The sequence below is a fragment of the Meles meles genome, chromosome 5 (genome assembly GCF_922984935.1).
Source record: "Meles meles chromosome 5, mMelMel3.1 paternal haplotype, whole genome shotgun sequence".
NCBI lineage: Eukaryota > Metazoa > Chordata > Mammalia > Carnivora > Mustelidae > Meles > Meles meles.
In genome coordinates, this window is record NC_060070.1 from 130032671 (window position 1) to 130320053 (window position 287383).

Sequence of the window (287383 nt, forward strand, 5' to 3'; positions counted from 1 at the left end):
GGTAAATATTGACAGAGATAACTCACATTCACAAAAGCTTATTGGGATCTTTGGTGGCTATGAGGAATGGAAGCGGGCCCTGAGATTGACAGGTTTGAGAACAGCTAGTTCAGAGCTAGCATAGGTCCAGGGTTGGTTACTCCATCTCACTGTCTTTACCACAGACCCAGGTGTTTTCTAGACTCTTACTCTCAACACGCTATTGGCCTTCCCCTTAGGTTGGCTTCCCTCATGAAGCCTATGGCAATGTGTTGTGGCATCAAATGCTTTCAGAGGCAGAAAAGGTACTACTTATTTTTGCCCAACTATTTTTTTAAGAGCAAGGAAAACCTCCCTCAGAACCAGAGTACTCTTTGTTTTTTTTTTCTTTTTTAACCACATAATAACCCCTCCCACCCCCACCAAAAAAAACCTCATTAAAAGGAGTATATGGGAAGTAAATTGATTCCAGACCAACCCTTGTGCCATAAACAATGAGAGCACTCGACAAAATCTATGAAGCAACTGTTTTCAGCGCCCGGAAAACAGACCCAGGAGGACTGACTGTACCTTCTGGAAAAAAAGAGAAACAAATGAGGTGAACCCTCCAGTCACTTGTACTTTCTGCCTGAAGAACCTTCTGAACCATGGCACAGAGAGAAGGCATCCACTGGGAGCCCAACTCTCTTGCTGAGCTGAGAAGACAGAGACGGATGTTTGGAACACCGAGGGAGGTCAAAGCTGCAAAGCCAGGCAAAGTCATTGCCCCATAATTCTGCATGGCACCTTTGAAGGCTGGTTTTGTGATAACAGGTGAGATTCCCCAAGGCCAAGCAAAGATCAACCACCATGGGAAAGATCAGCTATTTGGTAATTATCGCTCACATGGGACTGGAGACGTTTGAGTTGGGACCAGCCACACAGAGATATTTCAGTGAACTACCCAGGATATTCAGTAGAAATCCCACAAATGTCCCACCTTAGGAATAGAACTCAAGTAGCACTGAAGGAAAGGCTACTCCAGACCCATCCAACAGAGCTTGGAAACAAGCCTGGGAAGGACCACGCTGATCTACAAGCACATTAACTACCTGCAGGGGCAAAGACCAAGACTCTTTGCAAGAAGACAACAAAATCCACATGCTTAAAAGTGAAACATCTGCCATGCCCTACATTCAATTAGAAGATGCTAGATGGGAAAGGAGGAAAATATGATGCATAATCAAGGGAGGAAATCAAGACAATAGAAAGAGAGCCAGAAATGACAGATTTTTTAAAATGTCAGTATGAGACAAGGACTTAAAAACAGCTGTTATGAATATATTGAAGGATTTCAGCGGTCAGCGGAGCAGGACTTGGGGAAGAGGCCGTGCTGGCCTGGCAGCCGGTTAGGGGCAGTTCTGCATGAGATTGGTGGGGGCTCGCGGGCCCGGCAGGCCGGGGGTGGGGCATCCACTGGATGTGGAGCTGGGCACCTCAGCCCTTTGTGCTGCAAGTGCGTGTGCCACTGTGCAACCTCACCACGATGCCTTCCACTAAGGCCTCTTTCTCCTCTGCTACCCAGAGCCATGGGGCTAAGCCGGCTGTGAGTTTTTAGGAATCAGCTACCCAAGAAAAAGTTTTACTCATCTGAGCCCCCTTCTGAGAATCATCCCCCACAGACTGGAAAATCCTGGTGCCTCCAGCTGGGGTCTGGTGTTCCTCTCTGCAGAGCCTGTGGCTATCTGTGCCCCCAGACCTGCCCTGGATGTCACAAAGCACATTACTGCAGTAGGTGGCTTCCTAGTCCGGACCAGTGACTGGGACGCGAGCAGGCTTACCCACCAATCATCTAGACAGGAGAATTCCAGACTGTCACTTCCTCTTTCCAGGACTTGAAACCGGAATGGAAACAGAAGATGGGATTACACCTGAAGTTGTAGAAAAGGATGATGCTGCAGAGATGATAGAAAGCGTGGGAGAAGCGCCTGAAAGAGAACTGGATGCCCTAGCAAAACATGAATCCAGGGAAAATAGCACTTTGCAGAGGCTTAAACCCAGAATAGCTTCTGAATCGGGACAAATTCTCAGAGATTGGCAGAGGGATTGTCCTCATCCAGATTCCTGGGGGAAAGAGCCCTCAAGTAAAGCATATTCCAGATTGCCCCTTTGGTGCCAAGAGAGTATTTGAATTCCAGGCCTGTCTCAGCGGCTCAGCTGCCTTGGGGCAGACACGCGGGGCACGTGCGTTGACGAGGCCACCTGACGGGGCTCCCCAGAGCTCAAAGCTATAGACTGGGCACTGGCTACACAGAGCAATTTGTAGGAAGCAAAATGTAACAGATTCACCTTAAAGACATTCTTGTAAAACCTTTAAAATGCTGCTAATCTCTTCAACTTCCAAAAATTCCATGTCTTGGACTTTAACCTAAAGAAAAATGATGCCAGAGACACAAGTAAATGTTGTTTTAGGTATTGCTTACAATGCCTAAAAATTAGTGAAACAGATATTTCCAGTGACAGGGAATTAAATAAATTTTAGTAGATCCATGCAGTGTGAGACTATGCATTTTAATCTCTTTATTGTAGAGATTTAATCTCTTAATTGTAGAGACCTGTATGGACACCACATAAGATATGGATTTAATTGACATCATGATACCATTATGAATGGTAGTTATGGTATGATCGTATTTTCATAAGAATATTTATACATAGGAATGTGCGTGGAAATAAATCTGGAAAGATCGGCACTAGGCGTGAACTCGTTACCTACAAATGGTGGGACCGAGTGAAATGATCTTTTCACTTACATGTATATGTCTATCTACAGTAAAAATGCATATTGTGGGGCACCTGGGTGGCTCAGTGGGTTAAGCCTCTGCCTTTGGCCTGGGTCATGATCTCAGGGTTTTGGGATCGAACCCCACGTTGGGCTCTTCGCTCAGCAGGGAGCCTGCTTTCTCCTCTCTCTCTGCCTGCCTCTCTGCCTACTAGTGATCTCTCTCTCTCTCTCTGTCAAATAAATTATAAAAAAATGTATAATGTTTCTAATGAGGGAAAAATAAGTCTTTGTTTTATGGTGTTATTGGGATGTGCGTGTGTGTGAGGTTTTTGAATGGGGGTTGTGATTTCGAAAGTGGAGCAAGAAAATTAAATATTTTCCAAAACCCTTTGGAAGAATGGATTTTTAGCAATCCAAAGACGGAAAATGAAATGGTTTACAAAACTGTCAAATTAGGAAAAATTAGCCATGCCAAACATTAGGCAAAGCAAGGTAGAACCAGTTTAGAAGGTGCAAAGCATTTAGATTCCTTTTCCATTGCATTATATCCAAAGTTGAGAAATTTCCAGGGCAGGAACAGATTGAAAATTCCTGACCCTCTCTGTCTCTAAGTGCTTGGCTTTAGACATCAGCACCCTTCCCTCCTGTCTTTCACTTGCTACTTTGTATTCTCCTCACCCTGCACTGACAGGGTTTTAATTGATCCTGTCCCAACAGCTGGGCTGTAAAAGCCACATAGCACGGATGACGCACTTTCACCCTGGAACATTTTTCATTCCTCAGCAGTCTGTCGCCCAGCCCTTCACCAGCTGCTGTGAGGCCAAAACTAATGACTGGGAAGCAGGTCAAAGTACATGGGCATCTCAGATGGAAAGACCTGCCAGCAAGGTGTTCCTACCAGGACGCATAGTATTTAATACCAAAATGCAGTTCAGCAAAAAGTGGCCGATGGGGCAACGGTTGAGACATTTCTCTACGCTTAAGAAACTTCAAGTTTAACCAAGAGAGAACCGGAATTTCAATGTAAAATTGTCAGAAGCGGGGGTGCACGAAATCCACCTGGTGTTCAGAAAAAAATTCCTGAAAGGAGTGGTGGGGAGTCACATCTAGAAGCAGGTAAGTTAGCTGTGAATATTAGATTGGATTCTATAGATGGTCTGTAGGAAAAGGGAGCAGGTGCCAAAGCTCGGAGCCGCTCAGCAGAAGACTGTAGGGATAGGTTTCTAGAACTGGCCAGGGCTTGAGGTGGGGTGAGTGGACTGTGAGAGGGTAACTTGACTTTCAGCAGGTGTCTGAAAGGCCACATTAGGGCCCTTGCACTTTATAGTTGCAGAAACAGAATTGTAAGAAGAGAAATCACAGAGTCAGATTTCCTTTCCAACAATTACTCCTACCACAGTATTGAAGCCTGGGTTGGGATTTTTCTTCGTTACACAGTACCTCTGACATGGTAGAGGCTCAGGGAAGATCTGATGAATGACAGATCAGTGAAGAAAGGAAAGAAAAAATTCCTTTTTTATAGGCTTAGTGGGTTTACAAGAACAACAACAATAAAGTGGGTATGAAACTCTCCAGACCCGTGGGGTGGGGGTGGGGAAATGGGACAGGGATGTTATACGCACAACTGGCTGCAACTTGGTTTTTTTTTTTTTTTTTTAGTATGCTAATGTTGCATGGGAAAGATTCGTTCCGCCGTCTTCAGAGCTGGAATGCGTTACCGCTCTACCGAGGACGTTCTAGAGCCTGCTCCGCACGGGATGGTCTGGTGGCGGAGGCATCCCCAGCTGGCCTGTTGGAAATGTAGAATCGCCAGCCCCACCCCACTGACTGAGTCAGATTCTGCATTCTAATGAGCTCTCTGGGAAGAGTAGGCAGTTTCATGTTGGAGGTGCCAGTCTGGATGCAGAGACTGTCCTACAGGAAGAGTCATCAGGAGAACCTGGGAAGTGAGAAGAGCTGGGAATCCCCCTTTGCCCAGTTCTCTGCTTGAGGCTAAAAGTAGGACCAACAGGAATCTACGGTTTTCTCCCCAAGCTCCAGCAATTCCACATGGTTCAACCTCACACTTGATCTGTTTTTTATTTTGTGTGTGTGTGTTGGCAGGTGAATATTTATTACTGTCGGTGTGCACCACCAAACCTATGGTCTTGGTCTTTCCTTCTTGCCTTCTAGGAGGCCGAAAGAGAGACATTGGCTACGTTGACATCCTTAAGTCTCCAGGAATGTCACTGACAGCATGACTTTTCCAGCCCAATCCAGCAACTAGAACCTGTTCATTTTCTTCCAATCCAATAACCAGACTTGCTCATTTTCCTCAATAAAATTCAAAAAACCATCATTGGGTACAAAGGCTGTGGGTTTTGTTTGTTTGTTTGTTCATTTTGTTTTGGGCATTTTTGCTCAGCTGAACTCTGACATACTTCCTGATGGCGGAATCTGCCTCACCCGCATACCGCTCAGCCCCCAACCCGCCCCGCAGGCCGTCTGCGCGCTGGACACCGCTGCCCGAGATTCCTGATGGCAGAATCTGGCTGTTTGGCTTCAATCCCTACTTCTTCCAGCACAAGTCCCTTTGTGTGGGAAACACCTCCAAAAGGGTTGGCCTTTAGGGCTGTGCCCAAATGGCCTTTCTTGTACTGTTTATAATGCCACTTCTGATCTCAATGGTGGCTACAGAGCACGCTGGCCTTGCGGAGACCGCAAAAACTTGCCCGTCCCGCCAGCACCACAGGCCTGAGCAAGAGAGCTCAACCTCACACTCTGGAATTGCCCAGAATGAGACCCACGTGTCCATGACTTCTCCTCACGCAGCTACCATGCACGCATGCATGCACGTGCAGGTTGTCACCCTCCTCCTGCTCTCCGACCTGAGCGCCATGCCTCTTGAGGAGACGGGTAGGAGGCTTGCCTAGAGGGTCCCTCTGTCTAAGAGATGACAGTTTTCCTGCACTGTCTGTAATGCTCTCCAGAGCCGGCGACCACAGCCAGTAATGGTATCAAGCCTGCTGTATAGCAGGCACTGTTCTAGGATCTGCATGTGTACGTCACTTCACAGTACCAGCATAATGATGGTTCCTATTTTACAGATGCAGAAACTAAAACCCAGAGAGGTTACATAACATGCCAAGTCCCACAGTTTGAAATCAGAATGATGCCTGATTATCACCAGAGCTGCTCGACATGCTAGTAGACAGAATCTTTAGCAAAAGAGCTTTTTCACTTATTGCTGGACCTAGGAGCTACAAGCTAGAGAAACCACTCAGAAGGAACTAGGGACTTCGTGAATTGTTTAAAAATGAGTTAAAGCCAGGATATGAAAAGAATCTGGTTATCCATGCCCCTGCAGGGGAGATGTGTTCCTGGGAACCAGGGTGCTCTGCCGAAGTCCCCGTAACTGTAGCATAATCAGTTCCAAACTCCAGCCCATACCACTGGGGACAAATGGAGGGGTCTTACTGAAGGATGTAATTATCATGAACAGTCAGTCAGCTGTGTGTGTGAAAGGCTGGAGAGCACCAGGAGAAATGGAGGGAAGGTGGGGGAAGAACACCGGGTCAAGGTCACAGAGCCGAAGGATTTGTTCAAGAAGGTTTAAAGCCCTGAAGAGGAATACTGACTGTCCAAAGGGGAAGTGCCTTCTCCACGCCCAGAAGTGAGAGAGAAAGAAGGAAGCCAGTACTGGGAGGGGGGCGGGTACCAGACGGACAGAGGGTTTTGTCTCAGTTCCACTGTATCCCAAATGACTGAGTCTCTCTGTCCATGCCGAACTCAGGCAGGGCTGAAGTAAGGAATACATGGGGGACCCGAGTGGGTTGTGCCAGCTGAGCCAAGCTGCAAGACAGTTGAGTTAGGACAAGAATCTTGCAGCTCAGGGCACCCAGGGGGCTCGGTCAGTTAAGCATCCGACTCTTAATTTCAAGGTCATGTTCTCAAGGTCCTGGGATCAAGCCCTACATCAGGTTCTGCGCTCAACATGGAATCTGCTAGAGATTTTCTCTCTTCCTCTCTCAGCCCCTCCCCCACTCTCTTTCTTTCTCTATAAAGAATCTTGTAGCTTGTAAGTCTTTTGCTTCTAAGCTTTAAAGTTTCTAACTTCTTTAGTGAAGTTTCTAAGATCATCTTATGAAACTGTGCTGCAAAGGGGCTCCCCACCTGGTGAGTAATTGAGAGGTGTCAGTGAACCCCTAGATTGTAGGAGCAGTCGTGAGCCGGCAGTGACTGGCCTGAAGGCTAGGGTAGGGGAGTTGGCATAGGGACAGTGGGGTCCCCATAAGGGCCAGGGTGAGAAGCAGGTGGGAAGGCTGCTAACCCCTTGCCTCCGGGACTTTGAGTTGTCTTCCCCTTCCTTCTCTTTTAGCTTTGGGGTGTGCTTATCTTTAGCAGGCTCCCCTTTCCGGAAGGTCATTACTGGGGCTCCCAGAAAGAAGGCCTTCTTTGGCCACATCCTCCTTTTTCCCACCTCCTGCCTGGCCTCGCATGTTACTTTTGAGCTTCTGGTTCTGTAGGAGGCAACAACATCACAGACCAGAAAATACTGTAAAAAATAACCACATCTTCTATGTTTTTAAAGAAATTTCTAGTTGAAACCTTGCATAATTGAATACAGGAGTCAACACTTTAAAAAAAAAAATCCATTCTTATGAATAGAAGTGAGACACACACATTGGTACTGTATAATGAAGATCTTCCCCCAAAGCATGCTGTGGGTAGAAGCTGGGTAGATGGCAGCCTGCCCTCCTCCTGCGCCAGCACACACACCAACCCATTGGCTTTATGAGCAGATCCAAACAAAGGGACTTGATTGTGTAAATGTCAGCCTGGCTCCTTCGCCAGCCTGTGAGTCTCCCCAGGTGATGGGGTGGTGTGGGGGGCTTGGGGGGGTGAACGTCACAGGTCAGGAGAGCAGGACTGCTTAGTATAGGACTCCTCTTCCAGCAGAGGAAGGGAAAGCTATAATCTGCTGTGTCTCCCCTGAAGAGAACAAGATAGGGTCTACACCAAGCCCCAGCCATCCTGTCTTCCTCCCAGAGAACTGTCAGCATTGCCAGGGGAAGAGGAAAACAGATAAAAGAGGAGGCCAGGCTGACGGCGATGAGAAGCACGCAGCTCTAATTACCACGCCACGGGTTCTTTAATAACATAGCTTGGCTATTTCAAAGCTACTGTTTAAATCAGTCCACCGTCCTACAAGAACCCTGATTCCTATTATTAGGTGGATTGCATTAGACCTTCCAGTTTGGGGGGATGTAAGTGTTGCTTCTTTATGAAAATTGCCCTGATTTCAAACCAATAAGAATTAGTCAGTGTCATTGCTGTGTTTCCATAGCACCCATTTTTTTTCTTTGTTTGTTTGTTTCAGGGGTAGAATTTAGCGATTCACTAGTCACATATAACACCCAGTGCTCCCCACAAGTGCCCTCCTTAATTTTCATCACCCAGTTACCCCATCCCTCACCCACTTCCCTTCTGGCAGCCCTCAGTTTGTTTCCTAGAGTTAAGCATCACTTATGGTTTGCCTCCCTCTCTATTTTCATCTTATTTTATTTTTCCGTCCCTTCCCCTATGTTTATCTCCTTTGTTTCTTAAATTCCATGTATGAGTGAGATCATATGGTAAATTCCATCTTTGTATGACTGACTTGTTTCACTTAGCACAATACCCTCTAGTCCTATCCACAGCATTGCAAATGGCAAGATTTCATACTTTTGATGGCTGCGTAATATTCCATTGCATATATACACATATACACACTACATCTTCTTTACCCATTCACCTGTCGACGGACATCAGGGCTCCTTCATATCTGGACTATTGTGGACATTGCTCTTATTCTCTTGCATCTTCACAGCAGTGGCCACAGCCTGGCTGTGCCTAATTGTGCCTGTATTTGCCTTCCCAGCTAATGCCTTGTAGACTAGAGTCTGTTTAGTCATATTTTTAACTTGAGCACCTCATCATGCATAGTGGGTACCCTATAAACACTTGTTGAAGTAAATGGGTGATGAAATAGAAATGTGACAGTCAGAACTACAAGACTTTGGGCATGATTGGGTCCTGGAAGATCTGGAAGATCATGGAGGTGGCACCATAAGTCTGAATCTGCCTGGACCATTGGCCCCTACCAGCCCCCATAAAAAAACTGACCAAGAAGCTAACTAAATGAATTCGCAAATGAGAAAATCAAAGTTCCCTTTAAGAACAAGCCTTACAGTGAGTGCAAACTTCTGGACAATGACTCCACCATACAGACTAATTAATTAATAGCAACGGAGGAAAAGAATCCCAGTAGGAAAAAGAACCCCAGTAAAAACTGAGGAAGCATTAAGGATCTCTAACATAGAGTGGTTTCTGAAAACAACAGAAGGGGGAGCTATAGAGCCATGCAGCTCTTAAAGCTATCCTGGCCTTTCTCTTACTCCTAAAACCCCAATAAAACTTGTTTCACTTAAGCATGGGCAACAGAAAAGGATCATGATCAAATCCATACAAAATTATTAATAAAATCAGGAAGAATTAGGAGCAGAATAGTGTCTCTGCATATGATGGGAATATACCAGAAAGACAACAGATACAAACTGGTGAAAACTATAACCTAAAATTTCAAATTAGCTAACAAAAGAAAAAGTCAAGCAAAGAGTCACAAATACAAAAGGAAAAAAATATGTTAAAATTAGAAAAACTCTGAAATGAGATTCTTGGAGAACAGAAATACTTGTAAATCTGTGAAAGAACTGAGAAAAAAGATAAAGAAAAAATTATAAATGAAGTCCAAATTAAAAGAAATGCAGGGACAAATGAACAAGAAAGACACTAAGAGAATTAGGAGATAGAAGGAAAGAAAACACATTTTGATTGAAAGAAAATGAAGAGAAGAATTCTATTTCTGGCTGAGATGGAGCAGGAAGAGTTGGACTTATCTTCCTGACCACAATAACTGAAAAGGGTGGGGGGGGGAATATATGAAACAATGGTTCTCAGGACATTGGACAACAGGCAACGCATAACCCTTGAAGAAAGGGAAGCACATGAAGTTAGCTTATGGTTGCTCCAACAGAATTGGGGGCTGCAGTGCAGGGAGGGGCACCCAAACAGAGCTTGGTGGGTGCACTGAGTTGAGCAGAAAGAAAGCAGAATTCAGAGCACCCAAGTCAAGGGGAGCTATAAGGCAGTACACGGACATGGGAGGAACTTCACGGACGGGGGCTCTGGAGATCTGCAGAGAGGCCCTCTCTAGGCTTGGGCTGAGAATTGATATGCATATGCAAAATTAGAAATTACTCAAGATAGGGAGGGAATAACTGGAAAGCAGCAGACTAAACAATTCCTTGAGCTCACACAAGGCTAGGAATGATTTGTGTTCCTGTTGTCTGGAATGGAAATGCCTCAAAGACAGTGCCTCCATAGTGAGGTTAAATTATCCCTAGACCAAAGAGTGCTTTGAATCTGCCCTAGTAAAGCTTAAAAGCAAGCTTTGAAAAGATCCAACCAATTCCAAGTAATGTCATTGTGCGCCAGGATGAAGTCCAACTACATTTAAAGAACTACAACATATCAGCACTCAACAGCGTAAAACTCACCATGTCAGCCATTCAATCAAAAGTTACAAAGAAGCAGGAAAGTATGGCCCATAATCATGAAGAAAATAAGTCACAGAAATAGACTAGAAATGACAAAGATGATGAACAAGGACCATCAAGCCGCTGGTCTAAATATATGCCACTCATTCAAGAAGGTAGAGGAAAGCACGGACACAACGAGAGAAATGGGCTCAATCCCAGGACCCTGGGATCATGACCTAAGCAGAAGTCAGACGCTTAACCGACTGGCCACCCAGGCACCCCAAGAAATGGAAAATTTTTAAAGACAAAAATAGAAATAGAAACTAAAAATATAATATCTGAGATGAAAAATACTTGCATGAACTTAGCAGTCGATCAGACACTGCCGAAAACATCAGTTTTTGAAGGCACAGCCGTCGAAACTGAAGCACAGAGAGAAAAGTCTGAACAAAAAAGGAACAGATCTGGGGCACCTGAGTGGCGCAGTGGGTTAAACATCAGACTCTTGGTTTCAGCTCAGATCCTGATCTCAGTATTACAAGCTCGAGCCGCGCCTTGGGCTTTACCCTCAGTGAGGCATCTGCTTGAGCTTCTCTTTCTGCTCTCTCTCTCTCACCAAAATAAATCAATAAATCTTTTTTAAAAAATGAACGAATCATCACTAGACTATAAGACTATGTCAAGAAGTCTAAAATACGGGGTGAATCAGTGGGTTAAGCCTCTGCCTTCAGCTCGGGCCAGGATCTCAGGGTCCTGGGATCGAGCCCCACGTCAGGCTCTCCCCTCCGAGGGGAGCCTGCTTCCCCCGCTCTCTGCCTACTTGTGATCTCTCTCTCTCTGTCAAATAAATAAATAAAATCTTTAAAAAAAAAGTCTAAAATACATGTCATTAGAATCCCAGAATGAAGTCGGGAATGGAAGAATATTTGAAGAAATTGTGGTGGACTGTTGTATGATTTAGATGAAACCTCTAAGTTCACAGATTCAGGAAGTTCAATGAATCCGGAGCAGAATAAAATCCCAAAGCAGTTTCCCACAGGAAACTATACCAAAGCACGTCATGTTAAATATGTCGAATGGTGAGAGACAGTAATACACGCAAGTGGTGAGCATTGCAAAATATAAAGAAATGTTGAATCTCTATGTTGTGCCCCTGAAACTAATATGACATTGTATGTCAACCAGCCTTAAATAACATTTCTTTAAAGAAGAAAAAAATAAAAAATGAGGGGTGCCTGGGTAGCTCAATCAGTTAAGTGTCTACCTTTCAGCACAGTCATGATCCCAGGACTCTGGGATAGAGTCCTGTATCAGGCTCCCTACTAAGGGGGGAACCTGCTTCTCTCTCCCTCGGCTGCTCCCCCTGCTTGCGCTCTCTCCCTGTCAAATAAATAAAATCTTTTAAAAAAAATTTTTTTTAAAGATTTATTTATTTGACAGATAGAGATTACAAGTAGGCAGAGAGGCAGGCAGAGAGAGAGGAGGAAGCAGGCTCCCAGCTAAGCAAAGAGCCCGATGCGGGGCTAGATCCCAGCACCCCGGGATCATGACCTGAGCTGAAGGCAGAGGCTTTAACACACTGAGCCACCCAGGCGCCCCTAAAAAAATTTTTTTAAAGAAAAAAGGAATCATCCAGTAAAAGCAGCTAGAAATGAAACCTGGCATATGGGGAAACATAGCTGAAAATCACTAGTGACTGCGCATATAGCACAAATCTGGGGACAATGGAATGGCATCTTTAAAGGGCTGGCAGAAAACAGGTCATCTATGTAGAATTACTATAACCAGCAAAAATATCTGTCAAAAATGAGGCAGAATAAAGAATTTTTCAGACACAAAAAGGCTGAGATTCATGCCAGGAGATCTGTACTACAAAAAATGTTAAAGGAACTTTTTCAGGTGGAAGGAAATGTGACTAACCCAAACAGATGAAGAGACCCAAACATACGTGGATAAATATGTTCTCCTTAGTTTTTTCCCCTTTGGAAGCACACTGCTGTAAAAATCTCCCCCTGTGCACGAAGTAAGACAGTATTATCTGATGGCAGATGATGGCAACTTAAAGACTTAAATTAGAAACCCCAGAGTAACCACTAAAAAAAATACACATAACTAAGCCAATAGTGGAGATAAAAATGGAATTAAAACCCCACTCATGATAGAGTACCAATGAGCAATAGCCAAAATTGAAGTTGAAACTGTCAGGATGGAAACTGACATTGCCTGGCTCCTAGAACTGGGCTCTCAATGTATCAAAAATGCGAGGAATGTGCCAAATGAGGCATCAGACTAAAGAAAGATTTCAGAGAACAAGTGGAACCTCAGCATAACTCTAAGAGCTGAAAAGTATTTTAGGGAGAGAAGTGAAATAAGATGGTCTTGGGAGGGAGAATGGAAAATGCAATGATGAAGGTAGGAGAAGAAGGTAGGAGAAGAGGAAGTATGACATTTTTTAGCTGGAGAAATTAAAATGACAAAGTGTTTATGTAGAAAGTAACCAGAGAATATTGGAAAGTAAAAAGAGAGGTAAAGAGGTTAGCCAGATGGTCTAAGGCTTTGAATTTAGACTTGAGTTGGTGGGTGAGATGGAGTCTCTGAAGGGTTGTTTGTCTCTGAATCAGGCATGCGTCCTCAGCTGCAGCCCTGGATACCCCTTTTTAGTGGGCTATAATCACTTTTTTGCCATTGTACTGCAAATATCATGCACTTTAGAGTCAGAAATCCCTGGGGTTTATATCCAAGTCCTCCATTTAGAACAGACTGATTTGGGGCAAAATGCTTAATCTAAGCCTGAACTGTTTTTGAAACTGTCAGTTCCCTAAAAGAAGAGACAGCCAGTCACATGGTAGTTGATCACTGTCCCTTTTCCTCTGCCCACATTACTGATTCAGGGATGGACACGTGACACAGTTCTGTCCAGTCTGGGTTCTTTTCTCTGGGTCTCTAGCAATAGGGTGCTAGGAGCCTAAAAATGGAGAGAGGCTGCCAAAGGCAGAAGCCAAAACAGAAGAATGCAGAACCCAGAGAGTGATAAAGGAGAAAGTTCTGGTAACATATTTAGAGGCTCCAGAATTAGTCACGGTAGAACTTGAAAGATCTGCCCGTGGACTTTTTGATTATGTGAGTCAATAATTTCCTAAACTTACCCTTTCATAGTCAAATCTTTATATGATTTTGGACACAGTCTAAAGCACCTAAACTGGGGGTGCTTGGGTGGCTCAGTTGGTTAAGTGTCCTACTTTTGATTTCTGCTCAGGTCATGCTCTCAGGGTCATAAGATCGAGCCCTGCCATGGGCTCCGCGCTCAGTGGGGAGACTCCTTAGGATTCTGTCTCTCCTTCTCCCTCTACCCCTCTTAGCACATGCTTTCTCTTTCTCTCTCAAATAAATAAATCTTTAACAAAAAAAGAAAAAAGAAAAAAGGTCTAAAAGCACTTAAACAGGGCACCTGGGTGGCTCAGTGGGTTAAGGCCTCTGCCTTCCACTCAGGTCATGATCTCAGGGTCCTGGGATCGAGCGCCACATTGGACTCTCTGCTCGGCAGGGAGCTTGTTTCCTCCTCTCTCTCTGCCTGCCTCTCTGTCTGCTTGTGAACTCTCTCTCTGTCAAATAAATAAATAAAAATAAAAAAAAACAATAAAAGCACTTAAACTGTGTAGCGTTTCTGTAGGATGAAATGAGACAAATGTGTAACAAACAGCACATGTTCGATAATACTGGCGATTATCATTTCCTTATCATGTATGTATCTTAATGACATTTAAAACTCTGAACAAATAGATATTAAGAACTCAATTTTATAGAAGGATTTAAGATTTTATTTATTTGTCAGAGATTGAGAGAACACAAACAGGCAGAGTGGCAGGCAGAGGCAGAGAGAGAAGCAGGCTCCCTGCCGAGCAAGGAGCCCGATGCGAGACTTGATCCCAGAACACTGGGGTCATGACCTGGGCTGAAGGCAGTGGCTTAACTGACTGAGCCACCCAGGTGTCCTGAATTTTAAAGAAGGCTTTAGAGAAGGGCGATAACTTGTTAAGTTCCCAAAGCCAATAAATAACATAATTGAGCTATCACTCCGTTCTACATTATAGTCTCTGCAGTCACATTCCCAGTACATAGTAGGCATTTGGTAAACATTGATTCTTTTCCTCTTTCCTATACATGAGAGCCTAAAATCCTGCCTTTCTACCCAGAGATCTAAAGGAAAGCAGAACCTGAAAAGTTGCTTCTCTAGATCGGGCTCACTTTGGTATAGTTTGCATTAACTTTGAATAATCTTACCTCCTTAATGCTGACTCTTCCGTCTTAACCTCTGAAAGTTCATCCCTCTCAGCTGACCTCTCAGATTCCCAGCTACTTCTGGATGTGGGCGTTGCACAGAGTCCCTGGCATGAATGGGCTGGCCCTCTGGCCCTTTGACTGCATTAGTCACTGACGCCTACCAATATCCTCCTGAGCAGGTGTGTCCCAAAATTTCCTCCACGTGTCCCATGTGGTCCCACAGCTGCTCATGCCTGGAGGGCTCCCTGGTGCCCTCTCCTCCCACCCAATTCATCAAAGTAGTCTTGTTTCTTTCTCCTCAGTGATCAGGTTTGTGAATCCCAGTGAAATATATTTGTGAAAACAAAATCCCATTGCTTTAGCTGATAAATGTTCATGATCAGCCCAACATAATATGGACATTTCATTATAGGTCATTGATAGGAATTTCTCTCGAAGTCACAGACATGTGCTGTCCTCAGTTGACTACAAGTTAGAAATGCTGAAAAGCAAGTAAACATTTTGATTCAGAAATTTGAATCAAGAAATGTTTCATTCAGTCTTCAGCTCTCTGTTTTAGAAAATGAGGACTCTTAGCTTCATGAAGACCTTGGCAAATTGACGTCTCTGGAGAGCACTGGACGAGGAGAAGAAAGATCTGAGTCAATGTCACTTAGCCATTCTTTAATTATGGAGAAAACTACCATTTCCCATATAGCGTCTATTCTCCATTTCTTCCTTCCTAATAGAACCTCTGCGTGGTTGGGGGTTGGATAATGCACTCATCTAAAAGCCTCCTTTGTTCAGCCTTCCCTGCAGAAAAGGAAGTACAAGTCGAAGCCATTGGTGGGGGGGTGGGGAACTCTTGACATGATCTTTAAAGTGGCTGACTCAGCTGGAAGGTACATTTTTGCTCTTCTTCTTCCCACTCTTCTTTGCTTAGAACTAGGTATCATGACCAGAGCTGCAGTGGCCATTCTGTGGCCTGAGGGGAACGTGAGTCTGAAGGCCAGTGACAAGGATCAGTAGAGCAGAAAGAGGATTTCTGGAGCCACATGGCCTCGACCGTGTGTCTCTACACTTTTTTAAGTGAGAGGAAAAAAATAATTCAGAGTCACTGTTGCTAGAAACCAAATATCAGCCCTAATAGAGACAGTGACCAGGGAACATTGTTAATTAAGCAATGAAGCTTCATTTCCTCATTTGTAAACTGATGGAGTCATGTTAGCTCCCTACAGTCTCCTCCATTTCTGTAACTACAATTTTAAGACTCTATATGGGTGCCCAAATGCAAAAGCCAGGGCTTGTCTGATCTCTATTCTATCCTGGCCTTCTGGGCAAATTCGAAAGCATTTCCACCCTTAGGCAGAAGTCAAAATGATTGTGAACATAGAATTACCACCACACGACCCAACAATTCCACTCCTAGATATATATCCAGGAGAAATGAAAACAAATACACACATGCAAACTTGCACATAAATGTTCATAGTAGCATTAGTCTTAATAGCTAAGAAGTAGAAACAACCTAAGTGTCCACCAGTTGATGAATGGATAGACAAAACGTGGCATATCCATACAACACAGTAGTATGCATCCATAAACAGGAATGACATACTAAAGCATGCTACAACACGGATGACCCTTGGAAACATTATGCTAAGTAAAAAAAAAAAAAAAAAAAAAAAAGCCAGACACAAAAGACCACATCTACTGTATGATTTCATTGATATGAAAAGTCCAGAACAGGCAAATCCATAGTGAGAGAAAGATTAGTGGTTGTGTCGCGGATGGAGGGAGAGGGGCTAGGGAGGGACTGCCAATGGGCATGGGGTTTGAATTTTGGGTGATGATTCTGCCATTACATAGTGGTAATAGTTGCACAACTCTGTGAGTATACCAACACTCACTCACTTGTACCCTTCTGCATGGTGAATTTTATGGCATGTCAATTTTATCTCAGTTAAGAGAAAAAGAAAATAGGACTAAACATTTTGAGTGAAATAGGCTGCACTCAGATAGGCTTCTCTTGGGTACGTGTTGGCAAGCGTGCCTTAAGAAAAACATGACAAAAGGGGCGCCTGGGTGGTTAACTCAGTTAAATGTCTGACTCCTGATTTCAGCTCAGGTTACAATCTTAGGATTGAGAGATGGAGTCCCATACTCGGTTTTGCACTTTGTGGGAATCATGGGATTCTCTCTTCCTCTCCCTCTGCCCTTCCTACACCCCAGCATGTGCCCTCTCTCTCTCTCTCTCTAAAAACCAAACCAAACCAAACTAAAAACCATGAAGAATAGGATGGATAGGGAAAAGGCCTCTAAGAAACAAAGGTAAGAATGAGTTAGGTTTCGAGTAAATAGCTCAGCTTTGAGGTACACTTAAAACAGCATGACTACACAATAGAATATCTCTTAAACAATGGGAAGCAATCAGCATTAGAGTAGATGTCAAATAGCTTTGTCTAGTATATGTCACATCTTAACTATAATGGGGATGTGTAAAGGGTGGCACTGCAAAGTGCTGTTTCTTACTCATTACTTTCCTACTCATTTTCACAATAACTATGCCCCAGAAGAGTATCTTGCATTCAGGATTACATTTAGGATATTGTATATATGGTATTTTTAGGACCAGGAAATTCAGCATAGTCTGTCAAACAGTGACCCCACTAGAAACAAAAGCCCTTCAGCACTTCATCTCTGCCCAACCCATGCGGGGATGTGGAACTACAGACCAAGGGACATCTTTGGGTTTTTTTCTGGAAGCCAGGGAATTTCTCTTTCCTTTCAAGTGGCCTTGTACATAACAGGACCTGAGAGAGGCAGCTGTAGAGAAAAGAACGCTAAGTCCATGATCTGATTTGTATAGAAAAAATTAAGTGATCTTAGACAAGACTCTGAGTCTCAACCTCTTTCCTTACAAAGTGAGGAGGTCAAACTAGATGACCTCTTCAGGTTGCTTTTGGTTCAAATTTCTATTAATCTAGCAACCTTGTGATGAAAGGGGAAATCTAGCATAGCCTAAGATCATCTCTGGGACTGGTGTAGAGGTGCAGGCAAAAGTTTGGAACGTATGTTACTGTTCTTCTAGACTCTTGGGGAGGACCTTAAGGCAACTCCAGCTCCTCCTCCCTCATCCTAACCTTCGAATTTTTACCACATCCCAGTAGCTGTTATAATTTAGATGCTGTGTCTGCCTCAAAGTGAATATCCTCCAGGTGGTACATCAGGGAGTGATAGAACATTTCCTTTGTAAAGGGTTGAACACACACACACACACACACACACACACACACACACACACCCCAGCATCCCCACCCCCCTGCCCACCACCACCACCAGACCATGACCATCACTCCAAATTCCATCACACAATGGTAATGTAACAAAGGAAACTAAGAGTTTCCGAAAGAATCTTTTAATCTAAGTGTTAGTCCACATTTTCTTGTTTTTGAACTGTTTTCCTAGGTATGCATTTCAAGTCATCTTGTACAACTGTGCTTTTAAAGCTTGGCCCCAGAGCATCTGCTTGACAGGTCAGTCTGGCACCTGCTGTTTTAATCATGCTGAAGTGAGGCTCTAGCCGTGTGCACACGTGCGTGTGCTGACAGGCTAGCAGGCTGGCCTGCCGGGTGCCTGCCTGTCCCCTCTCACAAGGTGGGAAAGAGAAGCAGGATACTTATAGTATGCCAAGAAGCACCTGGCAACAATCCCTGTCTTCTCCGAAGTTACCGATCATGAGTCTGACAGGTTGTGGGGAATGCATGGCCAAGAATCCAGGGGGCCCTGGCAGCTGACCCAGTGTTCAGGGCATTTAAAACCAATGTTACCCTTCAATTAAGTTGTTGGAAGCTTTACACGAGCTCAGCATGAATGGCACTGGTCGGTTCACTGTTGAATATAGAAAATTGAAGAAGTCACTGACTCTGATCCATCTGACCCTACTCGTCACTAGGTCTAGTTTTTATAATAGCCAATACTTGTAAACTGCTGCTGTTTTCCATTTTGGAGGCCATTTTCACATTATGTAGATACCGTTCACACTTTTCCTTGGAACCCTCTTCATATATACTTCAGCCTCTTTAATGTGGAAATCCCTCATCCAACCCTCATTTTTTCTCTTCCTCTTTCTTTTAAAAAACATTGATGCAGTAGAACCAACTAGAATGAAATAAATACAGGGTCAGATTTAGAGTAATATTTTTTCCTAATTTTGCATTTGTCTAAAATTAGAAAAATCCTAAGCCTACATTTTTTTTATCCTATAGGGGTATGCAAATAAATGTACATTTGTTTATAACTTAACATTCCACTTCTGCTTCCCAGATGAGAAACTGATTCGCCCAATCTAAGGCAGAACGTGGTGCAATGGGGGCAGAAAATCTCCACAGAGAAATTTGCAGGATAGCTGGTCTCATACACAAATGATATATGCACAAAATTATTCACTGGGGTACTACGGAAAAAAAAAAAGCATAGACAACCTACATGGCCATTGGTAGGGAACCAGTGAAATAAAGTACGGCAAGATTACATAATGGATACTGTGGGAAGCTCTGTGTTTTAAACACACTGTTCAGTGAAGGAAAGGAGCAGCACAACAGTGTTACTATCATCATAAGATGTGTGAAGAGAGAAAAAAAGGGAATAACCTACATCCATTTGAAGATAAATGGAACATTTCTGCAAGGATGCTGGAGAGACAACAGTGGTAAGAATGGTTCCCCTCCAGAGAGGAAAACCGTAGCAAGGAGGAAGAGACTTCCTTTCCACTCTATCCTTTAGAATTGTGTGCTATATGCAAGTAGTAACTATTCCAAAAAATTTTTTTTAAAGAAGTAAAGACATAGCAAAATTTCTAAACAAATTAACACTTAGTCTGCTTTCAAGGAGGCATCCTTTTGACTAATAAAATATTTAAGGGTATTTACAGATTCCCATTGATGTCACATCTTATATTGGGTATGACTGTGGTTGGTTCGGTTTTCCCATAACGACAGAATAAGTTCATTTGAGCTTTTACCTATCCCTCCCCTTTTCTAGAGGAAGAATTTAATATGTGTTCTGAAAGTTAACAGGCAAAACCATAATAAAGAAGCCAAAAGAGAGAAGGAGGAGACAGAAGAGAGGACACCATTAGGACACAAACGTTTATGTGATTTTAGCCATTACAACAGTAGTTCAGAAATATCTCAAATGTTACACTGATGTCATCAATATTACAAAAAGAAAAAAAAAAAAACCCAAAATGACAGGCAACAGTGAAGAGCACCAGAGAACCAGCGCACACACCTAGAGAAGACCATGCTTCTTTCCTTCAACTGCCAAGAGATTTTCAGCACTAAGCCCCCCTCCCCCGTGCTTTCCTTCTGGACTTTCCCTAACCTGCTTTCCTTTGTGACTTTAAGCCTCGTCCTCGCCCTCCTCCTCCTCGAACTCCCCCTGTTCATCGGCCGTGGCGTCCTGGTACTGCTGGTACTCGGACACCAGGTCGTTCATGTTGCTCTCGGCCTCGGTGAACTCCATCTCATCCATGCCCTCGCCCGTGTACCAGTGCAGGAAGGCCTTGCGCCGGAACATGGCCGTGAACTGCTCCGAGATGCGCTTGAACAGCTCCTGGATGGCCGTGCTGTTGCCGATGAAGGTGGCCGACATCTTGAGGCCGCGCGGCGGGATGTCGCACACGGCCGTCTTCACGTTGTTGGGGATCCACTCGACGAAGTAGCTGCTGTTCTTGTTCTGCACGTTGAGCATCTGCTCGTCCACCTCCTTCATGGACATGCGGCCGCGGAAGATGGCGGCCACGGTCAGGTAGCGGCCGTGGCGCGGGTCGCAGGCGGCCATCATGTTCTTGGAGTCGAACATCTGCTGCGTGAGCTCGGGCACCGTGAGCGCGCGGTACTGCTGGCTGCCCCGGCTGGTCAGGGGGGCGAAGCCGGGCATGAAGAAGTGCAGGCGCGGGAAGGGCACCATGTTCACGGCCAGCTTGCGCAGGTCGGCGTTCAGCTGGCCGGGGAAGCGCAGGCAGGTGGTGACGCCGCTCATGGTGGCCGACACCAGGTGGTTGAGGTCTCCGTACGTGGGGGTGGTCAGTTTCAGGGTGCGGAAGCAGATGTCGTACAGGGCCTCGTTGTCGATGCAGTAGGTTTCATCCGTGTTCTCCACCAGCTGGTGCACGGACAGGGTGGCGTTGTAGGGCTCGACCACCGTGTCGGACACCTTGGGGGAGGGCATGACGCTGAAGGTGTTCATGATGCGGTCTGGGTACTCCTCCCGGATCTTGCTGATGAGCAGCGTGCCCATCCCGGACCCCGTGCCGCCCCCCAGCGAGTGGGTCAGCTGGAAGCCCTGCAGACAGTCACAGCTCTCTGACTCCTTCCTCACCACGTCCAGGACCGAGTCCACGAGTTCGGCTCCCTCTGTGTAGTGACCCTTTGCCCAGTTGTTTCCTGCACCACTCTGGCCTGTCAGACGGAAAGACTTCGTAAGTCACTGATGACTGGATTAAATTCTTTTTTTTACCTTAAACCCCTTAATATAGGTCAATGAGGCAGTGTTCAGATAAGATTATCTCACATTACCACCAAAATGGCCAGACATTAAAATATTTGGTTAGAGATGTAATTATAAACAAGGAAGGCCAAAAACACCTGGCTATTAAAGGTTGAGAGGTAAATTTGTTTTAGATTATATTAAGACTGAATGGGCCCACAACGGGATGTTCTTCATACAGTACTCTCTCTTAGGCAGTCACACGCCTCCACCCTGAGCTGCACTGTGTCAAATGAGCCTCCCATGCCGTCAGCCATGTCAGTCACTCACCAAACACGAAGTTGTCTGGCCTGAAGATCTGGCCGAATGGTCCAGACCTGACGGAGTCCATGGTGCCCGGCTCCAGGTCCACCAGGATGGCCCGGGGTACGTACTTGTTACCTGGAGGGAACACAGCTAGACTTAAATGTGCAAGCAGAGAGCTTGAAAGAGAAAGCCTTTTTCCCCCTTTTGCAGGCATTACTGTTGTCCCCAAACAAAGAATACAGAACTGATCAGATTCTCAAAGGCCTTGGTTGTGAACGCCCCCTGAGATGCTCCAGTGGAACAGTGGGAATCCTAAATCCGCTGGTCCACCCTCCCCTGGGGCCACACTCCTGGAGTTAGTCCTGGGGACAGGAGAGTTAAAAAATTGAATGGGGGGGGGGCGGGGGGTTGTGCCGGCAAGGCAATTACCAGTGGCTTCATTGTAGTACACATTGATTCTCTCCAGCTGCAAATCACTGTCTCCGTGGTAACTGCCAGTGGGGTCGATCCCATGCTCATCACTGATGACCTCCCAAAACTAAGACACAGAAAAAGTTTGCATTTAGCCATGCCCAGCCCTCAAAGGGGGAATGAGTCTCAATAAAAGGCCCCCGACTCCGTTCCAAAACCCCCAGCTTCCAGGCAGCGTGACCCGGCTCAGCCGTAAGGCTTGTATGGTACAGGGTCAGAAAGTTGAAATTGGGCGTTTCCCTGGCGAACAGCTGCCGGCGGCAGGAGGCGGGGGTCCCTTCGGGTGGCGGTGGGCGGGGAGGGTTAGAGCGCAAGCCGAGGGCTCGCGCGACCGCGGAGTTTCGCGCTCAGAGTCGCAGCTGCGGGCGGCGGCGGGAGGCGGGTGCGCAGGGACTCCAGGCGGCGCAGAGGGGATGGGCTGGGAGCAGGGAAAGGAGGGAACGGAAGGAGGGTGGTTTGGGATTCAAAGCACGTCCAGAGACCTCCAGACAATCGCTCTTCTCCCCTCCCCCACAGCTCGACTGGGGGTCTAGCGGATAAAACCATTTCTGCCAGCGTCCGGGGCCCCTCCCGTAAACCCGCGCGCACAACCTCGCGGACACACCGCGCCTTCTCCAGGCAAGCTTGCCTGGCCAAGGGAGGAGCAGGGGATAAGCGGGCGCCGAGGAGTGGCCGGGATTCCAAATGAATTACAGCAAAAATGAAAGCGAGGTTCCTCCCCCCAACCCCCACCAAGTCGCCTCCGAGCCCACGCCCCACACGGCCGCACAAAGCTGACGGGAAGGTCTGTGCTTGGGGAGCTCCGGGCCTGCTCAGGTCAAGGCTCTCGCGGAAGAACTCCGAGGGCCTTCAAGCCGGGGCACCCCACCCCTTTGGACCCCTCCCCTCCCGGCGCGCCCACCTTGGCGCCGATCTGGTTGCCGCACTGGCCCGCCTGGATGTGCACGATCTCACGCATGGTGCTTGCTAGCTTCTTCTGGCTCTTGTCGGCGTCTGGTCAGTCTGTCCCGTCCTCCCTTAAACACCCACTGTGGGGTCACCAGCAACGCGCACGGGAACCTACTGGCTGAGAGCGCCGGCCCAGAGGACTCAGCCTTTTATGCAAGGAGGGTGGGGCGGCCCGCGTAGGCCGCGCCCCCAGCCCGAGCCCCCCAGTCCCCTTCGCGCTAGAGCTCTCCAGGCCCCGCTGACGTAATGCTCCGAGCCCCAAGGACCATCCTGGGGGCTGGACATTGGGCCCGCAGCCAATCAGCACAGGCTTGCGGACCGGGCGAGGAGTGGGGGTTTGGGGTAGTAGGGTGGAGGCGTGGGCATTGTCTAGGACTTGGGGCGGGGGGAGGTGAAAGAGCTGGGGACTGAGAATTGGGGGTAGGGTAAGGAACTGAGGGTGGGAGGGTGGCGAAGCGAGGGTGACCCCTGTGGCAGGCCGGTGGGGGGGGTGGAGAGAGCTGGCACTGGATGGGGTGAGCAGAGAGACGAGCAGGTGGAGAGGCCCTCAGGTGCGCGGTGCTGGCAGGTGGAAGGGTAGTGGGTGGCGTAGGTTGCACTGCCAGCGCTGACTGAGACGCCTCCTCGGCCAACGGCCGGAAATCCCTAGGCTACCCGCCCCTGGTGAGACCACTGCCTCTTTCCCCAGCCCTAGAAGCCAGCGACTGTCCAGCGGCCGAACCCTGCTCACACAGAGCCTTGGACGAGCCCAGGAGAAAATCGTGTGTGATCAGGCTGTGGGGTCTGAAGAGCCGTAACCCTGGACCCCCAAATCCCAGGAGCCCCAGGGGGACCTTCGTCCTGCCCCCAGCATCCGCCTGCTCTCCGTTTTTGTCTCTGTCAAGGGCTTCTTGCTCCCTTTCACTGCGGTTGCTGCATCCAGGGGTGGGGCAACCTCCGCATCCCCTCCAGCCCCATCCGACTCTGTCCAAGAGTCCCCAGCCTCCCGGCTGGTACCAAAGACCCCTCCACCTCTCGGGATGGCTTTTTGTTTCTTGGGAGTGGATGGGTGGGTGTGGCTGTCCGCGTACGGGTACAGTCCAGCGGTCAGAACGAGGGTGGGGTCCGGGAGGCGGGGCTGCGGCAGAACAAAGGGCTCACAAATGTATGGGATAACTCCCACAGCCGAGTTTTTAAAAATCACACTCCCGTCGCTCTCCCTCTCTGGGTTTAGTTCATCTATGGTCCAGTAGAGAGATGGGTTCCGCGGGTGATCATCGCCCATACACCGCTAACACCCTCAGCGTTCGTCAGGTGCTGGACCCTGAGGCGGCCACGAGGTCCCCAACCTCTGTGCTGTTGGTGGGGATGAGGGACACGCCTAAAAACTGCGGCACAGCGAGGGAGCAGCCACCCGAGACCCTGATGCGCACAGAGCGCGTGCGCAGACTCCGAGTACTGACACTTTCAAATCCGCAGTTTCTAGGTGGTCGAAGGAGATGATTGATCTCTTTGTTACTTTTTGTGTGTATGTATGTGGGGGCTGGGGAGAGGGTGTTCAACCTGCTTGCGTTCAAGGGTAGGAACGGAAAGGGTGGCTGAAATGTTCACTACTGACCTGGAACCTGACCCCTGCAATTCTATGGGTGAAGCGCCCCTCCCCCTCTGGACTCGGGACGGGTCGTCGGCGAGGGGACGTGACCCCTTTTCATCCTCTGGCGAGAAGGGCCGAATGACTCGGGTTCCCGTGGGGGAGCGGAGACTGCAGCTGCAGAGTGAGACCCTCCCACAACTATCAGCAAGCTGTCACCGCCTTTCCCTCCCGCTGGGAGGTGGAAGGGGGGCTTTCAACTCAATTCCAGTGCACAAAGAGAAACCGAGAGAACAAAAGCCCAACCTCCCCAAACACCCATGGCGCCCAGACTGAACCTTTGGGGCAGAATTCCCCAGACGCCGCTTCCCTTCTTGGGGTTAGGATGGGTCGGGCGAGAGGCAGAGGAGCAGAAGAGCCTCCCACATGCCCCACTTGAGGGTTCCAAGGACCTAGAACCCCGAGTTTCTAAGCCAGCTCCTACAGACGCAGAAGCGTCGAGGGTGAACGATTCCCGAGGTCCCACGGCAAGTTAAAAACAGGGTTCAGGCTGGAATCCCGTCTCGCAGGCGGCCTAGCCCTCGGGGAAGGTGACCATTTTCAGGCCAAAAGAGCTGTGGCTGGTGTCCGCACCCGGACCTGGGGATGGCGGCTCCCGTGGGAGCGAGCGGCACGGGAAGGCCCCTAGCTGGGGCTGCACCCGCGCTCTGTGCAGACGTGCGCCGGGCAGTGAGCACCTGGCGGCCAGCCCCAAGGGGCAACCCTGCTACGAGGCGCTCCAGGGGATCTGCTCCAGGCCGGGAAATTTGAGCCGATCGCCAGCCTCCTTCATCTAACGGTTTATTTGGTCAGCTTCGGTTTCAGAGCCAGATTGCCGCGGAGTGTCGGGTGAAAACGCGAGTCGAGATTATGCGGATAAAAGGCCCTTTCCTCTCGGGTTTATCTTAGGGGAGAAGGCGTGGGATAGGGGGAGGCTGCAACTCACTCTTCGGAAAGCCCGGATGCCCTCCCTTTCATACATCTGCGGGTACTATCGCCTACCCCAGCCTCTGCGGAGCCGGCGCTTCTGTTAAGGGCTTTACGCCTCTGCATGCCCCCTCCCCTTCCCAATTTGGAATTACGCTGCTGCACATTTTTATTTTCGCAAGAAGCTGATCTGATTTTGTGTCGGAAGGCTGAGCGTTGACAGCCAAATGTTTCCCCCGCTCTTTCCGTTTATCTGCTGCTAATCCTTATCAGCTTTATTCCGTACAGCTCCCGAGGAGAGGCTAGTAAGGAGCCTCCAGAGCATAAATAGATTCGGTCTCAGTGGGGTCCTCCAGCCTTTTTTTTTTTTTTTTTTTGTGAATTATACACAATTCTTCTCCACCTAGGACATTGTATATCAGACGTGAAAGGTGTCAGGACAATATATTTCACCATCACTTACAGGCTATTAGCTTTAATCATGTACCCGTATTTCTAAAATTTCCCTTCCGCAGACAGTTGTAGAAATAAGGCAGCATAAAATAAAATCCAACATTTATTTTATGCCTAACAGATTGGGCGGCTGAGGTTGAGTGAGATATCCCTGACGCTGTTAAAGCTCTCACAATATTCAGAGTATATTCAATGGCAAATCCTCAAGTGATTTTACATTTCTTTATGATTACACACAGAGTTATTGTTTTAATTAATTGAAGTCTGAAAGGGAGCATTGTACTGCTGATTTGTTAGTGAATTTTTAAAAGCATTGTTTTCTTAAAGCAAGTTTTGGGTTTGCTTGTTTTTTTTTTTTTTAACACGCCGAAATTACAAGACATGTAGCTTTCCGGTTTCCTTACGGCCTCCCTGCATTCACCACTTAATACACAGCCCAAATCCGGGGTAGCGGGACAGCCTCCTCCGCGGCGAGCTGCACGCGGTTTCCTAGGCAACCGACACTTGGCCAATGAATGAAGAGGAATTGAAAGAGATTGCAAATCCATCGTTATTTCCTTTTTTTTTTTTTTTTTTTTTTTTTTTTTTTTTTTTTTTTTTGCCCTCCTCAATACTCTCCAGCTAGAAATATTGGAGAGTTCCCAGTCCGAACATCGACGTAAAGAAGTCGAATGCCCAGAGGAAGGGGTCGCAGCCCCATAGCGTGACTGTGGCGAGGAGGTGGTGCACCGGCTGCCTGGGCCCCACCGAGACCTCAGCTTTCTCAGCTTTGTCACTCTTTCCGTTCCCTATGCCACTGTCCTCCCTCTTTTCTCTCCCAGGCCCTCCCCTTCCCCGATGAGGAGCTGGCAGCTCCCGGGAGAGGAGCTCTTTAGTCCGGGGATTGCCGGGCTGGGAGTCTCAGAGCCCCTGCCCTTCCGAGATCCTGGGGCTCCCGGGGTAGCAGCCCGCCCAGGTAACAAAAGACTAGAATGAGCAGGGAAAATTCTGAGTCCGTGAGTGCGGGACAGTGCGGAGATATTCACTTTTGTTTCTCGGTAAGGCTGGCTGTGTTCCCGTTGTCCGAGTCCGAATTTGGGTTAAAATGGCCTCAGTCCGCGCGGAGAGCCCAGAGTTTTCACCAAAGAGATTTGCCTTCTTTGTCATACAAATGGACAGAGGGAGTAGAGCCCAGGCTTTCCGAGGCACCGCCTCCCTTTTATAAGCAGCCTCTCCTCCCCCACTGTATCTGCGCGATCCTTGGGCGGGGGGAAGGGCGAGCCGGCGAATGCTAGGTAAATGGCATCTCACCGCACAGAGCCGGACTGTGCAGAAAACAGAAACAGAGAAGTAGAAAGTCGCCCTAAATGGGAACATTACAGAATGCTAAGATTGACAGGATGCCTCTTGCAAGGTGTCGTTGGTGAAGTCCACAAATTTATAAACCAATCCCTTATGAAATGAACTGAGCACACTTGCGCAAATAGGTTTCCGGAGCCATTTTCAGAGTCAGCGGCAGAGGCTGTGGACTAATGGGCTCGAAGGTGTGCCTCCCCACCTTCGGGGCTGTTCCACCAGCAGCTGCTGCTCCTCAGGACGGTCTAGGCAGCTCCCCCTTAGTCTTGTACTTCTACCCCGAGACCTTTGCTTGCCATTTAAATAAAATTAAAACTGTGTATTGAGGGGCATCTGGGTGACTCAGTTGGTGAAGCCTTTAATTCTTGATCTCAGCTCAGGTCTTGGTCTCACGGTCATGAGTTCAATCCCAGTGTTTGGCTCCATGTGAGGCATGGAACCTACTTTAAAAAAAAAAAAAAGAACAAAACAAAAACTCCTCTGTATTCAGATAGACACACAGGTCCCTGTGGTAACACCCTTTGTCTCTTGGACTGAGATGCCTGGTGGATATTAACTACATCTTCACTGAGAAAGGAAACAGGTCAGCTTCTGAACAGGAACTCTTAAGGGCTTGACATGCCGAGCCCATGTTTCAGTGACACCACATATCCGTGGTGTCTTTTCAAAAAAATAATGCATAAAGGGAATCTCTGGGAAAACTCTCTACCTCTTTCAAAATAACCTGGTAGAAAGGAAACTTACTAAGAGATACTATTTATCACATATACCCAGAAGACTTGAAAGCAGAATTTCAAAGAGATATTTGAACGTCCATGTTCACAGCGACATTATCTACAACAGCAAAAGGGTGAAAGAACTTAAGTGCTCATTGACAGACAAAATAAAATGTGGCATACGCATACAAAGGAGTATCACTCAGCTTTTAAAAAAAGGAAATCCTGACACAACATGGATGAACGAACGTTGAAGCAGTGAGGCTAAGGAAATAAACCAGCTCTCAGAAGACAAATGTTACATGATTTCGTGTATATGAAGTCTGTAGAATAGTCAGATTCATAGTCAGAAAGAATGGTGGGGGGGGATGGTTGCCAGGAGCTGAGGGGAGGGGATAATGGGGAGTTCATGTTTAATGGAGACAGTTTCAGTTTTACAAGATGAAAAGAGTTCCGGAGATGGTGGTGATGCCTGCACAGCATTTAGAGAATGTACTTAATACCACGGAATTCATACTTAATAATGACTAAGATGATAAGTTTTGTGTTTTGTGCATTTCACCAGAATTGAAAATAACAACAACAACAACACAGGATTAGTTTCTTAGCATTTCTTAAATATTAAATAATATTTTTGTCACCATGCTAATATAGTGCTCTAAGTTTCTCAGTGAAAGGTAGATAATGTTAGATAGATAGTTATTCCTAAAACCAAGGACACTGTCATCATTTTTCGCTCCTTCTTTTGCGGGTGAACTGGGGAGTCCTGGGCCCTGGAGCCTGGAGCCAGCCAGACTGGAAGGAGTCACGGAAGGTTCTTGGTCTTGACACAAGAATGAATTCAAGGATGCAGTACAGTGGATGACTAACAAGCAGCAAAGTTCCTTAAAGCAAAAGGTACACTAGCCGAGAGCTCCAGCTGAAGAGAGAGTTGCTGGCCCTGGGGGTTGGTTTCCTACCTTTTATTGATAGTTGTTAACCAGGGGCGGAATATTCATTACTTGGGGCAGGAAGCAGGGAGGGTTTCATTGCTTTTTCTTCCTAATTTTGTCAGGGGTTGCCTGTCACCGAGGGCTTGTCTGGTTTGATGGTCTTGTGGAGTGCCTGTAAGACAGGCCTCTGACTTTCGCAGTAGCTGTCCATGACTTCCTTGCTGACTCCCTCCTCCACCCCATCCTGTGAAAGCCTGTTTAACCGCCTCTCTAACCCTTCCCTGGTCCAGTTTACCACTGAAAGTGGTGTCAGAGACAACCAAACTAGTAACTGGACCATGGGATTTCTTTCCTCTACATCTCCACTGACTCCCTATAGCTTATACTGTCAGGTCCAAACTCTTAACGTAGAATCCAGGTCCTTTGAATCTGGCTGTGATTCACCTTTCCAGGGAAACCGGCCACCCCTCCACCTAGACACAATACATTCCGGGAGATTTGGACTTGCCCATTGCTCTCTCTTCTAGGCCATGTTCTCTGAGCCATGTTTTAGGCCTGTTCTATGAGAGCCTCATAAACCTGGAATGGACCTCTCCTCTTCGTCCTCTGGTGACATTTCATTCATCCTTCATGACGCAGCTCAGCTATCTGTGATCTATCTATCCCCCCAGTAGCCAGGAACAATGAACTGCCTATGCTATGCACACCCAGAAGTTTTGTCCTACGATAGGCGCTGCATTTATTACATGAAAGTAGTGGTCACCAAGATTTCCAGTAGAAAAAGAAAAGTTGGGCATACATTCCCAATATATGTGTATTTATTTACCATAAACTTATATGTGTATTGCCATAAGCCAGTATTCAAGATGTATATACTTAGTATGAGATACTTCATTAATGATACCAGGTGTTAATATTTCAAATACACTTTTCTAGAATTTTCCATCTTATTTTGGTCAACATCTTGCCACACTTGAGTTCCTCGTGGCAGTGTGCCTAAGAGCTTATAGGACCTCCCTTCCCAAGGACTGATGCGCGACACGTGACCCAAAGACAGAAGCATCCTGTGAGGACCGCAGTGTCATCTGGAACACTAACTATTTGAAGAGTAAATTATTTTTCTAGGAAATAGGTATAAAAAGGAGTTTTCATTGTTTCTCTTCACACTATGAAAGATAATCTTGCCAGTCCCACTCTGACCTTCAGATTAGATTAGAGGAAGTTCTATAGATGCCTCAGATTCCCACTGCTTTGTGACTCCTTGACCACAGCATGCCTTATTAGCTTTTGTATCTCCCATATTGCCTGGTACTAAGTATAGGCAAAAAAAAAAAAAAAAAAAAGTCTTTGAGTAAACAAAATACCTCAAAGAGACCACCAGCAGAAAAAACCTGGCTGCTGCTTCTTTTTTTTTTCCCCTTAAGATTCTGTTTATTTATTTGTCAGAGAGAGAGAAGTAAAAAGAGAGCACAAGCAGGGGGAGTGACAGGCAGAGGGAGAAGCAGGCTCCTTACTGAGCAAGGAGCCCAATGCAGGACTTGATCCCAGGACCCTGGGATCATGACCTGAGCTGTAGGCAGATGCTTAACTGACTGAGCCACCCAGGCATTCCAACCTGGTTATTTCTAACTTGAAGCAAGAGCAGGTTGTGCTGCAGGTGAATAGTGAGAAACTGTTCTCCTTCTTCATCATTACCTCCCAGCCTAGCTAGGTCAAGTCCCATCCTTCTCAGACTCTGCTGTTCCAGCTGGATGGTGGATACCGTAGGTTCCCAAAACTAGGGCCTTCTCAGGAATGATCTTTCAGTTTCCTCCAAGCAGCTGCCCAGTCCTTCTCCTGCATTCGCACCCTCTCTTACCCGCATTGGCAATGCCTGACTGACACTGCTGGGGAAGATTGCCTAATAGGGCAGAAGGGAAGGAGAGAAGGAACCCAGTCCTTAGAAATCAGCAGTGATTGATTGATCGTGTCTTCTTTCTCAGCATATAAATCAGATAGCTATCTTCTTGAGCAGGTTTGGAGATGAAGAACAAAGTGGGTTCCCCCTCCCAAAAGGAGGAGGAGAAACAGAAGTGCAAATCCTATCTTCCATGCACGTAGGGGAAAGATGAAACTGTCAACTTCCTAGACCTCACTGTTAAAGAAAGAATCCTTTAGGCTACCTGGAAAAAAGATCAAGTCATTCCTAAAGGTGGAAAAAATACAGTTGTCCCAGACTTATCCAAACAATATTCAATGCTAAAAGATAAGAGAACAATTCTTATAAAATTTTCAAAGACAGAATGTCTCAATATTTGTATATTCAGTTATACTGCCTTTTAATTTTAAAGGTGACAAATATTTTTGAACAGAGAAGAACTAAGGAAATATAATATCTGTGAGTCATCGTGTGGGAAAAGAAAGGGATCCCAGAGAATGTAGACATATATCTTAGAAATGTTGGCTTTTTGGTAGTTCTCTCAAAGAGAGAATGAATGGTGCCTCTGAATATAGACTAGAAAGAAATATGGCAATCCTTCAGATGGGGGAAGTTCTGCTTCTTTCAATGAAGGGTGTTGGAAATGCTATTCCAAGACACTGGTGGTGACCCTGGCCGAGGGCCTGAGGCTACCAGATCTTTGAGTCTCCAGCAGACTGGAATTATTACTGCCTCACAAGGAATTGGTTGCTAGCCAGTTTATTATGGAAGCTCTTTTCTGCCACAAGGAGCTGAAGATATCAAGTGATGGAACAACAGACTGCACAGACGGTCAAAAAGATCATGTGACAAAATGAATCCCTAACAAACCGTAAGATTTCAGGTAGATGATCAAAGCAACAAAGCCACCTTTGGAAGAGCTCAGAAGGCAAAATAACAGTCTGTCTGAGGTGAGTGGCTGTAGTGACATGGTCAGAAGGCTTGAAGAAAGGAATCACATTGCAGCAGAATATCTGCTTCTTTCAGAACTAAAGACAGATGCCATATTAAAAAAAAACAAAACAGGACAAGCTACTGGGAAGTCAAAACTCTACAGAAACATCACATTTTTGTAAGGAATTTTATAAAACTTTCAGAGGTAAAAATATGCTGCAATGAAGTTAAACCAACAAAGGAAAGATGATGTCTAAACTCCACCAGGCTTAGAAAGAAAATGACTAAATTATTTTTTAATATTTTATTTATTTATTTGACAGAGAGATCACAAGTAGGCAGAGAGGCAGGTAGAGAGAGGAGGAAGCAGACTCCCCGTGGAGCAGAGATCCTGATGCGGGGCTCCATCCCAGGACCCTGAGATCATGACCTGAGCCAAAGGGAGAGGCTTAACCCACTGAGCCACCCTCATGACCCCAAAGTGACTAAATTTAAAAGAAATATGGAACAGTTATTGTGGAAAGATGACTGGAATAAGGAACACCCTGGGCTCATCGGACTAACGGTATTGTACGAGAACTCTTAGAAAGACATCTAAGAAGACTTGCTCGCAGTGGAAGGAAATTAAAACTTTAAATCATTACACTGTGTGGTTGAAACAGAGGCAGGTCAGTGGAGTGGGATTTTTTGTTTTGTTTTGTTTTGTTTTAATCAGAGAAGAAGGAAGATGAAGGGCTCATAGAACATCCTTGCTAAGTCCTTTGTTGCCAATAGGAGCTGACCAGTGAGGGGTCATTTAGGCATGCCACATGGCCACAGTTTTATTGGAAACCAAAGCATGGCAGAGGAAAATGTCGATCCTTAATGGCCTCTACCTAGAGAAATCCATGGTTCTGAAAAAGCAGCTGGTTCATGACTGGTATAAATAGGAAAAGAAACAATGGAAGTTACCAGCTGCAGAAGAAGTGAAAACTTACAAGCAGGGGAATGAAGACACGTTGAATGAATTATGGCCAACAGAGAGCCCTGATAAAACCCCAGACTGTTCTTCATGGTGAGAAAGCTCATGACAGTTGGCACACTGCCCTCGCTGGAGTGGAAGGGGAAATATGCCAGCCCCCGACAGAAATTCAGGCAGCTAAACCAGGACGGCCCGGGAGAAATCTCTTCACTGTGCTCCTCTTCTGTACCCACTGACTTGAGGCACACACAAGCTCTACCCCGTGTCCACATGGATCATGTAGCCATAGCTCTGAATTTTCCTTCTCTTGTGGAAGAGATATGCCCCCAGGTGACCTGTGGATGGTCCTGGGGGATCATATGAGGTTTTTAGAATGAAACTTCCTAGGACATGGGCTCCAGGAGCCTTCATTGATAAAGCCAAGAAACCGCTTCCCTTTTTTTTTTTTTTTAATTTTATTTATTTATTTGACAGACAGAGATCACAAGTAGACAGAGAGGCAGGCAGAGAGAGAGGCGGAAGCAGGCTTCCTGCCGAGCAGAGAGCCCCATGTGGGGCTCGATCCCAGGACCCTGGGACCATGACCCGAGCCACAGGCAGAGACTTTAACCCACTGAGCCACCCAGGCGCCCCGAAACCTCTTCCCTTTTACAGTGATGAGTTTCAAAGGTAATGTTGGTGTCAGAGCTCCTGGATTTTCAATGGGAAGATGCCCATGGAGTCCACTTGGACACCTGCTCCCTGCATGTGGTCTCTGGGCCTCTGTGCCTTCTTCCATGCCTCATTTCTGTGGGGCTTTTCCTTGAAACTTTCAGAATATTGCACACTCAAAGCAGGCTTTCTCATGGACTTAAGGACACGACTTCCCGCCCTGAAAGGGGTCCGCCTCTTAGAATCGAGGCCCTCACGTGCTCTTCTGACCAGAGAAGACCGCTCCACCTGTGGCCCATCCCAGACCAGGGACAAATTGTCTCCACCTCTTGCAAGATTCAGAACTGTTTTCAGGCTCCAGATCTGACCCTCTTCTCGAGACTGTTCACAGGACGACTCACAGGCCTGTCTCAGACCTTCACCACGACAACGAATGGACTGTGGGAAACATCCCCTAGGCTTTGACCCATTTCCATTGTACTATTTTTACTGAATTTTTCATTTGCTTAGGCTGCCCTAAACAAGTCGTGCATTTTGGGCCACAAATAAAGAAGACTCTGAAGATAGAGCTAAGACCCAACCATTTTGTTTTGGTAGTTATAATTCGAGTAACTAGCAAATTAGTGTAAACATTATGAAAACATTATGAAAATGAAATAGCTTTAATAAATACTTTTAAAGTTCAGAAATGTCAAGGTACTGGAAAATGGAGGAAGAAAACCTTACTGTAATTTGAAGTGTGGTGAGGAGTTCTGCTGATGGTAATGGATTACCGTCCCCCCTCAGGAAATAGGTGGTCTGGGATGCCACCACCGATGACCCGTTCCTTTGTACCTGTCGCTGCCTTTATTCTAGAAATGGTTTGAAATCATATGTGCTCCTGACAGTGGTAACATGCTGCCACTTTAAAGGTGTGTGGATGTCTGTGACCTGGTTTTCCTCAGGATCAGAAGAACCCAGGGAGTGTGGGTTAAGCCACTGTGGCAGGTGAGGTGGGGAAAACTTGGTTCTAGGTGTAGGATCAAGTGTGATATATGGGTGCTTTCCCTAGGTGGGCAGAGGAAAAAGGCCTGGTAGGCTTTCCAAGGAAAATGGGATGGCGCTGGCCTCCCCTCCAGGTGAACTAGGAAGCCCATTGTAAGACCGTTAGGGCCTCGGAAAGCACAGTTGGCCCTTGAACCCCACAGCATGGGTTTGAACTGTGGGGGTCCACTTACATGTGGATTTTCCCCTAATAAATACAGTGCAGTACTGTCAATAGATTTTCTCTTTCTAAGAATTTTCTGAATAACGTTTTCTTCTCTCTAGCTTACTTTATTGTAAGAATCCAGCGCATAATACATGGGACAAACAAAATATGTGTTCTTCGATTGTTTATGATATTGCTAAGACTTCCAGGTAGCTGGTGGTCATTAAGTTATTGGGGAGTCCCTAACCTTTGTGTTGTTAGGGGGCTGACTGCATTGTCTTCTGGCTGGACACACCCAGTGCATCTTTCAAACAATGTTACAGGCCGTCAGGTTGATCCAACAAATATCTCCTGTGTGCCAAGCTGTGTTCTGCCCACCAGGAGGACAGCAGTGTGTGAATCAGCCGTAAATCCCCACCTCCTGGGACTCGCACTGCGCTTAGCTTTGCCAACTTTCTTCCTTATTTCCTTTCTTGTTCGTGAGTGTTTTTCATCCCATTTTGGTTCTTTTCCATGCTTTCTTCTTTTGTTTGCTAAGTAACGTGGGTGATGAGAGGGAGTAATGAAAGGTTACAAAGGACATAGGTGGCATTGTAATAACACCATGTCTGGGACAGCTGATTACACGGGTGCAGTCAGGGTTAGCTAGCCAATCTCCCTGCTGCTTTTGGTAGGACAGGGTTCCAGCCTTTAATCCAGCTTCCATTCCTCCCCCACCCTGACTGCTCTGCTTCCTGACCCCCCTCTTTTCTCTGTCTGAATGACCTTAAATTACCTAATAAAGGAAAATGAAGTAGCTGATCCTGGGATTTCATTGAAAACAAACAAACCAACCAACCTGCAGCCTAAAAAATGGTGTCTTTAGTTATTATAGAATCATCACCACTATTAAGGTGACCTCTAAGTTTCTGAGAAAATAGTGGTAGAAAACCCAGACTAAACAGCACTCCCCACCACCACCCCAAAATATTACTCCTTTATCGACTAGCTGAAGCCAGGACAGAGTAATATTTCGATGCTAAATGAATTCCGCCTGCTGGGCTCTTGCTCAGGTCAGATCACATAGAAAGACAAAGATGTATCTACTTTCCTAGACATACTTATTCATTGTCAGCTGAGCCCACAGAAGCTTTGGAAGGTAGGTCCTCTTATCTCGCAACTATTTTCATAATGACAAATTAATGCGGAACACAAGAGGCAGCTTAATCACCCGGAAGGAGAAATGCCCATCCAAATTTGCTTCCCCAGCCTTTCACCCACCAGCTGGGAGACCTTGAATAAGCCGGCCCACCTGTGTCCCCAGTGCATCTTTCATCTGTAGACGGGAATAATAAGAATAATAACGTGCTTCCTTGAGATGCGATAGCATCACCACGGACTTTGAACTCTCCTCGCCTTGGCACCCAGGGTTCCAGGTGTGTCATTACAACCACAGGGGTGGCACATCTTGGCTGGGTTAACATGGCCCGTGGGGCTGCACGCTGGAATTTAACTTTGTTGAGTCTCTCTTCTTTCATACCCATGGCCTGCACAAAGGCAACAGAGATTGGATTGAAAATTGTTCATTTGGTCTCACTGAGCTTTGCTTTTTTTCCTCTTTGCTCCACAATCGTCAGTCTCTGGTTCCTGAGTGAGTGTGATAGTAGAGAGAGGCTAGGTGCACAGTTTCACCAAACTTGCAATTTCATTGCACGCATGCGTGTGTGTTCACATGTGAATGGCACACGGTGAGCTTCAGTTCTGCTTGACCTCCAGGCCCGTCCTCGGTGGTGGAGATGCCTCCCTAATCTTACATATATGAAATGTTTGCATTTTCTTTCCTTTTAATAAACTGTCGCCTGAAGCTGTGTTGCTGTAAGTAAACGTACTATTGAATACCATTGTCCCGGCCATGTCTCTACACATTACACATAATCCAACCCAAACCTTTGTTCATCAATGACTTAATGTACTTTTTTCAGGTCTCTCCAACTACTATCCTTTTTTTCCCCCCCATTTAGTTTGTACACTTTTCCCCTATAATTCCAGTATCCAGCACTGGTTTATGATACTTTCAGTCTCCTCTTCTGGTCAAACCCCAAGTCCTTCCTCCATCCATAAAGGGTGATTTCTCGCTCTAAGAGAAATGGATTGTTTGGGTGTGCAACCTTGCGCTGAGTTTGACTCTGGTATGAAGTCAGGCCATGCATGCTCCCTCCACATCACTCACTAAGCTCTCTGTCTCTCTCTGCATGGGACTTAGGAACAATTTAGAGTTTTCCGTCCTTGGAGCGACACCGGTGGCAAGATCCCTGATGGGAGAGTGTGCTATTCTCCTGTGAAGCCCCAGACCGACTGGGGAGTATGAAAGCCCACTTGGAAAAGCTGAGGCTTCAGAATATAGAATGATCACTGCAGAACACTTCTAGAAAAGGCATGCATGGAGGGTTTAGATCTGTAAACAAACCCTTAGAGCTCTTTGTCACTCTGCATGCCCAGAAAGTGTCCATGTTCCCACGTTCAAGATGTACATACTGTCTTTGCAAGCCCTCTTTGCTACATTCCAGCCACCCAGAGAAAGAGAGAGAAGTAAATCTTCCTGGGTCTCAAATGCAAATTCCTAAGAGGGATTTTATTGGCCCCAGTCTCCAGCCTGGAGGCTCAGAGCCCCCTGGGTGAGCACAGCGAGGAGCCCACTGAGATAACCATGAATTGCATGGGAGGGGTGGGCTTTTCTGTAAAAGCATGCATTAGTGTGCCGTGGCATGGGTGATGGTGACCACACGGGGGTTTGTATTTGTAGCTGTGAGTAGACAGTGCCCCCTTACCATACAAGCCAGATTATGGGTCCCATAGCTTATGCCTTTACCCATTACTAGAGTTTGAAGTCTAGCAAGACTTTCCGAAGGCCATACAATGAACCCTGTGCTCTGCTCTGAGCTCTTAGTGATGAAATTTTGAAAGATACAAAAGGAACCTTTGAAGAAGGTGTTTCCTCTGCTCTGGGGTTGTCTCCCACCTGCTGCAAGAATTTCCAGAGTGTGCATTGGGGCAGGACAGATCAGCGGGAGGGGAGGGTTCAGGCAGCTTGCCCAGGCTTCAGCCTGGATGGACTTTGACCCACGAATGGCTTGGCATCCGTCCCGGAGGCTAAGGGCCTCTTTCAGCGTGGGCTAGCCAGCAGGTGCATGAGGTATGCGTGCTCTGCAGAGAAAATTCATTGCCGTTGATGTTCTTGCTGGACAACTAGAAATCGGGCCCAGTTGGAGGCCTGGAGGGAAGGGGCAGGCCGGGTGGGATACAGGAGAAGCAACAGGACCAAGGAGCCTGTGACTGTGTTACATTCTCATTAACCTGGAGGGAGCCTTACACCTACTTCCAAGGGGAGCTCGGATTGCACAGAGGGAGCAGAAGAGCAGAGTGCGAAAAGCACGGGTCTGGAATCGAACATCTGGGCCATGGACCTGTGAAAGGCAACCTGCGCTTCAATGCTGTCGGAGGAAATATGGAACAAGGGTGTTGAGCAGCATAAGTGGGAAAGGCGCAGACTGGCTTCTCCTCTCAGCCCAGCGGCTGTGAGCCTGTGAACAAGTTACTTCCCCTTTGGCCCTTGGCCTCCTCAGCCTCCTGATGAGACAATAAGATCTTCTCAAGGCACTGCTTGGGGCCAGAGCTGGGCTCCATCCTTTTCTTCCATATTGCTGCCCTTTCTTGGCCAATCACCCCTCTCCCTCTTTGTGTAATAGCTTCCTGATTGGCTCTGTCTGGCAGCCCCCCTTTGTTCTCATGCTGTCCCCACCTTCTGATCACTTTGCCGTTCCTCCATCTGTCTTCCTCCCCCTCTCATGCCCCTCCTGCCTCGTCCCTCTGACTCCTCCTCATCCTCCCCTCTGCTCTCTCACCTCTCCCAGGAAGCCCTCCTAGCCCTCCTCCTAGCCCTCCTCACCTGCCCTTCTGGAGCCTCCGTGAAGTCCCTCTGTTTATATTCAGCCAGTGCTTGCCGTGCTGCTTTGGAGTTTCCGCTGGTCCTTTTCTTTCACTAAAAAGAACTTTGTCTTCACTTTTTGATATCCTGGTGCCTGACACCCAGTAGGAACTCAGCCACGTTTGGAGGATGACGACAGGCACGAGTAGATGAAAAGCTGCTTGGGGACTCACCAGAAGAAGGCTGACCTTTTGTGCCAACCAGGGGCTGCCGTTATGATCCGTGGGTTTGCTGGCTGTGTTTTATGGACTGAAACTGGCCATAAAGAAGACCCTTCGGGGGATATAGACTAAAGTTTGAGGTGAATACTGACGGGGCCAGAATCCATTAGATATGGTCTTAGGCAAAGACAATTCATAGAACAGCTGCCTTCGAAGGCCTCCTGCTCTCTGATTCAGTATACAAATATATGTAAAGAGGCCTGAATAGATTCTTTTTTTTAAAGATTTTACCTATTATTTGACAGACAGAGATCACAAGTAGGCAGAGAGTCAGGCAGAGAGAGGGGGAAGCAGGCTCCCTGCCGAGCAGAGAGTCCAATGCGGGGCTAGATCCCAGGACCCTGGGATCATGACCTGAGCCAAAGGCAGAGGCTTTAACCCACTGAGCCACCCAGGCGCCCCAGGCATGAATAGATTCTTAAGCTGGATTCCCAAAAACCTCCAGACCACAGGTGTTCTGCTCGATGCATGTCCTCAGGAACACCACCAGCCTTCCAGAAGCCCCGCCCCCAAATGTAACTGCTGCCCTGACCTCCAGCACCGGGACTTAGTTTCATCATCTTGAGTCTTTGGAGAAACAGACTCCCACAGTAAGTGCTCTTCTGTGCCTCGCTTCCTGCTGTGTGCTTCATTCATCCCGTTGCACGTTCACACACACCTCCCACGCATTCTCAGCTCCTCCGGGGGCCGTGGCGCTCCTCCGGGGCCGTGGCGCCGTGGCGGGGCAGCTGAGCTGCATCTGTGTGAATGTGTCCCCCCCTCCCCAACCCAGTGAGGTTGCCTGTGTGGAGCTGCGGGGTGTGGACAGCTCACAGGAGGTGTGGTCCCCGCTTTCAAGGCCATCTTTGTGTCTCTGCAGCCCTCAGCACAGGGCCCGGAGCACAGATGGCTTCAGTAAATGTTTGCTGAGTGCACCCGATGAATGGACAGTTTGTCACTGGATCTTTTCATTTATCCCTTGGCTTAGTCCCTGACTCCCCTTGAAATACGGCCGCATTCATGGGCTGCATCTTTATTTAGCGGGCCGTTGTGCTTGTTTTCTGACCAAGAAGAAGAAACAAGTGCAGAAATGGGCCCTTTAGGGCAGCCATATTCTTTGCAAAGGAGATCTCCTTTGTGCCAAGAATAGAACCATCTACGGACTGGGTGGAAGTTTCGAGTCCATCAGGACTCAAAGGGCTGTGTGTGGGGAATCAGAAGGGCCGGGTGACGGGGCTGGCAGACAGGCCGTGACTCACACGGTGTCCGGGCACCAATGCAGGGGAAGGCTTTCCATATTCTGGGAAAAAAACCCACAGTGAGCTGAACAGCCAGCCCACCTGCCCCTCCCATCCGCAGTGCCTCCGCAGAAAGATCTCTGCTTCAGCATCACGTGATCTGCTTCTGCAGGAGGGAGGGGGAACCAGGGTGCAGGAGGGGAGAGGGAGAGAGATGGAGAGAAACGGTCTTTTGTTCTTCCATCCTCCATGATTGCTTATCTCTGGCAACAGGCTCTGAAGTCAGGCCAAGGATTTTAATAAAGCATCCGAAGAGTCACCCAGCAGACAGCAGGGCCTTTCACTCGGCACTGATTTGGACAAGGGATATAAATTCTGTATTCCCTGTGATAGCAGAGCTGTCTCTGTTTCCTGGTTTCCTGGTGAGTCTTATTGTGTCTTATTAACCCTACATGTGTCCCAGAGCCTGAAGTAACCTCCCCACACAGTCACACATATGGACGAGCACATATGTCCCCGCTCTGATAAGGGTACACGCTGTCCCTGAAAAGAACCCCTCCCGATGCGTGAGCTTGCTCATCTAAAAAGCATCGAGTCACAAGATAACATCATCTGGAAGCCTACCCTTAACTGAAATATTAAAAGGCTGGGTTGTGTGGGGGAATTCCGGGATATTGGATAAGACAGCTAGAGCAAAAGGACAGAATACAAGTTCCACTGGGGTCATGATGTGGCCCCCGGGTCACTGCATCTTCAGGGCTTGTCGTGGATGAACAGCCCTTGGAGGTGGACCTGGGGAGGCCCCTTGTCTGGAAACCTATGCATTCCCTTCAGTCCGGGCTTCCTGGCCTGGCACTCCATACCGCACAGCCCCAACTTTCATCCTCAGCTTCCTCAGACGTGGCTGGGGCTCCACCCCAGGTCCTGTGTGCCTCTGAGCATTTCCTCTATCCCTCAAGCATTCATTTCCTTTGGAATCATGATAACCACTTCCTTGGACTTTTGTGAGGCTCCTCTGGGACAGGAGAAGTCTTCAAGCGTGTGCCATTGTTCTTAACCCTTCAGGTCACTCCACTTCCCAGGACACGTGCTGCCCATGGCTCTGCCCACATCTGTCTCCTCCTGAGCCCCAGCACACCCTCTTTCTCTTCTCTCATCCTGGCTGGCTCATCCCTTTGTTCAGGTTCTGACGATCTGTCCAGCCTGACCCAGCCCTCCTGAAGCTCCTGACCCGTGAGTACTTGGTGCCTCCCTGGCCGGTCTGTGCCTGGCCCACCACTGTTAATTACCGCCTCCTCTCTGCAACAATCTGTCTGTGCCCGGAGATCCAGGTGAAATACATACTCATTGCTCAGAGTTCAGTGTATCGTCATGGCTGTGGAAAGAAGCAGAGGTCAGCAAGGTGAAGGTGAACTGCCACGCCGTGGGGCTGCCCAGCTACTTCTTGTTGGAAGGGCCTTTCCTGCCTTGCTCTCCTAAAGCCTGTGTGTTTCCTTCCCTAAAACAAGCGAGTTTGCACGTTGGCTGCTCCCTTGGCCTCGCCTGATGAGGGAGGAACATTTTTATTCACCACTCATGGTTGATCTGGAGCCAGATCTGCACTTGCACTGTGGGAGAGGAGGATTAGGGCTTCTGTGGAGTCTGGTGGAGTGAAGAAAGGGGCGGCGCCCTCCGGGGCCCTCGATGGGGCTGCCAGTCTAATGGCAGAGGCCGAGTTGACTTACCAGCTGTCCGCTGGGTAAGACAGAGCCATATGGGAGCTTAGTTGGTTAAGGAAACTATACTGACATTTTTCAAAGAGTTATAAAAATCTCTTCATGGTTAATTCTGCCTGTGACTTAACTGTGACACCATTCTACTTGTTTCTAATCCACTTGGAGCTTTCCCCCCCTCTGAAGCAAAGTGATAGGATTTATCTTATTTTCCTTTTGTGCCAGAGTCTGATGACATTAGAATTCGAGCAGGGGTTTTTCTTCTCTGTGCTAAGAAATGGCATGGGACAGCTGTTGCCAGCAAAAATATTTTGTCTGCACTTGTGAGGAGTGTGTAGGGGGGAAGCAGGGGTGGAGGAGGCAGGGGCGGGGCTGGGGGAAAGGGAAGAGGTGGATGTGCTGGAGAATACTGGTCTTTGGTGGAGATTCAAGAATGGATAGGGGAAAATTTTAAAAATATGCATCAAGAAAGTCTAATATCCTTGAAATCTTCACCGGAAGCAGACTGCTCCTGTTAGATAATTTTGGTATGAGAACCTAATCCTATTGTGAAAATGAGGTAAGAGGAAAACTGCTTTGGAAGAATCATTCTGACTGTTACGTGGAGAATCGATGGTAAGGGGATGAGGTCAGGGGCAGGGAGAACATTTAGGTTAGCACAGGAGTCCAGAGGAGAGCCGAGGTGGAGTGGCCGGCTACCGTCAGAGTCTGGACTGAGCCAGCAGGATTTGCTGACGAATGGGACATGAGCTGGGAGAAGATGACAGGGGTCAGGGAGGAAGCCAAGGTTTGGGGCCTGACTACCTGGAAGAACTCAGGTACTACTTTCCAAGATGAGGAGGAATGTGGGAAAGACAGGCTTTGTGGGGGACGCTTGTTAAGCTTCCAACTCACGTTCAAACTGGGATGCTGGGTTGACAGCTGACTCTAGTACAGGTTTGGAGCTCAGGAAAGCTCGGAGACACAAATGTGGGCGGCATCAGTGTGTCGAAGGTACAGAAGCCATGGGCTGGAGGAGGGCACCTCACAGGGAGAGCAGCTGGAAGAGAGAAGTGTCTCTGGGGCACTTCCGTGGGGGAGGTTGGGACTATGAGTGAGATCCAGCAGAGGCACTGGGAGGAGGGGTCTGGAGGAAAGAGAGAGAGCACTGTCCTGGGAGTCAGCGCCATCCGGGCACAAGGAAGAGACAGCGGAGGCTCCAGGACTTGACAGCTAGAGAGTTTCAGTGGCCTCGGCAAGAGCAGTGTCATGAAGAAAGGGTAGACTGGCGGGGCGAGGCCAGAAGAGAAAGGGAGAAGAGGATCTGGAGATAACTGTGGAAGTCTTTCTCCGGGGTTTTACTATAGAAGGGCAGAGACATGGGGAGGGAATAAGAGTGATGTGAGACTGAGAAAGGTATTTTGTAAAGATCATGTCTGTATGCTGATGAAAATAGTCTAGTGCTGAGGAGAAAATCCATGATGCAGGAGAGAGAGGTACAAATTGCTAGTGTGCTGTCCTTGAGAAGGTGAGAAGGAAGGGGGACAGGTGCTCTGGTGGACCTCAGACGGGTGCTTCAAGTGACATCAGAAAGTTCATCTGTAGTAACTAGAACAGAGACGGACTTAATGGGTTCAGTTGCAGAGAGTTTGTTGGGTTTGGCGGGAGGAACATATTTGGAGCAGAATGTGAATATTCTTTGCTCCTTAGATTAGAGAAGGGCCACTTGGGGAGGTGAACACAGCTTTGGGCTTCACCTCTTGACCTCAGGCCACTGGGGCTTCCCAGTGGAGAAGCTGGAGATTATATATATATATGGCATATATATGGCAGATGTGAGACATTCTGATTGGCACGGGCAATGAAAGAATTCACCCAAGGCAGATCAAAGGAGACAGAAGATTTTTGAATATACTGCAAGGGAGCAGCAGGCAGGACGGCATAGGAGAGACCGTCCACCAGGAGGTGGTGGTGGGGGGGCTATAGTTACGGGTGGAACTGCGGCTGGTCGTAAGTAGCCCATTGGTCAGTTAGGGACTCTGGCCATTTCAAGGTCACTCAGTGAGCCCATTTGTGTCATCTCTGTAGTCACTGTGGGTCCTTTGGCCTTGCTCAAATTTTCATTGCTTGAGCCTGTTGCCTAAAAGTGGCCTCTAAAGCAGGGACATTTGGAGCTCATCAAATGTTCCGTCTGCTTCCCACATTTTGCACACAGCCCCTCCCTCCTGCCGCAGGGAGGCAGCAACAGGTAGCAGTTTCTGGCTATTGGCCACAAGAAGATTTGTGGTGTCACTTCTAGGTCAGAGCATTAAGAAGCCTGACCCAAGAGATCCCTCTTCTGCTCTTGTGACCCAAGGCACCGTCTAGGTCTCCAAAGCACTATACGGAGCAGAGTCCTCCCATCTTACCTCCTACCCCCCAGTGCCAATGCCCTTGCAGGATTAAAATGTCACTATAGCATAACCTAGCCTTATTATGAAACCAAGCACCATATCACCAGTCACGGCATGTAAGAGAGTCTAGATTTGGTTTTGAATTAAATGCCCAAGGATCTCCGGAGAGAGTCCTATGAGGCTGAGAACATCTTGGATGTTCTTATGACTCACTGATTGCCCTGTGAGCAGGCCTAGGGCTGCTCTAGCTTCAGATGACATGCATTGTCTTCCAAGCCTCACCTTTCTTCACCTGGAAGGGAGGTAACCAGTATCCTCCCCACAGAACAGTTTTCTCATCTGTCATCTAAATAATCCTGTAATTCGTGGTTCCTACCAAAATTCATGCCAGACAAAGTCCCACAACCCAGACTGGTGGCAGAAAGAGGAGAGGGATGAATCAAAGCACCAATGCCCCTCTTGCCCTCTTTTGAAGCAGTTAGCCCGGGGAAGCTGGCCTGTTTTGCAGAGCGATGCTGAGTCCTTTTGCATGTGTGGGCTGCGGCCTCGCTGAGAAACAGGACCCACTGTTTCATCCGAGCATTCTAAGATTCTAAGATTGCAGAGCCCGGAGAAAAGACCTCCCCCCCCCCCCCCCGCCCCCGACAGGGTTCCTGAGTTACAGAGTAGGACCTTGCTTTCCAAAAGCTACGCCGCAGCCAGCCCGCTTCCTTCCCACCTGCCACCTCGTGGTTCTCCGGAGAATTGCACCCTCCCGCTCAGGGTCGGCCGCAAGATCTGGTTACCATTGTGCGTTCTTATCTGATCTTCAGAGGGCATTAGCTCTGCAAGGCGCCTCAGAGAGCCTCTAAGCCAATCGTCTCAGTTTACAGCTAAGGTAACAGCTAAGGTAACAGAGACCTAGAAGAGGCATCGAGCTAATTAGTGGTGGAGGCAGGCGTACAGCCCAAGCCCCCCCCCCCCCCCCAGGCCCTTATTTGTCCTCTCAAATATTCATTTACTCCCTCAACTACCTAGTCAATATTTGTTCGGTGCCTACTGGGTGCAGGGCCCGTGCTGCTCAGGGCACTGAAGCTGGGATACCCCGTCGCGGCCCTCCAGGAGCTTCCTGAGAAGGCCAAGGAGCAGGCGAACAGGCCAACACAGAAAAATGATTGCGCTGTGGAAGGTAAAGATGAAGGGCCTGGAGAAGGCCTCCCGCAGGGATGCTCCTGGGGCTAACTCTGGGATGAGGGGTTTCTCTAGCAGGTGCAACGGTGGGGCCGCGACGACGTCGGTGCACAGGGCAAGCAGAGGTGGTGGGTTCTGGACGCCTTGTGTTGTTCCGGATCTACCGCCAGAGCGGAAAGCAGCAGGTGGGTGAAGGGACAGACCTGAAGCAGCCTGGCAGCTGGGCCAGGGGCCTCGAATGAATGAGGCTAAATGTCCCTGCAGAAAGTTTTCATTAGAGGAAATAACAGGAGCCGGTTTATTCCTTCGCTAGATCTCTCCCCCACAGTGAGAAGGGCCCCCTGGTGCAAGCCAGAGAGCCGGCCAGAATGCCAGGACCTGGAGTCAGGCGAGAGAAGGAAGGGCAAGGAATGCCCCAGGCTGGAAGTGCAGGCGGGGAGGCTGTGTGCCCGGCCTGTGGGCAATAGTCAGGGATTCTTCAGGTGCGGTTTGGGAACCCAAGGGAGTGGCGGAACATTCACCACCGGAGGGAGTACAGGAAGGAAAGGGCTGGGGTGGAGGCAGGAGGGAGTTGTGGAAGAGACGGTGGAATTAGGTGTGCATGTGAGGAGGGGCCAGGTGCTGTGGGGGACAGTTAGGAAATGATGGCCCCAGACAGATGGGTCTGTGTGCGCCTCTGGGAACATCAACGATGGCCGTACATGTGTACTTGTGAGATTAGTGACAAGCAAATTCATGGCCGCGGATGCAGGTGCCCAGGGAATGCATAAGGGGAGAGGAGAACGAGCTCACAGGGAGCCTGTTCCAGGCTGGCTTTGCCTGAAAGCAATTTCAGAGAGTTTAGTCCGCATATTTTATTAGAGAATTTTAATAGAGAATTGGAAATGACACCCATGCGGGGGGCGAGAGGAAGTAGGAGTGGGCAGAGGGAGAAGGAGAAGCCTCCGGTGACCCCACGGGGAACTCTGGGGCTCACATGGCTGTCAGCATTGACGGCATTGGGCCAAAGTGGCTGCATCGTTATTCCCTTGCCTCCATCAGACAGCCCTCCTGCCCCCCAACTCCCAGCCCAGGAAAGACCTTGGGGGCAAGGCAGCTCTCAGCAGCAGGGGTTATCCCCAAAGGGGTTGACTCTTAAAGACCCTGTGGTCCCAGCAACCGGGCAACCATTCTTCCCTGGAAGGAGGATCTGCCCTTAGGCCAGCGTTACAGTTGGGTCCATTTGTGTCACAGTCGAGCAAGGGCGTGCCATGTGGCACCCAAGTAGATCCACTGAGCGTCAGACATTTTCCTCCCTGCCCTCACCTGATGACAACAGCCCTATCTCTCCCTTATGATGACGGTGGCGTTCCCCTGCCAGGACGGTGGCTCCTCTTTGTGAGTTGCTGGGGTCTGGAAACAAGGAGCGCAAAGTGCCTCATGGCCATCATAGTTAATTACGGAGCAGAACCCTTGCTGTGTCCCCTGGAGGAGGGGTTCTCCCTTTGCGAAGCAGGACCGCTACCGCTACATTCCGTAAGTGCAGCATTGGGAAGCAGTCACCTGTCCCCGTTGGGGGAGTGATGATAAGAGGGGCTGCTCCTGCTTCCACTCATGGATCCCTGACTTACGCAGTCTTCCTGCGGGGAACGCAGCACCATATATAGCCCTTCGCTTCTAGCTCCATTAAGGGTCTTGGGGGATGGTTCTCCAACCTCCAAAATTATCATCTCTGAGCATTTTGGTCTTCGGTGGACAGCTTGTGGGTGGCACAGATGGTGTGATGTGTCCAGTGGCTCCCACAGCTCTGGGCCCACTCTCCCACTTTTTTGGCTGTCTCACGTGATGTTCTGTGCGAGGCCATGCTGGCAGATTGCACACTCTGTGAGAGCTCAGGTAATGGCACCACGGCTCTGCAGACAGGGAGGGCAAGCCGACACCTGGAATGGGGTTCTATTCCATCAGAACCAATTGCTGGCCCTTCTGGGTGGAAAGAGCCCCACATCACCAGACTGCAGGCTAGCGGCAGGTCCTCCTTGACGCCTGGTTCCGTGACAGCCTCAACCTGGGCCTCTGTTGGTAAGTAGGATGTTTGGTGACAGCAGGAGCAAGAACAGCTTTGGTGAGTGGAATTCTATGCTATTGGCTCCACTTCTGCTACCACGGCTCTTTTGTTCGTGGCCCATTGATTGTACCAGCCCTGCAGTGGTAGAAGGCAGGGGCTAGCTAACATCCACTGGTTGAGTCATTTTGTCTGCTCATGTTCTCTGTGATGACAGGTGGCCCAATGATCTTCACACTTCATGGACACTTCATGCCTCTTCCCCCGAACTCCCTGTCCTGTCCTCTGTCAAAATCTTTCTCCCCAGAGTTTCCCAATCAGCCCACCAATGCCTGGCCCTCTGCCCACGGGTCTATGTGCGCCCTAACCTCGGGCTCCTGTTCTGCCCACACAACGTGGCTGACCAGGCAGCCTGCAGGAGTAAGACTACAACACAACTCTACCCGGTGTAGCTTGCACCCCTGCACGGACCCATCCGGAAACCCAGCTCGGGCTCTCACCTCACTCATCGCCATTTCTATATGGGCTCCCCCATACAGCCAGAGGTGTGAACTAAAGACAGGGCCTTGGTGAAACGGAGGTGACAAGAGCTGTAGTGCATCAGGGTGATATTCTGTGGGATGTCTGGACAGTCTAGAACTCTTCATGATGTTCTGACCGAGGGTGGAGAGTGAACATGGTCCTGGGCAAAACTGTGTGAGTGTTGTTGTCCCTCCCATGGAAATGCAGACTGTTTCTGCTCCTCTTTTCTGACTGGAATAGAAAAGAATGCATATCCCGAATTGTTGGCCATAGACTATGTCCCTGTGGCCTTAGTATACTGCTCTGTCAAAGACATCACATCAGCTACAATTGAGACTGCTTCTTGGTTGAGTTCGTTGTAGCCTATTGTCATCTTCCAGGATCCAGTGGGAAATTAGAGAAATGATGAAGACCACCAGCATGGCTTCCTTTGGATCCTTAAGGGTGGCACTAATTTCCAACATCCTTCCCTCATTGCAGTGTTGCTTGGCTGGTGAAGGGGAAGTTTCCCAGACTTCCACAGAGCTTTCTCCACTATGAGAGGTCATACCTCATGGGCCAAGGACCCACTGTGGGGATAGTGTCAGCTTCTAAGTATGCCTATCCTAGTCCTATATTCAGGGACTGGGCAAATGATCCTAGATGGCTCTGAACCAAATGGACCATTAGCCAGGACTCTGTATATTGTGCGGTTCCTGTATGCCCCCATTTTAGCAGAAGGACCATGATGAACCTTCAGATCTCCATATCTCAAGTCCCACTCTGATTCTTGAGATGTTCGGGTCTTCCATTTCCCTAGGATAGTGTTACCTGAGTAAATGACTCAGGTAACTTAGTCTCAAGTTACTCAGGTAACTTGGTCTCTTTGAGGATGGTCTGGATGGTCATACTGTGTATACTTAATGTGGTTTTGCAGGGGACATGACCATGTCTTTAGTTATTGGGTTCTGGGTCCAGAAATTGAGCAAAGGGCCATAAGATTTTTTTTTTTTTAGGATTTTATTTATTCATTTGACAGACAGAGATCACAAGTAGACAGAGAAGCAGGTAGAGAGAGCAGGAGAAGCAGGCTCCCCGCCGAGCAGAGATCCTGAGGCGGAGCTCGATCCCAGAACCCTGGGATCATGACCCGAGCTGAAGGCAGAGGCTTTAAACCCACTGGGCCACCCAGGCGCCCCAGGACCATAAGATTTTATTGGGGTGACTGCACTCAGCCTCCTGATCGACCATCCACAGTTTCTTCTGACGGTGTAGGGTGAATCAACTCTTGCAGTCAGGCTTAGTTGAATCCATGGAACTCTGGAGCAAAAATGGCCCGTCACAGTTGTGCTGCATTGGGCTGAAATAGCATGGCCTCTGTGCAGCTGCCTCCATCAGTCACTGGATGTGAGCTGTCCGGGGAAGGGTGTGTAGACGCCAAAGGAGGTAATGGTGGACGCCTGTCTGCTAACAGTATTTTCAGCAGCGTGGACAAAGTCCCTTTTTATTTTTTTTAAAGATTTTATTTATTTATTTGAGAGACAGAGATCACAAATAGGCAGAGAGTCAGGCAGAGAGAGTGAGAGGGAAGCAGGCTCCCTGCCGAGCAGAGAGCCCGATGCGGGGCTCGATCCCAGGACCCTGAGATCATGACCTGAGCCGAAGGCAGCGGCTTAAACCACTGAGCCACCCAGGTGCCCCCAAAGTCCCTTTTTAAAGGGGGAATCTAGGTAGCACATCTCAGAGCCCACCCCAGGAGTCTTTGGAGAAGCCACCAAAGTTAACAGAGTGGAACTCTTGAGAATGTGAAGAAGGATAGGGTCAGAGCACAGGTGGATAGATTAAGGTTCGACAAGAGGAGGGGAAACTCATGGTAATGGGGGGAGGAGAAGTTGGTAAGAATGGGGTCAGATGAAGATAAGGGTTTGAGTAGAGAGATAATGTGTTGGGGAAATCAAGCCAGTTAAACTCTATTTTCTTTGTACAATTAGAAGCACCTCATCTGGTGAACTTGAGCTTGGATAGGGTTAGGGCTTGAGGAGAATAGTCCTGAGAGTAAATGAGAGAGGATGTAGTCTAAGGGAGTGCAGGGTAGTGTTGGGGGCTGGGCAGCTGATGTTGGGGCCATACCTGATCATGACCCTCGCCTGCTGGTCAGGTGGTTTTCCCAGCAGTGCTCAGTGCCCAGTTAGGAGCAGAGAGGAGTTTGCTTCAACCTGTGCTGGGTGGATGTGGAAGAGGACAGTGAGGCAATATGATCTTTTTTTTTTTTTAAGATTTTATTTACTTATTTGACAGAGATCACAACTAGGCAGAGAGGCAGGCAGAGAGAGAGAGTGGGGGAAGCAGACTCCCCACTGAGCAGAGAGCCTGATGTGGGGCTGGATCCCAGGACCCTGAGATCATGACCTGAGCCGAAGGCAGAAGCTTAACCCACTGAGCCATCCAGGCGCCCCCAGGCAATATGCTCTTAACTAGTTGCCTCAGTTTCCCAAGACAGTTCTTCTGGATTCTTTAGATATATATTCTCACTTTTTTTTTTTAAGATTTTATTTATTTATTTGACAGAGAGAGATCACAAGTAGGCAGAGAGGCAGGCAGAGAGAGTGAGAGGGAAGCAGGCTCCCTGCCGAGCAGAGAGCCCGATGTGGGACTCGATCCCAGGACCCTGAGATCATGACCTGAGCCAAAGGCAGCGGCTTAACCCACTGAGCCACCCAGGCGCCCTATATTCTCATTTTAAAATTCATTTGTTTGCTAGGGGATAAAGCATGCCAAGGTTGTTAGAGTTGAGATGTGGAGAGATCATCTGCTCCATTGGTCCCATTTATCAATTTGTTCTTTTACGGATCTTGCTGCTTTATCAGATCTTTGTCTAATTAAAGATCACAAAGGTTTTCTCCTGTGTTTTCTTCTAGAACTTTTATAGTTTTAAGTTTTATGTTTAGGTCTATCAACCATTTTGAGTTTGTTTTCGTGTATGGCGTGAGGTATGAACTGAGATTCCCTAGTAAATAAGGAAATGCAAATTAAAACCACAATAAGATACCACTACACACAACTTAGAATGGCTGAAATGAACAAGTTTGACCATATCAAGTAGTTGACATGGTCCTTGCTGTTTGATGGTCATGGGGAGGACCCAGAACTCCATACACCGATAGGAATGCACAATGGTATAATTACTATGGAAAACAGTTCATCAGGTTCTTTAAAAGTTACAGGGGTGCCTGAGTAGCTCAGTTGGTTAAGCACCTGACTCTTAATTTGGTCATGATCTCAGGGTCCTGGGGTCGAGCCCCATGTTGGGCTCCCCACTCACTGCAGAGTCTGCTTGTCCTTCTCCCTCTGCTTCTCTCTCTCAAATACATACATACATACATACATACATACATACATATGTACATACATACATAATATCTTAAAAAAAAGAAATTACACATACAACGGCCATATGATATGGCGATTCTACTCTTAGGTGTTTATCTACTAGAGATGAAAGCATATGGGTAGCAGCTGTAGTGTAAGAGCCCCAAACTGGCTTTTCTGCCCGTGGATGCCAGCGAGTAAGCATCGTTAAAGTCTCCCCTCCCACCGCCATCATGTCTAAGTCAGAGTCTCCCAAAGAACCTGAACAGCTGCGGAAGCTCTTCATCGGAGGTCTGAGCTTTGAAACAACCGATGAGAGTCTGAGGAGCCATTCTGAGCAATCGGGAGCACTTACGGACTGTGTGGTCATGAGAGATCCAAACACCAAGCGCTCCAGAGGCTTTGGGTTTGTCACAGATGCCCCTGTGGAGGAGGTGGAGGCAGCCATGGATGCAAGGCCACACAAGGTGGATGGAAGAGCTGTGGAACCAAAGAGGGCCGTCTCAAGAGAAGATTCTCAAAGACCTGATGCCCACTTAACTGTGAAAAAGATTTTTGTTGGTGGCATTAAAGAAGACACTGAAGAACATCATCTAAGAGATTATTTTGAACACTATGGGAACATCGAAGTGATTGAGATCATGACTGACCGAGGCAGTGGCAAAAAGAGGGGTTTTGCTTTTGTAACATTTGATGACCATGATTCTGTAGACAAGATTGTCATTCAAAAATACCATACTGTGAATGGCCACAACTGTGAAGTAAGGAAAGCGCTCTCTAAGCAAGAGATGGCTGGTGTTTCACCCAGCCAAAGAGGTCGAAGTGGTTCTGGAAACTTTGGTGGTGGTCGTGGAGGTGGTTTTGGTGGGAATGACAACTTTAGTCGCAGAGGAAACTTCAGTGGTCGAGGTGGCTTTGGTGGCAGTCGAGGTGGTGGTGGAAATGGTGGCAGTGGGGATGGCTAGAACGGATTTGGTAATGATGGAAGCAACTTGGAGGTGGCGGAAGCTGTAATGATTTTGGCAATTACAACAATCAATCCTCAAATTTTGGACCCATGAAAGGAGGCAATTTTGGAGGCAGAAGCTCTGGCCCTGATGGTGGTGGAGGCCAATACTTCGCCAAACCACGAAACCAAGGTGGCTATGGTGGTTCCAGCAGCAGCAGTAGCTACGGCAGTGGCAGGAGGTTTTAATTCCTGCCAGGAAACAAAGCTTAGCAGGCGAGGAGAGCCAGAGAAGGGACAGGGAAGCCACAGGTTACAACAGATTTGTGAACTCAGCCAAGCACAGCGGTGGCAGGGCCTCGCTGCTACAAAGACATGTTTTAGACAATATTCATGTGTATGGGCAAAAAAACTCGAGGACTGTATTTGTGACTAATTGTATAACAGGTTATTTTAGTTTCTGTTCTGTGGAAAGGGTAAAGCATTCCAACAAAGAGTTTTAATGTAGTTGTTTTTTTTTTTTGCACCCATGCTGTTGATTGCTAAATGTAATAGTCTGATCATGACGCTGAATAAATGTGTCTTTTTAAAAAATGTGCTGTGTAAAGTTAGTCTACTCTGAAGCCATCTTGGTATACTACCCCAACAGTATGAAGTTAGAATTCCTTCAGGGTGATGCCAGATTCCATTCGAAATTTATTTGCGACCTGCTTGGGCACAGAAGCCATTGTCTCCACAAACCTTGGTGTAGTTGAACTGACAGTTAATGTGTTGTGACCTGGAGTTCACCATTAAAAGGTCACCCAAGCAAAGTCCTGGAGTTTATTTGGTTATTAATATGATTGTTGGCACATCCTATGCAATATATCTAAATTGAATTATGGTATCAGATAAAATTATAGATGGGATTAAAGTTTGTGTATCATCCATTATCATGTGTAATCAATAAATGATTTAATATTCTCTTGGAAAAAAAAAAAGAGCTCCAAACTGGAAACAGCCCAAATGAACATCAAGATGCGAAGGAATAAACAAAAATGGTGTGGCCATACGATGGAATACTGCTCCTCAATAAAAAGGAGTGAACTATTTTGTTTTATCTTATTTTATTTTATCTTATTTTTTATTATGCTAGTCACCATTCAGGACTTCATTAGTTTTTAATGTAGTGTTCCACGAGTTATTATTTGCATATAACCACCCAGTGCTCATTGAAAAGGAGTAAACTATTGATATACATAACAATGGACAGATCTCAAAGTAATTGTGATGAGTGAGAGGCAGACAAAAAAATTGTAGATACTCTATGATCCAATTAATCTAAAACTCTAGAAAATCCAAACGAATACGAAGTGGCAAAAATGCATATTAGTGGCTGCGGGGCAGGGGAGCAGCAAGGGTTATAAAGGGGATTGAGGACACCTCTGGGGTGATGGACATATTCACTATCTAGATTGTAGTCATAGATTCATGGGTTATACATGTGTCAAAACTTCAATTTATACACTTTTAGTGTGTAGTTATTGTATGTCAATTATACGTGAATAAAGCTGTTAAAAATATTGACATGAAAGTTAACTATTGTATTGAAATAATTAGCAAATAGAACAAACCTGTAAAAATACTTAAACTTTCTCATATAAATTTTGTCTCCTGAGACCTATTAGAGATTTAAAAGGTAAGACTGTGATAGTTCTGACATAAAACCCAGAGGTTTGTTGTAACAGAACCTGACAAAATGGATCCTGCTTGCTTTTACCTCATTCTCTCTTATATCGAAGGCTTCTTTATTTCAACTCTGTAGTGTCCCAAAGTGACTCAGATTAAAGGGACCCTTGGCAGGGCCTAGAATGGCCCATTATATTAACCATTAACCGTGCTTCCCACATACTGGCGCCTACTCCTTTCCTACTATTCTTATTTCCGTTTTGTCCACTAGGAAACAGAGTCTCAGAAAGGCTAAAAGTCAGCTCAAGGCCCAGGCTTGTATGAGACAGCAAACTTGTCTGAGTCCAAGAGTGCCTCCTGCCAACTTCAGTGGTCACAATTTTTGGAGGCTTTCTTCCAATATCGCCGCCTTTCTCAAAGGCTATCTGCGTTCAATCCTTCCTAAGGAAGGAGGATTTGGGTAAACCAAACCAAAGACGGTGTGATGGGAGGTGGCTGCGCTAAGAGCCGGTAAGGAACTGATTAACAAGTGATTGTCTCCAAAGGGCTCTGAGTCACGACCTGGGAAGACGTTGCAGCTAGCTCCAACACAAGAATGCTACTTATCAAGTAGTAAGGAGGGAGGGAACAAGCGAGAGCGAGCTCTGCCCGGTGCCCTGGACACCCTCGGGTCACCTCCGTCCTTCCCCTCCCCGACGTCGGCCTTGCCCTTGCCGCTGATGTCCGCAGGTTTTCAGAGAACCCCACCACTGAGAGAGGTGGGGAGGGAACCGCGCATTCTGTGCTCAGTCTACCTTCTAAGGGCGAGCATCCCGGCCCCGCCCACTACCGGCCCCGGCCCCGCCCCCGCCCAGGGGTAGCCCCTCCTCCCCCCCCCGGGCCCGCCCCGCCTACGTCCCAGGACCGAAAGTGAAGGCGCGCGCTCGGCCTCTCGGCGCTCGCTTGCTTGGGTCTGACTGGGCTTGACTTGGGCGACTGCCGGGCAGCGGGACTCCGGGCGCTAGCGGGGCCCGGCGTGCGGGCCGGCATGGAGGAGCCGCCGGCCGCCGCGGGCGGGGAGGTCTCTTTGCACAACTTCAGCGCGAGGCTGTGGGAGCAGCTCGTCCACTTCCATGTCATGCGGCTGACGGATTCGCTGTTCCTGTGGGTGGGAGCCACGCCGCACCTGCGCAACCTCGCCGTGGCCATGTGCAACCGCTACGTGAGTGCAGGTCGGGGCCGGGGCAAGGGAGAGGGTGGTGAGGGGCCCGAACGCAGTCGGGAGGTCCTGAAGGGGGCCGGAGCTGGGGCTGGGGGAGAGGACAGGGGACGCGGCCAGGGAGACCGAACCGGAGTCGGGGGTAGGAGGCCCAAGGAGGCGGGCTGGTGTGGGGCGGGGGCTGGGACGGAGGGTAACCGAGGGTCTCAGCGCAAGTGGGGTACCACAGGGGGTTCCGGCCCCCTAGGTGCGCGGGCGTAGCCCTCAGGTCTCTCCTGGGCCCAGGGGAACTAGGGACTCCTCGGAACTCTTACTGTGGTGTCTCAGAGAACCGGGGTCCGGTCCGGACCTGCACCACCGGAGGAGAACGGGGTGCGGTAGGCCGGCGCGTGGACCCCCAGGCGAGCCCCGCCTCTCCACCCCCCTCCTCTGCCTTTCGGGCGGGCTTCCCACTGCTGGCTCTTCTAGCCGCTCTCTGTAGTTGGAGTGTTCACGGGGGCTTCATCGCGGGACCTCTGCTCTCAGGTCACACACGTGCCCTGGGGTTATCCATCTCTTCGTTATCATGCCTTCCCTATATTGATCACACCGAATTTTCTTTGTTTCTAGTACAGACCCCTTTCCTGAATTTCGAACTCCTGTGTTGTCCTGACAGTCTAATAGGCATCTCACACCAGACCTATTTACGACCGAACTCCTAACCTCTTCCTGCAGACTTTCTTTCACAGCTGGCCCATCTCCGTGGTGGAAACTCCATTCCAACTTGATTACTCTCTCTTCCACTCCCCACATGGGAGTGTCAGTGAGTCTGTAGGCACTGAGGTCCATCAAAACTTGGGGGGAATCCAACCAGCCTGTGGGGCGACCCCTTCAGGTGGCGGCAGTTGGTAGGGTCAGTGAAAGAATTGGCCCCAGGCAGAACAAAGGAGACAGAGGTTGTTGAGTGCACCTCAAGGGAGCCGCGGGAAGCACAGCGAGGGAGAGACTGTCTGCCAGGATTTGGTGTTGGGGAACTGTAGTTAAGGGAGAAGGTGAGGAGGTGTGGGAACATATGAAATGTTTCTCCTTTCTTGGTACCTGTTTTGGGGTGTAAGTAACGCATTGGTTAGCTAGGGCTTAGGGGGGTCCCCTGATGGAACTGTTTGTATTCAGCCAAAGGGTTGGAGGTCACTGTGGGCCCTTTTATGTGCTCAGGTTTCCATTGTTCAAATTGGTTGCCTCAAAGGGGACTCAGCAACCCCATTGCTTCCTTTCAGGCCTGCCATCCTGGGCCAACCTGCGGCATCTCCTTGGCTCCCTGCCGGATTCCCCCTTTGCTGCCTGTGTTAATTTCTTAGCGCTGTTGTGGCAAAGTGCTTGAACCAACTAAGATTTATTCTCTTACAGTTCAGAAGGCCAGAAGTCTGAAAGCAAGGAGTCAGCAGGTCTGGTCCTTTGGGAGGCTCTGAGGGAGAAATCTTCCCATGCCTCTCCCATCTTCTGGTGTTGCTGGCAGTCCTTGGCATTCCTTGGCTTGCAGCTTCACCACTCAAGCCGCAGCTAGCAATGTCACTGGCCTTCTTTTCTGTGTGTCTATTTCTCTGTGTCTTTTCTTGTAAAGACACCAGTCATAATAAATTAAGGGACCACCCTATTCCAGTGTGACTTCATCTTCAATTACAGCTTAATTACATCTGCAGAGATCCTATTTCTAATAATAAAAAAAAGTTACATTCACAGGTGCTAGGGGTTAGGATGTGCACTTACCATTTTGGAGGACATGATTCAGCCTACAACACTGCCTTATGGCCAGTTCTCTACAGGGCAGCAGATAGCAATCAGATATTGTCGTTCTTCTGTTCCAGACCTTTCAAGAGATACCCTGAGAGCACAGTTCAGAGACTTTACAGTAACCTTGTAGGCTCTGTTACTTGGTAGATCTCCCCTCCTCCCGCCCTCCTCCCTGCCAATTCACAGGCTTCGTGGCTGCTTTTAGCAGTGTGTCCCCAGGTGTTGCTCCTTCTGTAATTTATTATCAGTATCCGTGGTGGTGGTGAGCTTTGTCTGTTTCGTGAGTTTTTTTTTTTATTATTTTGGTCTTTTTTATAAAAAGATTATTTATTTATTTATTTGACAGACAGATCTCAAATAGGCAGAGAGGCAGGCAGAGAAGGAGAGAGGGAAGCAGGCTCCCCACTGAGATGCGGGGCTTGACCCCAGGACCCTGGGATCACGACCTGAGCCAAAGGCAGAGGCTTTAACCCACTGAGCCACCCAGGCACCCCTGTTTTATGCGACTTTGTAACCTTAGTGCCTGACAAGTGGCTCATTAAATTGTTGAATGAATGAATGAATGAGGCCCCAGTCAGGGAACTCCAGGTTTGCTAGGGACAGCTACCAGTAACCTGCGGCCTGGCAGGCAACGAGGACTGTAATCTCTAAGGGAACCGTGGAGTAGTAGAGGAGTGAGCCATCAGGCAGGACCTGGGCAAGGCTTCAGGAAGGAGACAGCTTCTGAATGGGACTTCTGGATGTCTTCATACAGTATCCCTCTTCTGCTTTTTCCCTTCTTTCTGTTCCTTTCCTGAGCAGGTTTTCTATTATTTTCTGGTGGGTACTGGTAGTTGGGCCTTCGGGCAGGTGGTATTTCCTTCTTTCATTGGAGGAGAGGTAAAGGGCCTACAGGGGCACACAGTTGTGGGTGGGGCTGTGTGTTTGGACCCTGTGGTGCCCTGAAGCTGCCTCACCTTCTTTATTTCCTAGTCCTTTGACTGTAGTGTACACAGTGGGTAAGCCTGGCGGTAACATGGGGCCCAGGACTGCTCATTGGTAAGACCAGGCATTGCTTCCTTGAATCAGTTTCAAGATTCCTCCCTTGGGCTGCTTTGGTGCGCTTTGGCAGTCTGACCATTTGGTAGTCTTAGCTCCTGGTAGGGTATGTTTTTGCAGCTGGAAGCTCATACTCCACCAAGATCAGGTAGGAAAAGGAAAAGGGGCCACTTTCAGTTACCAGACCTGTCCAAAGTGCAGTCCTACTCACTGGCCACATTGTATACTTGCACATTGTCTTCTAGCACCAGAGGAGCACTCTCCAGTTAGAAGTGTAGACCGTAGCTTAAAGCAGGAGACACGAGTCCTGTGGAATAGGGCTTGGCAAACCTAGCTTAGGGCTGACTTGCCTTCTACTTTTGTAACCAAGTCTTGTTGGAACCTAGTTCTGCCCATCCATTCAGTAATGTCTGTCGCGGCTTTTATAATTTGTTGGCCGAGTTGAATGGTTAAAACCGGACCTTGTAGTCCATAAAAATCAAGCGATATATCCTCTGGCTCTTCCTAGAAAAAGGTTTCTGTCCATGCATGGAGGGTGGCACCAAAGGGTTTCTGATGTCTTCCCCTCCTCCCTTTCCCCTCAACCCTCACATGTAAGACAAGATCGTATAGAACAAAACCATATCACTCTGCTGCTCCTCCAGCTGGCCTGCCTTGTGTCACGTGGTCTCTTCGCAGCACTGACGGGCTTTAGAACAAGGATGATATATGGCCCTATGTGCTCAGATGATGTAGGACGTGTTGGGCCCACTTGGAGTGGACAGTGGTGCTCCAGCCACAGTAACGCTGTCTAGGCATGTGTGTGCCTGGGAGATCAGCTGGGCATAGTATGATTTTTGGAAATAATGAAGCACAAAGGGTAACAATATGAGGTTTTCAGTCTTGTTTTTGGTGGGAAACGATCACCTTAAGGTAGATTTTCTGTCTCTAAAAGTTTAAATATTATTAGCATACAGCTGAATATTGAACTTGAAACTCGTAAACAGCAAATTCATTAATTGAGTTCATGTTTTGCTATCTTTTTCAGCAAAAAAAGCTTGCAGTAAATGCTTTCATTCTTATCCTGTGTTTTTTGATCATCTCTTATAGACCGAACAAATTCTTTCTCCTTTTGAAGTGACTTTGAACCACTAGGAGACAAGGAGCAGTCTCTGATCTGTGCCCTGCTCACAGTATCTGGCACAGAGTAGGTGTTTATTCATTTTACTGGTCTCTACCTGGACAGTGTTGGGGGAGGGGTGCCCACCCCAGAGCCTCTGATGGCACAAACTTGTTCCTCTAAAAATCTTGCCTCCTGGCAGGGAGGAGGTGAGATGGTGGAAGAATAGGGGCTTGTCTTGAATACAGCTAGTTATCGCATCATTCTGAAGGCCCAAGAGATCAGTCTGAGGTCTGAGAGAGCAAAAACTACAAGTCTACAAGTAGAAAAGTGATCACCTTTTGGAAGGTAGGAGGTGTGGAGAGTTGACTTAGGAATATATAACTGTGGGTACAGAGGCAGGGAGAGAGCCTGCTTATGGAGGTTACCACAAAGTATTTAAGCAGCAGAGTTCAAAATCGGAACTTTTAGAAGTCCACTACTGTGGGTCATGTCTCTTGCTAAAAGGTGCTCAGGTGGTGAAGCAGGGCAGAGTGCCAGGAGTGACAGGGTGGTCTGAGGATTCCCTGGGTTGCAGGAGGATTGGGTGGTGCCAAGGTGCTGTGCTGTTTCCTGGCAGAGGAGGGGGGATGCTAGCTGAGAGCAGCAGGCCTTGGTTCTGGCTTCCTGCTGTTTTGCTCTAAACTGCAAACTGCTGTGCGGTGGTGAGACTGCTTTCCTGGGATGGGCGGCAGATGGCAAAAGCGTGGGGGGACACTCCCCGAGAGAAACAGGGTGGGTCCATGCCATGGGGGTCCCTAATATTTAGTTTTGAAACTAAGTCATGTGCCTGAGATAAAAAAAAGCCTGGATACAGGCAGGGTGAATGCCGGGTTCTGATGGAAACTAGATACATGAGGGGTGATTGATTGCTCTTCCGTGAGGGCTCAGTGAAGAGTGGGGGTGTGAACTTTTGGCTCCAGGGCTAGTGTGTGGGTCACTGCCATATTCATCCTGCCCTGAAGGAAAGCCTTCAGGGAGCAAAATGCACCACCTAGTGGAGGCTGGTCTGCTTACACTGTCTTGCTTTCTTGTGTCCAGGTGCCCCATTTCCACTAGGGCAAGCCACCTGAGAATCAGCCCAGCAGGTCCCTACCCCCAGAAGACCAGCACAAACAACTGGCTGATACCAAGTCTACTAATCATAGAGTACTGCAAAGCTTCAGTGCTAGGGGAAGTAGGATCTAGCTTCCTTTTTCCTTTTATTCTTTATTTTTTTTATTACTCATTTATTTTCTTTTTTCTGTTCTTTTTAAATTATTTTTTAACTTATATGTATTTTAATATATTTTTTATTTTTTTGTTTTGATTTTATTAATTTAGTTTAAAAAAAAATTTTTTTAATATTTTATTTATTTGACAGAGAGAAATCACAACTAGGCAGAGAGGCAGGCAGAGAGAGAGGAGGAGCAGGCTCCCTGCGGAGCAGAGAGCCCGATGTGGGGCTCGATCCCAGGACCCTGGAATCATGACCTGAGCCAAAGGCAGAGGCTTTAACCCACTGAGCCACCCAGGTGCCCCTATTAATTTAGTTTTAAATATTTGAATCTAGATTCTTTTAACAAGCAGACCAAAACACACCCAAGATCTACTTTTCTTTTTGGGTATTTCTTCTGTGTTTTTTGTTCTTTTATTTATTTGTTTTTTCTGTCTTCTTTTCTTTTCTGGACAAAATGACAAGATGCAAAAATTCACCCCAGAAGAAAGAGAAAGAAATAGAACTCACAACCAGGGATTTAATAAATGTAGATATAAGTGAGATGTCTGAGCTAGAATTTAAAACAGTGATCATAAAGATACTAGCTGGGCTTGAAAAATGCATGAAAGACACAAGAGAATCTCTTATTGCAGAGATAAAAGAACTTAAAGCTAGTCAGGCCAAAATTAAAAATGGTATAACAAAAGATGCAATCCTAATGGAAGCCATAAAACTGAGGATGGACAAAGTAGAGGAGCAAATTTAGTGATATAGAAGATCAAATTATGGAAAATAATGAAACTGAAAAGAAGAGGGGAACAAAAGTAATGGATCATGAAGGTAGACTTAGGGAAGTCAGTGACTTATTAAAACGTAGTAATGTTTGTATCATGGGAGTCCCAGAAGATGGAGAGAAAAAGATATAGAAGGTTTATTTGAACATATTATAGCTAAAATTCCCTAAACTGGGGAAGAACAGACATCAAAATCTGAGAAGCACAGAGATCGCCCATTAAATTCAACAAAAGCCAACCCATCAACAAAGCATATCATAGTCAGACTCACAAAATACAAGACAAGGAAAGAATCCTGAAAGCAGCAAGGGGAAAAAAAATCCTTAACTTAAAAAGGAAAACATCAGATTCGCAGCATATCTGCCCACAGAAACTTGGTAGGCCATAAGAGAGTGGTAGGAGATCTTCACTGTGCTGAATGGGGAAAAATGTGCAGCCAAGAATTCAGTCTGTCAAAGCTGTCATTCAGAATAGGATACAGAGTTTCCTATACAAACAAAAACTAAAGAAGTTCGTGACCACTTAACCAGCCCTGTAAGAAATTTTAAAGGGGACTCTTTAAGTGGAGGAAAAAAGACCAAAAGCAACAAAGACTAGAAAGGACCAGAGAACATCACCAGAAACACCAGCTCTACAGGTTACACAGTGGCACTAAATTCATATCTTTCAGTAATCACTCTGAATGTAAATGGACTAGATGCTTCAATCAAGACACAGGGTATGAAAGTAGATTAAAAAAACAAAACAACGAGATCCATCTGTCTGTTGCCTATGAGACACTCATTTTAAACCTAAAGACACCTGCAGATTGAAAGTGAGGGGATGGATAACCATCTATCATGCTAATGGACGTCAAAAGAAAGCCATGGTAGCCATACTTATATTAGAAAAACTAGATTAAAGAGATTTTATCTCTTAACAAGAGATAAAAAGTGCATTGTATCATAATTAAGGGTCTGTTCATCAAGAAGATCTGACAGTTGTAAATATTTATGCCCCCAACTTGGGAGTGCCAAATATACAAATCAGTTTATAATAAACATAAATTCATTAGTAATAATATAATAGAAGGGGACTTTAACACCCTATTCACAGCAGTGGACAGATCATCTAAGCAGAAAATCAACAAGGAAACAGTGGTTTTGAGTCATACACTGGACCAGATGAACTTAAAGGATGTATCCAGAACATTTCATCCTAATGCAGCAGAATAGACATTTTTTTTTTTTTTGAGTGCACATGGAACATGCTCCAGAATAGATCACATATGGGGTCACAAATCAGCCCTCAGCAAGTACAAAAAGATCGAGATTATACCATGTATATCTTCAGTCCACACAACTCTTTGAAACTTGAAGTCGGCTATAAGAAAAAACTTGGAAACATCCCAAATACATGGAGTCTAAAGAGCATCCTACTAAAGAATGAATGGGTTAACAAGGAAATTAAAGACGACATAAAAAAAAATGCATGAAAGCAAATGAAAATCAAAACATGACAGTCCAGCACCTTTGAGATGTAGCAAAGGCCGTCCTGAAAAGGGAGTATATTGCAATATGGGGCTATCTCAAGAAAAGTCTTAAGTACGCAACTTAACCTTACACCTGAAGTACCTAGAAAAGGAACAGCAAATAAAGCCTAAAGCCGGCAGAAGAAGGGAAATAATAAAGATTAGAGCAGAAATAAATGATATAGAAACAAAAATCCCCCACTAGAACAGATTGATGAAACCAAAAGCTGGTTCTTTAAAGGAATTAATAAAATTGATAAACTCATAGCTGGATTTATCAAAAAAGAGAAGAAGGGACCCAAAGAGATACGATCACAAATGAAAGAGGAGAGATCACAACCAACACAATGGAAGTACAAACGGTTATGAGAGAGTACTATGAAAAATTATATGCCAATGAATTGGGAAATCTGAAAGAAATGGACAGTTTCCTAGAAAGTTACAGACTATCAAAACTGAAACAGAAAGAAATAGAAAATTTGAACAGACCCATAACCAGCAAAGAAATTGATTCAATAATAAAAAAATCTCCCAGCAAACAAAAGTCCTGGGCCAGGTGGCTTCCCAGGGGAATTTTACTAAACATTTAAAGAAGAAGAGTAATACCTGTTCTTCAGATTGTTCAAAAAAAAAAAAAAAATAGAAATGGAAGGGAAACTTCCGAACTCATTCTAGAAAGCCAGCATTACCCCGATTCCAAAACCAGACAAACCCTACTAAAAAGAATTACAGGCCAATATCCTTGATGAACACGGATGCAAAAATTCTCAACAAAATACTAGCAAATTGAATTCAGCAGTACATTAAAAGAATTATTCACCATGATCAAGTGGGATTTATTCTTGGGCTATAGGGGTGGTTCAGTATATGCAGATCAATCAATGTGATACACCACATTAATAAAAGAAAGAAAAAGAACCTGTCAAAGAACAAGATTCTGTCAGTAGATGCAGAAGAAGCGTTTGACAAAATACAGCATCCGTTCTTGATAAAAACCCTCAACAAAGTAGGGATAGATGGAACATACCTTAACATTATAAAGGCCATATACAAAGGACCCACAGCTAATATCCTCCTCAAAGGGGAAAAATTGAGAGCCTTTCTCTATGGTCAGCACAAGACAAGGATGGCTGCTCACACCATTACTGTTTAACATAGTACTGGAAGTCTTAGCCTCAGCAATGAGACAACAAAAAGAAATTAAAGACATCCATACCAGAAAGGAAGAAGTCAAACTTTGCCTATTTGGAGACAACATGAAATGTGAAAATGAAATGAAATGTGAAAGACGCCACCAAAAAATCGGTAGAACTGATACATGAATTCAGCAAAGTTGCAGAATATAAAATGACTGTGGAGAAATCTGTTGAATTTCTAAACACCAATGATGAAGCAGCAGCAAAAGAATTCAGGGAATCGATCCCATTTACAATTGCACCAAAACCAATAAGATACCTATGAACAAACCTAACTAAGGAAGTAAAAGATCTGTACTCTGGAAACTGTAGAACACTTGACGAAAGAAATTGAAGAGGACACAAAGAAATGGAAAATGTTCCGTGCTCATGGATTAGAAGAACAAACATTATTAAAATATCTATACTACACAGTAATGCAGTCCCTATCAAAATACCACCAGCATTTTTCACAGCTAGAATAAGCATTTGTAAAATTTGTATGGAACCACAAAAGACCTCAAACAGCCAAAGCAATACTGAAAAATAAAAATAAACTGGAGACATCACAATTCCAGACTTCAAGTTCTATTTCAAAGCTGTAATCATCAGACAGTATGGTATTGGGGCAAAAACAGTCCAATAGATCAATGTAACAGAATAGAGAACCCAGAAATGGACCCACGACTATATGGTCAACTAATCTTCTACAAAGCAAGAAAGAATATCCAATGGAGAAAAGACAGTCTCTTTAACAAATGGTATAGGGAAAACTGGATAGCAGCACACAGAAGAGTGAAAGCAGACCACTTTCTCACCCCATACACAAAATAAATTCAAAATGGATGAAAGACCTAAATGTGAGATAGGAACCCATCAGCATCCTAGAGGAGAACACAGGCAGCAACCTCTTTGACCTTGGCCATAGCAACTTCTTACCAGAAACATTGCTGGAGGCAGGTGAGACAAAAGTGAAAATAAACTTTTGGGACTTTATCAAGATACAAAGCTTCTGCACTGCAAAAGAAACAGTCAAAACTAAAAGGCAGTCTATGGAATGGGAGAAGATATTTGCAAATGATATCTCTGATAAAGAGTTAGTATGCAGAATCTATAAGGAATTTATCAAACTCAACACCCCAAAAAATAAGTAATCCAGTTAAGAAATGGGCAAAATACACAGATAGACATTTTTCCAAAGAAGATGTCCAGATGGCTAAGAGACACGTGAAAAGATGCTCAAGGTCACTTATCATCAAGGAAATACAAATCAAAACCATGATGAGATACCACCTCACACTTATCAGAATGGCTAAAATTAAGAAGACAAGAAACAACAGGTGATGGCGAGGATGTGTAGAAAGGGAAACCCTCTTACATTGCTGGTGGGAATGCAAACTGGTGCAGCTACTGTAGAGAACAATATGGAGGTTCTCAAAAAGTTAAAAATCAAGCTACCCTATAGCCCAGCAATCGCACTAGCAGAGGTACTACTAGCAACATAGATTCAAAGGGGTATATGCCCCCCGATGTTTATTGCAGCATTATCAACAATAGCAAACTGTGGAGAACCCAAATGTCCATCGACGGGTGAGTGGATATACTCATCCACTCATCCACAAAGAAGATGCGGTACATGCAATGGAATATTACTCAGCCATCAAAAAGAATGAAATCTTGGCATTTGCAATGACCTGGGTGGAACTAGAGCGTATCATGCTGAGTGAAATGAGTCAGTCAGAGAAAGGCAAATATCATATGATATCATGCATAGGTGGAATTTATGAAAGAAAACAGATGAACATACATTATGGAAGGGGGGAAAAGGAGAAAGGAAATAAACCATAAAGGACTCTTAATGACAGAGAAAAAACAGGGTTGCTAGAAAGAGGTCGGTGGGGGATGGGCTAGATGGGTGAAGGGCATTAAGGAAGGCACATGTTGTGGTGAGCATTGGGTGTTGTATGTAAATGATGAATCACTAAATTCTTTTGAAACCAGTATTGCTCTGAATGTTAACTAAAATTTAAATTAAAAAGGAAAATTAATTTAAAAAAGAGAGTGAAAGGCAAAAAAAATTCTTGACTCTATTCTGAGTGCTGAGTGCTCTGTACTTGACTCTACTAAGTGCTATTTCTTTTTGAAGGCTCGTATGTTAGAAAAGTAATTTTGACCATATTTTAGGCTAGTGAGTTTTTTCTTTGAAGCTAGGAATTTTAATGGTAAGGAAGATTACTTCCATAGTAATTGGAGGTCAGATTTCTTCTATATTTCAGAAGGGCCACATTTATTTTTTAGTTTTATTGCTTATCTGAAATAAGGATTGGTTAAACATATTCTGTTCCTATTTTCTTTATTTGGACACCTCTAGCTGGTGCCCTTCTGCAAAGTCATGGGGCGCTTGTTCACCTGGCAGAGCCCAGACCCCTTCAGGGGAATGGAGCTGTGTGTTCTCTTACAGGCTCAGATGAGATAGGCATCCTGCCCTCTGGGCTGTTGGCTAACTTGGGGGTGAGAGGGACCCAGAGGCACTTGGCACCCAGACTCTGTGATTAGCCTTCTCGCTGCTGTGCCCTTAATGATCTTGTTTGCTTCCCTCTTGGTTGTAATGTGGCCCTTCAGCATGCTTTAGAGTTTCCAACACTAAACTAAGCCTTTTATATGAAATACGTCTCAGAACTTGCTGTCAGCACTGTGATGCCAGCTTTTGTGACTGCTGTTCGTCTGTCCCGCTGTCCAACTCATGTAGCAGAGGGTCAGCCTACCTGATGGTCAGAAGATGCCAGAGCTTCCTTCTGTCGGGAAATGTGCCCCAGAACCTGCCACTGCCACCCTCAGGAGGAATCTGTGGCCACAGAAGCTTGGCTGAAACCTTGGGAAAGCAGCGTTGTGTTGTTTGTTTCCCTTTTAGGATTCCATCCCCGTGTCTACCTCCCTCCTCGGAGACACTTCTGACACCACCTCCACTGGCCTTGCGCAGCGCTTAGGTATGTACCTGTGGTGGCGGCGGCAGCAGCGGGACAGGGAGCTCGCTGTTCCGTGGAACCACGAGGCCAGGCCCTTCAGAAGGAAAGCATCCTCATACGGAGAGAGCAGCACAGGCTTTGATGTTGGGTCTTCTTTAAGGAGGGCTTGTCTGTGCCCGTGTCCCTGACCACTGTGTTGGCCAGCATGTTCCCAAGGGGCTCCCACGTCCTGCCTTGGCTGCGGTCCAGGCCGGCGGGTGACAAGGTGGCTTAGTTGTCTCCTGTAAGCACATTACGTCCTCATGGGAGGAGAGAGAGAGTGATGCCTGCAGTAACCCTCAGGCAGGGGCTCGGGGTTGCCTCCTGGTGATGCAGCCGAGCCTGTGGAGCGGGTGCCAGCACGGCGCAGGGGGGGCTGGCCTTCACTCTTTGGGCGGTGTCATGCAGAGCTGGCGAGAGGGTAGACGGGCCTGGCCTGAGTGCGGCTGAGAGAGTGATAAGCAAGAGAGGGAGGTTGAAGGCTCCACCCTCTCTCATGCCCTGGACACATGCTTCCTGAGACTAGCTGAGTGGTTCAGGTGAGGACGGCTGGGTCCTGCTCCTGCCGGTGTGCAGGGCGCCCGGGGACATGGGACGGCGGGGCAGCGTCTGTCTCCTCCTCCGTCTTTGTGTGCGCCAGTGCTCCCTGCAGGTGCCCTGGACGTGCCCGGCGCTGGAGGTGGAGGCGGAGGAGGATTTTTTAATCCCCCTAGTGTTGGGGAGTGGGTAATTGGGTGGTGCCGACCATTCTGTCTGCCTGACTCCTGCTCGGTGGGCGTTTCTATGCCAGTCACTCCGGGCAGCCCCCGAGTGACCAGCGTGGCCGCACAGTGGAGGGGGGCAGGGGTGTGGTGGCCCAGGTGAGGGTGGGTCTTTCTAGACCTGCTGCTCGGAGTTGCCTGCGTGCGGAGGGTGCAGACGTCATGGGCAGCTGTGGTGTTACAGGAGCACCCGCTGTCCTGTTTCTCTAGGCTGGAGTTAGAGAAACCTGGCTGGTAACTAGTGTGTGCTAGTCAGCCAATGAGCAAGTTACTTAGGTAATCTTATTAGGAAGTCGTTGCAAATTTACAGAAAATCTGCAGCAAAGATACAGGGAATTCCTGCTTGCCTTCCCCCAGATTCCCAGGTGTTACCATTTCCTATGTTGATGTTGTTATCTGTTTTCTGGGCCACGTGAAAGGAGGTTGAAGATGAGATGCCCCTTTGCTCCTTGGCATCGGCCAGTGTTGAAGGGCTGACATACTGTGTCACACTCTATCTGGTCAAGGGGAGGCACGGGTGTGCTTATGTTTATAGAGCTGAGCAACGGGGGGCATCGCCGCAGGGCAGGAGACAGATTCTGCTAGAGAAGGCTGGTGGGAGCTTGTTTGCTGTGCCACGAATAAATTGTTTATGCCAATAAAGTAAGATGGGCTCACAGGTGTCCTTGCAAAGGAAGCCTACAGCACTTTGTATATGCCAAACTAGTTTGTATTTTTTTGTTTTGTTCTTTGTATTTTTGGGGGTTTTTTTTGTTTGTTTTGTGCAAATGATTTTTTTATTAATATTTTTCTTGTGTGGTTTACGTCTATTGCTTATAACCTGTATAAATTGAATCAGAACCTAGACAAAAAAATATGTCCTCACTAACTTATTAAACTCAGCTATTAATGAAGGGTTGTCTCTTGCCTGTATCAGCAAAACCTGGCAGCCCTTAGCTATTCCCCAGCAAGGACGAGCACATGGAAAAGGCTGGAAAAGTCAGTGGTGTGATGTGGCTGCTGGCAGTGCCAAAGGGACTGGGGATGGATGGGTGCTGGGATCATGAAGGAGCCATCCAGCGCCGCCCTGTCCTGTGCTGGTCCTCTTGAGCTTAGGTCAGGACCCTGCAGTTGAAAATGCATCACTTGTCTAGAGGGGTAAAGGGAAGAGAGGTGTCCTGAAACAGTATCTTACATGGGGGATAATAGGAAGTAGGAAAAGAGACCTCGTGGGTTCAGAGTAACCCCAGAAGCACTGGAGGGCTTTGGTGTGCATGGGGCGCCCTTACTCAGTGCGACTTGGAGGGCAGAGCTGGGTCTGCTGGGTGGATGGTGCAGGCAGGCCTGGTTTTGCTCCCTGAAGATTCTGTCTTAGCAAGTAGAGTGATTGGAATCAGAGTGGCCTCTCCCTGGGAACAAGGAATTTCCTGCCACTGGACGACAGTAGACTGAGCAGGCTGTGACTTGGCTGTGCCAGCCTCCCCTCTCCTCACCTCATCATATGACAGGGCTGGCGTGGTCATCTGATGTCTGTCGGGATGTGGGTGTTCGCACTGGCCCTGTGTGTAGGGGGAGTCCAAGGGGGGAGGCCCCAGCACTGGTGTGGTCAGTATTGAACTGGTTTCAGGCTTCCTGCCCGATATGTGTTATGATTCTGGACATGTGACTGGGCTTGATTTTTGTAGTGGAGCAGTGCACTTCAACTATCATTGGTTCCGTAGAGAGGGGCTAACACATGTCTCCATCATGAAATTGAAAATCATATGTTTGTGTGTGCACACGTATAGACATATATGCATGTGTGTTATCCAAATGTGAATGTACAGACATGTAGGATTATCTCTGGGAAGGGAGTGGAGTTGGTAGAGAGGGTGTTACTGAAGGAGAACTTAAATATTTTATTTTAATTACTTTTATCTCTATTTTAAAAAAGTAAAAAACAAAACAAAACAAAAAACAAAGCAAGCCAACTTCTTAGGCAGAACAGCAGCATTCCACTGTTAGGGCATGGGTCTCCTGAGGGCTTGTGCATCTCTGGCTCTGCCCTCGGCCTCTCTAGCTCAGCTGGTCTGGGGTGGGGCCCGGGAATCCAAGTCTTTGACAAGTTCCAGATGCTGTAGCTGACTGGGGCCGCGCTTGCAGAACCAGTGGGAGGGGGTCTGCGTGACTGTGGTCTGCATTTGCAGCCACTGCCAGTGCGGAGCATTAAACACCAGAACCTTCTTCTCCCCTTGTGACCCCATTCTCTTTCCCCAGGCACGGTTCCACTGTCAGGGACATGTGATGCACACACAACCTCCAGGCCTTTCAGTCACTTCTGTGCTGATGTGTTTTGTCTTTTTAGCCAGGAAGACCAAGAAACAGGTGTTTGTCAGCTATAACCTTCAAAACACAGACAGTAACTTCGCATTACTGGTAGAAAACAGGATCAAGGAAGAAATGGAGGCTTTTCCGGAAAAGTTCTAGCAGAGTGGCAGAAGTGAGGATTTGTAACTTATGTACAATATACATTGAAATAAAGGGATTGAATTTCACTGTTTGTCATTAGGTTAATGTGTTTACATTTTGTTTTTAAATCTTAATCTAACTTTCCTTCTTCCGCTCACCAGAGTGTGGGCCAGAAAGCTGCAATCCACCAGCCTGGGGAAGGAGAAGAGCAAAATGGCAGGCGTGTGTGTGTGTGTGTGTGTGTGTGTGTGTGTGTGTCCGCTCAGCAATAGGAAACAGGTGTTAAAATGGGATTTTGTTGGGACTGCAAGAGGGCTAATCTGATAATGTAGGAAAGAGGTAAATTAGTCATGATTCTGCTGTGTACACTCCCGATTAGAAGTAAGGTACTGAGTCTATAAAATATGTGTCAGGTTATCTTCTTCCCGTCCCATTCCGGCCGAGCCCTTCCCTGGCACGGCTGTTCACCGCTGTTGCTGCTGTGTGCTCCCTTGGGCTTGGGTTTGAGCACCGCTCCACACTGCTCACTGGATTTATGGACTTGGTGAAGTCTCTACCTTCTCTGTTTCCTCACCTGTAAATTGGGAATAATCTCTGCCTTGCTGGGTTATTATTTTTAGGTTATTATTGTTACATATATACATGCTTCGCAGAAGGGGTATGCGGCATGGCAATTCAGCGTCAGTTATGGTATTTCTCTACTTCATTGTTATGAGTCCCAGTGCTTTAACTCCTCCTTGCTCATCTTGCTACCATTGTCTTTCTTTTCTCCAAAGTCCCAAGCATCTGCTTTGGTTACCTTAGCCTTTTTCTGCCTACCACTTGTAGTGGGTTCCAATCTCTAGTTCCACATGCTACACATTTTCTTTCACACTCCTTCCCAAAAGCCAGTATGTCATGGGCTAGGGGCTCCAAACTCGGGCTTCACGTTCGAATCCCTGAGGGTGGCCTTCACAGATTGCCCATGCCTGGCCCTTCCCCAGAGACTCAGAGGGGCTAGTGCCCAGGCTTTGGCAGATTTGGAGAGCTCCCCGTGTGCTGCCCGGTACAGGCGAGGTTGAGGACCACTGGCAAAGAACTTTCTAATCTTCAAGGCCCATCTGGTGGTGGATTGTTTAGAGCCCTGTAACAGGTTTCATGCAATGGCATAAGCCTTGTCTGGAGCCCGTGGTAGGCAGCCCGGGGTGGTTACACTTGGGTCAAGACATAAGGGCACTTATGAGGAGCAAGTCTGAGGTTCGAGACGCTTGCCTCCTTTACAGACTTCCTGTGCTGACCTCAGGCTGCGGCCACCACAGTCATAGCTTGGAAGCACAGTGGGCATCTCTCTAAGAAGAGTAAGGAAAACAAAATCAGGGCTATGGAGAGAAGAGTTTGGTATAAATACTTTATTAAAGAAATAGTGTTTTCTTGTTAAAAAATACTACATTAAAGAAGAGAGTTTTGGGTTATCAGAACTTCCTCACAGAATCACAGTGTAAGAGAGTCCTCTCTTGACCTCTCTAGGAACCATCAGGCCATGAGTTAGCAGGACATCAGTACACACGAGGAAAGAACTCTGCAGTTTGCTGATGGCCCTTGCTTCTCAGGTGGTCTGAGAACATCACTAAGGGAACAGTTTGCATGCAGTCTGACCTCTGCCTCTGCCTGCCTTTAAGATTAGGACCCTGCAAGCGAGGTGAGAGGCCGCCCACTGTCCCCTCGGGGTGAGAGCAAAGACTCGGTTTACAGAGGCGCTGAAGTAGGGACAGTGAGAGCTGCATAAACAGGTAGAGTTTTTATTACTTGTAGTCAATGGTTGTGAAATGCCCTTCATTGGATACCATCAGATGAGGTAGGGAAGACATTCCAGTGGAAATTTGTTAATGGGGCAACATTTTTTATTTCTGTACATTTACATACAAATTTTCCCCAAAGGTACAACAGATGTGACATCATGCAGACGTTTAGCTTTGAACGACAGTTCAGAACTCAGTTTAGGCTTGTGCTATGAATGAGCACCTCCAGAGGAACCCCGGTCGACACGTACAGTAACACGGTTCTTACACAGAAACCTCAGATGTGGGGGTTGCCGAGAGGACAGAAGGAGGGAAGTATTCCCCACTACACGTAACACACTGTACTGCTTTTCCAAAACACACAATACATTGAAGTGAGGTGTTCTTTAAAAGTTGAAGTGTGGGCTCCCCCAGCACGTGCTGTGCACCCGCGCGCCACTTAGGGGCCGGGCGATGCAGTGGTCACACGGGTCATTTAATGGCACTTCAGTCATTTCTTGTTTGGCTCTAGGAAGTGGTCATGTTTGAGTGCAGTTACTTCCTTTATGAGGTTTAGTTTTGCTCTCTTTCTCTTCTGTGGCCAAACAAACCTACCAGCCCCCTTCCCCTAGTCGCATGTGATATTACTCTTTTAGAAAATAAAGCGCTTAAAACAGTTTATTTGTCTGGGGCGCTAACGTTTCGGGTATGTGGTGTTACTGCTGACTTCTGGAAGAGAACAAAATGAAGTATCCAGCCCTGTCTCAGGTGTTCACATTTGTGCATAACTTATTGGAAGGGGATCACAGCTCCCTGTAGGATAGCAGGGTGCAGGAGTGGGTGGCGGAGGAGGAAGCTGGAGCACGTACCTTGGGATGTCTCCCCGGGCAGCTGGGGGTAGAGGTGGTGGGGAAGGCGGACTTGAAGTAGCAGGTGCCTGAGAAGTGTTTCCTCACTAAGCACGAAGGAAAGAGGACTGAGGAGTCCATGCATTACTGACCTGCGCCAGGGAGCTGGTGGCCGCAGCCCCCTCCCGTGCCAAGCAGGGCAGGTGCGGACGGCTCAGACTCTGGGGGGCCCCTGCTGCCTCGCTCACTTGGTATGGGATCGCCCTGAGCTCAGCCCACATGGAACCTTTCCTGCTCCACATCTCATAAAGGTGTTCATTCCTTAAGAGCTTCAGGTATCCCGAAGCCAAACCAGCAACAGAACAGGAGCTCAGCCTAAGCCTGTGGCTGCTGGGAGAGAAGAGTTGTGGGACCTCTTTGTTGAGACATTGCTGATTGTTGGTGAGTCAGCCATGTTCACATCTGCTAGACTTTGGTCCCAAGAGCCCAGCCCTCATAGCCAGCTTCTCTTCTAGTCCGGATCACTGAAGTGACAGGGTTGACAGCTGTCTCCTCTGGACTGGTCTTTACAGTTGTCTCGTCACGTGGAGATCAGAGACCGAGGAACAGGACTTTGTATGCGCCGTGCCTCGCCTCTGCCTTCCTGGCTAGAGATGACTGACGGCACTCGACAGCTTTGGGATGGTTCTCACAGAAGGTCCGTGCAGACGGCGAGCGAACATGCCCAAGTCCTGGAGGACAGCAAGTGGGCTGTCCTGGCCCTGGGGTGAGGGATGCAGACATATACCTGGCCAGGTGTGGCCCCGGGGGCCACGCAGGCTCCTTCCCCACTTCCCCACCCGCTCAGTGGCCTGCACATACTGGGTCTTGCCGCACGGTGGCTTTGTAATAAGTACTCTGAAAAAGGCAAACGGTATTCCCACAAGTTTGGCACATGAAGGCTGCAGAGATGTAAAGAAAGATCTCAAATTAAGGTGAAGGCAGACTAACATTGAAACATGGAATGAAAGTGACTTAAAAGAGATGAAGGGAGGTGCGGGTGAGCTGGGCTTGGAGCAGGTGGAGCTGGGGAGAGACTGCCAGGCGGCCTTCGTTCCCAGGCACCAGTGATGAAACAGATAATGCAGTTTACTCCCTGGAATCATGCATGCCTGCAAGTTTGCTCACCTCCTCACACTGTTTTCATCCCATCAGTAGGCTCGTACTGGGGTCTAGCAGTTTTGGAAGAGGCTGGTGGGTGGACTGCGAACAGACCAGTTGGAAAGCTGGACGGGGAGAAAGGGAAGTTTCGTCAGCCTCTTTCCTGCCCCTTTTGAGTTCTAGCAGCTGTCCGTTGGAAGTCACCTAACTGCTGCACAGACTCAAGACCACAATTTCCCAGGAAGAACACAGCTCACAGCAAAGACATGTGTCACAAAGTGTGGAGGTGGACAATTCTAGAAAGAAACCAGGCTGTCCAAAAAATCGGGTGCCTGTGTTGCTACAAGGCAGCGCCTACCTGCACCAATGAAGCTTGTTTGTTCGTGACCCCCGGGTGTCCTTGAGGAGGACCTCCAAGTCTCCCATGACGCGCCCCTCAGATAGGCGCAGAAAGTCTGACCTGGAAAGGCAGGACGAAGCCTTCACTGTCTGGGACGCAATGAGGAACACAAAGAAAACCCTTGGCTGTTGGGGGCGGGGTGGGTGTTGAACTTTGGTGAGTTATTGCTTTCTCTCAACTGGTCTTGATGCTTGGAGAGGTCGGAGGTCAGGTGGACTCACCTGTGAGAGTCCCACTCCTCGCCCTGAGCCCCACTCTGTGCTGACAGAAGTGACAGGAAGCAGGAAGCAGGCAAAAGGCAGGGCTGCATGGGGGAGTGGCTCCCACAGGCTTTGCAGTCTGTCAGTGTGAAGTCAGTGAGAGCTGACAGTTATCCAGGCTGGTGATTTCTACGCGGCGTGTGCTCGAGATGTGGGTGACGGGCCGTGTCCTGGAGAGCACCCCTCGCTCCTGTGGGCTTGCCTCAGTGGTCTATGTCAGTTTCCTATTGGTTTTCAGTTCAGAAAGTTGCCTCATGTTCAGGTTGTGCTGGCGAGGAAGCCGAGTGTGACGGAGGGGACTTTCCTGCTGGAGCTAAACCCGGGAAGGAGTATTACTGACGTTACCGTGCCTCACCTCTCCACACCTTTGCTTGTGGTGAGCTCGGCCAGGCGAACCCATGTTGACAAACTGTGGCCTTAGTACCACTCGTTACTTAAGATTTCTGGTGAAATGTTTACACTTTTCCCCAAGGAGCTTCCAGCGTCAAGTACAAAAGGATGATCTCGAAGGAAAGACTAAGCTGGTTTTAATGATATTTGGGAGCTGCTTTCCTCCAGCACATGGAACAGAAGCTCTTACCTCATAAACACACACACACACAAAAACCCTTTAAAAACCATACACAGACTCTCTAGCAAAAGCCTACTCATTTACATTTCACTCTGTCTACAATGCAGTCATGGAGCCACTCCATGACAGGTCAGTCTGTCCGCACACAGGCAGGCGGCCTTGCGGGGCGTGGGCCCAGAGTGAGTGACCCCTGGCTCCGCAGTGGGGTGCTGGGCGAGCGGGTGTGACCTCCAGGGCCGCTGTGCTGGCTACTTACAGCGTCCTCCTTGGCAACCGTGTCACTCTTCCGAAGGAGGTGGTTCTGTTTCGAGATCAGTTAGAGGAAAGGGAATAAAGTGCTTCTCGTAAAAATGACCAAAATAAATACAAACATTTCATGGCAGAAAAGAAAGTCTGAAGGGTTATTTTCAAAGAGTTTGCTTCCTCACATACATGATCCTTAAAGTTCTGGAAAGACAGAATTTACCCACACCAGTCGACGGTCTTGGAATCCAAGGCAGCAGCAGCAGAACCTGATTTTCCTGCCCCCCCAGCCACGTGTTTGGTCCCCGGTCTGTAAACCTGTGCGCAAACAGCCCCCAAGTCCCCGGTGCCCACAGTGCCCCCATAGGGAAGGCCATGCCCAGAGCTACATGGACTTCATGCCATTGGCTGTGGCATTCTCAGGCAGCCCGTCCCCTGCAGTGGCCGCATCGTGGAGGCCGGAGTAGTCCTTGAGCTCGGCATTGGTGAGCAGGAGGGGCTGCTCCCCCTTCTTGTGGGGCAGGAGCGGCTGCCGAGTGTAGTGCTCCCCGTTGGAGATGTTCTCGGGCAGGTTCTGGTTCCTGCTCTCCGGCAGCAGGAGGATGCAGATGATGCAGATGAGCGTGCAGCAGGCAAAAATTATGTGGTGCAGGAAGTAGCCTTTCTGGTTGTGCAGGTCGATGATGGGTGCCGTCAGCATGCCAAAGCCCGCGCTGGCCAGCACCAGCCCCAGCCCGCCGCACCTATGGGGAGAGCACAGGCACACGTGGTTAACGGCCGAGGTCCAAGCCTGCCGCAAGGGGGCACGGGACCTCCCAGAGTGAGGCCACGCGAGTGGGACCACGGGGCCGACGGGGGCCTGGCTCAGGCAGGACCCCCCCTACCAAGCGCATCTCACCTGTGGGATAGCCCAAACACCTTCACCTTAGCTATCTTTGTACCACTTCTAGTTAACATTGTCTCTTGCCAGCTCAACATTTTTTACTTTATTTCAAAAGGCAGTGTTACAATACTACTGTAAATGGAAAAGCACTCGCCATAAATAATATGCAATGACACAGTATTAGTAAACTGTACTATTTCCCCAAGTTTGCTCTTCATTTAGAAACAGGTCAGTTGGCAGGTGGGAGGTGGATTAATGGGTTAAAGAGGATGAGACAGACCTGCCAGCACTCACAGAGATCTCCAGCCAGAACTAGAGAGACCGGAAGATACTTCAAAAGATGGTACTTTTTCTCACTGTGAGTTCTTATTCATTGTTGTGTCCTGTGTATTTCCTAAAATCATTCTGCACACCACCAGTGGAAGCGGTCCCCTCTCTGAGCTACCGTGCCAGAGGCCATGTACTGTGACTGAGTGGGAGCCTAGAGCAGCATGTGCCATTTATCTCCACTCCTCTGCCATTTGGGGGAACCTACCAGAGTCCCAAAGAGATTAGGCGATACGCAACATTTAAAAAGTCCATCATCGCTCGAACATCTCTCCTTTGACATAAAAGTGTATTTTGGGGGAGAAGGTGTCTGTTGGTCTCTGGGAAGCAGTGCAGTGCTGGACTGCAGAAAAGTGGACCGTGATGTTCACGTGACAGGAAGTCATGGTCCCACAACGCACAGGCCAGGGAGGGCTGACTGGTCTCAAGGAAGGGGGAGTGGAGCTCTCTGCTTCCCGTCAGAGTGCGGACACACACCAGTGGGCAGAGGGTGTGGGGATGCGGGTCTTGGTCAGTTTAAAGAAGACCTTCCTCTGGAGTTGCTTAAGAGCTGTGCCCCACCCTTTAGCGAGGAGACCTTTATTCTTGTATGCCCCTAGGCAGAAGGCTCCTGCGGCAGGCTCTCGAGGAGCCTCTGATTGTCTTGGTTGGCACTACATGTGGCTCTGTCTCATCAAAATACTGACCTAAGATCAACAGACAAAAATCAACTATATGTCTACACGCTAGCAACAAAGAAGGTGAAAAATTAAGAAAATTCCATTTATCATAATTTCAAAGGAACAAGAAGGTACCTGGAAATAAGTAAAAAAAAAAAAAAAAAAAAGCAAGACTTGGGGCACCTGAGTGGCTCAGTCAATTAAGCATCTGACTCTTGATTTTGGCTCAGATTGTGATCTCAGGGTCATGGGATCGAGCCCACATTGGGTTCATGCTCGGCACAGAGTTTGCTTATCCCTCTCCCTCTGCTCCTCCCTGCACTCATACCTATACATCCACGCTCGCTCGCTCTCAAAGAAAGAAAATCTCAAAAGAGAAAAATGCAGGATTTGTATACTAAAAACTATAAATCACTCTTTAGAGAAAATCTGAAATATAAAATAAATGAAGAGACAGTCCATGTTTATGGATTGGAAGACCCAGTACCGTTAAAATGGCAATTCTTCCATCTTAGGTGGAATGTATAGATTTAACACAATCCCTATCAAATTTCCAGATGATAGGTCCCCCCCACCCCGCCAGAAATGATAATCTGATCCCAAGACTTACATGGGAATGCAAAAGACCCAGAACAGCCAATACAATTTTGAAACTTGGCGAAATTCAAGGACTTATTGTCCCAATTTCAGAACTTCATATAAAGCTATATTAATAGTGTGGTCTTGGTGTATCGACAGATCAGTGGAACAACTGAGGGTTCAGAAATAAACTCTCATATTCATGGTCATACTCATGGTCAAACTCTCATATTCATGGTCAACTGACTTTTGACAGAGGCAAATTCAATAGGGAAGAGTCCTTCAACAAGTGGCTGGGACAGCTGGTTATCCAGGCGCAAGAGAAAGCAGCTGGGCCTTTATGTAACATGATACATGAACTCAGAACTGAAATGAATGTAAGCGCTAAACCTGTAACACTTTTAGGAAGAAAATACAAAGGGAAATGGTGATCTTAGGTGAGGCAGATTTCTTACATATGACACCAAAAGCAGGATCTAGAAGAGAAAATGATCAAAAGGACTTCCTCAAAAAAAAAAAAAAAAAAAAAAAAACTTCTGCCCTCCTAAAGTGCAGAAGTTTTTTTTTTATTTCTCAAGAAAATGGAAAGAGAAAAAACAGACTGGGAGAACATGGTTACTGAGGATGTCTGAAAAAGGATCTGTATCCAGAATATATAAAGAACTGTCAACCAATTTAAATAATGGGCCAGGGGTTTGAATAGACATTTCTTCAAAAGACACTATACAAAGTATAAAACATTCAAAGCACCCGAGCAGATGTACAGTATCCCTGGACATTAGATGCATACCCCAACCACAATGAGATACCGCCTCACACCCACCAGGACAGCAACGATCAAAAAGGCAGAGAATGGGGGGTGCCTGGGAGGCTCAGTCGGTGAAGTGTCTGCCTTCGGCTCAGGTCATGATCCCAAGGTTCTGGGATCCAGCCCCACACTGGGCTCCCTGCTCATCAGGGAGTCTGCTTCTCCCTCTCCTTGTGTTCTCTCAAATAAAAAAATAGAATCTTAAACAAACAAACCAGAGTGACAAGTGTTCGTGAGGCTGCACAGAGAATGAGACCCCCAAACACCACCGCTAGGAAGGGAAAGGGGGGGCAGCGGCCGTGGAAGCGCTTGTCAGTATCTCAAACAGTTAAATGAGAACTCCGCTCTCATGAGACCTAGGAAACCTAGAGCCTACAGAAACTCAGAAGTGAATATTTGCTGCAGCATTATTCATAATAGCCCCAAATCCGACAGAATCCTGGCGTTTACCACCTGGTGAGATAAACTGTGGCACGTCCCGGACAACGGAACAGTACCCCAGAGTAAGGAGTGTAGCACTGACACCTGCCACAGCCTGGACGAGTTTCAGAAATGTTATACTACGTGACTGTAGACTCCATTTATACAAAATTTCGAAAAAATGACGGGGGTTGGGGGGTGGGGGACAGATCTACAGAGACCAAAAGCAGATTACTGATTGCCTGGGGCTGTGAGCGGGGACAGGGAGGATGGCAAAGGGCCAGGAGGGAACTCCCTGAGGGGATGGAAATGTTCGCCATCTGGATTTATGGGGATAATGGCGCCAAAGATTATTGACTTGTATGTTTAAAATGCATGCATTATATGGTATATAAATTATACTGCAGTAAATCTTAAAAAACACAAAAACCAACCCAACACTGTTCTATCTGTGGGGACTGGGGTGTCCTAACAAACCCCCAAAGCTTCCAGTGTGGGGCGGCCACCCAGGCCTCCCCTCTATCCCCCCTGCTGCTCAGGCTGGGGCGGGGGTTCTGCTCTGCTTGGCTCAGCAGTGGGCTCCCTCTTCCTGGGGCCTTCCCAGGGCCTTGCTGTCAACAGTGAACCAACAGTCCCTGCTGTCTACAGTAGGCCCTCTGGCTGGCCAGTCCTAGATCCACATGAGTGACAGAAACGAGGAGGGACTCGGTGTCTGGGGCTCCCTAGGTCAATAGCTGTCCCTAAAGGCCATCGTAAAGCGGATGAATCAGTTTGATGGTCAAGACATGAAGGAGCACAGAAAAGAAACACTGTTTCTCAGAGAGTGGACCAGAAGACTGACAATCACATGTGCATGCTTGGGACAATGTTGGGGGTGGGGTTCTCCCTTCCTCATTGGTCACGTTTCGTAGCAACAACGAAAGACACTGCTCTCTTTCCCTTCTCTCAGCCCCAAATAAGAAAAAGCCTTGTACCTCTGCTCACGGGAGGGGGTCCCTCACACCCTCGTGCTGGGTGGGGGGGGGGGGACACACTGACTTCAGGACAAAGCCAGAGCCTGGGAGTGGCCAGACTCTTCCCTGTCTTGGCCTCCTCTGTCCAGCCGCACCCAAGCCCCATGGCTTCCAGTTCGGCCAGTCTGGGTCACACTCCCCTAACTGGCATGTCTTGCATCCTTCCTACTCCCTGGGGCTCTTTCCTCACTGCTGACAAAGTGACTCTTCTAGAATGTGGAGTGGATCATGCCGCTCTCTTTTTCAGAGTCCTTCGAGGGCTCCCTCCCACCTCTAGCTGAGCCCTGGCCCCTGCACCTGCCTGACGTGCACCCCCAGACCCTGAGCTCCTTGGCTCTCTCCCTCACTCTCTCTGTGAGGAGGCTGTGACCTCTCTGCTCAGCTCAGGTCAGCCAGGCTCCCCGGGGGCAACAGTTTCCTCCGTTCTGCTGAGGAGGGAGCGGGGAGGCCCTTCCTGGTGGTCCCCAGGCCTGGCAGGGTTCCTGGCCCGGAGGCTCAGTGGGGTCAAGCCGGGCAGCAACTGCCACGTAGTGCAGCAGGCCCGTGTGCACATGCACAGGCCAGAGCAGCCACCAGACGCTCCCTGCTCCTCGGGCCGGAGTGCGCTGGTTACGAGCACAGGTCGGGAGCCAGTGGGCCTGGGTTCGAATCCTGCCTCCACCACCACGCAGGCTCACCTACCTGGGCCTCAGGGAGGATCTGACAGAGGGACAGGAAGGGCACATCAATGGAGACAGCGTGCTGGTGTCCCTGAGGCTGGGCCAGGCATTGCCAAGTGCATGCTGGCTGTTGTCATTCCCAGCTGTCTAAGCTCCTTCTCCCTTCTCTGTTGGCCTCCCAAGGCAGAAATCTCACTGTATTTTTAACGTCTTTTTTGCTGCATTAATGTTGAACAAGTGACAAAGTGCAGGAGGTGAAGGGAGGGCAGGGAGATCAGTGGGTTAGTTGGGGTGTTGCTGGTTCCTCCCGGGAGCGCCAGAGAGTGACGGCGGGCCCGGGGCTGAGCAAGTTCAAGCACTGGGAGGATGACAGGAAGATGGGTCCAGAGCCTCCCGAGATGACAGAGACCCAAAGGTGGGCAGAGCCTGCTGGCACCGCTCTGGTCCTTCCTCTTCCTCTTTCCCTGGGCCTCCCTATCCACACCCTGCACCTGATGCCTCCCGAAGCTGCCTCTCACCCACCCCCCACCCTCCTTCTAGGGACCCCTGCTCCTGCTCACTGTCCCTTCAGAACGAAGCCTCGCTCCCTCCCACTGCTTCTTCGCATACACACATCCCTCATGGGGGCCCCTCTCCCTCCAGTGTGCTCCCTGCAGCACCCCCCCAACCCCTGCCTGCTTCTTGTGCTTGTGTCTGTGGGTCCCTCACAGACTGAAGAGGCTTTCGGGGGTAGGGACCAGCTGGTTGCTAAAATGGCCCCAATGAGTCACACCTCCAAGCGTTCATACCTTTTTATCTTGAGTGTGAGTAATTTGCCTTTCACCATTAAAATATGGCAAAGGTAATGAGATGTCCCTTCCATGATTAGGTTATGAAAAGACTGACTTCTAGAAGATTCTCATGCTGGCTTTGATGAAGCAAGCTGTGATGTTATTACACTCCAGGTGGCGGGGAACTAGGGTGACCTCCAGCCAGCAGGGAACTGATGCTCTCAGTCCAATAGTGAGGAACCGAACCCTGTGTTCTGGTGGGAATGTCTGTCCTCCCACCCACCCCAATTCCTGTGTTGAGCTCCTGATCTTCAGTGTGATGGTGTCAGGAGGCCGGGAACTTCGGGAGGTGATTAGGTCTGGTTTGGGAGGTGATCAGGTGCCTTAGAAAAGGCACCCCAGAGAGCTCCCTCACCACTCCACCACGTGAGGACATGGAATCCCAAAGGGATAGAGGAAGGATGGCCACTGATAAACCAGGAAGCAGACCAACCAAACACCAAATCTGTGGATGCCTTGATCTTGGACTTGCAGCCTCCAGAAATAAATTACTGTCATTTATAAGCCACCCAGTCTGTGGTATTCTAGTTTAGCACGAACACACAAAGACCAAGTCCTGAATGAGCTTGAAGCCCGATGCTACCCTGGCTGACTGCAGCCCATGGGAGATCCTGAAGCAGAAGGCCCAGCTAGGCTTTGCCAACTCCTGCTCACAGACACTGTGAGACGACAAGCTGGTGTTCTTTTAAGCCACTAAGTTTTGGGATAATTTGTTACACAGCAATAGATAACTAGTACACACAGTGAGTGATGGAATTTCCTAGCCTTAGGTATGGAAGAAGACAGCCACCTCTCACCCAGACTGGGATGTGTCACCAGTCCTATGTGTTAGAAAGCCTTTTGCCAAGGGAGAGACGGGAAGGACTGTAGAGTAGGAACACAAGGAATAGCAATATTTTGGGGGAGGCATCCCCCAGATACAGCTCCCTTCCCAGGCAGACAGTCCCAAACCACCTTATGAAGACACTGCACCTTTCTGTTAGTATTTTTTCATATGCCTACCGTCCTTATTTAGTCTATGAGCTTGTCAAGGGCAAGGATTATTTTCTAGAATATCAACAAGCACGTATTATTTATGCTTAATAAATATTGGATGCTTATGGATTATGCTGGCTTCCTAGGTAGGAAGGTCAGCTCACCCGAATGAATGGGGCGGGTTAAAAATAGATGACCATCAGGAAGAGTGATGGGATGGGAACCAAGCATACGGACACCTAAAATAGCCCCTTCTTCTTTTCGGTCATTCTGGCCACTTGAGAAGCCGCAAGATGTTGCAAGGGACAGACGGATGCCAGGGATAATGGATGTGTTTCCTTGGGGCCCTTACTACCAGTAAGACATCCTTTTCTCTGCGACCTTCTGGATTTCCATGGGACCTTCCTGTCACTACATGTGGACGGCACTGACAAGCAGAGGGAGACTAGTCTTGCTCAGTGCATATGAATTCCACACCTGAGTTAACTTCAGGATGGGAGGTTCCACGGACCCATGGGGAAGGGTGCAAACAGTCACGGTCAAGGCGGCAGAAGTTAGCACGGGACAAAGTCTCGCATCATAATGCCAAAATAATACATTAATAATTCATGTCAAATATATTTATGGTAGGATTAGCTCACGTAAGTATCTGTGTATGCGTCTGTGTGTGTATAAATAAAACGCAGTCTACGTTTGTGTGCATATATAATATGCAATATTTCTTTATGTGTTTTTTTCCACAAAAGCAATTTTCTGTTTGCTTTTCGGTCAAGAATACCTTGAAATTATTCAGTAAGGTTAGGAACACCTTTGAAAGAATTTGGTATAGCATTCTTGGCTTTGTGTTGTCTTTTTGAAATCTCTGTTTAGAGAATGGAGTCCTTATTTCGTGCTTGGCTCTCAAGTGCTCACCTTTCTTTCTTCCCCTAAAATGCACTCTGTGCATGTCCTGCTTTTCTTTAGACTGTCACTAGAGGGCAGCATGTACCCACGTGTAAATAGAGCAGGCAGCAGGCTCAATTTACAGATAAAAGAACCAGGGGGCAAATTTTGCCTCCCTGTGCCTTAGGAGCACAGAAAATTTTAATATCCACCGGATATCTTTATTTCACTAGTAATAATATCTAAATTAAGGATATAAAAGCTGATACACAGGTAGACTTACTATTAGAAGTAGTAAGCTTAAATTAAGAATTCCAGAATCTTCAAATAATTCTTTTAAACATGGGAATACCGAGCATCTTGTATTTAAACAGAACAAACCTCCCATTTCTCACTTCCTCTTCCGTTTTACTTAATTTGTCTTGACTCCATTTCTGTGAAGTCAAGGATTAACAAATATTTGTGCCAGTTTTGCAGAAATAATATAACTGCCAGAAGTACTCGGGTAGGAATAATTAATAATATCCATTGTCATCACTGAGGCTGGATCCTCTCTACAGACTCCTTTTCCCCTCAGCATCACTACCCTGTATGTAACAAGGCCGTCAGTCATAACTTGTCTAGTGTTAGGGCAAAGAGATGAAGTCTGGCTGAAGGACTTGCCTAAGGCCACACGGAGGAAAGTGACCTCTGCGGTCACACACACAGCCACCTGCTCTCATGCCCAGATCCAAATCTGAGGCTCGAGGCCACATTCTCTATGCTTTGCTTGTTTTTTGTCCCTCTGTGGAACACCAAGCCTGCGTTCTGTGGCTCCTTGACCTTAGCATTTGTTGTTGTTGTTGTCTGTGTGTGTGTGTGTGTGTGTGTGTGTGTGTGTGTTTGTGTGTGTTATGTATATAATATATATATTTAAGACACAAATCTTTTAAAAAGTTAAATAGACTCCACATGTCTCATTACACAGGCCATCTTTGTCCTTGGTGCCTGTTCCTGAGGCACCTTTAGTAGGGAGGACAGCAGGGTCCAGGTTCTTAGTCCTGAGGCTTGAATAGGGAGGAATCACTGAGAAGGAAGTTCTCAGAGAAGGCAAATTCCAAGAAAGAAGTTTCTAGAGAAAGGAGTAGGACAGTGCAAAGGAGAGGAAGCCAAAGATATCAGGAAGGAGCAGCTGAGCTCAGACAGACCAGAGCATGAACAGCCAAGGCCTAGGGGCTTGGAGGGAGCCTGTGTGGAGCTGCTGGACAATGAAACGGGCTTGTGATCCCCCGCATCTGCCTCATCTCTGAACTTTGCTGAAGGGTGAGGAGGTAGGTGATGTCCTCACGGGCTCCTCTGCAGATGGACACTGCAGAGAAAAGATGGTGCTGCACCAAAAAAACACCCAGTTCTTCTAGATCAACCAGGCCCCGGGACCACTTCTAATTAAGCCCAAGGGCAGGGCTGCTGCAGACACAGGGTCCACCCCATCTGCCTGCAGAGGCACCCGAGTCCTGAAGCCTCGGGAAGCGAACTGAGGGAGGGTGTGTTGCCAGTGACGCCATCCAGACCAGGCCTGGGTGGGAGGGAAGCACTTTTCTCCAACAGAGAGTCTGATGGGATCTCACGACACGATGAATACATTCATCAGACCCTAGTGAGTGTGTCATTCCTGGACAACGGATTTCCACGAGCCCCTGTACGAAAAAGTTCTCATCCTCCGATTTGCTTCTTGTTAGTGAATCCAGGCATCTTCCCCTGGGCTACTGGTTCTGGGTCAGGAGGGAAGTTTTTAATAACAGCCTTGTAGAAAAAAGGTTCATTTCATATTAAGAAAAATGAAGCTCATGGAATACTGTATGTCAGTTACACTTCAGTGAGTAAAAGAGGAAGCTCGCACACCCCAAGCCGCTCACCCTCTTTTATCTGCGATTCAGCTGTGTGAAGGAGGGGGAGGGGAGGAAGGTCAATTTCTGTCCTGGGGACTCTGCAGGAACTGTCCCAGAATGTGTTTGCAAGAAAGAGCCAGGCCGCTGAAGGGGAGGGGTGCAGGAGTGACTCTAGGACCCCTTCCCTCCTGGCTGGAGACCCCGGTTGGCCTCGATTTCCTTTCATCCCTCTCTGAGTACAAAAACAGCACCAAAGGTCAAATATTTTTTCTAGTATGTCATCTTGGCAAGCCAAATCGAAGAATGTATTTGTTGAATTTCTATTCCCAAATGATCTTGGCAGGTCTGCATCAAAGAGGAAGAGGATAGTGCATTTCCTTCCGTTTAGCTTGTTAAGCAAAATCTAACAATGACTAATGAGGTCCACCACCAGCACAGTTAAGGGGTGGCCGCCCCCAGAGAAAGGTCCACAATAATGCCAATCTATAGGGAGACCAGCGGGAAAGCCAGAGATCCGACCTTGACTTCTGCTTTAATGAAAGAACCCTCTTTGCTGGATTCTTTGGTCAAGGAAGAAAATTTTAACTAGGAAAAAGAAAAGACACGGAGAGAAATACTGTCTGTTTGAGACATTTTGCAGCCTCGAGCATGAAATAAGGTTCAGGCTTTTTTCTTCACTTTGGCTTAGGAGAGGGTCGGTATAAGGTGAATTACTTGGCATTTAATTGCTTTTTTTCTTATATATATACCATCCCTTGGCATTGTACTCCACAAGCACCGAGTAGCCTTCAGACTTGGCGCGCATTGTAAAAATCTGGGAGAATGAAGCAAAATGAGGTCATGTGAAATTTCTCTTGTCAGCATGACTCCTAGAAATGTGGGAAGAAAGTCCATGAATCTACCTGCCTTCACCCAGAGCCCTTCCCAGCACCCAAGGGTCTAAAATAATTAGTCTGCACAAGTCTTGCCTTGACCTGTACTGGGCTCTCTTCTCTGCCCGTGTGGGAAAGTCAGGGTGGACGGGTGTTGTCATGCTGACTTCTGGGTTTTCTTTCACAGCTGAATAACTGCCTAATTGATTCACAGTTTATATGTTCGAAAAGCATGTGTGTTAGCAATGCTAATGATATTCCCATGCCAAGTTCAGTGTGATGTCAATCACAGTGAGCCCTTCTGTAAGTCACAAACAGTAATTACCAGGAAAATGACATGATTCCGTAGTTAAGTGATGCCCTTTTAACTGAAGGCAAACCCTTTTATTATGCTGTAATCTTAATAACATCAAAGGGTAGGTACCAGTTAGGTACCACTATCTGGGACTAGCACCAAGAAAGGATCAGACCTTACTCCGTGAACTAAGAAAAGATAGTTAAGCCCCAGGTAACACCCCCTTTCAGATGGAACCGTACACGGCTTCCTGCACCCTGAAAAGTTCCCTGCTCCCTGCTCCTCTGGCTCCTTGCCTGGACAGAGCCCAGGGTCAAGCTCTCAGCTGACTCTCGGTTGCCTCAGAGTCAAGGCAAAGCTCTTCAGCTGAAGGCCGGACATGCCCGGCATGCATGCTGTGCCCTGGTCTGGAGGCCAGGGCAGGACACAACGGATGCTGGTTCATTCCACAGGAGCCTCGCTCCACACCGAGCCCTCTCTTGAGTCCCAGAGAGAAGGTGCAGGTGGGGCCCGTCCTGTGACCTACCTGATTACCGTGGGGGTGATCTCGGCACAGAAGAATACACTGAGGCTTCCCACTGCGTGGGAGGCGAACATGCCCACGATGGAAAACGTGATGGAGAACTTGTCCTTGACACTATCACTCATACCTGAAGGAGAATCAGAGGGAGACAGTGAGGGGGCATGGGCAGAAGGGAAGGGAAAAGGAGGCTGGCAAGGCAGGTGGTGGGGGACGGTGCAGAGACAGCAGCGGGACAAGGGATGGGGGAGGGACCAGGTCCACACGAAGGGTCTTCCACCTTCCCCCTTCCCCAGTTCGGGGTGCAGCATGGGACACTCAGTTCCCTCTGGAGACCGAGGAGCACTTCTAGGTGTAACGGGTCAGACCCTCTTGGTAGAAGACTTTGTTGGGGGTTCCCGTGATTGCCTGTGGGCTGGGAATGCTGGAGCTCATGCGGATTCCAGATTCCAGAGGCCACAAGCCATGCCTGGCAGAGGGGAGGCTGGTGGTCTCCCCGTGACTCTAGCAATGTCCCTCTATCCCAGCCTTTGGAGGAACAAGGCCTCCGCCTCTAGAGAGCCCTGGCTACCATGGCCTCAGTTTTGACCCATCCAAAGCACAGGACAGGGTATGCCAGGTTGGACTGAAGGGAACAAAAACTCCAATAACCCAACAGAAGAATTTATGGCCTGGAGGGACAGTGCTTAACCCATCTGAGCACCCCGCAAATGGCACCAGAGTCTGACCGCACACCCAGGCAGCGTCTAGCACAGAGCACGGGCATGCGGTTGGGGTCGTACATTGGGGGCACAGCCCAGTTCCCTGCAAAGCACATCCTGAATACAGGGGCCCTCAGAGCAGACAGTCCTGGCAGCACGGGCTCGGACAGGCCAGGCACGTGCGGCCAGCATCTCTGCCATCCCCTTGGCCGAGAGCAGCCAGCTGCTGTGATGGACACGGGGACAGCAACTTCCCCTGGCGGCACAGTCGGCAGGGCGTCCGGCACTCCCTGGGGGTTTCTCATCTCACCCAGGCACCGTCCGTAAGACTGGCTGCAGCAGGGCTCCAGGCTGACTGACTGCCGAGGCTAGGGTGGGGGTGGGGTGGGGTTGGGGGGAGAGGCGAGGCCATGCGTGCAAGCCAGGCACAGACTGAGAAACGAGGTGCTCTTTCTAGAGGCAAGAGGGAGTAGAGAATACAAATGTATGCTTATAGTGTCCAACCTACGGCCAACTTCAGCTGCAACTCTTGAAGGATAAGGAGAGAGGGGGAGAGAGACAGGAGGAAACCACAGTCTGTGAGTCTTGACGAAAAGGCCCGTTTAGGTGCAATAAAAAGCGATCAAGTGCCCGGCGCGGGCCTCGGGACTCACCTGAGTCTGGATGCTGGCTGTACTTCCCAATCACTGCAGCGCGGGAAGTGACGGCCCCCGTGCGTTCGTGGGTGAAGACAGTGCGTGGAGAGGGGGAAAAGAAGGCCTGTTAGGTATGAAGCCGCTACCCTGCTTTCCCACGTGACTGGCTTCTCCGTGACCTCCCTTCCAGCCTGGGTGGGCCCCCTGCCCCCTGCCAGGCCCATGGGGAGCAGGGCCAATGCCTGCTGCGGGCCAGTTGTTAGGATGCAGAGGCCTGCGGGCAACAGCGCCCCTGGACACGGCCTGGCTTCCAGATGTGGGGGGAAATGGAACTCTTCAGGGCAGAGACCCTAGCAGCTCCTCTAGACCTCTAGCTGAAGGATTAATTTCACTGTGAACAATTCTCCCCCTGTCACTGCCGGTCTGTGCTGCAGGGAGCAGCAGCAAGGACCGCTGGGGCAGACCTGTCAGGCGGCATTTCTGTGTGCTCTGGGCCCTGAGGCTCACGGCTTCTCATGTGCACCTAGTTTCTGGAGCTTTCCGGCTCAGGGACAAGGAGCGCACCTGTGACACCCCCAAGGGGCTGCCCTTCCCTGCCCCAAGGCTCAGGAGCTTGCACGGGGCTCCCTGGAAGGGCAGCTTGGCGGCCCCCGCCAGGAGACAAACACCACTTCTCTGTTTCCTTATTTGTCACAGCTGAAAATAAGACCTGTCTTCCAGCAAGAGGCAGAATGCATGGGAACGTGACCAGATTAGGGAAATTGCTCCCGAGGCTGAAAGGAGCTGTTCTTTAATACAGTTTGCACAATGAGGTTGAGAAAATTTTGAGTTTTTTTTTTCTTTTTCTTCTGTTCGGGACACTGACTCGCCCATTTCGGAGCAGGAGAAGACTTTTTGTTTGGTTAGCAGCTCTGGTCTGTGCTGCACCTGGACAAGCCTCGAGTCCAAGTGGGCTCTCCTTGTGCAGGAGGGGAGCGATCCATGGCCTCTGTTCCTCACAGGGGCCAAGCCTGTGCAGGGAGCTCCGTGCTTGGTGAGAGAAGGCTCAGCTGCCTGGTTCTTTGGGGTCTCGCTCCCGGCCGGTCAGAGGGATGCCTGGTGCTATTTCCATGCATGAGGAGCCGTGACAAGTATGTCGCCTGGATTCCCTAGTTTTTCTGTGTTATTTTTAGCATTTACTGAGGAATTCTCTGGCCCAAAGATAAGCTGATAAACTTGGGAGGAGCTGCTGAAAAGCAGTATTCCAGTTCAAGGGTGTCAAAGGGCCCCCTGGTGTCCCGTGAAAGAGTGCATTGTTCTTCTAGTCACGTGACCTATGACAAAGACACAGCCTGGCCCTCTGTGAAGTCTCTCGCCCACTAGGACTCTGTGGGCCTCCCATGCAGGGAATGACCTGTAGCCAGGAAGGCTCCCAGGGGGAAGCACAGGGCACTCAATTGAGGGCAGTCACCATGGCCATTCCAGTCCTTCCCAAGGCACTTTCCTCAAACTGTTGATTCTGGAATAATAGCTCAGGTCACAGAAAACTTCCCTCCAGTCTCACCCAGCTCTGTCCAATATGCTTCGGTCACAGGCCAGCTCCCCTCCCCCACGCTCGCGCCCCCCCCCCCCCCCGGCCATCCACTCCCCTGACCCACTCACGGTTGAGGAGCCCAAGCTGCAGAAGCGAGGCCAGGGCGGTGAGGATCATGAAGAGCAGCAGCCCGCCCCTGCGCCCCAGGAGCCTGACCACCAAGCACATGGCCAGGCAGGACGCCAGGGCGATGCTGGCCACGGTGTAGTAGTCGGCATAGAAATTCTCCAGGAGCGGCACTTTCACCTCATGGCCCATCATGCTCCGGGCAAAGCAGTGGTGGATCCCGTAGCCCGTCAGCCTGTGGGGAGACGCACGGCCGAGGGGGCGGTGGGCCGGTGGACAAAGGCAGGAAGGCTCAGTGACCAGGAAACAGAGCGGCAACTCAGCATGTCCCGGAAAACATGCGCTCGCCACGAGCGAGTGCACGACCGGGCGCAAGGGCAGAGCGACTTCAGAGACATGACCAGAGCGGGCCCCTCTTGGGACGGGGGACTCGCTCTCCTTCACATTCCCTTTAGCAGAAGAGCGGGGCCACACAAGCAGCGAGACCTTCCGTTCGAACACCAGCCAACAAATCCATCCTGACAAAGCACTCCCCACGCCTCAAATCACTTCATCCCATGTGGGCACCTAGGAGCTCCTGTCAGACCCATTTCACAGATGGGCAAAAAGACCTAAGGAGAGTAAGCAGCTTGCACACCAGTCTACTGAGCGGACAGGTGACAACTTCGAAGGCATCCTGCCTGTCTGGGCCTCAGCTCTTCCTTTAGCACTCAGGGTTCTGCCAACTTGGGGATGAGTCCAGAGAACTACCGACTTAACCCATTCCTGCTGCTACTGACAGACATGCCCTGGGAAAGCTGTAGAAGTCAGGCCTGGTGAAGACGTCTGGTCTTGGAGACTCTGTCCATTCTTAACTTACACTCTTTCCCTTCCTTTGCCCTGGGTCAAGCCTCTTTCTTTCCTTCCCCCAGAGAATCCTATAAACCTGCTGGGACATGTGTGTCCGGATCGCCGGAGGCAGATGTCCAGTCTAGGAAATGGGATTCTGAACGCACCGGGGCCCCCCACCTCCACCGCCGCGGGAAGCTGCAGGTGCACACGCCCCACGAGGGCAGCCGTGAGAGCTCATTGGTGATGTCAGCCCTCGGCAGCCATCCCAGAGCTAAAAACTTCCTTCTCTCCCAAACCCTCTTCCGTGCTTTGGGGAAATCAATGTGCTTTTATCACACCATGAGGATGCGTCAAGGTCAACGGCAACAGACCCCTGCCCTGGTCGGAGGAGGCTGCCATTTGCCAAATGAACTCATTTCCATGTGGGAAATCCTCGGCAGAGGGCCTGCTGGGGCCGTCCTTTTATCATCGAGCAACTGGTGAGATCCGGTTCCTCTCTGGGGATCCCAGATGACTTTCTCTGCTGCTCAGACTACTGAGGTCTCAGGGAAATCTACCTTTTTGTTCTGGGAGGAAGGCAGTCTTCTGACCACAGCAGGGAACAAGGTCAGAGAGAGGCATCCCCCTTCCCCCAAAGAAGAAGCATTAAAATGGAAACTTGCCACCTCCTTTTTGTCACAATTTGTGTTTTTTTCCCCAAACTAAAAGTTGGAGAAGTCATTCCATTTTTAATGGTCCCACCAGCCTAACTAGCTAGTGTCTGTCTGCGACTGGACAGTGGCACGGTGGCCGGGTCCGGAGCTGGCTGTGAGTGTGGAGGCTGAGGCATCAGGGCTCCAGCTCTGACCCACTGTGTGCCTAGGGCCTCTGTCCCCCCAGGTGTAGGACAAGGGTGTAAGTAGGAACCCCAATATCAAGAACCGATTAAATGGCGCTGCTATTTAGATAGAAATAGCTGTGGGGACGGTTGGACCAGAGCCTTGACCGTGGGCCTCTTTCCTGGACAGCAGTCCGGAGGCCTTTCACAGCTGAGTGCAAAACTGCCCCCCACCATAGCCTCTAACACCAAATGGGGGTTAACACCCCACCGCCCCTTAGGTGACCTCTGACCCTGAGTGAAGGCCACCTTGTGTGGTCAGGGAAGGGTGGGGTAATTAAGCCATGGGTCAAAATGAGAAAGACCTTCTTGGTAACACTGATATTGGGGCTCAACCCAGGGCCTCTTGGTAAAGAGCAAAGCTCTCCGGGCTGGCCAAAGGCCTCTGCGTGGCTGTAATTCAGGATCCAGCTGTGGGAGGAGGAGGGTCCCACTATCCTCTCCTCCAGCCCCTCTTTCCCCCAGCCTCTCCCCGACACCCCCCCTCTCCGTGTCCCTCTTGCAACTCACGAGTTCACACACAGGACCACGATGTTTTTCCACAGGTTCCGGGTTCCCACCACTTTCACGATGCAGACCTTCTTGGGCCTCCGGGAAAGCTCCTTCTCCAGCTCTGCAGGGAAAGAGAGCCTGTGACCTCTCGGCAGGACCCCGGACAGGCGACCTCATGCACGTTCCCAGATGTGGGCATCATGACAAGGGAAACAATTTTTTTTTTTTTCTTTAAACCAGGAGATAGGGTCTGGCCCTCAGGTTAGAAAACGTGTCCACAGTCACTAGCTTTGCACTTCAAATTTCCTCGTGGGGCCAGAAGGGAGCCACGGCACGCCATCTGTGTCCCTTGCCACTGTAAAACCTTTCTTGCCAGAGAGGCAGGATCTGCACAAATAAGCCATCAGGGCAGACTCACTCCGCTCTGCCTGAGCTCAAAACTCAGTGACATTCTAGGTTACGGAGGCACCGATCAGGTTCTGGCTATGTGAAAATAAGTGGTTCCTTCCCGTCTAGGGTCTGATCTGTCTGCCTCATCCGCTGCTCAGAGGCCAGGAGAAGCGCACGCTCCTATGCTCCCTAACTTCGTGGGTGGCGATCTCCAAAAGAGAACCACACGCGCGAGTGCACACATGTGCACAGAAGGGCAGACATAAGCGTATGCACACATATGTATGTGTACGTCTTAGCGAACAAAGTTCTTTGCAACCTGAGCAAGACAGTGTTTTGCTCAGTGATGTGACCAACTCCAAGGTTATGAAAAAGAGTTTCTTGTGAGGCTCAGACTAGCTCTGAAAGCCGTTCTGAACGGACTCCAGCGGTCTGCAACGCCACATTCACAGGGTTAAGCGGTTTGCGGAAGCTGGGGTGTTGACGTGGCAGTTTCACAGGGAAGGTCAAAACAAGGAAATGCCCCAGCCTTCAGGGTCTGCCTGTGCTTCTGGGAGCAGAAATGTCCCACATTCAGCCTCCGAGGCCCCTCCCTGTAGGTCCTCAGGGAGTCATTCTCTACTCATGAGCTCAAAAAGGAAAAGGAGACCTGACCCACTGGTGGGTGGCCGGTGCTCCTCAAGACTGTCAAGGACACGAGAAATAAGGCACAGACCAGAGGAGGCTGGGGAGGCGTCACCATGAAGTGTGATCCTGGGACAGGAAATCATTAATGGAGAGACTGGTGACATCCAGGGAAAGGCTGGGGTCGGTTAGCCGCGCCGTTCCAGTGGCAGTTTCTCAAGTGAGACAAAGGTCCTGTGGTAGTACGTTAACAATAGGGGACATGGAGTGCAGGGGATTCAGAAATTCTGTACTAGGTTTGCGACTTTTCTGTAAACCTAAAAATATTCCAAAATAAGTTGACTAAGAAAACCCAACCAACCAAACCAACAGCAGCAATATGGGTGGGAAGGCCCAGTCTACTGAGGAGAGCTTCCGAGCTTGGAAAAAAGAGAACTGCCTCAGGAGAGACCCTAGAGCACCGTGTGCAAAGGGGACCGAGCTACTGAAGTGCTCTCTGGTATTCCTTAGGGCCATTCCCACCCTTGGACGTCCCCACTTCAACTCTCCTCTTGTACCTCCTTCCTGCCATCCCATGGCTGAAGGGACAAAAACCTTATTAGTTTGGAAGGAAAATATGTAGCTTAACCATGAGGACTTAGTAGTTACTTATTTAAACAACTTTTTTTGGGGGGGGGCGAGGGGGGATTAGTGTCACCAGCTGGGGCATTGAAGGGAGAAGGAAAAGTCTTTTGATGTCTGAGGGATGCCATGCCACCTGAGTTTCCAGAACTTTCTTCCTTCCCCTATTTAGATGCAAAATTGAGGTCTGTGCACAAGCCAGAACAGCTAGCACTTCAGCTGTCTATCCATGGCTTCCCCCCAGCTCCTGAGGCCTTCTGAACCTTTATTTTCCCCTCTGCAAACATTTGATTTGCTAATTTGATTTACAAACATTCTTTCCCGTTGGTTAAAATACTACAAAACTTTTAAAGAACATGGAAATAGTATGGTTAACAGATAAAATTTGATCCAATGGTCTGAGTATCTTCACTGTTATAAAAGTTATCAGCAGGTTGTGGGGCCAAGAGGGGCACACCTGGCTGGCTCAGTTGGCTAACCATCTACCTTCAGCTCAGGTTATGATTCCGGGGTGCTGGGATCAAGCCCCATGGTGGGCTTCCTGCTCGGTGGTGAGTCTGCTTCTTCCTCTCTCTCTGCCTCTCTCTCTGCTTCTCCCTCTCCCCCACCACCCCGGCTCACACACTCTCTCTCTCAAATAAATAAAATCTTTAAAAAAAAAAAATCAAACTCATTAGGAATCAACTACAGTAGCCACACTTGTTCACCATTGAAATCGCCCAAGAAGAAAACAGCTGTTAGAATGTTCATGTACGTTAAATTTTTTTTTTTTGTAATGTGGCCCACACTTAATGGCTAATACATTATTGTCTGAAACAGTTGTTTAAAGAAGCCACAGCAACTGTGACAGACCTGAGTGGTGGGTTTTGTTGTTGCAGTTGTTTTTTTAAATAACATTAAACTGGAGAGCCCAAGGTCTACAGAACTGATCACAATCTACAGAGGTAACTGCATTATTCTAAACAGAATGAAATTAACCTGTCTGGGGATATTGATATGTTGTTTCTGTTACACACAGCACTAGCCTATTAACAACAACATAAAACTTCCTCAGCATGAAGTCTGTGTCTCTGGGACAAAATCCCCCAGCTCTGAGTCGTAAGAACCATCAGAGAAATTTTTCCATCTCTCCAGTCATCAGACTGAAATCTGGGGTGTCCTTGAGTCCTTGGACGTGGCTGCACAGGAGTATAGAGGGGATGTGAGTTGATCAGACTCTGAAGCACCAAGGATGGGACTGTTAGAAGCATTTCCTCTCCCTCGCTCTCTTCCGAAGCTCTCTGACCCCCTGTCATGCCCTGTCCCGCCCCCCCACCCCCACCCCCTGGCACATTTCAGCTGGACCTGTCAGGTCACAGCCTCACCTGCGATGCAGCAAGCCTCACCTGCGATGACACACCTGGTAGGATCCCAGTGTTCATTGTTTGTGTTGAGCTTCCTTGGGAAAGCTGCTCTGCCTCTGTTCCTGGGCTGGTAAGTGGGGCAGCGCCCTGTCTTGGAGCATCGTTACAAGGACCAAACAAAGGAAGCGGGTGCAGCCTTGCATGGACCTGGTGAGCAGGTGCCCTTCCTGGCTGGTGCTTTGGCTGACCCAGGTGGTTCTGGCGTCCCCCCACCCCCACCCCCCACCAGCTGCAGAAGGAGACATGTCCCTGCAGACACACAGCAGTCATGACCTCAACAAACCGAAGAGATCCAGGTGAGGGGTCAACCATGCTTCTCCAGGACAGCACAGAGCAAGGAGAAGGTAGTGGCAGGTCACTCAAGCCTCAGAGATGCAGGGAAAATGCAGAGACGATATCTGCATTTGTTGGGAGTAGGGTGAGAGCAACTGGCTTTGCTCTTATACTTGTGTGCACTAACCCGTTCCTATGGACGCTGGAGAAACACCAGTTATGGAAACAGAAAAAGAGAAGAGGGGGAGAAGGAAGAGGAGCAGGAGCATAAGGAAGAGAAGCAACTGTAGCGGGAGGAGGTGGAGCAGCAGAAGAAAGAGGAGGAGCCGAAGCAGGAGCAACAGGAGTAGGAGGAGCAGCAGGAGGAGCAGCAGCAGCAGCAGGAGGAGGAGGAGGAGGGGGAGCAGGCAGAGGTGCAGCAGGAGCAGGAGGAGGAGGAGGGGCAGGAGAAGGAGGAAGAAGAACACGAGGAGGAGCGGCAGCCCCCTCGGCTACTGGAACCATTCCAAAAAAAAGCAGGTGCTACAGGCTCCAAGGCAGCAGCTCTGAGGCCGGGAGCCCAGGCGGAGCCCGAGCCCAGGCGGAGCCCGAGCCAGGCGGAGCCCGAGCTCAGAAACCCAGAAAGCACCTGCTGTCTCTTCCGCGCTGCCCCCCCCCCCCCCCCAGGTAGGGCTTTAGCCATGCGGGCACCTGGCCATTAGGATCAGTGGTTCCGGAGCAAGCCGTGGAGAACGCCTCCAGGGATCTTATCAAAGTCACCTCAGATAGCTCCCTCTTTAAAATCTACCCCACATTTTGACAAGTGACCCGGCAGCGCTGACCTCTGTACTTGCCTGTTATGGCACGTGGCCGCTGCTGGCCTGAAGCCCAGGGGAGGAGGAGTCGGCAGCTAGCGGGGTTAGCAGCAGGGCGCCGGAGTCAGCCGGCCGGGGCTAGCCTCTGTGTCCTCACTTGCTAGTGCTGAGGCTCTGGGCAAGTGACCTAACCCTGGGGACGTGGTGGTGGCTGGATGCATAGATCTGCTTCTCACCTCGGTTTCTGACCAGACCGACCAGACGAAGCGGGGCAGAAGAGGGCAGGAGAGGGCAGAATCCAAGCTCAATCATGGAAAAGGGCTGAGCAAAGCCCTGCGGGGCCTGATGGGGGGACTCGCCATCTCCCATCCCACCAATGCTGGGCCTGCCGGGCTTCTCGGGGGGCGCTGCCCAGAGAGGGCCTGATGCCCGAGGACAGAGGACACCCGCTCCCTGCACGGGGCTTGTTCCTTCCATGTGGAGGGACATCGGCAGCAGGCGGCAGTGCTCCCCAACACTTAGCCTGTCTGGGCCCTGCTGCCCCATTTGTCAAACGTGATTGATGTGCTGATTGACCTCACCAAGGCTCTGGCAAGAAGCAAATACGGGTGCAGTGTGTCTCCCAGGAAGACCTGGGGTGGGGACGGCCCTGCAGAGGGGAGGCCTTAGGTGCATTCTGAGAGCCTAATGCAGGCTGTAGAGTCTTCGAGAGGCAAGTAGAGGCGAGACAGGGTCCCGGAGCAGCTTCACTGAAGGTCATGGGGATCTAGCCCTGGGAGGCTGCTGAGAGATTTCTGAGCAGGCGGTGTGAGGGGAGGGGCAGCGAGAGGGAGACAAGGCAGATAGAACAGGTAAGGGACGGGGGATTGGTAGGTGGATGGGATGAGGTGTTGGGAAGAAGATTCCAAGCAGAAGAAAGCAGCCTCTGAAAGTTGGAAGTGGCCAATTCCGATGAAAGGGACACCTGCCTTCCCCCAGCACTGGCGTTGTTTGACAGAGAGGAGTGAGCAGAGGTCTGAGACAGATGCGAACCGTGTGTCCCCAGCAGTGAGGGCCATGACCACTCTCCCGAGGCGGGCAATGTCCCACGTGTCAGCCGTCTGCAGGGACTGCCACAAAACTCAGAAGCAAAGAAAGGAAAAAAGATTTCCTACCACTTTCCAAAAACAGGAGGACAATGAAGCAGTATAATTAGAACTGAGAAAACAAGCTTTCCCAGGCAGTATTTTAACCAGAAAGAAATGGAATGCGGTGATTCCATTAGGGAAACACCAGAAACAGATTATACTGTAGGACTTAAGAGCATTAACCAGCTAATGAACGGGGCTGGGAGAAGTTTGGGAAGATGGTGTGGACATTCTGAAATGAGCAAACAATTAATTTCCCCCAAAGGGGAAATTAATTCAATGCTCGTTCTTCTCTCCAGTGACAGTGGTGTCTCTGTCTGTGAGCTCCCCCTCCTCTCACAGAGCAGCAGAGCGGAGCTGCTTCTGCTGGACTTCCGGGGTTCAAGTCCCAGCTCAACTGCTTACTAGCTGTGTGACCTTTACCTAGATAATTCACCTCTCTATGCCTCAGTCTCCTCATCCACAATTCAGGATAATTACAGTACCTCTCTCGTAAGGCTGTTGTGAAGTATTCTAAGTTAATACATATAAAGCACTTATAATTAAATATTAAGTTAGTATTTGCAAATTATTTGGGAAAGTGATTGACATACAAGCATCATGTGAATATCATCCTATTCTCATTGTCACTGGATTAAAAGGAACCCCAGGTGCCCCTTTGCACAACACCAGCACTCAGTACTCTTCATGAAAAGCAGACCTGGCTCATGGGCTTCTTTATTCCAGTAAAGCAAGGGCTCCAGGCTTCCTGAGGCCTTCAGCATGTACCGGAGTGCCAGGCAGACCATGCCAGCCCCACAGGTGGGGGCAGCCCAGCCTTGCTGTCCCCATCTCCCAGGTTGGGGTCCAGGCCAAGATGTGGACGCCATCCTGGTCAAGCAGCAGTATCTGGGGACTTCTGTTGACCGTGAACCCTAGGTCTGAATCAGCAGTCTGCTGAAAAGCCTGTCTAGGAACCATGGGATAGACGGTTCCAGAAGCCCTTCCTGGCTAGCGTGATTCAGATTTCTCCGCTGTGTTCCTTCCCGCTTGTGAATGGAGCTATGACACGTTTATTCTCCTTCCTTGGTTAGGTCTCTGCTCACCTCTGTCCTTGGAGCCCGGCTCCCCCAAGCGTCTGTGAGCCCTCGCCACCACCCTCTATCTCTCCGCTCTGTGGATTTTTCTGACAGCATGCATCTCTCCTGATGGACTGTACATTCCATTGTTCCCTGTGTGCCTTCCCCTGCTTGCCCATAAGCTGCATGGAAGAAACAAGGCTTTGCTGGTTTCCTTCGGCTCTAGAACAGTGCCTGGTACACTGTGGGCATTTAGTAAATATCTGCTGGACAGAATTCCAGATTATGGTGGGGGGGGCGAGGCACATAGTCTCTCTCTGGCAGGCCCACAGAGTATTTTCCTGGGACATTTATAACAACAGTACTGTCGGGTTATTGCCGTGGGTCAGAGCCTGGGGTTGGCTTTCCTGGGACCTTCGAAGGGCGTGTCCAGCAGAACCTCTTCCAGAGCTTATTAATGGTGCAGTTTCTCAGAACTTACTCCAAATCTGCTGGAGCAGAGTCTGAGTACAACGGAGGGCACCGGGAACATGGATTTTTAACAACTTCCTGGTGAGATCCCCAGCCTGAAAGCTCCGATCTAGCTTCTGGTGAGGCTCTTGATACACACATTTGATGGCTCCGACCCCCGAAGTGAGTAATACATAGTATGTGAACTAACTCGAATGTAAATAAAAATCTAAAAAAAAAATAAATAAATAATAAAACGGATCTGAACTACTTTACAGAAAGACTTCACTTTCCTACTTCTTTAGATGCCCCCAAAAGAGGTCATGACAGAAACAGACAGTGGCATCCCCGAAGGTCCGCCCTGGGAAGACAGAGGCAGTGCGGACCAATGCCGCCCCATGCCAGGGCTCTGCGGGTGTATAAACCTGGCTGGCAGGCATGGCTGTGGGCCAGACTCAGGCTGGACCCTTCCCAAATATTCCCAGATGACGGGGTATGCATTAGGCTTGTGCCTCACGTCTGGGTCTAGATAGGCTAGGTGGGGCACCGCAGCACGTTAGACTTGAATCCAACACCAGAAGGCGGACAGAGTTTAATTCCTGTCTCATTCCCGGTCCAGCTGCAGACCAGCCGGGATGGAAACTTCAACGGCGAAGGTAGCTACTTGGTAAGACCGTGGGGACTCTTCGTCTGGGATGGGGGCACCTCTCCTGATTGGGGTGGGGTTGTGGGGCGAAGTGAGGGCGACTCACCGGGCATCACACCTTTGATGTCACTCTCAGGGCTCATGCAGTTCTTCTGCGTGAAGTGCAGGATGAGCTTCTTGGCGGCCTCAAACTGCTGGGTAGCCATCAGCCACCGCAGGGACTCGGGGAAGACCCTTCAAAGAAGCAAAGGGAAATGGGTGAAGGTCTTCGGTCTTGTAGGGCATCAAAAAACACAGCCTTGGGGCGCCTGGGTGGCTCAGTCTGTTAAGCATCTGCCTTCAGCTCAGGTCATGATCCCTGGTCCCTGGGATCGAGCCCCGCATCTGGCTCCTTGCTTTCGGGGGAGCCTGTTCTCCCTCTGTCTGCCACTCCCCCTTCTTGTGCTCTCTCTCTCTGACAAGCAAATAAATAAAATCATTACAAAAAACAAACAAAAAAAAAACATAGCCATTGTCTTGGGCCGGGAAGCTTCACAGATGGTAGCATCCAGTTTCCACCCATGGGAAGTGGAGGCCAGTGACTGCTCAGGGTTGTCATGAGCTGAATCAGAGAAGTGAAACTATGGGCAGGTGAAGGGGTCTAAATTTTTTAAAGAAAGTATAAAAACAACAATTTTCAAAATGTAGCAGATAGGACCAACAATCCTACCCATCGTGTCAAGAAATCAGTGTAAACTTGTCCCTAACTATGAATCTCTTCAGCAGGTTTAAGCAGTTTGTTGAAGGGCCGCTTCTGTTCTATTTTGTCACAAAGACCAAATATTAATAGAAGGATTAATTTAAAAAAAAAAGCCTGATGTGAGCAACCAGACAGTTACCTTCAGTTTTCAAACGTTTGAAGGCTTTCACAGGACTTACGGATAGAATTATTTTCATCTTCCTGCTAACCGCATGCTCCATCTCTCTGAGATGAGACTGCAGAACACAGCAGGTCTCGAGTTTTATTAGCAACAAAGTCCTTGTTTGTGTTAGGACGAGACCTTGGAGGAGTCCCAGTTTGAAAAAAACCCAAAAAACCAAAAAAACCACCAGCATTTTACTCTACAGTGCATTTTGTCAGCTTACTTTTATGACAGTATTTACAAGTCGATCAAAGAGAACAGGGTGCCCGTTTGGAGCGGGGGGTCAGTGCAATTTTTCTGGCCAATATTAATCAACATTCTAGACTTTGCAGACTGGTGAGGTCTCTGGTTAACCCCTCAACTGCCACGTGCCTGAGCACACCCGGACAACTCGTGCAGGAACAGGTGTGGTCATGTTCCCTCCAAACTTTCCAAGGGGCGAGGGGGCACCCCTAACAGGGAGGGAAGCACAGGCTGTTCCATCCAGCCTGGGCTCTAGTGATCGCCATGTCAGTTACACAGTATCAAGGAGTCCTGACTGATGTTGCTAAGAAGTTAGCCCCACAGCTAACCCGGGCAGCCCTGCAGGATCCGGAGAGCCTCTAATTAAAGTATTCCAGGAGCCCCACTGTAAATCTTCCGTTTGCTCATGCAGGATCCCACACACAACTATGAAATCGAGCTCATTTTCTGTGCTGTACTTTCTCTAAGAGGTCTGATCAAGTTACTGAGCACTGAGAGGTGGGTTCCGCTGCTCCTCTGACGGCAGATTTTAGTTCCTATTTGGGTGGAGCCCTCCTGGCAGCGGCCATTCGGAGTAGCCACACTGCTGTGTGCTCATCACACCATTGAGCGATGGCAGGACACCCCGGGTAGATCCGAAGTGTTTCTATAAACAACGCTGGGGAGGCTGGATAGAGAGCCCCAGGCCAGCCCAGAAGCATCCCCAAATTTCCAGATGCCCCATAGGATAGCCCCACTGTGGCAGGCCACCGGCCACGGCCCTTGACTACTGGGCCCAGGGAGGCTCTGCAGGGCTGTGGCCTCAATACTGGACCCGAGAGCTGCCTGGACTTCGGGGTGCCCTTCAGGGCGCCCCATTGCCAACACCAGCACAGAGCTGTTGCCTTCCTCAGCCAGGCACTGTCACGGGTGGTCCAATACACTTAGCTTAGATTCTTGGGGAGAATCTTTTAAAAAGGCATCTCAGAAAACCAGCTCGTACAGTCCTCTGATAGCACAAGATGTTTTGCAGGTGGTCTCTGAAGTGTAAAATACGATCTACAGCAGGAGAAAGTTTGGGTCCTTTTAAAAGTAATTTACCATAATTTACATCAAATGTTTATGGATCAAACTCTACAGCAGGGAACGGAATTTGAAAGTCAAGACCATAACGGAGCACAATGCACGAAGAACAGGGCCCAGAGCTGGGGAGGCAGAAGCTAGGAGAAGTGCAGCTCACCTCCACCCCTGGGGGGCCAGGATCCCCAGGTGCCCAGCGCTGCTGGCACAGAGCAAGTAAACAAGCAAGGAACGTCATCCACCAGAACACGGGTTTCCATGTCCCCCAGCAAGCTGAGGTCCTCTTCCTCTGTTTACCCGAAGCTTTGCCGACGGGGGTGGGGGGTGCTAGGTGGGGACAACAGTCGTGACATGCTCTGTGAACAGTTCTGAGCCCTCGACTGGGAGGTGAGTGGCAGTTCCAGGGAACTACAAAGCGATGTCTAGTTGATGTCACTTTGTCTTCAAGGTAAAGCCCTGCACTTTGCAGAAAAAGCCAATGTTTGGTTACTGAAATCCCATCAGTCTAGGCATTAAATCCTTCCAGGACCTCACAGCCCTAGTCCTTCAGGAGAAGACGCTCCTCCTCCCAGGTTTCAGAGCCACAGATGGAGACCAGGGTCCTGTGTGGTATGGAGGCACATGGGCTCGCGGGTCTCAGAGACGTTGCCCTACTCATGATGGCCCTGTCACCCTCTAGCACTCGTTTCTGTCGCCCCCAAATTGTGCAAGACACCAGACTTCGGATAACTAAAAATCGATATGGAAAAATAAACAGCCCTTATGAGAAATGACAACGAGCAAGTCTCTTCCTAAAGGATCTTTGAGAACTGCAAAGCTTGTAGGAGAGGGTTCAAGGACAGCACCATTTGCAAAGGCACGCCATGACCTTTGGATTTAAGAAGTGGGTGCCGGCCTCTTCTGGAGCTCAGACATTCTGTCCCCAAATTATTTTTATCCAATATGCGTCGAGGCATCCCACATGGCTACATCGCTGACCTCAAGCTAAGAGTCCTCCAGCGTCGGAGGGAATCTCTATACATAAATAGGCAGACAACTGAAGGACGAAAACACACGTGACTTACAAGTGATCTGGAGAGAAGTCTGTACAGTATGAGACACACTGGGGCCAAGAACTAGAGAGGGCCGTTGTAAGAAGGGGTGCTGGGGACACTTTGTAGGGTGGTGGTATGCTTGGGCTTCTCGGGAGATGAGCAGGTGCACACTGTGGGGCGTTTGGGGACAGGACCCCGAGAAGAGGCACAGGGCCATGAGGCACCATGTGTCTGCGGGGCTGCACGCGGGTAGAATGGGGATGCGGGGTGTGAGCTGAGAAGAGAGTGGTGGGGGCTCCCGAGCTCCAGGGAGTCTAATGAGCTGCGGCACCCGACCAGAAGGAACTGCGCTGACAACAGGGTGCTCTCCCAGAAGACTTGGACATAGGAATAAGGGCCGACTCCCATTAGCTACTCGGTCCCGCTTCCGGCAGCCAAGAGCATCGCGAACCGCCTGCCCCAGAACTGGATTTACAACCACCGGGTCCTCTTGCGCACGTTTCCCACGTACTGAATACTTTCCAGCTTGTGACGGGCCGTGATATTACCCCCATTTTACAGATGAGAACAATCAGGCACAGAAAGTTCGAGTACATTGTCTAGATGCCAGAGCTGTTCATTAGCAGAGCTTAACTGCACCCAGGCAGTCGGACTCATAGAGTCCACGTTCCTAACCTGGGGGGTGCGGCTAAGGAAACTCCCGCGCGCAGCCCAGAGGGCACACCGGTGACAGCAGCTTGGGGCACACGGTTCTAGGGCGGCCCCCTCAGGGGTTCCAGAACGGCCTGAGCCCAGAGGGTGCCTGTAGGGAAAGATGAAGTTTTATGATGCCCACCACTTACTTACATTTACAACAAAGCTATAAAGCACTCGCTGGACTACCGGCCTCGGAGAAAGCCCAGAGATGGCTTTCTAGTTCGGATAATGTGCAGAGTGGCCACATTACGGAAGCTTAACGATCTCTCTTCTGACAAGTACATAACGGAGTAGCACCATGCAAATTAAAAAGCCGACCAACAGCCCAGGACCTAGGAGGATTGTAGCTGAACCTTAGAGAAATTGATCGTTTTCAACAAAAGAAAAGAGTACGGGGGCGCCTGGGTGGCTCAGTGGGTTAAAGCCTCTGCCTTCGGCTCGGGTCATGATCCCAGGGTCCTGGGATTGAGCCCCGCATTGGGTTCTCTGCTCAGCAGGGAGCCTGCTTCCTCCTCTCTCTCTGCCTGCCTCTCTGCCTACTTGAAATCTCTGTCTGTCAAATAAATAAATAAAATCTTAAAAAAAAAAAAAGAGTACGGTAGGCAGCCGGTGACCGCGTCTGCAGCTGGTAAGAAAGTGACCTCGGAGGGTGACTTCTGCAACCAGGACAGGTCACCAGGCATGAAGGCCACAGAGGCTTCTCTGGGAGGTAGTTTCACAGTGGCCTGCGGCTGTGGTTCCTGGAAGAGGAAGCGGCCACGGGGCCAGTGGCTCGCCTCAGCCCACAGGAGCCGAGCAAGAAGTGTCGAAAGCTAGAAAAGATTTAATTCTTTCAAGCTCGTTATGTGGCAGTGGTATTATCATCCCTTTTGTGCAGGTGGGGAAGCTGAAGCAAAGGAAGCACAAGTACCTGGCCCAGAGGACACAGCTCTCAAGTGGGAGGGCTAGATTTGAACCCACGACTAGAAAGATGTTGAGGCTGGGATTGCTCCAAGCCAGGTGGTTCCGTGAGCCCCAGGGCTTCTGCCAGAAGGATGTGGGCCAAACTGCACTCCAGCTGCTCTGGTCCTAAACCCCACCTGGCAAGCGAGCGCAGAGCTGAGTGAGGGCGGAGGAGGGGCCCTGCTGAGGATTACAGGTGCCTCTCGCCCTGAGGCAGATGACGGATGGTGCTGAGGCCGTCTCCAAACCGAGTTCGAGATGGTTAGAAGGTCCACGATCCCGTAGTCATGATTCCAGAGTCCCAGAGGTTCCGAAACCCAAAAACCTTACTGTTTCACTCACTTGGCAAAGACACGGGCAAGGGCCTGACCTCTCCGGCGGCAGAACCACCCCGAACGGATGTCAGCATTCTGAGTCTTCGGGCGCCGCGCCCCCTTGGCTGTGGGAGCTTCGAGAATCTCCGAGAATCTCCGGCTGACTAGTTGAAGGCGTGACAGGGCGTGGACACCTCAGAACCTGGGACAGGCGACGGCGGAGCTGTGCCTGCCGGGGGTGGGCCGTGCTCACCGTGCTCCGTCTGCTCACCCCACAGCCTCCCGCCACAGTCAGAGGCAAGCCACCCGCTGTGCTGAGCGACCGCTGGGGATAGCGGATCAAAGCCTTTGGCTATGAAGTTAAATTTTCATTAAGAAAATCATAAATTGGGGTGCTTGGATGGCTCAGTGGGTTAAGCCTCTGCCTTTGGCTCAGGTCATGATCTCGGGGTCCTGGGATTGAGCCCCACGTCGGGCTCCTTGCTCAGCGGGGAGCCTGCTTCCTCCTCTCTCTCTGCCTGCCTCTCTGCCTACTTGTGATCTCTGTCAAATAAATAATAAATAAAAATCTTAAAAAAAAATCATAGATAAACCCATTCACTACTTCAAAACTAAAACAGGGGCGCCTGGGTGGCTCACTCCGTTGAGTGTCTGACTCTTGAATTCGGCTCAGACCGTGATCTCGCAGTCGTGGGATCACGCCCCACATCAGGCTCTGTGCTCAGTGTGGAGTCTGCTTCAGATTCTTTCTCCCTCTCCCTCTACCCCTCCCTGCCTCTGACTCAACCCAGCCCCTCGGGGCAAAGCACAGGGGCTGAGCCACTCCCATGCCTCGGGGTGCGTGTGGGGGGATGGTAACAGCGACAGGGTCAGACCTGGACCTTGGGCTTTAGACCTCTAGACCGGTATGATTTTCTCCACGTCACACGATCTTATAGCATTGCTTAAAAAGCAGCAAAGTCTATTTTAGAAAGATGCCCACCAACTGCTACACTGAAGTGCTGACTCTTGACAAGTTATATGGAAAATTTATTTACATGGAACCATGTTCCCAGTGGTATCGCGTAAATGCTGTTACTATGTCAAGGCTGATAAATTTTCCATGTTCTCCTAATTGCTACCACTAGATGGTTGTTCTTCAAAGCTGTTTGTCTGCGTGCCATTCAGACAAGGAGAACCCTATCTGCTTCTCTCCGCGTACTCCCTGATTGGCCACATGCTTTTCAGACCACCACTCTATGATTTAATAGTAATGTGTTGTTTCTGATACACTTTCCTGTGTTTGGCTTCATTCCTGCTTTTTCTGTTATTTGGCTAAGTCTTAAGCCCATCTGATTTTCATTCATGGATCTGCTTCACACCTATCACTGGGTAGAATTAGTAATTAAAACTCATTACTGGGACGCCTGGGTGGCTCAGTGGGTTAAGCCGCTGCCTTCAGCTCGGGTCATGATCCCAGAGTCCTGGGATCGAGTCCTGCATGGTCTCCTTGCTCGGCAGGGAGCCTGCTTCTCTCTCCACCTCTGCCTGCCTGTGTGCTCTCTCTCTCTCTCCTTCTCTCTGACAAATAAATAAAATATTAAAAAAAAAAAAACTCATTACTGTGATCCTGTCCTAATACTAGGCAGTCACTGTTTTTTTTCCTTGACATTTATAGATAAAACCAAGTATTCCTTCTACCCAACTGGAGAACCAGTCACAGGCCAGGATACTATCTACGCTGTCTTCTTGCTAATTCATTTAGCACTTGCTCAGATAAAATGCCAACTTGGCAATTCTCTGCATTAAAAAAAGCGTGTCTATAATTTTTAAATTACTGTCCTAGAATATTTATTCATAAAGAAAAAAATAGAAAGGAAGAGTAACAGTTTATACTCTATTAATTTTATCCTCAAGTTGTTTTTCTAAAGTATTAAATTTAGAGTGATACGTGTGTGGACATTCATGCTGTCAATGTCCATCATTCATGGGATCAGTGTGTACAGAGCATGATCAACCTGCCAGCAGGAAAAACATGTCAATTAATAGATGCCTTACAGGGTAAGAGCTTCCCTCCAGCAGGTCACCCAGTGTCGACGGAAGGACACAGGTGAGGTTGGGAGAGTTGAGTCATGGCAGGTTTTTAGAAGCGAAGTTTCCCTGAGTGTATGTGAAAAGCATCTCAGACCGTACTAAGACCATCACCTGATTTAAAGAGGTGATTCTAGCTGTTAGTACTTCAAGGTTAGTACTAATTACGAAGTATCACAGTGCTATGAAATTCTGAAAAGAGTCTCAAAATTTAAAGAATGAAATCAAAGTCTAGAGTTGAATGAAATACAAGTTGGGAGAACATTTTAAGTTTCTGGTCCAAAGCTCTTAGAAAAATATAGGCTTGGTTCCCGCAGATAAGCTTTCACTTGGATTTTTTTTTTTTAACTTTAGTTCTGTCTGGTGTGTGTGTGTGCATATATATATATATATATATATATATATATATATATATATAAAGGTAAGTCGGCTCAGTTCAGGAGATAGCAAGTGTATATGAATTAGTTCTTTCTAAAAAAATTCAAATTCATCATTTGAGTTAAACTTAGTAATTCAGGGAGGCAGGATGAATATCATAAAATTAAATAAAAATGGTTTTTAGGATAGTTAAACCCCAAAGTTTTCCTGATGTCTTCGAAATGTCTTCATAGAATATAAAATTCCTTCATAATGAAATGGGCATCCCACTTATTTGTCACATAAACTCAGAACTTTGTATCTCTGATATTTTCCAAAACGGTACACACCTAACTGCCATAATTCTTCCTTACAGAAAAATGATAAAGGGACTACATCAGGAGCCCCAGGTTTATACACCAGATTTGTGACCTTGGGCAGACCACTTAACCCTCTGGGCCTCAGTTTCCCCACATCTGTAGAAAAGGGCAGGGGTGTGGAAGGACACCAATGCCTTACCTGGCACCAACCTTCTCTATGTATATTTATTTCACGAGGTTAATAGTGACTGTTGCCTTCTTCCGAGAGGTGTAAAAGATGCCGATCATAGCCATGCACCGTACAAATATTTTAAGGCTGCCTTAGGTTTTTGGCCCGTGGATTGAAGTCAGTGCCGAGAATGTCTTAAGAATTGCCTTTTAAATAAGCAACCCAGAATATTTTACAATTGCGATAAATTTAAAATATTCCTCGGTTCACATTCGAAACATGAATGCTTGGAATTTACCTGAAAATGTTCTGTAGCCTTGAAAGTACCTGGGTTAATTTTCTCCACGTTCTCTCTCTTTATATCCTCTTTTCCCTGATCCCTTTTACTAATTTATCCAGGTAAGCAATTATCAGGCTGCAGAAAATATAAGGCTCCCAAGGGCATTAAAAAAATCACGCTGCAGGGGAATGAATCTGGCAGGCATTTTTGCAATGGATAAAAAAAAACCATGATGCTGAAGAAGGACCGGAGGAGAGAAGTGGGCAGCAGGCAGGCAGGCTGGAGGCTGTCACTGCCTCTAACTGGACTTTTTTTTTTTTTTTTTTTAATAGGGTCAAGCTGAGAAGAGTCCTCCTCAGTCAGCTTTTTTTTTTTAAAGATTTTATTTATTTATTTGACAGAGAGAGAGATCACAAGTAGGCAGAGAGGCAGGCAGAGAGAGAGGAGGAAGCAGTCTCCCTGCAGAGCAGAGAGCCCGATGCGGGGCTCGATCCCAGGACCCTGAGATCATGACCTGAGCCGAAGGCAGCGGCTTAATCCACTGAGCCACCCAGGCGCCCTCTAACTGGACTTTTATGGGACCTCTGTCTTAGCAGTGGTCCACGGAGTCCGGTCCACCTTCTCCCGGAGTCGGCCTCTCCTGACCTGCTGGCTCCCATCTTGATGTTAAAGGAGCCCACAGAGACCACAAATTCCTTGACTTGTCATCAGCGTGGCCCCTGCTGGTTCCACCCTGACCTCAGACCCGGCTCTGGAAAGCAGCAGGTTGTCATTGCCATGAGCACGCTCACCCCTCCCAAGCTCCACAGAAACGGTGTGGACGGAGTCAGGTCAGGCCAATCTGTCCGGGATCCCTGCTTCTTCTGGCGCCAGACATGCGCTCTTGCCAGAGCTCCCTGCTGATGGGGCTGGGCTCCTCCGCCTCACTCTTGTTTCCATCCACGTGGACGCCTGCCAGCGGCCAGCGGGGTAACCACTTAGCAGTCCTACCCTCTTTTTGCGGGCTGCCAGCAGTCCGTCCCCACCACTCCCACTGCGCACGCATTGGCTCACATCGCCCTGCCTGGTTTCGAGACTCCAGGATCCTCCAGCTTCCGCAGCGCAGCGAGATGGAATGTCAGAGCACATCCTGGTGTGCGCACAGTGAGCACTAAGGATCTGCTAACGCTGGCCTTCAGAGCAGAGGACGTGGAGCTGAAGGGCCGTGTTCCCACGTTCACAGATCGTCCTCCACTCAGACTTGGAAGCAGTTTTGTTGGCCACGGGGTTCCTATTATTTTACATAATCTCTGCAGACTCAGAAGTTAAAAATGGGGCATCCTCTTGCCTGCGGGCTCCGAAAATGCCATGCCATTAGCAAATCCCCAAACAGCAAGTCAGAGAACATTCTGATCTCACTTTTAATTGCTCACCCCATTGTCAGGATTGAAATGTGGGCTACCATTTTTATTGACGCATTGGCCTTGGTCATGATGAATCTAATCTTCCCCCATCTAGATAATCTGTGGACAAACAGGATTTGAGTAAACTTCTTTTTCGACTTTCAATTTCCCAGAAGTGTCCTCAAATTAATTATCTGATAACCTGTAAAAATAATTATTGCAGAATTTCAAGTTCCCAGAAGCTATATGGTTTTTATGATTCACTTCTTCCACTCTCCTTTGAGGGAAAGATTTTCTGGTGTGACTTCCCTGTTGGTATAACTGAATTCAGTTTTCCTCCTGCTGTGCTGGGAACCCGGCAGCCTTCCTTTACCAGTAATAGAGTTTGCAGCATGTGGTACTTTTGATTGGCTTCTGAAATAAAATGGCTTTTGATGGAAGAAGGTATTGTGTCCCTCAAGTGTGTGTGGGCAAGAAAAAAGACTGAGAATCGCTAGAATGAATATATATATATGTATATATATACACATATATATATATATGCACGCATGCGCGCGCGCACACACACACACACACACACACACACACATATATAATTTTAAGGGGTCTTTTAAAATCATTTCCACAATGACAAGAAGCAAAATTAATCCTTCCAGTTTTTGGGAGTCCCCGTTAGGGAAGGTACTGATCGCCCAATGATTTTAAGAAACGTTTTCGTACATGTTAGGGAAATGCTAAATAACAAGAGTAACTAGAAGATGAGACCCCCCCCTTGGTGAGAAGCGCCCTCTGTGCCCCGCGCATGGTGGCCCAGGGCTCTCCCCATCTGCCCAGCATGCTGGGTCCTACCCCGGGGGTCCAGAGGCACCGAAAGCGCCATGACTGAGAGGCTACTGGTCCTCATTCTGGCTCTGGGTTTTGCCTGCTGGCTTCCACGCCTTGGCTCCGGGTACCAGTTCTAGGACCATAAGGCAAGCTGCTGAATAGCTCTGTGCCTCAGTTTCTCCATCTGTACTAGAGGCCTTCCTAGCACCTCCTTCAGAGGCTCATCGGGAGGACCCAAGGGGCCAAATTATTGAAAGTGCTTGATGGTGCCTGGCTTGGAGCAAACCCTCCAGAAATGTTAAAAATGAGTATGATTCTGGCCAAAATATTTCTGATGATATTTGAAAAGAGCCAGTGACATTTAGGGCCATTTACATTTTTATGCTGGATATTTATCTAACCCGAGGCCATTTAAATGTTTCACAATGGCTCTTTTCTTGAAATTTTAAAAAAAATTAAAATCCCTTTTAGCACATACCTTTATCCTAAGAGTTTTGTTTTCCTCCTCTACCCTGTGAGCTCCTTATGACAGCGTGTTCTCATTTCCTCTGTTTGAAGGTTTACCTTTCAGTCAGGGAACTGATACTATTACTTATTCTCGGTGCTCTGCCATGCGGCTTGATCTTTCTCTAATTTCCTCCTTATTTCCCATATGGTTTATTATCTCCTTCTTACACCTTCCCAGATGCTTTTGATGATCAGGCTGATTGCCCGCAGCACTTTTTCTCTCATCAGGATGAAACTCCAGCTGAACAAAGCGCGGTTAATAATTCACCATCTTCACACATTTCCAGCCTGTCTGTCCTTTCTCGAAGCAGCTGGGGCAAAAAATCCACGTTTGGTGAGTCCCGGATGGGAATCCTCCCTAACTGGGTGCGTGGCTAAGGGTGTTGGAAGAGAGCAAAGGAAACTGCACCCGGTCACACCGAAGGCAAAAACTCAGGGAGGATGCCCCCAGCTGAGCCTCCTCAGAGGCCAGGACAGCGAGGGGGGAGAAACCTGTCCTTCCCATTACCCTTCAGCACAGGCTGTAACTTGAGACTCCAAAACACATACGCGTCTGGGTTTATGTTCTCATAGTGCGGATAAAATTGTTAGATCCGGGACCAAGGTTTTTTTTTTTTTTTTTTTTCTTTCTTTCATCTGTTCTGGGAATACCTATGATTTCTGCTGTCTGAGATGATAAGACGAATTTGTTCTCTGCAGTGGAATTGGATTGGACAGCCAGGCCTTGCACGATATCTCCCTCGTCCTCAAGGATGGGATCTGTTTCCTTTCCCTGCGGAACCGAGAAACCTCTTCCTACAAGAAGTGTGGCCCCTCCACAGCTGACTCGGATCTTCTTCATGCTTTGACACCATCTTTATTTTGGGGGTGTATTGGGTCCCTCAGTCCATGTGCAAGACATCTGGCCTTTATTCTGTGATGGACCCATCCTGCTTCTTGAATGTGAGCGCTCCTCAGCATCCCCTGGAGGGATTCTTGAGCCCCAGACCTGTGCCCCAGCCCAGACATGTGGACCCAGGCAGTAGGCCTAGGGTGGAGTCTGAGAATTTGGGTTTCTAGCGCGTTTCCAAGTGGAGATGAGGCCGCTGGTCCAGGGACCACACAAGGAGAACCACTGATGTTTGACAGCCAGCTTTTAGTGACTTTCTCACATTTTTGAGTGTTTTGGTGAAGCGCTTGGATGCCCTGGTTTCCCCAGCTAAAACCAGGAATAGACCCACCGACCAATTCCAAGGGTGAACGGTTACTGGAGGGTGACACGCAGAAGCTTGCTGCGGATCTCAGGAAAAGTGCCCTAAAATGCTGAGACACGTTAAAACCAAGGTATGTCCTGGGGTCTCTGCCACAGAGGAGGCCCAGGCTGTGAACATAGTGATGTTTCTCCTCCTGGCTGAGGGGTCCACTGTGTTCACGGCGACACCCCCACACCCAGCCAACGCCGCCTGCAGAAGGGTGGGTGTTCTCACGCGGCAATAGGAGCCCTCTCTGGGGATCTTACTGAGTCGGCACCACCACGGCCCCCCGGCACATGCCGGGTCCAAAGCTGACGCATACATGCTTGTTTTCGTGAATAATTGTGTGGACTTGGCATTAGCTTATGTTTGACGGTGTGGTAGGGTCACGTATCAGCATTTTGGAAGAGCGGCGTGGACATCTTCATCTCTCGCAATCCCTCCGCCGTGCTGTCCCCCGCCAACACTTCAGGCGGATACCCCATGGGGCCTTCTCACTCTGTCTTGGTCTCTCGTAGTCAGATTCACCCAGAAAACCTGAGGCCACCTGCCCTGTGTGTCATCTTCCCGATCTTCCACGCTGTGGTTTCCTAAGACGTTCTCACCTGACGCAGACCTGGATCCCCAGACGCACTGCCCCAGGCTGTGCCCTGCCCCAGGGCTCCTGGCGGAGGAGGACACTCTGTCACTGAGCTGTGTGTCCTGGGGCAGGCTGCCGCTAGCTGGCAGGGACAGTTTCGTACACTTTGTGGAATTAGAAAGCAGCAGCCCTCCCAACCACCCCTTCCTCCACTCTGGGCTCACCCGCCACTTGGCACATGGAAGCAGAGGTTCTCTTAGGCTCTCCCTTCGTCTGGTTTTGAACACCCGATCTGCGCTTTCCACCCCCAACCAGCCCCATTTGTTTTCTGTGCCCCTGGAAGAATTCCCCACTTATTCTGGAGAAAGGATAGGTCTGTATAGGTTCCTTCTGGATGACCCTGATGCTCTGCTGCCCTTCCTCAAGCGATCATGCATGTCCAAGTGAAATGACGAAGCAGGCACTTCTCTGAGGCTCTGGTGTCCTGAGGGACAAAAACAGTGGGGATCTTAGCCTCGGGCACTGGCAGCAACCGTGGAGTCACCCACCACCTCTGCCAGGATTCTCATTCACATGAGAAATCACCGTAGTCTCTCTCCTTCTGTTCTGGGTTCCTAACAATGTGCCTAGATTTGATTCTGTGAAGCGTCTCACATCCCAGCGAGCACACCCTTTCGTTTTCTTGGGCCGCTCAGCTTCCGAAGCTCTCCCTTCACCGAAGCCCCTGCAGGACAGCAGCTGGTTCCGCCTGGACCCGGAGTGAGCAGCACCCCCAGGCAGCGTGGGCAAGGATGCTCCTCTTTGATTGAGGCCCACCTGCGGGGGCGCAGATCACTGGCATTCCAAGTCCTCCCGGGATCCGCCTGCACTCATCTCAGCCCCTGCCAAACCCCCACCCGGTCCCTGGGCACATCACACCTCTGCTGACTGGTTTCTCCAGCCCCAGTCTCCCTTCCGTCCAGAACATTCTGTAACCCTGAAGCTGTTGTAGGGCTGTGCATTCATCATGCCTTTTTAGTTACTGTATTTTCTGATGTTTCTGGGAGGCAAGACAGCCCCCCACCCCAGATTAGCCAGTTCTTAGCAACAGCCAACAATCTTCTGTGAGCGCACCTTTCAAGTACAAACCCACCGACCAGAGCCCCAACTCCGCCGCCTTCTCCGTGGGCTCTCACACTCCAGCCACTGCCCAGCCGCTCTAGCCACCCCAGAGCCAGGTGCCGGACAGGCAGGGACAGGCCCTGAGTCACAGAGTCTGTAGAAATCACGCTAGTCAAGCCAGAGCCTGCTTACACCGTCCCACCCCTTTCTTCCGACCAGAACCACAGGAAAGGCTCCTGCCCTCATTCCTCTCCCTCCTTCTCCTTCTGCCACTTGACTGGCTGGTGCTTCCCTGTGGGGCTCCTGGGACGCGGCGTGCCCCCGCCCCCAGCTCTTGGGAACTGTCTTCTTGGTGGCCAGCATCTCCTGACCCACCAGCCTCCACCAGCCACCGCCCTGGGGAGTATTAAATCCACACTTCCGAATGGGCTGGGTTTCACTCAGGGCTCCCAGCCCCCTGCAGGGCCTCCTCCAATGTCCTCAGGACTCAAGATCACACCTTTCCTCTCACCAGCTCTCCCCTCATTTACTCTCTGATTCTCCTCTCAGGACAGGATTAGAGGCTCCAGTTTCCAGTGGGGTCTCTGTCCCACAGAGAGCCCTGGGTCCCCCCACCCAGGAAACAGCCCGGGGCCATGGCTCTCCTGCCCTCATGGGCCAAAGCAGACCCGCCAGCACCTCTCACTGGGGCTGCTCCTGAACGCACCTGGGCCTCAGGCCTCTCCAGGTGATCACCCTGTCCACTGCGGGGTGGGGGGCGGGGGGAACACCGCACTGTCTCCCTTGGTCCCACTCTTGGCCACCCTCGCACCAGCCCCAGAGGCAGACAGCCAGACCTTGTCAGAGCACATTCCTTCCCTGCTTAAACCTCCACGTGTCTGCGTGGCTTTTAGAACAAACCCATCATGGGACACCTGGCTGGCTCAGTCGGTTAAGTGTCTGCCTTTGGCTTAGGTCATGATCACAGGGTCCTGGGATTGAGTCCCATGTCAGGGTCCCTGCTCAGTGGTCCCTGCTTCTCCCTCTGCCTGCTGCTCCCCCTGCTTGTAGTCTCTCTCTGAAAAATAAATAAAATCTTAAGAAAAAAAAAAAAGGACCCATGGCGCTGAAGGCCGCACGTGGTCTGACCCGCCTGTGTGTCTGAGCTTGTCCTTCACACTCAGCCGCGCTGGTGGTCGTTCTCGTCTGGAAGTCACGCGGAAGCCAGCTTTGGCCCTGCTCTTCCCATTTGCCTATCTCTCCACCCAGAACGTCGTGTGACGTCCTCTTTCTGATCAGTATTTAGCTGTCAGCCTGAATGTCACTCCCTGAGACGCCTTTCCCCACCACTGCTTTATGTCATGTCTCCAGAATGTTATTCGCTCTAGTGTAGGTTTATGGTCTCTGGGCTTCCTCCGGCCTCCCCATGCCCACCATAATGCAGGTTTCAAAGGAGGAAGGATCTTTGCTCCCACGCATGTGCCGTGTCTGGAATATTTAGTAACTGGGACAGCATTTGGCACGAGGTGCTAATAACTATCTTAATAAATTATTTGAATCGACTTCTTTTTCAGATTGCTCTATTTCCTAGAGTTCCTGGGAGGCAAATTTCTCAACCGATAGCTTCAGGCCGTCAGAACAGAGTCCCAGGGACTTTGTGAGTTCATCCTTGGCAAGCATTTTCTTCCACGTGAATCCCGAGTGCCTGGTCCAGCAACTCTCCACGGGAGCTTCTGTTCTTGAGCCTGAGGGTCCAACGAGCTTCGCAGGTTCTGCCGTCCCTTTCTCAGCCTTACCGAGTGGCTGGGATCTGGGGCACACTGCCACGGGTGGTGCAGGACTCACGGCTCCGCTGTCCTACACGTGGCTTATTTCTGCCCACCATCCGAGGTATCAGCCAGCTTCGGAGGTGAGCCCCTGCGGCGGGCAACATTTCCGAATACTGTTGTTCGAGCAGGACAGTTCCTGGCTTCATTCCAGGAGCTCGGTTATATGTGTATGAAGGGCCTGGGGCCTTAGCTCCAGCCCTTGGGACCGGTTGTAAGATTCTAAGCTCTTTGGGCCTCTTTCTGGTCCAGATGCCCTGCCTGCTGCCTCCGTGTCCACTCCAGCTTGAATGTTCTCCTTGGCCTGGGCCCTGGGAGTTCCCCAGCAGCTCGCTGCATCCTGGCAAACTACACAGAGCATGTGGGGGTGAGGAGCTTCCTGCCTACCGTAGCACATGGGAGGGAGGCTGGCAAGAAAGAGCCAATGCTTCTTCCGGAGGCTTTCAAGGCGAGAGGTAAAGGTGGGCTGCGTCTCTCAGCACTGATTTCTTGGACCTGCCCCCCATTACACCCTGGATCATCGCTGTAAAGCAGCTCACATTTACGAGCACTTGTTGGTGGTCAGACTTGTGCCAAGCACCTTAGAAAATACTATCAATACAAAAGGATGATGACAATGATCACAGTTAAGATACCATATTTGGGAAGCGCTGGTCTACCCCGGACTGCGGTCCCAGAGCTGCGACCATGTGGCATCAGTGACTTAGAACCTTCGTCCACCTGCTGGTCTGCGTGCATGTTTTACTTGTCACGGTACCCTGGATGCCCTTTTCACTAGAAAATTTTGTTTTTACACTTGTGAGTTTCAAAGAATGTTTTTTCTTAGGTTTTATAGTATTATTTAAAGAAATGAATGTCTTACCCTCCACTATACCCTGATACGCTTTTTAAATTTAAGTAAACAAATACAATAAGATCAACAGGAACCCCAGTCCTTTACCATGTAGGTCAGTCCCTCAGACCTAATCCAAAGCCTTCCCTGCCGTTGCTTCCTGCCAGGAGTCCTCCTACCTGGCGCAGGTGGGACAGCACCTGGTGGAGACTCAAAGCCTAGCTCTTATAGGAGCCTGAGCCTCCAGGAGGCTGTGCCCATCCCCTTTCCAGGCCTCCGGCACTCCCCACCCCAAGGGGCCAGCAGACAGCCCCGGGGGCCCCTGGGCACTGCAGTGAGAGGAGGTGGGTGGGAGGATGCCAGACCTCACAGAGGATCCTCTGGGGCAACAGTGCTCCCTCCCAGGGCCAGGGCCCCCAGTGGTCAGAGACAAGAGACAGAAGCTCAGGGAAGGCAGGAGACAGCACTGCGTGTGGTCAGAGTGGCCTGGGTTCCAGGGCCAGCTGGGTGACCTCAGTTTTGTCATCTGTACAGTGGGGTGATGCATACGAAGCCTGGATAACCTACTATTTGTACAGGGCTTGTAACGTGTGCGACATGAACATGGTATCAGCATTTGTTCAATAACTAAGTGCCCTTGAATTCCAAAACAAGCAAGGCCCCGGTCTAGGTACAGCAAAGGAAGGAACAGGAAGGACTTGCCTAGAAGATAGAAGGAAGACCTATCCACTCTGTCCTGCTTTGGGAAACAATTTCATTCTTCACTTCTTAACACCCTGCTGGAGGGAGCAGGAGGTCCTGAAATATGCATGGCTCCTGTGGGAGGGGGTGATGTCCCGGCCCAGCTGGCAGGCAAGGCTGCAGGTGAGTGTTGGGGGGAGAGGAGCCCAGAAGGGGAGCAGTGCACAGTTTGGGCAGCTGTCCCTGACCAGCGGCTCCCCAGCAGGTGGCCTTTCTTCATCCCTTATTGCTAGCTCCCTGCTGTGGCTGCCCAGGTCCTTCTGACGCAGTCAGCATGAGCCAGCTCTGGAGGAAAATGCACCTGTTCCCTCCCTCACTGTGGTTTCTCTGCTGGAGGTCCTCCTACACGGTGGGGCTGGCGCCCAGCACCAGGAAGCTCACAGGTAGGGGCTTTCTTCCTGTCCCTGGCACTGCAGAAAAGGAAGCCCAATTAAGGAGCCTTCCCTGCTCCAGTGAACACTTACAGCTGGGACACAAACTTCTTGCCAGAAACTGGGTTTTCCTTAGTGACCAAGTAAGCGCAACATGGTGACACATGTATTCTCTACATGACAGGGTCTCGTACTCACACGTGAAGGGAGTGTTGGGGTGGGGAGGGGCAGGGAAAGAAAGAAAAAGAGTAATTTATTAAAAAAAAAAAAGTCCCAACATTCATTTTTTCCCCCTAAACATCTCTGTCCAAGAGTGGGGTTTTTCAACCTTGGCTAAGCATCAATCCTCTGGGGAGTTTAAAGAAAAAAAAAATCGAGCTGCCAGGTCATACCTCCCAACCTAGTGTGTTCAGTTGTTTTTTTCCCCGCCGTCAGCCAGCCAAAAGCTTAAGTTACACATGGTTCTCAAAGGCCTAGTGGACTCATCAGGAGCAGGGGTGGATAACTTCCCGGAACGGACCAGAGAGTAAATATTGGGCTTGGCAGGCCAACGAGACTGTTGTACCCTCCTCAACTCTGCCATTGTGGCATGAAAACAGCCCGAGATGACACGTGTAATCATGTGGGCATGACTGTGCTCCAATGACCTTTTTTTTTTTTTTTTTAACCAAAACAGATGGCAACCAGATTTGGTCCACGGACTCTGGTCTCTGCCCATCCCTAATCTAGAGGAGATAAGAGGGCTTTCCTAAATCACTCCTTGAATGTCTCTGCAGTTCTCCCTCCCAACACAAGAATCCTCCTTTTGCAAATCTATCCACAAGAATCCTATCAAAGTACCCCAGCAAGCAGGCCTCTGTCCAGACTGATGGAGGGTAGGTTCTTGGAGCGGGAGAAAGTGCACTCGGGGACTCACTCCACTCTCTCTTGCCCATTTTTGTGTGTGTTTCAACATTTCCCAGGATACCAGGTTTAAAAGGTGAGATTTTATAAAAGGGGAAAATGCCCTCACCAAAAAGAAATGCAAGCTGGAACAACAAACCAGAAGCCGGCAGACTGCGGGCCCCCAGTCGTTTGTGTCCCTCTTCTCCTCCCCCAGGGATGCACCCTTCAGAAAGCGTTGGCAGAAGCAGCAGGTGGTGAAGCCCGCGGGGAGGATACTCACGACCAATAGAGCAGCATGAGCAGGAAGGGACAGATGATGAGGGCCTGGAGGACCTGCCAGTCTCGGCACAGGACGGCCAGCCCGGGCATGAGGAACTGCCCCGCCATGGCCACGAAGCTCGCCACCATTGTGATCATGAACCGTTTTCCAGGGGGGCACAGCTCTATGCCTGGAACACAGAAGGGACAAGAGAGACATGAGTGCTGTGCCCTGTAGCCCAGAGGAGCCCCGGGGGCACCGGGGTCAGTGAACCTTCTCAAACAACCAAGCACTGTAAAATTGAATTGTAAATTTGCTGGCCGCCACGAGAGCTCTATGCTGTCCATCAATGTTGAGATCCTTGTTTTTACAGCTGGATGAGTTGGGGCCTGAACTGGGAAGGGAGAGATGGTTGCTCAAGGTCACGGAGCGAGTGAGCGGCAAAAGAACATTGTAATTCACAGTCGCCAAGCCCAGGAACCAGGAAACGCTGCTTCGTGTGTGGGGTGGTGTGCACACGGCACAATCCCACCTTCTCTGCTCTCGCGGTGCTACCGAGCTTGCTGGAGGGCGGGATCCCTCTCGTGCCCACCTGCTGCCATTCCCTCCTGGGACGATGCTGTGTTAGGGGACCCCCTCCACCTCTGGACAGCACACCCGGAACGTCCATCTGCTCACTCCCACCACCTGCGCCCTCCCTCCTTCTAGTCCCGGGCTCCTTTGCAACTCTGAGTTCCAGGCAATCTCTCTGCATTGTGAGACCAAGACAGACCAAGTGGCATGGCGGTTAATCTATTTGAACAAGACAAAACAACCCCCCCCCCCAAAAAAACAATCCATAAGGCAGATTTGGACTATGTAGTAAGCTTCTCCTCTCTGCTGGAATTCTGCAGCCTACTGTGACAAGGGGTGTCGCACGACCCCTTCTCTGTTCCCGTGAGATAGACAGCTCTTCTGGCAGAGGCAAGTCCAATTCATGTTCAGAGCTTCAAGACAGCACAGCTCTCTGCCTTCCATAAATGTCTCCCAAAAGGAGGGACACCATGGTCCCCCTTGCTGGCAAGAATCTATGCTCTTAATTTGACCTTGAGTAAAAAAAGACTTGAGACAGTCACAAAACCTTCAGCTGTAGCATCCGAGCACCAGCCAGTACAGACCCAGAATGTGAATTCCCATCATCAAGGTCTTCCACTCTAGAACCTACGCTGAGTTTGATACATTTTCCCCCCTACGGGGCATGTCGGTTTGTTTGCTAGTTATCTTCTATAACATGCAGTATTCCCGGAAGCTTGCTTTAAAAAAATAGAAGAAGTAGAGTTAAAAAAATGACCTTCTCAAAAAGAAGAGAGACCCTTGGGAGAGAGTACTTTTTATGCCTGTTTCCAGAGACCGAAGATCGTGACTGTAGCCGATGGGCTGCTGTTTTCTCATAGGAAAGGCAGTACGGAGGGAGCAGGTTGGAGGGGAACACAGACACATTACACTTGGCCATACGGACAGAATCAGGCCTAACAAGGGCAGGGCCCCAGGCTAGCCGATCTCCGCACCAGCTCCACTCTACGGAAAGAATACTATGGTCACCAGAACTTACTGCTACTTGGCCATAAACACACAGATGATCATCACGGCGATGGGCAAGTGGGAGAGAAAGCCGGCCTCGCTGGCCTATAGCTTATGAAGGACGTTTTGCCATTTAACTAAGAAAACAGGATGAAGCAGCCCTCTCCTGGCCATTTACTGCGACACCGTTCCTTTCAAAAAGCACAGGCTGGATTCATTCAAAGGATCGCTTCCTAGTGGGACGTGGGTATTCACTCCAGATCTGGCATTTCTGCTCTTAAAAATAACGGGTCAGGGTCTTTACAGAAAAGACCAACCAGCGCAGGTGCTTCCACTTAGTAGGCACAATCGGTAGAGGCGTCACGGAAACCATCAATGGGTACAAGCCAGGGTGAGTTTGTAACTCGGGGCTCAGCTCAGGCTGGTCTCAGAAGAGGAAATGTAGCCCTGGGCCACCCAGGTTAAGCTTTACACAGAGCCAGAGGGATGCCATGTCAGCGGGCTGGCGGGTGCAGCGGGCACGGCTTGCAGCCTGGGTTTGCTTTCCCTGCCTCTCTCTCTGATTCTGTGTAAGTGTGAGACCATCCGCAACTACCACAGCTCTACTACAGACCCCCTTCAGGACGTCTCATCCCACGCGCTAGTCTGTGCTCCGTATTGTCACACGTAGGATCCCAAGGCAACTTCCCCAACGAGGGTGTGGGTTTGTGGAGGCCAAAGGAAAGTCATCCCTTGATGAGCAAATGATTCTGCTGTCTGACTTCTGACCACGCCCCCCCGTGACATATGTCAGCGTTCCTGTCGACATGACAGTGATTAACTGTCATAGTTTCTCTCTCGCAGGGTTCTCGCGTCCCTCTCCCACAGGTGGGTGGAGGGCTTCTCTAATGCCTTGTGAGGTGTTGAAGTTTCTGCCTCACCTGAGAGCTTTTTAGAGATGCAGGATCTCAGTTTCCACTCGGACCTCCAGAATCAGCTTCTGCATTTTAGCAAGATCCCCGGGTGACCCATTGCAAGGCACAGGCTCATGGTACTTCCCCCAGTGGTTACCCCCACTGCAGCGCAAAAAACGTTTTCGCCTCCCAGACACAATCCCTGAGAACTGAATAAGTAACATCATTTCTTGAGCTCTCCACTCCCACTTTTGCAAGAAATGTTAGTGGAGATTTTACTTTGTTTCGCCAGGTAGAAAAATGGAGCCCTCTAGCTGATCCATGTATCATAGCATTCCTGCTGGGGCGATGGAAAAACACAGCGAGCCGATGGAAGGACACAGGTATGACGCTTGCATATAATGACCTTTCTGCCTGGACTCACCAGAAATCCCTTCCAAACTGCCCAAAATCCACTATGTTCTGAAGGTGGCTATAAAGATGTTTTAAAAAAAAAAGCAATTATCAAAGAACCGCAGGCACTTTAGGCTTGCCATTAATCACATGTTCCTTTTGGATGATGAGAAATCAGTTTTCCTGAAGTGGAAGAGAGGAAGAAATACAGCAGCGCATTAAAGCCTTGAGTCCTGGCATCCGGTAGCGGGGGACAGGGACGGCAGGTAGATGGTTTCCACCCACAAAGAGCCTGCTCCTGGGCTGTGTGAACAGGAGCACTTGGCAAGGGGTTCACACACCCTGGAGATGCCTACAGCCACGAGGTCAAGGCCACTGGCCTTGGTCTTGAAAGACAGGAGGGATGCCTGGGTGGCTCAATGGTTAAGTGTCTGCCTTTGGCTCGCGTCATGATCCCAGGGGCCTGGGATCGAGTCCTGCGTCGGGCCCCTTGCTCAGCAGGGAGTCTGCTTCTCTCTCTCCCTGTCACTCCCCCTGCTTGTACTCTTTCTTCGTCTCTCTGACAAATAAATGAATAAAATCTTGAAAGGCAGGGAAACCTGGCCACGGCAGGGAAACCTGGCCACAGCAGGGAACGATGTCCCCAGAGGCACCGCCTCCTCAGGACCTGAGGATCACGGAGAACAGGCCACCCCAGGCAGGCATCCATAGCTCTGCGCAGCCGGCTGGTCAGTAGCACTGGGGGCCGCCCGGGAGGTGTGCTCTGTACAGCACTCCTCACAGCCACTTTCGTGGGAGGCCTGCCCTAAAGTTATCTCAGCAGGTTTTCACTCACAGGCAGTGACTACTCCCCTTCCTTATGAAAAACAATTAAGTGTCTCTCAACAATTAAGTGTCTCTCTCTCTCTCTCTCACACACACACACAAACACACACATCATCTTAGGTGAGGCATTGTAGATTCAAATGTGACAAGCCTGGATTCTGGCGCCAAACGGCCTGTGGTTGACTCTGTCCCCAGCACTTATAAGCTTGTGACCTTGGTTTGGTCATCTGTGAGTTCTGTGCCTCAGTTTTGTCATCTGTAAAATGGGCTATTGTGAGCATTAAATAAACAGAGTGGCTGCATATAGAAAAATGTGATATGTTGGCTTTTTGAAGTAATAATATGGGTTATTACCATATATAATGATACAATTATTGCCAAGTCACTCTTTGGTCTCATTTGACCTCTTTATTATTCACCTGATCTGGTGAATTTCAGGGTAGGACTGAAGGGTGCCCGCTGGCTCAGCCTGTACAGCATGTGACCCTTCATCTCTGGGTTGTGAGTTCGAGCTCCACATTGGGTGTAGAGATTCCTTTAAAAAATATATAAGTGAGAAAATATATATATATATAAATGAATGAATGGATTCAGGGTAGGAATGAGTTTTGTTCGAAAAGTCTGAACAAGAGAACCTACAATGACACTCTACACTCTTTCTTTGCCATATATTTTCTTTCTTGGAGATTCTCTCAGGCCTAGCAACAATCCATCAATAAAAAAAATTTAAAAAACAGAACCAAGGGAATCCAAGAAAACCACATCAGAAATCACTACTCTTAAATGATTTTTCCCTTAATGCCCTAATGGAGAAGGCTGAAAAGCTACTCTTCCCAGCCTGATAGACGTGCACGGTAAGCAGAGGAACTACAGAACGTTACGAGAGTCAAAGAGCATGGAATGATGCCTCGGCGGAGGCACTGGGCCTGCGGAAGGGCAAGCGGGGACAGCCACCGCCTTCTGAGTACGCCGGGTACACGGGCAGCCCCACGCCGCTCTGCGACGTCTGTCGGAACCTGGTGTTGGGGCGGGAGATCTTTTCAGGGGCTGTAACTCTGCTGAGATTCGTTTTTCAGAAGCTTTCAGATCCTTACAAATTTCCTGGAGGACAAGAAGCGTGCTGGCCAGGTGAGCTGTTCCAGGTGATGGAGGACAAAGACCCAAGGGGAACTGGGTCATCACAGTGTGGGGCGCGTTAACCGGCCCACAGCTGCTCCACGGAAGGAGGGTGTGCGGGTCACCGTGATGGGTCAGCGTGCCTAGACTAGGCTCTCAGGGAGCCAATCAACAGTAATCCACGTGTTGCTCTTAAAGCCCAGAGTCAGTTGACTTCAAGTAAGGGCGATTATCCTAGATGATCTTGGCGAGCCTGACTCAATCGGTAGCAAGGCCTTACAAAAGAGAGCTGAGGCCTCCCTGAGGGAAAAAGAGAACATCCCGCCTGTGGACGGCAGCTTCACCCTGCGCCCGAGTGCCAGCCCGTCCTTCCTGCCAGCCTGCCCTCTGCGTTTCAATCTGCCTAACCTGCTCCCTCGACTCTGTAAGCCTATTCCTTGAGGAACATCTCTTCCTGCGCATCTCCGCTGCTTCTGTTTCTCTAGGCGAGCCTCGATACAGAGGTCGGGCTTCCTATGCTCACATGAGGTCGTGCAGGGTCCCCCCGTGAGGCCCTGGCTCTGAAGCTGTGGCCCCAGCCGGCCACCTGGCTTCCCACAGTGCCACCGGTATGGACGGACATCCCGTACCCTGTCTCCCCTTCCAGGCCATCCTGAATCTGCCTCCCCGGCCTCATCTGAACCAAAGCCTGTGAAGGCGGCGTCATCATTCTACTCTCCCGGTTAAGCACATAGATGGCCCTTAGATGGGTTCCCCGGGCTGGATGACAAAGGGGCACTGGGGACAGGCCAGGGCACGCAGCGTGGGCACCCTCCATCAGAGACAGGCCAGGCAGAGGAAAGTTTTAGAGTTGGGGGCGTGGGCAAAGCCTAAGAATTAACCCTCAGAGTTCCGAGAGGATTTCATCAATTCTGCACTAAGAAGGAAACACCACGATGGCTTTTATCTTCGTTTTAGGAGCAAGAGGCCAGGGAGAAGATGCTTCGTCCTGCTGACCGCCTTCCCACCAGGAAGTTGAGGGTCAGTGTGCAGAGGGAACAAACATCTCGCTAAGGGCCCATTTAGCTTGGACATTCCACATTCCACAAACCCACAAGAGCCCACAAGAGGCTTTACATGCAGGTGCGTCAAACTTCAAACAGCACCACTCAGAATGATTGCTTCAGAGCAGAAGTAGCTGAAACCAGCCACAGGGTCTGAATGTTTTATAAGGGTGCAGGGCCTCGAGGGTGGGTCCAGGTGGTTCCAATCCTTGAATCCAGCTCCCCTGGGACCTCTGAACTGGAAGCTCCCCAGTGTGGCTGCTACAAACCCCACGGGCTGGTTCCAGGACGCCTCTGGGGGAACCTGGCTAATCAAGAGACACTACAGGCAGAGCCTAGATGTCAGGTGATAGCTACAGAGTGAAGTTCTTCTAGAAAACGCCCCCGAACGTCCATCAAGAACCTCAACATATGCAATCCCCTCCTTTGGCAGAAACCAAAGTTTCCACCTTCTCGTTCATGCATAAATATGTCATCACATTCAGCCTGATGGGATTTAAAAGCCTACAGTTTAGGGTGCCTAGGTGGCTCCATTGGTTAAGCCACTGCCTTCAGCTCAGGTCATGATCCCGGACTCCCGGGATCGAGTCCTGCCTCTGGCTCCCAGCTCGGTGGGGAGTCCACTTCTCTCTCTGTCTCCCCTCTCATGCTCTCTCTCTCTCAAATAAATAAATAAAATCTAAAAAAATAAAAAAAATAAAAGCCTACAGGTCAGCTGGTATGCAACACCAAATAATAACTTTAGAAACCGCTCATACAGTTTAATTAGAAACGAAACACCCTGTTCAGGTGGAGCAGAGTCTCCCAGGATCCGCGCACTCAGTACTGGGTAAGGCGGTCAGCAGGACAAAGACCTGACCTCCTGCTCAGGGCCCCCTTGGGGGCGTGTGGCGTGTGGCTCAGTGTGTTGAGAAGATTCCAGGCAAGGAACGCTAGGTGAGAGGCAAAGCTATGTGCTGGCCTCAGACGAGCTCATCTGTGCGCTGGCGTCTGAGGGATTTGCTGGCAGGAAACAGTCTCTTCCCACCTTTCCAGCTCCCCCAGCACACTTACCTCACTATGCACTGGATTTGGGAATTATGATTGTTTAAGAAACAAAAAAAAAAACCCACTTTGGAACCAGGCTTAAAAAGACATGTCCCACCCTTCTAGAACATCTAAGTGAATAAAACACAGCCGTATCCTTTCTTACAATATCTGTCTCAAAACTGTGTCTGCCATGGAAGTCTGTATTTTCTTGGGATTGCTAAATGCTCCCAGCTTTTCTGATGTGAGCCTATGGGATTTTTCTGGATCTGAGCTGGCCAGCAGGGAAGGGACATATGGAGTCGGCTGACCGCACTGACACAAGAGGACGAGGAAATGCGCCCTGCACAGGGAGCTCGGTCGAGGCCCGGGATGGGGGACAGTGCGGTGAAATTCCTCCCCTGCCTCTTCCAGGGCAGGTGAAGCTGCTCACCCTCTTTACACTCCTGTCCTGTCCTCTGTGAAGGACATAGTAACTGTGCCCACGCAGCATGTCTAGCTGCTGTGGAAGGCTTCCCATTTGCTGTTGTCCTTGCAGACCTCAGGCCGCTTCCGCAAGGCTCTGCGTGGGCGCGTGTCGCCAAGACACTAACTCCAGTGAATCCAGTTCTTCCACAAGGGACCTAAACTACCCTGTGTTTTAGGCAAAACTTGGTCAGAATGGACCCAAACCATGTGGTATGACGTACAAGTCCCGTAGGATAGGATTCTTATTTCTCAACAGCCTCTGCGAGCCAGGGGAAGCTGACAAGGCTACCTGGAAAGAAGAGTCTCTTGTGGGAAGGGCCTTCACCAAGCCGAGGTTGTGAGACGCCAGCTGTCCCTCTCGTCCTGCCTCTCAGGTCCCCCTTGCGGAGCTTCATGCTAGCCATGAAGCCCATGCCCAGGCCTGCCTCTTCCTCCCACTAATCGATACAGTAGATTCCAAGGAAGGAAGCAGAGAGGGCTGCAGTGAGGAGAAATAGGCCTGTAGGTGTATAAAAGCACACACTCTGGGGCGCCTGGGTGGTTCAGTGGGTTAAGTGTCTGCCTTCAGCTCAGGTCATGGTCACAGTGTCCTGGGATCGAGCCCCGCATGGGTCTCCCTGCCCAGCAGGGAGCCTGCTTTCCCGTCTCCCTCTGCCTCTTCTCCCTACTCATGCTTGTTTGCTCTCTCAGATAAATAAAATCTTTAAATTAAAATAAAAGCACATGCTCCTTCTAACGGGTTTGGCACACTTCGATTGTACACCCTACTTCACGGGAGCAGCCGGCTCTCACAGCTTCCCCAGCTGCACGGCCCCGGCTCACCCTGACTGGACCCAGGACACCTGTCCACACAGGGTGAGCCGTCAGAGCGCCGGGCAGAGAGAGGCAAGACTCACTCAGGAAAGGACAGCCTCTCCCCAACACTGTGTTTAAAATACCAAAATTAAATGTGATTCCTGGGATGCCTGGGAAATGAGACCGCCAGCAACACAGGGTTGACGGGCCGCCATGCAAGGGGGAAGCCCACAGAGAGGCCAGCGGGGCCCGGTGCAAGAACACAAGCCACTCACGAGACCACCTGCACAAACTCTAGGTCCTTACACCGGAAGCCCACTCTCCCGTCCTCTGGCAGCCCTTCTCTATTATCAGTCAAACAGCTCAACAGCGCAAAACCGCCCCTGGGAGGAGCACCTGCTTTCCTCCCACCTCCCGTGGGAGACCTGCGTTGGCAACACCACCTGCCTCATTCGGGCTGGGACTCCCTCCAGCCTGCCCCAGCTCAGCCTTGAGGTTGCTGCTGCCCACCAGGATGCCACCAGATGCCCCTCCCAGCGGCCCCGGAACCCCTGTGGGTGCCCCCTCTCTCCCTTCCCAGCAAGGAGGAGAACTCCCTTCAGACCTCACGGGCCTCCTGCCTCCTGACACCTGCGAGCCTCTCCCCTCCTCAGGCCACTCGCCCTCCTTCCGGTCACTCGACCAGCTGGGCCTGTAAGTGAATGTGCCACTCAATAATTATGGCCCCGGCTGAGACCACAGGGCCCCCAGGATCCTGAAAAACAGACCTCTGGGCATGTGATTGTGGAATTCCTTATTATAGCAAGAGGGCCCGAAATTGCCAGTCATGTCGACTCAAATAGCATTCAAGGGTATGACTATGAAAGGTTGCTATTATCAGAACAGCTCTGAATCTTCCCTTCCCCGTGGAAAACTCCCTTTTCCTCCTCATTTAGGACCTGCCAACAGAAAGGAATGGTCAGAAGAGTCTGAAAGGCTGTTGCCTCTATTTAGAAAAAGAGAAAATTAGAAAACACAGCCACGGAGATATTTCTTACGAATCACATTCCAGTGTCTTCCAGACACGTGGAATAGGCATTTAAAGCTCAAATGTAGAAATACTGAATTAATGACCAGCTGAGTAACCTATTATAATGTCTCCACTGCTGGCCTGAGTCACCACTCCCACGCACTGTGGGCCAAGCGCTCTGGGAGGCACTTTTCACACATGAAACTCACTTCATCTGCACAGCGACTCCATGATGTAAGGGTTGTTTTTCATACTCATTTTATGCAAGAGGACCCTGCAGCTCAGAGTAATTAAGTGACTCGTCCAAGATCACAGAGCTAAGGAAGGAACGAGGTGGGAGTTGAAGCCAGAGACTCCCCCCACCTGGCCCCTTCCCGATTCTCAGGCAGGAGCTGTCTTCAAACAGAGCCCCTGGTGGGTACGGACTCTGTTCCTGCCAGAATCTAAGCTCCATGGAGACCAAGGCTTCTATGCTTTCACTCATCACCCTTCCTCAGAGCCTAGGATAGTGCCTGGCACACAGCAGGGGCTCAGATGTCTGTCAGATGAAAAGCTGCATAATGGGGGTACCTGGGTGGCTCAGTGGATTAAAGCCTCTGCCTTCAGCTCAGGTCATGATCTCAGGGTCCTGGGATAGAGCCTGGCATTGGGCTCTCTGCTCAGCGGGGAGCCTGCTTCCTCTTCTCTCTCTGCCTGCCTCTCTGCCTACTTGTGGTCTCTGTCAAATAAATAAATAAAATCTTTAAAAAAAAATTAAAAAAAAAAAAGCTGCATAATGCATTCTTCCTGTCTAGATCACTCGCTTTACCTATGTTCTTCCTTTCTTAGATTCCTACAGTGGGATCGATTGGAGTTATAGCAGCTGAGATCAGTTGGTAATCCACAGAAACTAGTCTTACATGTGAGCTCAACGTGATCCACACAGTCACAGGCTGATCAAAATTTGCGGACATGTCAACCGTAAAGCCCAGTTACCCAATATGAACCATAAAGTTGTTTCCTTTCCAAAAAATAAATTATTTCTACTAATTTACATTAAAAAAAATAACATTACAATTCCTCAAAAGGAGGAATGGGGATTTAAATGCTCCATAATGTTTCTGCTCAGAAACCCTGTTTAAAAACCAGCGACTGATGTTCAGTAGGACATGCTTAAGAATTTAAATTAATACTGCCTTTTTTTTTTTTTTTTGGTCTCCTGGTATTTAATAAGAAGAAAAATCCAAGACGAGAAATGACTTCAAACGCCCAAATGGCCTCAAGTCCACAGTAATCCTTGCAGTTCAGATCTACGGCTCCTTTTCAAGCTCAGTGAACACCCAAACAAAGATGCAGAGTGCATAGTACACACTTCAAAAGTTACTGTCCAGGTTTTCCAGTTGCCAGTTCCAAAGTAACAATCCTCAAACTTCATTTTCTCCAGTTCTGTCCACGCTACGGATCAAGATCACACTTACTGATTAATTCTGTTTGCATTATTAGATTATGCACTTGAGCCAAAGGAAGACTCCCAGGCTTTGCGATCTGAAACAGCAGGTGCGGCCAAAAAGAACAGTCCTAAATTAGTTCCAGCTCTGACTTCCAGCGGCATGCACTTAGCTCCCCAAATGTCTGAGGGCAGAGATTACCCAATATTTATTTCTCATCATCATCATTGCCTATATTGTCATTATTTTATGAGACTGGCAAGGGATCAAGAACTTTGGGGCTGGGTTTATGGTAAATAGAATGTATCACAATGTGAGTTCATAGTATCATTACTTGTAATATGTAGCAACAGTGAATGCATTTCACTCTTTGGAATAATTTTCCTAATTCGGGAAGAATTATTAGTAACTTAAGTCTTTCTAAACAGGGCTTTCCTTTTTTTTTTTATTTTCTCACCTTCCCATCTTCTCTTGTATTTGTACTTTAATAATAATAATAATAATAATAAAAACCCTAACTTTTGCAAGTTTGCATATTAAAGAGAGAAGAGTGTATTCAATCCTCATATACTACCTGGTAGGGCCAACAATGATCAGTGTTTTGCTTCTCTTGGTTCTTCTGCTTCTTTTCTCTCTTTCCTATAATATTTTAAATCAAATGCTTGAAATACTGTCATTTTACTTCTCAGCACTAATGTATGGATTGTTCTTTTTCAAAAGGACATTTTCTTATGTAAAGACAATACTGTCATCACATCTAAAAAATCAATAATTCTTTAATATTGTTTCATATCCAGTCCATATTCAAATTATTCAATTACCTCAAAAAAGTCTCCATCTGGTTGTACTTTAAAAAATCACGTCAATATGCTGCACATCCCTTAGGTTTCTTTCAAGCTAGAGAAGCCCCTTGCCATCTCCTCCTCCCCCATGACACTGACCTGGTGAAGAAACCAGAAGGGTTCTGGTCTTATGGGATTACCTTCCCACAGTTCCTTCATAACCTGAACTGGAAGCTAGACCTAAGGATCTGGTTGGACTCAAGTCCAATGGTTACGGAAGAAGGGTTCATTGGTAGGTCTGCACTTCCTGTCGCCTCCCCCACGAGGTGCACCGGCTTCCAATGATGTAAAGATCAATCAACCAGTCCAGTGGGGGCATCTCAGTCTCCTGTCCCGGAATCATCCACTAACATTCCTGCTACTGGTTTTGCCATCCTCTGATGATCAATACCCATGTCAGTTACTTTATTAGGGGGTACAAAATGGTGATTTGGTTTTCTAATTCCATCATTCATTTTTTCACCTTGAATTATTTTGCAAAGGACTTAGTTAATTTGGAAGAGGCAGCGGTGTATAATCATGATTGCTCCAGGTGATGGACAATTTCACACATCATGTCACCCTCCCACAGTACTCAGAGCAAAGCAAAGCCTTCCGTAATTACTCCAGTAAACCTCGTGTGATCTCCACCCCAGCCGCACCCCCCAGACCTCATCATCTGCCACTCACCTCCTCCTTCACATCACTCTGGCTACACTGGCCTCATTGCTGCACTTCCTGGCTGTCCCCTGTGCCTGGAACCCTGTCCAGTCACATGGCTCTCTCCTCCCTCCCTTCAGGTCTCTGTCCAAAGGTCACTCCACTAGGGGATCTCAGTCTAGGCTGGATAGCAATCCTCACCCCATCTCATGCCCCGAGTTCTCCCTGAGGATTTCTCTCACACTCTTCCTAGAACTCTGGTTCTCAAGTGTGGACCCAGACCGGCAACATAAGCATCCCCTGGGACCATAATGGAAACAGAAATTTTAGGGCCCTTCGCCAGACCCAGATCAAATCAGAATCTGGGGTCGAGTCCGGCAAGCTGTGTTAACCAAGCCTGCACCGGAGTCTGAGGATTGTCAACTTTCAGAACCGCTGCAGTGCCCTTGACAAATATTGGATCATTTCATCATTTCCTATCAACCTCTGAGGGGTATCATGATATCATATGATACCATGTCCTATGGTAACATTCCATTTTCAAGGCGACAGCACACAGCCTTCTGGGCCCCATGCCTGGGGATTTGGAGTCAAGGGGGTCTGGGGGCAGGGTCCCAGAATCTGCACTTATAACTAGTTCCCAGATGATGTGGGTTCAGGGACCACACTTTGAAAATCATTGCACTGAACACTGTAGGCAGAGTTTTAGACACCTTAAGCCTGAGATCCCATGATCAACTCTCCCTTTGCGGCATTAGCATATTAACAATAAAACATAACAAAGCTACTTTTCAGCTCATAACACCTGTTGGCCTATTGGCCTTGGAGTGACTGCATGCTTGCTTTTTTTCCTCCTATCATCAGACATGGGATTTTTCCCCCCACTGAAGAAAATAGTTTCTCCAAGGCCCAAACGGCAAGGCAGACAGGGGCACGAAAGACCTGGGGTTGCAAAGAAATTCAACTCTCCGTCTATTTCAGATGAAAGGAAACTCAGAGAACACCCACCGGGTTTCGGTGGAGTCAAATGCCAGGCAGATAAGAGACGTGTGAAACTGACCTGCCCGAGGGGCGGGGCCTGCGACAAATCAGCAGGTGCTTGCCCAGTTTAAAGGCCTTTAAGTTCAATTAGAAAATACAACACTGTCTGGTCACACAAAACATGCAGAGGGTCAGGGTCTGGCCACACACTTGCCCGCCTGCAGCCACTGAACCTCACCCAACCTGCTCATTTTATTCAAGGGGAAAGTAAGGTCATGGAGTGAGTTGGTAGTAGCAGAAGCAAGCACGAATTCCAAGCCTGGGGGTCCCTGGGCTTTACGACACGGACTCCGGAGAATACAGGTCACTTGGATTGCTCCTGGTTTGTTTATTTATTTTCATTTATTTATTTTTAAAAAAGATTTTATTTATTTATTTGACAGAGATCACAAGTAGGCAGAGAGAGAGAGAAAGAGAGAGAGAGAAAAGCAGGCTCCCTTCTGAGCAGAGAGCCCGATGCGGGACTCGATCCCAGGACCCTGGGATCATGACCTGAGCCGAAGGCAGAGTCTTTAACCCACTGAGCCACCCAGGCACCTGCTCCTGGTTTATTTTTAAATGGAGATGACGATAAAAACAAAAATCAAACTTGATGTGACATATGTCAGTTAAAATTAGCTCTCTCCTCCGCTACCAAATTGGAAAACCCCTTTGTGCCATATTCAAACTAACAGCATCTCCCAACTAAACAAAGGGTCAGATCAGGCCAACAACTGGGAAGGGATTTTCAAGAAATAGATCTCTGGTGAGGGGATATACTGGCCAGACGGACTCTAAGTGATTTTCCTCCCACTCCAAGTGTAATGGAGTGAGCGGGAGATTCTCAGATGGTTTAAGATCCAGCGCCATCTTGCCCCGGGGCCATCTTGTTTCTGACAAGAGTTTGTTTTACTTGGTGCTTGACCTTAGATTTCCCGTCCATGGGGTGAGGGTGGGGAGATGAGGAATTTGACACACAGAACACTAGTTCTCAGCCAAGTCCTGCTCTGGAAATTGGGAGACAATGCCTCCTCTGTGGCAAAGCCTCTCGTCCCAAGTGGGAACAAAGCCTCAGAGGGCGCAGCTCTCAAGTGCCATCTAGGGAACTCCCAAGGTCACCCTGCGTTCACCACACCCATGCCCTGCGGCGAGCACAACGTGGGCTCAGTATAGCCGCTGAGTAACACATTCATAAGCGTCAAGTAACAGAACACTCCTCGGCTTAAGTCCCCCACATGTTTGCCAAACTCCTCCACCACGGGACTGGAGTTCACGCCATCGGGCCAGGCCCTACTGTGACCCCATGGACAGCAGTGTGCCCTTGAGGCATCCCTTCAGCCTCTCAAACCCGATCAGGTGTCTCGCCTTTACAATGCGGAGTGTGACCTTCTCTGCCGGAAGTCAGGTGCTTGTCTTTCCTGGGGGGCTCCATCCGTCTGTCCCTCCAGGCACAGGATGTAGAGTTTATAATGTAGGGGACACAAATCTGGACCCTGGGGGAGCTCCACAGTCAAGTATTTCTCTGCTGCATCCTAGAGGTGGCTGCTGGAAGCCCCGGAAAGCACACACACTGAGGGGTGTGTGTCCCCCAGCCTGGCAGTTAGCAGATGTTTCCAGAACGTCTTCCTGATCATCCTCTCCAGGAGGCTGGAGGCAGAAGACAGAGTCTCTGTGGTGTGTTTCCTCTCCCGCCCGTGACATCTCTTATCCAGGCTGTTACCATAGCTTTGCAAGAAGGTTTTCCCCTTAACTCGCCTGACCCCACAGACAGATTACTGACCCTAATGCACAGCTCTGCTATGTTTCACTGTTGCCAAAAATGCCAAGTCACGTCCAAATTCCGAGCATGCCGGTGACGGTTCTCTCTGATTTTACCTTTCTGGCCATTCACCCTTACTTTGGGCTCTTCTCACATAACTCAATGTGCAGTGCCCAGGAGAACACTCCAAGTATTACACTGTGCCTCCCTGCCTCGCTCCGCCTCGCTCCACCCCTCCCCTCTGCCTCTGTCTGCTCAAATCCCTTCCCACCCATTAAGGCCCAGCTGTCCCTGCACCTTCCTTTGTCAGCTCCCAGACGGCCCAGCCAGATGCAACCTCCTCCTTCCGGATCCCTGGATGCTCAGCAAGTGCATTCTGGAACCTCTTACTCCGCCTCCCCCACTGCAACCCTGAGCTCCTTGAGAATGAAAACCAGACGTGCACCTCTCCGCGTCCTTCTTAATGTCTAGCATTGTGCTCAGCACCTACCAGATGCTCCATGAATGTGAGCTGAATTCAAACAACAGAAATTAAGAGAGGCACAGTTTTCCACAGGAGCCAGAGAATCCGGTTAATTAAGAAAGGACAGGAGGTTTTATGCAGCACGGTGATGTGAGGGCATGAGGATCGGTCATGAATGGAGCCTCTGAGGGCTCTCTGCACCAAACGCTGACACAATGAGCTCCTCAAAGCCACTCTACAGCATCAAAGCTTGCAGGCCTTTTGTTAGAGAAGATCTCCAGTCACTCCCACTCCTGCTAGGGCTCCCAGTGGCATCTGCTGCCTAAGGGAGAGCATTTACTGAGCTGCTGTGGTGGGGGGGGGGGGGATGGCATTTACCATTTACATAGGGCTTGTGTGTGCCTGTCATTGTGCATGGCATTTTTAATTTCTCTTCTTCTTCGAGATTGTATTTATTTTACTTGAGGGAGAGAGAGAGGGGGAGAACACAAGCAGGGGGAGCAACAAAGGGAGAGGGAGAAGCAGGCTCCCCACTGAGCAGGGAGCCCAAGCAGGGCTCGGTCCCAGGACCCAGATCATGAACGGAACTGAAGGCAGACGCTTAACTGACTGAGCCACCCAGGTGCCCTCTTCTTTTCTTCTTATTCTTGCAGGGAAACTATTGGGTCTGTGTTGCACAGATGGTATGAACAGGCTTGGACAGGCTCAGTAATGCACCCAGGTTCACGCACAGCAGGGCGGGGTTCTCCATATACATCTTGTGTGCATGGCATCTGCGTGACCCCCTCTTAGGTAGGTGTTAATGTTCTTGAGTGAGGCTCAGCAGAGTGACCGCACTGGCTCATACACCCACAGCTGGTAAAGGGAAGAGGCAGATTTGAAGCCCAGGTGTCTGTGCAGCCCAGCTGGGGAGGTACAGGAGAGTCCGGATTCCCTGCATGCTGATGTGCACAGGGTCTACAAAGGGTGTAGACAGCCAGTGTGGGAGACAGGCCCAGCGAGGCCCCGTGTCGGTATGGGCTTGGTGCCTGGCAAGTACTCCCCTGGGGACTAAGTTTTCTCATCTGTAAAAGGAAGGTTGGAGATGGGACCATGCACACCAGGATGCACCACTTTGGTGGTAGGACTGTATGGAGTTGAAAGCAGCTGAGACACAGTGGATACAGGAAAAGTCTCTCTGCCCTCCTTTCTGCCTAAAGGCCAGGCAATACATTTTCCTTTGTCCCCCTCTTGTCCCAGGAAGAGGAAAGGAGATAACTCTTAGAGCTGGAGATGGCACCAACTTGAGTCCTCATCACACAGATCTCTGAAAGAGCCTGATCTCCCATTACGTCCCGCATGGAATGACATCTCCACAATCTACCAACGCTAGGAGTCTGACCCCTTTGCCTTCTGCAGGCAATCTCTCCATAGATTATCATTTTTTGTTATAATTATATATAAGCTCTCAGAGCTAACGGAGAAGGCTACCCCTTCTTTGGGTTTTTGCTTTCGTCTCTGTGAGACTTGTGTACGTGAAACTTAAAATGTTAACATCAAATAAAATTTGCATGCCTTTTGTGAATTTAACTTACATGGCCCCAGATACTGAACCTAAGAGGGCAGAGGAAAAAGATCTTTCCTCCCCTATAGTTACATCACATGTTATAATTGTGATAATTTTTGGTAGTTATTATCAAAAAGGAACAATGTTGTTTGAGAAAGAAAAGTCTGTGCAAACTTAAGAGTGTTCAGTTATGCAAGAAGATGTAGATTTTTGGATTTGTTCCCTTTGTCTGAGAACGTTGGCTCTTCCCAGCCCAGAACACTATTCCATCAAGAATGCTGAGATGGAGAATAAGAAGCAAGAGAGATACCAAGGAAGGGGCTTTGGGAGGAGGGTTGGGGGGTGCTCCAAGAGGGCTTAATAGAGGACATGAATTCCTAAGCTGAAATCTAAGAGATGTGGTGGTGGTACCAGGTGGTGGGCTGGGGAGAGGACACGGAATGGTAGGATCAAAGGAGAGGGCAGCCATTCTCAGCAGACAGGATGGCTTTGTGGCTCATCATCCCACCACAATTAAAATCCACGCTGGCTTCCTGCCGGCCAATCAGAGTTTTGCATCCCTTAAAACGCTCCACCAATTCTGATTAAAAATAAAACCGGTAGGCTTCCCCCACCTCCTCACCCTCTCCCCAATCCAATAACCCGGCCCTATGCGCACAGGCCTTTGATGGAGACAGATGATGATCTGTCTTCAAAGAGTGTGCCAAGCTTCCCTATGAGGCCTTCTGTTTCTTGCCCACTCCCCAGGTGCATCCCAGTTCCCAGCCCTGACCCCATCTCTCCTGGGGTCAGAGCCTCAGTTTTCCAACTCATTCTGCCTCAGAGTAGCTGCCCACAGGCCAGGCTCCCGGTGCAGAAGTATGGGATTAAACATGACTGTATCCACAAGAATCCACCTTCCTTCTGCTTTCCCACCGGCTCTCCTACAAAAACAGTTTCATTAAGCAAGGTACTTAACATTCACGTGTCTCTCTTACGAAAGGATCATGAGTACCATCTGCAGGAACTGGAGCAAGAATGAAAGAAGATGATGATACGCTGTACCACGCCTGGACTGTCTGCTCTGCTCTCTTGAAACGGCCCATCAGTGTAATTCAGGGACGCAGTCCAACTGTGGGCCGGTGAAGGGGCCTGTTCACCACGGTAACAGAGGCTGTGACCAAATGCCCCATTAGTTCCAGGTAACCCTGATATAAAAGAACTTTTGTAGAAGTTTCTAACTCTTGCAAAACTTGGGGACGTTTTGCATAAGAATGGCAACTTCCAAAATGACTGGATTTCTAACCACAGTAGAAAGGCCTTGCTGAATGATCTACTGAGTAATGGGGGGGGGGTGGCGGATAAAAAGATTTCTAAGGTCCCCTGTGAAAAAGGATGAGATAACGGCCGTAGCAAATTTACAGAGCAACAGAGCGATTCTTTTTTTTTTTTTTTTTTTAAGTGTATGTTGCTCTGAGAGAGGATAGCAGGGGGAACCACCTTTTTTTTTTTTTTTAAGATTTTATTTATTTATTTGACAGACAGAGATCACAAGTAGGCAGAGAGGCAGGCAGAGAGAGAGGAGGAAGCAGGCTGTCCGCAGAGCAGAGAGCCCGATGCAGGGCTCGATCCCAGAACCCTGGGATCATGACTTGAGCCGAAGGCAGAGGCCCCAACCCACTGAGCCACCCAGGCGCCCCAACAGAGCGATTCTTATGGAAGACAGATGGGGCTGACGGGGAAAGCACAGCCCCAGAATGAGCAGAAGACGGCAGAGCAGGGATATCTCCCTCAGGTATCTGCGGATTTGGACGGACAGCCATTTGGAGAGGACACATTCACATTCGGAGAATGGAAGGAATGTGGGTCTAGAGTATTTATGTCTGAAAGAGTAGTGTTTTCACACTGCATTCCTTCTCTAGGAAGGAAGCAGAGGGGTCAGAAGCCCCTCGTTTACGTTCCATGTGCCCACGGTCATCAACGTCACATTCTGCACACAATGATGCCTTCCCATCATTTTATACTATTACAAATGGCCCGCTGGGAAGTCAGGGATTATATGGCTCCTTCGAGCTCCTGGTTCTGAGGGAAGAATGTTCAGAATACACAGTACTAGGAAAAGAGACGCGCTCCCCAGGCTGACCCGGCTCCCAGAACGCATTCCCTCGTGCCAAGTGGAGAGGAAAATAGTAAATCCGAAGGATTTAAAGTTTAGAAGAGTTATGCCACAGCGGTGTGTCGTTTCTGTTGTTCAGAAGATTTTATTCCCAAAGCCCGCCTTTTCTAGGGTGCAGGGGGCAGGTGCCAAGGCAAGTCTTGAGGGCACATGAAGCTCAGGGTTAGCGAGGTCAGACCTCACTGGCAAACTTCTAAGTGCGTTGGTTTTGTTCTCTCTCCCCGTCTCTTTGGTCCAGAACATAAAAACACAGAAAAAGCCACTCCATGCCTGCACTTTGGATGGGATGCAGCAGTCACTGGTTCATCATTTCTGTGGTGCCAGGCGACATTCAGATGTAAAGTCTGTCACACAAAATAACCCCAGACGCATGGGGGTAAACGGGCAGCCAGCCCTTCGCATTCACCCCGGGCTGCCTTGACAAAGTTGACAGAAGAGAAGGAGGCAAAGAGCGGAACCCAAATGAACAATTCATTTATCATCTCTGTGTATGACCAGAGCTTCCCTGCGGGCCGGGGGTGGGACAGAGGGCGCCAAGCACAAAGGGCGGGGGGGGGGGGGGGGATCCTCCCAGCCCCGGCCCATGTGGGGCTTGGGAAAAAAACCGCATTGAAATCAGAGTGATGTGCTTTATGCAAAATAAATAATTGATGTAAAGTCTTTAAAGAGAAAAGTTAAAAGTTTTTTTTAATTGTTTTTGTTTTGTTTTTTTGTTGTTGTTTTTTAAGCCATGTAACCAATCTCCATGTATTTCTGTCATTTCATAAACAGCTCCTAGGGCCCAAGGGATGAAAGGGATTTGGATTCGTGGAGAGAGGAAGCAATCTGCCTAGCAGAGTTAGGAAGATAATCTAAGTTTAATAACTCCTACGCTAGCCTTTTATTCTTCTAGGTAAATAGTATTGTTTAAATTCCAGGTGTGCCCGAGTGAAAACTTATTTTTAGTCACTGTTTTAAGCTGTATTTTGACCTCAGTCTGTGCTTCCTGATTAAGTTCTTCTTTCCAGCTCTCTCTGATCTCAGGGGGAAGACCCTGCAGGCACAGCGTCCCCTGTGAGAGCCAAAACTACCTCTTCCAGCAACAAGGACAATATGGAGCCAGCGGGATCCCCACAAGTGACCACAAGACAGTAATGACCTGATCTTCACCGTCCACCAGCAGGTACTCCCTGACCTCTGTCCCTCATTCTCCTTATGCAACCTGGAAGGGGACACCTGGGGGGCTCAGCCGGTTAAGCACCTGCCTTTGAGTCAGGTCATGATCTCAGGGTCCTGGGATCGAGCCCCACATAGAGATCTCTGCTCAGCAGGGAGTCTGCTTGATCCTCTCCCTCTGCTTCTCTCTCACTCATAAATATATTCCTTTCTTGCTTCACCACCCCTAGTCTCTCTGCCTGTGGATTTTGTCAGGGGTGAGTGGCTGGACCTGGTCTGTTTGGGCCCCTGGAGCCAGGTGGTCCTGCACCCCTGTGCCTCGGCTACAGTGGAACCCCGAATTTCAACTCAAACCCGTTACAGCTTGATATTTTAAGGATATATGCCTCCTTAACATAATTCAACCCTTTCAGAAAGTCTTTGTGTAGTGTTAAAAAGAAAATCATAGGCCCAAAATGGAGTCACTTTTGCCAGACCAAGTCACCAAACTGGGGTTTAATACCTAATCTGCGTGCTGTTTCAGCCTCCCCCAGGAATGCAGTTCTCCACCAGTCAGTCAGGAATTTTCTGGTCAACACCAATCAGGTCATCTGCCACAAGGGCCCTCTCCATCCCCCAAAGGAAGATGAAGTAATCTTCTAATAAAACCCCCTGCTCTTCCCCCCAAAGGAAGGTGACCTTGCCTGAAACAAGCCCTCATTTGTTTTTCTAATCACCTCCCTGTCCTGCCTGCCTTCCTCTAAAACCCTTCATTTTGTACACCTCCTAGGAGCTTCCCCTACTTGCTAGGTGAAATAATGCTGCCTGCATCACGAATCACTTAATAAGGCCAGTAAGATCTTTAAAATTTATACAGTTGAACTGTTGTTCTTTAACAGCAACTAGCAAATTGAGGTAACGCAAAACTAAAAAGAATATCTCATTTCATTTAGGCAACCAAATACTAAAATTAGGATTGAAATGCAGAATGAAGGACAGCCCAGACACTGTGCATGTGAACCTCCCTGGGTCATCCACTATGCTTTCTGACCCTTCCCCTACACAGAGGTCCCTGACAGCAGTGCTTCTCAAAGTGTGGTTGGTTCCCTTAACCCTCTGTATCAGACTCCCCTGGGGCCCTATGCCCAGATCTACAGAACCAAGACACTTTCAGGGTGGAGACCCAGAGGCCAGAGTTGAACAGGGGGTCCAAGAAATTCTGATGCACATTAAAGCCTGAGAACTTTTGTCATCAAGTGTCAGCAAAATTGCTGGATTTTCTATTTACCCCAAATCACCATTGTACAAGGAACGCTGTCTGTCACTTGTTAATGTTGGGGAGGAAAACTTTTTCCATATCCTCTTAGATTTAATTTAATTTGCAGACCCCAAACTAGACTGACAATAGACAGATTAGCAAGAGAAAAGACAAAGCTTATTGGTGAAGGTGTGTATGCAAGGACTCATAAAGAAGGCAGCTCAGGGAAGTGGTTAGAATTTAGGGATTATATAGCATCTTAACACGGGAAGTTAGGATTTTAAGGAATGACAAATGGTGGGAAATGATTGCAAAATAGATGAATGAAAGTACTGGAAGGCAAGGTTTGTTTTAATCAAGTCTGTCTGAGCAATTTCTCATCGTGGGTGACAGGAGTCACTCTTTCCCTCTGTTACGAGAAGCTTCTCTTAAAGGAGGATTTATGAGTTCTTCAGGAAGGATCTGCTTTTAGGCTGTCTGGGAGTACACAGAAGACCTCTTCCTGCATCTGTACATTCTCAGACGCCTTCATCACAAAATAATCCTCCTGGACCCTTCAATAGCAAACACCGCCACCGACATCACTGCATTTATTGCCAACTACATTCTTGTCAGGTAAACAAGAGTTATTCCCACGTTACAGGGCACCCCCAAGAAGCCAGCTGTCAAACAGGCTTCAGGCATATGGTTTATGATATCCAGGACTTGAATTCAGACCTTTCTGTTTTAAACACCATATTTATCCTTTAAGAACAAAGCAAACAACCCCACCCTCTGAACACACTAGCATCCTTTTAGTCATCTCTTTCCAATAAGACTAGCACAATTTATCACCATGACTCTTAACGAGACCAGCCCTTAATAAACTACACTTATCAACAAAGGCTCTATCCAGTGTTTGCAGAAACATCATTACACACTTGGCAACCAGCCAAATGTCTAAGGACCATAGGTTGCTCTTGAATTGTCCATCTGCTTCCAAACCTAATGACACTGATGCATGGCCTCAGGGACTAGGATGTAGTTAAACCTAGTGAAGAGCTAATCATTGTCAAACCCTAGTACCTGCCAGGGAGCAGCTCTTACACAGAAGGGAGGAAGAGGTTCCATTTGGAAAAGGACATGCAGATTTACAAGACGGCACAGGAAGGAAGTTATATTCTGTGAATATTAAAGATATTATTTCCTTCTGTAAATTTTAGATGTGGTTCATTAATTCCTACAGTATTTTAAGAGGATTTTTTCCCCTGAAGAATGATACACCAATTAGACTATATAGACCAGTGTCTGATATCATTGAAGGACTATCCTGGTTTCACAGTTTCTTTCTTTCAGAATTGTACCTGTCCAATATGGCGACCACATATGGCTATTTAAATTTAAACTTAAATTAATTAAAATTAACTACTGGACACTGGTCACATTCCAAGTGTTCTACTGGAAAGCACTGAGCTAAATTCAGATGTCAAAGTGTCAAAATAAAGACACTTTGCAAACATTCTCAATAAAATGTAAATACAAAGGAGGTCAAAACTGAACTCAATTTTTTTTTAAATCAGGAAATATTTCAAGTACAGTTGATCCTTGAATAGTGAGGGGTTTAGGGGAACTGCCCCCACAGTTGAAAACCTACATACAACTTTTGACTTCCCCTCCAAACTTAACTACCAATAGCTTACTCACTGTTGACTGGTAACATAACACATGTTGTAATTTATATGTTTTATATACTGGCTTCTTACAATAAAGTAGGAGAGAGAAAAAAACATTATTAAAGACATCATAAGGAAGAGAAAATGCATTTATGGTAATGCACCGTATCTACTGAAAAAAAAAAAAAAACCCGTATAAATGGATTGATACAATTCAGACCTGTGTTGTTCAAGGATCAATTGTATAGTGAAAAAGTGTAAGAAATAATAGAAAACATGTGGGTGACCAGTATTTGGGCTTGGTCAAATTTTTCCATTTGCCATCTTCCCTCTCCCCCCTTGCTTTCAGTGAGGATAAGAAAAAAAAACACAACAGATACAGAAGCCCCCACTGAACCCCTTTAATGAATCCAATAAACGCTCTACTGGAAGTTCAAAGTATATAAGCATATAAGCAGTGGTGTTCAACACAACCGCGTGGTTAAGATCCCGGGCTGTGGAGCCAGACAGCAGGGGTTCCGAGTTTCCTGGACAACTAAGATCAATTCTAGAATGTTGGGGGTTTTGTGGAAGGTTCAAGTGAAACTAAATTGAATGCAGAGAATGATTCATAAAGATCCTTCTTCTAGAGGTAGAAATGGACAGCACATCTTGGAAGAACCGATTTCAGACTTGAAGCATATTAACGTAAGTAACTGGTAAGCAATTCCTTCAGCATCAGAAGCTCTGGTCTCTATAACTTCAGGAACAAGCCTCTTGCAAGCTATCTGCTGCCTCCTTAAGACTAAAGGTGCTTGGGTAACTAAAAACAAATGCACAGGAAACACTGTTTTAACTTTTTTTTCAGCCCTGGGAACCTGGACTGAGGCAACCATCTCACTACTCTTGGTAAATCATTCAATACATTTTAAGTGTCAGGAAACCAGGGGACCCGTCATGGAGCAAGTTTCCATCATACAAAGGAAATGGTTATTTATCGTCCAATACTTGACAGAAGATGCATCGCTAAGTCTGTAATAAACAGGACCCCATGTCCAGATGTGAAGAACGAATGGCTTCGTCAGCATTCTTTATACTTGTCCACATTAATGTCCCTTCTATTATGCCTCACACCCAGGAGAGCCCAGGCATCAGCATTTGGGGAAGGAGCGCAGAGGCGTTTCCATGGCCACCGAGAGGCCAGTGTTTGAGAAACAAAAGCGAAAGCACGTGTTTAAGTTTCCTGCAATCCATCTTCACTCATCTGAAGAAAACAGTTTCTTAGCAGGAAGCCACTAACTTTTAAATGATAAAGAAAGTACACGTACATTCCATCTTTGCCAGGACAAGTGGGACTCTAGGGGCACAGACACGCAGTGGCACGGTCCACACGGTCAGAGCTGCTCATCACAGTCCCACGCGTCCGTTGTTTAGAAAGTTCTGCCCAGACGCTCATTGTAATAGAACTGACCTACCTGATGCCAAGCACGTTTCAGTTTTGTTTTTGTTTTATATTTAGAAACGGCTGGACACGGAGCTGAGCCCTTCTGTTATTTGGGGGTCTCGGATCCTCTCCGGCACGTGGTCTGCGGCAGGCTGCTTTGATTCTGGAGAGTTCTCCACGGGACTGAGGTGACACGGAGCCTAAGCTTGCTGTCGGCTGTCCTGTGCTACGAGGAGCTTCCGGTCCGGCATTTAAAATGTCCAAGGGCCGCCTGGCTGGCTCAGGCAGGAGCACGTGGGACTCTTGAACTCGGGGTTGTAAGGCCAAGCCCCACATTGGGTGTAGCTTACAAATAACATCTTTAAATAAAAAAACAAAAACCAAAAAAAACATATAATGTTCTACTTACAACCCGTGGGCAGTTTGCCCTGGTACCACTGAACCTCTTCCTCACTCCAACTGCTGGAAGCCACAGACGGGCTGCTCTGCCTTAGAGACGCTGACTACCCTCTGGTGTGAAGGCCGCCCCCTTGCCCTGCCAGCATGGTCTCCCCTCTAGGTTCCAGTGCTGCTTCTCTGCTGGCGAGTTTCTGCCACGTGGAAAACCCAATACAGAACATCTGGAACTAAATTTGCCACATCCCCTCCCCCACCCCAGAAGTCAAGCCTTCGCTGACCTCTTCTGTCTGTCAAAGGCATATGCACCCATTGGTCACCGCAGGTGAGAGCTGCAGGCCTCTTCCTGCCCCCACCTGGACTGCCTCTGGATCCCACAGGCTTTCTCACTACAGATCCTCTTCCATCTGACTGTCCTCCTCATGTCTATCATACTGCTCCGGCAGTGTCCTGGGGGGTTCATAGAATTCCAGTGCCTCCAGCGACTTTCCCCACCTTCCCACCATCCCCTGGGCAGTATACCGGAGCTGCTCTCATTCCTTGTGGTTCCCAGACTGCCTTCCGGTCTGTCCTCCTAGAAACATCCCGTCCTCATGGACCCCCAGGACAAATGCTCCCCGCTTGTCCAGATCCGGTGTGGAGTCCTAGGACCTGGTAAAACGGTTTGGGGTCAGGACACACATTGGACATACAGCATCGCATGTACATCGTAGCATTGAAGAACAACGTGCCCATTTTAACTTTAAACAGCAAGGCACATCGTACTGTAGGAGATTTTGAAAATACAGGTCTACACTGAGTGAATCACCAACAATCCAAATTACTAGTGTTCATATTTCTGAGTTTTAACTCTCAGTCTGTTAAAGAATTATTTAAAAAACAAAACTGGTGATCGACTTGCTTTCCTTATTCAGCATGACATTGGAAACATTTCCTCAAACATTCACTAGTCCCCTAAAATGTGATGTTTCGGGGCGCCTGGGTGGCTCAGTCAGTTGAGCGACTGGCTCTTGATTTCAGCTCTGATCATGATCTCAGGATTGCGAGACTGAGTCTGCTTGAGATTCTCTCTCCCTCTCCCTCTGCCCCTCCCCACACTCACAATCTCTCTTTCTCTCAGAGAAATAAACAAATAAAATCTTTAAAATGTGATGTTTCACGAGTGCATGAGGTGTGACTGATGGCTACACCATGAATTATCCTCCCCACTTCTTCACTGCTGGACATTCAGCCTCTTCCCATTTTTACACTTTATCTTATATGTATCTGTATTTATCTCCCCAGATGGACTCTAACTTGCTTCAGGGTCAGGTCCTTGTCTCATACTTCCTGGTAGTCTCCCAAGATCTTGTAAAAACCGACCCAGGCCGGGCCCCGGGTACATGTCAGTTGGCTGATGGACTTGAGCCCTGTACCTGCTAACGTGCGAGCCGCCTGGCACTCACTTCTGGCAGCAGAACTGTAAGCGGAGTGTGGAACTCAGCTGCAACAGAAACACCTGGTCATTTGCCTGGGGAACAGGAAGCAGGGACCCAACCATGGCATGAAGGTCTCAGTGGCTTGGATCTCTGGGTCTCGTGGGATCTCTCACAGTTTCTCTTCCAACTTCCCCTCCTTAGTAAGAAGCACCTGCTCTCACGCGCAGCTCATGCCGGAGACCTGCTGATTCTGTTCGACATCGTTCTCACCTTCTCAAGCCACCCTCGGTCCATGTCCTTTCCCTCTCTGTCTGTCCCCAGGCTGAGCTGCTCGGCTCTCCCAGCCTTAGAACGTTTGGGGCCGAAGCCTCTGCCCATATGCTCTTCTCCTGTCGTTCCCCTTGCGAACCCTCCAGGTCCCTGGAGCCCTTTTCTCTCTGCCCGTCATCTAAATCAGGTCTTCTCACGTTCCTTCATACCCCCTAGACTCCTCCTTCATAGCGGTTGTGCCACCTGGGGGACACACGTATCTGATTATCTGTATAATCAGACATAGATCTCTGGCCTTAGACCTACGGGAATACCATATCTTCAATACCATATCTCTAGCCCTCAGTGCCTGTACATTACAGGTGTTCTGTGCTTGGGGAAGAAAGGAAGTGGGGAAGGGACACAGGGAGTTTGTGACCACTGCCTGGGTTCAACTACTCTACCTTATGGGGTCCTAACTTTAAGCCTAAGCCCAGCTACCATCTTCCCTGGAGCAGGGACTACATTTTTCACGAGCTTCTGGTCCACCCTCTTGCCTCTGCAGGGGTGTGCTCTGGCTGATTTGTGGCCAGTGCCTTAGAATGCCTTATTCATTTTGCTCTCGTGATTCTGTATTTAGCCAGGCCACTTCCTGGTGACTGGCTCCCATCTGGGCACCTGAGAGAGTGCACACACAGGACACTGGCCATTCTGCATTTACTAATTCAGCAACTCCTTGAGTGTCCAGCACGTGTCAAACATGGAGCTGGGTGTGGTGCTTTTCGCTACTCCCAGGCCCCAGCTGCAAACACCTGAGGTTAGGCATCTCACGAGAGCCAATGTCCACTCACTCCAAAGCCAACTGGGAAACTGCCTGGGGGAAATGGGGCTGCAACTCTTTCACCTGCATGAAGAGTCACTGAACCTCGCAGCAAGGGTCCCTGACCACGAGGAGACAACCAACCAGCCTACAGGTCCTGGCCTACACGTCAAGGCCAGGGCTGTGGAGAAGATGTCTAGCGGGTCTAGATTCTTTGTTCTGGAAGGGAAGCAACGGATACTCTCTTCTCTTCCTCCCTTTACTTCACCCTTCATCACCACCCTGGAAATAGAAGCTAATCTTTCATTATCCCTTCAGAAGAGTAAACAGTTCTCCCTCGGGGCAAATAAGGAAGCCACAAAGCATCCTCTGAGCCAGAGAACATGGAAGCAGCTCTGCCAGCACTCCCTTGCTCCCAGCAGCTCCTCGATGGAACATTCCCCGCTCCTCGGTCAGAAGCATCCAGCTGGCTGGGGCTACTCCCTCTGCTCCTTTGTTCCTCTCAGTAGAGGCCTTCAAAGCTGAGAGGCCCAGAGCCCTCTAAGGAGGCTGCCTTCAGGCACCAGAAAGCACAGGGCTGGGTCTTCACACTGTTCAGTGGGAACCTCCAAACATGTTTCTGTTCCCCACCTTTCCTTCTTCCTCCCCACTCCCATTTTCTAGAACTGGCCCAAGGCAGGAAACTGAGGGTCAGTTTCACATGCCCTCCCTCCCTACCTTACCTATTGGCACACTTTTCAGCCCCACTGACTCTGACCACCAGAATGCAAAAGCCACAGCCCCAGGAGAGCCCTGGGGCTCCTGGAGTTTCTGGAACCCTCTCTAGAGTGTGGATGGCCTACAAGGCATCCCCTGTGGGCCCTGAATTATTATAGTGCCTGAATATTCCTTCCTTCCTCCTCCTCCACCTCCTCACAGCCTGGCTTGCAGTTAGGCTAACAGTTATGGTTGGCATAAGGTATTTTTATCAGATTAAAATGCTTCATCCCTCTTCCCCCACACAATTGTGTTTCTGTTTGGTGAAGAATACTGAATACCCAACCAAGTGCTTTAACTATCACGGAGTCTGGGAAGGCAGAAGAGCAGAGGGAAGAAGATGGATTCTTAGAACTACTTAGAAATAAATAAGCAAAACAGGGAAGTAGGAAATTCATTTTCAGTGGGCAGGGCCCCAAACAACCTGATATCATGAGGAGAGAGACTTGCTTATGGCTCTCGTCTCTCTCCAGCTATAGACCTAGGAGAGACAGCCTCGTTGTCTTGAGTCTTGCTTCCTCTAACACATGCCAGAAGATGACCACACTCCTCTCTGTTCCCTTCTCATTGGCTAACAACATTAGTACTCTGCTGATTGTGAGTCACTGTGTTCCTTGGGGTACACAAAAGTCTGGGGGTGGGGAGGGCCATGGCTGACAAAAAACATTAATTCCAAGTAGTGGACACAATGGCCCAATACATACATACCAACAACAAAAATTTCATGATACAACATCAGACTCTTACTATGTGTGCTGTGCTGAATTGTATTCTTTTTCTTTTAAGATGCTAGGAAGGATTCCCCCAAGATGGACCGTATAATTATAATATAACCAATTCATGTGTTAGGAGCTCCAGTTTTAAAATGCTGCTTTACGATCGGGTTGGGAATCATTTCTCCGCCAAGGCCGAGATCAAGGGTAGTGCAGAGCTAAGAAAACAATGACCTGTGGGCCAAATCCTGCCCATGGCCTGTTTTGCACCTCTTGCTACCTATTTTTAGTCAGCGTGGGAGCTAAGAATGGTTTTTTTTTCATTTTTAAATGGTTCAAAACAACCAAAAGAAGAATAATATTTCTGGTGTGAAATTTATGTGAAATTCACATTTTAGCGTCTGCCAACAACGTTTGGCTGGAACGCAGCCATGCTCATTCACTTCCAGACTGTGGCTGCTTTCACACCAGAGTGTCGGTGCAGAGTGGCTGTGACACAGCCTGGAGAGCCCATGTGGCCTGCAACGCTGAGTTCCTGACCCTTTACAGAACAAGTGTGCTGGTGGGTGTTCTAAGGCTCGGACAGGTGTACATGGAATTATCTGATTAATTTGTCGAATTGGTCGCCAGAGCTAGGATGTTATAGTTTTACTTCAGTTTGTAGCAGAAGAATCAGCAATATCACTTAAAGAAAGCAAATCATGATTTTTGTTGTGAGAACAGAGCCCTTGAGGAGGCTGAGCTACCTTCCTCGGGAAGAAAGAACACAAACAGAATTTCTCAGGGCATGGAGGAGACGGGCCTTCTCACTCCTGTGCTCCCACAGAGGGCAATGAGCTAGCTTCGTCAAAGGGCATTTTAATTTTTAATGCTCCTTTCTTACAGAGGCATTTAATTTGTGCTGGAAGAGAAAGATTTTTAAAAAGCTGTCCCTTTTGCATTTAGTAATGTACAATCCCAAGCCTGCATTTCCTCCACAAGAAGTCACACCAGGCGGATCAGAACAAATTTCACTTAAAATTCAAGAAACCAATGTCAGCTGAAAAGGACCCTCAGAGTGGCTGCAAACAAAGGCCTCGTAAAAGGCTAATGCCATTTGTATAGAATTACAGGAAAGAAAGTGAGAGCTGGGGAGGCCCCCGCAGCTTAAGCCCGGGCTTTTGTGAGGCTCCCACTGCCGAGAAAAGAAATCTCTCTGTAAGCATCACAGCCCAGTGTTCTTTGTCCCATGTAATCAGAGTACGGTGGAAAGTGCCGGGGATTTAGCCTCTTGGGGCAGAAAAAAGAGGGGAGAAGGAAGAGGTAAGGGAAAAACTAATCTGATGTTATCACTCAAGCTGGTGGAAAGACAAATGTCAAGATTTCGTGGGGGTGGGATGGCCGAGGTGGGCAGTGGACTCCCGACCTAGAGTTGTGCCTGAGGGTGCAGGGCCAATGTGAAGCGTTCGCCAATTGTGTACAGTTGGAACTAATGAGCAGTCATGCAGCTGAATAAATGGCCCTTTCTTCCCCCACCTCCGTTCCCACCCAACCCCAGCAGCTCCAGAAACCTCTCCTCTTTGCCTGTCCCAGCTTCAGCCCAGGAATGTGCCATTGGCCACTTTGAAAACTCACACATCTTCCCAACCCTGCTTGCTCGGCCGCCCCCACCCCCCGTGGTCCCATAGCAGTTGGCCTCATGGAGGTCGTCATTCTGCTGTTTGGTACCAAAATGGTAGCCAAAGAGCCTTGGTGCTTCCTTGTGGGCAGAGGCAAGAGACCAAGCTCTCACAGATTCTCATCAGATATGCACACCCCCACGTGGGCAGGATTAAGGAAAACAATGGCGAGGACTGCCCTGCTCTCTGCAGATGGTAGGACCCCCTTTACCCCCCCCACCAGGAGGCAGCCCTACTTCCCCTGTGGCCTCGGCAAACAGGAGAGCAGGAAGGAACGCTCAGGGCCGATGATGCTCACGGCTGATGATCGCCCACAGCCCAGCTGGCACGGCTGCTCCCTCTCCGAGGACCTGTGAGATGACAGCTGAGACAAAAGTTTCCCCACCCCCCTCTCTGCTGGAAGGTGCGTGAAAAAGGCAGAGAGCAAACCCCTGGCCTTTGGGGACCACAGACAATGGCAGGTGTGAAAGAAAAGTACAAGTGCCTCTTTCTTTCTACTCTGACAGGGGACGCACACACACACATACACGCACACATACACACACGCACGCACACACATGCACCCAAGACACACACACGCATCATGCATGTACACACACGCGCGCACGCACACACACACACACACACCGGTGGTGAGAGGCAGTGAGCACGCCAAGCTTCCAGTCTGACAAGGGTTTACAACAAAAGGGAAAAAAAGCCCACTGCAAGGGTTTCATTTCTACAGGCCCAGCTCTTTGTGTCTCTACCTCGGTCTCATTTTCCCATCTGTAAATCAGAAACCTCTACCGGGACTCACCTCAATCACGGAAAATGGAATCGCTTGGATCCCGAAACCATATTCTCACATTGTGCGGAAATCGCCAACTGGCTCAACAGCAAGTTTCTTTGAGTTCTAAGAACCAAGGGTGCTGTTTACCAGTATTTTTTTTTTTTTAAAGATTACAATTCTGTCATTCATTTTGAGTGAGGAAGTTTTGCTGGGAAGGAAAAGCACGCAGCAAAACCTCAGGCTTGCACAAGAGTTTGGAAACACACCTGGCCCTGCTGTGCACACAAGCGGAGAGGCCTGCAAACATCTGGGAGAAGGACAGATAGCCCCCCTGACCTTCCGGCTGCTGAAAGAACCAATCCCCGATGACTGGCTTTGTTTCCGCAGAATGTTGTTCCTGAGGAACAGGGCAAAAAGTCTTACTTAAAAGTGAAGGCGGTGAGTAAATACAACCACTGTACAAATATTGACTGTCCCACCACACATCAAGTGAAACGAAGACTTGCCAACATCCTGCTTAATCTAAAATTACATATAAGAATTGCCAGTGTCCAAAAGAATAACCCTTATCTTTTGGAAGAGATGGCAGAGGCCTGCAAAACACACACGCTTGGGGGCTTTACCTTGCTGCCCGGACGGAAACCTGCTTCTCCAATAAACGGACAAAAAAAGGAGAAGCTCCGGCTGTCAGATTCCCCACACCACCACCAGAATGCCAGTTAAGAGGTGCCCCTGTCCCCCCATTCTCCCAGTTGCCAAATTCACCCTTCTCTGTGGCTATTCTACTTTAAACAACTGCCCACGTCTCCCTAGAATCCTAGAATCTCTCAGGTCGTGTGGCCGAGTGGCCTGGATCATACCCAACCAGGAACATGGAGACTCTGGGCTATCAAACATCCCACTGCTCTGACAGAGGTGTCTGTTACCCTTCAAAAAAAAAAAAATCATATAGCCATCAGGAAAAAAGTTCAACTGAAAACACAAAGACTAGAACTACTGGGATTTTTTGTGGGGGAGGGGCAGAGGGAGAAGGAGAGAGAATCTTAAGTAAGGCTCCATGCCCAATGTGGAGCTGAATGCTGGGCTTGATCTCACAACCCCAAGATCATGACCTGAGGTGAAGTCAAGAGTCGGACGTTTAACTGACTGAACAATCCAGGGGCCCCTAGGACTACTGGGATTTTGGTCACCAAATCACCAAATGGGTCAAGTGTTTCTCTCCCAGGTGGGGTGGGGTGAGAGTTTGGGGGATGGCCCCCTCTTCTTCTCCTCATGGAAGCTCTGACAAGTTCGTTCTATTCCTCCCACTGCTACCCCAACGTGCTCGTGTGAGTCCTGCTTCCAGCATTGCTGTCCCCAAGGGCCCTGACTCAGGGAGCCCTGGCACCCTCTTTCTTAGTAGGGGAGGACCTCTCTCCTCTGCTGGTGAACGTTTCCCAGGACCCCAGCTCTGGCCTTGAACATAATGGCACTGAAGAAGCTCATGCAGGGGTTCTTTCCAAATCCTAGCCAGGGATTTTTCCAGATCTCCTGTGGGTGGGCTGTTCTGTTTTTTCTAGGAAGACAGCGGGGGGAAAACCCCACCATTCCTTGGGCAGGTTGACTGAATTCTCAAATGTGGTCCCTGAAGTGACGAGGAGTGAAACCATCTTCCTGATAAGGTAAAGCTCCTTGGCAGACTGGAATGGCTTGTGGGAACTTCAATGACAATCACACGTATCTATTCCTCAGAGAGCTGGCAAGTCCAAGACAAGAGCCCGGTGAAAGGGTCAGGGATACTTCCAAACCAGAAACTTACAGGCTGCTTAGCGGGACAGAATGGAACCGAGCCTTTCCCCCTTCAGGCAAAACACTCCTTTCAAGAGGACTCGGTGATGAATTCAATAGGAAATGTGCATTTGCCAAGAAGCTAGGAAATAAGGGCACTCAGACACACTCCCTTCTCCTGCCTCTGGTTCCACAGCACCTTTATCTAAAGGCAAATTAAGTGAAGGAAAGAAAATCTCAGGAAGTTTGAGATTCTCCTTCTCCCACGTCTCCACGGCATCTAGTATGTGCCTTGATCACAGCAAATACCGTACAGTGGTCAGTATCACAGTCACGCTAGAGGTTCTGTGCCTCAGTGGCAGGACAGTGTCTTTTCACCTTTAGAGCCCCAGCGTCCAGCAGGCACTCAATAAATGGTGGGTGTACCATCTGTCAGCGGATAAACTGACGCATAAACTGAAACACCGTCCCTGTGTTTTAGAAGATGCCCATTCAGAGTCTTAGGGGGAAAACGAGGAGTTGGAGGGCTTTTGATAATTTCAATTATTCACACCACCTCTAATTTCCTACTAATCAATCAAATAATTAGTGAATGTCTACAGTGGGGAAGGTACTATGCTGAGCCAAGTCACCATGTAATTGGTTGCTGAAGCTCATAATTCAATGTCATCCTCTTCAATTCATACTTGTCAATTAAGGTGGTGGCTTTGTCAGTTCGTGGGTAGACAAGATGGCGTAATAGAAAAAGTAATGATCGGAGGGCCAGAAGGGTTAGAGCACTGACTTGGCCCCTAAAAGCATGAAGCATTTGCATGCCTTTGTGCTGCATGTTTTGTTTGTTTGTTTTTAAAATAGAAAACAGGAAAAATACTGAGCCTTCTATTAGTGAGCTAACAAAATGAAAATGAAAACAACAACAACAACAAACTCCAAACAAAACAATGCCTCTGGGCCCATACAACCTGTTAGTATTTAAATCCTTATCTTCGGGTTCTTGTCCTCCAGCAGTTTGGAAATGGTCTCCTTCCCTTGTGGTGACTGCCCTCACCAATCAAAAAAATAATCTCCCTCCCCAATACTGACTAGAATCTCTTCATCTCTACATTGTAAAAGAACATGAACAGAGAGAGGCCCCAACACCATCAATTTCCTTATCTCCAAACTGAAAATCTGAAGTGAGAGCATCAGAGGCAAGAGATGAACTTATTATGTATGGTAGAAGCCTTTGAACTTAGAATAAAAAACAGGAGGAAGACAAATTTGCAAGCTTTCAATTTTAGCCCTGACGGAATAGAGCCACATTATGTCCTGGCTCACCCACTTCGCTCCTCTGCGAAGACCTGAGGCCCTGTTCAATCCTGAGTCCGCCCTAACTCTCACACCTGACATCACTCCAGCTCATTCCTTCTATCCCTGTCATCGCGTAGGAGCCTCCCCAACATGAAGCTGAGCTTTAAGAAAGAAAGAAAGAAAAAGGAAGTTCAGAAGAACAAAGACAATACAACAGCCCTTATTCTGAGTTTTTTTTTTTTAAGGACAAAGCAGCACCAGACAGCGTTCTAGATGCTGCTGAGGGATAAGCAGAGATGTTGTAGAACCAGCGGAACTTCACAGGGAGGAGGAACAGCAATGCAAAACTTCTGGAAACGGTGGGGCGGAGGAAGTCCTAGGGCGAGGGTCATACTATACTGATAAGGCTCTGTTTCTGGGTCTGGATAGTGGGTCCGCAGATATCTGACGTCTGAATTGGTTCATAGTTAATCCCAATAAAAGAAATCAAAGCACAGGTGTATCTCTGAGGGCCCCCCCGAAGACTGCCAGCCACTGGGATGTGGGCCACTGGCTACAGGAACTGCTCGGGACACGAGAGCAACTACACAGCCCTGGGAACCAGCTCATAAAACAGTGTATTAAACCCAACCTAACCTAACCAGCAAGGCTCAGGGGCCGCACCCCCAGCCTTCTCAGGAAGAGGAAGCCTCAGGGGCGTGATCCTGGTGGCCTCCCTCACTTCCTCATCTGCTTCTGAAAATACTGCTGACCCTACACTTAGCCACACCACGCTACCCTCCCCTGGGCTTCTCCCATTTCTCCCGGCCAACCTTTAGCTCCAGATATAGGCAAGTTTATTTTAGAACGGGGCCTGCAGGCCAGGCCCCCATGTGCGTGCAACCTCTCTTCCCAAGCCGGGAGCTTTGCTGTAACGGTGCCGTCTCCCTCCTCCCAGCGCAGCATAAGAACTGGCTGGCTTGCCCCCTGGCTTTGGAGACCAACAGCCTCCCATAATAGGTGTCCAGTTACGCCCAAGCCCTTCAAAGCAGCTTCAGAGGTGTTACCTCGTAGGCCCTTACCAGCTCCTATAAATAGGGATATGAAGTATTACCCCACTTCTAACATAGGAAACGGCCCCCTCAGAAGGTCAGTTCATGGGCACCGTGATGCCAAGTGGTACCTCCAAGAGAGGCACAGGTTTCTGGATTCCAACCCCTGGGGCAAGTCCCAGAGGCCGTGGCCGCCCAGCCAACACGGACAAAACATACAATCCAGCCCTGCAGCCTGGAAGGGAAACCCACAACAGAACAAGAAACATGAAACAAGGCGGGCACTGTAGGAAAGGCTCACATTCTGAGCAGCGCCCACATCACATTCCCGGTCTCAAAGATTCAGTGGTGCTGAAATGCCACGGGAATACTTATCACTGTTTTGGTCAAACAAACCCTCCCTTACCTTAAGCAAAGGTCAAATGCACTGTAAAACCCCCAGCGCAAACAACCAGCGAGGAGGACTGGCCACAGCCTGGGTAAAGTCTTTGCTAATAATTACCCAAACAGCCTTCCTATGTAAACACGCGCGGTCCAGCGATGGTGTACTGATGACTCCCCTTATAAATCGGCATGAGGAAGTGACTTCAAGCACACAGTAGGTGTGTTTTCCTTTGCTTTTTACACACGGCACTAGCCACACGTCTCAACTCTTTCAAAAACTCAACTCCCTACACTGGGTTGTTAATGCTTTTCTAAATAGCAAAAAGATACCTAAAAGCATGTCATAAATAAACATCTATTTTACAATCTTTCTTTCCTTTTTTTAACCAAATTAAAACCTCCTTGAGCCTATGGACAGTTCAACATCCCGTGCCCAGCTCCGGACCCAGAGAAAACACTGAATATGGGTGAATAAGGGAAAACAGAATACCGGTGGTGCATAATAAATGCATCCCTATGTACTTATGGAGCAAGGATGACACAGTGGCCAGGGGAGAGGCCAAGATGAGGAAGCTGCACTGGTGCCTTCCCAGCCCTGGGGCCGGCAGTCTGATGGGGGAGACACAGGCTCCCTAGCCGAAGCACACGCAGGTGTGAGGCCTCCGCTGCGGAGGTGAATCCTGGGGAGGCTTCCGAAGAGGGATCAGCATTTGGCTTTGACCCTGAGGGAGAACGTCAGTAGGGTTGTCCTGCCTGGTGGGTATGGGGGGAGGAGAGGGAGCGGACACAGATGGAGTGAGAGACAACTCCTGGAAAGGGGGACAGCGCAGAAGAAGCCGAGGGCACGGGTTTGGTGATCAGCACCACAAAGGCCCCAGGGAGGAGTCTGTGTCATCCAACCACTGGAGCAGCCAGAGCCGCAGCCCCCATGAACAAGCAGCTGGCAGGGACCTGCCTTTGCGAGGACAAGAAGGTGCTGGGAGATGTTGCCAGTTCTGCAGGAAGCTCCGGCCTCCCCTCAGGCCTCCAGCACCTGTGGTGTTTTCAGGTCAGGTTCGCTGTCCCCTCCTCCCCATCCCCCACCCTGGCGCACCCCACTCATTCAGCAGGACGGGACAAGAAGCCCCAGTTAGACAACGGCACAAAGGAACACTCCGGATGACTTCAGTGCCACAGACAGGACAGGTCCTGGCGACTGAGAACAGGATGGGTGCCTGGGAAGGGAGGAGGGCTCCCTGAACCACGTCCCTCTGGGGCAGGGCCAGCAGCAGCATCTCCGAGAGGATCCGCCACCCTCAGGTGGGCAGCAGACCCTGTGAGTCCGTCTGGCACCGTGGGAGCATCTAGCTTCTGTCATCGAGCGGTTCCTCTCAGGTCACACAACGTGAATCCCATATGGATAAGCATCTCAAGTTTAAAACAAAATGGAAAACGAAGATGATATACAGACCGCCAAGAAGCCCAGGGAAAGGAGCTCCATCTCACTGACCATTAGGGAAATGCAAATCCAAACCACTAAGAGATGGAAGCTCACAGCTGTTAGCCCCAGCAAGTCCACACATACCTGGATATAGACCCCAAATAACGAAAGTAGGGACTCAAAGCATACTTGTACACTCAGGTTCACAGCAGCATCATTCACAGTCGCCAAAAGGTGGGGACAACCCAAGTGGCCCCAGGCTAATGAATGGGTAGACAAAATGGGGTACCTAACCTGTAACAGAGGAGTGTTCTGTCTTAAAAAGGAAGGAACTTCTGACACAGGTCGCGACATGGACAGACCCTGAGGATATTATGCTCAGTGAAATAAGCCAGTCACGAAAGGATTAATACTGTATGATCCCATTGTCATGAGGTCCCCTACAGTCATCAGAACTATAGAGACAGGACTACGAGGGTGGCTGCCAGGGGCAGGTGGGAGAATGAGCAGTTTGTGTTTAATGGGTGCAGAATTTCAGTTTTGCGAGATGGAAAAGTTCTGGAGATGGCTGGAAGTCCAACAAGTAAAGCACTTAATGTCACTGAACGGTCCACCTTAAAATGGTTAAAATGGTAAATTTTATGTTCGGTGTATTTTACCATAATAAAGAAACTCCTCCTCCAGGCAAACAAACAAAAGCCTCCAGGCAAACAAATAAAAGCCTCCAGAAAATGTAAAGTGGGTGAACCTGCTCTTGGAAACTCTGACCCCTGGGGTCTGTGCCCACCCCAACCCCCAACCCTACCCACACAAGGATCCTCATGTTGGCCCCTCTTTTCCTTTAGGACGATCAGATAAACTCAATCTCCAAGAGGCGGGAGTAATTCACAGAGCTCGCTGTGTTCCCATTCTCGGTAGTCCATTCTCTGTCCCATGTGGCTTCAAAATAGAGAATTACATTTGAAGGGTCAGCTTTGGGGCACCAGCTCGGTCACAGGGGAGGTTGCTTCAAGGCCTTTTCGCCTTCTACGGTCACCCCTGACAATCTCATTCCACACATCGTTTCCCATATCTCTGCTTCGTGGCTCATCGGAACCTTAGATGCTGTCCCGGGTACTCAGGAAACAAAGAGGACCAGGAGCTGAGCCCTCCGAGATAGGGTCAGGCCAGAGTTGGGGGGACTCCCAGAGACACCACTGGTGATGGGGGCTTCCTGCCTGGACCAAGAGCAGGTGGAGTAGGGGGAGCTGAAGGAGGGGAAGGTGGGGTGCTCTAAGCTGGGAGGAGTACAGTGGGTCAGTAAGGGGAGGGCAGGGAGCAGAGGAGCGTGAGGCTGGGGGGACCCCACATCCAAGCTGCAGAGAGCACCCTATGTTTATGCTTCCATAGGTCACGTATTTTCTATTTCTATGCATTTCATGCGTGCCCCCAAGTTAAATGACTCGAACGACTTGGGACTTGAATCAGCTGGGATTCAGATCAGGGCTTCCTTCCCCCCAAAAAGCCCCGTAGCTGCATCTCACAAAATATACTCTCTGTATCGCCTTCTTTCCAAAATAACAACAACCACCCACAACCAAATGGCACTTTACGAGGGAGGATGCTGGGCCCTCCAAGCCCTTCCTTTTTAAGACATTTCAAGATGGTTCCTACATCATTTTTCATCTTTTTAAAAAGTAGGATGGGGGTGCCTGGGTGGCTCAGTGGGTTAAAGCCTCTGCCTTCAGCTCAGGTCATGCATGATCCCAGAGTCCTGGGATCAAGCCCTCCATTGGTCTCTCTGCTTGGCAGGGAGCCTGCTTCCCCCCCTCTCTCTGCCTGCCTCTCTGCCTACTTGTGATCTCTCTCTCTCTGTGTCAAATAAATAAATAAATTCTTAAAAAAAAAAAAAAAAAGTAGGATGAATTAAATCTGGCCAGTGGATGCTTTGTCCCCCATCCTGTTCTTCTCTGTCATAACTTTGAGTGCCTTGGGTCACCTCAAACAGTGTCATCATGGCCAGGTAAGGACCAACCCATCATGGTGATGGATGGGTCCAAAAGTTAGCAGCTGGGAGAAGTCACACAGGCCATGGTCCCGAGAGGGAGTGGGGATCCTAGTGTCATCTCCCAAATTTTGGGGTTTGGGTCTCCAGATTTATACTTTTCTCCCCAGTTTCATGAAAGGCAAGGAACTGGACAGATCTCTCCGCACCACCATCCCTCACTCTCCTCTGACAGGCTGGGCACACCGTCTCCACAAAGCACAGGCTTTACAACAGCATGCCCCATGTGATCCAAGAAAAACCCTCAACAGCTTTCTTTCCCAAAATTCTTTCTGTTGAGTCGCGCTCATTATTGGGGAACTAAGAAACACCAGGCCATCTCAGTAGATTACAATTCGCTAATGCTGTAAACACTAGTGAAGTGTGATACATGAGCCAATTCCCATGCTAACAGTTAAGAGCATACAGACACAGTTCCTACCCCGGGGGAACTACAGTCAGAGCCAGAAAACACCCCAGATCCAAATATCGCACTGCCTCGTGCTGCCACGCAGAGACCATAGAAACACAGAGGGAACACTTGGTTCACCTTCCTCCGAGTTTCATGTGCGGCTGAGTAAATGACGGGCTCTGGAAACCTCGATCAGGTAAGTATGTGCACACACACGTATAGTCAAATAACATCAGTACACGTTGTAATCGGGCACTGAAACACCCAAGGAGATCCTTCCTTGACCCAAATAGTTGCTCAACAGGCAAGGGTCTGCTGGGGTGCTCCAAGGGCTTCTAGAGCCAGGCTCTGTGGGATCAGGACTAATGACTCCCTCCCCGCCATCCCCCGAGCCAAAGCTCTAGACCCATCTTTTTAAAGAAAATAGTAGAGGACCAGAGTTCTGGGACCGGGAGGAGATCCCCAGTCTGTCATCCATGAATGTGGTCTGTCTCTCCACTGCTCAGACGGAACAGTGGAAAACAGCCAGGCCAGCTCTGGGCCCCAGAAGTGTACAGCACCCCATCACCAGGAGAGGAAATCCTAATTAAGTGTAGATGGGAGAGGACCATCAGATCAGGATTTCTGAGGGCAAGGGGAACAGGGCAGTGGGGAAAGTTCTGTACCAGCCTCTGCATGGGCCAGCCTCTCCGTTTCTATGGGTGTGAATGAAATATTAAACAGGCTCAGCCAATTAGCAGCCTTTCAATGACGGATGCTCAGAGGCTGAGGAACTGAGGTTTGATCCGCATTCTCGCTTGACGGCTCAGCGCTCAGCCGAGAAGAGTTTCCTGTTCTGTTGTTAGCATTCTGTTCACCCCACTTCCCACCAAGCTGGCAGCACTTAGCGGGATCTGTGCCCACCATGGCTTCCGGCGGTCTGTGGCCAGCCGAGGCAGCCTGATCCCTGTGCCTAAAGGAGGTAGCTGGCCTCCGCTCCCTAAGAAAGCCTAACAGGGGCCCCTGACTGCTACTTCCAGGGCCTGTCGTGCAGCCCACCGCCCATAACGTCTGATGAGGTCAGAAACGGGCTCTCCACACACAGCTGAGGACAGGAAGAGTCTTTTTTTTTTTTTTTTTGGCTGTGTTCCAATAAAACTTTATTTACAAAAACAGGTGGCGGGCCATAGTTTGCTAATCTCTGCTCCAGAGGCAGCAGTGGAAGGGGTCATCTTTAGCAGACAATTGCAGGAAACAGGGTGTAGTGTGTGGGAGATATAGAGATGGGGACCGGATTCAGTGGTTACAAACTGAGGCCAGAATGCCACATTCTTTCCCAGTTTGGAAGTTGTTCAATGACTATTTATTTAGGTTCACATTGTTAGGAACAGTAAGAGTGACAGTTGGGCCAGATTAGGAGAAACTTCACTTCTGTGGTTCTTCTAAGATGGGACAATGAGAACTACAATTTTCACGGTTTGAAATCTAACAGTTTGACCTCAGTTTTTTTTTTTTTTTTTTCCTTAAGGACCCTTTTCCTTGTTTAAAAAAAAAGTGTGAACACTTAAGCAGTGGCACTTTTCCTGCAACTTGGGTTTCTATTGTTTCAAAACAAACCAAAAAACATTAAGCAGTCGCCTCTCCTGTTGGTCAATTTTCTCTTTCTGTGCAGAACAGCAGGGGAGAAGCTCATACAGCCCCGTAACATCAGGGTAGATGGCTAGGGGGGTCTGTGCGGCTCTGTCCCAGGGACCAGGCCACCAGCCAAACAGGACGTATAAGACAAAGCCTGCCTGGGACCCCACAGCTTTCCGCCTCAGGGAACAGTGATGCCCCCGGGGGCAGAGGCTGGGGAGAGGCTGGGAGGGAAGATGGTGAGGGAGAAGGGGGAGGTAGGAACATGGCTCAGGGACTCAGTTCCCTGCTCATTGCCCGGCTGTCCATGGATGAGACAGGCTGCTTGCTGCCTGCAGTGAGCCCTGGGCCCAGTGTGGGGGCCCCGTGGCCACGGCTAGACTAGGATGTGGTACCCCCAGCATGGAGGGGCTTGCCTACTCTCTCCCAGGAGAATGGCACTCTGAAATGAAAACCAAGCACTCGGCCTGGCCCCTCCTTGTTCCAACCACAGTCACGTCCCGTCCCGGGGAGGAAGACATCGGCTGTTCCAGGGGCAGTGGCGGGAGGAGCCCATCTCAGCCTCTGCTCAGGCTCTACCTCAGCAATGACCTCCCTGCCCCCTGCCCCTCTTATCCTGGCACACTCAGGGGCACTGGTGTGACATTTCCGAGAGCACACAGGAACATGGGACAGAGCCAGTGACCGCCTGACCCCATGAGTCATTAGCCACTGCCAACGCACAAAGGGCACGCTTCAACTTTAGGCCAAAGATTCGAGTCTGGTCTAAGCGGTGGCCCAGATGGGCGCCAACTTTACCCGGCCTGCCCCACAGCCCAGGAAACACAGACCACGGCATGGCCCGACACCCACGGCCCGACATCCACACTGACGTCTGGCTCTCCTGGGGCACTTCCATCAGCCCCTCTGGGAGGGGGCAAAGGTAAGGCATATACAGAGAACAGCCCACCAGCCACTCTGCACACAAAGCTGCAATATTATCCCACTTGAAGATGAGTGCCAAGTGTTCAGACAAGGCCACTCGCACAGAGCTTTCTAGTCCTGAAAAGCCTTTCTGCACATGCAGGCACACCGGATCCCATGTCACAGAGTAACGTGGAGCAGGCACAATTCTCAGTTTGTATTTTAAGATGCGGAGAATCAGCTCTTTGCAGCAAGCCGGCCTAGGATACAAAGCTAAGGAAGGCCTGACTTTGGGACCGGAAGCCACGTTCTCAGACTCCTAGGTTAAGATCCTTTCATACTCAATTCCCTTCTTTAAACAAAAAACACAATAGTCAGGACCGGGGCTGGTTAAGCACCGTGGGATGGGGTCACACCTGTCGCACGCGCCCTGCTCACACGGGGTGAGGACATGCCTGGGTCTGGGACGTGATGGGTCTGGGGTTTAGAAAGGTCACCCTAGCGGTGGGGTAGAGAGCAGATCAGAGGGAGGACAAAGCTGTTCTGAGTCCCCGGGAGCCAAGAGGAAATGAAAGGAAAGAAAGAATAAGGTGCAGAGGTCTCCGCTGTGTCATGAAGGCGGTTAAACACTGGTCTCCCATCCTGTTTCCTGGGTCGGGGAGACACGGGAGGAGACCTCACACACCTATCTTGGCACAAAGCTCGGAGCAAGGACAGGACTTCCTGAAATGCTGGCTTCGAGATCTGTCCCATCGGTCACCAAGTATTTGCGGCATCCCCACTACATGCCCGTCCCTCTTCGGGTTCTGCAGACACAGCGGTGAACAAGGCACCCGCTCCCGGAGAGCACACATTCTCTGTTTGATAGCATTTCTGGCACGGAATTCACCACTAAAGAACACAGATCAAACCTATAACCACAGAAGCTGTCCATGATGGATTTTCCAGAATATGTCCATTAAAAAATCTTCTTTTCTGTTGTTACCGTAAGACAAGTGTCGAGCTGAGGTCCATGGAACTCATTCGGACCTACTCTGCGAGCAGAACGCCCACCCTGATATCAGTCCTAGGAGAGTACTAAACCACAGAGCTGACCCCAGCAGGAGCCGCTGTGGCCCTCAGAGCAATGGTAGGCACAGCTAGCTTAATTAAGCAAGTGGCCTCTGCGTCCCGCCCCGTCCTCTCCTTCAAAATAAAACCTCACTGAGATTTGTCAATGTTGCAGCCACCGCCCCTGGCATTTCCTCTAGAAGGAAAGGGCAGGGGACGTGCTCAAGTCTTAGGCAGTGAGCACACGAGCAGGATCCTTATGACACACAAACACGGCCCCAGGAGCTCCTGCTAAGACATCACCGTCAGCAAACCTTCAGAGAAAGTGCACGTGCAGTGAGAGGGAAATGCTCCTTTCCATGGGGCTTCCTGCTTTCCTGGGCTTCCTGGAGGTCACAGATGTTCTGGTCTCCTAGGCTTCAGAAAGTCAAAACACATTTCTTAAGCCATCCGGAAATCAAATTTTTGAGGCAGGAGGAGGGTCCTGGCAGGTGCAGTCAGGTGGCTCTTCAAAGCCTTCGGTCATCATTGAAAGTGTCAACTCTGTGGTCATCTCACTCTCTATGCACACCACGCCCCGTGCCCCCATGGCCACTCCAGCCAGCACAGAGTGCCGCCTGGGTCACGGAGAGTGAGAGGAGCCAGGCATTCACGACATGGCTTAACAACCATCCCGAGAGGGAAACATCAGTATTCATCATGTGGAAAGCCCATCACTGGGTTCCAGCGAGGGCAAGGAGACTGATGATGGGGAGTAGGGGTGGGAAGTCATGACCACAAGGTCCCCACCCTCCTGGACAAAAGATGTTTTCTGGTTCCAGGCTTGTCAACCAAATATTTGAATCCTTGGTTCTACAGGAGAAAAGATTTCTGGCACCTCCATCTTGGAAATACGCTTCCCTCCCTGGTCCTTCACACCCTGCCTCTCCCACGGGATCCCAGCATCTGGGACTCAAGTCAGGCTCCCCGTTTCCGGGCCCTCGTGCTCAACCAGAGCTGTGTGGTTTTCGTCCTGGGATTCACAGCTGTGTTTTAGGGATAACCATGAATATTCTGTACGTTTATGTGAAGCGTGATGGGCGCGTGCGTGCGAGCGTGCGAGTGTGCGTGTGGGCGTGCCTGTCAGATACACAATTTCCAGGGGAAGGGCCCGTAGTTTTCATCAAATTCTCAAAGGGGTCTCTGACCCAAAAAAGATTCAGAAGACTCCAAAGCACTGCTTTAAAAGGAGCTTTCGTTTCTGTCAAATTGGCCAAATTTCAACCTAAAGTGGGTCAGAGCGATTAAAAGCCGAAAAAAAGTCAAAGATGGGCCCTTCAATCTGTAAGATTTCAGGGAAATGAAAACAAACCCTCGGAGGCTATAAATGATGCAAAAGGATTCCAAGAAAAGGAGGGAATCACGGGCCGTGAGGGGGAGGGGGCACAAGGAGAGGAACCTGGAAAGGAGCCAGAGCAGCGGAAATAACAAAGGGAAGAAGAGGAAGCTCTGGGCGGGGCTGGCAGCAATTCCCCTTCAGAGATGGATGCCGTTCATGAAGTGGGCTCCCCAGCAGCTCGCTGATGTCACACATCAGTTCCTATTTTTACTTAAACGTACTGGGGAAAAAAATGTGTATACAGCGCAGAAGTCCTGGCATCCCCTCTGGGACCAACCTGCTGACACGTCAGAACCGCTCAGAGTGATGAGCTAATTAAAATTCTATGGTCTTTCCCAGAGATGACTCTATTTTTAACCTAATTCTGACTGTCACTTAAAGTGTGGGGTTTACTTTTTTTTTTTTTTAAGAAAATACTTTTTTTTTTCTTCCTTAATATTCCCATGGAAAATTGAACTTCGCTGATCACTCCTCCAGCCTCCTTGAAGCATTTCTTCACAAGACACAGAGGGACACTCCAGGCAGAAGGGGACTAATGAAGGCAGGTGAATCCTGTGTCCCACCCTGCAGGGTCCCTTATTAAAACACAAGGACAAAAAAAAATTACAAGCAAGGACTGTAGTCATCAACTCCCTATCATTTTCTTCCAATCCTATATTCAAGGCAAGCTCCACCTCTCAAATGCTTTCCAAAAGTTCATGTGCAACTTGCTTATTAGAAATAATAGTGGGGGCGCCTGGGTGGCTCAGTGGGTTAAGCCTCTGCCTTCGGCTCAGGTCGTGATCTCTGGGTTCTGGGATCAAGCCTCAGATCAGACTCTCTGCTCAGCAGGGAGCCTGCTTCCTCCTCTCTCTCTCTGCTTGTCTACTTGTAATCTTGCTCTCTGTGTCAAATAACCCCAATGTTTACAGCAGCAATGGCCACGGTCGCCAAACTGTGGAAAGAACCAAGATGCCCTTCAACGGATGAATGGATAAGGAAGATGTGGTCCATATACACAATGGAGTATTATGCCTCCATCAGAAAAGATGAATACCCAACTTTTGTAGCAACGTGGACGGGACTGGAAGAGATTATGCTGAGTGAAATAAGTCAAGCAGAGAGAGTCAAGTATCATATGGTTTCACTTATTTGTGGAACATAACAAATAACATGGAGGACATGGGGAGATGGAGAGGAGAAGGGAGTTGAGGGAAATTGGAAGGGGAGGTGAACCATGAGAGACTATGGACTCTGAAAAACAACCTGAGGGTCTAGAAGGGGTGGGGGGTGGGAGGTTGGGGGAACAAGGTGGTGGGTATTAGTGAGGGCACGTGTTGCATGGAGCACTGGGAGTGGTGCAAAAACAATGAACACTGTTATGCTGAAAATAAATAAATAAATAAATAAATAAATAAATAAATAAAAATCTTAAAAAGAAAGAAAGAAAGAATGGTGTAAATGCTTGTTCGGGTTCTCAATTCAAAGTGCTTTCTTTAAAGGCCCTGGCCTAGTCCACACAAGCATTTTAACACAAAGACAGCTGAAATGCTTCAGCCTTAAGATGTGTATGTGTTGAAACAATACTGCTTCAATATTCGAAGTGATTTTCAATGTATCTTAAGCATAACACTCTTCCTGTGACAATTTCCCTACCATATAGGTATACTTCCATACTTGAGAGAAAAAATAAAAATAAAAACTCAGTACACTGTAATCACAATTCATATTGCTGTGCATCACACTTCTCTTTCAGGAAAAAAGAGGTAAATTATACGAAAACAGATGCAATTTTGTGAGGATGACTGTTAGAGGACAGTGTGCTGAACCTCACTTTACAAAATAAATGCTTCTATAAAAAAAAAACAACCAGCTTGGTTGGGGAATTTTTTTCTTCTAAACCTATTTTTCCATTGATTTTCTGCCTAAAACTGAAGCTACATTTGGAATGCATAAAGTCTTTTTAAATTAGGTTTGGGGGGGGGAGGGGAGAAATGACTTGAGGGAAAATTATTTAATAAAACAATTATAAATGCCTAAAACAAGTCTTGAAGAATCTCGAATTCGTCCCTGAAGAACTTCAAGTTTTCTCGGGGGGTTGGGAGGGGAGGATTCTCCCCACAAACTTCCACGGGCAGGTGGCCCTTGCTGTTGGTTCTGACTTTGTAGGAAGCTTTCTCCACACAGGTGTCAAGAACAGTGCTCTCTCCCAAGACGCCTGGGCTCCAGAGAAAAACGGTGTCCGGGTGGTTGAGGAGGGAGCGCTGTAACTGGCAGAGCTAACGGGGCATCAGCCAGCTGTTCCAGATGTTGCAGCTGCGGCCGTAGGAAGCTCCTGGGATGCCTCCCATGTGACCTATTCTGCAGTGAGAGGCAGCAGAGCTCCTCACTCACCTCAGCACCCATCACCTGACTGTGGGCCCACGGACCCGACGGCTGGCTCAAACTCCAAGTTGAGCAAGTCCCCACAGTGACCTTGAGTGTGCCGATGCTTGCCTCCCTTGTAAACATTTAATGAGGAGGCAACATCGATCCTGGTTTAGTTCCAATCATTTGATTGATCTCTTGAAACCAACAAGGCCTTCAAAGCCAGGACATCGCGGATTCCTTTCTCCACACACCTGCTGAAGGGTCTTCCGACTGCTGGAACCCCGGGGTCTGCACTTGGCCCTGAGGCAGCTGTACCAGAGGCCTTCTGAGGGCAGACAAGCAGCAAGCTGGTATGTGTTCAGTTTCCTGAAAACATCTCCTACCCAAGACTCTTTCATCCACCTAGCCGCTCCTGGAATGTGGCCTCCTTCTTAGGAAATCACTTTATTTATTCTCTAAGAGATACTACAAGACGAATATGAGCATTTGAAAAAGTGCCTGGGAGAGTCTCTGTGACTGGTTTTCCTCTCCTTGAGCTTATGGACATTTTATTTTGATGTTTATCTGGTGCCATGGTAACCGGCACGACTTGAGGTTTATGTCTTAGACTGAGGACAGATTACAGAAAGTCAATTTAGCAGGCACTTACTGAGCGCCTACCAAGTATGGAAGATAAAACGATGAGCACGGAACTCTCTTTCCTCTAAAGGACACACATCAGAGTGCAAAGAGATACACCAGGGGTCGACAAATTTTCCCTTAAAAAGCCAAATGGCAAATGTTTCAGGCATTGTGTGCCCATGTGGTTTCTGAGGCATCCCCCCAACCCGCTGCCACAGCGGTGCAAAGGCTGCCACAAACTGTCAATGGATGAGCAGGGCTGTGTTCCAATAAAACTTTATTGAACAGACACTGAAACATCCATTTCTCATAATTTCCATGTGTCACAAAATATTACTCCTCTTCTGCTGTTTTGTAACTGGTAAAAAATGTAAAAATGAGTCAGAGCTCACAGATCACATTAAAAAGGCAACTGGCCAGAGCTGGCCGATGGGCCATAGCTTGCAGGCTCTGGATCTGCACTGGCTAGCTTGGGGGGCGGGTGGGGGGCAAGAAGGGAAGTTGCCCAGACTTCCCGAGCCCCACTTGGTCTAAGAATCTTTGTCTTATGAGTTTGAAAAATTAGACACCTAAACAAACAAACAAACAAACAGAACCATAGCTGATCTCCTCCCTGGAGGGGCGTCCTATTTGATGACAATGACATCGATAATGGCAATGATAACAAACAGTGCTGAACGTTTGTTTCCCGCGAGGCGTTGTGTTAAGGGCTACCAACTTCTACAGTATTTTGTCTCATCTATGGTGCTATCGATTCTATGATGCGCCAGTCCTGAACATACCACCGAGAAAGAGAAAGCTGCCGGTTCACCTCTGACACGGCACTGAGTATAAGATGTGTTCTGATCTCACAAATGCTGGAGTGTATGTGGGGGGGAGGGGGGGATGCACTTTAGAACCGACAGAAACAACATCTCTCTTAAGCCCAGAGCTATCCTGCGGCAAGGTACTACCTAGGACCTAGGTGGGGACGGTGATCGTCCCTACTGTACAGAGGAGGAAACCGAGAAACAGTTTCAGCCTCTACAGGAAAAGCTAAGGGTGTCAATGCTTTTTAACACAGGCAGGTTAACCGGGTCCAGAGTCGAAGCTCAGCCGTGAGGGCCTGAACACTGGGAAAAAGGCTGGAAATAGCTGGCACTTAAAGTATGCGATCCAGGTTGAGCAGTCTGGCACAGAGGAACTTCCTCCTCGGCGAGAGGACGTAACATCAAGCAAGTCAATCACGTCCCTTTGGTATTTCCAAGGTGGGTAGTAATGCAGCAAGAGGTAACAGGAAACAGGAATTCTAAAATGCAGAATAAAAATGGCGAGGCGCACTAACATCTAAGCTCGCATAATTCCTCTTAACAGCCGTCTTGGGAATTCTGTCCAGGTCATGGATAGAGCAGGGTAGAGGAGAAAGACAGGGAGAAGTTTCTAATCCTTGAGCTATAGTTTCTTGTGTGAAGGGAATGCTTGGGGGTGGAGTCCACAGGCCAGAGGCCAGCCTGCCGCTCTGCCACCCGGGTAGTCGTGCTCCTCTGGGTCTCCCATCCTGGCTGCATGGGGGGGGGGGGCAGGGACGGCTCAGGACGTGCTCTGGACGCCCAGCTCTGCCGTGCATGGCAGTCCCTGGGAGCTGGAAATGCAGTGCAGGGTGTTGGATGGAAGTCTGTGGGTGCAGAAATTACGGAACAATTTAGGCCAAAATTCTCTTTCAAATTCTGAATGGTTTTTCTCTCACATATCCTTCTCCCCATTATTATTTCATCACCAAATATTAATGAAGTGCTTAAAATATGCTCAAGGGGATGAGATTTCTCTTTTTCCTATGAAGTTCTAATTAGTCAAAAGCTTACCCAACATGTGGCTTTGGTCTAAGCTGTTGTGCATGAAGGACTCAACACAGACCGGAGACCGCTCTCGTTAGAAAGGTCTCCTCGCCCGGCTGGTCCCTGGCTGGCATCTGGGAACTTGGACTTCAGGAGTCCTACCATTCCCGAAGGCACAAGCATGGCTCACCACGGCTGCACGGTTTTGTACAGAGAATGTGGTTTATGCTGAGCACCTGCTTTCCTTTGGAGAGTCTGGAATTTGGGACGTGCTCAGCAGAGGGTGCCCGTGTGACCAGCCTCCAGGAAAAAGCTTGGGCGCTGGGTCACTAATGAGCTTCCCTGGTAGACAGCATTTATCACGTGTCGTCACGATTCACTGCCGGAGCGATGAAGCGCGTCCTGCATGACCCCACCAGGAGAGGACTCTGGGAAGTTTGAGCCTGGTTTCCTCCGGACTTCGCCTCATACGTTTTTTCCCTTTGCTGATTTTGCTCTGTACCCTTTAGCTGTAATAAATCACAGCCAAACTAGATGCTGGGATGCTGAGTCCTGTAAGTCCTAGTGACTCCCCCATCCATCCTGGGGACTCCTGACAAAACCATCCTCGGTCAATTCACTTGGCCACGGTGCTGGGCCAGGTTCAGCGAGCGGGAGGCCACTCGCCCTACGGATCCTGAAGCACGAGTGCTTGGGGAACCTACTGTCCCATTCCGTGTTGACCAAGCAGGCATCCCACGCTCCGTGAGATACTGACCTTATGATTTATGTCCTTGAAATCTGCAGTCAAGCGCAAGAGAGGATGGCGGGGAGGACTATGAGGATGAGGATGATGGCAGGTGGGGGTGATCGGAGCTAACACTTCCCTGGTGCTTGCCGCAGGGGAGCCACTCCTGAGCACTTTAGGAGTCAATTCATGTAATTTCGACAGCAACCCTGGGGTGGAGGGGGCACTCTTCCTACTTCCCTCCTTACAGGTGAGGATGCCTAGCACATCAAGGGCAAGTACCGCCCCAGGTCGCAGAACTAGTTAATGGCAACATATCCTCTGGCTTCAGTATCTGAGTTCTGGACTAGCATAAACAGGCTCAATTGTATCCACATCTTTAACAACCATAATATTTGTTACATACCCGCTCAGCATTAAAATTGTTGTTTTTTTTAAATGTGTGTGTGTGAGAGTGTTTAAAGATTTTATTTATTTATTTGTCAGAGAGAGAGAGAGAGAGAGAGGCAGAGAGAGCATGGGCAGGGGTACCAGCAGGCAGAGGGAGAAGCAAACTCCCTGCTGAGCAGGGAGCCAGACGTGGATCTCGATCCCAGGACCCTGGCATCATGACCTGAGCTGAAGGTGGACGCTTAATGGACTGAGTCACCCAGGCATCCTGCATTAAAATTATTTGTACCCATGTTTTAATGCCTGTGCTAGACTCTAAGCTGCGTGGCCAGGCTCCTGCCCAGCGCCCTTCTGGTCTCCGCCACGGCACCATACTTGGCCTATGGTAAGCACTCAGATGCACACGGATGGCAGAGAACTAGCATTCAGGAGAGGGAGGGCAGCACAGTCCAGAGCAGCAAGGACAGGTCTCAGGAGGACTGAGGGAGATCTCAAAGGTAAGTTCTGAAGAGTCAGCAGGGAAAAGAGGCAATCTGCACAGTGGTAACAGCATGAGCAGAGGTGGACCCAGCAGTGAACACTGCGGGGTGAGGACAGCAAGAGACGACTGGCTGGAGGGAGGGGTGTGCCTTGCTAAAATGGAGTGAAATCCAATGATGACAACCCTGAAGAGTTAGAGTTTAAAACTGATGGGCAGCCAGTGAGCCAGGGTGTGACAGGCTCAAAGGGGAGCAGAAGGGACAGATGGCTTGATGGGCTGGAGCCCTGGAGCACGGTGGAGAGGAGAGAGGCTTTTAGATGATGCGATGCCTCCCAGGTCAAGGTGTGGCCAGAGCCTGAGACTGAAGGCGGGGTAAGGTCTGCTGGGAAGACACACAGGGTCCTGGACAATGCAGCCCACGGGGGGGACCCCTGACCATCTCAGACATTCCTTCCCTCTCTGGCTCTTCAGGATTCCAACAGATTCGAGCTGGAATGAGGATGGGAGCTGTGGGTTTTAAGAGTCATTCTGAAGAGAGAACGGATGGAATCTGGTCACTAATTATGGCAGCAAGGGTGTCAAAGGTGGGCCCGGGGGACCAAGGGAGTCATGGCGATACGGACAGGAGTAAAGAAGTCTGGGCAGGAAATACAGACATTCTCTATTTCACTCAAAAAATATGTTTTAATACGAACGGTCTTAAGAGCTGTAAGAAGTGAGACTTTAAGGGACAATAAGCTACAAGGAAAAGAAACGGGTAGAAAAAATTTAAAAGCAAGCCCAAGAGGAAATGATTTAGTTGATAGTTGCTTTATCCCCCCCATTCATCCTTTAACATTTCCAGTACGCCCGGCTTCCAAACAAACCACCCCCTGTCAAAATATTGCTTACAACCACTGTAGTTGGGTCTGATTAATTCTCCTGATTCTATCTGAGCACATTCTGTGTTTGGAAACAGAGGATCAGCTACTGACCCTCTGGAAGCTAATTGCTTTCCCACATTTCCTGCCCGGTGACGCAGCCCACTAAGCCATTCGCCATGACGGTGGCAGGGAGCTTTATCAATGGGGAGCACCGGGGGCCAGGAGGCCAGGGCCCGAGCTCCCAGGATGGCGAGAGACGGGCTCCGGGGAGGCTGGCTCAGTCCTACCACACAACCTCTTTTCAGCATGTCATTTACTGCTCCATGTATGGTCTGTCTCTCCCGGGAGGGTACCTAGAGCCTCGGATGTGTGTACCTGCGCTGCCTATACAAAGCTGGTGTTAAATATTACAGGATTTAGCAACGTTGCAAAATGGCCCCCTTCCAGTTAATTATCTTACCTTGAACACATATACTAGGTCACTACTGGCAAGGACCGATTTCTGGTTTAATGGGGCAGAAAGAAGGGATCCAGACAGAAATGTCTATCAACTGTCTCGAGCCTGATTAAAACATTCCCCTTAGAGGAAATCACATGCCTCTTCTGTAGACTTGAATTTGCCTTTTAAGTAGATGGGAAACTAGGAAGTTTTAAAAGTGGGGATAAATTCATTTGGTGCTGTGTGTATTTCAATTCCATTTCCAGCGAGCATTAGGAAGCCTTTTCTATATTTCGTCTTTGAATACTTTAGAGCCAGATATATTTCCCTGGAAAAACACTGCATTTGGGGTAATAAAGCTTCTGCAGATTTCATTAAACAATTGTACCAGGAAGAGCAGAGCAGTAACACCACAGCTGGCTTCGGAATACAAACGTCTACTGTGCCCTCTTTTCAGAGTGGCATCCACTAGTGAGAACCCAGGCCAAGGACTGGTCACCCAGCCTCCTCCTCCTCCCTCATCCTTTCACGGTCTGATCTGAGCAATTCATGTCACCATCACTGTGCCCTGGCCAAGTAAGGCCAACACCAAATTATGGTGCAAAGTGACCCACCCCCACCCCCCAGAGTCCTCCTCTTAAGCCGACCTTCCAGAGCCACGTTTGAGCCCCGAGCAGCCCTGCCACCTTCCACTGTCCCCATACTCATTCTCTGCAGCTGGCAGCTGGCGCTGTCACCAAGCTCTTCTTCCACTCAAGAATGTGCCATCTCATCCCTGCCATGAAATAGCTCCAGCCCACCTTCCCGCAGGACGGCCTGCTCAGTTCTCAACACTCAAGTCCTCCCGCTCCTGCGTTTCCGTGACTTAGCCACCCTGCATCGATCTTGAATTCATGCATCGTATTTCCAATATGTTAGTGTCTGTCACATACAGTTCAGTGTACTTAGCTGCAGTTCACTGTACACACACCGTGCCGGGTCCGTTGGACAAAACCCAGTGGGACGCACATCGACCCTGCTGGCTGGCTGGAGATGGAAGGGACACTGATCATACAAAAGACAAATCAAGCGGGGCAGGGGCTCAGAGAGTGAGGGGCCCACACGCCTGCTTGGAGGTGGGGAGCTGGGGGATCTGCGCAGGAAAAGGGCCTTTTGTGCTCACCTGGGCAGCCCGTGTACTGAAACCAGGCGGCACAGAGAAGATCGGTGTAGCCCCTGCATGAGATGACAGGCAAAGTCATGAAGCACTCCTTGTTTTAAAAAAGGAGGAAAAGGGGGGCGCATGGGTGGCTCAGTGGGTTAAAGCCTCTGCCTTCGGCTCAGGTCATGATCCCAGGGTCCTGGGATCGAGCCCCGCATCAGGCTCTCTGCTCCACAGGGAGCCTGCTTCCTCCTCTCTCTCTGCCTGCCTCCTTGCCTAGTTGTGATTTCTCTCTGTCAAATAAATAAAATATTTAAAAAAAAAAAAAAAGGAGGAAAAGGGGCACCTGGGTGGCTCAGTTGGTCAGGTGACTGCCTTCGGCTCAGGTCATGGTCCCGGGGTCCTGGGATTGGGCCCCACATCAGGTTCCCTGCTCCTCGGGGAGCCTGCTTCTCCCTCTCCCCCTGCCTGCGCTCTCTATCTCTCTTGTCAAATAAATAAAATCTTTAAAAAAAAAAAAAGGAGAAAAGAAAGGCCTTCTGACTTGCCTCAATGAGAAGCAGATAGAATTTGGAAATGCAAAGGGCAGATGGAAGGAAAAGGCATTTCAGGTAGGAGTAAGGGTACAGATGAAGGTGTGGGGAAGAAGGCTGGGAGCAGAGTGGAGAGGGAGTCCGAAGGGAGGAGAGCCCTGGGGAAGGGGTGAAAGAGCCCTCCCACTAATACGACAGCACCTCCTCCACGGAGGCCTCCATCCTCCTGGTTGGGGCACTTGCCCCCGCAGGGCACCAACTGTGCCGAGCCTGCACCAGATTCCTCCTCCTCTCTCTGGCCCATGAGCAACATGAGGATGGGCAGCTACCCCTCTCCCCTGGCTTTAGGGTGGGTCACACCTAGGGCAGCCACACTGTAACAGAGAAGTCAGGCTGTTCCTGCAATTGCAGGTTGCGACAAACTCAGCTAACCTGCAGAATCAGAGTGAACATGCTGTGTTCTAGAAAGACCCACGGGGGCCCCGAGTCCTACTGGCGAAGTAAGAGGCTAGCGCATGGGAAGAGTCAGGAGACCACTGAGACAGGCAGGACCTCCTGTAGGTGGGGCAGTGGCTCTGGGAAGGAGGTGCAGATGCCTCACACCTGGGGTCCTCTCTCCTGCAGAGAACGCTTGCTCTGGGAGCACCTCAAGGTCCTTCCGTGGCCTGGCAGCCCCTCCGACAGCAGGAGATACACCGTCTGCCTGGCTGAGACATTGCTGGTCAGCAGCTCCCGGGAATGCTTCTGCGACCACCCAGGACACGCATGTCAGCGCTGGGTGACATCTCTCCATGGGGTCGGTTTACCTGGAAAGCATCAGTGATAGCACACACTCCTGCATTTTCAACTCTCTTTAACACTCGGTACTGCTGCCGCTCCAGACAGCCCTTCCGGCCAGGCCTGCACTCGGGCGGGGGTGCGCTGGGAGCGGGGTCTGCCAGGAGGCCAGAGGTCAACATGGCCGACAGGTCACTGTGGTCATCAGGCGTACTCAGGGAAAACGTGGCCAGTTCTTCCAGGAATTAAAGGCCAACCAGATATGAACCCCTCAGCCTCAGCCGTGTTGTCAGCTCTCTGTCCTGCAAGACTCGAGGGGTGCTGAAACAAAACTTTTTACAGACATCCATTACTGGCGTTACTCCTCAGGCAAGAGGCCGCCATTTTCCTTGAGAAGCATCAGTTCTCTTTCCTGTACATATTCCCTGACAACTCCGACCTCCCTTCACTCTCTGAGGGCCATGAGACTGTTACTCAGAGGTCTCTGTTATGACCTGGGTTCAGACACCCTCTGTGTGGCCATACGTCCGTCTCTTAACTTCTTGTCCCGGCAGATTTTAATAGGAAGGACGAGCTGGGCTGCAGTCTGGGCCCGGAGCTGCAGCTCCAGCAAAGCCCATCTTTATAGGCCGGGCTGGCCTGGGCCCCCACCAGCCTGCCCCTGTCTGCGCTGTTTTCTCCATGATGTTAAGTCCCTTTCCCTTAATGAGTTCCCTGGAGATGCTCTCCTGTACCTGGTCGGCCTCTGAGAGAAGTTCTGCTCTCTCACGCTGCGCGTAGAGTGGAGCAGAAATTTACAACATCTTTCTCTTCCACCAAAGGGCCTTAAGTGTCTTCTCCCCCAGAGATGCTCTTTCTTCTTGGCAAACGTCTTAGAATCTACTAGATTAGAAGCCCTCTGAGGGAAAGGCCCACTTTTTAATGAGAATCTATACACCTTAAACATCATCAAATGCTCCCTGGGAAAGCTCAGGGTATGCCTCTCATTTTCAAGGATGAAATCTGTCTCTCTTGCCATGCGACGCTCTCAGTGAACCCAAGCACCCCAAGCAGCGAACTCAAGGTATCGCACTTGCCAGGCGCAGGGGTAGGAGAGGAGAGGGCGGACAGCACTCCTACTTAGTTCTGGAAATTTTAGCTTCTGTGAAAGAGAAAGACAAACATACCTCGTGGGGATTGGAACGTTGCCATGTTTCCTTTCCCTCAATATTAAATTTCTCCCACTAATTCTACCCCTGCTCTGTATCACCTTGAACACAAGTTGAAAGCCTAAACCTCTGGAGGACGTGCTTAAGTCGGAAACTTATGCAATTCCCACTTGAAGTCATGCAGTTGGGTGGGCTCAGATTACTGACGACTGCTCCAGTGTCCCTCGGTTCCCAGCAGAAGCGTTTCCAAGGGTTCCTGAGGTTTTGTTCATTAGGGATGATGGATAACGTGCAGACATTTCCCCAGTGTTTGGGATCTTAGAATAGGATCAGTTTAAATCTTTGGGGGAGGGGGCAAGGGAGAGGGAGAGAGAATGCCTGTGTGTGAGCAAGAGAAAAAGAAGACTATCAAAAACATGATAACAGATAAGGGGAGAGAAGGTGAGAGATACAGAAATCCTAAGTGTTCAAGACACAATGACAGAAAACAGGTTCTGGGCTGGAACAGTGCTTGACATGTGAGCAACACGGTAACTGTACAGGGCCAACGGGGTGAATGGTCTGCCCAAACTTGACAAGTTGAGCAGGTTTTGGAAATATTTAGGTGGATGTTGCAAATGAACAGAGGTCAGTTTGGGCAAACAGGAGCGATGCTGTTGAACCAGCACCTGCACGAGCTACCTCCCCTGTAAGGGCAGACACAGTTGCATCAGCCATGGGCAGAAGGTCTTCCTCTAGATCCCAGGAACAAGGAATTGACAGGAAGTATATCAAGGGAGTAACTTGCATGTACCGGTTAACAGTATTTCTATACATCTGTGTCCCCTAACAAGGGTCTGTCAATGAAACAAACATTTCTTGACAGTATCAGGAAATCAGCCATTTTGGTATAGGACTTTATAAAAAGTCTTACAGAACTGGACCCCGATTTTGGAACTTATTTCTTCTCTACAAAACTCTACACACCCAAGGTCGACACTAATATTCTCTCACGCTAGTCCTAACTCACATCAAGTAATAATAATAAAAAAAAGTTGTACAGACGAGCTGTTTGCAAGGACAGAAAAGGGCTACAGGCTTGTGTGTTAGGTGTGAGCTATGTCCTGGGGCAGTTCCAATCAATTCGCCACAATTTCAGAGCCTTATGACACTATAAGTTTATTTCTTGCTCACACTATGTGCCCAATGAGGGTTGGCGGGGGGCTCTGCTCATCACTGTCACTTGGGGTGCAGGTTCAGAGAGCAGATACCATCTTGAATGTTGCTGGTTGACGTGTTACAGGCCTCAAAGCTGTCTCCTTGGTAATGAAATGCTCCAGACCAGAAGGGACATGTCCATTCCGCTCACAGCTCATTGGCCAGAACTAGACACACGGGCCTGTCCCATCTCAAGGGAAATCCTGACAAAAGGCACCAATGACATCCACAGTTTGTTATGCACGGCTCATTCTTTTAAAATATTTCAAATACACATCATACGGGAAGACACTGATATGATTTCCCGGCTGCTCTGTGTCCTTAGAGAAACGGCTGACATCTTGAGACCACTTTCTATGTTAATTACGGGAGCGCAGAATGGGGCTGACTAAGTCACCTCAGTGGTGAGAGGTTTCAGGAACATTCCCCGGTAACAGTGTAACAACAGCCAGACAAAGCCTCAGGACCAAACCACAAGCAGGGATCTGGCGAAGGGCAGGCACTCTCCGGCTAGACACTGTACAGCGATCCTGGTTCCACCACTTACCAACCAAGCAGTCCTGGTCAAGTGACATGCCTTCTTCACTTTACTCACCATCTATCTGTGAGTGGGGACAGTGACAGTACCTTCCCCCAGGTCACTGTCAGAGTGGAAGGAGGAGTAAGGAGCTAAAACAGTGCCTGGCAATGCCTGACGAGCACTGGCTTCTGTCAATCCTCTTCTTTTTCTTATCCTCATCATCCAGACTTCCCTCAGCCATATTTCTTTCAAACTAATTTGCTACTGCAATGAGCAAATTGCATTCCACAATAATCCTGTGAAGCAGGTGTAAGTATCCCTGCTTAAATCATGAGAGGACCAGGGCTGACTCAGGTTTCAAATCTATCCGTCCGAGGCTGCCTTCTTTCCCTGCAACATACTGCCTGGTGTGCTCCCCTGTCGTGAATGCGAGGGGGTCCACGTCATTGTAAGGAAAATGACCCAGTCCATGTTATTCCCCCACTTGTACTCAGAGCTCTCCAAAGAAGCTGTTCTGCTCAACCCGACACGTAGAAGTCAGTGTTTTTCCTCCATCGGGCTATATGCACTGAGTTTGGCAGAGCTAAGACCCCAACTCGCAGTTCTCTGTTGCAGGGTCTGCCAGGAACCAGGGAAGAAAGGGTTGGGATGGGCGATGGAAAGGTGGGGATCCAAACTCTGTCCCAGCCTGCAACTCAAATATTACAGTAGTATTTTTTCCATGCCTTCTGTCTGTATGCTATATACATACATCATTTATATGTTCTATACATGCATGACAACTTCAAAGATGCATTTTGGTCCTAGTCTGAACGTTGCTACTTTTCCACCTTGACCATGAACATATCATTTTGCCTTGGGGCCTGATAAGGTGTTTGTCCTTGTCCATACTAGGCTGGGAGGGTCAGCCTGGAAGGCCCACGGTGATCAAGCAGCAGTACTGGTCAACAGGTAATCAGACGGTCTGGACCAGCAGGGACGTGTCAGTTCTGCTCACAGCTCCTTGGTCAGAACTAGACACAGAATCAGGGAAGTTCCGTGGAGCAGAGGTTGGCACCCTATGGGTTATGGGCCAAATTTGGCCCAATGCTTATTTTTGTGAACAAAGTGTTACTGGACCGCCCATCTGTTTATATACCATTTGTGGCTGCTTTCACACTACAGTGGCAGAGCTGAGCACTTACATGAGAAACCATATGGCTCCCAAAGCCAGAAATAGTTACTGTCTGGCCTGGTACAGAAAAAGTTTGCTGAGCCCTGGTCCTGAGTGCTGCCATAAGTGGGGGGGGTGGGGCACAGGGAGCAAAGGCCTCTGCCAAGCAAAAAGAGGGTTGTGTTGGGGTGCCTGGGTGGCTCAGTCGGTTAAGGGTCTGACTTTTGGTTTCGGCTCAGGTCGTGATCTCGGGGTTGTGAGATTGAGCCCCGTGTCGGGCTCCGCATTTAGTCAGGAGTCTGCTTAAGGTTCTCTCTCTTCCCTCCCTCGTCCCCTCCCCCAGCGCATGCTTGCACACCCCTCCCCCAACGTGCACATGTGCACACACTTTCTCCCTCTCTCTCTAATAAGTAAATTCATAAAATCTTAAAAAAAACAAAAAACAAAGAATGGGGTTGCGTTGATTACCATCCACAGGCAATCCCTGAGACCGAAGGGCATAGGGCTCGCTTCACAAATATTTTCTTATGTGGCAGATACTAGGACACAACAGTGAGCAAGAGAAACTCAATCTTTGTCCTTTGGGAATTTGAAACTGTGTGTTGGGATAAAGATGGGGCCTAAGGGAAAGAGAAGGCACAGAAATATGTAAAAAGGCAGTGACAGGCCAAATCATGGTGGCATAGTCACATAGCAGTGAAACCCAGGAGCTGTAGCCATGAAGGTCAACAGAGATGCATCTCGAGAGTCATGGGGATGGAAAAAAGCACAGAAAACACGCGCCGTATGACTGGATTTACCCAAAGCCCCAAGCCAGGCAAAACAAAATGCTGTATTATCTATGGATCCCAAAAGACGAGGCAAATTATAAAGAAAAGCAGGGTGAGGAGAAGAGCATGGCCAGGCTCATGGTCAGTGGGAGGGTAGCAGGGAGACAGGATGGCTGTGGAGGGGCTGTGCAGGGCACTTCAGAAGTCATGACCACATATTCCTCTTCTAGAATTGGCTGGCGAGTACACAAAGGTACATGGCATTGGAATCTTTTCTAGCTGACCTGTATTTCATTAGCCCTTTTATGTCTACTTGATATTGAATCCAACTGAATGTTTTAAGTAGAAACAATGTGACGAGCGCTAGGATGCGGTAAGAAAGACCCTAGAGGGTACCGCGGATGCACAGTGGAGGGACCGCTAACTTGGATGCTGGGGCCAAGAGAGAATCCCTATGGAAAACGGCACATGTCTCATGAGGACTGGAGCAAATTTCACCCCAAGAAGAAGGCAGGAAAGAGCATTCCAGCAAAGAAGAGCCCGTGCGAGAGTCCAGAGACGCAACAGATTGCAAAGTTTTCAAGGAACTGAAACCAGCAAGCAAAGTGCTGTGTCGGGAAAGCAGGGCTGGTGAGGGTCCCCTGGGGCCATGCTTGTGAGCCTCGTGAGCCACAGTGAGAAATGTGTACTTTATTCCAAAAGCAACTGGAGCCTTTGAAGGATTTCAGCCAGGGAATACAGACACATGATCAGCGTTGTCTTGGTGTGCTAACATTGGTTTACTCGGCTAGCCTCACATCCCCTCTGGTCGCCGCAGGGCTGAGAATAAGGCCAGTTCCTGTATATGTGTAGCAATGGCCAACACCCCTACTGCTTAAACAAGTGAACAAAGACAAGAGGGTGTCAGGCCAAAGTCAGCAGGCACGTCATTAATATGGCAGATGCTTATTGACTATAGACCACGAGAAGCAGGAACACGAAAGTTTTGTGTAGCTCAATTTTTTGTAGGTTGAAGTGAATACCAGTGACTAGTACAGATAAACGTGAGTGCCCCAGCTGACGATGGTAGAGACGCTCCATGGTGTCTTTGCAAAGCGAAGCACATGATCCTTCTCTAAAATAAAGAATCTCCTACCATATGTCAACGTTATAATAATAGATCCTAATCTATCATCCTCATCTTATTTTTTCAAGATTTTCTTTATTTATTTGAGAGAGAGAGACGGGGAGAGCAAGCACAAGCAAGGGGAATGGCAGGCAGGGGAGAAGCAGATTCCCTGAGGAGCAAGGAGCCTGAAGAGGGGGTCGATGCCAGGAACCCAGGATCATAACCTGAGCCAAAGGCAGTATCTAAAAATGCCTAATTCTAAAAAAATAAAAAAATAAATAGATAAAAAATAAAAATGCTTAATTCTTTAAAAGTATACGTAAGTGAAGACTAAAAATGCTATAAGGGAGTTGCTTTTAAATCACAGCAACGGGAAAAATCAGTTAAAAACCACTTCTCGGGTGCCTGGGTGGCTCAGTTGGTAGGGGATTGCCTTTGGCTCAGGTCATGATCCCGGAGTCCTGGGATCGAGTCCCATGTCGGGCTCCCTGCTCAGTGGGGAGTCTGCTTCTCCCTCTGACTCTCTGTCCTCCTGTGCTCACTCTCTCTCATTTTCTCTCTCTCTAGTAAATAAATAAAATCTTAAAACACACACACACACACACACATACACACACACACACACATTCTCTAGCGGCAAGAATAAACATGGGTATACATGAGGCTACCAAGAAAACAAAAAATAAGACCAGCCCTGTCTTCTGGTTTTGTCATCACACCCCCTCGTTCAAACTTGGACCTTAATTACTCAATAATGACCATGCATTGTCCCCTCCTGTTACTTCTGATGGAAACACTGTCAGTGTCACCTTTTACTTATTAATGCCTACAGTAGGTTAGGCCAGATCTCCAAAGATCTTCTCCAAAGGACATAGTGATGTTAAGAGTTCTCAGTGACCCAGCAACTCTACTTCAGAGTACGGATCTAAAAGCAGTGAAAGCAGGGTCTCAAACCCATGTTCAGACAGCCACATTCAGAGCAACGGTACTCACAACAGCCCAAAGGTAGCAGAAATCCCAGCATCCATCCCCAGAGAAATGGATACACAAAATGTGGTGTGGGCGACCACAGAGCATTCATTATTCAGCCTTAACAAGGAACTTCGGACACAGCCTACATCATGGCCAAACCCTGAAGACCAAGTAAAGAAAGCCAGTCACAAAAGGACAAATGCTGAATGATTCCACTGACATGAGGAACCTGGAGGAGTCAGATTCATGGAGACAGAAAGTACAAGTGTGCATGCCAGGGTCTAGGGGGAGGCGGCGGGGGAGTTAGCGTTTAACGGGTGTAGAATATCAGTTTGGCAAGATGAAGTCCCAAGAAGGATGGTGGAGACTTCGTACAAGGGGGTGAGGGACTTAATGTCAGTGAGCTGTATGCTTAAATATGGCTATGTTGGTAAATTCTAGGTTGTATATATTTTATCACAGTAAAACAAAAAGTTCCAAAAGATGGCTGACTTAACTGAGCCACACACAGCTGAGTTTATTACAGACTAGACTTGCCCCTGGTTGTTGGATTCAATTGTCTTGGTTCCCTTAAAAATCTGTGGGTTCCTTGGGGAAGTCCCCCACGTTCACAGCAAGTGCTTGGCCAGGTCAGGGCACCCCATCCGTCTAGTTGTGGTAGCCCACACGGTACCCCACACGGGAGCCCACACAAGCGCCTGCTACCAGCCTGTATGGAAAACTTTAGAAACCCCTGTCCTCAGGGCAAAACATGCCTCAGAGAACACCTGGTCACCAGGACGGAGAGCTGCCTTAGAGGGGGGGATGCTGTGAGGGCAAATCTGGTCACCTCGTTTTTTTCAGTCCATCTTCTCTAAACAGCATCCACAGAATAATCCATGAGGCTGCCAAAACACTGCAGCAAGTGACCCCGCTCTGAGGTCAAGCAGCACGGGCCCAAATTAAATACATCGCACCCTAACTGACCCGGTGAGCACACTCCCTGAAAACATCGGTCCCTGCTGGACTCGGAGAAGAGACAGCAATACTATGTTTTTAGAAGTACCTTTCCTAGGGGCGCCTGGGAGGCTCAGTCGGTTAAGTGTCTGCCTTCGGCTCAGGTCCTGGTCTCAGCATCCTGGGATGAGTCTCACGTTGGGAATCTATGCTTAGTGGGGAGTCTGCTTCTCCCACTCCAACTCTCCCCCCTGCTTGTGCTCTCTCTCTCTCTCTCACGTGAATAAATTTAAAAAACAATCTTAAAAAACAAAACAAAACCCAAAACCTTTCCTAGGTCTTTACTTCCTTGGCAAGATGGATTTTTAAATGACTCAGCTCAACATTAGCTAGAACCATGACATTGGCATCACCGAGGCTGAGCGAGCACCTTAGGTTCAGAAAGGGGGGGAGGGGAGGGGAGAGAGGGAGGCAGGAAGGGCTGCTGGGTGGGGGGGTGGTTGGAAGACGGCCCTGGCAAGCACTGCGGGAGGCAGACAGGCCTCTCAACTGAAAAGAGAGAAGGAAAAAGAAACACCCACTTGTTCCATGGACACCATCAACAGAGCCAGCATCTATGAACTCTGAAGAGCCACCTGTAACACATTTCTCCCTATTCCTCCTCCAAAAGTTGGCTTCTTTGAAAAGTCCGGTGAGGGGCTCAGAACAAAGCAGCCACAGGAGGCTCACGGTCCTTCTGAGAGTCCTGTTCTTAGTGCCACAGAGGAGGCGGGCCGGAGGCTCTGAGGGCCCTTGTTCCCCAGCTCCCCACTGGTCACGCCAAGCGTGGTTGGACACAGCCCCGGAGCCCGAGCGGGCTTTGAGGACCAGCTCTTTTGTTCCCCAGATGAAGCAAGGGCATTGGCAGGACGCAGCAACCCCACTTGTGGATACGTGCCCCGAAGAACTGGAAGCAGTGTTTGCTGTCGTGGCCGCTGTGGTGTGATTCCTGATACCCAGGAGGTGGAAAGACCCCCAAGACGCCATCACAGAATGGGCAAACAAACTGTAGTCTGTACCTGTAAGGGAGTACTACTCAGGCGTAAAGAGTAAAGTCGGACACAGGCTACGATACGGGTGAGCCCAGAGGACATTATGCCGAGAAATAAGCCAGTCACAAAAGGACACACGCTGGATAAGTCTTCTTTTGGAGGTCCCTGGCATCACCAAATTCACTGAGACACAAAACAGAAGGGCAGGGGCCAGGGGCTGGGGCGAGGGCAGAGGGCATTGGTGTTTACTGGTGACAGAATTTCAGCCAGAATGGATGGTGCTCATAAGTTGCCCAACAACGCGAATGTACTGAACACAGCTGAGCTTCACACTCAGACATGGTTGAGACAATTTTATGCATTGTTTTTTTTTTTAACCACAACTGAAAATTTTTTTAAGTATATGCAAAGAACTGGAGTGTGAACGGAGAAATAAGCTAGTGAATTCGGAGTGGACATCACGGAAGGCCCCTCTGAGGAGGGAGGAAGGGAAGAGGGCAGAGGTCTCTGGCGTCTTTCATTTCTGATGCTCTCTGACCGCCCCACGTCTTTACCTTTTCAGGCTGTTTTCCGGCCACACCCCCAGCCCCCACTGTCCCACGCAGGTCTGAATTCAGCAGGGTATGGAGCTAAGACATCTCACAGACGTTGTGAGAACCTCTGAAGTTCCCCACATGGGCCAGCCGTAAGGGGAAAGGGTGCACTGAGGTCCCGGCCAGCCCCTGGAGACCTACCCGAGGGAGGCAGGTGTTAGTGCAGGACTGCCTTGCCAGAACAAGCTCTGCAGAACAAGATTTGCCCCACTAGTGCCCATTCTTGCTAATGCTGCCAACTTGAGGTCGCTTGTCTCCAAAAGGTAATACTCGGCCAGAAAAAGGGTGAGCTAATGCATGAAAGGGACATCATAATTCTGTGTTTCAGAAACAGGCCCAGTGTGGGATGAGAGGAATGGACTTCTCCTGGCATCGGCGTTCCTAGGGCAGTTGCCACCATCCATCCATGAGCTCATCTGGAACAGTCACCAGCTGAAAGCCACGGCCAGGCATAAGGGAATGGGACTCTCTTGACAGCCTCTTGGCCTAAACTAAATCTCACACCCAGTGGACACTGAAGAAAAAAAGATCTGGAAGAAAAATTCATGACTGCCCGGGAAATTTACAGATGCTCGACCACCTTAGGTAACTGGCTTCAAATCACAGAACACACGAGTTCCGGTGTTTAAAGATTCCCTTCTGTGAGAATGGAGAGACACCTAGGCACCTCCTGTTTCCCTCTACCTACCTCACTGCCTCTTTCCTCTGGGCCCGAAGCCTAGTAAATCCTCATTCAAAACCGACATGTGCAGGCCAAGGACGCCCTTCATGTCTGCAGTGACCTCAGTCTGCAGGCTCTCCATGAGCAAATGTCCTCAGAGCCCAGAGTAAACCTCCTTCTCTCAGGGGGCCAGACTGATGGCGTCTACTTCATGCTCACATGCGGGTTTAAATATCCCCTAATGAAGGAGTGATCCAAGCTGAAGGCAGCCCCTATAGCTACCCAAGCTCCAATTCACCATCCATCTGTGTTCTGTAAGAACATCTGGATAAAAACTGGGGAGCTGGCCTGTACCCCCATGGGACACTTGCTTGCTTTATTTTCAAAACAGTAGTTGCAGGTCCTACAGGCTTAAATAAAATGCTGGCTGTGGGTCAAACTGTTGGCTGGACAGATTTGGAGCCAACGACTCTCACATGGATGCTGGAGTCCTGCCTAAAAGCCCCACATGCCAATATGATTGATCCAATACGTACTGTTGAGATCGGTTCAGGTGTTTAAGCGCGTCTGGTCAACTGTGTGGATGGAACACAGAGGGACAGTACCCTGACCCTTTATAATGATGAAGAGTTTCTCAGACTTACCAGAAATCCCTGATGAGACTGTTTCCATATTTCAGAGATGCATCACTTCTCCCTCAAAAGTTCTTACTGGGTTACTGGGTATCTACTGGGCAGGTACTGTGCGACACACAGAGGAGGCAAGATCAGCTCTGTCCCCTTGCTCATGGAGCTATAAGGAAGATAACGGCAACGACCCATGTGGAAATCAACTAAAAATGGCAGGGAAAAGGACGATGAGGACCCTATGTCATCATTCATTCTTGACCAGCCCCTAACTTTATGCTCATTGAAACATGATTTGCACACAGACGCCCTCCCCGAGTCACTGAGACCTTATTCTGACTGCTAGCAGTTCCCTCATCAATAGTCGTGGGACATGGATGAGCTCACTTTGAAGTCCAGCCAGCTCTTCTGGTGTCCTGTCCGAACCGATTTAGCTCAGGAGGACATCATGAGAAATCTCGGCACATTACTTCTAGTATTGATAAGCAGCTAAATGATAACTTCAGCTGTCCCTTATGCTCCCCCTTACCATGGGGACACTGAGCACACCCGGCTTCACGATTTTACACTACACCCACGTCTCTTCCATACTACTGCTGCCTACATTTCCATCCTGTTTGGGGCATTCACTCACCCAACCGACCCGTATTTAGGTGCCCTTTCTGGCCAGGTACAGAGGACACAGCAGAGAAAAGGAATGATAAGGTCCTGCTTTTGTGCAGTCTGCTCTAGAGTAGGTGAATAGTATTCAGGGAAATGCAAATAAATAAACATATTTTCAAGGAGTGGTAGACGTTTAAAACATGGCAGGTGATTCTAAAGGAAATTGTTTTTTCCTAAAAGAATTTGTGTGTGCTGAACGGACAGGTGGTCTGAGAAAAGTCTGCAGAGGTCACAAGTGGAATCACAGTGACAAGACGTGGCTGGGCCCATAGAGATCGGGGATGGAACACTTCTGGCAGAGGAAAAGGCTCGCACAAATGATCTCGGGAACAAGTGAGAGCTCAGCATGGAAAGAACCAGAAGGTCAGATTGGCTGGAATACAGCGTGGGAGCTGCGGGGTCAGACCACCCAGAACCTTGGCGGCCATGGTGAGGGGTCTACACCGCATGATAAAAGCCGTTGGAAGACTCGGCAAAGACCATCTGTCACCCCCGACCCCTCCTCTCCCCCTCTTCCTGCAGGCATATTTCTATACAAAATAAGACAGCACTTCCCAGCCATGCCTGCCATTGTGGGATGGTGGGGGTCCAGGTTACCAAGCTGTGGCCAGTGGATGTTCAGAGTGGCACCTACCGGTGCCGGGAAGTGACCTTAATGGAAAGAAGTGCTCTCTCCCCTTCAGTGCCACCCCTCCAGCTGGCTGGAGTATGGACACGACGGCGGGTTAGCAAACACCCTGGTGTCAGCAGACTGTCCCTGCCAGCCCTAGACTGATCACACTGATGGCAGAAATGGACTTCTATGTTGTTTAAATCCCTGTTGTTTTGGCTTTCAGCCCATAGTGAGGCTCTTGCTAACTGACACAGAGTGAAGTAGGCAGTAGGAGGTCTGACTCATGTTGTAGAAATATGCCCGTGGTTGTAAGTGAAGAATGGGCTGTAGAGGTTCGGGCAGGAAGTGGGCAGACCAGACAGGAAGTGACTGTGATTATCCAGGCAAGAAGTGAAAGGCTTTCCTCGGGGGGCTTCTGCAGAGGTGGAGAGAGATGCAGGGACTCAGAGTACCATCTGGGGGGAAGAGCTGAGGGGACAGGCTGATCATGAGCGAGGGCAGAAGGGGCGACTGGAACACCTCTGCCTGGGCTCCTGCCTGGGGGGCAGTTCTCCTCACAGAGATTGGAGAAGACCAGGGAGCAGGAGCTTTGAGCATGTGGGAGGATGACGGTGCTGTGTCGGCCACAACGGAACTTAAATGCCTATGGACTAGCCACTAGGCAGCTGGACAGATGAATTTAGAACTTGGTAGGGCAGTCAAAATTGATGATCTAAATCGTACGGAAACAACTCAATGCCATGTTTCTAGCAGATCCTCCAATACAGTGGGTCACCAGCCACCTGGAGCTACTTAAATTTAACCAATTAAAATGAACAAAAATTCCAGATTCACCTCCTCAGTCAGGCTAGCCACATCTCCAGTGTGACTGATGTTTAGAGTGCTGGCCAGTGCAGGCAGAGAACATGTCCATCATTACAGCAAGTTCTCTCAAAAAGCTCTGGTGCAAACCTCTTTAGAAATCATTTAAGGGGCACCCAGGTGGCTCAGTCAGTTCAGTGACCGAATCTTGGTGTCACCACAGGTCGTGAACTCAGTGTCACAAGATCGAGCCTCGAGTCGGGCTCCGTGCTTAGCTCTGAGTCTGCTTGGGAGTCTCTCCCTCTCTCTCCTTCTGCCCTTCTCCCTGCTCTCTCTCTCTCTCTGTCTCTCTTCCTCCATCCCTCCATCCCTCCCTCCAAAATAAATAAATCTTTAAAAAAAGAAATGGTTTATTATGATCGATTTGCCTTGCCTCATGGGATCACGTGTGCGTGAGAACGGCACAGAAAAAAGCAGCCTGCATTTTCCCATTTGGTTTCCTTTTTTCTTTTTAACAGAGACACGCAACAGCTTTGCTCCTCCTCGTTTGCCCAAATGCTTCCGGTTCGGGTTTATAAACCGTTCCTCATAATTTTCAACATTTGAAGACACCATAGGGCTGCATACCTTTTCAGAAGGTTAATTGTCCTAAGGTTGTCATTTGTTCTTTCATTCCAAGTTATGATCCCCTTTCAAAGGGTGGACAGAGGCGAAGGTGATCCTGCAGCCCACCCGAGGTGGCCTCGCCTGCGCCCTGGACGGCCCCCTCTCCCCGCTCCGCACAGACGCCGGAGCGGCCGCGAGGGAGTGGAAAAGCCAACTATGCAAACATTCGCTTCCACCGTCACAAGACTGAAAGGAAAAATGCCAAAAAGGAGAGCTTGGCAAAACAGCAAAAGAGCAATTATCCCCTGAAGAGAACATGAAATAAGACCCTCCAGTGACCCCACAAAGGAAATGGAAAATCAGATCCAACCTCAAACAGCTCAGCGAACAGCACCGCGTTCTTGGGTAATGATTACAAAGCGAAAAATGGGACTTGGGCTCCGGGGCAGCCCGTGACTTCAGCGTGGGCCTCACTGGCTGGTGCCTTCTGTAATTCCACTAAACCCTTTTAAAGAACGAGATTCATGCAATCCTAGAGTCATGGGATGTTCCCTGACGATTCCAAACTCACGTGAAAGTTCTAAAGCTATCCTGACACGCGGCTCCTAGGCTCTATGTGCGTGAGACTCAAGAAACCATCTAGAACATGAGGAAGCTGTGTGAGAATTCCAAAGACCACTGTCTTTTCAGTGGCAAAACCGTGAAGAAGAGAAATGGTTTGGGACCCTAAGCTGGAGCCAGCCCCAGGCCGAAGTTCCTCTTTAGCTAAGTTTTCCAAACTTGCTGTGAGCTCAGAGAGGCCCTCACCTGAGAAGGCCCTCTTGGAAGAGAAAAGCATTGACTATCCCAACATAGGACGTCTGCTTTCAGCAGAACAGCGGCTGCCACATGACAAGGAACAGGCACCCAAGCAGCACGCCCACGATTTCTCTGGGCTGAGGTCTGCTGATGGTGATCACAGGCATCCCCTCTGCACCATCCTTCAGAGGTGAGAAAATGGATTGAGTTGTTAAGTCCCCCGGCCCAAGACCCCAGTGGGGGAGTGGTGAGGCACAGCTCGCAACCCACATTGGGGTACCCTCCCAGGGGCTTTTCCACTGCTATGTGCTTGCACACGCATGTGTGTACGTGTGCATGGGAAGGAGGGTGGGTGTGGTCTTCAGACGCTGCCTTCAGTGTGAGCAACACAGCATCATGGGGAGAACAAAACTGCATCTCTAATTCATGGCGGCTCTGAATGCCCAGTTACTGAGCTGGGAAAATGAACTGTTTCAGGTGACTTCGAGGAAAAACAGTCATTACAGATTTGCCTTCCCATTCAATTTTTTCTACCCAATTTTAACGAACATTTACCACTGTTAAAAAGGGATTTCCGTGCACAGCAATGTGGATGTGCTTAAGCCACTGAACTGTACACTTAACGGTGAAATGGTAAATTTTACACTTATGCACATTTAACTATGATAAAAAAAAAAGTTATTTTCTTTCTTAAATACTTGACATCAGGATAAGACAATAGTCCTGCGGGGAAAACACGAAGTAAAATCCATGCCTGAAATTGTGTCAATTACGTTAATCACTAAATTGACCGACAGTTGCTTTTGCCCTCATTGCCTCTGCCCTACTGGGCCATCATTGCTTCATCCGATGGACATTTCTCAATCCTGGTCTTGCATCACTTGACACTCTGCTCTGCCCCTTTCCTAGCTCCCTGGGCGTCAGCCTATTCGGACTTCCACTCGCTTCTCAAGCTATCCCCTCTCATCTCCCCCAACTGGTTCTTCTACCTCGGCCCATTTATTGCTCACGTTACACAATCTCCGGGTGATCTCAGTTATGCCGCGGTCCTTAACTGCAGAGAGACGCTGAAGACATGCGGACCTTGCTCCTGAACTTCTGAAGAGTCACTCACTCACTTGCGGAATCAAGAGCCTTGGCAACCCCGAAGGCACCACCAAGTCATCAGATCTGAACTGACTGTGTCATCTTTCCCTGCCAAACCTGCCAGAGGAAGGGAGTGGCCAGGAGCTTCAAAATCTACAGGACCTGGAATCAGGATGCCTGGGCTGCACCCTAGCCCTACCAGTGGGAGGGAAATCCTGTCCAAGCTGGTCATCTATCCCCCGCCCATCCTTTACCCCTTTCTTCAGTCAGCTAGACTGTGGACTGCGTCTCCTTATTTCTCCCTCCTTATGTCCACGGCCTTCCTCAGAATCTTCTCCTTCCTGCAACAGCCTCCCAGCTTTGAGCTTGGCCTTCTTCCTTGGTCTGCTCTCCTCTGCTGCAGCCTGATGATCCCCCAGAGCACATAGAGCTTTGCCTTTCTTGCTGGAGACCCTTCGTGAGCTTGGCGCTGGCCTGGGGTCATGGAGGAGAGGATCTTTGAGCATGGTCCCAGCCTTCTTCCCAGCCACAGGACCCAGTGTGTACTAGGCTCTCTGGCTTCTGAGTACCCAGTCTAAGCAGCAAACACCCACTCCCCCTGACCCCACCAAACCCACATTCAGGGGTCGCTTTCTGATGCTCTCACTTCAACCGGGGCCTGTCCCTGCATCGTTACCCACTGACCTCTGAGTGTCCCGGATCACAGGCAGGTGTGTCTGCCTCTGTGTGCTCAGCACCTGACAGTGTCCCTGTAAGGCTCGCAGTGTGCCCCTGTAAGTACTCGCCTATTTGCCAAGTGAATGAGTGAAAGAGAAAGTAGTCCTGTGTTTCCAAGAAGGTCATCCAAACCCAAAACATAAACCATTCAAAGTAGAGTTTTCCTGGCATGACACGGTCATACCATCCAAGGGCCACGCCCAGTTGCTGGGCTTCATGCCTCCCTCTCTCCAAACCCCACTGAAGCACAACTTAGAATTCAAGAGAAGGTACGGTAGAGACCAGTGGTTTTCCATTTGGTTTGGTGGTTACTGACGTACCGTTAGAGCAGTAGTAAATGTTGTCATAAAGGAGCCACAGGGGGTTGTTGTTGGTGGTGTTTCCCATCCATGTTCCCCACAAACGGGTCTAGGAAAGGATCACATGGCTCCCCAGGACGTAGCGGGAAAGCCTGTGCCATGACTTGAGAGCCAGGGAAGACAGAAGCCTACAGATAAAGCAGCTTATCACTGATGCAGACTCGGTCCACAGCAGAGCGCACAACATCGCTAGGATCTCCCGATTTCCAGACCTTTCTACTTCCCGTTAGTGTGGCGAACTGATTTGCTTCAATGGAAGCACCATGAAAATCCCAATATGGGGAAAACCCAATCCTGAAGGAATCACACACAGCTTTTACAAAATGCTCCACTCCATGGAAAAGGCATCCAAATATTCTAATTTCAAAATGCCAGGTATCCAAATTTCTGTTTTTCCCTCTGATTTGAAGATAAGACTATCTTGCAAATTTAAAACATCCAAAGAAATAGGCATTCTGAAGCCTACCTATCTTTAGGCAATATACACATGCTGTCTCGCCCGAACTTCTGGACAGAGGCACACTGGCTGTGTGGGTCTCGATGGCAGTTCTGAGGACGAGCCCCGTGTTCCACCTCCACCTGCAAGGGAGGCGATAACTCCTCACATGCTCTTCAGACATACATTGTATTTCCGCCCCCCCCCCCCCAGAGGAAAGTCTCAATATAAACTCAAGTTTGGGCTAACACGTAAGTAGGGGTAGAGAAGTTCATTCATGTTTTACTTGAGGTTTGAGAAAAATTAGTTGTCAGTGGCATTTTCTGGCTCTCTGCTGGACGACTCACCCCTGGAGGGTCAGGCCAACAAGAAGCACGGCCCTGAGTGGCCGCCACGCCATCTGGTCTCCCAGGGACCGGAGCTCACTCACCAGGAGCTTCGACCGATTCAACCCTCTGCGGCTATCCCAGGAGCTGTGGTTCCCCTGAGGTGGGGAAGGGGGAAGACAGAGAGGTGGAGGACAAATTCTTCATTACTTTTTTTTTTCCTTCCACATATATTAATTTCTTTGCTTTTCAGTCTGCCCGCAGGGTGAGAAAAGCTTCCAGTGAAGAGAAAGTCTGGTGCAGAAACCTCAGTCTGCTCTGATTTCTTAGCTACTCCAGTCTGAACCTGGTAGAAAACTAAAATTCTTCTGAGGCTTAAAAAAAAAAAAAAAAAAAGTGCTTGTCAAAGGCTTTCGGTAAACCGTGACTCATTTCCTTGGTGGAAAAAAGCCGTGTCAGTAGAGCCGGTCCCACCAGAAGAACGGGGTGCGGGCTGTCCTGCTGCTCTGGGGAGGGCCCGGGAATCTGAAGCCGGGGAGAGGTGAGAGAGGAGAGATAAAGGCAATGGTGACCAAGCACGCATTCCCATGAAACTGTCTCTTCACCCAAACGCAGTGCAAATATGTGCTCCCCAGGGAAGTGAGCCACAAGCCAGCGGAGAGTCACTTGTACCTGACAGTGGGAATCACCGTTCTTTGCATTCCGCAGTTCAGCAACTCACTTCTGGCTCCGTCCATTTTTTTTCTCTCAAATGTACAGCGTGACTTTGATGCTTAACAACCCAGTTGACTGAAATATGTTCTGGGGAGTAATAGTTCAGAAAGACATCAAATTACAGAAATCCATGCGGGAGTGAGGGAGAGTCGCCCTACACCAGCACATGAGGAATTACTCAACCACTTCAGTGAGAGGCTAAACTCATCAGTGCCATGCCAGACGGAAAACACCACCCCGCCCAGAGCAAACTCAGGACTTTTCCAAGTCTAGTTACCAATTAGACTTGGCTTCTCATTTTGCAAAAGACTCAGGAACTTCGTCGCCTGTGACATTTCTGGTCCCTGCTCAATGGTGTGTAAAATTCATCCAGTAATTTAGGCAGACTGGGTGGAAGGAGGGTTATTATAATGAGAACGTGAAGCTTGGAGAGAAGTTTTCAAGGAAATTGTGCACTGCTGTCAGGTCCAAAAACAGAACAAAGAATCGATGTTCATTCACCCAAAGTAACTAAGATATGGTCCCCGCCAGCAAAAAGTAGTGCTCATTATTTCAGACTGGGCTTTTTGGTGGGGGAAGTTTGTCAGTGACGGGAAGGGGGAAGACAGAAATCAAATGAAGAGAGAAACTAGAAAAACTATTTACATTAAAAAAAGAATGTCTCTCTCATAGGACTTATTACATCTAACAACAAATTAACTTAAAAAGCAATAATCTCTCATGGGCTTCTTTTGAAGAAAGATACATCTGAAACGATACTGTGTTTCCCCGTCTGTGATGTTATGAGTCATCACTGGAGAAAGACTTCATACCACAACACATCATGTCAGCCTATACGGAGAAGCGACTATTTCTTTGGTCTTTGATAAGACTTCATTTTCATAATCAAATAAGGAAACGTGATCCACTGATTCTTTTCTCCGTCTGTGGCTCCCTGCCTTTTGCCCAGCAGAGTCAATGTTTTCTCCCCCACCTTTGTATGTGTGTGTGTGTTTTCCTGGTCCCCAGGTGAAGAGGTACAATGAAGCCACTGACTTAGCCAGAGTGTGTTTAATTATTTCAGTGTCTCTCAATGGCCTCCAAGGCAGACACAAAGCCATCCACCTTGGCTGGTTCTCTCTAGTTCCTGCCAGTGTGCACTCTCCAGCGTGCACCCTGCTTCCGTGTGAAGACTCCTGGGGAAGATGCCAATAATCTCTATTTTATGTCCTAATTACCCAACCACATCTCCCTTTGATGACTTGAAGTTTAAAGGAGCACGTATTTACTGAAATGCACCTTAGAAAAATTCCAAGGCAGGGGAAAAAACCTTCGGCAGCCCTGTACGTAGAGCTGAAAACTTTCACAAGTCAGCAGCATTTCACAGAACTAAGAGGCCACCCGCATGGCAGGCTACACAAGAAATAAAATCTGCACAAATCATTACTTCCCCTGCTTCTATTGCCAAGCACCTGCGGGACTAAAAAAAGAATGATCCCCAGTTCTCTTCTGAGAAAGTACAAGCCTTTCCAGCAGATGCATTAAGTGAGATTAAAAAAAAAAAAAAAAGACCATATGGCTGAAGAGGGAGAAAACGTCGGGATCATTAAAAATGCATTTTCCAAATAATCGATGCCCCCAACTTAAAAACTTTTCTTTAGAGTCAATAAATACTTCGGCCCTGTGACTGGGGTTATCAATACTTTCCTTTAAGCAAAACAAGTTTGTAAGCATATACTAACCGTGTATAAAACCCTAGTAAGTTCACTAATGTGGAAATTCAGGCGCAGCCTCCCCTACTGACCGGGAGCCTGCCTCTTAACTTCTCATCACTGGTCCCTGTCTTTGCCTAAAATTGCTAGAGATGGGCTATCCCAACCCAGCACGTCTCATACCCTACCCCAATCTTGGCTGTCCCCTTACAAATAGCCCAAATACAAATGTACAAATGTACAAATACAAATGTACCCCAATCATACCTTACCCCTTACAAATGCATTTCTATTTCTGATTCCCTTGCCAGTCTTAGCTCCCCTGCCAACACCAACCTCCCCCCAATTTATTGTTTCAATATTCCCTCAATGAACTCCAAGTACTCACTGACATCTTTTTGCTTTATTCTAACTTTGTTCCTTGAGATACTGTATTAACTCCGACAGTGGGTGGCGGGTTGATACTTGGAAATTTTCACTGCCAAGATATTTGTCAGGATGTTTGACTTGTAATCCCAATTTAAGAAAACATAATTATTTATTTATGCCCTGCTTCATTCCAGAAGAAAAAACAATGTAAGGCTCCTGGCACAAATACACACAGTGAAGTAGCACTTGCTTTATGGAGATAGGAAGATGGGACAAAGGAGAAATGAAGGGAGGAAAGTCCAGATGAAACTAGGAGAGAGGCCAGAATTTAAAGCCCAGCTTGTCAGCTCATCATATACACGGCTGGATTCGGTTCTAAGTTTTTGAGCTCCTCAGAAGCCAGTGGACAGACAGAGACTCACTTCTATCAGTGCTGAAACATTATGGTTCGCAGGTCAAACCTGGCCCACCTTCTGCTTCAGTTAAGTAAAGTTTTACTGGAACACAGCCATACCTGTTCATTTACATATCATTTATGGTCACTTTTCGCCCTATGGTGGCAGAGTCAAGCAGCTGCTGCAGAGACCTGCAACACCTAAACTGCTTACTCTCCGGCCCTTTACAGAAATAAGTTTACAGATGACCAGGTTACAGGACTCTGTGCATACGAGATCAAAGCAAAGCAGTTTCCTAGGAGAAGCACACTCTTCGACAGAGAACGTTCTAGCCTAAAGCGCTCACTATGCAATCTCGTGAAAACGCATCCTCAGCTTCTTTCCTCACAGTACCACAGCGACGGGTTTCACAGGGCTGAGGGCATGATGTCACAACAGATGTCAGTGAAACGGTTCTACGTCAGGCGGCAACAATGCGGGTCAGGAGAAATTCTCTCCCGCTCTGGCTTAAATCAGGGAGAGTTTTGGGGATGGGGGCCGCCTCGCGCAGCCCTTCCCACCCTCCTTCCTTATCGCCGGCAGACATGGCCAAGGGCCCTGGGTACCCTCCCCCAGGGAGTCCTGAAGTGTCCTCCAAAGTGTTCTCTGTGTTTTCCGGAAGCCTCAGCCAACCACTAGCGGTTGACATGCAAGACAGAACTGGGATGCCATCTTGGCTTTAAGGCAGCTTTCCATCAACACTCTGCCTCTGCGTCTGAGATGCGTTGGGCTGATGACACGGAGGTAATGATCCCTGCCCCATGCCTGAGCAGAGTTCTTCTATTCTGTCCACGTGCTGAGCCATCTCCATTAATGGCATACGTGAGGATGCGCCAGCCTGATATTGTCCTGTGGGAACCAGGAGCCCCTCTCACGGATGCTGCCTGAGGAGAAAACCCATCACGCCTGCACCCGTGTGGGGCAGGCGAGGGTCTGAGAACACAGCCAGGGCTCTCCTCCAGAAAAGAGCACAGAACCTACTCCTCCTTCACACGCATGGACCGTGTGCATGGACCATGGGTGGGGGAACGTGAGGCCAAACATGGGCACTGGCATTTTGTCTGGGAACATTCAAGCCTGATGCCCATGTGGTAGTTTCAAAGAAACAAAACCTTCAAACAGCCATCACCCAGACCCACTGACCTTGAACACATATATTCCTAAAGAACACCTCCCTGCTGGAAACAAGGATTCCAAAATAAATACAAATAAAAATGGAAACGGTGATTTCCAAGAAAGGACAATTCAGTTCGGTGTTGGAAGAGGAGGACAGAACCGCCAACTGTAGATTGGGAAGAACATATCTGTCACCTTTCTCTATGCTCATTCTTCCTTTGTGACTAATAAAAAGATTGTTACAAATTTATTCTACTTCTATTCTCTACAACCAGGAACAAACATTCAGGTTACCTGAAAAGTATTATGGAGTCTATAATATGGAAATCTAGGAGAATCAGAACTACTGGGCATTGTCTACATGGGACTCCTACCCATGTTATCAAAAGGCAAGAAGCAGGCAAAATATAATAAAAAAATCACTTTACGTTATTTCTAACATCTTTCCCCAAGGTAACTGAAAAGTATAAAACCAGAAAATAAGTAAAACATCAAGGCCTACAACCTTCCTCCTGCCTATGAGTTTGTGACTGTTTTAGTAAACACCATCTACAAAGAAATGAGATATAACCATGCTTGACAAAGGAATTAATATAGCCAACAAATGTGTTAGATCAGTGGAAGACATTTTTCTTCACCCTAAAGAGAGCAAATACTAACAAATGCTGAGATTTGCCCATCCAGTACCAATGATGAGGGCTCAAGTCCAGACCATATAAGGCTACAGGTGGACACAGGAGACTGTGGGAACGTTGGGCTCTACATAAGCTTAGAGGAAAAAAAATGAGAACAACTCTTAAAGCACCAATGAGAATGCTGAGCCCAGACCCAACAGTAGCGGTACTTGGTATGTTCTGGAACCAAGTGCAGAATGTCCGATTACACACTGGATTTGGAAGTGCACAGAATGTGAACCCAGAAAATTCTGGAGGGAAGCAAAAGCCCCTCCATATCAGCTATGGGCAGACCCCCACTTCTCCAAGTAATTATGTGAACCCTCCATGTCCTTCAGTGAGCCCTGAGCCCGAGCTGAAAACCAGGACAGAGTGTTGGATGACATGCCTGAGAAAACTTTTTAGGAACCGCTGAGGCCACTGAAGTTTGTGCTTCCAAAAGACTGCCATCCCAAACCGCCAGCACGCAGAGCAATACTGCCAACGAATTTCTTCAAGACAGTCGTGAAGGCTCCTACTTACGTAATGCATACAAGGTAAGAATTATTCCAGCCAGGCAGAATCCTTCAAAGAACCTGAGGGTGCTGAACATTGTCACATTCACAGACAGTGCCACGGTTAGTCCAAAGATCAGAATGAAGATGATGGAAAATAGCAGCACAGGCCGCCGGCCAACCCTGCATATGGAGAGGGGAAAAAATGAGGAAGCATCGTTAGACAGGGCTAATGCTAGATGCTGATCCCCAGTATCCAGCCAGAGCTCAACAGATGTGGAATGAGTCCTAGATTACAAGGCTCTGTGGCATCCAGACCCAATCTGGTGGATCTAGGGTGGAGAGGCCCTCTAGCTCAATTCAGCCCAAAACTTTGCTTTGTACATAAAGGGACAGAGGTCCAAACAGCTACCGAATGGAATTGAGACAGGGACCCAATTCCTCTTTGTAAGTCTGTTTCTGAGAGTAAAGAGGGATGATCCAACGCAAGAGTAACAAAATCAATAATAACTCCCTAAACACAAACCTTGACACACCCAGCACAAAACGTCTTGAGAAATTGCTGACCTTTGGAATTGGCTCCAGAGTCAACACAAACACTGAGCCAAGTCACTTTGTTTCCTTTCTCTGGGCTGTTAACTAGTCCTACCTGACCTCCCAGGGAGGCTATCAGAGTCCAGGACCCGACAGCTGCTGACCTCTTTCAACTACATGATGAGAAATACTTTTTAAGGGATCACAGATTAAACTAAGAGAGTCTGAACTTTAACTAAGGAGTGTTGACCTGGAAGTGAAGCCCACCAGGCAGCAAGGGGCTTGGAAAGATCCCCTGCGAACTGTGTTTTGGGAAAAGGCAGCGCTCAGGTGAGGTTGGCGGGTTACAGAGCGCACTGGTGCGAGATCGGTGACCACTAGGGGGCGATGTGCTTCTAGGCGTGGCTGGCAGGGCACAGGGGGTGGTCCCAGGGAGGGAATTCACTAGTTGTCCATCCTTCCCAAAATATCTTTCTATCTTTTCCTTCATCAACTCATGGCGGGGGCGGGGGGACACTCTCCACCACACAAATTACTATAATAAATCCAGCTTGAACTGAAAGGATAGCTCACAGAAAAACTGGAGTATCTGCCAAGGGGAAAAAAAAAATCTACATCTGGTCCCCCAAACACCTACAGAGTAGCCGTATGGCTTAAACTCGCCTACACATCCTTGTGACGTTCTCATGACAAATAAAATCAGGAGGTAGATTCGTGGCCCAAGGCTCGGGATCAGAATGGGGAATGACTGGAAGAGAACACAAGATTTCCTTTCAAGGTGATGGAAATGTTTTATACTTAGAGTGTGGTGATGGTTCGATAGCTCTGTCTACATACTAAAATTCCCTGAGTTACTTAAAATGGGTGAGCTTTATGGTATGTAAGTTATCTCTCAACAAAGCTGTTAAGAAAGAAGCAAATACTTAGGAACGCATGTCCCGTGAAAGAAACAGTAATTTGGAGAAAATTTGGGGGAGGGAACTACAGAGCACAATTTCGCTCATTATTTCTTTGGCTTCTAACCAACCTTGTCAGTCACACGGGTTTAGTGAGATGAGACCAGGGCTACGAACTCAATGCTGATGTGAGTCAACCCTCTTGTCAGAGCTTTTAAGCATTACTTCTCTTGACTAGTGCCGGGCTCCTTAAACCCTTGTCATGGAAGATTCTATAGGTAGTTTTATGCAAATCCAATTCACTTAAAGAAATAAATTTGGAATATGGCTTAGCTGGTCTCTTAAAAACAAAGCTGGGATCTAACTTCTCCATTGTTATTGCCCCTTCCTTGTCTGTAAAATAGGGATCACTGTCTGACTTCACAGCTTTACTGAGATCATTAAGAGAGGTGATGGATATAGGTACAATGCATTCCACAGAGCAAACAGTTAAAGGTTTAGCTCATATGATTCCTCCCTACACGTCAATAGCCTGGATGCCCACCAAACATGGTTTGCCCTTTTCCAATACTTTAGAAAATATCGTTGTGGTTTTTTTTTTTTTTTTTTTTTAACTTGTAGAAACTGCTCTAAATCTCTCCCTCCCAAATGGTTCGTAACATCAGTAAACAATACAAACTATTTTTAGGAACTAGGGGGCAAACATCAGGTGTGGAGATGTGCAGTTGAGCACTCAACAAATGTTATGATCACTGGAGTTTTTGTGTGAACTGGCTTCTTTCAGAGTGGAGTCCCCTCAGAGATGACAGACAAAACCACACTCCAAAAATCCATGAACGCAGAGGTGGGAGTTAGAGTGGGCCGGGAAGTGGCTCTCATGGCTGTCCACGTCCTACTCCTCAGAGCCGGTGCATGTGTTGCCCTGCATAGGAGAAATGGGCTCTGCAGCTGCAAAGAAGGTTAAAGACCCTGAGACCAGGTAACGATTCTGGTAGATCCAACCTAAGTACCTGGAAATCCACTTCCGGCCGTAGGGAACAGAGAGAGGCGGCGTGAGCAGCACCTGTCACTGCAGGCTCTGAGGCTAGCTAGGAAAGGGGCCATGAGCCAAGGAGCGTGGGCAGTCGCTGGAAGCTGGTAAAAGTGAGGAAGAGGATTCCTTCCTGGAGCCTCCAGAAATACAACCCTGCCGGCACCTTGATTTTAGCCTCGTGTGAACTACAGAACTGTAAGTGAATAAATGCAGGCCACTGTGTGTGTGCGAACTCATCACAGTAGCCACAGAGAAATAATAGAGGGTCTCAACAGGAAAGAGATACCCCACTTAAAAAGAGTGATCTGAGGAGATTTCAGTAAAGGGATTATTTGCAAAAGGCTGGGCAAGCTGTGAGAGAAACCTTGGGGCTGGCAACAGAAACGGGGACGATGGTCTTGGAACTCAGAGAGAGAGGCGTGGTGTGGAGGGGCCCTGAGCGGGAGGCAGCCAGCCCCTGGCAGCCTTGCAAAGACCAGCTGGAGACAAAAACGGCCTCCCTACTCTCATCTCTCTCTCTCAGACCTCCAGCTGGTGTTCGCTGCCCATGGCCAGCCTCAGCCAGGAGCTAGAGGGCAAGGGGTCCCCTCTGGCGCAGCCTCGAAAGGCCAGGGCCCGGGGCCAGCTGGACAGGGTGCAGAGAGCTCCTGGAGGGAGAGGCATGCAACATCCAGTAACAGAACCAATACTGGAGGGAAGGGAGCTCACCCAGCAGGGGCATGGACAGGGCTGCTCCCTCCCAAACATCTAAGCTAACACGCTATAGGACAGCACAGGACATAGATCCCCAAATAAGACATGGGTGAGACACTGTAACTTTTAAAAGAAAGAAGTGTGCCGGGCCCCTGGCTGGTTCAGCCCGTAGGGCTTGTGACTATCGATCTCAGGGTCATGAGTTTGAGCCCCACATTGGGTGTAGAGATTAATTTTTTAAAAAATTATATAAAATAAAAAAGTGCCTTACTGGAGTTTCACTATGTGTTGACTTCAGTCTTAGAAACTTAACCTCTGACCTCATCAACTTCCCCATGCCGCCATGACACGGGTGCTAACAGCTGTGAGGTCTGGAGTTCCCTCTAAATGTGCTTATTTCCCTTTCGGCACGACCCTACCAAGGAGTCAACAGTCAAAAATAAATGAATAAATAAAGGGTGGAAAACACCAAACTTTCAAACCGGAACAAAGGTCCACTCTAGATGTTCAAGCACCACAGCACAAAGCAGGCGGCCCTGCCTCTCTGGGGACCCCCTGCTCACTCACCGTGGACCGTAGAGGCTACAGCAGGCTCTGGGGACCTAAAGAGAAGACCGCCAACCCCCTCTCCCTTTTGTCCCTGGGCCCGGTGTGTGATCAGGGGTGCCACACGGCAGCTATGTGCAAGAAATAAGAATTCTCCAGCAAGCCCCTCAGGTCCCCTCCCTCCTTGGGAGCTTTGTTGTCACTCAAGAAACCTGGCTTTGATGCCCACCAAAAAAAATTAAATAAAAAAAAAAAAAAAGAAATCACAAAACCAAATTCTAAACAGTTTAAGCCATTATAGACGGATCCATTCATGGAAGTCCATATTAACTTTCCCGATGGTGTCACTGAATAAGGACACACAAGCCTCAGCCAAGTCTGCATTTTTTAGAAAGAAGTGGCATGGATTACATTAGTATCTCTTCCAAACCTATTTCAGTGCAGAATACTGGGAAACAAAAGTCCTCGTGGTTAAAATACTGGGACAAGAGTACGTTTCAGATTAGTATAGTTTGCTCTGAAAACCTGTAAGCTCAAGGATTTGGTTAAAAAAAAACTCCTACACTTCCCCCACTCCCCCCCTCCTCCGATCCTGCCCCCCCCCTAAAAAAAGAAAAAAAAAAGAAAAAGAAAAAATTCCCTCCAGGGGGTCCTGGTACAGGTTTTCAGAGGTTACTGACAGCTTCTCTGTTGCTGTTCCCAGGGAATGTGTCCTTAAGAAGCATTTACAAATGATGATTAAGCAAACTCTGAACACACAGGAAATCACTTACTTGTAAATGCAAAGCAACTCCCAAATGGATGCTTGCTTTTGGAAAGAAACATCCAGAATCTGAGAGTGGTTTCAGAACCCCTATGGGCCCCACGGTGGCCATTCAGGCTCTTGCCAGAGTGCCTTAACCCACTCTGTCAACTAACCAGGGAATGGGGGTAAATGCAGAGCAAAGCCACAGATGTGAGGGGTTTGCTCCGAATCACTCTTGGCCCTTATGACATCACTGGGTCCAAGGTGTCCTTAGTCACAGAAAGTTCCTTTAAAGATAAAAGAACGTCAAGGTGGGGGAGAGGGGCCGGCTACCCAACACCTTTCTCCTGGAGCAGCCCCGTTACTGGAAACCCCCATGAACACTGGCCTCCCTGCTCAGATGTGTGCTCGCTGTGGCCCTCGTGAACACGGGGCTGTCGCACACTTGTGAAGAGTGCGACACACTCGGGAGCCACTGCACTGGGCTTCGGTTCAAATCTGGACTCTCCAACTTGAAATCTGAGTGAACTTGGGGATTTTTACTTAGACTTCTGTGCTTCTGTTTTTCCACTGTAAACAGATACTAAATAGTACCTACTTACCAGGGGTGCTGTGAGGATGGGATGTTTTAATGCGTGGAAATGTGTAGCACGGTGCCTGGCAACAATAATCAATCAGGAAGTGGTAACTGCTAATACCGTTGCCATCGTCATCGTTACTGTAACTCTTCACGACCCTTCTCCGTCTTCCTAACCTTATCACTTTGTCACAAACCACACGCTTCGCTCCAGGCATGAAGAACTCCCTACCCACCCACGTAAAGCATATTCCTTCTCACCTCTGGCCACCACCCTCCCTCTGCCTGCGGTGCCCATCCATTATCCAAATGCTGTCCACTTTCTAAGGTCTGGCTCCCCAGGGCCCCTGCAGAAGCTTCTCCAGGCCAAGTCAACTGTAGAACTGTGCCTGTCTGCAACCTGGGTGGTGTTTCGAGATGCCCATCGGCACCGCCCTAGCCATTTAGATTAAGTGGGTAGAGTCTCTAGCTCGTCCCCTCTCCATTTTTTTTTTTTTTTTTTGATGCATCTTGTGTATCTACCTCCACAGAGCCTTGAACCTATGCCCTCAAGCTCTTCCCGACTAAACAATAAACATCAGGAGCAGATGAGGCTGTGGGGTGCATGCAGGTGTTGCTAGATTCTCGTGGCTGGAAAATTGCAATGAATTTAAATTCTCCCTTGGAAAGGGTTGGTTATATGCATCGGCCAAGGCTCTTAGTTCTGAGTTCTTCAGGCGATGGCCTCTGTGGCAGCACCAACACCAGGGCCGAGAAAAGACTCGGTAACTGTAAGCTAACACTGACCACTCTTCTTTAGCCAGCAAAGGCTTGCTGTGGCTTCCAAAGGTTCGGGCAGCGGGCACGTTGGTACTCACCAGTCAGCAATGCATCCAGTTATTAGGTAGCCAAAGATTAATCCAACCAGTAAGGAGAACTTAGCGATATGGACCTTCCAGGCATTATCACACACAAGATCCCACTAGAGAGGGGCAAATAGAAAATAAATCAGAGAGAAACATACACAGAGGCCAGCTATAGTTAATCACAAGGGCACAATACAATCACTACAGCAAGGGGCAGGACCCCATTCGTAGCACCAAGTCACACATACCATGAAAGACCTCCCTTTGGTGGGTTTGAAATTGTACAATGAGAAAAAGAATTTGCCCACAAAAGGCAGTGTAATGTTTTAGTCCAGGACAGATTATAAATTCCACAAGGAACACCCCAGGAAATGTCGGGGTCATGTGTTCTTCTGCCCCAGCTACCAAAGGGACCATAACCGAGAAGAGGATGGTCCTGTGGCCAGCACCCCTTCTCACCCACAGAACTATCACTCCCCCGAAGAACAGAAGACCTTGCCAACTTTTGGCACAGGGGATTGTGACACAAGGCAATGAAAAGCAACTTCTGTGTTTCCATCCCCAATACCTCCCCCACACTTTGTAAGTAGTCTTAAACACAAAGTTAACAGTTAATGTTGAAGTATCATTTGCAAAGCATTCTTTCTCTCTCTCTCTCTCATAAATATCCCTTCTGTTTCCCCTTATTCCATTCTAAAGCTATCTGCTCCACCTGAAGGGAAAGCCAATCAGTTCATGAATACAACATTTAACCTCTTCTTACAATTCAGTGTTATTGTTCAATTAAAAAAAATAAATAAAACAAGTCTCTAAGTTTTTGTCGTCCTTTTGCAGAAGCAGGAGACAAACCCACTTTTGTTCCCTGGAAGTGATGTGCATCCAAGCGGAAGACCTATGAGGACAGGGTGCTCCGATCCCCAAACAGCTTACATCCAGGCTTCAGGAACAAATGGGCAGGGTCTTGGCTGGTGACACTATGAAGCCTGCAGCCCCCCAACCCGTATCACCCCACTGCATGTCCTCCTTCTGGTAGAAATAAGTGGCTAAAGAACTTCAGGTCAGTGGAGATGGGGAGAGCACATCGAGGTAGAGGAGACGGAAATGTCAGAAGCAGGATTCGTTGGGGTGAAACCTGATCTTAGCTTTATCTTACTCAAATTGTCCCCCTGGCCCCTTGTCTGCCCATCTTGAGACCCAGAGTATAATGCAGGGGATCCTTACAGGGCACTGTAAGCTCTGGTCCTGCTCTCCGTTTCTAAACTTCTGGAAAGCCTGATGGAGCACCCCCTGCCCTCAAGCCTTAGCTGTGGGTCTTGACTTAAACACGCTTCTGCACCGGCCACCACAGATGAAGCACCTGGCCTGGACAAAGCCAGAAGAGAGCCTTCTGTCACACCATCCCCCAGACTCCTTGGGACACATATTTGCTCACTGATGCACTCAAGGCATGTTTGACTTTCCAGATTCCAGAGGCCTGGGGAGAGTAACTTACTCCTCTACCCCTCTGCCTCCAGAGGGATGTCCAATGCCAGGCTCGGGAAAAGGGAGGCACAGACTGCATGGGACCCTGTCAACAGTGGGTGGTGTGACTGTGGTTCTCGTCAAGAATGATTCATGTGTTTGGGGAGCAGACACTGCTCGTTGCACGGAATCGGTAAGAATTCAGACACAGGAGCTCTTCAGAGGGTGAACCTTCTCCTGTGTCTACTCCAGTGGTCCTCAGAACGCGCTCCAGCAGCCGGCAGCCCCGGCATCACCTGGGAACATGCTGGAAATACAAAGTCTTGGGCTCCACCCCAGACACGCAGAGTGAGAACTCCAGGGGTAAAGCACAGGAATGCAGTGTGCAAGCCTTCCAGGTGATTCTGGGGCCCGCTCAAGCCTGGGAACCAGTGGCCATTTCCCTGTCACTCAGAAGATGACGAATGAGCTCTGCAGTCCTGGGCTGGGGTTCAACCAACTCTCCACGAGCGGGATGCGGCCAAACACTGCACGAAACACGCACAACGGTGCTGTTGTCTTGAACTGCAAATTAAGGACTTGTATGAGCAGACTGTCGGTGAGCCAGTCAATAGTCATCTGTATATTGTTTGTAGAAGTAAATATATTTTTAAGAAAACACCTTTTAGGGTGCTACCCAGCTTCAGAAATGCAGGTCCTGCCTTCTCATGGGCGTTACAGCACCCTAACTGTGTGTGTCTATCCTGTGTCCCCTGCCATTTCTGGATGGACTGCTCTCCTCTCTGCCCAGCACAGGACCCTGGCCACGAAGTAGTCCATTCCGAGAGTAAGAGCCCCATCTCTAAGCACACCTGGATAACCTGAAGAAGAGGTGCTTACAACACCAACACCTGAAATCGTGACCATCCCAATCACATCACGCGGTCCTGCACCCGGCGTGGCACATTCTTGGCAGGAGAGGGACCTGGTCCCCCGACTGCTGCAGAGGAGGCCACCAGCTGCCAGCTCGGGGTGCAGAGGGGACAGAGAACCACTCGCTCACGCCTCCCTCCAGACTTCCCATTGATGAGTTTATCTGAGGGTAAGGGATGCAAAGAGCACATTATGCTTAGATTAGATGGCCCAGAGACAAAAGAGATTTTAATAAAAGCATTCAGGGACTTGGGGGGAAATGCCGATACTGTTGTGAGCTCAGCCACGTGAGCAATAACCCTACCCGACCTTGGGCAACCACAACTCAATTTAGTTGCTACCTAACAAGACATCTCGTGGTCATTTCATCGCACAACTTCTATCAATTAACAATGCTGGAGTGGAACAAAACAAAAGAAAACCGAAAAACAGAGGAGACAGAACTGCTCCCACGGCCAGTGGGGAAAGGAAGCTTGGCCTGAAGTGTCCCCCAGCACTGCTGTTCTCAGCCTTGGGGAGGGGGTGGGGAGCCCGGGATAGGGCAGCCAGCTGCGGCCTCCATGGCCTCATTCCCGCACAAGAATAGACAGCATCTCTTAAGTCAACAAGCAAACTAACTCTAGGTTTCCCGTGATAAGCTTCCTCAAGCCGGGGATCTGTCTGTAACACCATCCTGGAGGCACATTCTAGAAGTGGGGGAGGGGAGGGCTGGCGAAATCCAGTAGGACAGCCTCCCTTTGTTTACTTCTACCTCCCGGATTGACAAACATGAGCTGGGAAGACAAAATGTGTCCAGACACAGTAATAGCTCCCAAAGAACGTCAGAAGTATGAGGAAGCTTTGAGATCGCCCTTGCTCTTAAAATTTGTTCGCACGCTCCTGGTAAGATAGGGCCATTGGCCATTTCGCTAAGCAGGGACTAAGAGACTTCTAAAAATCTACAGTGTACACTGGGCTTTGTCTCTGGTGTGACACTTGCCTCTCCAGCCTCTGCACCATCCCATCAGCCACCAAATCCAGAGGATTTTTCCTTTCCAACATATCCCGCACCCGCGGCCCGCACTCCAGCCTCACCCCGGGCAGCCTGACTGAGCTGGACGGGATAGCGAGGGCATTCCTGTAGTGGGAGCTGGAAGGCTAAAAACACCGCTTCTGGACTCCCTCCCAGCTATGTTTCGAATGGGGTTTATGTTCAGACCATCAGCTGCACACCCCAAGGTAACTTCCAGCAGACCACCTAGATCTAAGTTTGGGGATGACTTGAATTAGGACAACTGAGCAGCAGGGACCACATGGGACATCCATGCTGCTGTTCAGATCTGCCAGGACTTGGTCTGGAGGGGGCTTGGCTGTCCTCTTGAGCCAGAGGTTGGAGGGTGACCTCCTGACTCCCTGGCCCCCTCACTGTGACCCGATTCCAGAGGCACGCTAGTTCTGGGGAGTCGTTCTAGGACAACTTCTGGAGGCCCAGCCTGCAGCTGCTCCTGCAGTTTAGTGAATACTGTTTCCCTGTATTCCGTCCAAATCTCCTTAAATACCTAGAGTAGCTTCTGTTATCTGCACGTTGAACCCTTGTTCCTGATTCAGCTTCCTTGGGATGGAGCTTGTAGGGTGAGAACAGGATGTGGGCCATGCCACCATTCTCTCTTCCTGAACTCATAGGAGCCTCTCCATGTATTAACTCCAGCCTCCCTCAAATCCATTCCCTCCAGAACAATGAAAACAATCCCTAATTAGGTATGTTAACACTTCATCAGCAGGTTTAACACAACCATAAAAGCGTGAAAGTCATGGCCCCATTTCATAATCTTAGGCTTGTTCTCTTTGACATCGTCCCAAGACCAGCGACAGTCTTTGGTGATGCCACGGGATACTTGCCAGCCATGACTAAACAGTGAGACAGATGACCCCAAAAAGTGGTTTCAATTTTAGCTGCATGTGTTCCATTTCAAAAAAAAAAAAAAGGCAGAGGTTATAGAAAATCTGGAAATCTGGCAGACCATTTTTCTACCTGTTTGGTTTAAGGACAAGCTAAAAGAAAAGAAATAAAATTTACATTATTTTCAAAGGAATGATCTCACTGCTTGACTTGCCAAAGTAGAAAAATACTCATCAAGGAAACTATTGAAATTTCTAAAGAAGATGCAAAAATAAATGGGACACAAGGAAAATAACCTTATTTTCAACAAGAATAAACTCTATGATAAAGTAAGTATAAAACAAGAACATAAATAATATTGGAAATTTAAAAAAAAAATATTGGAAGAAAGCAGATAACTTGTCCAGCTTTGAAGTGGAAATGAAATCCCTAAAGATAAAAACTAAGGGGAATTTAAAAAACCTACCTAAGGAAAAAATTCAGAGATTTTATAATCTAGTAGAAGTTTAACTCTTACTACTTAATTACGATTCATTTAAATTATTTAAGTTATGCAAATTACTGCCTAAATGATTTATTTAACTTACTAATTGAAACTTCCCACATTAGGGGTGCCTGGGTGGCTCAGTCAGTTAAGAGTCTGACTCTTGATTTCTGGTCAGGTCATGATCTCAGGGCCCTGAGATTGAGCCCCAAGCCAGACACCATGCTGGGCTTGGAGCCTGCCTAAGATTCTCTCTCTCCCCCTCTGCCCCTCCCCCAGGTCATGCACACATGTGCACTTGCACTCTCTCTCTAAAAAAAAAAAAAAAAAAAAAAAAAAATCCAAAAAAAGCTTCCATGCACTAAAAATACCATAAACAAAATTATAAAGTTCTATATTTGTTAAATATATTGCAGGGAGTTAGAATATGCCACTCCAAAATATGCCCATTTGGCATGAGGCTCCTTTTTAGCTGAAGGCAACATGAACAGAAAGAAGCCTTCTCAAGAGGCTCTCTGACTGAAAAGCAGAAACTTCTGAAAAATGAGGACCGCCACAAAGCCCCTCTCCCGGGGAAGTTTTACGGCCATGAGGAAGACAGAAAGTCTGCACAGAGGTGGGTCTGCAGACACAGCTTGCTAAAATCACCCCGACTTCCATCAGCGTCCCACATACTTACCTGCCCCCTTTTGCCCACCCCCAACCCCGCCACCCCCACCCCGACCCCCACCAAAAGAGCCGAAACCCTTTTTCCTTTGTCTTGTCACATCTCTACAAATTTCCTGTTCTTTGTGAAGATGTTGGATTAGTCTGAATTCTCACACCCCTTTGGGTTCCTCATCACTGAGTTTCTCCTATGCGGGCACCCCGCATATGTTAATAAACTCGTTTTTTCTCTAGTTAATCTAACTTTTGCCAGTCTAATTTCTAGGGCCCCAGCCACAGAACCTAGGAGGGTGGGAGAAAAAGTGATTTTTTACTCCCCAACAATAACCAAAGAGTTAATATCCTTGATATTTCATGAGCATTTATAGAACAATACAGACTAATATTCCAACCAGAAATTGGTAAAGCATCCAGTTAACAAAATATGAAACAAATTGGTTAAAAAACGCTTGGGAAATACTCAATTCTACTAATGTACATCAAAGTACAATATTTTGTTTAAAAAAAAAATTTTTTTTTTAATCTCCCAAAGATGTAGGATAAACACAGAGGTACAGATCTGTACTAGGACTGTAAACTAGACACTGTTTCTGGAAGGCAGTTTAACAATACACATCACATTACTTCAAACAGTGTACTCTCCATCCCAGCAATTCCCCTTCTTGGAACTTTTTCCAAGGAAATGATCGGAGATGGCCACAGAGACCCCCGTGTCATGATGTTCACTGGTTGTTAACTTATAAGAATAAAAAGTGGTAACTTGACTAAATGTGCAGTGATACTATACTTCCATTAAGAATTTTGCTTTTGAGGGGCGCCTGGGTGGCTCAGTCGGTTAAGTGTCTGCCTTCAGCTCAGGTCATGATTCCAGGGTCCTGGGATCGAGCCCCACGCTGGGCTCCCTGCTCAGTGGGGAGCCCGCTTCTCCCTCTCCCTCTGCTCTTCTACCTGCTTGCGCTCACTCTCGTTCTCCCTCTCTTTCTCAAATAAATATTTAAAAAAATTTTTGCTTTTGACATACACAATATTACTCAACTATAAACAAAATGAGATCTTGCCACTTGTGACAATATAGATGGACCTCGAGGATCTCAAACCAAGTGAATTAAGTCAAAGACAAATACCATATAATTTCGTTTATATGCGGAATCTAAATATAACACAGATGAATGAACAAACAGACAGAGAAACAGACTCAGAAACGCAGAGAACAAACTGGTGGCTGCCAAAAGGGACGGGGGTGGGGGATGGGTGGAATAAGTGAAGGGCTTAAGAGGTACAAACTTCCAGGTAGAAAATAAATAAGTCACGTGAATGGAAAATACGGCATAAGGAAGACAGCCAAAAATATTGTAATAATGGTGTATGATGACAGATGATTAACTGCACTCACAGTGATGGACACTGAGTAGTACAGACTTGCTGAATCACTGTTGTACTCCTGAAACTGACCTAACACTGTATGTCAACCTCTACTTCAGTTAAAACAAAGGTTGCCTTTGGAAACTAATGATTAAGAAAAATGCTCATGATGTCATGCCATGAGAAAACCTCAGAATAAAAACAAAAACACAAAACACAAAAACCAGTGAATAGAAGAGATATTCATGTAAATGGGGAAATTATCAGAAAAAAACTATGTAAAGCGATCGTCTCTGGAGGGCGTAAGTAAAACTGAGTTTTATTTATTTAGACAGGTCGTTTTTTTAAATTAATTAATTAATTTGACACAGAGAAAGAGAGTGAGAGAGTGGAGGCAGACGGAGAGGGAGAGAGAGCATCCAAGCAGACTCTCTGCTGGGCACGGAGCCCCAAGCAGGGCTCCACCCCAGGATCCGGAGATCATGAATGGAGCCAAAAGCAAGAGTCAGCCATTACCCAGCTGAGCTATCCAGGTGCCCCAAGACTGAGTTTTATTTTTGAGTTTGTATTTTTCTTGACTTTTTCAAACTTTCTACAATTAATCTACAAACCATATAAACAAGAGAAAAAATATAGGTAAATATATATATGCCCACAGCGGCAGGTGGAATGGGTGGAGATGAGGGTTAAGACAAAAATCATTAAAAATGACAAATAACCCTTTTCAAGGATATTCATTTAAACACAATCTAAAAACTTAAGCCTAGAGGAAGCTTGTTTGGAAACTGACTTGAAAGAAACCACATCTTCAGAGCCTAAAGTTTACTTATGTTAATGTGTATTGACTAAAGCCAAAAAAAAAAAAAAAAAGTTTCTTAGCAATGGGAAAAAGAAAATTTCCCCCAAGTCTCATCTCTTGTAGTGGAGATCCCCCTCTGAGCTCGCTCTCTTAGAAACCACATGCTCTCACCGATCCCACTGTAAGTCCTCTATGCTAAACCTGAGGACAGTCAATTGAGATAAAAGGAAACATTACTGCTCAGCACTACAAAGGGGATAATGCCACTTAAAATTTCAGAAGCTTAAACAAACCTCCTGAGTTGTAGGAGTTTAGAGAAATATAAGGTCAGCATTGTTCTGCCACCTCCACCCCACCCCCGCCCCTACCCCCAAAACATGAACCTCTGTCTCTCTACCAGGGCTTGGCCATCTCCACATCTCCTAACTGGAAACAACAGAAATGTACAAGAACATACATGTCCACCTGCAAGACTAGTCCCAGATGGACAAGAGAAACACGCTACGCTACGTGAGCCAGACTCATAAAGTACATTTAGACAGCCTATGCTACCTTGTGTGTTTAAGTATTTTTTTTTAAATCTAGCAGTACATGGATTTATTTTTCCCTAAAAGACTCCATCAAAATTTAAGATATGCTGCATGTTTTGAAAACCCCAAATTGCTCTCTGCTTTTTGCCTCTAAGCTCATCCTCCAGTTTTAGGAGATTCACTGTCAACAGTAGCCAAAACAACTGCCAATTAAAGTTGGCATCGTTGCAAGCTTCCTTAAATGACATAATGAATGCCCTTGCCAGGTACTCTGGGAGATTTTTTTTTTCAGTTTTGTTTCTCCGTTTTTCATTAATTGCTACTCAAACTGCTCTTCAACTTTCTTCTTCTTTCTGAACTTAATGCCAAGAAAACCGAACGTGGCCTGTTGAAGGAAACCGTGGTACCAGAAGTCTGTTGCAAGCCCGTTCATGCTAGGTGTAGACCGCACTTAGCCTAGAAATCCCGCATTCCCTGTCGTTTGCAGGAAACCCATCCCAAACCACAGCACTGAAGCTGGTTACACTTCTTAAACTTCGCCATGCCCCATTTCTGATGAATATAGTAATTTCGATTCATTCTAACCCTCATGCGGTGATCTTGGTCTTGTTTCTTTGGTTTTTTTTTTTGCAATGACAACTGTGACTGCAGGCTGTCCTTCTGCTGTCGTCACCTTCCCTGGAAGAGAGCAGGAAGCTACAATGCTTCAGCTGTTGATAACTGGGGGCTTCCCCGGTTCCTCCTGAATTTCACCATTTTTAAAGGGCTAGAAATAGAAAATTTCTGCCGAGGAGGATTCTAAAAGGAGACGGGAAAATAACCATCTGAGCAGGCCCATAGTAGTTGAGGTAGGATCGTCTACGGGAGACGCTGAATTTCTCCTGGACTTTTTCTTGAAGGAAATAGAGATATGTAGTATTCTAAGAGGAGGTTTACATTATTGAATGTTCTTATTCATTTGCTATAATGTCCTCTATGGCATTTGGGGAAACGAATATATACCCTACAAGGCAGCGTAGATTATAAATAAGTAATGCCCTTCTATCAACCAAAACCTTGGAGAGCCTTTCCAAATTCTGCAATGCATATTTTACTAATGGCCCTCACCAACTACCTCTAAAAAGAGAAATTAAGAGTAAGCCCTATAAATTAAAGAGGCCTGTTGCAAAACCAGCAGGCAAGAAAGAAAACTCCCCACAGTTCTAAGCATTAATTAGGAGGAACTATTAATGTCCTTTGAGCACACTAACATATACTAAGGAACAGGAAGAATTTTAACTTGAAAAATTAAAAAGTCGCTTCGTGCGTGACTAGAGGATATTTTTTAGTAGGATATAATGTATGAGCAAAACTTGGACTATAACATTAACATTTAAAATAGCTCCACTAATTCTGGAAGGAGCCAAGCATGGAAAACCTTTGACGGTAGGATCAGGGAACCTTTGGAATGAGAAGAATTTGATGACCCAGGTGATCAATCACTGAAGAATTCAGAGGCTAAAGGAAAATCATCTTTCACTTGCTGCACACAAATGTCTCAATCCCTTCCCACTGGCTGGCAGGCTATGATCTGACTTAACACAGGCCTGTTAACTCCCTTTTTGACCCGAGTTGCCCCTCACCTCCCATTCACATGCCTGCCCCCCCCCGCTTGCCCTCCCTTGCTGTGGTCCAGCCACGTCAGAGCACCCGCCAGCTCCCCGAAAGCCTCATGCTCTTTGCCTGCATTGCTGTTCTGCACCTGCTCCACAATATCCACAGAGACCCCAATTTTTCTGACTCAATGCCTATTCAAAGGGTCAGACTCTTTTCAACCCAAATTATTTAACATTGTATATCCATCACCTGTGGGTTCTAGTATGCTGACTTTCTGTACTGCTTGCTGCTGCTTCTGTCAATGAACATATATTACCTTTGTAAACACACAAGTGTGTTGAGTTTAATAAACTCAACTGAAGGGAGTCTCTTCTTCCTACACTGGATCAGGTATCCATCTTCTGTACTCCTATGGCACCCTCTATCACGATAAACACCCATACTATGTATCACGATATATTATAATTGCCTATTGTTTACAACTTTTTCTTCACTGGCTCAGGGGTCAGCAAACTACAGCCTGTTGGCCCAGTATGGCCCTTCCACCTGTTCTATAAATAAAGTTTTATTAGAACACAGCCACACTGATTCAGGTACATACGGTCTTTAGCTGCTTAGGCACCACCACTGCTTATGTAAAGTTGAGTAGTTACAACAGAGACCTCATGGCCTGAAAAGCTGAAAATACTTATTATTTGGCTCTTCACAGTTAAAGCTCAGAAACCCTGGAACTAGACTGTGAGTCCCTGGAAGAAAGACACCGTGTCTTATCTCTATGACCCTAGTCTCCAGGCTAATGTCTGGAAGGGAGAAGGTACAAAGGTACATCCTCAGGCAGGAACTCCCACTCCCAGAAGTCAAAATGTTCTTAGGGTTTGCTTGTGTTCATGGTGCCATGTACCTCCTAACCCTTTTTTCCTCTGGGATCATTTCTTCAAATATAATTTAATTTAAATAATTAATACATAATTATTACATAAAATTTATACAGACAATATAGTTTTAAATATTTCCACTTACCTTTCCACTATTAGCAATTTTCCTCCAGGGAAAGATCATTCTAGTTTTATTATAAAAACCAATAGAATAGTGGGTATATGAGAAATTTGTTTAAAACAATGAATAATTCTCTTAATAGAGCAAATCTATTATATAAATTCAGTACCTTTTTTTTTTTTTAAAGAATTTATTCATTTATTTGACAGACAGAAATCACAAGTAGGCATAGAGGCAGGCAGAGAGAGAGAGGAGGAAGCAGGCTCCCTGCTGAGTGGAGAGCCCGATGCAGGGCTTGATGCCAGGACCCTGGGATCATGACCTGAGCTGAAGGCAGAGGCTTTAACCCACTGAGCCACCCAGGCGCCCCCCCCGCTTTTTTTTTTTTTTTAAGATTTTATTTGTCAGAGAAAGAACGTGAAAGAGCACAAACATGGGGAGTGGCAGGCAGAGAGAGAAATGGGCTCCCGGCTAATCAAGGAGCCCAATGCAGAACTCAATCCCAGGACCCTAGGATCATGACCTGAGCCAAAGGCAGCCACTTAGCAGACTGAGCCACCCAGGAGCCCTAGGCACCATTCTAAGAAGAAAGGAACTAACATTTGTTAATTACCTACCATTGTCTAGCACTCTGCTAACTGCTCTCACGATCCTCTGTCATTCAAGCATCAAAATGATCCTACAACATACATATTATTATCAGTGTGCCCATTTTACAGACGAAGAAACCAAGGCCAAGAGAGGTAAAGCAACTAGTGGAAGGTCAAATGGCTCTTCAATAGGAGATTCTAAATCCCTGTCTGGTGAAAACTCCTATTCTTTCCCTCCCCCAAAACTCAAAGAAACATCTCTGGTTCATGCAAATAAAAACAAGTCCGTGGTTTATATTACATTGCCATGGGTTATACAGCATTTGTCTTGCTGAGGCTACAACACTTCCCGTACATGGAAGAACAGTACAGTAGTGCAAGTAGGACAGGCTTTGGTGTTATTTCGTCGTTACGGTGACTTAACAAAAATAACCCGTAAAGAGCCCGTGAATAGCAGGTGCTTCATAAGCGGTGGCGGTTAGAAATAAGAATATCCCACTGTCTTTATTTTTCATAGAAAATGTTAGCATCAAAATGCTGGGAAAAGCCAAGGTCAACATTCTAATGGAGACCAAATCTTGGGCTTCCTGTCCAACAGTCATCTTCTTTATAATGTATGAATCAGAGTAGTTGAGAAGCTAACCCAGCCCTTCTCCTGCTCCGACACTGCTTTCACCATCTTGAAAGGACATGAATATTTGGTGCAAAGGTCTCTTCAAAAAGGATGTTTTTGCTTTCTCTGACTCAGACTGGAAGGCAGAACAACTGTGAATGGAAGGATCACCTTTTCCGTGAAGACAGTCAACACCCCCTCCCCAACAGAGGGCACAGAGCCCTTGCCCTGTATCTGGTCTGCATTCCCTCCCCACTTACTGAGCCTAACAAATGGTCGAAGGAGAGCAGAGCACAACTAACATTTTGAATTTTTACTGATCTGACCTTTGTCTTCATTGCACTTGGGCTGAGCTGTAGTTTACCATTATCCCTGAGGAAGAGCATCAGAGGATAAATATGAGCCTGAAGGTTGAAACTTATAACCTGACATGGGGGCTGAGTCCAGGCTCTGAATGGGACTGCTGGGAGCTGGCTAATGGTTGAGAGCAGATTCCAAGTCAGAGGGACCTGACTTTCTCGTTTTGCCTTCTGATACTCGTGGGACCCTGTCCCCTCTTGGGGCCTGAGTTGCAACGTGTGATATGGGGGTCACAAAAACCTATGAGGTCGCTTTCCTAGGAGTCCAAATCCTATAAGGACTGTGTCTAGTATAGTAACAGGCACAAGGTGATTAGCACTCATTAATTCTGTCTGTCATTTGAGCAGCTCCGTGGGGCTGCTGTCTGTTGGTAAGTAATATCTGAATGTGAGAGGAATAAAGCTACTTTCAAAAAGGCTTTTGATATTTACAGTCTGCCTTATTCATCAGGCAGACTAAGGATCCAAAAGAAGGTATTTTTACCAGTTGTGCATCCTGTCTGCCTAGCCAGCACCAGCACGGAGAGTGGGAGAGGCCAGGAGAGAAGTTGCCCCTGGATGGGGGGGTGGGGGAGACGGTTATATTCCCAGCTGGGGAGGAACTGCCCAGAGACCGGGCACAGGTCAGCACAGGGGTTCTGTGTGCTCACCAAGTCCTCCGCCAGACCTCAGGATGCAACGCCCTTCACTTTGACCTATTCCGCAGCCTACAGGAACAGCAACACAGCACCAGGTCCCAGACTCCACAGTCATTTATTAGATAGACTATTTCTCTGAGCAAAAGGAGAAAAAGCAACAGACAACACCATTCTACCCAAAATGGTGTTTACATTTTTTTTCCCCTTGAACTATTAATCTCCTAAAAACACTGGGCTGAACTGGCAATGTGACAGCAAAATGTGACTATGCAGTTTGTCTCCTCAGCTGCCCAGAGCTCAGTGGGGAGCACAGACTTGCAGAGACACCCCAGGGAGGTGTGGCGAGAAGTGGGGGGGGTCCCACCTTGGGTGGGACGGCAAGGAGAGGGCCCCTCACCTTCCACTGTGGGTGCCTTTGACATCCTAGGCACGAGTTCAATGGCAGTCAGTTCTCCAAGCCCCTGCCTTGAACAAATCTCCAAAGCATCCTTAAGTCCGAGCTAGAATCATCTCCCAGAGGGTACCGTTTGCGGGAATCAATTCTGAGGACAGATCGCAGGAGCCCGCAGAGGTATGGGAGAGGGAAATGGAGAACATGCTAGCCAGTCTGAACCTCAGTGAGAGGAGAAAGGGGAACAGGGACCCTTTCAAGCCAAAGTAGCTGCAAAGTGACCAAGCCATGGTCCCAGGTGGTCTCCCAATAGCGCTCTACTGTGGCTTTCCTGGACGTCCTCAGCCCTCTTCACCCTGCGGCACAGTCAGAATGACACAAGATTGAAGGCTGGTGATGGGCTGGGGATGGCGAGCTCCGGAGCGTCACCCTTCAGCCACTAATGGACTAGAATGACAGCACCTAGGAACTTGTCACTAGAAGCCCCTTCTGGTGAACACAGTAAGCAGCTGTCCTGCTCCCAGTGACCCTCCAAAGATGGGAGTCTTTCTGCTGTAGCCACTAACTGCACTCAGTGTTTGGAGTTTCAGGAGCCTGGCCTGGCTCAGCTGAGGGGGGCACCTCAATTCCATGCCAGCCCCAAGGCATGCTCTGAAAAGGTACAATTTAGACAACCCACATTAATATTCTCCACAAACTGCTGATTCGACAGGGCGGCCTTTACGAAGCTTGTCACGGGACAACCAAGTCCACTCATTAGGTATTCTCCATTCTTCCTCCCTCTCTAAGGCGAACAGGAAGCAAAAGATGAGATAAAGCGAATGGCCGGTAAATGAAACCCTGCCCTGGCCTGAGCTCCCGTGTACAGCTGCACCTTTAAAAGCATTCACCTCTGAGTCAGCAACTGAAGCATCTTCTCGAGGCAGCATGACCATCAGGGCGCCGGTAGGTGTGCATCTCAGAAAGGGAATCAATGGTCACAGAATGCAGAGTGACATCCAGTTAAACAAGAGGAAGTGGGGTCTCATTTGCAGGATTTCTCAGAGCCTTGACTCTGTTAACATGCATCGTGAATTCTGAAGACGGGGGATCTGCATGTGGCCCTTCCCAAACTTATTTGACCTTGGAAACCTCCCTCCCCTTTAGAGGGTATATTTTTGGACCGCAGAATAGGAGAGATGTTGTCATGCCTACTTTGTGTGCTCTTCCCCACCTACTGCCTGATCACAATGCAAATTCCAACACATGACAATTCTGGGATTTTTAAGGCCAGAGTTGAACAGCCCTGTCAGCCCTGGCAATCAGCACGAGGGGAGGTGGGATGCTGGCCATGAGTGAAACCAAGGACACGGAAAGCCTGAGCAATCAAGGAGGGCACGTGATGGAATGAGCGCTAGGTATTGTACGGAACAGAGGAATCACAGAGCTCCACCTCTGAAACTAATCATGCACTACATGTTAATCAACTGAATTTAAATTAAAATTTAGAAGAAAAAAGAAAGCAAGCATAGGGATTTTTTTTTTCTACTTTCAATCAGAGAAAATGAAAATGATAACTATTTTCCTCTGTCTTTGCAAAAGATTATAAAAGCTAATTGGGGCACCTGGGTGGCTCAGTGGGTTAAGCCGCTGCCTTCGGCTCAGGTCATGAGCTCAGGGTCCTGGGATTGAGCCCCACATCGGGCTCTCTGCTCAGCAGGGAGCCTGCTTCCTCCTCTCTCTCTGCCCGCCTCTCTGCCTACTTGTGATCTTTCTCTGTCAAATAAATAAATAAAATCTTAAAAAAAAAAAAGCTAATTGGTAACAGATGGACAAACATTAAGCACTCCTAGGAAATGACAGGCAAAAGGTCAACCGCAGCAAGAGAAAAATCAGCTGTGTAGGGCTCAGCCCCCTCGAAAAGCCAGGTAACTGCCCTGCTTGTCCCCATTCCTCCTGCAGGAGACCACCCCGTCGTCAGCCCACGTCCAGTGACAACGTACTCTGTAAGAAACTGCAAACTCTCTCGTTCTTTAGAAAGTAGTCTAGTGACGGCAGAGAAGCAGAGTTTGAGTCAGGCGAATGAAAAAGTTCTGGAGAAGTGTGGTGGGGACAGAGGCACAATAATGTGAATAATGTCACCAAATGATGTACTTAAAAATGGTTAAAATGGTAAATTCTATTTTATGTATATTTTGCTGCAATTTTTAAAAAGTGTTGTGGTGATTTTTTTAGTGTATCTTCAAGTCTTAGCTTGAACCGTTCAATTCTATTCTAGGTCTATCAGTGACAAACCCAAGACGTGGAACGGGGGAAATGGGCTCCTCAGGGTCCGTGTCCTTTAAACACAGGTGGCATGATTGCTTGGAAGAGAAGCCCAAAGTAAGGCGTTAGCAGAACGGACTGAGCATCCCATTCTGGTGTATTCTCAGTCCTGCAGATGATAATCTCAAGAAAATCTGCAAGGTGCAGACCCCTGTGCGTGGCATCCTCTAACCATCAGAGTGACCATACCTCGCAGCGAGCTAGCCTTTGTCCTCAAACTTGCCCAAGAGTGGAAGGGTGGGACAGAAAATTCCTCTCCAAAAAAGGAAGAGTGACCGACCTTCCTATGTCGTACAGTCACCTGCGTCCCTCAACCTCTGCCTTCAACCTCACATGATGTTCAAAGCAGGTCACCCCAAGCTCTCAGGTCCTGCCCTCGCCTAAGCAGGTTTTCCTTCTCTTTTTGAATCCTTGTCTCACAGCCAGCAGCCAGTCCAGGCCCACAGGGAGCTCACCCACAGGTCTGAGGATAGCAGAGCTTCAAGATTTAAGCACTCTTTATCACTCACCTACCAAGTGCCACACCCCCAGGAAATAACAGGGCAGGAAGCGCCATCCCTGCTCGGGAGGGTTTAGAGTCTAAGAGTGGAAAATGGCCAGGAATAAAAATGACAGCTCTGAGAAATGAAGGGCCGTGACGGCAGAAGTCCTACAGGTCCTGGGACAGTGCATCAGACGGTCAAAGTTCCCATTTTTCATCTCGACTTCCTTCCATGAACTGTGCCAGCCCTGGTCAGGCGTGGGGCTCTGGGAGAACGAGACAGCTGCACTGGGAGACGGCAGAAGCGTGGGGCAGGAGGGACAGCCACGCCCAGGCCAGACACGGGGCGGAGATGAAGGGGTGGCGAGCAAGGGGGCAGGTCCCGCACGGGCCTTTCGTGCCATGTTAGAGATTTTAAATGCAATTATGATGTTCACCAAAAGCAAACTTTCTTTCAGCTTTTGCTTGATGCTCCTGTTGTTAGAAATACCTGATTAAGGATCTCAGCCTTTGGGAGGAAGACCACTAAATCCCTGCCCCCTGGCCCTTCAGGGGGTGTGGAGGGGTTGGGGGGAGGTAGTAAAGCCTTTCAAAACAGCCTACCTGTGGTGGGTGTGCGGGTTGCAGGCTGTTGATCAGTCATTGATGAACAGCTTTAAAGACCTGGATGAACCCGAAAAGGAGGAGGATTGACCCTATCAATTATTTATACCACGATGTGAACTGCTTTCATGTCTCAGCTGAGACAGCTGCACGGGATGTTTTAGGCAGTAGGAACAGAGAGGGAAATTCTGAGAGCCAGAACATATAAGGGGACCTAGAAAATGGACCTCAGTGAGGAGCAGTTCACTAGCCTGGAGACAAGGTAGGGCTAAAGGAAGAGCTTGGGGTAGCGGCTGGCTGGCCACATGCCATGAAGGCAGCCATTCACCAGGGCTGATCTCAGTGACGTCCGGTGACCTTCCATACTTCCGGTTTCAACGGTCTAAAGGTAATGGCTGGGACAGTGCCCTCAGCCGTCCGATCCTCCCATGAGCGGGGCTGACTGCATGGTGGCCTTCCAGCTCCGGGGGGAGCTCCTTGCAGAAAGGACTAAAGACACACATGCTGCTGAGAGAGCTCAGATGTCGGTCATTTCATCTGATGCCCACAGAGTGTCATCCCCACCTTGGCACTTAAGTTCCCAGAGGCTAAGGAACCCCCAGTGTTTCACAGAGGCAAAGAGGTAGCACCAGAATTTAGACCTGGGTCTTCCACACTGAGCCCCACGCTAACTACCCACCACCCCGCTTCTCTGTGCAGGACCCTGAGCAGGATGCCCAGTCTCTGCTACACGCACCCTGAACTCCTCCCAACTACTCAGTGCTAGGAGGGGGGAGCTGGCGGGGAGCCCATGAAAAAGCCCATGTTTAAAATCATGAAATGATTTTAAATGATTAAAATGATTTAAAAATCAAAGACACTTAAAAAAAATGTCTTTTTTTCCAATCATGGGACTGCTTGTGCAAAACCTAAAGGGACCAAGCTTCTCTGCTCCTATGCAAAAATGCTGTTCAAAGCACTAAATACCCAAACGGAAGGAGAACCTTCTGCTTGGGCTCAAGTCCCTTCAACAGCCGTCATGATCAATGAGCCGGGACGCTGAACACGGTGGGGGTCTCCAACCTCTAAACCGTTAGTCACTGAAAGTTCATCACTGGTTGTTTAACCTGCCTTAAAAAAATGCAGTTCACCATGGGATGACATGTATGCACAAGCATAGACATGCTTCTTGACAAAATGCGGGCTGATTCACAAACACAGAGAGATATAAAAACCCTATGAAAAACACCACATCTTCATATGTTTAAAAATGGTCGGAAATGCCTGCGTACATTTCATGGCTTCCTTTAAGGTTTCTAGACAGGAGGGCTGACTCTCCTTCTCTCATTCCCTTGGCCCTGTCGAGAAATAGCCCACGAATTCCCTCTTTAATCCAATGAAGGAACAAACAGGATTCTGTAGGGCAGGCTCCATCAGAAAAGAATTCCGCTTGGCCGGGGGTCCCTACAAACTGGGCCCTTGGCACTGTTTGCCTTCAGCCATGGGCTGCGTGATATGTGCACCCTGGGTTTTGTTTGGGGTTCACTCCAAACGTTCTTTAACCCTTGAGCTATCCGCTCTCGCAAGGCATACCTGGGTCATCTTTTTTTTTTTTTTATTTATTTGAGAGACAGCATGAGTGGGGTTGGGGGAGGGGTGTGGGTAGGAGGAGAAGCAGCCTCCCCACTGAGAAGAGAGTCTGACAGGGGCTTGATCCCAGGACCCTGAGACCGTGACCCGAGCAGAAGGCAGACACCTAACCAACTGAGCTACCCAGGCGCCCTACTAGGTCTTCTTTAAGAGAGGAAGAAGGAGGTTCTCACCAAGGTCCCACCAGCGGGAGGGAGCTACGAAATAGGCAGGAAGTCCTGGCTGCTTGCAGGGACTATGGGTCACAGGAGATGGGATGAAAGTACAGATGACTTTCGAACAATGCAGGGGGTAGGGGTGCTGACCCCCCACCCCTGCCATCCCATGCAGTGGAAAATCCACATCTAACTTTGGTAGGGAAGCTGTATCGAGATTCCCACCCCCTTGGGATGGCAGCCACCAGCCCCCCTTACAGGTACCCTGTCACTCTAGCTTCTACCCTTAAAAAGAAAAGACAAAGAAGAAACCTTACCCAGATTATCAACAAGTCAAGATTTCTCACTAGCTGATCTGATTCTGTCAATCAACTCTTAAACGTTAGAGCTAAAAGGGAGGAAAGACCGGAAAGGATGTACAATATTCGGATTGTAATGCTCATGGCAGTCTGTGCGTCACAGCCACAAGCAGGAAACAATGCACGTGTCCATCAACAGGCGAGAAGAGCAACAAAACGTGGTGCGCATGTGTGGGGGGACACTGCATGGCCATGGAAGGGAGCGACTGCGGGCTTATGCCAGAACCCAGAGCCAGACGAATCCCAAAGATGCTGGTGGGGAAGCAGCAGACACAGAAGCCTGCACGCTGTGTGATTCCTTGTCTGTGACGTTCTGCACCAGGCAAAGCTGAGCTCTGGGGCTGGGAATGAAAACAGCAGCTGCCTGTGGGGGCGAGCTCATTGGAGGGGCGTGAGGGGATCAAATGGGGTGAAGACAATGTTCTAGATCTTCGTTTAGATGGTGGCTACTGGGTGGGACAGGGGCTGAAGCCCACTGAATCTGTGTCTTTTACCGCCATGTTAATAACACCTCCATTTGCAAAAATCTGGAAAATCGTTCTAAATGGGTCTCCAAAGACGAGACAGAAACACCCAACTGACTGGGGCTTCACGGCTCCTTCCTCTGCCAGTTCTCGGGACTCGGGCAGCAAAGGGGAAGGAGCCGCGCGGGGCACCCACCATTCGCTGAGGGTGAATCTCAGCCCTATTCACCACAAGGCAGGGAGGCATCTGCAATACTTTCCCTTCTGCCCAAGCAGATCTCTAGGCCAAGCACGCCGACCAGACAGCGAACCACTCGCACAGTTGCTATTTCGAGGCCCGAGATTCTTGACAAATGTGGGCTGTCCCTCAGTTCAAAACAAGAGCATTATTGTAACTGTATCAAAGGTAAACAAAACAGGAGCCCTACCCTGGGTTTATGAAGTCCTCCTTAGAAACAGGGGCTAGCAGTACCCTGGGAAGGCGCCCTGGGCATGCCCGCTGGCAGAAGACCCGGCTCCTGCAGGCTGCCCCAGCGGGACCTAGAATGCAGACCCTCGGGGCCCAAATCCCGCCCCTGCTACTTCACTCCGCTGGGTCTGCGTAGCCACGTTCTTTAAGCCTCTCTGAATGCCAGATTCCCTCAGTGGTGACACGTGGGGGCCACCGGGCCCAGTAATCCTGCCCCAGCCCCCTGGTCCTCCTCCTTCACCTCCCGCCACTCCCGTGACATGCCCCACAGGCCATCCCACCCTGTCTGTGGCTCCCTCTTCTCTGCACCTGCCCCCTTCAGTAGATAACAGTAGATAACATAGATGGAAAGCCCTATTCTTGCACAACTCACGTGAAAGAGAATCCTCGTGTTCCCGTGATTCGAACCTTCCTCCTCTTCCCTGAAAGGACTCTGTTGTGGGCTGAACTGTGTTCCTCTAACACATTCTGGTGAAATCCTCCCCCTGCTACCACAGAACCCGAGCTCATCGGCAGACAGGGTCTTTGCAGACATAATCCAGTTCAAATGACATCATTAAAGTGGGCCCCAACCCAGTGTGAATGGGGTCCCTAGGAAAAGGGTCAATTTGGACACAGAGACACTGACGTTGGGAGATGATGTGAGGACAGGGAGACAGGGCAAAGGCCACATGGAGGTGGAGATCAGGGCGAGGCATTCATGAACCAAGGAACACCAAAGATTGTGGCAACCACCAGAAGCTAGGAGAGGCCCAGAACAGACTGTCCCCCAAGCCCTTGGAAGGAACCCATCCCAGCAACACCTGATTTCAGATCCCCCTGGATGCTTCGTGCCCTCCCACCTGCCTTCGTCCGATATACCAGCGTGATCTCTTCCCTTTCCTACACACCTGGTTGGGGCCCCACAACCAGCAGCATAGGCACTCAGCACCATCCCCTCCTCTCCCCCAGTGCAGCCAGCTTTGTCCTCTGAAAGCGTGGCACGGGGCGGATGGAGGGCGCGTGGATGCTGGAGCTGGGGTGATGCACTGTAGGGCAGTGACGCATTGTAGGGTGCTGACTTCTCTGATTATAAGAGTGTGTCCCTGGCCAAGTTTCTTCGCCTCTTCACCTCCATATCCTCACCTGGCGGAGATACTGTTAACAGAGCCGCTTCACTGGCTTATCCCAAGGGTGAAACACACTGCCTGCTCAACGGAGCCTGTACACGGCAGGTATACGAAGGGCACCTAGGGAAGGTCGTGCTGCTGTGACCTTGCTCAAAATCCTTCAATACCCTCCATCACCTGCCAAAGTCCAGACTCGTCGGCAGAGAGCAATGGGCTGTGCTGGTCATTCCCAATGCCTCTTCTTGCCAGAACGCAGCTGTGCAGGCCTTCTCCTCCCATGTGACTCAGGGTCAGGTGGTCCATCCCTAGCGCACACGTGGCATCACCTGGTGAGGGGTGTTGGTCCAGGGGCTGGTGTGCGGGGAGGAGGACTCAGGTACCATGCCAAGGAGAAGGTGGCTGTTCCCTCTCCTTTGAATCACAAGGGGGCAGGGGGCAGCAAATAACCAGGCGTCATAGGAAGCCACCTTGCCACTACAATGGACCGGCGTCTGTTATGGGCTGAGTTGTACCCCCGCAAAATACATCTGCTGAAGTCCTAGCCCCCAGTTCCTCAGAACATGATGCATTTGGAGAAAGAGTTTGTACAGAAATTTAAGTTAAAATGAGGTCACTGACCAGTGAAATATATTTCACTGACGAGAAATATAAGAGGAGATGAGGACACAGACACGTGCAGAGGACAGACCACATGAAAACACAAGGAGAAGGCCATCTGCAAGCCAAGGAGAGAGGCCGCAGAAGGAACCAACCTGCCAACCCCTTGATCTTGGACTGACAGCCTCCAGAACCATGAAGAATAAATTCTGTCATTTAAGCCCCCCAGTCTGTGATACAGACTAATAATACAGCATTGGAATGAATCAGTGCTAAAGAAGGCCTAGAGGCACGCAGGGGAGCCTATCCTCTCTCTGGAAGTCCAGAAACAGCACAGGTATCGCTGTCTATATTTTTAAGCCCGTTTGATCCAGGTTTTTTTCTGCAATGTGCAGCAGAACCCTCCAAGCTTTCAAACCCTTTCCAGCACTGTACGTTCTCCCCTCCTAACTGAAAACAAGTGCTTCCCCCCTGCCTCCTTCCACAGTACTCACATTCTGGTTACTTCCCACGCATACCTGCTCTTCCTCTAAACCACTCTTTGGCTCCCTGCTTCCCTCTGCCTGTCTTTGCCTCCAGGGATCACCCTTCTCCAAGGCACACCTCATGGCTCCTTCTCCCCTGTAGCTCCAGCACGTGCCTGGATACGACACGCCACTCTGCACTCTTCCTGTGGGCTATCTTCCCTGTATATGCTTTTAACTCCATGAGATTAGATCACGATAGTCACTAGACAGATTCAAACAGATCACTAAAGAAAGACTGCTGTGTGTCACTGCCTCCCAGACTAAAGGAGAAAATGCCTTCTCCAGATTTAAAAACCTATTTTCAGTATGATAAACTATGAGTCTTTAAATTCTCTGGTAACCTTCTGCCTGTCCAAGGTCATTCCAGTTTCCCCAAAAATTGCTTTTGGAGATGAGATTCAAAATCGAGGTCACAGTTTTCCTTTTCACCATCCTTCCCGTTAGTCACTTATCTGAAATTCTGTCAAGAAAGAACTAGAATTAGAAATGGGGAAGAATCCGATGGCAGAGGAGAAATTAATTAAAGAGAGAAGCCACTGCTTATACTTAAACCACAATTCAATTCTATTCAAACCCCGTATCAGTAGATACACAAAACCAAAAATAAAACAAAAACAAAACCCCAAACACCTTCACAGTCTAGATGATACCCATATTTAGAAAGCTGTTTCTTATGGGACTTCCCAGAAAAACTTCCCAATAAAACTTCTATGAAATAATACCTTGGAACACAGAGGATTTGATGACTCACCACACAGTATGGCTCCAGAAACAAGGAGGGCCCCATGAAGACACATTACCTTCCTGAATTCACTACCTCCCACTGGATGGCCTCTAGCGGAAGCATCTCTATTTACTACTTGGAGGTTCCTTCTGAGAGCCAGGTCAGACCCTCTGGCCAACCCCAGGACACACAGCTCTCTGACCCTCTGTGGCCCTTGATAGTTCTTTATTAGATAGCAAGGATAGAGAGCACAAACTCCCAAAAAGTAATACAAATGAGTGGGATGGACAGATGATGCCATGAGCATGTAAGGAAGGAAAGGTCTCTCTGGGGAAGTGCTGAGGCTGCCTGGGGCCTGGACCTGCCCGAGGGTGGTGGGGGGAGGCTGGCTTAGCTTAATGAAGGGGGCACCTCCCCAGCTGCCCCAGCCAACACCGCACACACTTACTTTCACCCGTGCTAGCCCTGAGTACGGGTCCATGTCACATTAGGACCGCTGTAGGTTCACCGCCCGTGCCCAAGGGAGCGGTCAACCCCGCTCTGTTACTCAGCGAGTGTAAACAGTGCTTATGTTTGATTCTGAACTCTTGCAGTTCTTGGTGTCTGGGTCCCCCAGGGGTTTCTCGTTTCCTGCTGCTGAAAACATGATCAAACCACCTTAATGGGAATTAATTATGGAAAAGGCTGGTCTGAATTAGAGACATTTTGAAAATAAATACCTTTTACTTCCAAATAAATGTTTCCTTTTCAAGTAACTAACCATTATTCCAAGCCAGGTTCAAAGGACCTACTTTAATGAGTGACCTGGTCATTAGCAACATTCATTTGTACATAAACATGCTAGGACAGTATTTCATAATGTGCTTCCCTAGGTAGGCTAAACGTGTCCACTGACACTTGGTTTATACCATTTATGCGCTCAGCAAACCCCTGTTCACGGAGGGCAAAGGGGCCCTGGCTGCGCTGTGACGATTCCTGGTGTGACGAATCACCCTCCTATAGCTCCCGAGCCCACATACCAATGCTCCCCCTATGGGTTACAGAGGAGCCAAGGTCTCACCCGGGCTGACCCCGGCCATCGGGTATGGTCAGAACATACAATGAACTTCTGTCTCAGCCTCGACCAGGGTTTCTCAAACTTGGTGTGCTCTACTGGGTCATACTTTGCTGCGGGGGCTGTCCAGTGCATTGTGGGATATTCAGCAGCACCCCTGGTCCCCACCCATCGGATGCCAGTAGCATCCCAATTGGCTGTGAGGACAACAAATGTTGCCAGACACTGCCCAATGCCCCCTGGAGGAGGGGAGTGGATTATACCTCCCGGAAATCACTGCATGAACTTTTTAAAGCAACTGATGCCTGGGTCCCAGATTCCAAAAGCTCCCAGGTGACTCTACGAGCTCCAGCCACGGCTACTGCAATCCTAGATTCACACCAGTTCGGTATGTCACCTTCATGAGAAGAGAAGGCCCCGGGACCGAAAGTTCTGAAAAACGATGACTTAAAGTCAACATATAACCCATTCCAGAGCCCAGTAGGAATTCAAGTTCGACTAGCTGCTATTTCTTAGTTTTCAATAAACACACTGGAATTTGACTTTAGGTCTGAGTCATCTGTCCTCTTCCTTTTCTTGTCATCCTAGAATTAAGTCACCTCACCTTGCCCAGGTGAGAGTCACAGTAACGGCCCCCTCCTATTTACCTTTGCCATTCGAGAAATGTTAATTGAGTGCCCACTAGATACAGGAGCTGAGGATGCAGATCTGGGCCAGGAAAGCAGAGGCAGAGGATTGGGCTGGGGGAGGAAGGAGCCGGGAAAGGCTTTAGGAAGGTGATGGGATGATAGGGAGGGCAGGTGGATTCTGGATTGAAGGAGAACCGCTTGCAAAGGTCAAGTGTTGTTTGAGAAACTGGAGGCTGGAGCACAGGGTCCCCGCACGGCCGTGACGGGGGACCACGCAGGAGATGCATGCAGGGTGCAGAAAAACATACAGGGACCTTGAAAAACAGCCAACCAGACCCAACTTCATCCTGAAGGTCATGGATCTGAAGCCAGGGAAGTAAAAAAAAGCTTCTCATCATCAATTTAGGATCAAAAACACTGGGATTTGAGGTACAGGGGTTGGATGGTGGATAAGATCAAGGGCCAGATGAGAGGTCTGGGCTAGCGGGTAACCAAACACACTGAGCTAGGGCTCTGAGGAGACATCTGGGTTACAGATGAAGATTGCAGCTGCCCTACTCAGGGTGTGAACTGGAACTTGGATATTATGGGCTGAACTGTGTCTCTTTGCCCAAACTGCCTCCCCGCCTCCCCCGGCAAACTCTCAAATGTTGAGTCCTGACTCTTCGTACCTCAGAATGTGACGGTGTTTGGAGATGGGGCCTTTACAGAGGTAATTAACTTAAAAATGAGGTAATTGGGATGGGCCTTGTTGGACTGGTATCCTTGTAAAAAGCGACTAGACCATAGGCGCATACAGAGGGAAGCCCGGGTGAGGACACAGGGAGAAAGCGGCACACATAAGCCATGGAGGGAGGCCTCAGAAGGACCAGCCCTGCCAACACTTGATCTTACACTTCCAGCTCTTAGATCTGAGAGGAACCAAATGTCTGTTAGCCCCCCCACCCCCACCCCGTCTGTGGTACTTGTTATGCAGCCCGAGCTGACTGAGACTCTGGGGAACCATCTGAAGGCAGCAGATGGTGGAAAGGATTCCCGAAGGAGAAAAGCAACCAGGGGAGCACAAGAAAAATCTGGAAAAGCAGCCTCCCCCCATCCCAAGGAGAGAGTCAAGGACTGAGCCAACACCACACAGAGGCTGACCGTAGCTGAGATCGCTGAAGCAGTCCCGGGGATCTGACATCAGGCAAGCTGACACCACCCGTGGCACAGAGGCCATGAGGCCCAGTGGGTAAAGCAGGGATGCTGGGCGAAGCACGGACACACAGACAGGGCAAGGGCCACAGCACCTGGGACATGGCCACACTTGGGATGGGGGTTTGGCGCGAGTTCTCACAGAGGCCCACACCAACACATGTGCTCCAGGGGCAGCACATAGCAGCCAGACGGAAGCCAAGAGGCCTGCCATAGGGGTCCTGAGGACACAGTGCCACAAGGACCTAGCCTGGGCCTGGGAGTTCTTCTACCCTGGGTCTCTACCCTCATTTCTCTGTTACAAACTTCAGATAACTCATTGTCTACTGGGGAAAACCCCACCGATCCCCAAGGATGGACTGTGAGGGCCCGTGCAGTCGGACCCCAAGTTCTGCTGCAGGTATCCCCCTCCGTGCCCTGCAATGGTCCCTTCCCGCCTTTGTCAGCTCCCCCACAGATGAAACCCTTTCCATCTTTCAAGACCCCAGCCGTCCTTTGGCGCCCAGCTCAAAGGCTACAGCACCCGGCTCACCCTGCCCATGGTGGGAACTCCCAGAGCCAAGCACAGACCTTGTGGGCTTTCTTGGGCGTGCCTACTTCTGCACCCCACACCCTCAGCTCCCGGCCCTCATGCACTCATCTCAGCTTGTCCCACACTGGGCCTAGAACCCTCCATTTACCAACTGTCTTGGCTATATCATGAGCTCCTTCTTCAGGGCACAGACTATCTTCTGCCCATCTGTGTCACCCAGCCAAGGCGGAGCAGAAGGCCTGCTTAGAGAGTGGATGATCTGACAGAAGGACCAGGGTTGGGCGCCACACTGGTGGCTCCAGAAATCACCTAACAGGGGAGGGATGAAGGGGTTGTACCCAATGGTCTTCAAAAAGTAGAACAACACCTGTGTCCACAGCAGCCTTATTTCCAACAGCCAAAGGTGGAAGCAACTCAAGGGTCCCTCAGTGGATAAATGGATAAAATGTGGTCTATACATAGCATGGAATATGGTTCAGCCTTAAAAAGGAAGGAAATTCTGACACATGCTACCATGTGGGTGAATTCTGCTACGTAAAATAAATCTATCGAGCCACAAAAGAACAAGTAGAATGGCTCCACTGATCTGAGGTCGCTGGAGTAGTCAGATTCAGAGACAGAAAGTGGAATGGTGGTTGCCAGGGGCAGGGGGAGGGGCAGGGGGAGGGGCTGGGCACTTAGCGGTGAATGGGGATAGAGTTTCAGTTTGGAAAGATGACAGAGTCCTGGAGATGGATGGTGGTGATGGGACTGTACTTAATCCCACTCAACCGTACACTTCAACGTGGTTAAAATGGCACATTTTATGTTATGTGTATTTTACCACAATTTTTAAAAAAAAACTTTTTTAAAAAGTAGGACAAAAACTTTGTGTTCACTGCAAATGCTCATGTATATTCATTGGAGAACAGTGGAGTTCCTCAGTATGTAACAATCAAGGGTGCCCAATTTGTAAAGCATCTTTTAAACACACAGAGAAAAAGCAGCTTTTAATCTAATCTGGGAGGAAACACTCTGTAGTGCAAATTACTATGCTGAGTGCATAACCCATCCATAATTTAATACGACCACTGGGACGCCTGTGGCTGTTGTATGCCAGCATTACATCCTTTGCCCTTCTACTTTAAATGATACTAAGAAATAAAGTGTGACTGTTAGTTGGCAGAATTAAATTAGAGAAAAGACTGACCCTCCTCTCCACTTAAAAAAAAATGGCTGATAAACACTTAACTAGCATTCCTATGACTTAACATTCTTTACCACACATTCCTATGACTCAGCTGTTTGGTTCACTGCTCAGATAAGTAAACCAACTGTCTCACTTCTGAGGCAGTGTTTTCGAATGTAAGAAGGCCCCCTCGGTGGCTGCTTCTTGCTGCTGCATACCTTGGGTGAACTAAATATTCAAAACAAAATTGGCTGGGGCTTTGTGAAGCTGTTCCCTGGGAAAAAACAGACCCACAAACAGTATGTTTCACTTTGACTACAAGAAATCTAGAAAAAGATACAAAACACAACCAAGGAAGAGAGAAGCGGAAAAGACACCGAAAAATCAGGAAGAAAGGCTTACAAGGGCCCAGGGATCCTCGCTTGGCTTTGTAGCCGTGACAGGCTGGAGCCCACCAGAAGCACCACCGCTCAGATGGGCCCACATTTGGCGTACAGCTAGACTGTCACCGTCTTGATCTTAGTAATTTTTTTAAAAGAGTTTATTTACTTGACAGAGAGAGAGAGACAGTTAAAGAGGGAATACAAACAGGGGGAGAGGGAGAAGGAGGCTCGATCCTAGGACCCTGGAATCATGACTTGAGCCAAAGGCAGACACTTAATGACTGAGTCACCCAGGCACCCTTGATCTTAAAAATTTTTGAACAAGGGGTTCGCATTTTCATCCAGCTGGTCCTGACCAGCAGAAAGATTTTAGAAAAACAGACACTCACCCTGTGTGGGGCCAGGGGTGGGGGTAACGTGTAAAACTGTTTCAGTGACAGTCCAAGCACTTGTTCCAAGCTCTCTCTGTGATCTGGAGCCAAGTGAGACCATGTATCACTGTTTCTAGAAAAGAAGCCTCAGGAGGAGCATCTCTGCCAATTCCATACTAAGCTTAAGCCCTCAGGTAAATTACATCCTGAGTCTTCGGGAAGAAAAAGAATACTTTGTTTAAAGAATGTAATGATTTGCATCAACATGCAATTATTCTCCGTTAATTGCCAAAAAGATTCCTCTCTAATCCCTTCCACCCCAATGAAGAACAGCTACTACCACCGCATGCCACATGGTCTGCAGGAGACCCCTGGCGCTGGGTAACCACATCCCCTACTCTGAAACCTGCCTGGACATCAGCCTCACCCAGGAATCTGGAATGGACAGAGGAATGTGGACCTCCGTGCTGACTGGTGCCAGACCAGGTAAGCAGAAGCATGGGCAAAGTCAGTGTGTAGGGGGAACAAAGCTGACTTCTGGACAAAGGGCTGAGAGCATGTGTGGCTTCTGACAGCAGGGCAGTGGCAGCGGGGCTCCTGATTCAAACCCCTCCTCCACCCCCCAATTTTCTGGTTTCAGATCCCACCCTAGGTTCCCTGAGCCATTCCTTCATCTTTCCTATACATTTCTTTTCTGTTTTGTTAAGGTGATGTGAAATTTGACTCCGTTACTTGTGATCAAGAGTCATATGAGGGGTTTTACAGAATATCATCCTATGCAAATGGAGTGGCCTCCGGCGGTGTTCTATTTCAGCAGTGATTTATTTTAGGGGAAAGCCAGCTCAATCATCAATAAACGCTCTGCCCCTTTTTCCTAGAAATCGAAGAAATACTTGCCAGTCTCTAGGTCCCCTGTTTGGAGGAATATCTGCTCACACATAATGACCAGCACTGAGCAGCCTTGAGCAAATGAAAGGACGAGCCCCAAGTCACATCTGATCAAAGTGTGAAGGCTAGTGAGGCCAGGCACTGCTGTCCCATGACAAGTCAGCAAGGACAGCACTCGGGGTGGGTGGGGCAGGCCTGGGGAAGAGCGCTTGGCCTTCTGTCCGGTTCACACCTGCCCCTGAGGTGAGCTCTCTTGACCCCTGCCATTGAGGTCCAAAGTTACCACCAACTCGTCTAGAAGTCCGCGGTTTCTCGGATCCATTGTCACCAGCACAGCCAGCCCCGACTTTTTAACACGGGTAGATGGTTCTCCATCCAATGGCATGAATTCAAGTGTCTGAGCCAAGACCCCTGTGGGGGTGTGAAGCCCCTGGCAGAGCCCTGCTCTCTCTCCCATTCCTCGAGGTTGGCCAGAAAAGCCTTTTCCTCTCCAGATCCCTTGGCGCCCTGTGACCATGACCTGAAAACACACAAAGCCATTACATGGTCTCGTTCATCAGACCAGAGATCCGTTTTGGTCAGACTCCTCAGGCCACCTTGGATTCCCGCATCCTGGAGGAAGGGCACACCTGGCCCGTACCATGTGATGGGTATCTGGGCAGAGGGGAGGGGCAGGCACCTAAATCACCCTCCCAGGTGTGGCCTTTTAGCTCCTCCCTGCCACAGTATTTCTCAGATGACTCATTCGACTCATTGGGCCTGTCTGCACCCCACACACAAGAGGGAGAAAGGGATCTGAGATTCCCAGGTTCCTCAGGTTTGCTGGGCACCCGGGCGGGGGAGGCGATGGGCTCTCCCCAGCTGTTCTCATTTTCGCCTCCCCGTAAAGCGAGGGATGACCCACTTTTCCTGCCGTTCCCAAAAATAAAGCTAATGGAGTTGTACCTGGGACTGTCATGGCTGATGGTAACATCTGCTGGTCCTCAGCAGCCATCAGGACCCGAAACTGCTCCTGCCCAATGAAAAAGCCCTTCTTCCTCTTTTCATGGTTGCAGAGGCAGGTGAGCTCAGACAGCCACAGCGAAGACACAGTCAGACACAGCTCCAGTGGGGAGTGGCAGGTGCCACGCGGAACACCACACAGCTGGTGTTAGGATGGAGAGAGCAGGCCGAGGGCTGCACAGCAGAGTGAGGATGAGCGGGGCCGAAGGAGGGCCGAATGGCCCACCAGCCTTTGCTGCCCCTCTCCCCTGGTGGGGGCCACCCCAGGGCAGAGGCAAGAATACTCTGCCGGTGGGGAGCGGAGCTAGATTCTAGCCCCCCCGGAGCTGGCAGCTCTGGATGAGTCAGTGACACCCCATCCCCCTTGCTCCAGACCCGGTCTTCTCATCTGTAAACTGAGGACTTGCGACGAAGAGATCATATTATACGCTAGCCATGCCCAGGACAATTTTTTTTTTTTTTTTAACCTACACTAGGCATTTGGTAAAGCTGGTTTGGTTGAATCCAAGTAAACTCTAGACTGATGGTTTCCTATGTCTGGGTCTTTCAGCTTTGTGCAAATTCAATTACAACGCTCCCCTTTTGAGCAGAAGGGTAGGAGAAAATGTTGGAATATCCAATGGGCCAGTGCTGCTTCCTAGCAATAGCTTGGAAAGAGGCTTCAGGCCCCCGAGTTGGGCCTGGACCTGCAGCTACAATGTGATTTCCCCTCAGCTCCTCCTTGGAACCTCTTCTTGGGCTGGCTGGCCTTCTTCCCACAGCTCAAACCCAGCACCTTTGGTCAGACGACCTCTCCCCATCAAATGCTCTGCACCCTCCCCTCTGTCTCTCCACAGAGCCCCACTCCCCATCCCAGCTCCCCTTCTCCACATGCTCTGCCTTGCTGCCCTCCCTCTCAGTTCATCTCTTGGCTGACTTGGTTCCTCTCACGGCTGATGTTCTCTGAATGTGTCACAGCCACTCCTCCCCATGTTCCCACCTTTACTGCCTCCTAGCAATTCGAAGCTCTCACATACCACAGGACCCTTGCAAATGCCGTTCTGTCTCCTCTCTCTCCCACTCAAACCTAAGATGCCCAACTCAGATGTCAGTTGCACTCAGAGGACCAGTCAGGGTAGGCCAGGCTTTTTGTTCTAGCCTTTTATTTCCCTTTCTTTCCACACACCTAACTCCGGGTGTAATAAAAGGATTATTATTAATTAATAAGGTGTGTCTCCCTCCTTAGTCTCTAAGGTCTATAGGAACAGAACTGTCTATATGTCATTGTATCCCAAACACGTAGCACAAACTTGGCCCAAAAGAGGGACTCATCTATGAAAGGAAGGAAGGAGAAAAGTTAAAAAAAAAAAAAAAAGGAGTGGCCTAGGGTCACACTTAGTGGCATACGGATCATTTAACAACCAGATCTCTGCAGAAAACATAAAACCCCATATGTGAAGTGTTTGCCAATTCCGTGGTGTAACCCTGCAGACTTGAAGCCACCAACGAGACATCCCCAAGCGGGCCACTGGATGGAGAGGCGTATGCTGGCCGGAGCCAGTAGACGCCAAGCTGGCTCCAGCTCCCAGCTGGTTTGTGGCAATGCCAGGACAGACATTCAGAAAGCCCATCGTGGTTTTAAATGACATCAACTTTTCACTCAGTTCTACTTTGGACTGAAGGCCAAAATGAATGGAGACCTGCAAAAAATGCTATGGACAAAAGAGGAAGAAGGGGGGGGGGGGGAGAAGAAGAAGGAGGAGGAGGAGGAGGAGGAAGGAGAGATTCTGCAGTCAGCTCAGAACAAGAAGATGCAAGAAAGATGAGCCCCACAGCATGGGGTGGGGGGAGGGGTGGGCTCCAAAGGATGACAAGGGCTGCTTAACAACCCTTGAGCTTCTGGTCTCCCCACTGGCGCCACTGCCAAATGCAGTGTTTAGGACGCTGCTAGGGGCAAGTCAAAGCCTGCAAGAAATGCTGGGTATATCCAGGCCCTAGTATTTATTTCCCTTTCTAGCAATTCATCCTACTAGCTTAATCAAAGCAAAATGGATATCTACAACACCAAATGACAAAGGTTCCAAGATCAAAAAAAAAAAAAAAAAAAAAAGTAGGAAAAAGTATGGGTCTTTTTCTAATATTCCGGGATTATGGAAGCCCTAACTCTAACGCAAAACCCAGAAACCCTATCAGAGAAGAGTAATTTGACTCCATAGAAACCCGAAGTTTCTGCATAACAAACACACCATAAATAAAAGAAAAAGACAAACAGGGAGCCAGGGGGAAAACATTTACAAGACATCCAGAGAGTTAATTTACTTTCTGTTTTAAGTACTTGGACAGTACTTTTTGCTTACTGCTCCCCCAAAACCCACACATAGGCAAAGGACCTGAGGAGGGCAGTTCAAAGGAAAGGAAACAAATGGCTCAAAAAATGTCAGAGATATATTTACCTTCCCTTCTAACTAGAGGAATGCGAATTACGACAACCGCCCCCAAGTACACCTCACAGATCAAACTAGGAGAACTTCAAAGTGGGTTAAGTCCCTGTCAGGGAGGGTATGGGGAACAGCACCTCCAGCATGAGGGGCGGAAGTGGAAATTGATAAGCTCTCTAGAGGGAGCACTTAACAACATTTATCAAAATACAAATTGTAGCCTACTTTGACCCTCCACTTTTAAGAATTTCATGCATGCCAGAATTTCATTATATATTACATAATAGCAAAGACTGGAAAAAACCTCAGTGCCCCCTGAGTAGGTGACTAATTAAATAAATTATGGCTTACTGGTACAGTGGAATACTATGCAGACATAGTATTACAGGCGCAAAATGAGGAGCTCTCTCACTGGGGATAGGCACCCATACCCAATATTGGTGAAAATAGGCATAGAACAATGTATGTATTATGTCATTGTTTGTGAGAGACAAATATATAAATGAAAATATACTTAGACTATTTCTAGAAGGATACAGAAGAAACTGGTAACCATGGTTGCTTCTGAAGAGGGAAACTGGAGGCAGAGACGGCAGGCAATGTTACTTTCACTGTCTGCTTTCTGTACCATGTGCATGCATTATCTATTAGTCAATTTCTAAAAATAGAGATGCATAAAGATGTTCACTGTTGTGTTGTCTACACTAGACAAAATAAATCAACCACCTCTGGGATGACCTGACACTGGGTTATTTTTAAAATATTACTATTGCAATGAGATTGTAATTATTTTTAATCCTAATTAAATTGTACTGAATCACTTTAAATACTTCTAGACTTGAGCCCCAGAAAAAGAATACAAATTACTTCCCAGGATATTTAAACAACTCTCAGATGTACTTACAGGATGAAAGCCAGCAATTTTTGAGAATTCATGGAGAACAGAAGAAGTATCAGAAGACTGGGGACCCATATCCCAAACTTTACATACAGAAAACCAACAGAGCTTAGAAAGTTTAGCAGCTGACATTGATTTTTGGCAGCATTCCAAGGAAGTGGTGAGCATTGGAAACCAAGGAGGATTCACTCAGAACAACACAGGATAATGATGGAAATTATTAAGAGGATTATTTTAAAGTCAGCAGTATTGTGTGTGTTTTTTTTAACCTTGTGTAAAATCTTTGACAGTCTGAGCTGCCAGGGGTTGCTGGTGTGGGAGAGGGAGACATGTCCGGCCTCAGTTCTCCCAGAGCTGACTCCTAGTGACTCAGAACTTTGTCAGATTTGTTTTGGGAAGGCATGGCTGGGAGATAAAATGCAGAGCTATGAGGGTCACTGGGAAGTTGAACGCAGGGCTCAAGGTACACAGCACCTGGCCCACTCGCGTATGTATTAACTGAATATCTCAGTGTTAAGACTGGCCTTGGATTATTCAACATTAATAAAAGGAAGTAACATAATAAAAAGAAACGTTTGGAAAACTTTACAGGGTTGTACAAAAGAAACGTGAGATCTTTATTACTATTTTGAAGGCACTGAAAATTCTGGAACAAAACCAAAGACCAAGGCACAAAATCAAAATAAACAGATCCTACCAGGTGACATCTAACAACCCAAAAGTATTACGAAGAAACCTAAATTGTGTGCCATGTCACGGAGGCCTAGCCTGAGAAATCCTTGACAACGTAATCCCACAAAGATTTGGGGACGGTGGTCTCAAGATAGAAACTTGTCACGCCTACTGAAAGCCTTCAGCGGCAGGCTCAGTTCGTGGAAGCACGCTGTCCATCCATGCTCCTTTTTGATTAGGACACACAGGGCCAGCCAGGCTGCGCTCTGGGTGTCATGTTTAAGAGGCGCACATGCCAAGGGCAGTCGTCAGTACGGCAAATTTTGTCACGTGTGGAATGGCTTTAGTAGCTGGAGATTTTTTTAGCCGGGAAAGAAACCTGGGTCTTGGGCATGCTCCGCTATCTGAACACATATTATATAAAGGAAAAAGAACCCTTCAGAGAAGCAATGCCATACAAATGGGCGTGAGATGACCTGAGTTCTATCCACCCCGAAACATGCTTGTCTTCAAGAAAGAGCAACTACTGGGAGAGCTGCCTTGCCAGTGGGGCCCTCCCTTCCCATCCTGGAAGGGGGATCCATGTCGGGGATATTGATCAGGAGAGGAGACAGGCTTGTCAGCCTGAAGATCCCTTGTAACTACAATAACCCAGGATTCTAACGGGCTCAGCAGTTTCACATGTGTAGGTACCATTACAGCCTATATGCAATAAACTCTGTACTACATATATCCCACACTAATAATGTATATTTAGAATAGGATGTATGTATAACACAATATACATTCATAATAAAATATGTACGTATAATATCGTACAATAGAACACAATATATGCCTGGCCGTTTTTCTGTATCCCCTCCCCCCCAACACGTAGGGATAGGACAGGGTGCTTATTGGAAGGGCACATACAGGCTGAGGGAAATCTAATGACAGAGACATCGTGGGAGGTTATTTTCAAGTGGCTAGATCATGGTATGGGGTGGGGAAAGAGGGTACAAAATGCAACTTGTCAGACTCCGAACTTGGACCCACTGACGAAAAGTGACACCGTCCGCTTGGGCTCTTACGAGCAGAGCAGAGAGGCACCTGACCGCTTCGATCGCGCACCCATCACAGTATCCTGTCCGCATTTGTGTATCTGATACAGTAGCCAGCGGACACAGGCAGCTGAAGCTGGAAGTCGGCCTTAGTATATGCCAAATGTGCTTAAAGAGCTCTTGAAGGCTTTTGTTATGGAACAGAACACTATAGAAGGACAGTCCTTTCTTTAGATCTTATTTGTGCGTAAAAATCAATACGTCCTTTCTAGTCTTTATCTTAGGAGAGAATGTGTATCTAACTATTCTCTCGAGGTCTTCAGCTCCCAGTCTTGCCCTGTCAGCTACAGGTAACCACGACATAGCTCTGAAGCAGCCCCAAAGCAGAGGGCACACATTACTGCCATCTTTGACCCTCCTGAGTGCTAATTTAGAAAAATTGGCCAGCTCTCCACTGTGCCTTTAAAGCCTGTTTTCAAGGACTATTTTAGTCCTCTCATCCCACCATCCGGCAGAGTGTGAATAGCTGTTCCTGGGTCCCCACCACAAGGATAATGATGCTCTATCCCACCTCCTAACTTTTAAGTTCCCCTCCCCTCTGACCCTGGGACACAGCACCCTCTAAACACAGAGGTTTATCTCTATTCATCTCTATTTCATCTCTATTCATCTCTATTATTCCTCCTTTGCTCTAAAAAGGGGTTTAAAGTATTTGAAAATGTCACCAAATCCTTACTTGCAGGGACATACAAAGGGTGTTAAAATAGTTACTCTAGTCATTGTTCTCAATTGTTCCATGCTGGGAACAAAAAAAACAAAAAACAAAAAACAAATGTTGCCCCGCCTGGATGGGAAACAGTCACAGCAACACGTTTGGAGAGGAGAGGTGCTAGGGCCCGGGCCGAGCGAGGGGTGTCAAGGTGAACCAAGCCTGAAGGATCTTCCCCATCCACAGCTAATGCCGTCAGTTCCCACAGGACAGATCATTTCTTGCCAGGTTGGTACAAGATTAAAACAATGATTATGATGATGTAAGAGTTTCATCTTACACATCCCTGAGCTACAACTGTTTACTAACACTCATTTGGGGGAGAAAGCACATGCACTCTGTCACATTTCAGTCTCACCTTTAAACAAAGCATTTAAAACTGAGCCCATGTGAAGTGTGTATGCCTGACGACTCACAGACCTGTACCCGGGGGGGGGGGGGGGGGGGGGCTAAGACATCGTATGTTAATAAAAAATTAAAAAATTAAAAAAAAAAAACTGCTCCCAGAACTGCCCAGAAAGGGGGGGGGGGTGTGGGAGATCTACACTTACTTTGAAATGCAAATTAGTAATTTAAAACACAGAAGGGACAAAAACACAAATTGCTTAACAAATGCCTCTTACAGGAGAAAATATAGACATCTTGGGGATTAATTTTTCTGACATTGCCTAGTCTCCATTTTTCTACTGGCCACCCATCTCCTCTCAAAAAACACGGCTGCTCCATTTCACACAATGCAATGCATCTGTGAGAGGGGCTCCTCGGGGCTCTGAGCAAGGCCGTTGCTCAGCTAAAGCTTCCCAGAGTCTCAATGCTTCAGACAAAAGCAGCTGCTGTGTGAGAGCAGTGGTGGTCCGGGAATACAAAACAAATGCTTAGTTCCCGTCCTATACTTTAGAGATATTACTGAAGTCCCGAGAAAACACCCGAGTGGCAAAATCCAAAGTCAAAAATACCAGTCTTTGGAGAGGAATGAGCACAATGAGGAGGGAAAGGGAATGTGCAAAAGCTCTTTGCTTCTGCGGCTCTAACTTGGGTTCCATAGTTAGCTTTAGTCTGTTTCCAAACCCTGCACGGGATGACTGAGATCTGCCAGAAAGAAGAACATCTGGGACTATGCCATTAGTCTCATGGGTAGATATTTCTTTGCGGGAGACCAATCGCCCGGCAGAAGACTAGAACTGAGGTCCTGGCTCCAGTCATCAGACCCTGGATGAGGCGAGTCTTCCAGAGCTGGCTGGCTGCCAGGTCAGCAGCCTTACATTTCTCAGGGGCCACCCCTGCCTGAATGAGGGTGACAGCTGGAAGGGCAGGGGAAGGGAGCTCAAGTCATTGGGGGGAGGGGCTCTCTTTCCAAACGTGCACTCGGGCAGGAGTTTGCATGCAAACTAGGAAAGGCTATGGAGTCCCTCCTTAGGTTCGGAGGCAGTTTCCCCGAGGAAGGCAAAAAAAAAAAAAAAGAAAGAAAGAAAGAAAAAAGCCCCCGCTTCACAAGCAAATGCATCTCCTCTGGGGGAAAGAGAATCAAGTCGATGCCAGATCCATGTACACACAGGCTAGCATCGCTTTAAGGGACCTCGGTCTGCACGGAGGGAGACCTAGGGAAGGGTGGACGAGATCCAGGAGTGAAAGGCTCAGGAGGGCACGGGGCCGTGGCGGGCGCAGCCCTTACCTTGCTGACCACGTTTTGGACGAGGCCTGTGCGGATGCCGTAGTCCCACGCGTGGCAGTCGCAGTTGGAGGCGTTGTCCCCCTTGTCCGGAGGGGACGGCAGGGGTGGCGTGTCACCCCCGTCCCCGCCGCTGCTGTTGCTAAGGTTGCCCGCGGCTCCCCAGGAGGCAGTGGAGAAGGGGGTGGTCGGGGGGCTGGTCCAGTTGGCCAAGTCGCCGGCGTCCCACCGGCCCGTGGCGGTGACCCCCGCCAGCTCCGCGCCTTTGCCGGCCCCGCGGCACCAGAAGTTCGGCTGGTCAAGGAGGAAAGAGTCCGAGAACTGGCTGAAGCCGATGAACAGCGCCGGGATCCAGGTGAGCAGCACGAGGGTCTTCTGGTAGCCCCCGCCCAGGCCCCCGAGGAAGGGCAGCACCGACCCGTCGTAGTCCAGCAACAGGAGGCTCGGGGCCGCCGCCGACGAGCTGCAGCCGGGGTGCGGGCCGCCGCCGGCGGGATGCGGGGCGGGCAGCGGCTGGATCTCCCCGCCACCGCCGCCGGGGCCCGCGCGTCCCCCGAGGGGCGCCGAAGCCGCCGCGTCCCCGGGCGGCAGGGAGCCGTTCTCCTCGGCCGGGGGCGGCTGCCGCCCGGGCCCGCCGCCCGCTGCCTCGCGCCGCCGGTCTATCGCCATGGCCCGGGCCCACGGCGCCCGCAGAGGCGCATAGAAGCGCAGCGGAGGCTCCCGCGGGCGCCCCGGGCACAGCGCGCCGGGCCGGGCGCCCGCAGCGGCCGCGGCCGCAGCCGCGGAGGAGAGCCCCGCGGCTCGAGAGAGAGCGCTCGGCCGCTCCGGGTGCTTCAGTCCGCCCCCATGTCACCGGCCCGGACCCCGCGCCCCGGGCGCTGCGGCCCCGCTCGGGCGCCGGGCAGAGGGCGGGCAGAGGCCGGCCCGGGCCCTCAGCCGCCGCCGCTCATCGGCTCCTCGGCCCGGGCGCCGGCGGCCAAGCCCGCCGCTCTCCGCGGCTCCGCGCCGGCCGCAGGAGGAGCGGGCGCCGCGCCTAAGCCTGACGGCTCGGTGCCCTGCGGACAGCTGTGCGGGCGGTGCGGGCGGCGCGGACCGCGGTGCGGGCAGCGTCCGCTTGTCCCCGGGAGCCCGGGAGGTATTTATCCGGCCTCGGGCGCCTCCCGGAAGCTGGGAGCTCGGATCCCAGCCTGCCGAGCCGGCCGCGCTCTCCGGCTCCGCGAACCGGCCTCCCTCCTCCTCCTCCCCTGTCCCCCGGCCCGCCCCCTCTCCCCCCGCCGAGGTGGAGGTAAGCGCGGCACCTGCTGCGCCCGGCTCCTGTGCGCGAGCGCCCCCTCCAGCCGGGACGCGCCGCCGCCGCCGAGGGATCCACGGGAGGGGGCGGGGAAACGGGACACCCCGTGCCTGCCTGGCTGGAGGATCCCCTGCTTGTTCCCCCTCCCCGCCGGGCGAGGCGGAGGAGGAGCTGGAGTGCGGAGCAGCAGGCGCGGGTGGGCTGGGGGTCCCGGAGGAGTCGGCTTGCGCGCGGAGCGTGTGAACTGGGACGTCTTCGAGGCTTGGCTCCCGAGCCGCGAGGGATTTCCACCCACCGCCGTGCGCGGGGTCTCGGTGACCTCTGCTTGCTTCAGAGGTGCCCACTACCCGCTCTCCCCACCCCACTCCGGGTCCTGAGCCCAAAGTCGCCAGTGTTCGGGAGCAACCCCCTTGCACTTTTTTTCCGGGTTTCAGATAATGGTTGATTTTTGTGTCCGCGGAGCAGTGTCAAGAATGCGCATTCACCAATTTCGGGTCTCTGGTCGCCCGCAGCGTCAGGTCACCGGCGACAGATCGCTGCACCTGCTCCCAAATCGCCATGTCTTCCCCGCTCCAAAATGCATGCTGTGTAAGTACAATGCTAGAAGGATACACCGCCGGCACGAATTATACTGTATACACAGAAATGTGAATTGTAATGGTATTCCCCACCCCCTCCCCAAGATCTTGAATTCACCTTTCGAACGCCAAGTGCACAGGCGCACACATCTACATCCACACGCAGGAAGACAAACCTCTCCCACCTCTCCCGAGCTCCAGCTCGAACCTTAACCCCGCCAGCACTATATAAATAACACCAGCCCTGCGGCAAACGGCTGCATTAGCATATTTCCTCCTGCACCGGGGGCCTGGCAGAAATGAGGATAGCCTGGCACCTTTCACCCCGATGTCCCCACGTGTTGGAGACATTTCACATTCTGAGAAGTTTATTAATGGAAGTCTTAGAGCAATCCATTTCCAATATGATGGGGGGGGGGAATGTGAAAGACATGCTTTTGCTTTACAAAGGAACACAGTCTAAGCAGCGCATACTCAATGCATTCGTTTGCATTTCAATTATTTGCTTACATTTTTAACCTAGAATTCTCTTTTGTTGCGGGCATCATGTGCTTACTGCTAAAATACTGGTACATCCGCAAAAATTATTTCCGAAGTCTGTTAGTGAGCTGGGGCCTTGGGGATGGGAGGAGGTCATGGACTTTTCTGAGTAGCTGAGAAGGGGAGATTAGATAACCATGGGCCAAAGGGACCCACCGGGCGGCAGAAGATACCAAACCTCTGAGAAATGGGTCTCAAAACCTGCACGTGTTCAAAGAGCTTTTGAGGGGTGATAGGGCACATTGTATATTTATGATTTCTTTTCCAATTTCATGTTATTTATTATCTTGAATTTTTTTCTTTTCTCTCCTCTCTCCCTTAGAAGAGATAATAAATACAAAGTGTTCACCATGCCTGGAACAGAGAAAGTACTTAATAAATGTTAGTTGTGTCTTATTACCACAATTACTATTACATAAAATCTACATTTTATTTCTGAATTTAAATGTAACTTTACAGATATTTGTTTCCTCTCCAGTGGCTGATTTTTCCAGAAGAGTTCTGTTTTGTGTTGGGCTCTACCTCTGTACTCCAAAGTCACAAGGACCCATTTGTTTTCTTAGAACTCATCACAAAATATGCATTGCCAGCAACCTTGATGGCCATTCTAATCATAATATTAAATAATATTGAACTCTGCAAGGTTAGTTTCCAAATACATATTTGGAACTCCTGAGTCGTCATGGAACCCCTGAGAGGTGGGTCTCCCAGATGAAGCTCTAAAGGTGAAATTTCTATCAGATCAAAGAGTTGGCCCACAGCAGAGCCAAGTAACAGGCTCTTAACCCAGGTATCAATAATCCAGACTTTCTGACTGGACATTCCAGGGTGTCTCTATTCCAATATGCAGAATTTGGGGTCTTGGGGGTTTTTTTAATTTTTTTGAAAGATTTTATTTTTAAGTGATCTCTATACACAGTGTGGGGCTCAAACTCACAACCCTGGGATCAATAGTCCTACACTCCACCAACAGAGCCAGCCAGGCATCCCAGGAAGTGTTTTACAGAGGTATTTGTTAATATGCATTTTTAGGTGGGAGAAAACCTAACCCTCTGTTGAAGTTTCATTGCCAAGGTGCTATTAGTCCTTATCCTAGAAGGGTGATAAAAATCCTCAAATGGGGGCACCTGGGTGGCTCAGTCAGTTAAGCATCTGCCTTTGGCTGGGCTCAGGTCATGATCTCAGGGTCCTGGGGTGGAGCCCTACATAGGTCTCCCTGCTCAGCGGGGAGTCTGCTTCTCCCTCTCTCTCTGCCCTTCCCCCAGGCTCGTGTGCGTGCTCTCTCTTCCTCTCTCTCTCTCTCTCTAATATACATATATAAATAAAATCTTAAAAAAATTTTTTTCATATGGTACAGTCTCAGAATTAGGAGGCACACTAGAAAACGGTACCCTCTAAGAACCAAGCTAAAAGGAACCAACATAAAATGTTTGCAATTAGCCATCTGTAATCCTGACCCAGCCCTGACTTACCTTGTAATTAAGTTCCTGATTAGATTAGAGGTTTGACTAAATCCCTCTCTGATCAAGATGCTTCCCCACCAAATGTAGTCAAGATCAAAAAGTAACTAAGTAAAATTAAACTGGCCTTCAATTCATGAAGACATATCACAAGTCATCATAGAGGAACCCAGAACGCAAGCAGTGAGGGAGAGGAATTGACACTGATAACCTCCGGGGTGAGTTTTTAGGTTCCCCAGCTGGTATGGGACAGCCCGTCAGGAACCTGCTATCGCATTACTCTCCTTTACTGTTCTGGGTGGCGGCTATCACTAAGTGCCAGTCTTCTCATTTACTTCTTTATTTATTACCTCCTACGTCTGGACAGGTCCTTGGTATTTGCCCTCAGCTGCAATTCAGGTGCCTTAAAACAGCACTTGGCATATGCAAGGCACTCAAGACACTCAATTTTGCTGAATAAATGAGCATATCAAGTTATTATCACTTGATATTATCATCTAGGATCCTACGACTCTGTTTACTTTGGTTCTTAAGTCACCAAGCAACATTTTCCTCTTTGCTCGATCTCTCCTATACAGTGCTCAGATCAGCCAGCACGAGAATCAGTTTGAACAATTATATGTCTTGTTATAAGTTATTGTGGCCAGTGGATTAGCTCCCAGTATGAAGTTCTTGTGCGCAGTTGTCAGCTTGCAGACGATTGGCCTGGAAGACAAATGCAGGTTGCAGACCACACACAATGTTCCCAGAAAAATAATTGTCAATGTTGGAAAATCAGGAGTCTGAACATTTTTTTTTTAAACCATAAAAACAAAATAAGGAAGAAACCTCAGCCCTTTTGATGCCTGTTTTTTTCAGGGCTGTGCTTCCTTCAAATGTAGTAGATGGGCGGGTATTTCCCAGCTGCCCCTCAACCCTGCTTGGTACACACCCCTCATGCATGTCATTTGTCTGGCCCCCCAAAGCATCTGAGTTTGTGACCCTAATTTATATTATTATCCTGCACTCACTCAACTCCATTATCAAAAAGAAAACCACAGGCCCCAAATGGAGTCACTTATGCTAGGGCATATTGTCAAACTGGGGCTTAATATCTAACTTAATTGCACATACAACCACCTTCAGAATCTAGTCTTAACAGGTCAATTAAGAATTTTCTGGTCGGTATCAATAAAGTTATCTGTCACATAGACCCTCTTCATCCCCCAAGGAAGATGAGGTAATCCACACAGTGAGACCTTTTTGTCCCCAAAAGAAGGTAACCTCACTTGAAAGAAACTTTTTATTTGTTTAGAACTTCATTGTCCTGTCTTTAAAAACCTTTCCCTTTCTGTAGCCCTTTGGAGCTTGCATCTGTGAACATGAATCTATATGTTCATGTTTTTTTTATTTATACTTGAAATGAATTAATAAAGCTGATTTGATCTTTAAAATTTACTCTGTTGAACTTTTGTTACTTAACACTGTAAAGAAGCTGAGCCATTCTCTCCTGCTCTGAAAGCGTGTTAAATAATCTATCAGTTTGCAATTTCCTAAAAATTAAGAAAATAAAGAAATGAGAGATAACACCTAATCACGAATACATTTGAACAATTTTATTTCCTTGGAGATAACAGGAGGAAAAAAACGTAGCTTACTTCTAAAGTTGATAGAACTCTAATTTTAAGTCCTCCATAATTCTGTAAAAGTGAGTTCCAAGGAATTGGTGTCAGGGTTAATTAACTTAGAATGTATAATACTAGTCATAGCAAATAGATTCCACTTAGTTTTACTTGTACGTTCACTTTTTAAAAAAGTTTATTTACATAATTTCTATACCCAACATAGGGCTTGAACTTACAACCCTGAGGATCAAGCGTCACACGGTCTTCTGACTGAGCCAGCCAAGTGCCTCTGTATGTTCCTGTTTTTAATTTATACTTGAAATATAGATAAATGCCACATTTTAGAATATCATGTATCTTTCTTTTTTATTAGTACAGCTTGATTTCTCTCTTTCAAGTAACTGAAAGTAGGTTATCTTGATTTGGGTGGGGGCTAGGAAAGAGTGATTTAAAATTACTTCAAACTATAAATGTGTACACTTGAACATTACTTATATCATCCTTTGACTTTTGGAACGTTAACTCTGACTTTCTAACAAGAAATTTGACATTTACAAGACCTATCATAAGCGAAAATGAAAAAGCTACTTTTGTTCAGTGGCAGAAGTAATAAAAATGTCACATAATCTAGCCAAAGGAAAACTACAGGTAAGATCATAAGAAAAACTTACGCAGTGAGTACAGCTAAATTCATCCTTCCTGACCAAAAGGCCAAGTAAAAGAAATAAGAAAATGAAGTGCAAAAAGCTATTCAATTGTAAACATGATTGATAAGGGTGAATTACTTTTAAAAGCTTGGTCAAAATTTAATTTTGAACTCCTTTAATTGAATTAAAAAACAATTAGTAAAACAAATTGATCTAGAAGTTGATGTTGGCTTCTGTTTGCTAAAAATCACAGATGTCACATTTGCCTTATTGTGCTTAGGAATGTTGTCCCACACACAGGACAGAACGCCAGGAGGACTGACAGGTGAATATTATATGTTTCATTCCAGCATGGAAACAGCCTCTGTTGCTTAGGAGAATCATCCCCAAATTTGCAAATGAACCTCAAGTTCAAGTATGGATGTTGGGGCTTTCAGCAATGAATGGGCAATATGAAGATTGTTATTGTCAGGAAGGTTTGTAGGAACAACAGTCAAGTAACAAAGGTTTAGAGAAAGAGATTTTCACTTCCTAAGAAAGATAAAATAATGCTCTTTAAACATCTCTTTTCCCCTCTTTCCCTACTAATTCTAAATGGAGAGGAAGAAAAACTCACTACTGGATGGTCTAGGTGTTCTAGCTGAATCTAAATTTTTAAAGCTGATTTCTTTCAAAGACTAGAAGCTAGAAGAATATAAGAGTAAGGAATAATCCTAAATGAGGTAAATCATAGAACCAGAATATGCTTTCTGAGGCAAGATGTTTTGACAAAGATTTTTTTTTTAGATAATATTTTTGTCTCTAATAAGGTCAGTTTGAGTTTTTGGCTATTAGATAGTCCTGAAGGACCATTTGTATTGAAAACAATGAACAATATATACATATTTATTGTCAGTCTAAATTGTGGGCCACCAAATAGTGGTTCGAATAAAAATTTAGTGCTTCTATAGCGAAAAAATCCATAAACACATGAAGTCACTGAAGCATTTTTTGTTAACAATATTTTAAAAAATAAAACTACCTTTTTAAATTCGAGTAAAACACCTTTGCTATTTCAAAAGGTTATTTGACACCTCAGTAGCACTTAGCACACCTTGTATGAGTTCTTGGTTTCTAATACCATTCTCTAATAAAAGGAACCAAGGCTCCTTAGAGAAATGGTTGATTCTAGGACTGGGGCAGGAAATACACAAATGAACCCAGGCCAGCTTGTAGTGCCTCAAAGTAAGAAACTTCTGAGCCTCCCGCTGATTACATCACCACTGCCCCACCCTCCCAGTGACAGGGTTGTCTCACAGGAGCCAACTGAAAAGAGCTCCTAATTTGAACAACAAAATAAAGTAGTGTTATGTAATGACCCAAAGTCTAAAATAACTACTCATGAATCAATACTGATATAAAGAAAGGATTGAATAAGGAAAGAAATGGGAAGATGAGACAATCTCAAAGAATGCATGTAGATACACAGCCCTCGAGGAGGTTGAGTATGACTCTCAAATGCAGGCTGTACAGAGTGTTTCTTTCCAAAATGGAGCATATGGAAAGGGAGGTAGAAAAGACAGAGAGAGAGAAAAGCTGTAGTGGAGAAACCTGATAATCCTTACCTCAGCTAGGTGACCAAGATCAACATCAGTGGTGATAAGACACATCAACAGCATGTAGCTTCCGTAGGATGTGATGAGAATGAGTCTTTACCTCTGTGATCTTCCTCCCCAAAACCCATAACCCTAGTTTAACCATGAGGAGAACATCAGACAAATCCCAATCCCAGAACATTCTAGGGAATACTTGACCGGTAATAAAAATTGTCCAGGTGATCAAAAGCAAGGAAAGTTTGAGAATATCAGAGCCAAGAGGAGGTTAAGGAGACATGATGATCAAAGTGTAATGTGGCATTCTGAAAGGGATCCTGGAATTAAAAAAGGACATTAGATAAACACTAAGAAAATCTGAGTAAACCGTAAGCTTCAATTAATAAAAATATATCAATATTGTTCATTAGTTGTGACAAAGATGTGTGGCATATGGGAACTGTCTGTCTTATCTTTGCAACTTTTTCTAGAACTCTAAAACTATTCCAAAATAAACCCCCCAAAAAGTGATTTGACAATCTTTTCAAACATTAATATGCCACTTAATTTAAATCAGTAATTTTGCTCTATGTAGTTCCTATCTTTGTGATGATACTTTGAATCAAATAAAGATTTAATGGTTTGTAACCCAGAGTTGATGGGGGAGCAGAAGAAAATGTAAATAATTTAAAAATAAATGTTAATAAAAGCTTGTTATAGTAACTGATTTTCTAAAAATACCCTACAATGTTAAAAGATGCCACCAGCAAACTTGTCAGCTGGGGTCCAGTCTCCAGTCTGTCTAAAAGACCACCAAGCCCAGGTAGCCTCCAGCCCCATCTGAGAAAGCTGGCCACTATCACTTTGTTTCGATTCCCCTTTCATTTGAGTTAGGTCCCCATATTTTGTCATATTTTCATCATAGACGTAGAAATGCACTGAAACCAAGTTTCCCTTTAACTTCTCAGAGATGTTTTCCTCCTGTCTTGTTAGCCTCCTCAATGACTCTATTTCTTTAAAAATAACAGAACCTTCAGGGAAGCAGCAAAATACATGGGTATGGAATTATCGTCACACTTTTAGGTAATGTAATAGAGTGGCCTGTAGCCTCCAGGATAATAGTCTTTGACAGTCTTTTTGTCAGCCAAAAAATGCTAGGCATATAGATCTAAGGGCATTCAAGTAAAACTCTGTTTTCTAGTATATGTCCCTAAAGGGCAGGGCCCCTGATTTATATGTCTGGACAGCACCACAGGTTGTCACAGGGTCTGGCACTCCATATATATTTGGGGGAATGAATGAATGAATGAATGAATGAAGAATGGGACAGTACATAGGATTTTGTCAGGGAGAGAAGAGGAAACAGTGTATTCCAAGTTAAAGGGACAGCAGGAATAAAAATACAAAGGTAGTAGTGAAAATTGCATATTTGGACAATTTTATGGACCTCATGGCAGTTTTATGATAATATTATATATTAACATACTGTATAATAATAAAGTATTTATAGACTAAAATTTGATGATACTGTTTTAAATATAAACATCATGAGTCTTGAAGTTAAGAAAATCCTAGGGAGGGGTGCCTACGTGGCTCAGTGGGTTAAAGCCTCTGTCTTTGGCTCAGGTCATGATCTCAGGGTCCTGGGATTGAGCCCTGCATCTGGCTTTCTGCTTAGCGGGGAGTCTGCTTCCTCCTCTCTCTCTCTCTGCCTGCCTCTCTGCCTACTTGTGATCTCTGTCTGTCAAATAAATAAATAAAATCTTAAAAAAAAAAAAAGAAAGAAAATCCTAGGGAAAGGCACCTGGGTGCCTCAGTCAATCAAGCGGCTGCCTTCAGCTCAGGTCATGATCCTGGGGTCGTGGGATCGAGGCTCCCAGCCAGATCCTTGGTCAGCGGATAGCCTGCTTCTCCCTCTTCTTCTGCCTGCTCCCCACTACTCATGCTCTGTCTGTCTCTCTCCGCCTCTCTCAAATGGATAAATAAAATCTTTAAAAAAAAGAAGAAGAAGAAGAAGAAAATCCTAGGGAAATACCTCACTTAAAAAAAAAAAAACAACTTTATGGAGGCATATTTTACATAGACACATTTTATTTATTTTATTTTTTTATTTATTTTTAAAAGATTTTATTTATTTATTTGACACAGAGAGACACAGGGAGAGAGGGAACACAAGCAGGGGAGAGGAAGCATGGGAGAGGGAGAGGAAGAAGCAGGCTTCCTACCAAGCAGGGAGCCTGGTGTGGGGCTTGATCCCAGGACCCTGGGATCATGACCTGAGCTAAAGGCAGACACTTAATGGCTGAGCCACCCAGGCACCCCCATAGACACATTTTAAATGTACAGTTTCATGACGTATTCATCTGTGAGACCGTCACCCCAATCAAGATACAAAACATTTCACTCACCCAAGAAAGGTCTGTTGTGCCTCTTTGCAACCAATCCTCCCACCCCACACGTGACCTTGGCAACCACTGGTGTGCTTTCCCTCACTATAGATAAGTTTTTCCTGTTCTAGAACTGACAACAAATGGAACTGGACAGCATGTGCTGTCTTGTGTCTAGTGTCTCTTATTCGGCATGGCATGTATGTGGTTCACCCACGTGCGTTGCATGTCTTGGTATTTTATTCCTTTGTATCCATTGCTGAGTACTGTTCCTTGGGTGACTATGCTAGAACTTGTTATCCATTCTGCTAACGGACGTGTGGGCTGTTTCCAGTTTGGGGCTACTTTGAATAAAGCTTCTATGAACCTTTGTCTATGGTTCCTCGTGTGCACATATGTTTTAACTTCTCTTGGGTAAACATCTGGGAGTAGGACTGTACGATACAGTGGGCTCTACAGTAAGTCATGTCTCACTTTTTGAAAATGATCCCTTGGAAGTCACCAACCCACAAAAATTGTGCTTTAGGCCATGGTTAAACAACTCAGGGCTGGTGAGAGCATCATCTGAGCCAGCACGGAACAGCTTACATGTTTATGAAATCAGAAAAACGCTTGTACTCTTTGAGGACACAAGTAACAATGAAGAGATGCCACAGAATATGCTGGTTAGTGACTTTTACGTTAAAGTGAATTCTATAAACCTCAGTATCTGAAAACTGATTTATTTTAGGGTCCGGGGTCTCATCATACTTTCTTACATAGCAAAACATGTATAGGAAATTACCAATACTGTCAGGGCATTAATTTTTTTTTTCAGATCCAAACTATAAAAAACCCAAGGCAAACTGACTTATGCAAAAAAGGGGACTTTATTAGCTTACCTAAACCAGAAAGACCCAGGCTTGCGTGGCTTTAGACATGGCTAAATCCGGGTCTGTTTCCACCTCTTGGATTTGTTTTCTTCTCTGCGACCTTCGTTCTTAGGCTCTGTGTGGTGTTTCCCCTGCTCACCCTGGCAGCTCCAACAGGAAGAGAATGCCCGTTTTCTAAAACTCCAACAGTATCACAGCCGATCTCATTGACTCTGATTTATGGCGGGTTGGGTCAATTCTCTTTATGACGCTATCACCGTGGTCTCTGCCCTGTGATCGGCTCTGATTGGCCAGGCTTAGTCACGTGTCGTGGAGGTGGCCCTAGCCTCCTCGGAGCCATGATGATGGAAAGTGGAATAGTAGAGTTGCCCAGGCCCAGTTTCGGGAAGGAGAAACAACGGTGTCCATTTCCATTGTTCCCTGTTAGAAATTAGGGCAAATTCTAGATTTTTAAATATATAGAAATCACTGTGGGTCCCCAAGCCAAAACAGAAAGTAGGCGAGTTGTTAGTTACAAACTATGTCAGGAAAGCATCCTCCTTTTCAGGATAATTCAGCAAAAAAAATTAGTGGGAGCTGCTACCACAAAACCCCAAGGGCTCCAAATTAAACCCTATCTTTTGTCTAAAGTGAGTCTGAGAGCGCTATTAACATGGTCCATCACAGGCGAAAGGGATGCAGAACCTTCTGGGACCTTTCTGGCTAAGGTGACTGTGGGCGATGGTGTCAAGGCTTTGCTGAGACCCTCCAGGGCCCCTTTAACTCTTTTTGGAGGTCTGGGGGTTGGAGAGAGGGAGGCCAGCTTTAAGGGGCTTTTGCTTCCATCATTCCGCACCTCAGACTTTTTTTCCCAAAGCATTGTGCCTGGATTCCTGAAGCTGATTTGTCAAGGAAACGGGAAGTCCCTGGGGTTTAGCTCCCCCTTAACCTGTGACAGGTGACTGTGGTACAACAAAAACCCCAATTCCCTTGTTGGCTTCCTTGCCCATGAAACCCCATGGCAGGGCTGCCTCTAGACATCAAAGCCCAAATACACAAGGATAAAAGTCTCAAACCTAAGAAACACTTGGTGGGAAAAGAGTATCTGAAGTCAGCCCTCCTGACTATTTGTCCCAACCTTCCAACCTTCTGGTGGAGAGAACTTGAATGAGTCCTATTACTTCTGTGAGCCTTGCTTTGCTCAACTGTAAAATGGGAATAATGGTACCATCTGCCTCACCTACCTGTCACGCAGCCTTTCTATGAGGAGCGACTGAGATCATGAGGACAAAGGGGACTTGCACATATGAACAGTTAGTTACACAAGCATCCAGTATTCTTTAGGTGCTATCAGAAGCAATCATCTTGACGCCAACCACCCAAGATAGCTATACTGAGTTTATCTGATGCTTCATCCCCACAAACCCAAGGTCAGATTTCAATAGCAATCAAATAGAGAAAAGAGGTTGGAATCCCCAGCAGACATTTCATTCCATTAGCTCTGCTAAATAATTCTGCAGTAGAGTCAGACAGACACAGAGCTTGAGTTTGCTGCCTGTGGTCAGACTTCCTGGTAGTGAATGTTTGCTGGCCCAGACCTCTGTGGATTGTCCTGAAATCCCAGTTGCCTCTCTTTGGCCGGGGCAGGAGAGCTGGTCCTCCATCTTGTCTACCAGATATCTGCGAGATAAACATGGCGCAGATGCGGAACCGTCACACTGTGTCTCATCCCCCTGACCCAGACCACCCTAGGAGCCTTCCCAGTTCCCTGCCCCCGACTTTATCCACCCAGCAGATCTGATGCTAGGTCATGGCCTTACCTCGTCCTGCTTGCCTTATCTTGCTGCAAACATGTTGTTCTATGTCTTCGACAGAACCAGACATTAGACACATTCCTTGACAACTTGAGAACGATCACAGCTGCCGTATCTTGAGTCCTCCAATGCCTTTCTAGATATGTGTTGCCTCACTTAAAGTACCTGCATACCTATGAAAGAAGCACCTTTGGCACTATTTTGGAATGAAGAAGGCAAGTGTGAACGATATTAAGTAACTTGGCCAAGGTCACACAGTGTCAGAACCAGGATTCACATCTGAAACTTGGGCTTACCACAGAGCTCAGGATTCTAGGCCTCGCCAGTAACCCCCTCCAGCTCTGGTAGGAGAGAGCTCCACAAAGCAGAGAATTCTTACAGGCAGGTCTCTGCGATTTGATTGGGTGAATGTCCAGATCCAACAGGGCTCATCTCCAGCCAGAGGGCTGCTGCCCTTTCCTCTCCCCATCCTCCCAGCCTAAAGTCACACCTAGGGGGCTTCCTTGGCCCCCGTGAGTGTCCTTGCTTCTGGAACCAGCTTCCTCTCTGCTCTAACACCCGTAGCTTTGGGAAACCCCAAAGTGCTTCCCTATAGAAAAATGCCCACTTACAGATCTGCAGGCCATGACTGTTACCCATCACCCTCCCTGGGGACAACTCTGAGCCTTTTGAGCTCTCCAGGAATCATTCACCTCCTCAAGGGGATAATGTCAGCATTCACCTTTAGTCAGTGAACAAAACAGAACTCTAGACAATGAGGACTTCTTATAAATTTGCCTGATTCCCTTTTGTTTCAGGTCCAGAAATATTCTCCTGCTGAAAAGACTCTGCAGTACAAAATTCTGTGTCTCCCTCTCTTGTCTTCATTGTGTGAGATGCTCAGAAAATCCCACTGCTGCAAACAGAACTAACCAGAAGCACAGGTAAAGTACGTCAATCCTTCACTTTTCTTTCAAGGCCTTAGGGATTCACCATCTCAGGCTGGAGCCAGAGCTGGTTTGAGTTGTCAAGGGAGCCAAGCATACCTCTCGAGATCCTGAGGGAACCTTTCCGCGGGAAAGTTCCAAAAAAGGAGAATCTAAATTCCATTACTAGTGAATCTATTTTTATGTTTTTGCTCCCCCACCACCACCTAATTCATTTAAAAATGCCTTTGCATCAGATGAGACTTTCACATATAAAATAGATATTTTCAAACGAGCAGGACTGAGTGTGTATATACGAGTCTCTCTCTTCTTCAACAGAGGACAATAGTCTTATGAAAAAGATGCAGGTATCGTTCAAACCTTTCTTGGCCCTCTCTTCTGGAAATTGCATTTGGGGTCTATGGCACAACCTTTTGAATATTTTTTCTTGTGAACTTTTTTTTTACTTTCTTGACTTTAAGAAAAAGTAGCTAAAAGTCCATTGAAACCAAGTTTAGCGATTAAACTGAGAAATATCGTTTCAAGCTAAAAATGATCTGTGAGTATAAAATAAGGAGGAAGCATGTCTTTTGTGATCCTTAAGATGGCTCTGACCATAATGATTTTCTTCTGAAGCACACAGAAGCTTCTCGGGAGAGGACCCCGCACCCTGTGACAAGGCAATTCGAGATCAGGCTCTGGCTAGCTGCTAAAGAACTTTCTTTCTTCTCTGGCCCCACTTTAAAATACTACCCCTTTTTGATCTTCCCCGAGTGTTTCTCCTTCCTCATTTAATGAGAGTGACCAGTGTTTGACCCTCAAGAGAAATGGGTGAAGAATGGAAGTCCTTCCTTGCCCATGTGTCCTCCGCATAAAGGTATGTTTGATGTTTGCCTTTCCTCAGACGGCCTTGCTTTCTAACTGTAGTAAGATGAAAGGACAGAGTACAAAGTTCTGTTCCCGTGGGCTCGCTCTCTCTCTTCTCCTCATTTTATTGTTCTCCTTTCAAAGGAGTAAACATGGGATAGGTTCACATTCCCACCTAATTAAATCTCGGGGTGTGAAAGTTTGCCGAGGGTGAGTCGGCAGGTTTCAACAGCAATGCCCCTTTACACTGAGTCTGATAGGGATCTTGCGTCCCATCAGGGTAACATGCTGACCAGCTCCTTAGGCCATTTCGGGAAAAGAATTCTGGTGGTTCCTCTTCTTCTTCTAGCTACCACGGTTTCTGGACTCCATCAGATGGCCCTCATTTTCTCCTTCAACACTGATTCCTCACTCCCTTCTGGAAGTGTCTACACTGGAATTCGGCTTCACTGTTTGAAGGTCTCTGTTGCTAAGAGATGCTGTTTTGGTGTAAACCCAAGTGTGAACTCACACTAGTGATGGCCTTTATGTCGCTTTGCAAATAGCCACCTGTGCTCCTGCCCTGGGCAAGGAGGACATTCTTTTCATTTGTTTCAAGAGCTGCCTGAAGGTGGCCACCCATGGTGGCTGGTCAAAAGAGAAAAGGGGAAGAAGCAGCTTGTTCAGGGGTGGGACTGTTACTGATTTTCTAGTGCACCACAGCTGGTTTTCTTCCAAGACAACAACAAAATAACTTCTCCCTTTCTCAGGCGGGAAAAAGAGTGTTTGAATGATAACAAATAAGGAAGCTAAAGGGAACCTCTCGGCACCTACCTGAAGCCTCTTCTTCTGTGAGAGGAAACTGAGGCCCCAGAGAAATTGAATCCTTTGACCTAAATCAAAAGAGTTTATCAGAAGTCAGCCTGGGACTAGGGCTCAGGTCTTCTGATTCCCAGGAACACCTCCTTGATGCTGCCTCCGTGGAAATGGAATTTGTGTAGAATATCTTAAGGTCAATAACAAAACCGTTGACATGCTATCAATAGAGCATTTTCCCCTTTAGCAGAAATGATGACTTTATGCTCATGATTCTCCTACTTCATCTCTCTGTAAACAAATAGCCTCCATCTATTAAAATAGGCTCTCTCTGAGTTCATCCCAGAGATCTCAAACTCTCTGAAGACCCAACTGTGTATCCTTCCCATTTTGTGCGTAGTAGGGGCTCAGTGAATAGTGAGTGGAGGGAGGGAGAGCACAAGGCAAAACCAGCTAACCCATAAAGGACCGCATGGACTCCCCCATTCGTGCCAATGAATTTAGTTAACCGACCACAGGTGGAAGCAAATTCCACCACCATCGTTTACCTCCATTATTTTGATGAAGTTGGTTTCTTTTCCAAACATCAGTGCAATGCATAAAGTAAATCCAAATCCAAAATAAAATGTTACTCATTCAAAGTTCCACTTTAGCTCCAGATTTGTAATGATAGAAGTCCCAGAGAGAAAGGCCATCCTTCTGAAAAGTTTACCTTTGTTCATGAATTCTGCCCTGCTTGAAATGTCTGCCCTTTTAAAAAATTTCTGTCTTTTTCAATCAACCTCTGACCTCACTCTGATTCTAGGAAGAACTGACTTATGTCCCCAGGGAATCATTTCACAAATATCTGAGAGCTCCACACAAACAAGGCCACAAATCGCCCAGGCTCCCATGACTCAGCGTAAATTTCAAACCTCACAAGTTGGAGGATTCTGTGGGGGGCTTGTCAGAGGGACACAAGGCCTCAGTGGAGAAAGAAGCTCCTCTTTCTTTCTGGCAACATAATTAAACTGCTAGACTGACACAAAGTGAAAGAGCTTTGCAAAGCTGAAAACAGTGCAAATGCTCATTATTATATTAGTACTATTATTCTATTAACTCCTCATAGCTCCAAAGCCTGAATGTCAGGGAAAATGAGTACTTCTGGAAGGTGGTGTTTTTTTCCCCCAAAGGCCTTGGGGGGTCACTCACTGAGGGGGTGGGCATTGGACTTTTCTTTGAGACAAAGGAGCACAACCTGGGGGAGCTAAACCTCAGGATCTGGGCTTCTGATGTCACTGGAATCTTAGGCTGACAGCTCCTCCCATCCCTTGATACCTTTGGGCATTAAGTGTCTTTTTAGCTTAAACCATGTGGTAGTTAGATGATGCTTATAAGTGGAATAAAAGATTTCTACTGTTTTTCTGACTGCTACCAAGGACCTTTTGTGTATCTTTTTTTTTTTTTTTAAGATTTTATTCATTTATTTGACAGACAGAGACCACAAGTAGGTGGAGAGGCAGGTGGAGAGAGAGGGGGAAGCAGGCTCCCTGTGGAGCAGAGAGCCCGATGCGGCCCGATCCCAGGACCCTGGGAATCATGACCTGAGCAGAAGGCAGAGGCTTTAACCCACTGAGCCACCCAGGCGCCCCATGTATCTTTTTTTTAAAAGATTTTATTTATCTACTTGACAGACATCACAAGAGGCAGGCAGAGAAAGAGAGGGGCAAGCAGGCTCCCTGCCAAGCAGAGAGCCTGACGTGGGGCTTGATCCCAGGACCCTGGGACCATGACCCAAGCCGAAGGCAGAGCCTTTAACCCACTGAGCCACACAGGTGCCCCCCTTTTTGTGTATCTTAAGGGAAAATAAAGCCACTTGATAAAATATCGTTTGGATCAGGCAACTGAGGACAGGACTCACTTCTTGCTCAGGCCCATGTCCCTCCTTCGTGATTGCTTCCAACTCTAAGTGTTGATTCTAGTGCTGACTTCCTGTCTTCTAGACTTGTGGGTGGGAACTGTGGGATTAATTCAAGTTTAAAACACTTTATTAGGGGTGTCTGTGTGGCTCCGTCTGTTGAGTGTCAGACACTTGGTTTTTGCTCAGGTCATGATCTCAGGCTCTATGCTCAGCCGGGAGTCTGCTTAAGGTTCTCTCCCTCTGCCCCTCCCCCTCTTGTCCACTCATTATCTCTCTCTCAAATAAATTAATCTTTAAAAAACAAAACAAAGGGGCGCTTGGGTGGCCCAGTCCTTAAGCGTGTGCTTTCAGCTCGGGTCATGATCCTGGGGTCCTGGGATCGAGCCCCGAGTTAGGCCCCTGCTCAGTGGGGAGCCTACTTCTCCCTCTCCCGCTCTCAATGTTCCCTCTCTCGATGTATCTTTCTCTGTCAAATAAATAAATAAAAATCTTTAAAAAAAAGAAATAAAATAAAAAACAAAACAAAAACCACTTTATTAGCCAGTGATGGTAAAAGTTTTTAAGGTGTTCTTGATTTTCAGTGGGTTGTGGGATTGTTTCTGTAGCAAGAGAAATAAGGTTGCTGTCAAAGGCATCATATGGTGGGAATGTCCACAGACACATTTTTATTTACATGATGCTGCGGAAAACTCTAGAACAATGTTAAGTAAGGGTATCGTGCACCACCTTTTAGACTTCACCTGGAGTTGGTAGATACTGAAATTATAAGCTGAAATTGTGTACATTTATCTGCAGAGAAGGTCCACATTTTTCATCAGGCCTCAAATAGGGCCCGACTTCGGGAGAGATTAAGAATTCCTGAAGTAGAGACATTTTTTTACACCAATTTACTAAGGTGTGCCCCCACCGAAAAACCAACAGAAAACAGCAGCACTTTGCTACAAAATTTTAAGCATGCACAGTTCCTGAAACGCTGAAAATGTAAAAGTAAATTTAATTTCTTTTAAAGGATTGAGAACCAAGAAGGTAGTAAGTAAGACATGGATTTCATGTATTAAAGCTCTAGAACCAGATCCTTCCATTCCCTGGATAAACAGTTTGAGCATGGACGATGGCCTTACCAGCATCTAAAAATGTGGTTCTTGTTGATTCTTATAACATTCCTTGAGTTCATGTCCTGTGGCATATATTGTGATAAGGGTAACTGCCCAAAGGCTAGTGGGACTAACGAGGAATTCACAGTTCAACTAACATGATGATCATGCTTCCTGTTTTGAGAAAAGGAGGTGTACTGCATGCACAGACAACTCTTGACCTAGGCAGGGTTTCAAAGAAACCTTAGAATAGGCAATCACTGAGCTACATCCAGATGAGCGTTTTAGGAGTTGGCTAGTAATTGGGCAGTGGGCGGGAGGGAGGGGGGCAGCAGTTTCGTGGAGGCTGCTCGGACTTCCATTAGGAATTACCTGGGGCTTGTTCAAATGTAGACTCTGAGTCCTGAAGTCTGGGTTGGACCTGAGATCTGCATTTTCAAGAAGCTGCTAGTAATCGCTATTGGCCATCCCCACTTTGCATCTTGAGGGGGTGGAGAAGAGGTGAACCAGGCCATTTAGGGACCAGCAAGTAGCTCAGGGGGCTGCGACTCCAAGAAATCTCGGGGTGACTTTGCTCCAGATGCCTGGAAAACACAGAAGAGTACAGAGAATAATATAAGCATATACCATCCAGTCTATGCAAATGTGGACAAACCACAAAGTGGTTATGTTTTTTAGAGGTAATTTCATAACTCTTTTCCCAACTTCCTTCATCCTGCCCTTTATCCTGCCCTCAGCAGCCCCCTCTTCTGATCCTGGTCTCTCTTTTCCATGCATGCTTTAATGTTTTGTGTGTATATGTAAATAATCAATATTCAGTGGTGTTTGTATTTTAGGTAAATAACACTTCATATGGTTTTTATGCAACTTACATTTTTACTCAATTCTAGGAGATCTATTACATTTCTTTTGAACTGCTATCTTAGAGTTATTTCTATAAATTTATCACAATTCGTTCATTCATTACCCTATTGGTTGTTCTGAATGGATCATTTTTTTTTTTTTAAGATTTTATTTATTTATTTGACAGAGAGAGAGAGAGAGAAGCAGCAGACTCCCTGCTGAGCAGGGAGCCTGATGCAGGACTTGATCCCAGGACCCTGGGATGATGACCTGAGCCAAAGGCAGACTCTTGACCAACTGAGCCACCCAGCAATCCCCAACTGATCATTCTTAAAAACAATGTTTAGGGGCCCTTGGGTGGCTAAGTGGGTTAAGCCTCTGCCTTCGGCTTAGGTCATGATCTCAGGGTCCTGGGATCGAGCCCCACATGGGGCTCTCTGCTCAGCGGGGAGCCTGCTTCCTCCTCTCTCTCTGCCTGCCTCTCTGCCCACTTGTGACCGCTCTCTCTCTCTCTGTCAAATAAATTAATAAAATCTTTTTAAAAAAAAGCAAAAAAAATACAATGATTTAGAGAAGTTTTTATGTATACTGGATGCTAATCCTCTATCACTTACACACGTCTTCTCTCAGTCTGTGGCTCATTTTGTTGTCAGTATTGGTTTTAACTTCACTTATGGTGCCTTTTGTTAGATGGAATTGTCAATCTTCTATTGTTGTTGGTGCTTTTTAGATATTATTTAAGAAATCATAAAGTTGTGCTAACTTTTTGTTAGTTTTGCAAACGATAGGGATCAGTTGAGAAGAGTCAATACAGCATTTTGGGTAAACTTGGCTTGCAGTTTTCTTAACTGTTTTCTGAATTATTAGTACAATGATGTCTCTTTACAATAGTTACTATCCAGGTACGATCTTGTTTGATCTGCTCGAAAAGGTTGGTAAGTTCTTCTCCATAGAAATAAAGGCAAGTCATGGGGCACCTGGGTGGCTCAGTGGGTTAAAGCCTCTGCCTTCGGCTCAGGTCATGATCCCAGGGTTCTGGGATCGAGCCCCGCATCGGGCTCTCTGCTCGGCGGACAGCCTGCTTCCTCCTCTCTCTCTCTGCCTGCCTCTCTGCCTACTTGTGATCTCTGTCTGTCAAATAAATAAATAAAATCTTTAAAAAAAAAAGAAATAAAGGCAAGTCTTGATGCTGTCCATTTTATTTCTTAATCTTCTTTAGGTTTTTAAGTGTATCGCCCACTTCTGGGGGCTTTGGCTGGTACTCAGTGGTAGTTGGGAGAATCCCCTAACCCCCTCAGAACCTTCAGCTCCAGCCCTGCACACGATGAAGGCGCCTGCCCAAGGGGCCTCTTCTTATCGTGTTCTCCCTGGGTCCCACTCTTATTTCTCCTTGTCCTAACAGGTTGAGGGTTGGCAACAGCTTCTCTCTGCTGCCAGACTCTGGATGCCTCAGCACCCCTATGTCCTTTCAACAGTTCTCCATTTTTCTGACACCAACTGGAAGTCCCATAATTCAGCTCAATCTTGATATTGATCACCCAGAGTGAGCGCAGACCAAGGGACTCAGCCTCACAAGACTGCCCCCGCTTCAGATGGCAGCGGCAAATCCTAGGCCTCCAGGTGATCCATACTTCTGTCCAACTTGGCTACAAATTCCAGGGTTCCCACAATGCACCCTCAGGTTTGATAACTTACTAGAATGGCTCACAGAACTCTGGGAAGCACTATGCTTACAATTGAAGTTTTATTATAAAGTATATAACTCAAAGGGAGTTTGAAATGGCCAAACAGAAGAGATGTGGAGGGCAAGGTCTTTAAAAGTCATGAATGCAAGCACTTCCGTTCCCGTGGAGCTGAGGTGTACCACCCTCCAACACATCTGTATGTTCACCAACTAGGACGCTCCCCTGAGCTTTGTTGTTTGGAGGTTTTGTGGAGGTTTCATTACTTTGACATGATTGATTGACCATTGATGGCCAATGATGGTTGAACTTAACCTCCAGGCTCTCTCTTCTCCTAGGAGGTCAGAAAATGGGGCTGAAAGTTCTAGCTCTCTGGTCACATGGTGGTTTCTCTGTGGACCAACACCATCCTAAAGTTGTCTAGGGACCCACCAATTAGCAACTATGCTAATGCATCATTACTGTAAACTCAGGTATGGTCAAAAGGAGCTCATTATGAATAACAAAAGACACTCATATCATCAAATGCCAAGAATCTTAGATCTGTGCCAGGAAATGGGGACAAAGACCAAATAAATTTTTTTGTTATACTGCAACCCCCATTGTTTCCCATTAATCCTACCCACACCTTCCGAAGAATCATCTGGGTGGACTTTATTTCCCACCTATATACCTGCAACTTCCTGCAGACACAGTGGTCATCCATGTGCACGTACCATCACCACGACATTTGTAATGCTGCATCACAGTGTCCTGACTGCCTTCTTGTGCTCTGCTCTAAATTGTCTTGAAGCAGAAACATGTCCTAGTCATCCCTGTATTCCTGCCATTCTAGCCCAGCATCTGGCCTATCATGGTTGTCAATCATTCTTTTAATGGGTTAGTGAATTGTTCCATTTCTCATTCTGGGCATCCATTCATTCAGCATCTCACATGTGAGAGACTGTCCCAAGTGCTGGGTACGCAAATTCACTGCTAGCTAGGTCCTGATACTATAGTGGATTTGGACTTCATCTTGGAGTAGACAGAAGGACTGGGCAGCTTGGTCTACACTTCTACCACATCTTGGACATGCCTCGAAGGAGCATGGGTCTCTCTCACAGACACTGAGACAACCAGTGTCAGTGACAACTCCTTCATGGCTCTCTGGATGGGGACAGTCTTTGCTACTCTACCTTCATATCCCAAGGACCTCATTGGCCTCTCTTCTAATACTCAAGGAGCAATGGTTTACTTGATTCTGAAATAGTTTCTCCTCTTGGAGAGGACAGAAATTCTGCAGATTTTTCTCTCTGCCTGAATGGAAAGAGGGCAGAGGGTAGGATCTTCCTCCCCACCTGGTTCAAATCCTGCCTCTCCACTTGCTTGGGCAAAGTACGCAATTCACTTTGTAGTTGCCTCAGTTTCTGCATCTATAAAGTAGGGAAAATAAGAATCCTCACCTCCTAGAATTAATTTGAGGATTAAATGAACACTTAGAGCGTGTTGTCAATATCTAATAAGTGTCATTTGCAATTTGCATTTCTCCTTTATAATCATCTTTTCTGGGGGGAAATAAAATATATCCCCATGTGCACAAAGGAATGTGAATAGACACACCAACACCTACTAAATAAGAGGTAGGAGAATGACTTTTTAATGTACAAATTTTTAAATCCATGTTTTCACTTGTTCTGAGTTTTAACCATGTGTATCTATTTTAAAAACTCTTTTCTGTTATATCTGACAGATTTCAAAATCTTTCCTCTGGGTGTGAGTATCTGAAGCTGAAAACACACACACACACAGACACACACACACTTACACTCCTCCACCTTTATCCTGCCTGACTACTTATGTGTCATGATAAACATTTCCAGTGGCTTGTCTTCAACTTCTCTGCTTATCGGGGCTGAGCTAGAGAATGAGCCCTGGAATTAATGGCTGGGGCAGAACACATCCCATTGGCAATGTCCTATTTATGTGAACTTGTACTTCTATCAATGATGGCAATGAAAAACAAAATCAAAGCAGGGCCTGGATATAAAATGATTTGAATACATTATAGAACATTAATTCCATAGAGGCTTTCAAACCAGACTGATCAGGCATTTGGAAATCATTTATCTTAAGTGGGTCTCTGAAATGTACCAGGACTTAAAAATGACAGTGAATTATGTTTACTTCATGTTTTACATTAAAAAATAGGAAGCATCCCAATTCCTGTTCGGGATAAGGGCGTCGTTTTAAATCCCATAATTAGCTCTGCAAGCATCCAAAATAATATCCAATTTCAGGCTTTTGAATACCCACCTCTTTTTAAAAACCCAGCTAATGTATGCGTTTGCAGACACAAAGACCAGAATAAATCAGACGGTGCCACTGTGGTACCCTTAGGTGATGGGATAAGGGAGAAAGAAATGAGAAAAGGAAACCATGGCCAGCATCTCCAGCTCTGGGATCTTGACATCTTGACAGCCCCCCCTCCCCGTTTATCTGTTGAGTCATCTGTCCCAAGTTCAACCCTGATGATGTGGGAGACTGTGTACCAGGCTGTGGGAGCACAGATTAAGAGGGGCTGCTGGCCCTCAAGGAGTTTATTGTCTAATGAGAGAGACAAAATAGAGTTATGTTATTATAATACTACATAGGAAATCCTAAATGACAGAATGGCAAAAGTACTCTTAGAGCATACAGAAGTGAGATGCGTGTCAACATAGGTAGATCTGCTTGTAACTATTTATTGGCTTAATTATCTTAAGTGTTTGTCTTGTCTGAGATGGCAGTCTTCTGTTCTGTTTGCTTTGTAATGCAAGATATGATGCTCGAGGCATGAAACCTAGCACTACTTCTTCGCAGTGCCTTGTGCGTGTGTGCGGGAATTCACTCATCACTCACTTAGTATGAGGCTCTGTGCTCGTTTCTGGGAATACTGAGGATTCAAGGATGTTAGTTTGTGGTTTCATCATTAAACAGTGCTCAGTACCTTCTGATATCATGGTTCCATGTCCTTGGACAACAAATCGCCATACTGGGGAGTGTTAGTAGGGTTACTGAGAACCCAGGAAATGAAAAACACAAGAGCCCAGTGACTGACAGCCAAGCCTCCGGTACTCTGGGTAAGTGTGGCCCTTCCCCTTATGCCCCAGGCGGGCCCTGCCGCCCCATCAGGCTGAGCAGAGACTGAACACTTCGGAAACTCCTTTGCAACACAGTATTTGCTACCCTCGGTCTCTGTTCTAAAACAAAGTACTTCCCAAAACTACCCAAAAAAGAGGATGCTACCCTTCCTGCACTTAGCAGGCTAGAGGTCAGTATGAAGGGTGTCCCCCAGGGATGAGACTGGAGATGGGCTTTGGTTGTTTGTTAGACCACGTATGGGGGCCTGGAAGGCCATGACCAGGAATTCTTTAAGTGTGCGGGACACCGAAGTGCCTTCCACCAGCATGATTGGATTTAAACCTTTATACAAGTCTGGGGAAAGGTCCTGCCCCCACCCCCACAACAAAACTGAGACTTATTGTGGTTAAATGGCTTCTTGAGGAGGTAGGGCCAGGCTGAGAGCTGAAGTTGACCTGATCCAAGTCCAGGGCTCATTCCATGAGGCCCCCTAAACAGATAGATGCTGTTAAGGACTGAACTGTGAAACAAGTTTCCTACGCTGAAGCCCTAACCCCAGTGTGGTTGTATCTGGAGATGGGGCATTTAGGAAGGTAATTAAGGTTCAATGGGCTCATGAGGGTAGGACCCTAATCGGACAGAACTGGTGTAAGAGGAAGAAGAAGAAAATGTCTCATAAGAGGAAGAGACTGCAGATCTCTCTCTCTCTCTACAGGTGTGCAGAGAAAGGCCATATGAGGGTGTAGTAAGAAGGTGACTGTCTACAAGCCAGGAAGAGAGCTCTTGCCAGGAGCCAAATTTGCCAGCACCTTGATCTTGGACTTCCAGCCTCCAGAACTGTGAGAAAATAACATTTCTATTGCTTAAGCTACATGGTCTATGGCATTTTGTTTGGCAGCCAGAGCCGACTAATGCAGACTTTTGTACAACAAATGGGTGTGCTACTGTGATGAACCCCCCAAAATGTGGAAGTGGCCTTGGAACTGAGTGTTGGGGAGGGGCCAGAAGAGTTTCAAGGTGCATCCCAGCAAAGAAGCCTAGGTTGTCGTGGCTTGACTGTTGGTAGACACATGGATGTTAACGTGAACTTGGTGAGGTGTCAGGAAGAGAGGAGAAGAGAAGAGAAGAGCTGGAAAGAAGGCTTCTGTCATCTTAGAGGATATGTGTATCACCATGGGCACAATGTTGATAGAAATGCGGGCAGGGACGAGGAATGTGTCACTGGAAACTGGAGGAAAGACGATCCTTCCTCTAGGGGTAAAGAACTTGGCTGAGCTGTGTTCTCTTGTTCTGTGGAAGGTGAAACTCCCAAGCAGTAAAATTGGGTATTTCAGAGAGGAGATTCTAAGCAAAATGTTGAAGAAGTAATTTGGTTCTCTTACAGGAAAGCATGAGTGAAGGGAGAAATTGGAAGTAGGGGCTCAAACAGATACAATATTTGTACAACTGTGGTCCTAGCAGAGGCTATTCATAGTAACCCAGAGGTGGAAGCAACTCAAATGTCGATTAAGGGATGAGTGGACAAAGAAAATGTGGTCTATACATACAGTGGAATATCATTCAGCCCTATAAGGAAAGGACATTCTGCCATGTGCTCCAATGTAGGATAGATCTTGAAGACATCGTTCTAAGCAAACTACGCCAGACACAAACAGACTAATACTGGATAGCTCCCCTCATACGAGGTTTCCAAAGTAATCAAATTCATAGAGACAGAAAGTAGAAGGGAGGTTGCCAGGGGCTGAGGGGAGAGGGGATGGGGAGTTAGTGATTAACGGGTAGAGAGGTTCATATTGGGAAGATGATAATGTTCTGGCCATGCATGGGGAGGGGTGATAGTTATACAACACTGTGAATGTCCTTGATGCCCCTGAACCGTATGCTTGAACAATGGTTAAAATAGCAAATTTTATGTCATGTCTATTTTAACACAATTTTTCAAAAGAATAAAAAAAAAATTAGAAAATAACTCTTCAGCTCATTTTCACATCACGAGAATTTGCCCTAAAAGTCTGACCTAGCAGTCACAACTTCTTACCTCTCTTACCGAAAACCTCCGTTTTCTCCGTCCTTTGGACCAGATCCTGCCATTCTCACCTTGAAGTTGTCCTTTTGTTCCCATCCCCACCCCGCTACCCCAGGTCAGCCTGTCACCTCCTAATGGCTGCCCTGCTCCTCTCTGATCAGTGTCCCTGCGGCCTCTGCTTGCTCCTATTCTGCCTCCTCACCGGTCTCTCTGAATCACCCCACCCTTGCTTCATTCATCAAGGCTTTGCACGTCCATATCCACTGGGACCAGTCGACCAGTTGTTCCGGCACATACGCACATGCTGTCCCGGGGCAGGCCGACCTCCTGGAGGTGCCCTGAGACAGCTTTACTTTCCTGCCTCTGTGCTTTTGTGCCTATGTCATCCTCACACCCCATGATTCCCCCCTTCTGATGCTTGCCCCTCCAGTCCCAACCCCACCTCCTCCCCCTGCCGTGGTTCCCAGTCATCTCCCTATCCTCCAGCTGCTCTTACCTTCCGCACCCAGCTGCTTCCTCAGCATTACCCAGCCTCCCCAGGTAAGGGGAAAACTTTTTCTGGTTGGGACCCCCAGAAAAATGTTTTTCTGCTTTCTTTTGACCTAGCAGGGTCCTGAAGTCCTGACTGATATTCCATAGCTACTAGTTGATTGACATTGAATAGATGTCAACTTACGAGCTGACTTGAGCAAACGCCAGGTTACTAATCAGTTTCCAAAATATCAGCAGAGCTATTTTGAATTTATTTAGGATGCACAGTCCTGGCCCGAGGGTGCCTGCCTGTGGCAAAAGTGCGCTGGGTCCTCATTTGGAAAAAGACAGCTTTCAGGGTCACTTGAGGGCAAGGCTGGGAGCATCAGGGCAGAACTGCGTGGGAAGCAGTTGAAATGGAAGACAGAGGAGCTGTCAACAAGGACACTTCAGTCATCTTCTAAAGAAACACCACCGTATAGAAAGGCGGCTTGGATTCTGGACTCTCAGATCTCAGTGGTGGGCAGGAAACGAAGTGGCCAGGCTGTGGAAGCCTAGACTGTCTTCAGGGGAAAAGGGAAGGTCAAGCTCAAAGATGACTCACCATCCCTGCCTCTCAAAGCAGCCACCTCCCACCCTTTCCATTCTCTCTCCTGCTGAAGCTGCATCCATCTGCTAACTGAAATCATCTGAAAAGTTACAGGATAGAGCATGCCTCTGGAAAGGGAGAACTTGACTTTTGGGCCCTCAGTGACCTGAGGCTCATTCATCAAATACTTCCTGAGCTCCTCTGTGAGCCAGGGGCTGAAATAGAGCAGGGACCTTGCAGACACCTGCCCTCCTGTCCTGTTGCCATGTGCTAGACATTGTGCTGGGTACTGGAGACTCTCTGATCCAGATAACATGTCCTGACAAGAAGGGACTTATGGTCACAGGAAGAGACAGTCGTCAGTAGGCGGTTAACGACAGAGCGTGGGATGTGCATTCTAAATAATACAGTGTTCCGGACTCAGTGCTCAAATGTTGCACAGTTTTGTGTGCAACAAAGAGGCTCATGGGGGCACATTTTCTTTGTTTCAAATTCTTTATGATTTTTCGAAGTCACTCTCCTTGGAAATGCCATTTTTTATTTCCCCAGATCTCAGCTTCTTGCCTCCACTGCCGAACTAAGAGGCCTACATAGGCTAACATTTGATGATTTTCAAGCACCTGGTCTTAGAACTGTTCTACTGGGTCACGGTCCCTAGAGAACTGGTGGCAGAAGGCCCACTTCCATCCAGACATCCTCGTTCTGTTAAAGCACCAACAACGGAAAGAGTATTTCCTGTCCTTGGAGGATTACAGGTGTTCTATAGGTTGGGAGCTAGTTCTCGCCTTGAGCACAACTTAGTGCATTCTTAGAAAATGAGTAAATGTCTCTGTTCTAAATAAGGAAACTGACAAGATAGCCTATGTCTCAGCCCCCTACACTTCAGGCAAGGATGATCTCATGAAGCACTAAAATGACCTCATTCTATTATTGGAAGAACTTGTCTGTCCACAGATATTTTCTCACTGTTGAAATTAGTGGCTGAAATTCTCACAATTAGGGTCACTTACTGAACGAGTGCACCTGTTAAAATGTAAATATATGACCTGTGGAAAGGATGCCATGGAAAGCAATGGTAGAAATACCTGGGACTTTTTTTTTAAAAATCCCAAGCCCATCCCAGACAACTCTGGATCTCGGATCTCTGAGAGGTGGGACCACAAGGACTCTGTCCAAACTCCCAAGGTGGTTCAATGTGCTGTGAAGGTTGAGGACTGCTGCCCTGAGTTCACAGAACACAAGGAACTGTTGAGAATTGGCCAGTCTTACTCATGCATCAGCAAGTCCTCTTCAAAGGAGAATGTGATCCTAGGAGAGGTCCTATTCCCTCCACACTCATTGTGTGGTTCATAGACCATCACCATCAGCATCTGCATCATCTTGCCATTGGCTTTAAAAATACAGAATCCCAGGCACCTGGGTGGCTCAGTCCATTGAACATCTTTCTTCAGCTCAGGTTATGGTCCCAGGGTCCTGGGATCAAGCCCTGCATCGGGCTCTCTGCTTAGTGGGGAGTCTGCTTCTCCCTCTGCCTCCGCCTCTCCCCCTGCTCATGCTCTCTCTTTAATAAACAAATAAAATCTTTTAAAAAATAAATAAAAATAAATTTAAAAAATACAGAATCCTAGGGGCCACCCAAGATTGACTAAATCAGAATCAGTACTTAGTAAGGTCTCCAGATGACTCACAGCCATATTGCACTTTGAAAGGAACTGTACAAGATAATGTCTTTCAAAGATTTAGTTATTTAAGAGAGAGAGAGAGAGAGAACATGTGCATGTGAGCGGGGGTGGGGTGGGGGAGCAGAGAGAGAGGCAGAGGGAGAGAAGCAAACTCTCTGCTGAGTACAGACCCTGTCCTGGGGCTGGATCTCATGATCCTGAGATCATGACCTGAGCCGAAATCAGGAGTCAGACACTTGACTGACTGGCCCACCTAGGCTCTCCCAAAATGATGTTTTTGAAATGTCTGCTTGGGTATCCACTCAGTCACTGTTACAGGCTGAATTATATTTCCCCAAATTCCTATGTGCAAATCCCACTTCCAGTCCCTCAGAGTGTGACCTTATTTGGAGACAGGGCCTTTACAGAGGAAGTCAAATTAAATTGGATGACCTCCTGCATCATCGGGGCGGGGGGGGGGGGGTGCTAATCCAATATGGCTGATGTCCTTACGAAAAGGGGGAATTTAAATACATACAGAAAGAACATTGTATGAACATGGGGATGTCCTTCTACAAGCCCAGGAGAGAAGCCTGGAGTGGATTCGTCCCTCATAGCCCTTTGGAAGAACCAATTTTCCCAGTACCTTGATCTCCAATTTCTGATCTCCCCAAATGAAGAGACAAGACATTCCTGTGAAGCCAGTTAGTGGTACTTTGTTAGAAAGCAGCCCTACAAATAAAGGATTCACTCGTGCTGTATTCTGTCTAGTTTACATAAAAACTGCCCACGAAAGGACCAGAATCTATCCATCTGCCACTGTCATTCCTTGTCCCCCAAACACTCAGGTCAGGACCACTTCATGGACCACTAGCCAGCCTGGAGATTGGCTGTCTTGTGTCCAGAAGCCCAGTGCTAATTCCATTCCATCAGCTGTAGGTAGAGTAGTGGTGGGTCCCATGACCAGCTTTCTTAGAAGTCTGAAGGGTTTCCTAGAATGGTTGGACAGATGTCCCTTAATCAGCCTCGAGCACCCACCTTGGTCAGTGCATTGTATAAATTATTCTTGTCATCATCAGACTGTTCTGTAGACCTTTGCAGAGTGGTGGAGAGGAAGTCTTGGGTAACCCAATAGATAGCTTTGGGTATAGCTATCTATCGGGTACAGTTCATCTTTCTTAAGGTATCTGCTTATAGTCCAGTTTCTTCAGCCAGATATTGTAAGACTCGGCCCCTCGGTCCCAACCCCAGACCCAGTTTCAAGAGTTTAGCAAATGGGGGACGCCTGGGTGGCTCAGTTGGTTAAGCGCCTGCCTTAAGCTCAGGTCATGATCCCAGCGTCCTGGGATTGAGTCCCATATCGGGCTCCTTGCTCAGCAGGGAGCCTGCTTCTCCCTCTGCCTCTGCCTGCCTCTCTGCCTACTTGTGCTCTCTCTCTCTGTCTCTCTCTCTCTGACAAATAAATGAATAAAATCTTAAAAAAAAAAAAGAGTTTAGCAAATGGTACCGACACTACTGCAGGTTTTCTTGAGAGGTGGGAGTAAGTGTTACCCCCATGGAGTCAACCTTCCTTAATATGCCTTCCAAACCTGTCTCTCCCTTCGGAAATTGCCAAAGCTCTCTTCTTAATCTTTGATGGCTCTACTTTATCTTCCTCTTGACACCCTTCTTAAAATTTTGGCTTTTTAACGTATCTCACTGCATCACACAAAAGTCAACTGAACAGCATTGTCAAGGGGCTGAGGCCCAAGACCACAGGGGCACACTTGCACTTGGACAAGCAGGGTTCATTACTAGCTGCAGTGAGGACCTCACTGTGAGGAACCTGAGGATCTCAGTGTTTGAAAGGGCCTCTTACAGGATTGGGGATTTGGTTGCATGAGAAGGAAGCCAGGATTGGCTCTAGAGATTGGTTGGAGGTTGGATGATGTCAGAATGTGGGAGCAATTCTTTCGGCACCTCAATAAATCTTTATGGAGAGGGGAGACTAAAACAACCTAAAGCTGTAACTGGCAAAGTAGAAGTCACTCATTTCAGACCATATAGGGACCTTTGGGGGAGTATTTTTGTGGGTGGTACAGTGACCTTGTTTTGTGTGAGCTTAGATGAAATTATGAAGTGACCTTCCTTTGTCTCATCTTATTGTGGTTTCTTATTGTGACATCTGGGGTTGCTGCCCTGTGCCAACCAAGGCTTATGTTCATTAGAATAGCATGGCCAGGCCAGCTTCTGGGGGTCAGGGACTGCTCTTTTAAAGTTGTCCCTTCAATGGGGTGCCTGGGTGACTCAGTGGGTTAAAGCCTCTGCCTTTGGCTCAGGTCATGATCCCAGGGTCCTGGGATCGAATCCCAGGCTCCCTGCTCGGCGGGGAACCTGCTCCCCGCCCCCAGCCTGCCTCTCTGCCCACTTGTGATCTCTGTCAGTTAAATCAATCAATCAATCAATAAATAAAATCTTTAAAAAAAAATTGTCCCTGCAGTCAGCAGAAGTAACACCTGTGTGTTTTCAGCCAATCCCTTTTACCTGTTGTTTTTGCAAGTGTAGCTCTGGGCAGAGGGGAGAGGCCTGTTTATCTCACATGTCTCTTATATCAGGTGGGGGACATAATAGGGCCTTACTGAAACATTAGGACAGTGGGTATATGTATATGTGTGTATACATGGACACACCCATTGATTTAGTCAACATCCGTTTATCGAAGGCCTCCCAAGAACGAGGGACAATCATGGGCATCAGAGCTTCTGGGAGGAACAGTGCTGATCTCTAAGATGAGGTGTTTCTTAGGTTTGGGGTATTAGGTTGGGTATTAGTCTGCTGGGGCTGCTGTAAAAAATACCACGAACTGGGTGGCTTAAACAATAGAAATTCAGTTCTTCATGGTCGAGAGGCTGGAAGTCCAAGATCAAGGTGTCAGCGGGGTTGGTTACTTGTGGCCTCTCTTGGCTTGTAGATCCCACCTTCTTCCTTGGTCCTCACATAGTCTTCCGTGTGTCTGGGTCCCGATCCCCCTCTTTTTTTTTTTTAATTTTTTAAAATATTTTATTTATTCGACAGAGAGAAATCGCAACTAGGCAGAGAGGCAGGCAGAGAGAGAGGAGGAATCAGACTCTCCACGGAGCAGAGAGCCCGACGTGGGCCTCGATCCCAGGACCCTGGGATCATGACCTGAGCCGAAAGCAGAGGCTTTAACCCACTGAGCCACCCAGGTGCCCCCCCGATCCCCCTCTTTTTATGAGGACACCAGTCATGCTGGATTGGGGCCCGTGCTAATGACCTCATTTAAGTTCCTTACTTCCTTTTTGGGGTTAGGGTTTCACGTGTGAATTGTGTGTGCGAGATGCAATTGAGCCCATAAGAGGGGCCAGATAGGGGAAGGAAAGCGTGCTGTAAAGTGTCTCGGATGCGACGGTGGAAACATTTGGGGTGCTGGGGATGGTGGGGGGGAGGGGAGGAGGGAGGGTCACTGCACGGTGAGGGTGCGGGCTGCAGAAATCCCCTGGAGGGGTGGTGAGGGCCAGGCCTTCAAGGATGACTGATTCCCCGGGGAGGGTGGAGGAGAGGCAGGGGCTTGGAGTGGTGAGCTTCCTGACCACAGGTGGGGGAGCAGCTGTGCAGAAGGACTTACAGGAGGTGCAGCTGGTCACCCCATGTTCTCCTGTGGAGCTTTTGGGGCAGAGATGAGAGGTGTGGCCGCCCCCGGTTGAGTTGTGGAAGCTGGGATGTTTGCGTCAAATAGCCGCTGAGAACTAGCTTGGTAGCCACGTGTCAAGAGTTCCACTGTTTCGTTGGACCCTCTGGGGCATTCTGGTGTGTTCGTTTGGGCCTATTTTTACCGCTGCCCTCAGCATCTCTGTGAGGCCTCAGACCAGAGCTCGGACTGCAGCTTCGTCACCTCCCAACTGGGTAACTCTGTGCCCTTACTGCCTTCCTTGTCTCACTTTCCCCATCTGCAAAATGGGGCAATGCCGCCTGCCTCCTAGGGCTGCCCTGAGGGTTATGGGAGGCACCTGTGCAGCCTCCAACTCAGCTCCTTTTCCCTCCTTTTTCCTTCTGCCACAACCGAGGGGGAGACAGGAGACAGGCCCGGAAAAGAGACGGGAAGAGCAAGTTTGCACACGGTCAGCCACTCTAACCAGTATAGGACTCAGACATCTGCTACGTTGGAAAGTTAAAAAAGAAGGTGTGACTGGGTGCAGTTTACAACCCATGGACATTCAAAGCGCTACAGAAATCACTTTGTGTTTCTATTAACAAGAACCTTGAAACCGACTCTCTGACCATCCCATTTTGTGGCTTAGGAAACTGAGGCCCAGTTATGGGTTGACTAGTCTCACTAACAGCAAACAGCTGAGAGGAGAATGCGGGCTCACCTACAAGACCTTTGGCAGACCTACAAAGACTCTGGGCCCGGCCAGGGTCACCAAACCATGTGATCATCTAAATTAAAAAATATATAATATTAGCTAATGCTTGTACATGGTTATTACCATGTGTCGGGTTTGTTCTAAGTACTTTACCCATGTAAATGTATTCAGTTCTCTTGACAATGTTATGCAGTAGGATTGTAGCCCTATTTCCCACTTTATAGGTGAGAACCCTGAGGCACCAAAGAGTAACTGTCCGGGGCCACACAGTGAGGGGGGTGGAGAAAGGGTTTGGATCTGGGACAGTCTGACTTGCAGTGTCTGTGTTCTTAACCACTCTAGTTTACTGCTTTGTAACTGGTGGTTCTCAGTGATCTCTGGGCCAGCAGCAGCAGCATCACCGGGAGCTGGTTAGAAATGCCAGTGGCTGGGCTGTCCCTGACCTTGGGAGGTGGGGCTGAGCGAGCTGTGGTTTCACAGGCCTTGGATGTGATTCTGAAGCCTGCTCCAGTTTGTGAGCCGCTGCCTTTCCTCCCTGTCTTCCCTCAGAGAGCCTTTGCTGGAGACGGAGAGGGAGGCTCCAGAGATCCATTAGCGAGACTCTGGGAAGTTTCCTCCAGGACACGCTTGGATCATTGCTTTTGAATTTTAATGAGTGCAAGAAATGATCTGGGCTGGGAAGGTGCCATATTGGTATTTGGTCCATTCTTTCTACAGAAGTAAACTTGGGGCATATTTATATTTTTCCTTCTTTCTCCTTGCCTAAGTACCTACCACATAGTGGACCATTGGTAATCAATAAGCTTTTATGGTGCCCCTAAATTACTTGTTTTCCACACAAAGCTAACCTAAAAGCAATACATCACTGACGGAGAAAGCCTTTCGGGATGGAAATCATGTCTGTGAGAGAGAAAAAAGGACTCTGGTGTGACTCAAAACTGGACTGTCTTAATGTCCAGTTTCTTCACATTTCCTTCCTACCTTCCTTCCTTTCTTGCTCTCTCCCTACTTCTGTCCCTCCCTCCTTCCCTCCTTCCTTTCTTTCCTCCTTCCTTCCTCCGTCTTTTCCTTCCTCCTCCCTCCCTTCCTTCCTTTTCTTTTTTCTTTCTGTCCTGCTGCTGCTGCTTCTTCTTCTTTCTCTTTCTCTTCTTCTTCCTCTTCCTTCTCCTCACCTTCTTCTTCTCCTCCTCCTCCTGGTAAAAGTTACATTCCAATTCCATTATTGCTATTTAAAAAGTGACTTAGATAGAATACTTGGCACTAATTTGGGACCATTAACCTTAAGAGCAGAGATAAATGCTTGATTGAGAGGGGAAAAGAAACCAGGATTGAAAAGATGAAACAGTGTACTAGTTGGCTTAGACAGGATCTGACTTTTTTTTTTTTTCTTTTTGGAAAGAGGAGAAGAAATACTTTGAGAGTCATGCAGGAAAGAAAATCTGTCCTATGGAATGATCATTGCAGATTAGTGAGGTCTGGGGTCTCTTGGGAAAACACACCAAAAATGTGCAAACTTGAGAAACTTATTTGGGGGCTTTGGGGAGAGGCTGACTCACAAGGAAACTGAAGAAACTGTTTCTGGATCATGAGAGATGGATGCCCCAGCAGGAAGTGTTCAGATAGTCTACTGAGAGGCACAGGGGGAGATAAGGAATGGTGAGGGAAGCGGGATCAATCTGTAGGGTCTGATTCCACTGTGAGGGAGACCTGGACACGTGTGCAGTGTGGAGGCACAGGAAATTTACTTTCTTTCACCCTTTCTTTTATTCTGTCTGTCCTGAACACCTTCATCGCTCCTTCAAGATCATTTGATGTTAGCTGTCCCCTCTTGACAAAGAGAAAGCTGACCTGTAAAGTATTTAAGCAAATTCTGCTACTTTGTATTAGTTGCTGGGAATAGGGGTCCCATGGATTGGAAATCTTCATTTACTTGATTTAAAATGCTCTCATCAATCTAACCAGCTTGGAATGTAACATCTTTCCAACTGGGGGTCTCCCTGGCTCTCCTTCAATAAATATAGCATGTTTTAAAAAAAAGAAAAGAAATTGCTGTTTGAAATCAAATCGGTCTGTTTTTGGAGGAGTTTGGATTCTCTTAAAGGACGTGTTAGTAAACAAGAGTAAACATGGAATGTTGTGCATTAATGAAAAAGGCTCCCCTTTACTTCGGCCAAGGATCTTGATTTGGATTTGCCCAGAAGAGCTCAGAGCTGATCTGGGCATCAGGGCTGGGAGAGCTGAAGAGGCTGACAAAATAGAATAGGAAGAGGCAGGAATGATGTAAATGGGGATGAGGGGTGGGGAGAAAGGAGCTGAGCTGTCCTGGGGATCTGGTGCAGCTCCCAGGGCAGCCCGGGGAGGGTGCGGCTGGTCCGCACTGCCTGGCCTTGGAGGAGCTGAAAGAACATCTGGAATGGGAGCATTGACTTTATTCTGATGAAAACTTCCTCCCTCTCCTCACGTCTTCAGGAAATGCGTTGGGGACAGAGAGTCTGTGCGTGTGCTGTTTCTTTGGTGGGGATCCAGGAAGGGCCGGGTCCACGCGGGGCCCGGTGGGGGCTGCCTGCAGGGGTGGGATACACCACAGACTGAGTTCACCTGGGGAGTGCGTGGGCTCAGGGCCAGAGGGAACCAGGAGAAACCCCGGCAATGGCACTGAACTTGGATAAATTCTAGGTTAGGGATTCAGGCCCCTGTGATCTAGGTGTTAAGGGTGATGGTGATATCAGCTGTCCTGGGATACAAATGAATGAGAAATGTCACCACCAGCAGCAACGTGCCCCATATCCCAGGTCTATGAGCAACGTTGGCTGGTGACCCGTTTCCAGTGTGGGTCATGTCATTATAATGCTACACAGATGTGATCTGACATAGAAGGTCAATGCTCTTCTGTGGGTATAGGTGATTCAAACATGGGAAAATGTTGAACTCCAAGGAACCTCGTGGAGAAAGAACTCCCCTGCAAGTAAGTCCCTGAGCTCACTTGGCCTTGGTTTTCTTAATGGAAAAATGGGTCTAATACTAACATGTGAGCCTGCTGACCTCTAAGAATTATTAGAACAATATGTATTTGAAGAACCTGAATGCGTTTTTGAGCCAGGAGAGGAAGATTCTTACGTAACCTTGAAATGTTGCTTTTCCTATTTCTCTATTTTTCTGGGCCCATACCAGAACAACAAAATAAAAGCACCACCCGAAACAAAACCCCGGCAAACACAAACACAACAACAAAAACTAGGGACCAGCTCTTATGAGAAGAGCCAACCTCTCTCTGAGAAGAGAGGACAGGTGTTTTCCAGCAGTACTGTCTCTGCTCATCTCAGGCTTCTAGGGTTTGGACCGATCGGAAGAGCCTGGTGGGGAATGAGGGCTTCTGAGGAGGGGCTGGGAGAGGCTGTGTGTCACAGAGGGTGTGCTATCTGTCCACATCAGGTCAGGGGAAGGGCACTTTTGGAGTACCCGTGTGAACACAAATCCCAGTGTCTGAGGAAGCCCAGGGCAGAGCTGGCGGGAGCTGCCTGGAGGGCGGAGTGAAGAGACCTCGCCTCTGCAGCGGTAGGACCGGGGGAAGGAGGAGAATGGATGGTGGAGAGACTGGCCAGTGCCGTCTGTTCCCATGGGACCATGCCCACGCCCGAGAGACCTGCCACGGGAAGAGACAGAGCCGAAACAAAGTCTACCTCTGAGAGTGGCAGCCGAGAGGTTGCTGGCCATGGCCAAGCAGGGGACCATAGCCTGCACTTGGCGAGGGCGGGCATTGGGAGTGTCTTAGGAGGAGGGGTCTCTACAGGACCCACAAAACCACCTGTGGGAGAAAGAGCCCCCTGCAGAGGCCACCAATGTGACATTGGCACCTGTCCTGAGCCATTTTCCTGCATCTCCTCTCTTCTCTCTGCCCACTCTGGTGGTCAGAGGTGGCATGGAGAGTGGTGGTGAGGGGAGCTTTGAGGCAGAGAAATGGCTGAGCAGCTCTGTGGCTCCCTTGTCCACCGTGTGTCTCTGAGCCTGGCCCCGCTGAAGTTGGAAAGCAGCAAAAGACTAAAACTGACCTTAAAAGGCTTCATGTAGAGCCAAGGGAACTTTTGGTACCAGAAGACCATTTATTAAAATCACAAAGGTTAAGGTGTTCATCTGAGATAGACAGTATAGGCTTAAAAAAGAAATTTGACCTAAGGGTGATTTGGAAAGAAAAAGAAGAAGGAGGAGAAGAAGGAGGAGGAGGGGTAGGAGGGGGAGGAGGAGGAAGAAGCTGCTGCCCTTTCAGGGCACTTTTCCTAGGAGGCAACATGTAGGGGGGCAGGGAAGCACACAAGAGCACGTGGCCACGGCAGAGGGCCATGCTATATACTTCATTAGCCTAAAGCAAATTTGAGCTTGGTTCAAATAACCCATTGATAACTACTCCAGTGTTCCAGGAGTCCCATAAAACTTTATGTCCACAAGGGACCACAGCATGCTTTCTAGGCAAAAGTCTCTAAAAATTTTAAATCATGCTTATGCATTAGTTAAAAAGCCAATCAGGCATATCAAATATATTCACATAAGACTGTACAAATATTTAATCATAAAACATTATAACACACCAGGTTTAATTGCAGACAGGAGAAAACGTTAAGAGAAAGGATTTGATACAAGTAATTAGATGCTTAGAAAGACCTGGAAGAATAGGCTCTAAGATCCAAGAAATGGTTCCTAGGAAAAAGCTATAGGAAGGATCTGTCCAGCGGGCTTCTACCTCTGTCTCAGTCAAGCAGTTGTGGGATCAGGAAGATTCCTCCCGTGAATCTCTGGCTCCAGGTTAGACAGCTGGAACTTTTCCGAGGGCCTAAGCTACCAGCAGCAGAGAGCAACACTGAGTCCCCGGTATGGCACCATTCCTTGGGGGAGACGAGCCCCGTCTGGGGCAGAGTGATGGCGTTGGCATTCTTCCATCACAGAGTGGGTAGAGATCCGTCCTCACGGGAACAGACAGCGTATTCAGGATACAGTCGTGCCTTACTGAGCTGCACTCTCTCTGACAGGGCTGCCCCCGTGGACTCTGGAAAGGCTCATTCACTGTCGTGGTATTCCGCACTGCATTGCTTCTGATCAAGGAAATCACTTCCCAGCGAAGGAAATGCGGTAATGGTCTCCTGCCATGAAATTAACCATGCACTCCATCGCCTGGAAGCAGCTGGTTGGTCGAACTGGAAGGGCGAAGGGCTTCATGAAGACTCAGTTGGAATGCCAGTTGGGACGCAACACGCAAAAGAATGGGATTCTGTCTTAAGGGGTGTCTCTCCTTTGCTAAGATCCATGAATCTAGGAATCAAGCAATGGAAGTAGAGCTGCTCTTCCCTCCATTGTCACTAGTAACCCAGGCACAGAAAGTTTGCTTTGTCCCAGCATCTTTGTCCCAGCATCTCTGAGCTCTGCTGGTTTGGAGGTTGCAGTCCGAGGGCTAATGCTCCCACCATTGGACACAACGATGGTTTCGCTGAGTTGTATAATTGAGACTGCCACTGGGCTATTTTGGGCTTATTATGCCACTAACCACTGGGCAGAAGAAGAGGTCACTCTGCTGGCTGGAGTGATCAATCCCAATAACCGAGGGGAGATTGAGTTGCTGCTGCCCAACAGGGCAGTGAGGATGACATCTGGAACCCAGGGGATTCCTTGGGTGACTTTAAATATCTCCATGCCTCGTAGTGGAGGTTTATAGGAAACTACACACCTCTCCCTCATGTCCCCTACAAAAAAAGAAGAAAAGAACTCGTTAAGATTCAGACCACTTTGCCAATGAAGTTTCAGGTTGTCACGTAAATGACCTGTGGTGGTTCTGGCTGAGGGCAAGGGAAACACGGAATGGGAGGTGAAGAAGGAAGCCATAGGTACCACTTACAGCCTTGTGACCAGTGACATAAAGGAGGGCTGAAAGCAGTTCTGCCTCTTTTCTCTTTGCTTAGATGCATATATCTTTCTGTGTGTCTTCTTTTCTCTTCTCCTTGCATTATTACTTCATGTACAAATTCACTATCATTTAGCCTTTAGGTGACAATGATTCGGTGACACTATGACTGAATCAGAGGACAGTAATGAACACATCCAGGGATGGGTACCATGGCGACTCACCTCCTCACGCGGGGAAGCGGTGAGTACAAAAGTTCAAATGTGTGTCAAAGAACGCATCTAGAAGCCAAGTAGCTGGAGGGGTAGACTGTTATCAAGGATCAGTGTAGTACTTCGTATCACCAAATCTTCCCTTCTTTGAGCCGCTTGGTGATTCTGGAGCCGCATCTGTGTCCAGCAGTGCACGGCAGCCCACCGCACTTGCAGCTCAGCAAATCCCCTCTGGTACCCTGTTCACGAGGCTTTGCAGTGGAGGAAGTCCACTGAGACACTGCACATGAACAGCTTTCTGGGGGTACTGTAGGGAACAGGTTTCCAGCAAGTTCTGCTGGTGAGGCAACGCAGTGACATGTATGCTATTGACCTAGCCGTAGCCAAGACGTCCCTTGCAGGGTGCGGATCCCAGCCCGCGGTGGGGGCGTACTTGCTTCCTCAGGCTCTCTGGTTCAGCCCTAGAGCTATTGCTCCTTCTTCTATTTCTGTCTGTGCTTCCTGTACTTTTAAAGAGTTCTCTCTACATCTCACTAACCACTCCCTCATTACTCTCATCCCCCCATTATGGCTTAATAATTCTATTTTATGAAAGTTTGCCTGTTTCAAATAACTGTGGTTTCTCTCTCCTGATTGGACCCAGAGGGATAACACAGCAAGAGGAAGGGGCTTCTTTCCCTGGATCCATGGTCTTTTCCTCCTGGATCTACACCCTGGCTGCCCTTGGGAAGCTTCCCCCCAGCAGTACATGGCAAAGCACATTCCCTCCAGGTTGTTTTGCTGGTGGCCCAGGTGACTTCCCAGCTGGTCTTGCTGATGCCCTGTGGGCACTTCCCAGCAAGGCACATTCTAGCCATCTTTGCTGGGACCAGGGCAAGCTGTGTCCTGCTCCAGCCTGTGGCCCTTGGCAAGCTTTTTACCTTCCAGCAAGCCTCAGCCGATCCTTGCAACAATGTCTAGATCTCAGCCATGGTGAGAGGGGGGCAAGCCTGTCTAACCATGTTGCTTCCTTGGATGAGCTTCCTCTGCCAAAGAAGCAGTGACTGCCCCCTACATTGGCTGCTTCTGTGTTCTTTAGCATTTTTTCTACCCGTCTTAGGAGTGAGTCCCGTGTTACTTAATAATTCTACCTATTAAACTTTCTCTGTTCCCGTAAGTCCTGTGGCTTCTGTCTGAAGGATCCTGTGTGATACATTTACTATGAAATATTGTATCAGGCAGGGTTATGTTGCAGATAACCAAAAGTCCAAGAAGATTTAATCTGGAGAAGCAGGTGTTTATGAAGAGTGGGAAGAATATAGCCTAGACTGAACATGGCCAAGGCCCCCAAGACCACACTGCAGACGGAGCTTGACAGGGGAGCTGCTACCTTTGCCACTCAGGGCATTGTGGGGTCAGGAAGCACAAACATGGGATCATTGGCTCCAGCAGTAGAAAACCTGAGCAGCAAAGCAGAGAGCAGAAAGTTGCGTTCTGAACTTGTAGCTTCAGAACCACATTGCACCTGGGTGACCTGGCAAATCCACATCCCACCTACTCCCCAACTAACCTTTCAACTCCAGGTCTCCTGTGAGTGCAGCTGATTTGCAGATGCTTTGCCATAGAGTGTATTAATAGAAAATTGGAGGTAGGGTGAGGCCAACAGATCAGGAAATGATTGCGAGTGAAAGGATAGCTTATTTCTCACAGATCCCAAGAGAAGTGCATACCACGCAGGACCACATGGGAAGCATGGGGGTCACCCAGGAGGCAGAGGGAGAGAGGGGAAATGTGGATAACAGTCTTTCTCATCATTTCTTCAGGAAAGAGTAGAATAGGTGGCGTAAGAAGGCTTCAGATTGGCTAGTTTGGAAATTTTCTGCAAGCTCTGGGTCATGGGAGCTGTCCCTGGTTGTCCATCTGGCTGGGGTGAATAGGGCAGGGGGACAGTGATTGGAGTGTGACAGCCCACAGAGGAGGTGGGTGGTTGCAGTATGGGCTCCGATTGGTCGTTTTATATCTGGAAAGTGCCCCCTCCCCCACCAGGAAGACTCCTCCTGGTGTGTGTGGGGAAGGTGAGGGGGGCACTACAAGGGAAGCCAGAGGCCGAGACAAGTGGGCTCAAGCAGATCCCTGGGTTATCCATGCTGTGGTTGATCAGTCTGTGCAGGTAGGGCAGATGTACGAGAGCCAAGTTTACGGAAGTGAGAAACATGGCCGATACACGAAGCTCAAACACCCGAGGAGGCTTAGCCATGAGGGATCTGGGCAGGGTTTTGTAACTTTCCAGACTTTGCGGTCGGGAAGACAAACCAGAAGAAGGTTGGAACTGATGCTGAGCAAGCGAGTCTCCCAGCAAACACAGGCACATCGCACACTCCACAAATATGCACAGAAAGAGAAATGAAAAGTTGAGAGTAAAATTTTAGACACTCTGATGATTTCTCCCTCCACCACGTGGTTCTCTTGCAGACCTCGCTAAGGAGACAGTAAAACAATAATAAAAAAGCCACACGACAATGCGCTGAGGCAGGACAACCTCACATGCTGCAAAGGGCCTCCACAGGCTTTAAATCATTTGAATCCAAACACAACTTTGTGAAGTGGCCCAACCAGGTATTAGCCCCATGTCAGGAAACTGAGGCCCAGAGAGGGTAAGTCACTCACCCACCGTGACGTAGTAAGTAGTAGCAGACCTGAAGCTTGAGTTCTGATGATTTCTTGGCCATGCACCATGGAGTTTCATGAATGTTCTAGAAGAAAACTGTGATCTTGTATCTGGGTTGTAATAATTATGTATATCTTTGGTTTTCTTTTAGCTTAAGGCCAAAAGCTAAGTAAATGTTTAGGAAGAAAACTTCTTTTGAACTTTAGATAACACATTATCTAATGCCGCAGTGCCATAGAGTTTAATAGATTTAAATCCCGTAGCTGACATCAACCTTAATGGGAGGAACCTGAAGCTTTTCCCCTAAGGTCAGAAACAAGATAAGAATGTCCACTCTCACCACGTTTATTCAACACAGTACTGCAAGTCCTCGCTGCAGAAATCAGAAAACAAAAAGAAATAAAATGCATCCAAATTAGTAAGGAAGAAGGAAAACTTTCTCTATTTGCAGATGACATGAGACTTTATATAGAAAACCCTAAAGACTCCACCCCAAAACTCCTTGGACAGATACACAAATTCAGTAAAGTCTCAGGATACAAAAATCAATCTACAGAAATCCGTTGCATTTCTTTCTTTTTTTTTTTTTTGGCAGTACAATTGTTTATTTACACTGGCAACACCCTCCGTTGCATTTCTATACACCAATAATGAAGCAGCAGAAAGAGAAATTAAGAAAACAATCCATCAGAAAGGAAGAATAGCCAACCTTTGTATCAACATGAACGGGACTGGAAGAGATTATGCTGAGTGAAATAAGTCAAGCAGAGAGAGTCAATTATATGGTTTCACTTATTTGTGGCACGTAGGAAATAACATGGAGGACATGGGGAGATGGAGAGGAGAAGGGAGTTGGGGGAAATCAGAGGGGGAGGTGAACCATGAGAGACTATGGACTGTGAAAAACAACCTGAGGGTTTTGGAGGGGTGGGGCGTGGGAGGTTGGGTGATCCTGGTGGTGAGTATTATGGAGGGCACGTATTGCATGGAACACTGGGTGTGGTACATAAACAATGAATTCTGGTACACTGAAAAGAAACTTAAAAAATAAATAAAGAAAACAGTCCATTTATAATTCTAGTCCAAATAATATCTATGATATCACCAAAGAGGTGAAAGAGCTTTACCCTGAAAATCATAAAACACTGGTGAAAGAAATTGAAGACAACACAAAGAAATGGAAATACATTCTGTGCTTATGGGTTGGAAAACAAATATTGTTAAAATATCTATACTATGCAAAGCCATCTACATATTTAATGCAATCCCTATCAAATACCAAAAGCATTTTTCACAGAACCAGAACAAACAATCTTAAAATTTGTATGGAACTGCAAAAGACCTTAAATAGTCAAAGTCATCTGGAAAGAGAAAAGAAGAGCTGGAGGCATCACATTTCCAGACTTTAGGCTGTATTACAAAGGTGTAGTAATTAAAACAGGCACAGACTGGCACAAAAATGGGCACATAGATCAATAGAATAGACAGAAAACCCAGATATAAACCCACAATTATATAGTTAATTAATCTTTGACAAAGAAGGCAAGAATATGTAGTGGGAAAAAGTCTCATTAACAAATGGTACTGGGAAAACTGGACAGCTACATGCAAAATAATGAAACTGGACCACTTTCTTACACCATACACAAAAATAAATTTAAAATGGATTGAAGACTGAAATGTGAGATGTGAAACCATAAAATTCTAGAAGAGAACAGAGGCAGTAACCTCTTTGACATTGGCCATAGCAACTTCTTCCTAGATAATGTCTGCTGAGGCAAGGGAAACAAAAGCAAATATGAATTTTTTTGACTTCATCAAAATAAAAAGCTTCTGTACAGCAAAGGAAACAACCAACAAAACTAAAAGGCAGTCTACTGAATGGGAGAAAATATTTGCAAATGACATATCGGATAAAGGGTTAGTATCCAAAATACATAAAGAACCTATACAACTCAACACACAAAACCCAAATAATCCAACTAAAAATAGGCAGAAGACATGAATAAGCATTTTTCCAAAGAAGACATAGAGATGGCTAATAGACACATGAAGAGGTGCTCATCATCACTGATTATCAGGGAAATGCAAATCAAAACTGTAATGAGATTTCACCTCACACCTGTCAGAATGGCTAAAATCACCAATGCAAGAAACAACAGGTGTTGGTTAGGATGTGGAGAGAAAGGAACCCTCTTTCATGGTTGCTGGAAATGCAAACTGGTATAGCCACTATGGAAAACAGTATGGAGGTTTCTCAAAAAGTCAAAAATAAAACTGTGTTATGATCCAGCAATTGAAATACCGGGTATTTCCCCCAAAGAATGCATAAACACGAACTCAAAGGGGGTACATGCACCCCTATGTTTACTGCAGCATTATTTACAATAGTCAAGATCTGGAAGCAACACACGTGTCCATCCACAGATGAATGGATAAAGAAGATGTGATACACACACACACACACACACACACACACACACACACAGCCATAAAAAAATGAAACCTTGCCATTTGCAAGGACGTGGATAGAGCTAGAGGGCATTATGCTAAGTGAAACATGTCAGAACAGAGAAAGACAAATACCATATGACTTCGCTCGTATGTGGAATTTAAAAAGCAAAACAAAGAAGCAAAGGAGAAAAAAGAGAGAGAGAGAGACAAAGCAAGAAAGAGACTCCTAATTATAGAGAACAATCTGATGGACTCCAGAGGGGAGGAGGAGGGGGATGGGTGAAATAGGTGATGGGGATTAAAGAGAACACCTGTTGTGGTGAGCACCGGGTGAAGTATGGAAATGTCGAATCACTGTATTGTACACCTGAAACTAATATGGCACTTGATGTTAACTGGAATTAAAATAAAACATTGGAAAGATGTTTAATAGACTTGAAAGAGTGTGTGAAGATCACTCCTGAATTCTCACTTTACCTTTCCAATATTGAAAGGTACATCTAGAGAGGGGGGCCGTTTCTGATGTCTGTGAGGAAGCGAGCACAGTTAACAACGTACACCACCACGTACCAATTTAGAGCTGTAAAAGCCCAGAGTGCACAGTTCTGACGTTTAAGTCATATGAGCACATTCTGAAATAGAAAACGTGGAACCCTTTGAGTTTTTGCTGGGTAACCTGTTTCTAAATAAATCACATGTTTTGAAAAAAAAAAAATACTCCTTTGAGATTAAGAAAGAACCAGTGGAAAGATACCCCGAGGGAACTCTGTGACTCAAGATTGCAGACAAATAAATTACACCTCTGGTTCAGACTAATTCTGTGTGTGCGCGTCTAAAAAAATAGGCAAACAAATGTGAAGAGTGACTTAGACTTTAATTGGTTTAATGCATTAATCACTGCATTGCAAAACCAGCAGGCTAAGATAGCAAATTTAATTGTGGAAAGCGAATCCAACTGAAGATTCCATTTATCAGGGAACTATTTACCTCCATTTTCTCCAGATTTCCATTATGGCAATGAGTAGTCCTTCTTCATTTGACACCTTTGTGTCATTAGAGAAACTAAGATGCTTACTTGACTATTATAGCACCTAATTGGAAAAGAAATATGTAGATTAAGTGGGAATCAGCTAGAAGGATCACAGATCATCCGGTGGGGAAAAGCCACAGGGATCCATTTGGCTGTTGGTTTATTGTTCATGTTTACACAAGGGAGTGCCAGGTCAGTACTCTCAAGAGAAATGTTCTTTTAAAGGAAAGACAGCCAACAGGGCACTCTTTTTCCACCTCTGTGGTTATTGGAGGAGTGGTTAGTGCCAATAAAATATCACCTTAGAACCAAATGGGCAGGAGAATGCCATACTTTTTAGCCCATTAGAAAGGTATTCCATAGAACACTAATCTTTGCAGTATTCTACGGAGAAAACATGGAACCTTAAAATACTTTTCTTTAGCCTCAGGGAGTCTAGATTTTCATTTGAGTCTACCTGGGAGATTGAGAGTCACCATCTCCCTACAGGTGCAAAAGAACAGAAAACAGGAAGCAAAATAACTTCAAGTGATACCAGCTGGTGTCCTCTCCTTCCTTCCTCCCTGACCACTTCTGTGCTTCTCCAGGGGAGCACTCCAGAATTGTAATTAAGAACATGAGCTTTTAATTAATCAATGGATGAATAGATAAAGAAAATATAAATATACATATTCACACAACAGAATATTATTCAGTCATAAAAAAGAAGGAGATCCTTCATTTGCAGCAACATGGATAGACCTAGAGGGCATTGTGCTAAGAAATAAGCAAGACAGAAAAAGACAAATCTTGTATGATCTCACTTATGTGTGGAATCCAAAAAAAGGAAAAGAAAAAATTAAGACACTGAGCTCATAGCTACAGAGAATAGACTGGTGGTTGCAGGGGGTGAGGGGTGGGGGAAATGGGCAAAGGTGGTCAAAAGGTACACAGTTCTAGTTATAAAGTAAGTCAGTCCCGAGGATATAATGTCCAGCATTGTGACAGTACATATGCAGGTAATAATACAGTACTGTATATTTGAAAGTTTGTAAGAAAGTAGATCTTAAAAGGTCTCAGCACAAGAGGAAAACTGTAACAGTATGGTGATGAACTTTAACTCGATCTCACTGTGGTGATCATTTTAAAATGTATACATGCACCAAATCATGATGGCATCCACCTGAAACTAATATAATGTTATAGGTCAATTACACCTCGATTAAAAAAAAAGGAAAAGAATAGGAGTTTGGTTGTAGGTAAGGATGAGGAAAGGAGTAATTGTGTTACATCAGGCAAACAAAGGTTTTTGGTGTTTTTGCCATGTAAACTTTTCCACAACTTGAGGAAAATGTGCCAAATTCACAAATGTCTCCTGTCAGTTGGTCTCTGTGGAAATGCAGAAGAGAGGCTGAGTTCTGCATCCATCCAACGTGGTACTGAAGAGGTTGGAGTACATGAGGACTGCAAGACAAATTGTCCATTGGTGGCTGTGGCATGGATCTGAAAGTGACCCATGAAAACTGATGTCAGGAGATTTCAAGATGTTCCAATGATGACACGGACATCTACAGGACATACAGAGGCAGTCCAAATGGTGTCTGTCTACCTCCATTTTGTTTTAAACACTACAGATTAGACTAGGAATAAAAGCATCATCTACTCCCCAAGATTCATAGTCTTCCAAAATTGCGGTTTATTTATAATTTATAAATTATATTTAGAACAAAATTATAATTTATGTAATTATATATCTTTGTAAACCCCATTCGTGAAAACACATAAACATACAAAAAGCATGATTATATATGTTTTGCGTAGATTCACTTGGCTTTCTTCAACGATTAGCTTTTTCTTATATATACCACAATGCCAGAAAAAAAATACATCCAGTGAATGTCTTTGAGTTTCAGAAACACCTTAATTTACTATAATTTCTCCACAAAACCTTTCTTATTTATTTACATCAACAAATGTTATTTTCAGGATATTAAATATTTCCAAATGGATAGGAAATTAACACAGAAAGCAGAAGAATTATGAAATTTTGGCATTTTCTTAACAGTTTCAGATGGAGGCTTAATGTCCATGAATAAATAAATAAATAAAAACAAAGAATGTTCTCTTTGTGGTCAGCAAGATACTAAATCATGTTGAAATGTGAGTCAGCACTGGGATTTAGGGAATGTTACTTAAATGTTCTGAGTCTTGATTTTCTCATCAGTAAAGTGGGGATAAGAACACCCACTTACCTGAGAAGGTAAGGATCCATAAACCAGGTAAGGAAGGCAAGATAGAATTTGGTGATACTGAGTTTGGTAAACAGTTATTGCCTTTGCCCTCTCTTCTAGAAAAGTGTACTGCCTCAAGAGAGGGAACACAGGTATGAAGCATTTACATCTTATTTTTCTTTATTTGTTTCTTCATTCATTTAGAAATTTTATTTATTTGAGAGGGAGAGAAAGAAAGGGAGAGTGGGGGGAGGAACAGAGGGAGATGGACAAGCAGACTCTGAGCTGAGTGTGGAGCTTGATGTGGGGCTTTATCTCACAACACTGAGATCATGACCTGAGCTGAAATCAAGAGTCAGACACTTGGGCGCCTGGGTGGCTCAGTGGGTTAAAGCCTCTGCCTTCAGCTCAGGTCATGATCTCAGGGTCCTGGGATCGAGCCCTGCATCAGGCTCTCTGCTCAGCAGGGAGCCTGCTTCCCTTCCTCTTTCTCTGCCTGCCTCTCTGCCTGCTTGTGATCTCTGTCTGTCAAATGAATCAATAAAACCTTTAAAAAAAAAAAAAGAGTCAGACACTTAATAGACTGAGCCATCCAGGCACCCCCCAAAGTGTTCACATTTCAGCTTTTGAGCTCCAAAATAGGCTCCTCCTTTCCTGTTTTTGAAGTTCAATTAAGGTGGAACAAATAAAGTGTGCAAATCTTAAGCATACAGCTCAACTACAAAATGCATAACATTCTAGATAAAAATGTCCATGAAATGGCCAACACAATGAATGAAAAACCACACTAACTAAGGCCCATTGCAGAGATACTAAGACACCAGTAGGAAGAGAAGATCCTAAAAGCTTCCGGGGAAGAAAGAGAAGGTCCCATACAAAGGCAAGAGAATCCTTTTATGGGGGCTTCTCAAAACCATAATAGAAGCCAGAGGACCAGGGAGAAATGATTCTCGACTTACTGATTCATCAATCCAGAGGAAGGGTAGATTAAAGACATTTGTCAGGTATGCATGGTCTAAAAATACTGAACTCTCATGCACAATTTCATGGGAGTTGTTAGCGGAAGTGCTACCAAAACTGGGTGCACCAAGGGGGAAACGGTGGACTCAAGACAAGAGAATCTGAAACTGGACTGGTGGTGCGCCTGGTCCAGCCTGAGGCTGGAAGACTAGGGGTTTAGGAGAGATGTAGCCTAGAAAAGAACTGGAATGGTTAAGTTAAATGTCTGATAAGTTTGGTCCTGTTGGTAAGCAATAACATCCAGAAGGCTTCCATAATTTGTTGAGGATTTTAGGAAGAATGAAACAAAACAAACAAACAACAAAAATGATTGGCTCTTAAAATGATAGCTATTATTAGATCCAGGGGAATAAATTTAAAAAGTTGTATATAGAATGAATTAAATCACAGTTCCCAGTCATAATTTTATAAACACAGACTATTGATTTGGCCAATATGGAGAAGGTGGAGGAGATGGAACTAGAGTTGGAGCACCAAGGTGATCCAATACACAGTGTTCATGACAGGAAATCAG

At 48.1% G+C, this 287383-nt stretch overlaps 3 protein-coding genes, 1 long non-coding RNA gene and 1 pseudogene across 8 annotated transcripts; 3 read left to right on the forward strand and 2 right to left on the reverse strand.

The window, feature by feature from the left end:
• LOC123942244 overlaps positions 1-2312 on the forward strand; it is an 18226-nt pseudogene extending 15914 nt beyond the window's left edge.
• Positions 2313-19698: 17386 nt separating this feature from the next.
• On the reverse strand, positions 19699-22911 carry LOC123941596 (tubulin beta-2B chain). Its single transcript, XM_046004933.1, has 4 exons — positions 22733-22911; positions 21790-21898; positions 21385-21495; positions 19699-21026 (listed from the first exon to the last, which is right to left on the reverse strand). The coding sequence occupies exons 1-4, from the start codon at positions 22787-22789 to the stop codon at positions 19966-19968; spliced, it is 1338 nt and encodes a 445-aa protein (XP_045860889.1). The 5' UTR covers positions 22790-22911; the 3' UTR covers positions 19699-19965.
• A 31587-nt stretch (positions 22912-54498) lies between these two features.
• On the forward strand, positions 54499-109168 carry PSMG4 (proteasome assembly chaperone 4). Of its 4 annotated transcripts, XR_006818388.1 has the most exons (4): positions 54504-54785; positions 66317-66392; positions 90294-90692; positions 91636-91724. XR_006818388.1 is itself a non-coding variant. In XM_046006004.1 (3 exons), exons 1-3 carry the CDS (start codon positions 54612-54614, stop codon positions 108660-108662), a joined length of 555 nt encoding a protein of 184 aa, XP_045861960.1. In that variant the 5' UTR covers positions 54499-54611; the 3' UTR covers positions 108663-109168. The 4 variants fall into 4 exon arrangements, 3 of the variants coding, with proteins under 3 accessions (XP_045861960.1, XP_045861961.1, XP_045861962.1); XM_046006004.1 differs by lacking the exons at positions 90294-90692; positions 91636-91724 and adding an exon at positions 108358-109168 and having other exon boundaries at positions 54499-54785; XM_046006005.1 differs by lacking the exons at positions 90294-90692; positions 91636-91724 and adding an exon at positions 69407-69684 and having other exon boundaries at positions 54507-54785.
• SLC22A23 (solute carrier family 22 member 23) lies at positions 70973-239252 on the reverse strand. 2 transcript variants are annotated; one of them, XM_046006002.1, is made up of 11 exons: positions 238374-239252; positions 201000-201103; positions 195147-195301; positions 117896-118064; positions 99075-99202; positions 91601-91703; positions 89385-89617; positions 87762-87794; positions 87613-87636; positions 86414-86537; positions 70973-75560 (listed from the first exon to the last, which is right to left on the reverse strand). In XM_046006002.1, the coding sequence occupies exons 1-11, from the start codon at positions 239037-239039 to the stop codon at positions 75203-75205; spliced, it is 2097 nt and encodes a 698-aa protein (XP_045861958.1). In that variant the 5' UTR covers positions 239040-239252; the 3' UTR covers positions 70973-75202. The 2 variants fall into 2 exon arrangements, with proteins under 2 accessions (XP_045861958.1, XP_045861959.1); XM_046006003.1 differs by lacking the exon at positions 87613-87636 and having other exon boundaries at positions 238374-239245.
• A 12655-nt stretch (positions 239253-251907) lies between these two features.
• LOC123942630 lies at positions 251908-264407 on the forward strand. Its single transcript, XR_006818444.1, has 3 exons — positions 251908-252036; positions 252655-252895; positions 263014-264407. It is a non-coding gene; the product is annotated as an uncharacterized LOC123942630 (long non-coding RNA).
• The last annotated feature ends 22976 nt before the right edge of the window (positions 264408-287383 follow it).

What these genes read in the sequence shown, in the direction of transcription:
- SLC22A23 (XM_046006002.1), bottom strand. Translation starts at nt 239,039, where the DNA reads ATGGCGATAGACCGGCGGCGCGAGGCAGCGGGCGGCGGGCCCGGGCGG. An exon ending in CATCAAAGGTGTGATGCCCG is followed by an intron (nt 91,704 to 99,074) that starts GTGAGTCGCCCT and finishes CTTTCCCTGCAG; the next exon opens with AGCTGGAGAAGGAGCTTTCC. An exon ending in ATCACCCCCACGGTAATCAG is followed by an intron (nt 75,561 to 86,413) that starts GTAGGTCACAGG and finishes CTCTCCCCATAG; the next exon opens with GTGCGGCGGGCTGGGGCTGG.
- LOC123941596 (XM_046004933.1), bottom strand. Translation starts at nt 22,789, where the DNA reads ATGCGTGAGATCGTGCACATCCAGGCGGGCCAGTGCGGCAACCAGATC. An exon ending in GTACTACAATGAAGCCACTG is followed by an intron (nt 21,496 to 21,789) that starts GTAATTGCCTTG and finishes TGTTCCCTCCAG; the next exon opens with GTAACAAGTACGTACCCCGG. An exon ending in GCCAGACAACTTCGTGTTTG is followed by an intron (nt 21,027 to 21,384) that starts GTGAGTGACTGA and finishes TCCGTCTGACAG; the next exon opens with GCCAGAGTGGTGCAGGAAAC.
- PSMG4 (XM_046006004.1), top strand. Translation starts at nt 54,612, where the DNA reads ATGGAGGAGCCGCCGGCCGCCGCGGGCGGGGAGGTCTCTTTGCACAAC. An exon ending in TGGCCATGTGCAACCGCTAC is followed by an intron (nt 54,786 to 66,316) that starts GTGAGTGCAGGT and finishes TTTCCCTTTTAG; the next exon opens with GATTCCATCCCCGTGTCTAC. An exon ending in TGGCCTTGCGCAGCGCTTAG is followed by an intron (nt 66,393 to 108,357) that starts GTATGTACCTGT and finishes CTCTTTTTGCGG; the next exon opens with GCTGCCAGCAGTCCGTCCCC.